Source organism: Diaporthe batatas, assembly GCF_019321695.1.
Source record: "Diaporthe batatas strain CRI 302-4 chromosome Unknown Contig00024, whole genome shotgun sequence".
Classification (NCBI taxonomy): Eukaryota; Fungi; Ascomycota; class Sordariomycetes; order Diaporthales; family Diaporthaceae; genus Diaporthe; species Diaporthe batatas.
The window spans coordinates 57,707-315,864 of NW_025408571.1; the positions used below are offsets into that span (position 1 = coordinate 57,707).

A 258,158-nucleotide genomic window follows, 5' to 3' on the forward strand; every position below is an offset into this window, starting at 1 on the left:
TTACTACTAAGCTAAAAGTAAATAGTTAGAGTTTTAAAGGGATAAAATATAATATATCTTTTAAAAATTAACTTAGCTAAGTTTATTATATAAAACTTTTTATAATAACTTTATAATTATTTATAACACTATCTATTATTAAAAGATACCTTCTTATATTAGTATATTAGGTTATACTTAGTTTATTTAGGTTAGTACTATTAGCTCGTTAAAGGTTAAAGTTATTATAAATTATAGGCTATCTAATCTTAACGCTATTAAGTACTATATATAAGGTCGCTGTGTGACTTAGGCCTTCTAAATATAAGTTGGCTAAAATAGGTAAAGATAAAGCTATTATTTCCTTAAGGGTTTTAGCTTTACTTTATAAGTAAACACCTATCTATTAACTCTATAAGTAAACACCTATCTAGCGAACCTAAGAGACTATTAGCTCTATAAGTAAAACTACTTAAAAGTAGTTATTTAGCTAAATTAAGAGATAACCTTTAGGTAAGGCAACCACACTCTATTATTTAGGTTTATAGATCTAATAGCTTTATAAAAGAAGAAATAGCTATTAATAACTAGGTCTATAACTATATTAAAATAAACCTCTACTTTAAAAAAAAGTTATTAATATTTAAAATAATTAATATATTTTTAAAAAGGCTAAAAAATTATAAACTTAATTTAAAGAAAATTAAAATTTATAAGAATCTTAAACTTAAACTTAAAGGCTCTTTTTTAAATTTAACTTCTTTAAAGAAAAAAGTTAAAAACTTAAAAAACTTAAATAAAGTTAAATAAAGTTATAATAATATAATATAATTAAATAAAAACTAGTTATAAAATTATAATTATAAATCTTTTAACTTTATATTTAAAAAGGATTAAATAAATATATATATATATAATATTAAATATTTAAAAATATTATTTAAGATTATATTTAAATAACTTTAAATAAACTTTTAAAATTCTTTAAAAGAATAGAGTTAATATATTTATTTTTAATTTAAAAATCTAATTAATTTATAAATTAATTAAAATTTTAAATTAATATATAAAATAATTATTTTTATATAAACTATATTTACCTTAAAAGTTTAAATATTAAAATAAAAGAAAATTTACTATAATTAATAATATTTTTTTAAGTTTAAATTTAAATTTATAAAATCTTTATTAAAAGTATTTATTAAAATATTCTTAATTTTAAATAATTAATAATAAATATAACTTTATATATATATATTAATAAAAGTTTAATTAATTAAAATATTAAAAATATTTATATATATAAATTTAAATAGAATAATAATTTTTAAAAACTTTAAATTTAATATATTAAAAATAAATTATTTTTAATAATAAAATTTAAAATCTTATTATAAATATTTATATTTATAAAATTAATTTTAGTTTATTTAATTAAAATATTAAAAATTATAAAATATAGCTTTTAAAAATATTAATATATTAATAAAAATATCTTTAAATATTTTATTTATTTTTATTTTATTTTTACTTTCTTTATTAAAAGGAATTTTTAAGTAAACTTTTATAATAATAAATATAATTTAAAGTTTAAAACTTTTAAAAGTATTTCTTTTTTATAAATATTTATAAAAATTAATTAATTAAAAACTAAATAAGAAATTTAATTTTAAAAGAAAATTAAAAACTATTTTATATATTAATTATATAATTAGAGTGCTTTTAAAGAATATAATTAAATATATTTTTATTATAAAATTAATTTAAAAATAGCTTTTATTATTTTTAATTAATTATAATTTAATATAAATATAATTATATATAAATAAAACTTATAAAGTAATATTTATATATAATTTTATTTTTATTAAAAGAAAATAGTTTATTAAATATAAAATATTAAAATTTATTAATTTATATTTTTAATAAATAGAAGAGTTTAAGTAAATAAATTATTTTAAAAATATAAATATATATTTTTAAAAGGAATAATATATAATTAATACTATTATATTTATTTTTAAAATAAATTATAAATTATCTTTTAAAAGATAATATAAAGGACTTTATAATAAAAAAAAGGAGTAAAATAAAATTTATTTATTTAAAATAAATAAATAAATCTTTTAATAGGGTAAAGTTTTATATAATAGTAAAGGTAATAGAAAGTTTATATAAAAGGTAAAAATAAAAGAAAAAAAAGTTTTAAAGGGAGGAAAGAGTTATATATATAAAAATAAAAAAAATTTAAATAATTAAACTCTTTATTTAATATTTTAATAAATAAAATTTATTTATTATAAATAGTTTATTATATTATTCTTTATAATAAATAATTTATTAACTTAACTTTATTTTTAATAAAATTTAAAAAATAATTATTATAATATATAATATTTTAATAATAAAATATTATATTATAATATTATAATATAATAATAAATTTTATAATATTAGAAATTTAATATATAAAAGTTTTATATTTAAGTAATTATTTTTTTAAAAATAAAATTAAATTATTATTTTAAATATTATAATAAAATATTTTATAAATATTTATATTAATTTTTAAATAATCTTTTATATATTATTATATTTTATAATATTTTTAAAATATTTAAATTATTTTATTAAATAATTAAAAGTTAAATTTAAATAATTAAAATTTTAATTTAAAATATTAAAGCTTAAATTAAATAATTAAGGGTTTAAATTAAATAATTAAGGGTTTAAATTAAGTAGTTAGAGGTTTAAATTAAATAGTTAAAGACTTAAATTAAATAGTTAAAGATTTAAATTAAATAGTTAAAATTAAAAATAAAATATTTTAAAGTATTAAATATTAAAATATTTTATATAAATTTAAAAATATTTTTATTAACTTTAAAATATATTTTTATATATAAATATTATTTTATTATATTTAATTTTAAATATTTATAATTTATTCTTTTATTTAAAATATATTATATTAATTTAATTTATTAAAATATTTTATTTAAATTATTACTTAAAGAATAAATTTTATTTTTAAATATAATATATATTTATAAAGTATTTTTATATATATATAGGAATTTAAAAGTTTTTAAGTTTTTAAAAGTAATAATTTTAATATATTATTAGAATTATTATATATTATTTAAGAATATAACTTTTATATTATTTAATATATTTTTAATAATTTTATTAATAAAATATAAAATAAAAGTATTTAAATATATTTTTATTATATTTTTAAATTTATATTAATTTAATTATAAAGTAGTTAATATAAATAGTTAAGTTAAAGGTAAAGGGGAAAGGGGGTATAAGTTTAGATAGGTTATAAGTTATTTTTAATATTATTTATAAAGGTTAAAAATATATATAATTATTAATTAGTTAATATATATAATATAATTAAATAAATCTTTTTATAAATTTTATAAATAATTTTTATAATTATATAAATTATAGATTTAAATTTAATTTCTATTAAAATTTATAAATTACTAAATTTAAAAAAAAACCTATCTATTATAAAAAAGCCCTATTTTTTTCTTAATCTTTTAGTTTTTTTTTAGTTTAATTTTAATCTTTTAGTTTTAATTACTTAATATAATTAAGTAATTAAAAACTAATTTATTTTAATTATAATCTAATTAAAGACTAATAAATTAAAGACTAACTTAATTAAACTAAAAAACTAAGGAATAAATTTACAACCCTATACTACGTGTTGCTGGCCTTCGTTATAGTACCGTAACATAAAGCACCCCTAAGAAAGAAACTCACTTTTCGGTATTTACTATCACGAGCGAATGCTACAGGGCAAAGTACTCCAGGAGGAATATCATGAATTCGGTCCCACAAGTGCGACACGTCGGAGACCGGCTCTCGGATGACCTACTTTGACTTGAATACATTTTTAAATTCTTGCTAGCCTTATAGTCTGCATTTTACCAATTTTTAGACTCGTGAACAGCACCTCTCGTATTATGACCATAGTTATCGACATCATGTTCTTGTCAAGCCCTTGGTCTTGAGTGCTTACCACCGTATGAAGGCGCCACGTACATTTTATATGTATGGGGATTAAAAATGAAACCACATGAAGGCGCCATGTATGTCCTCGGACGTATACGGAATAGCAGCGAAACCACCAACTTAGACTCGCGAACAGTCATTTCACAGCCTCGCTTGAAAATGGGGCGATACAACAGTCGATCAGGCTGTACTACTGTATTAACGGGATACGGCATGGCCTTGAATAGATAGTGAGAATTCTATTTGCGAGACTACCCTGCCGTACGCGCAGGCCGGGACAGCACAAACCACGCTCTTGTACTTAAGGCAAGGACGAAATGTGTTTTTGAGAAAATGTCTATTTAGCATATATTTTCTTTTCATCACCTGGGCACTCGGTCGGTCACCCTCATATCTATGGTCTTGTTTTGTGTATTGAAACGCCCGTCAATCCTGATGCTTTGGTGAATCTGCATATGCTAGTGATGATACTGCCTTACGGGGTGTGATCGTGATTTGGTGATTAATGTGACTCGGAGCTCAACTCGAATTGTACCTGGGTATGCAGTTTTGACTCACCTGCTTTAAAGACGCTGCCAGGACATGATACTGCGATTTCAACTACTCCCGAAGTCTCGCTCTTGATAACTTCATATTCCGTACGCGTCGGATCTATTATGCAGCCTTGATACAGGGATAATGCTCATATGTACAGCGTCGTGTTCATGAGTTTACAACTCTGGCAAGAGTGGGTTTACAGATGACTCTGGTTAGTAAGCCAGTCCCAGTTCTTATGCTTGACAGCACCGACACCCGGGCAGCCAGCGGGTATGAAAGCTGTTCCCTGTCACCTCCCCGAGCGTCCTTTTCCTTAGAGGTGCAACAATTTCGAGTTCCTAGGATTTCTAAAGATGCATCTTCCCTTTCACCATGTCCAGACCTGAAGGCTCGAGTCTGTGATTATACCTCTAGGGACCCCTCATGCGTGTTAGTATTCTCACTTTTGAGCAGAATAGCCGCCCCTTTCAATATTGACCTAGCCAAGCTTGTTGAAATCAGTCATAAGAGATTACTGTTTACATAATAAACCAAGATGCGGGTTGCGGAATATTGTTTCTAAGGGGAGCTTCCGCGCAGCAGTCATAAAAAAGCCCCGGTGGTCAGTTAGGTGTTTGGTTTCACCCCACTTGCAGAAATCACGCCACTTTTCTGAGCACATGCAGCAGAGTAGCGTGTTGGGTGAACCGAGCTGATCTAATCCATGTCTTGGCCCTCAGCCGGCCGTCGCCCGGGCGCCCCTTTCGTAACGGGTCCTGTCCATCTCGCGCCGACGAGTCCCCCCGTACAGACTCCGGGGATGGATTAATTGGAGACAGCCTCGCAGATGGAATCGAATGGCCCAGTCTGCTCGTCTCGTGCAGATGCTGCTGCAGAGATGGGGTTCTGGAACGCCGTTTCCAACATGCAGAGATTCCAGACAGCTCGGCGGCCGGCGCACAGGCAAGGATGTGGAGCCGGGCTGAAAGAGACTCTCCGTTCACCCGGGATCGCCATGAGTAGTAGGGCAGCCCCGACCATTGATATCTCACATGTGCCGCTGCACGCCGCAGGTCTCAACGAGAAAAACCTAAACCTCGGCTGTGGCCTGCAGAATGGGAATTCGTCGATACTGGTTGACTGACACACGGGTATTGGCGCGACTGCGAAGGATTTCCGGTCCTCGAGGCCAAGGGGGAAAAAACTGCAGGGCACCACCATTTTTGCCTGGCCCCATGAGCCACCCAAGCCACCCTGGCTGGCCATCGTCGCCCGCTGCCGGGCACCTCAGCACCTCACTCTCCTGATTTCTCGACCGGGCCGGGAGTCTTCGGGTGGGATCGAAGCATCGCGCTCGCGATTACTGAGGGCTTGATTCGTGATGGAGTCGTGCAAGGTAGATGTGTCAAGCGAGTAAATTGCTGCAGCGAGGGTGCAGGTCTATCCCATGTCGCCAGTGTCGTCGTGCCTTGGTCAATGCCGTCCTTGCTTTTGGATTGTGACGACGTTCAATGAGGTCCCTCAGCAATGCAGCGCCGATTCATTCAGCTACATGAGACGGACAAAAGGGTGATAGCCAGGCTTTTGAGTGGAGACCTCGCAGGCATCCCAGCCCGTGCCAATCCGGGAATAAACTCCACCTGGCAGCTGCAGCCAGGGCAGCGTGGCCCTTAGCGACTGCTCCCAATGCGACTCGACGGGGCCAGCCGCTGTCTGGGCTGACGATCAAGCAGTGACACGCGCTTTGTAGGGCCGGAAGTCGCCACAGCAGATGTCCTGTTAGAGTTGGGTGCCTGCTCACGACAAGACCCGGGGCGAGGGCGGCGGGACAACCTTCCCAAGTTGATACCACGGAGTGAGAGGTCATTTCTTCGTGCAGATGTACTCCTTAACACGGCATGGGGCCCGCTGAGGGCCGACGTGATAGAACAGCCCAGCCTCTGGCGCCAACCCATGATTGTTCGCCAACAGAGGCGAATCCTCCAGTCATGTTCGCGCCCGGGGACCCGGAAGCCCCGTACGACGAGCAAGATGGTACCGGATCAGACGGCTGGGGAAAAGGCTGCAGTCAAGAGCCCAGTCACTCACTTCACCCTCTGGGCATCTTGGGCTTGGCTGGGCTGGCTGCTGGCAGGGCTGGCTCCGCGCTCGGCCGCGAACCGGGGCGTGTGGCCAGTCATCCCCATGATTTCCGCTCGTATGATGCCGGTCCGAAAATCGAAAGTTCACTGCTCCACATGTCGCACAGCAGATCCAGCCCGCGACCCCTGTCCATCCAACGGCGCATACTCGTACAGACGAGCATGCCCAAGCCCGTGGCAGTTTTTGCTCCCATTCCCGCCGAGAGAGCCCGAGGCGAGATGCCCATGCGGGAGGAAATCCGCGATGCCAGGTCGGGTATATCTATTGGGATGCTTCTGCTCGTGGTTATGTGCACTCACGCTTTTGGAGCCTCATCATCCCACCCACAAGTACATCAGAATAGATCGCCATCTCACAAAGCAAATACCACCCGGGTCAACATCACGCCTTTTTTGGTCTCCCCGGAAATCAGTTGCAGTCGCCATCGATCACCCAACATCCTACACACAACACAAACCACCCGACATCGACATCGACGCACTCCACCCTTGTTCAACCCATCCCCCGCGGCTTGAGCAACCAGCAGAAGTCTCCAGAAGCCTCCCACCCAGAGCGGAAACCAGTACATAGCAATATCTAGCGGACTCGCATCACCACCTGGGCGTATTCACTCCCCAGGATCAGCCAATCAAATGGATAATTTCGATATATCAGACCTAGAAGGTGTCACCCAACAATCCTTGCTGTTCGGCACCTACCCTCAACCCCAGCCTTCCACCATCAAACGACAACAGGTCAGTTTTGGCTCCCAAGCCCGGACCCTCATGGTCCACCCTGCTCTCTTTGGCCCTACCCCTCCCCCATCGAGCCTATTGCTCGCTTGAATTGTTCCCTCATGGTCTGCTGTTGCTGGCATCAGCGGGCCGTTCGAGCACCATCTTGTGTTACTGTTTCGGACCCGCAGACCCACTCGGGCCTGTCAAGCCATCACTCCTGTCCTTGTTAGAACACCAACACCCCTCTGCTATATCATGTTTCCCCCGCCCTCGTTGCCCTCGTCTCACCCTTGTAGTAATTCCGTGACTTTGGTATGGCCAGACTCTCTAACATCTTGCCTCCCCCTACATAGAACACTCAATCAAACTTCAACAACCTCTCCCTCTACAACTCGATAGAGGACTGGAGTGCCGCCGATCTCACCACCGACTCGGCGCCGTCTCCGGGATCAGCATCACCCCTCTCCCCCATCTTCCCTGGCTTCGCCTCCTCCTTCACCACCGGTGACGAGTGGACCTCCTGGGACAAGCTCGAGCAGTCCCCCGACTCCGACTTCTTCCTCAAAAACGAGCTCCTTGACAGCCCCGACCTGGCATCGATCCCTGTCATGAGCCCGAGCCTGAACCCCATGGACGCATCCAACCCCGGCCTGGACGACGTTGTGCAGTTCGGCAGTGAGGGTGTCAACGACACAAGGCCCTTGTTCCAGTCGCCCCAGATGAACCTCGACATGCCATCACGCCAACAACCATCGATGTCTGCCCAGGCCCCAGCCACAGGCCTCCCCACCCCCCCAGAGCCAACACAAGCCAACCAGCAGAGGCGATACCCGGCTCGCGCAAACCTCAAGAGGAAGTCCTCGTCAGACGACGATGCCTCCTCGCCATCCTCACCCCGCTCATCCTGCTCTCCACCACCACCCCAGCGCCGCCACACCGCGCCGTCCACAAAGGAAGAGTCCCCCGCCACGACCACAGCCTCCAAGCCTGCCCTCGGCCCCAAGAAGACAGCACACAACATGATCGAGAAGCGGTACAGGACAAACCTGAACGACAAGATCGCCGCTCTGCGGGATAGCGTCCCGGCCCTGCGGGTGATGGTCCACAGGCTGGAGCACGCAGACGACGACGTCAACAACTCGGGCAACATCATGGACGAGATCAAGGCCGAGGCGGGCCTGGACATGGAGGACGACCTCGGCGGGGTGACGCCCGCACACAAGCTCAACAAGGCCACGATCCTGAGCAAGGCCACCGAGTACATTGCCCACCTGGAGAGGAAGAACCGGTCGCTGGCCAAGGAGAACTCGGCCCTGAGGAATAGGGTAGAGGGCTTCGAGATGCTGGTCATGTCATCGAGGGGCGGGCACTCGCAACGGCCCATGTGGCAGTAGACTCTGGTGGCATGTTGATCGGTATATCTTTTATTGGGAAGCAAGGGCCAGGCGTTCGAGGCAGTGGGTCATCTGCTTGGCAAGGGCCATACGATTCATGGAATTAAAACAGGCGTCTTGGGGAACCATAGGCACACAGGACATTGGGCAAGGCCTGCTTAGGAATACAAGCGGCCGCAAAAGAATTGCATTGCATAGAGAATTCAAGAAATTAATCGCAGCCTTCCAGCCTTGTCTGTGCGGTACGAGGCTCAGCCACGTGCCCACAGACGTACGGTATTCTCTTTCCACTGTTATTGGCACTGTATTTCTTCAGACGCTGGGTCTTGAGCGTTTACCACTGTATGAAGGCGCCACGTACATTTTACATGTATGGGGATTGAAAACGAAACCACCCTAATCGCACAAGTTTTCAGATTCAGCAACTGGATCGTATCAGTCCCTGCGGTGTCTCATCAGCGTGTGCGAACAAGTGAACCTTGTCTGAGTCATATTTCGATAACTTACATGGGAAAATGGTTCTCGGTGTCCCACCGCCGTACCTCCTCCTACGCCTTGGTCGTCAGAAACAGCATGTCAGTCTCCACTCTGATTAGATGTTTCATCTGGGGCATATGACTCAGTGCGGCTCGAGCTTGTCGCGTGATGTTATCGGTTGTCGTGTGTGTGGTCTGACAAGTCAAGTAGCAGTCTTCACAGGCAGATGTAGACAATCAATAGGAATCTCATGAAGTATGAGATATGATAGAAACGGCATAATTCATCTCCAAGAGGTGAGATACTCGACAATGGGCAGAGTTCGAGCCATGTATAAGATAGACAAGACTTGCTTGAGACGGCTGGCCAAAATCCCTCCGAGAGAAGAGATCAAGACACGGCGGCTTGATCCCATGCAGACTCTCGCTCATAAGTAATAAGCAGGCCCAAGTAACATTCATCGAATAGTATGGGCATGGTCTCGGCGGCGCCCTGGGTCGGATATCATGATGACGATGACATCTGGATCCCTAGCCCCAGGTGCCCCCTTCCTTACTGGTTTCGCTTCCATTCTGTGTATGTTCGAAGGCATACGCGACGCCTTCATACAATGGTAAACGCTCAAGCCCCCCCTCCTAAATCACTAGTTGCATGCACGTCCTGCCATTTTATCTGTGTAGACTGATCGAGTGTGCAACTTCGAATATCGGAAACTCAAAGGCATTTATCCGCCTGAAAGAGCATTCCCACCTGGGCACGAATGCATGAGGCGTAACACACGCACGCTATCTAGAGTTGACGACTAACACGAGAGCAAGTATTCTTCGCCCCATCCCCTTTCCCCGGACTACATTTCAGCACTAGCACCGGGAGGGAGTTCGTCACGAAAAAAAGGAGGCATGCTCAGCCACAGTCAGATCACCAGACGCAGTGCAGTGGCACCTGTCATCTCCATCGGTCGCCGTTGCAGCGCACCACCGGCACTGAGGCAGCAACTCGAGACCAGAAATGATGAGATGAGTTTGAACCAATTTTCCAGACGATGCCGCGATATATGCAATGGCGGTTCCAGTCATGAGGCTCAACAGTCTCAGCCAAGCCCGCCAGCCCGGGAGTGGTGGGGCGGCAGTGCGTTTGTGTCAGGCGTGCGGGAGCAGAGAGCCCCCCAAGGCAGTAAGGGGGAGGGGGGCACAGACTGGAACTAGCCCCAGCTCCAGAGAACATGCGATTCGCTCGCGGGGGAGATCAAGAGAAACAGTGATTCACGAACATTGTTTGGGCGATCCCCAGGCTAGACGAGATATAGGTGCAAGGTGGATGGAACCGGCGCTCGGACGGTGCGGCGGAGGGCATATAAGGCTGCTTGATCTTCCTCTTGGCCCTGGGAGCTAAGGTGCTTGGCTCCCGGTTCCTCTCCGCCATAACGAACCCCCTTTGGCGTGCGCCCGAGTGCCTTTGTGGTCAACCGCGCCATGGCAATCGGGTGCGTGCGCGTATTTGGCTTGAGAACAGCAGTGGGCCTGCCCGGAGGAGTCCCTCCTGCACCAAGACTGCTAGAATCGCTTCAGGGTGGATGGACTGCGCACAGAATAGACCACAGGAGCCTAAGCGGACAGGGTGGCTGGGCTAAGCCTTGCTCGGCCTTGCTGGGCCGCGTGTGATCACCTGCGGCTCGAGCCAAGATTGTGATGTTTGGAGCCTTGCCGTTGATCATCAGGAGATCCGGCTTGGAGTGTTCGGGGCTGCCCAGGGGCCGGGTAGGAGAGCTTGTATAGGGGGTTCTGTGGCTTGGGCTTTGTTGGCATCTAATCTTCAACACCGGCATCTGCGGGGTTTTGTGTGCTCGACCCGTGTGATACAGCGACGAAGGCATCAATCTGATCAATTTAGGGCCCTTCACACTGGTTTGACTGGGCAACGAGAAGATGTGAGGACCGCAGTGAGGCCGTACGGGAGGCCGTTGTTCACCTCGCGTCAGCTATCGTGATGCTGCCAGCCACGGCGGATATAAAACTGTGTGCATTCCCACACCGGCCTCATGATTAGTTTGAAGCCATCATCAGGAGCATCTTCAGTCTTTCAGCATCAGCATCAGCACCAGAACCCAGCAGCCGGACCTGCCTTGTTAATTCTCTTCGCCGCGTGTCCTTCAGTCAGCAGCTTTTCTAATTACTTAAATTCACCATCCCATATATACCACCGTCGATACACAAGAGCCAGCAAAAAGCCGTCATCATGCCTTCCAAGACTCTCACCGCCGCCGTCCTCGTCTCCCTGCTCTCCCCACTCGTGGCCGGCCACGCCGCCATCGTCAGGGCGACTGGTGATGCAGGTGGCCAAGGCATGGCTCTGGGCATCGACAGCGCCACGCCCCGTGACGGAACCCGCCGCAACCCCTTCCAGATGGACTCGACCCGGTTCAAGGGCGCGGCCGCCGACACCGTGGGCGAGACCCTCGCCGGTGGCGACAACGACATCGAGGCCGGAACCACCGCCATCATGGGCGAGACGGGCGAGTCCCTGCCTCAGGTCACCCCGGGTGGCGAGGTCCAGATGGTCCTGCACCAGGTCAACGGCGACGGCGGCGGCCCCTACAGCTGTGCCATCAACAATGACGCTACCGCTCAGGTATGTTATGACCTTTTTCCTTGAGGACAGTGTGCCGTGAACAGAAGGCTGATATTGGTGTCTCTCAGGAATGGACCACTGCCCGGGTGACTGACATGCCTCCGGGAGAGAACTCTCGTAGCCGTGACACCCAGACATCCGAGCAGGCCCTGACTGCCGCCGTCCCTGCCGGCACGACATGCACAGGCAGTGTTGCGGGACAGGACAATGTCTGCCTCATGCGGTGCATGAACGACGCCAACGCCGGTCCCTTCGGCGGTGTCGTGCCATTCCAGATGGTCCAGGCTGGTGGCAACGCCACCGCTCCCGCTGGCGGTGCGGCCGCTGCCCCCGCGCCGGCTGCTGCCCGGGCTGCCGAGGCGAGGCGCAACTTTGCCAGATACGTTGCCGCCAGGGAGAAGGAGCTCCAGAAGCTCAAGAAGCGCTCCTACCTGTGAGCGGTGGCTGATGTGAGGGACAATAGCCCGTAGGTGCGGGAGGGGTTTCCTTAAAGAGGGCAATTGGTGGTGATGCTGGCATGATCACATTGGTGATGCATGACTCTGCGACAACCTGGCCACCCAGCTAGACTGATTCTTTCCTTTGACAGGCGCGGAGTTTGGGGAATTGTGAAGAGAGAGGGCTGTACACATATCTCTTATCAATGCATTTGTTAACCTTACTCGATGAACCTCTCAGTGAAAAGCAAATGATTCCGTGTAGATTGTGCACTGTCGTCTTCAGCCAATGAAGCATGAAGCAGCAGGTGGGTATCGATGACTAGAATAAAAGTTCAGAAAACAAACGGAAGAAAGGCAGATTCCCACCCAACTCGGCGGAATTTCCCGTGGCTGGCCGTACAAGTGCAGCAAGTGTCCTCCTCGGTTCATGCAAGAATGGCTGGTTCGTCGAGCATGCGACAATGGGCATGTCAAGCCTGACCAGATTTTCTGGGTACCCTCAAGAGGTTCGAGCCCGAGCCCCGTCGGGGTCAGTATTCGCGCCGTCGCCGACCGCGATAACTCGGGTGTCCGGACCACCAGGTCGAGTATGTGCTGTAGTCCCGCTCAGTACTGATTCCAAGCTGGTCAGCGACGTTGACGTAGCCCTCTGAGTTGGGCTTTCCGGAAGTGTTGATCTTGTTGATCATGTCAAAGTCGCCCTCCCAAGCAGATCGGCAATACGGGCAGGGGACCTTGCCGGTGCCACCGCTGTTTTTCTTCGTGGACGCCCACATCTCGAAGCACTCACGGTGCTGCAGATTCGTGTATCAGTAAACTAGGATTCGCATATGCCAGGTAATAAGATTGGACGGAGGGAGCATCAGGCACTGACAATGTTCTGGCCACAGGCGGCCTTGCACCAGACCAGGGGCTCGCCGGCATCTCCAGCCCGCATCTCCTCGAAACAGATGGGGCAGTCGCCGTCGACCGGTTTGCGGTTCTTGTCCTTGTCAGGGCTGGCACCGGGCTCATTGGCGGGAGCGGGCGCACTGGCGAAGATGTCGCGGAGCTCGCTGCTGAGCAGGGCGAGCTGGTAGACGTGGGCCTGGGGCGCACGGAGGATAGACTTGAGACACCAGACGATGTGTTTACACTGGTTCGAGGCCTTGCCGTGGGGACAGTCGCAGGTGGGCTGCTTCTGGATGTGGACGTGGTAGATGTTGCCGGTGGACCCGGTCAGCTCGAACAGCTCCTCGGGGCAGTCGGGGTTGCCGAGGCGGGACCTCGAGAGCAGAAAGAATCTCTGGGTGGTCGCACGTTCGTAAACGGCTTGGAAGGATGAGGGAGCCTTGGGACGGAATCTGAGCACCAAATGACCGTGTCAGAAGAAGACGGAGGAGAGTTGACGCTGTGAGGAGCACAAGAGCGGTGCAGACAGACCTTCGAAGGCGCTTCTCGGCGGGGGGCCCAGCAGTGCTTGGACCATCAGGCTTCTTTCCCTTCTTCTTGATATCGGCCACGGGTGCGTGTGAGGCCATCTTGCTGTCGCCATCACCATCGCCGCCATGTCGAGGTGCAGTAGAAGAGGCAGCAGTGTCATGGACAGCCACCTGCTCGTGCTTGCGCTTGCGCTTGTTGTTGCTAGGGCCGGGCGGATGGCTCTCGTAGGCGCCCTGGTCAGGTTGGACACCCATTTTGACAAGGACAGGCTTTTCCCATCTCTGTGGGAACAATTAAAGGATATGTGTCGTCAAACAATGCGATGAGGTTATGTCGAGGGAGCCAGGCACCTCCCCTCGGACCATCAATGGCCTTCACAGGCTTATCTTATCGGTGACGCTCCCCACATTCCCCAACAAAGCTTAAAACAAGTACCTCGGTACCTTGCTCGTTGCAAGGGTTAGGGGAGTTGGCCATTGAGGTGATCTGAAGCTCAGAACAGAACCACTGGCAGTGCATCGGTCAGCGATCCGTCGGCAATTTCATTCATTTGTCCTGCTTGATGACATCCACCGTGTTCGTGAGTTAGTGTGCAGCCATTTTAAAAGACTACCAAGACCCTGCAGCAGGTTTTAAGGCAGACTGGTTAGTGACCGGCCCTAGCTGAGAACCGGCTGTAGCACACCTGGTGGCCTCACTTTCTTCGCGTGGACCCTGAGCTTAAGGATCAAACTCAATCACGCAGTTGGCGGGTCGGGCAGCTTCACCGAACTAATATTCAAGCTCAGTTCCAGGTCTTGCAATGGCAGGGAACATTCCAAGCCGTTCTGCAGAGGCTACAGATCTGCTTCCCTGCCAGCCTGCCTCTCCCGCGGTGTGGGATCGTACCTGGCCATGACGTACTGCTGCAGGGTATGTCCCCACCGTCATTGGCTATGCCCTGCCATGACGGGGATGAGGGCTGCAGACCAAGCGCGTCTAGATCCATGGGCTCATTATCCTACACTAGATACTCGCTTGCTCTCATTCATCAGGCTTGCCAGGCAGCCAGGCCTGCGCAGCACTGTAAAACTTGCTCCCTGCCAGGCGAGGCCAACTTTTCCCGCCCACCATGATACATCTCACCAGACGACGTAATACCATGGACAACACACCACTCCATGAGCCGGGCCAGCACACCACGGCCAATTCGAAAATAACAATCCCGCCAGCCCCAAATCCAATTGGGCGCCCATGGCCCCCCCCTAGTTCAAAGACCCGCCCTTTCTGGGCCTATCTTCCGCTGGAATGGAACCCCTAGGGTCCCGTCCAGATGTCGGTGACGCCAGAGTCGGCCCTCCCATCCTTGGAAAATACCCTGTGCTACGAGCTCTTGGCTTGAGTCGGCACGTTCAGGTCTGTGTATGCTGGCAGCCGGGTAGGTCAACAGCATTGGGCATCGTGCACTCAGGGCAGTACTAGGTAGCAGGGTAGTATCTATAGCCAAGAATGGCCGTGGCTGCCTCCAGTGATCCACGATTCAAGCCACTCTCCTGTAAGTGTATATTGTGGTCTGTATACATATATCCCATCCACCGCTCCGGTCGTCTCGCACTACCCGTGGTCTTCATGTCGTGGGTTTCTCTCCTCGCCATCCTTTGTTCAACGTGAACTTGTCCTTCACTTGCACATCGTATATTGCTCCAACTCAGCCGTAGAGAGGCATCATAGCAGCCACCAGCCCTCTGGCGCCCTCGCCACCATGAAGTTCTCCGTCGGCTTGCCGCTCATCTTCTCGATGGCGGCCTTCGCCCTCGCCCTGGTGGCCCTGCTCGCAGGCAAGGAGCCGGGAACCTTGGAAGAGTATCACATAGTCGTCTTCAACACATCCACCCTCGGGCACGACTTCATCTCCAACATGCTCGGCGACGACGACGATGCCTCCTCCACCTCATCAACGACAACCAGCCCAACCCCCACCTCCACCGACGACGGCGGCGGCATTGGCGACTGGTTCAGCTCCATCAAGGCCTCTGCCACTGCCGTTGCTGGGTCCCTCCAGAGCGAGGCTGCCAGCATCCTGGACGACATCGGCAACGACATCGCCGACAAGCTGGCCGAGGAGATCGGCATCGAGCAGTTCTACAGCCTGCACGTCATGAACATGTGCGAGGGCAGCTACGCCCCTAACGCCACCGCCAGCAACGCCGGGCAGAACGTGACCAACTGCACCACCCCCATGGATTTCTGTAAGTGAACTCGGCTCGTCACTTCCTGCACATGGGAAGTAGCGGTTGCTAACTGATGGCACAGCATACATGAACATCTCGGCGATGCTCGACAAGGAGCTTTCTGTCGGCCCCCTGAACTTGAGCATATCCGACCTGGGCATCACAGATGAGCTCCAGGACAAGCTGGACGACCTGCCCAAGCTGTTCCAGGCCCTCGCCATCATGTACATCCTCGGCGTCGCGTTCTCCGGGCTCGCCATCCTGACCGCCGCCGCAGCCCTGTTCATCATCCCATCCGGAGGGCGGAAGATTCCTCTCGCAAACTTCCTCATCGCCGCCCTGGCAATGTTGTTCCTGCTGGTCGGCAGCCTGCTGACGACTGTCGGCGTGAAGAAGGCCCAGGAGGAGATCAAGAAGAGGGGCGGCGACGAGGTCGGCCTCGAGGTCCAGCTCGGCAGCAAGTTCGAGGCCCTCAGCTGGGCTGCCTTTGCGCTGATGGCCCTTGCCATGTTCTACTGGGTCTATGAGACCGTTGCCGCGCACAGACGACGCAGGACGGGTGCCTCTCGCTTTGGACGGAGGCGGGCCAAGGACGAGAAGTACTCCATGGACTCGCACCGCAGCGGCCGCCGTCACTAGGAGGTTTACAGCCCTTTTATTTTCCAATGCCTGGCCAATCTTGAGTTGGCAGTGTCACATCAGATTGTTCTGGACCGCCAAAGCAATCTGTGCCTGTGTCAGGGAGGACTGGTGCCTTTCATATATTACCCGGGCCAGATTGGACTACTCCATGGTATCGTCAAGATTGTTTATTTGTGTCTTACTTTCTTTTGTCGAGCGCCCGTCATTTGACACTTTTCCTCAATTTCTTGATTTGAAACTAGATATCCTGTGCCCAAGAATGAAAGTTCCTTTACACAACGACGGTAATCTCGCTACACTGGTTGCCCAGATGTTGCTAATAGCGGATATGAGGCATGCTGTTGTTATTGACCATCGTCCGTATTTGCTTATCTTGGCTCAAACTACAGCACTGGGCGTACTCATATCATATCAATCGCTGTGCCCGGAAATGCATGGATTATTCACATTGGTCCAAGTGAGGAAGTGCACTCATCTGGAAAGCAATGGCATGCTACGGAAACAGAATATAGTGCCGAGGGCCTATGGAAATTACTGCTCCGTGGGTTGCACCACTTGATTCGTCTGCGATATTCTACTATTCACGGTCGTGAATCCGTCTGGACACCAACAAGTTTAAGCTCTCGCCCTTTCAATTCTCTGCTTGGTCCTGGCCACGTTCGCATCCACATCAAAGATCTTCGTCACGCTCGGGGAGGCAACCACTGCCTCCGACCACTTGTGGAAATTAGGTGTTTTCTCCTGCAGATCTTTTGTCAGGCTGGCTGGAAGCAGGCCGTGCTATCGATGCATTAGCAAAACTCTTGAGGCAGAGCACCTCACACATGGTCACCAGTGACGGAAGTGCCCACTCACCTTGGCATACGTCTTGATGCGCAAAACGAATGGCGCGGTTAGAGCCTAGGGAATTGTCAGCCTGAATTCCGCCACACAACGGACGTGGACTTTGACTTGCCTCGGCGAGGGTTAGTTTGCTGCTCCCACCAAAGAAGGGCCCTGCATCCTTCAACAGGGGCTCAATCTCCTTGACGACGCCCTTGACGAGCTCCTCCGCATTCTCGTTGGACTCATCCGCCGTATTGGAAAAGAGGGCCTTGAACCAGAAGCTGTTGACCTTGCTGAACCACGCATCGACGAAGAAGTTGATGCGGGCCCTGGTCAACGGTCCATTGGGGTCGGACGAGGCCGGGAGGAGGTGGGACGGATACTTGTCGGCGAGAAACTGCGCGACGACCGCGGACTCGGTGATGATCTCGCCGTTGTAGGAAAGGGACGGGACCAGGCCGCGCGGGTTGACCTTGAGGTACTCCGGAGTACGGGGAGTGGCGAGGTCGATGATCTCCTCCTCGAAGGGGATGCCGAGCTCCGCCAGGACAATGTGGGCGCGGTGAGCCCCTGGGTGTCATGAGGGACATGATCAGAATGACGGCCACAACGGCGGACGGCACGTCCCAGGATGAGGAATGGTTTCACTTACATGGGCACCCGTGGTTGGTGTAGAGCTTGATTGATGCTCCTTCGGACGCCATGATTGGTGCTGTTTGTGGATTTTGCGTGGGTCCCGAGAATGTCTCCCGAGGTCTTTCTATAGCGGCCTCGAAGTGTGCTTCCGGATGCAAGCGAAGTATTTCGGGGTGTGCGGAGCACACAGCTGTTCTCAATAATTGAAGTAGACGGTCTTGATGAAATACAGCTGTAGGTTTGCTGATGAAACACTGCATTTGTAATCATGTTCTCCTCACAGTGTTAGAGCCTGCGAATCGAAACGCTTCACCCCTCCCGAGCGGCACCGAATGCAGATTGCATCATCTGCACCACTGTAGCATAATTGCTGGCGGTGGTAAGCCTCGCCAAAATGCTAGTCTCTCATTGCATGTCTGTGCTGAGTCGAAAATGGCACAACAACTGCCAGAAATGCAACCTATGTAAAAGTTTGAGATCAATTTGCAGGCAAACTATGTTATATTTGAGGATTCTGTCGAACTCAATCTTGACGTCGTGCAAATAACTACGAGCCCTATGTGCCAGGCCTAAGATTCGTATTAGCATACCGGAATCACAGCAGCTTGTGGGGCGGCCACGATTACGTGAGGTACTCGGAATGTCAATAACATATTACGGGGTTCATAGAAAATCTAAGTCTCGTTTAAGGCATCTAGCGATAGGAGGTGAGGCTCGAGAGATAAGGCAATCATCAATGTTAATCGACTCCCACATCAACAGTATCGAAAACTAAAGTAACTAGCCTCCAGGGCTCTCATATTGATGTCACATGCATCCTGAGCAGGGCCGACGATTTGCATCCGGATGTTCGCTCCGTGCCGTCACATCATAAACCTTTTCGAAATCTTGTTTTACACACCCCAAGCTTTCCCTGGGCGATGATTTGATTCAAGCCTACTTCTGCATGAGCAAGACCATCCCGAGCTCATCGTACGTTTCACTGGCAACAAATCCGTTGTTCGCATAAAGCTTTCGTCCAGGTGGATCTGCCATCACATTAACGTAGGGAATTCCATCGTCCGGACTGTTCTCCTTGATGTAAGCCAGTAAATGTGTTAGGATAATGCTTCCAAGTCCCTTCCTCTGGTGCTCGGGTAGCGTAGCCATGTCTGCGATGAGAAAATACCAGCCGCCATCTCCAATAATTCGACCCATCGCCACAGCTCGGGGTCTTTCATCCTCGGTTTTGCGATAGGTGATGTGGCAGCCGTACCAGCTCCCGGACGACACGGGAGCAGCTTGTGCCTCAGTGACAGGAGTGAGGCCCGACAACTTGCGGAGTTCGCGATATTCGGCAATAGAGGGGACGCCTGACTCCAGGCAATATCCCGGCGGAAGCTTTCCTACAGCTTGCGACTCTGGCATGTTGATGGTAAGTTCAAGGGATTTGAACTGGCAGGTGAGCTGATTTGGGGTTGCGAAGACGTGGTGAAGCGATCCGTGGACCTTAGGGTGCACTGGCTCTGGGTGTCTTAGATTACTTAAGTACTTGACGGCTTTGGCAAGAAAGCACATACGTGTGTTATGATGGGCCCTTGATATGAATCCTTGAAAGGGAGCAATCGCGATATTCCAATACTTATACTTCATTTAAACCGCGTGTATAGATGTAAAGCTCCCGATGATGCGGGGCTGTTTTTGCTAGTGGCTTCAACACCGATGCCGAGTCGGCGCTCGGCATGGACAAATCCTCGCCGAGCCAACACGGTGATGATTCTAAAACACAAACGCAGTCATCATAAGCTGCAAACGGAGCTGTAGGAGTGGCATCTGATACAGCTTACACATCACGAGTCGTGCCACTGTTAATATCTCGTAATGGACAACATCATCCATATGTCGTAGGTGCCATTGTTTGTAAACGCAAGATTGTCTTGTACACGTGTTGGCATCTTCCTCAGAGGATAGGGATATCGACCACCCACGGCTTGTTCTTGTTGCCTCCATGTGACATAATCGCTGCGTTCAACAGCAGCGTCGTGCCTCGTGTGGGTGGCGGCAATGAAGAAACATCAGCACCAGATTCTGTGGCGGAGACATCACCGATTTTCATTCCATTTGGATCCTCCCATTGTACGACTTGTGACCCATAGCCCTCGTGGATGTGCCCAAAACAGTGTAGTCTGGGCCGTGTGCGCTCAATAGCCGCCCATAGTTTCGAGCAGCCGCAATGTTCGCCATTCCTGCCCAGGTCGAGTCGATAATCGGTGCCCGGCACGAGCGGTGGGCCATGGGTGATGACGATATCAGCATCCGGAGGGATGATGTGTGCTCCGGTGTTGAATCTGTCCTCCTCCTCGCTGTAGGCAAAGGCGTAGCCGTTGAAGTCGGGAGTATATGGTGACGCATACAGATTCAAACTGCGTCCGTCCCGCAATGATATTGTGTGTGTGCCCTCCTCCAGTAACTTCACCCCCTTGCTGGCAAAACTAGCAAACAACTCCTTTGCTCGCTGAGGCTCGGCCGGGTCGTCATCTTCGTCCAGGTTCCCGGCCCACCATGCGGGGTCAAGGGACACGTCGTGGTTACCTGGGATGACAAGCTTCAGCTCGGCCGGACATTTGTCTAGCGCCTCAAGCGCTTTTCTGAAGTTCGACAGGCCGCCGATCATGGTGAGGTCGCCGCAGTGAATTACGATATCCACGGTCGGTAGTAAACCCGGGTCCGGAAACGCCGAGTCGTGGGTGTCGGAGAGGATGAGAAAACGGATGCTCATTGTAGGTGGTGGCGATGAGTGTTGAAACTGGGATTATGGTTGGAAGGATATCCAAAGTTGTGTTGAATGTCAAAGTTGGGCTTGTTGGAAGGTTGTTCCAAGAATGGATTCTCCTGCTGTTGTCAGATTAAGTCAGACTGGAGGGTGGGGACCGCCAGATTCCTACCTCCCCTAGGGTAAGTACGACAGGTTTTGCCCCAAAGTCTCGGAGCTAGAGTCCAAGAAATGGTCAAGGTTCAGCTTTCAATTGGTGACAAGGCAAGTTCGAATCAACATTCAAGGGGAGCTACGTCCTAAGTAGGCACTTTGAGGTAGTTGAATCACCCGCAGCATCTTTGGATCACAGACTGCTTAAGTACTAAAGTACTTTACTTGAGGCTGGTCTGATTTAGTATCCTGCACCACCAGCCACGCTATTACTAGCTTATCACCAAGTCCCTTGCCTAAGGTAACTACATTCCAAAGGTAAGGGTAGTTGTAGCCTTCCTATATTAGATAGAGAAAATTTAATTAATATATAAATCTTTTAAAATCCTACTAAAATTACAACTTAGTAGGTAGAACCGTAAAGAATTTAAGCTTCTATTCCAGTTACTTCTACTAGCGGATTATTTGCTAAACAACTAAAAGAAGTAATAAGCCTTATTAGTATCGACACACCACAGCTTAGCTACAGTCCTCGAAGCCTCACCAACACACAAATGGGAGTCATCAGCTACAGCTGGACATATGCCCTCTTTCAGCCCGTCCATCATGTAATGGTAGGGCAGACCTCCGGCCCCGGCCGGGGAAAGACTTGGATTAGTCCCTAGTGGATACCTAGGTAGGTACATACTGGTACCTAGGTATCTAGTATTTGAATATCATACTGTCACATGCTTCGAAAGACGAAGCCGTCATGTAAACTCCGACCAGATAGAATTTCCCCGTTCTTGGTTGACTAGCTAATCAGCAGCCCAACATCACGATGTTTATCGTGAATGTCCAGGTTTGATTCTGTAGTCGAATTGCAGCCCGTCTACAGGTCTATGCCTCCCAGACCGGTTGTCCACGTATGCAGTGCATGTGTCGCCTTCCACCGTTTTACCAGCAGAATCCCCCCAGAACTGTAATCCCTGTCTACAGTTGCCCATAGCTTTTCGTATATGTCATGTAACAAGCTCATCCAGCATCATATCTGAATCCTCAATCAAGAGCTGTTTTGAGACGAATGCAAGGCGCTCACTCCTGTAGCTCGCAGCCCTCACTGTGCCTCGTCATCCAGGCCCGAGCCTGCTACTGCCCGCCAGCAAAAGACGCCGCACTAGTCTCGCACAGCGGCCCGGGACCGGTCTCTGAAGCCGCCGCCGATCTCAGGCCATATCAATCAGACTTGGTGAGATGGTCCGCGGCTGCTTTGATGCCTTGCGTGAACTCGTTGACCTGGTCCTTGACGCCGTCCACCGTGACGTTGGGGTCGTACTTGAAGTACTTGCTGCCGCGCGCGAAGCCGACGAGGCGCTCGTATGCCCACTCCCCGACCGCCAGGTAGATAGAGGCGACCTTGGCGCCGGTGGCGTTCTGGATCTGGGTTGTCTGGAAGGTGAGGCCGCTTCCGCGTCGGAGGCCGGCGATGAGGGTCGAGGTGATGACCACCAAGAAGAGCGTGTTAGGGATCAGTCCGACCATTTTGGCTGTGCTGGCGAGTTGAGGTGGGTGCCGTGGAAGCTGTGTGAATGATGTGCAGAATCGAAGGGTCAGAGGGGTGTGAATCTGATTGAAGCGGTCAGGGATGGATGTTTAGTTGAGAAAGTTGTAATACTTGTAGGCGATAGAAAGTTTGAGGCCCATCTTGACACGTCAAGGATTTTTGAGCACAGCCCTCAGGCTAAAGTGGAGCCGGGCTGTGCTGCAGCTCCTGCAGGTGGACTTTGCTGACGGCGGGGAATGCATCGAAACCACTGCATGTTCATCCTGCCTTGTCCGTTGAAACTCGATATCCACAAGGCCTGTGGGTAAGCATATCTGGAAACGCCTGCCCAGCGGTAATACGGGGCCAAGGGCGTCGGCACACCCAACCGCCAGTCACTCCTGCAGTAGTTCGGCTAACTCGGCTGCGGCTATCGCTGGGGTGGTCCACGGATCAAATAAGGTTGCGAGCTAGAGTCAGGGGTCGTGATATGCCTGCAGTAGTGAGCAAGCCTCAAGATGCAGTTGGTTTATCATGCACATTAAAACAATACTTTTTCTATTCACTCACCAGTGACCACCGGGGTTGGTATTATGTCTGAGATGTACTTTGACAGGTCCGGCTAATAAGCGATGGCGTCTCACACTTCCATCAAAAGACTGCCATCTGACTAGGGTTCTTCTTGACACATGATTTGCCCGATGCAATGAAACGATGGAAGCTGCATTGTATTTCTTGATATCGGAATTTTCACTTCAAAGCTGGAGCTACTGATGCTAGATGTTTTGAATTGGCCCTTTTTATCACGGGCTTTCTAAGTTACGCGGGTGTCTGCTGTCCTGCCACCTGGGCACGGTGGGCCCCCTCCCACCCTCTTATGGGACACCCTCCTATGGACAACAGTCTATATACGGGTCCCTACTCAATGTAATGGTGAAGATATGTGTTAGTTCAGGTACAGGAACTCGGCTATAACTTAATGTTATTTTCAAAATGGTGGTAGTAGCACAGTAACACTGTACGGGATGCTACTTGTACAAGAGGCCGGCGAGAACCAAGGCATGCACGAATGGCAACACTCCATCCATCTATTCTGTGGGCACTTTGAAATTTTATTCCGGTAACAGTGAAACAGCGCATCCGTTTGATTTTTGCACCAGGTCCCAACTCATTGCTCGGGCTGAACTCCTGCCCCTGAGCACGGCTCCTTGATAAGACAGAGATACGCAACAAGAGGAGAGTGGCTATTAGGTTTGTCATCCCACTCTTGATTGGTTGTGGATGACCTCAATTTCAGTCACCAGTCATGATGGTCTATCGTCGTCCAGTCCATCCTAAGGGGCTGGTAACCTCGATTCAGTTGCCAATATACAATTATTTGAATTGTAAAGCTGGACTCTTACCCGATTCTCGATTTGTGTCTGCATGTATTTCTGGACCCCATTATATACTGACAACAAGTGATAAACAAGGGCATCTCATAAAGTATTTGCCGTTGGATCATATACTGCTACGAATGCTCAACCAAGGCCTGCTTTACGATCCGCAACACAATTTACTGACGAGATAGTCTTGGTAGTCAGCAATATCAATATAAACTAGATAGTTATCCGGCCGTTCTAATGACCACCATGTCGGGTTGCGAAAGGCCTGAGCGGTGTCTGTTGTTGTTGAGTCGTGAGACTTTTAAGCATCACTCAACCCAAATAGGCAAATAGGGGCATTTTGACTGAACTGCTAACAAACACTGTGAAACGGCTGACCAATGACTCGATTAGGAGCTAAGCACGTATTCGATAAGGAAGCGGTGAAAACCTCGGGGGCAAATTACGCCACCATTCCGCTTGACCCAAAAGGATAGAAAATTTCGTAGTGTCGGGTTTTTCATCTTGGTGCAAGCAATCCGGCACGCAACATTGAGGTTTCCCTACGTCAACCCGTGCTCACCCCAACCCACCACACCAGACCGGCTCTACAACACCATGCATTAACACCAAAGAGAAATCCGAGGCTTAGTGCCCACCTTCCCTTCTTGCCTCGAATAACGCCTTGGCTGCAAATCACAGTAACAGTGGGGTTTTCGAGGCAACCAATTCAGACCACCCAGGAGTATGGCCACCCTCTCACAGGCACCGGAGTCCGACCTCTTCGGCATCAGAGAAACCCCAGGCGCTGGACGAGGGGTCTTTGCCAAGATGGACATCGCCAAGGGGACGGTTATCTACGTCGCCGACGATCTCTCGGCGCATGTCCTCTTCAGGGAGTACCGAAACGAGGTGTGCTGGCAGTGCTTCTGGTACAACCGCGGGAAGAAACTGCCTATCCGGGACCCCGACCACGGCCTGGCCTTCTGCTCGGAGGACTGTCAGGGGAAATGGATTGAGCGGCACGACCCGGATTGTCTGTCGGTCTGGCGCCACCTCGAGGCACAGGTCAAGAGGTCGGGGTCAAATACGGACGAGTTCGCGAATGCGATGAGACCGGCCCGGCCAGAGATTGAGAGCAGATGGAGGGCGGCCGCACAGGCCGTGCAGCAGCTCCGCGGGCCTCCCAACCGTGGCTCCAAGAAGGAGAAGAAGGAGCTTGCGAGGTTGTTAGCAGCCTCGGTAGATGCAGGCTTGTTCTCAGCCGATGTGGTCTCGTTCCAGCTCAATGCCGTCCTGAGTCGGTACACCCACCCGGATCAATGGCTGGGCACGCTGGCGCTCGAGGAGGATGCCCAACCGTACAGCTCGACCACAGACCTGGAACGGCACATCACCTCGTTCTACTTCCTGTCACTCATACTCCCCGAGGACCTCGCCAAGATCGCAAGCGCAGAGATGCTGGGCACTGTCAAGGGCAGGGAGGTGCGCAATAGCTTTGGGATCCGGTCGCTGGACGACGAAGGGTGCGAATTCTTTGGCTGGGGCGTGTGGCCGTCTGCCTCGTACTTCAACCACAACTGCGACCCGAACACCGACAAGGAGAGGGTCGGGAGGACATGGGTTTTCAGGGCCAAGAGGGATATTGCGGCGGATGAGGAGATCTTTATCTCGTACCTGGGCAAGGACATGGGCATCCTACGCGAGGAACGGAATGCGCTGCTGAAGAAGACGTGGGGATTTGACTGCATCTGCCAGCGCTGCAGAGGGCAAGACGTATAGAGAACAGCCTGGGCAGCCTTGAGAGTAGAGAGATACCATTAGATGCGACTTGAAGAATCCAGCAGAATTTATGAAGCCATTCACTTCTAACTACTGCGGTTGATTGGGGTCCGGTGAGACGCTCCCCTGACTTGATATGTGTGCAGCTGTTTCCACAGGGTCATGAGAAGTACCTTGACATCAGTGCAGCAGCCTAGACAACCATGCTAATAATGCCGAGGTACCTGGTCTCAGAGACGAGCTAAGACCTGTCGTTGACGGCTGGATCAGCTGGGCGTGTTGACGGTGATGGTCCGATGACATCACAGAAGAGCTCACAACGCGGTAGACGCGTCGACCTGTGAGAGGAAATCATCAATTGCAACCGCGACACCACACATCACCATAAAGTACACTTCCCTATCAACTCGCAAATCAATCACCCATCCGTGCCACTGCAGGCTCTTTCAGCAGGCTCACGAGCATTTCAATCATTAATACATCACGTACTCGTTCCACACGCCAGCAACACGCCAACATCTGAGCACGCAACCATCATGGCGGACTCCAGCACGGCCACCACTGGCCACAAGCGCAAGGCCGACGAGGCCGGAGACCTCCCGTCATCAAAGGCCCAGAAGGTGGACGGCAAAGTGCAGACGACGTTGGATGACGCTATTACCAGGCAAGCCCCATCCCATCCTCCCATAACCATCCTGACGCTGACCGTTTTCCATGGTGATTAGTGACAAGCCTACCAGCAAGGACAGCGACCAGGATGGAGATGACCAGCCGCAGCAGCCCGATGCAGACGAAGAGCCAGAGCCCCAAGACAAGGGCAAGGGCAAGGACAAGGGCAAAGCTACCAGCCAGCAAGACTCAGCAGTCGAGGAACACGGTCGCGAGGGGCCTACGCCGTCGAACATACTCGAGAAAGGTAAAGATGGAGCCGAGAATCGGGCCAGCAACAGGAGGCACTCGCTTACGAGTCAATCTTAGGCGTAATCTACTTCTTCTTCCGCGGCCGCATCGGCATCGACCATCCGGACAAGGTCTCTGATATTGCACGCACCTTCATCCTTCTCCGCCCTATCCCGAAAGATGCCAAGCTCACCCAAGGTCCTATCGGCGACGCTGGCAACTGCCGTCTGATTGCCGTACCTAAAAAGAAACTGCCCAAGACTGGGCGCGATCGTTGGATCGCCTTCGTTGAGAAGACCAGTGCGAGCTTTGACGAGTTGAAAAACGACTTTCTCCCTGCCAATGACTACGAAACCAAGACGGCTGGGGTCAGACACTCGCCGGCAGCCGTTCCCATCGGCCAGGGTGTCTATGCTCTGACCACGACCGGGCGTGAAAGCCATCTGGCCTACATGCTGAGCACGCCCCACAAGCTAGGGGAGGTGCAGACAAATCTCGGTCTGGAAGAGAAGGGCAGCTGGATCCTCAGCACCAGGAACCCCGAGTACCCGGCTCCCAGCAACACTGGCCTCCCCGATGGCCCAAAATACCCCAAAGAGGTAAGGTCGATGGCGGTGGCAAAGACTCTGCATCCGGGCTGACAACTTGTGTTACCGTCAGATCTTGGATGAATTTCGTGCTCTGCGATGGATGGGAACATTGCCCAAGCACCTCGTGCCCAACGCACAGTTCCTCCTGGTGGGCGAATCGTCTGGCATCGAAAAGGCCATGGAGTTAGACGACGAGGACAACGAAGATGAGGGAAATGAGCCCATGGAGGAGATGAAGGAGTTATGGGATGAAAATGTACAGCGCATGAAACATCTCGGCAAGACGGAATCCGACGCCATCTTCCTCGATCTCGAGGCGTATGGAAAAGATCACCCGCAGCTACAGACAGAGTTCTAGGTCAAAACTTGCATGGCTGCCGCGTGTCCCCAGCAATATCCGGCATATGTCCAACCGGTTCCAAAACATGTCCCTCCTTCAGCTCCACTGTGGTTGGAAGCCATAAGTGACAAGGAAATCTCTGAGGGGTCTGAACTTCCCCTCGATGACGACGGCAGGATACAGCTGCCTGAACCCGTCAGTGAAGTGGCCGACTCACAAGAGATGCTTACACATCTGGACCCAGGATCACTTTTCGGCGTCGAAAATCTCCCCACAGACGACGGCGACACGGGCGCCTTAGTGTCCTCACAGTTCACCAACACGTATCTTCCTGATGTTTCTGGCTCTTTCCCCCAAGGTGGGTCAATATACACCGATCTGGACCCAGGGGCACAGATGGCTGGCGGAAATCTTGTTACTGGCAGTCTTGAAGATCCGTTGGCACCTCCGTTTGACCCCAATCTGGGCCCGGGAGCATGGATGGCTAGCGGAAATCTCGTCACTGGCGGTCTTGAAGATCCCTTCGTACTTCCACTTGACCCCAATCTAGTCCTAGGAGCACAGGTGGCTGGCGGAAATCTTGTCACTGGCGATTTTGAAGGTGACCCGACACCTCTGCCTAACGAAACGTCGCTACATACAATGGGCGAGGGCCAAGCTGGCGCCCCAATCAACCCCGAGCAACCGCTGCACACAATTGATACTGAACCTGTTGATCCCCGGTTGCTCAATGAGGATGCTTAGCCGCTGGACATCTCATCACAGACGATTTCGAAGGAAACCCACCACCTCTGCTTAACGAAGAGACCTGTCAACTGGTATTGAACATCAGAGGGTCAAACGGGTACACGGTCGAAACGACCGTCCAGGGGATCTGATTAACCAAGGAGACTGGATTCGGGGAGCAGATGCTTTACTGAAGCGTGTCATTGGATTGCGATGGCCACGAAGCGAATCACATTGTTAACCACCACAAAGGCACTAGGTTTGGCCGTTACTACTATTAAAACAATGTACATCATGCACAAGGTAGCTATGAAGCCGGCATCAGCGTGGAAAATCGACCTGTCTCTTCAAGCCGAGAATGGTCCTCTTGTCTGTCCGTCCAAGCTCGGTCCTGCATGTCTCAAGCGGTGAGTATGAGTCCACCGATGAGAACAGCTGCGAGTGACTTAAATCCATACGTCATTTCCGCTGCGCTGTTCGTGAGCACCGGTGGCCTTGTCCCATTCATTGTCCCGTTTGGGGAGAGCGTCCCTAGAGGGAGCACGCTGACACCGCTTCCAGTTGATACTGACCCGCCGCCGCTTGGCCGTCCACTTCCGGCGCTACTATTGGAGGCACTCGAGGTGTTGCTACCGCCAGAACCGTGTGATTCGATGATGATTATAGTCGTGTCACTCCCACTGCCGTTGGAACCCGAACTGCCACCTCCTCCTGGGACGGGGGGTGCACCAGCAGCGCCAGACGAGCCCAACACAGCAAGGGTGGGATCCGTCCTCGTCCCGTTAGCAAAGTCCGGCACGGTCTGGCCTTCTCCGAGGCCCAAGTTGATCCTCTTGGCGAGATTAGTCGTCAACGACAGACACCGCTGGCGCTGGTTCATGGGCGGCTCGCCGATGGGCACCTCGCCGACCGCGGCGCCCATCTTCTCCATGGCGGCGGCCGCGTTGTCGAGGACGATGCGGTTGGGGTCCTCGACGGACCAGGCGGCCCACTCGGGGGAGCCCGCGAGCCTGAAGGTGTTGGGGTTGAGGTCCCGGACGAACGAGATCCAGTACGCCTGCGCGACCGCGGCGCCCGCGGCGCACGACAGCGGGTCCGCCGCGCCGAGCCTGATGCAGCCCGGGTCGCCGCCGTCGGTGTTGTTGCTGCCCCACACCGAGTACAGCTCGCTGACGTGCGGCGAGAAGAGGCCCTTGTCCGCGGCGCCGCCGGCCGTCTCGTCGAGGATGTTGTACCGGTACGCGTAGTTCCGGGCCTGGCCCGCGCTGGCGTACATGTCGCTCAGGAAGGCCGATATGCAGTGCTCTTTGAGCTCCGTCTTGATGGCCGCGTCCCGCTGCCACTGGGCGCCGCTGCCCTCGCGCAGGGAGGCGTTGGCGCGCGCGCTCACGTCGCGCCCAAAGATGGAGACGTTGTTGAGCGACTCCGGGTATGCCGCCATCACGGCCGCGAGCTCGGCGTCCGTCATCGACTTGCCGACGGTGCTGCGGATGTCCGCGCCCACCTCCTCGGTGGTGTTGACCGTCTGGTTCGAGATGAAGTTCGGGGTGGCCTCGTCGCTCGCGTACCCGTAGATTATGGGTATGTTCTGGAAGCGGCCCTGCTCGAACATCTGGTAGTGAGGCGCCGCGATGAGCTTCCCCTCCACGGTCGGGCCCCACCCATCTTTGCTCGTCTTGTTCTGGAACTCGGCAATGGGCATCATGCGCATGCAGTCGATCTGGTCGGTGGCGTTCAGACACCCGGTCGCGTTGAGATTGTTGGTGAGCGCCTGGTCGCGGTCAGCCGAGAACCCCTCGCTGCCCCAGCCGGGGCTCTCCGCAATAGCACCAGCGAAAAGATCTGGGAATCCGGCGCCGTTGTTGGCGGCGAGCAGCACGTCGATTGCGTTGGCGCCAGAAGATGCTCCCGAGACTACGATGTGGTTCGGGTTGCCGCCGAATTTCGTGGCGTGTTGCTGCATCCAACGCGCAGCGGCGACCACTGGGATCGTATATCAGCTTGGGAAGATCCCAGTCTTACACCGGGGATATCAACGCACTGTCATTGAGCCCATTGTTCGCCACTGCACCCTTGTTGTCAGCCTCGACAAGTGTGCCCCCGATGAAGCCCAATATGCCCACCCGATAGTTGGCCCTGATCACGATCATTTGCCCCCCACTGGCCTCCACCAGCCCGGTGCCGTTGAAATTGCCGTTGGAGTTGGAACTAAAGCCACCGCCGGAGATGAACATCAGGATTGGCAGCATGCTCTGCTTCGTGGCGTTGGCCGGGGCGTACACGGCGGCGAAGAGGCAATCTTCGGCCATAGGCTGGCGCTCAGAATCGAACTGTAGACCCTCCTGGTTGTTGGCTGAGACACACAGGGTGCCTTCTCTGGTCGCGTCCTGGACTTCGGTCTCATTAAGCGGCGGCTGTGGGGCCGAGAAGCGCAGAGGCGGCACTGATGGTGCTGCAAAGCGCATTCCAAGCCATTGGTTGACTCCTGTTCCCACCGTTGTTCCTTGATATTTGGCATAGCCAAGGTCGACTGTCTTCTGTTATTGTCTGGTGCATGCAGGGCTGCGTGGCGTAGGTACGTGAGGAGGACTCACCCAGAGTGTCAACAGCCGTGACGCCTGTCACCAAGACCAGCAGATTGATAAGATTCATGGCGGCAATAATTGAAATTGTACAATATCAATGAGCGGAAGTCGGGTCCTTGCCCCGTGGTGAACGAATGAATAAGAGCCCCCTGGGCGAAAGAAAGAAAGCGGGTCAGTCAATGATCGCAGTATTCCGACTAAGAGGCAGAGTGAAATACCGTAAGATCGGCAGAGGCGGGCACAAGGTGGGAAACCAGACCATGATATATTTATTGTGACAGGGTTTCCTATCTTGAGGCCGTGCCTAAGCAGGGACAGACAACCATCACATTGAGAATACCGCGCGCTGTGCTGTCGGGGGCTCAGAGGACACCGCAAGCCAAATTCCAGACGAAATGGAATTCGCCAAAAAGCTTATGTGTGAGCTGTTTGATGTTGTGGCATTGTGCAGAAGGTAGCTGAGCCACCTCCGCAACCACCCGTGGAGGGGTGCATGTGTGTCTCATATCTCAGGGGCCGAACTATGCGGCTCCCCGAGAACTAGTCATGGGATTTAAACTCTTGGCCAAGCCGGCTCTCTCGTCTCATGTTCCATAATCCGAAAAGACTAAATTCTTGTGCCCTGTAAACCCATCCCGCATCTTTGGGAAGAACCAGTGCTAGTCGGTGATGAACGGATCGTGCTGATCATACATAGCGTCTCTGTCGCTATCCGGGGTGACCCAGGCCAGACATTTAGCATTTGATGACAAGTGCTTCGAATGCCTCGACAGCAGGATGTATAACGGCTCTAATTCAGTGTGTTGAGGACTTCATTAGGTCATCTACCCCAGGTTCCCCAGCATCAGTCTGTACAGCTAAACTTACGTCTTTATCCGTATATGACGTGTGCAACCAACAATCCCAGAGGGAATCACCGGCTCAACCCATGTTCAACAGGCATTACAACCACAAACAGTTGGGAGCCAAGTGCAATCAAATAACCAGGAGTGCCGCCTGAAACTTCTTCTGTTTTCTGTTGACCTTCTCGTTTCCCAATTGCGAAATATGCAGATCGCCTTGTTGTCAATAGCTCACCCTCATCCTCGCCTCAAAACTAGGGTAAAGAAGCCAGGAACTCATCTGTTCTCTTATCCAAATCGTCACTTTGCTCCTGTGACATCCCATCAAACACATGGTCTGCGCCTTCAACCGGGTGAAGTGTGACTGCTACGCCCACTCTCTTCAGTGCCTCGTGGAGAAGGGTTGACTGATGGTATGGAACCACATGATCGTCGACGCCATGCGAGATGAAGAACGGGGGCACGCCTTTCGCCTTGGCTTCTGAAAGGTAGGTAATGGGATTTGCCCTCACCGATTTCTCCGGTTCAGCCTGGATTCCATCAGCTGCACCGACGTATAAGGATTCCGGGCTCCCAGGAGGGTCATGTGTCTGGTTCTTCCCGTCTGGCATGCCATGAGCGTCCATCTGCAGGAAGTCTGAAGGGCCGTAGTAATCGACGACGCCCTGCACTGCACTAGACTGGTCCAGGTGGTCGCCCATATCGAGCTCGTCGCCAGCACCAGCCGGTGAGGTCACACCCAAGAACACGGCATGGTGAGCACCTGCAGATTCCCCGAATGCAATAAACCGACTTGGATTGAGCCGGTACTCTTCTGAATGGGCCCGGAGCCACCTGACGGCGGCCTTGCAGTCCTCTACAGCCGCAGGAAACACGGCGTCGCCGCTGAGACGGTAGTCCAGGCTGGCGATAGCGTAGCCCTTGCCGATGAGGCGAGAGGGCATCCAAGGTGACTCTTTGGACCCGAACTTGAATGCACCGCCTGTCAATGTAGTTTAGCGAAGCGGATACGGGACCAGAAACTCCGAAGCTCAGAAGGTTGCCTACCGTGAATGTACACGATGAGGGGCAGCGGGCTATCGCCGGACTTTCCGTGCTTAGGCAGGTAGAGGTCTAACCTCTGACGGACATGGCCGTGGGAGGAGTATTGGATGTCTTTGAAGGTCTGGGCATCCTCCGGTGAAACGAAGGGGGGAGGCTTGAAGTTCCTCATGAAATCGGATCCGCTGTCCATGTTCAGTTGCAGTAGGCTTCAAATGTTCTCCCAAATTGTCGAAGATGAATGGTGGTTCGATAACTTTGCCCAAGACAGACGAAACTCCAAAGGGGCTTCGGTTTTATGATCGAAACTTTGCCTAATTGAGGGTCACCTAAGCTTGTAAATCCGATCAGGCTCAGGGCATTAAAGACTGCCGAGAGCTTAACCCGAGCCGGTTGTCAATCGTCTCCGCAGTTCAGCCGATCATCGTACCCTGAACGAAAACACGCGCAAGTAAAAATCAACAAAAAGACACCGCCTCAGTGTCCCGAGTTTCCTTGGTCTTTGCATCGTAGGAATATCGTGTGTGACTTTTGACTAATGGAGTCGATGTCACGGTGTCACAGAGAGTAGCCTTTCCGAGTCAGAAACCTGACTGTGCTCATATGCCTCTCCATGTCTAACAAGTATGAACATTCAAAAAGTCGCTATGAAATGAATCTGTCTATGCAGACCAGCAATACTCTTCCAAACAAGCCCCACACTCGCTGGGCAGGTTCGATCTCCCAACCTCCTTGAGCATGACTCCGCAAGCAAGACAGGCCCCCCACGAACCCTCGCCGCCCTGAGTCGCGACCTGGTTTCCATTTGAGATCATGGAGCTCGTCTCGGCCGCTGTGTACGTCAACTTCAGCGTGGCGGTGTTGGAGGCGAATGACCACTCCGAGTTTGGCAAGTACACGACGGTGACCGCTTCAGGCTCGTCGCAGCCGAAGAACTGTGCCTTGGAAGTGCTGAAATTTCCGGCGGCCGGAACAGTGGGGAAGCGGCCAGCCAAGCGTCCAGTGCGCGTGGCATCATATGCAGCAACAACCTGAGTCCCGTCGGGGAAGCCGCCCTCGTCATTGGAGTTGTCGTTGACGATAATGACACTCACGTTGCGTGTTGGCTCAAGCAGGGGCAGTAGGGGGATCTATGATGGTATCGTGTCAGTATTGTGACTGCTCCAGAGCTCAAACGAGCATCTTTTTTGAGATATGTACGTACGTTGTGATCGGCCTCACCACCATCGACGATGTGGAGGTTGTTGGAGTTGGAGATGGTGCTTGGCTTGGTGGCTGTTGTCGAGTTGAATCCCTTGAAAGGGTTGGGCACCATTGAGTAGCCATACTCGTCGGAAGAAGTGAACTTCTTGACCACCTCGACCAGGCTGCTGGGGAAAAGGGTAGTGACATCCACGCCAAGAGTCGCGTTGCAGACGTACTCATTCATGAGCATAGAAGACGTCCCGAGGACCCAGTCGATGTTGTCAAACCCGGTGACACACTGAGAGGCGGCCCCGGAGGTGATGTTGCTGCCGAGGTATTCAGACTGGACGAATGCGGAAATGTCGTCGGACCATGAACCAAACTCAAACGGGTTGAACTCATAGAGGGCTTCATCCGCGGCCGGCTCGCACGCTCCGCTGTCGGGCGTCATCTTGGACGCAATCACGATTGGGAAAGGTGCGTCGAACGACTTGAAGGAGTCCAACGAGCTTATGTCTGACATTTTGAAGTCAACTGCACCCTTGCTGCCAGACATGATCTGGTAAGACACCATCCGTCCCCATGGGTCTGTCAGGGATACTGGGAAGCCAGCTGAGCCCTTTGCGATGATGTCCGCAGCGATCTGTTGGTAGTCGCCCACCGTAGTAGCACCTTTTGCATCCAGGATGCCTCCCGCAAACTGAGTTGCCCAGACGCTGTCGCGGAGACTCGAGATTGTGGGCCAGTCGCCAGCAGAGAGGGCACTCAGCAGCCACGCACCACCTGAAAGGCCAGCATGGTACGACATGGCTTGGTACAGACCAGTTGTGCTTGAATTGCTGTCACGTCCATCCAGGGCCTGAACCACACCGGCGCCGGTGAGAAGAGACCTGAAACCTCCACCTGATATCGAGAGGGCCAGTGTCGGCAGGTTGGAGGTCTCCACTCCAGGCAGGGCATTCTCAAGCCAGCTCTTGAGGGCCGCGTCGGCTACGGCCTTACGTCCGACTGCCCAGTTTGCTTCCGATTCCGAGATGCCATCGGCTGACCTGACGAGGCTTCCGGATGGGCATGTGCTGGACACGGGGGCATATACGGATGCCGCAAGAGCACTAACAGGGCCGAGCGCCAAGACGAGGTGGGACAGCATTATTATGTATTTGTTATTTGGAAGCGAGTCGCAAAGTTCTTAAAATGAGTGACGTGAAGGAATGAAAATTAGAAACGAGAGGCGGCACAGACTCCGAGCCAACGACACGTGTGGCCAGTTAAGTAAATTAGTTGAAGGCTAGGATGGAAGACAAAGACAATCGACTCCATGGCGTGGGCTGTCCAATTATTATTATATGGCCATCGTCCGCCTCGTCACCTGAGCATTGACGCGGTGTGTCCGTCTGTCATTGCATATCTGCAGTCAACCAGCATTGAAGGTGGAGTACAAGCCACCTGGGCACTTTATCAAGGCAGAGTGGCCCAGATATCACGAGATAGAGTAAGGGGTGCCCGCGGGGCTGCTGCTGGATAAGGGATGTCCTCGCCCAGTCTATCGGTTCTCAATCTCCGGAACCAGCGGAAAGAAGACGCATTGTTCCAACGGCAGCGGTCCGTACCCTGATGTGGGCCCGACTACTGCACCGGTGAGGCTCGAATCACAACTGGCTGACTCGCAGGAAAAGAGGGCCGCCAATGCGCCCAGAGGCACGGTATCGATAGTTTCCTTCCCAAGCCCGTTATCAGTCTGCATGTTCCTCAGAAATATGCTAGCAAAAGGAAATTAGTGTTGTGGACCATGTGGCTTTGGTCATCAGCAGGATCACAGACCAGGGCGTTATTTCTCCAAAGACCAGAGGCTCGGCAACTTAGAAGTCTCCAGGCCGGAGCCTACAAACAAACCTATCTAGCCATACGCACTGTACGGTATTCCACCGGATGTCTATTTTCGGCCGAATGAATCCTCGCTTAATCCCTTTGTCAGTAGCTGCCCATAGAGGGGGGCTGTGAGTGTTTTACCAACTCGAGGAGGTTCCTTGTATCTCGTTATCATATAAATAGTTCCACTGAACCAAACTCTGGTGTTTCAGCAGTTTGGCCGCGGATACTCGAACATGGCCCACGTCTATCAAAGAACGGCGAAGAGCCTCGAACAATACAAGACCGGCAACGTGAATCATATTAGTCATTTTGAGTGCTACTCTGCATTAATTGATAGACATCATTGTGACCTGTCAATATCTCGTCAGGCTATGGACATAAATGTGCGAGTGCATAAACATTCCTTTCATCCGTGCACGACAGTTGTCAGCTTGGGCCTATATTGCGTTCCAAGGTTTCCGAGGATCCATGCCCGAGGGCACGGATTGGCAGGCCCTTTGCAAACCACCTGCAACAGAGGCTTAACTAATGTGGTGTGCATATATGTATGTAACTCACCAAGCAATGTCAGCATCCCGTACTACCTCCAGCATGACAAGGGTTGTCATTAGTGATAGGCCAGTAAAATTTCAATTTTCAAAATATTTCAGTTAGCTAACTAAATTTCATTTCACTAGGTTAAGTAGATCTAAAATATTTTATAGATACCTTAAATCTAATAGATCTTCTATATAAATTAAAGTAATTTACTAATAACTAATACCTAATTAAGGTTATTAAATTAGCGTTTTAAGCTATAAATTACCTTAATTCTATATTAATATATTTTATAATTAATTTATTTAAGCTTTTAAACTCTTAATTAATAATATAAATTACCTATACTTAATTAAACTATTTATAAAATTAATTAAGTTTTTAAGTAAGTTAATAATATTAATTACCTTAATTAGTTTTATTTATTATTTTACTTAAATAGTACTTTAAAAATTAATTTTTAAATTAAAGATTTCTTTTAAATAATTTAAACCCTTTAATTAGCTAAATATTTAAATATATAAGTATTTATATAAATAAATATAAGCTTATTAACTGCTTTCTACTTAAATTAATTATATAATTATAAGTATATAAAGTTTATTATAAAGAATAATTACTTATTTAATATAGAGTTAATAAGTATATTAAATAAGTATTATATAATATAAAGAATAAAAATATATTTAAAATAGCTTACTTTATCTACTTTTCTTTAATAGATATAATACTTTTATAAAATAAAAGTTAGAACTATAGTAAAAGTTTTAACCTAACTTAAACTTTATATAATTAATTATAATAGTTTTAATTTAATTATATAGTATATATACTCTAACTTATTTTATTACTTATAATTATTTAAACTTATTAAAAGTATTATTTAAAAACTTTTAAAATTAAAGGAATAAATAATTTAATATATATTAATAGTTTATTTAATAAAATAGGTATAAAAGTATATAAAAGTATTACTTAGTTTACTTTAAGTTACTATTTATTAACTTTAAGTTATACTTACTATTTTTTATTTTTAATTAGTATAAAATTAGTTAATAAATATATAATTTATTAAATTTAAATTATTTTTATACTATTATAATAAGGTTAAGGATTATTTATAAATAGTTAACTTATTATTAAAAAGATTAACTAAAAGGATATTAATAGTCTTTTAAAGATTAATATTTTAATTAGTTTTAATTATTAATTAATAAAGTCTTTAAGTATATACTTCTATTTAAATAATTAGGTTAATATAAAAGTTATAAAATAATATATACTTATTAAAGGAACTATAAAGTAACTTATTAAATACTTTAATAAGTAATAACTATTACTAATAAGCTATATAACTTTTATATTATTAAACTATTAAATTTTAAAGTTAGATATATTATTTTTAAATATTAAAAATATAATTATAAAAGTAGTTTAATTAAAAGTAGCTTATTAAAATAATATACCTATAATATTCTTAACTAATAGTTATAATTTATAAAATTATAAAGAATACTTAATATATAATTAAGCTTAAATAAGACTTATAAATTTTACTAATACTTATATTAAATAGAGTTAGTATTAATATAAATTAAATTAACTTTATTAAAATTATTATTAATAATTAAACTAATTAATAATAAAAAAGTTATTTAATTAAAAGATAAATAAAAATAGTATTAATATTAATAGTCTTTTAATAAAAACTATCTAACTTAAAATCTTTATAAAGAGATTAATAATTTAATTAAAGGTAATATTATTAAATTTATTAAAAATAAGGTTTATATAGATTATAATAATAAGTTAGTTTAATATATTTTAATAATAGTTCTTATAGACTTTATTAAAGTAAGTAGTAACTTATTTTTAATTAAGTAATATAAAAGTTAAATTAAAATAGTAATAAACTATAAAGTTATCCTTACCTTTATATATATTAAAAGGTTACCCTAATATAAAATAAGCCTTTATAAATATCTTCTATAATTAATTTATATAAATAGGTCTTTTCATTAATTAAAAGAAGTTAAAGGGTAGTTTTACTTACTTCTAAATATTATAGGTAGCTAAAAAAAGGGTATACTTCTTAATTAAATATATCTTATTATAAGAGATATTTTTATAATAAAAAATATTACACTACTTATAAGTTATTTAGGGCTTTCTATTATAAATAAAATAAGTAAAGTAATCCCTTATATTAAAATAAAAGTTAAAAGGAAAACAATTAACTATTTTAATAATAATTTAAATTTAATTTAATATTATTTAATTAAAAGTTTAATAATATCTATTAATAGATCTATTAATATAAATTACTAATAGGTAGTTAGTTAGAAAATAGATAGTTATAATAGAATACTTAATTATCTAATAAAATTATTACCACCTATTATTTTAGATATAAAGGATTACTTAATTAAGCTTAGTGTATTTTTCTATTTCTTTTACTAAAGGGCCTGAAATTTTAGATTTCTTTTAGGGGGGTCGGTGGGCCTAAAATTTCACCATCACTGGTTATTATCTGTGCCAGCGGTTACAATTGTCCAGAACCAGTGGGTTCCATTTGTTAATGAGTCTACGACAGCACGGTCCATTTAACCTTATCGCCGATGCCAGTCTTCAGCGTTCACCGCAGTATGAAGGCACCACGTACTTTTATATGTGTGGGGATTAGAAACGACACCACCTTATCGCCGATGTGGCCGAAGATACGTCATGAAGGGCCCCTCACCAGACAAACATTGATTGAGCGACCGCAAGCCGAGCCGCGATTGAACCCCATCCCAAATGGTAGCACAGCGCCAACTTGCTGGCCTTCCCCCACACTTCTTGTATCATCGATTACCCGGCGTTGTCCCCTCTAGCCAAGATTCAGTATCCCCAGAGCCGCTTCCTCATTGACTGGCTGCCCCCATTTTAACACTTGAGGACGAACCTTGACCATACATCAATTGGTTATTTCAAAACATTGAAAGGCTCCATCATGGCTGCACAGGTTCCTGAAGAAATGATGGCCATTCAGGTATGCCGTGACTTCATATTCTGTTCCGGAGGGGCCAGCCACTAACAGACAAGCCAAGGTCGTCGAATACAACAAGCCTTACCAGGTCAACAAGATCAAGGCCCCAGATCCTAACAGGCTCGGGCCCTACGATATTCTCGTCAAGGTTGCTGTGGCATCTTACTGTCACACTGATAGCATGATTCAATCTGGGATTTTCGGCACAACTCTCCCTGTGACGGGTTCTCATGAGGGCGCCGGGACCGTGGTGGCGGCAGGCTCGTCCTCGGATCTGAAACCCGGCGACCGAGTGATGTGCGGTCTGCCCTTCCACCCATGCGGCGAGTGCCCTGAATGCACCGGCCCCAATGAAAATTGGAGGCAGTACTGTGAGAACACCGAAGGTCACTGCGGCGTACACCGGGATGGTTTCTTCGCCGAGTATGCCGTCTGTGATGCGCGCACCAGCACCAAGCTCCCGAACGAGATTTCTTTTTTGAGTGCTGCACCTCTAGCTTGTGCCGGCAGGACGGTATGGAGAGGCGTTGAACAGGCAGACCTCAAAGAGGGCCAGTGGCTCGCGATTGTTGGAAGCGGAGGAGGCTTAGGGCATCTGGGGGTACAATTTGCCAAGAAGAAAGGGCTAAAAGTCATAGGAATCGATGCGAGGGATGACGGACTGCAGATATCAGAGGCTCTTGGTGCCGACGTCGTCATCGATGCGAGGAAAGGAAAGGAGGCGGTAGTGGAGCAGGTCCGGGAGGTAACGCGAGACGCGAATCCAGGGAACCCGGGAGTCGACGCAACTGTTACTCTTTCCGATGCGAACTCGGCTGCAGCGCTGGGCTGTGCAATCACCAAGAAGCACGCGACCATGGTACAAATTGCCCAGCCGAAGGACGTGGTCATCCCTTTCAGCGAATTTGTCTTCCGGGATGTCAGGGTCAAAGGAAGCGTCGTCAGCTCACCCGGGGAGAGCAATGCCATGGTGGGTACTTCCGAGAACTCAACGAGCTTCTGAGTGTCGGGCGGAAACGTCACGGTCTTGCTAACGTTCGGTAGGTCCGCTTCATTGCTGAAACCGGCATCAAAGTCAAGACGAACATCTTTCACGGCCTGGACCAGATCGAAAACTTGCTTGACATGGTTCACAGTGGAAAGATACAGGGTAAAGCGGTCATTGTGGTTGATAAAGAGCAAATTTCAAAAGAGGAACAGTTGGGAGCCAAGTACTGAGTGGTGGAAGGACTGAGTGAGGGTATTGAAGTATTTGCAGAGCCCCGAATTCGGGGCTTACCTTTGCAAAGCTTTTGTCATCCCAGTCACTTCTTCCCAGTCAGGTCTCCTCGATCATATGTTTTCTCTTATGGGCCATTAGGCAACAGTTTGAGATTCTCAATACTACACGTGATGCAGCAAAAACGTTTGATATACGCCTATGTTGCTAAGTAAGACTCATGTTTTCAAGTCGTCCTACTTTTGTACACAATTGGTCTGATCGGATTGTTCCTGCATATCCACACCAACAGATGAAGACCATAAAGAGCGATTTTGTAACGGTTCGCAGGATTTACCCTAGAATAGAGACGAAGGCTCTAATAGCTATATTCATGCCTTTATACATTGGGTCATGTCGTAATCTTGGCAACTGACTTAATAGGTATGCACCAGGACAAGGCATAGTCTGACAACATATTTATATCACGTAGTGTGCCACGGGATGTCCTCTAACAGTCATTATACCGCACTGCACTCGCTAGTGAGGATTTTATTTTCCCCAGTTTAGACAGATGCACCACTTATTATTTTCTCGAGCCAGACGCGTACGGATTTGTTCAGCATTGAGCTTTCCCATGGGTTCCGTCAAATCGAGGCAGAGGAGTGACCTCTGCACACACGTACGTTAACAACAGCCAGTTTATCATCAACCTGCCATATGCGTTTCCTAGCATCATGGGAAAAGATAGATGTGCTGAATGTTGACTCCCGGATTAATCAGAAAAATTGGCACTGGGGCGGAAACGAGGCTCAACTTGAGATGCATGAGGAAGCTAGCCAAGGACAGCGTCCAGACAAGCCACTCAGGCTGTGCTAGTCGCAGGAATTGCAGCAAAGGTCTCAGTCGAGCTCTTATTTCGTTTCAAACGAGTTTCCACAAATATCACAATTTCTCGAAATTCCCAATAGAGGTTTAAATTTGGACTTGTCCCGCGTGTATCTCATAATGACAGTACTGGGGTATCTCCTTCACCCAAAACAATTAAACTAACTTTAGTAACTCGTTGGCCATAAATGGACAACGCTGACACCCGCACCATGGTATTAAAACTAAGGCGGTCGACATCAATTATAATTACGCGCCGCTGCTGTAAACAGCGCCCCCCTCACTATCTGCCCCTGCACGTTCCCCGATTCCCTCACCGTCTCCAAATAGTTTGGTTCGAAAACCAGAGCTTTGGAGCCTTTTAGGCGGCAGTGGTGCCGTTGTTGCCAGTGGCGGGACCCTCAGGGTGCACAATGCCCTTCTCGCTCCTGTGCTGCCCGGGCTCATGCATAGCAAGTCCAAGTTGAGCGGGGTCAATCTTGTTGTGGCCAAATATGAGCAGGAAGCCAAAGACGGGCTTGGCAAAGATGTCCAGGATGCCGTAGAAGATGGCCTCGGAGTCAGGGTGGATGACATTGCCGCCCTCGGACAGGCCCCAGGCGATCGGGTAGAGGAACCACAGGAAGAGGGTCAGGACGCCACACTGCATGAAGGTGCTCTTGACGGAGCCTCCCAGGGCGTTGGCGTGGCGACGGCCGTCAATGGCAAGCTCGTAGGCAACGAAGAAGAGGGCGGCTGTGCCGAAGGCGAAGTATCCCCACTTGTAGGTGGTCTGGGTCAGGGCGCCAACCAATCCACAGACGATCATGATCTCGTCCGCGAGAACGGTGATCAGGATGGTGGGCCAGGGGAGTCCGGCCGTCAGGAGAAGATCCGTGAGCAGCAGCGGTGTGGTGACGAACCAGTCAATGTACCGGACATAGAACATCTCTCGGGTTCCGGCGGCAGCGACGGCGGCCCGGCCCGGCCTGACGAACTCGGCCTGGATGGGGGCTTGGCCAAGGTCAGAGGCCATGGACCAGTAGGCAATGCAGGCGACAGCAGTGATCCCGGCAGTGATGTAGTGGAACAGGCGGTGAGTCTGCGGCTTGGTGAAGGCGAGGCCCATGAAGGCGAGGGTGGAGGCACCCATGATGGCACAGACGGTGAAGTACCAATCTGAGCCTCGCACGGAGATGGCGAGGTCGCCGTGTGTAGCCACGACGCTGTTCACGTTGAGCGCCTGATTACCAGCCATGATGATGTAGACCAGTGACTCGACAGGTTGATGTTACTAAGGCTTGCGAGGATTGGAGCGATCTGGGGGAATAATGTAACGACACTCGATATCACAGATATCTTTCTAAGTTTGGGGTATCAAAGCAAAACTGATGTGTTGATCGAAGGCATCCCATTGAATCAGGACGGGGTATGGAAGGGTATTTGAACCTTTTGTGAGGAAGGGCGGTGACCCAAGGGTAGGTCGTCGAGCGTCATGAGATCATCCATGGACTTGCACCACGATGGTTTCCACGACCCATCGAGTACATGAGACGTGACAGGTAAATCAGCACTACTCCTAGCAAACTTGCAGAGGGCTGGCGGGTCGCTCGGATACTCCATGACGTCTTGGCAGGTATATTGAACTGGAAAAAAAACAAATGAGCAAGTGATCGGGACGTGGGCCGCACTAGCCCAGCCACAGGGCGCAATACCACTACTTGATCAAACGTCGATGTTGTACTGAGGCCGAAATCGCGAGAGCTAATTGTCCAATCATCCAGGCCATCGGCTTTGAGTTGGTGTCCTGAATCGTGGGGTCGACGTGTACTGCGTACCCAGTCTATGTAGTATTTTGTGTGAAAGACTGCATATGCTCACCTCCTGACTGGTGGTCTTGAAACGACAACAGACATATCAGCAGGGAGCTCCAGGTTATGAGAGTCTGGTGCCTGTACCTGTGATTCGTCTGCCGTGCGCCATGCTTGTGGTTTGGAGTCTATTATATGAGAAAGGGTAGCAACGGTGCGTGCGCCCAAAACGCCAAGGTTGGGATGACCGGTGAGCTGCTCCCAGGAAGCTTTCTTCGAGACTTCACCGGATGTTCCCAGACAACAAAGGTCCCGGGTGGTGGGCCAAGGCCTAGCACCGTGATCGTCGCCGCTACCCAGGTACCGTACCATGAGTACATACAACTGTCTCACTAACATCAGGGCTGAAGAGTATGTCAAGCGCCTGAACCCCGTCCCAGCCTCTACCGGAGAACTTTGTGAAAAGAAATTACATTCTTGTTTTCTATCTATCTCCTTGCTAATCTTTTTCCCGAACTGCAGAAATTGACACATTTACAAGTGTTGTTGCTGCTTCCTCGCGTCAGTGGGACGTCAAAACCGTTGTTTATGATGATATCATGACTTGTTGGTTGTCAAATAGCGTGGATCTCGGGAATGAGAGGCCGCACCACGACTAGTCAAGCGTGCCTGTCCCGCCCCTCCTGTCCTAGGCTTCTGTGGGTCCGGACCGCGGAAATCTCGCGATCGCAAGCATGTCTTGTCGGCCTTGGACGGGCCTACTGAGATCTCAAATCTCTCGAAGCGAAGATGTACCGGGTAACGCGCGCGAAACTCGACGGGGCTGGCACAGTCCGAGACGTGATTAGTTGAGCAACTGCTGCAGTGTGAAGGATACCACGGCGTTTGCGGAGCATGTAACATCAGGCCCGGCCTGGGCCAGATCCTCCGAAGCAAGCAAGATCTGCACAGCAGTCAGGTGCTGCAGTATCCGCCGTGGACATCTCGCGGCGGCAGACGGGATTGTGGAGACGGGCCCCCGGCCTAGAGAATCCGTTGGAGATGCAGAAGCTTATTCCGACCGCAGCCAGCGACATGCAGTGGCAGGCTCAGCAAAAATCAAGCACCCGTCGATCTATGGGCTGATCGGTCAGCAGCAAGGACCATCGACATCTGCATGCCCGGGCTATGCCCGCTCGAGCTTGGATCCCGGTCACAGGAGCACGAGGAGCTTTGTCTGGGAGCTCCTCGAGCCTTGAACCCTGGACGACCAGACCGCTGTGCTACCACTCGAGACCGACACCTCGCACGTCTCCGCAGTGAGTAGCAACGTCTTGTGCGTCATCCAATCTGCGGCTCACCTGACTGCGGTTCCATTGACGAAAAACAACAAACTCGCGCCATACTCTTGACAGCAAGAAGAACCCCCCTGTTTCACTGTCTTGGGAAGTCTGAGCGCCTTGAGCTCTGCGACATTTCCCCTCCCTTTTCTCGGCTCAGGCCTTGGGCTCTGATTTCTACGTATCGTATGTTTTGCTTTTGCCAAGGTACATTGTCAGTGTATAAATGTAATTGCCATTATGTAACCACTGACACGTAGTGATTCTCCTCCTGTGTAGGTACCGGGACGGCCGGGACGGGAAATTCACGACGCATGCTGCCACGGGCATGTAACAACCGGGGATATGATAATGCAGTGCTGTGCAGTCCTGTCATGTCATACATATTGCGAAGTTGCAGGAGCGTGACGCCAAGACAGCAAGATAGACAGACGTTAGCTGGCACGCTCGCGCATCAGGTCCAGCCTAGTTGTATAATACGATGCAATAAGAAACAAGGTCACCCAAACTGCCGAGGGCCGTTGGGTGGTAACCACGCAACCACGTTGGAGGTGTAAACGGTCTAAGAAGCATGCGGACTAGCCTTCGACGCATGCCGGCATGAGGTCATTGGTTGCCCAGTATTGTGTCAAGGCGCATCGTGGAAACCGCCCGCGAGTGCTGTGAGTGTCAGTTGGGCCAATTGAGTTTCCAATTCGAGATCTTGTACGTGACCTGAACATCATCGAAATCATCGTGAGAAAACGGCACAGTTATTCCCACATTTCCTGTCGCGAAGGTCGTCGTTGTTCGCCGCGGTCGTCTCCAACAAAATCGAGGTCGCGCCTGACCTCTGACAGCGCCACGCGCAGCAGGTCTGCGCTGTAAGGCTCTGCACAAAGTGATTGTTATGGGGTGGGCACTGGCACCATGAGTTCAGAATCAGAGCATCTCATACCACTGGCCGAAAGCAGCCCGCGACATCCGTGAGTAATCCACCCTTGCTCCTGAACCGTGACAAGCGCACGGCTGCAATTTGAGCCGTGAAACCATCGTGTCCTGTTCAGTCCTGACCTTCTTGGTGCAGATATCTTTCAGGGAACTTCGCACCGATCAAGAAGACGAGGTCTCTGACGCCATGCGTGTACTCGGGGTCTATTCCCCTTGACTTGGGCGGTGGGCAGTACGTTCGAAATGGCGGCAACCCCGTCTCAAACGACGATCTCGGCCGGGATGCTCACTGGTTCGACGGCGACGGGATGCTGAGTGGCGTGCTCTTTCGAAGGACCGGGGAGAAGGGCTCCACGATACAGCCAGAATTTGTGAACCAGTTCTTACTTACGGATGTGTATGCCTACGCCAGGCGAAGGGCCGGACCCGCTGGCGAGCTGGACCGAAGTCTGAGCCGACCTGTTCTTCCAAGCATCGCGACACTGGTCAACCCAGCCCTGGGGTTCTTCACTATCCTGTGGGCCATTGTCAGGACCATTGCTCTGGTTCTCCTGTCACATCTGTCGAGATCCAGATACCCCATCAAGAAGATCAGCGTAGCAAACACCTCGGTCATGTACCACGATGGCCGCGCACTCGCCCTTTGCGAGAGTGGTCCGCCGCTGAGATTCGCCCTTCCCGGACTGGAAACGATCGGCTGGTTCAACGGCCGCACTGCCGAGAATGAGCCCAGAAACCAAGACGACGACCAAAAGGGGGGTTTCGGCGGCGGCGGCGCCCTCTCCTTCATGAGGGAATGGACAACAGCCCACCCACGAGTGGACCCCGTGACAAAGGAACTGATCGCCTTCCACGCCGTATTCATAAAACCTTTCTGCTACTACTCTATTGTGCCACCGTCGAAGCGCAAAGAGTCACTATTGCAGCCGCCCTTGAGCGCTCGGCTCTCGATGCCTGTCCCCGGGGTCAGGGCACCAAAGATGATGCACGACTTCGGCGCTTCTCGAAATCACACCGTTATTCTCGACCTACCACTGACACTCGACCCGATGAACCTCGCTCGAGGCGTGCCCGTATTATCATACGACTCCCGGGGCAAATCACGGTACGGAGTCTTCCCGCGATATCGACCTGATCTCGTTCAGTGGTTCGAGACCAATCCGTGTGTCATCTTCCACACGGCCAACTGTTGGGATTCCGTCACACACACTGGTGAGATGAATGGCGCCAATATCCAACAGACATCTGTCAACCTGCTCGCATGCAGGCTGACATCAGCGTCGCTGGTGTTCAGCGCCGGAAATTTGCCCACGCCAGCTGTCAAACCGGTGCCGCCGGAATACGCAGAGGAGGAGCAGTGTAGGCTGTACTATTACAACTTCCCCTTGTCTGCGAACGACGGCACGGATGAACCTGGCCATCGAATCCGGCACCAGTGGGCACTGTCAGCCATCTCGTTCGAGTTCCCCACACTGTCACCAAACCACTCAATGAGCGAGGCGCGATATATTTATGGCTGCTCAACAGGCCATGCGTCGTACACGGTTGCCTTGGGTAAGGCGGCCAAGATCGACTATCTCGCAAAGATCGATGTCAAGACACTCATAGAGCGTGGTGTCCAGCATCCACCACAGCCTATAAGAGGGTGTGTGGATACCCGGACTGTCGTTGAAGTTCAAGAAAGCCACGATCCCAACGACCCCATCAAGTTGTTCAAAATGCCTGATGGATGGTTTGCGCAAGAGCCCCGGTTCGTTCCTCGGAGAGAAATTGAGCGGCAGAGCGAGGATGATGGCTGGCTTTTGACGTATGTCTTTGATGAGAGTCAGCTCGGTTCAGATGGCGAATGTGGCGAGGACGCAGTCAGTGAGCTGTGGATAATCGATGCGAAAACATTGAAAGATGTTGTAGCTCGAGTGAAGCTGCCACAAAGGGTTCCATATGGTTTGCATGGATCTTGGTTTTCCGAGGACGAAATCAATGAGCAGAGGCCTTTTACTTCATTGAGATCTGTGGCTGATCAGGAAGGAAGTGCATTCTCCAGGAGTCTTCAGGGCATGGTTGAGCGATGGATAGGATGATCGGCGTCTCTAGCTGCATCTACATTAATTTTGATTGACCTACTCAATAAACCCTCTTAGAAAGTGGCTCCTGTAAACTTTCAAAGCAAGATGTCAGATCGTTGTGTTTACTTTTCTAGTCAAGTGATGAATACAGAGTAAAGTGTCGATGATACAATGTTGGCATAGATGCAGATACCCTAGGGTAGATAAACCTCTTGCAAGTAACTGACAATTCATGCGTTATTGCGAGTGTCTCCGAGCGAGAATATTGTTTTCACTTTCTAATTACGTACTCGCTCATCGCATGTTTTGCAACTCAATCGATGTGTTGAAGTTGTGCATGCATAACTTTAGTAACTTACCTGGTGTTCATTTCATGTCAGCAGAATTCAATGTGCTTATGACCTTTGTAAACCTTACAAGTCAAAATTAATTTTTCGATCATTCAGGGTATCAATGGCGTATATATTGAAGCCTCCCGAGGTCTCCAAGAAATTCCCCATGACTAAAATTAATATTGTTCATCTCACACTGTTCAAATGTTCCCTTCCTAGGTACGGGCTCTCTTCCTCAGCCTGGGGCACTTTCCTCTTCAATCTTGGGAGCTGTTGACTGTATCTATAACCCGTGCCACTAACTCGTCTTGTCGTTTTGACTAATAAGAAATGTCTGTGGTGCAGACTAAGAAGCTGACTGCTGTGGCTTGCTTCATGACCAGGGTATATTTAGATTACTGAACAACCTTGGGATCCATGACGTTATCCGCCGAAAATCCGGCCGTCGACCCACAACACCCTGAAAAGATGGGCTCATGGGCCTCGATGGGCCATAAAAACGTCCATAACCATACTCAGTCAGGAAATCTTTGTCACGGCTGTGGCTTACAAATATCGACAGTATGACGTTAAAGGCCCGCCGGCGTTAGTATCAGCCGATGAGATATAAGCAAGCCCTGGCGGCGAACACGTATCGCCTATACCCGAAATGCCTCTAGAGCTCATAAACCCTTCAGCGACCTGATTTCTTTCGCACCGTGAAGCCAGAGACGTCCACTTTAATCATTTCAAAGCCTTTTATCAAGATCCAGAAAAGAAATGGCCGGACAGACGAACAGCACCCAAAAGGGGATCATCCTCGTGACCGGCGCAACCTCCTTCGTCGGAACACATGTAATCAAGCAGTTCCTCCAGAACGGATACCACGTCCGAGGCCAGGCTCGAAGTGAGAGCTCCGCCAAGAGGATATACAAGGCGTTCCCGGACGCTGGCGACGCACTCACCACAGTCATCGTCCCAGACATCACAGCCGCCAACGCATTTGACGAGGCTGTCAAGGATGTGGCCGGCGTGATCCACACCGCGTCTCCTTTCGTCCTCCAGGTCCAGGACAACGAGAGGGACCTGCTCGGCCCAGCCGTCAAGGGCACCACGCGCGTGCTCGAGGCGGTCGCCGCCCACGCGCCCCAGGTCAAGCGCGTGGTCGTCACCTCGTCCTTCGCCTCCATCGTCGACCCCGTGCAAGGCTACCGACCAGGGCACACCTACACCGAGGAGGACTGGAACCCCGTCACCTACGAGGAGGCCAAGGCGGGCTCTGGCACGGTCGCATACTGCGGGTCCAAGAAAATCGCCGAAAAGGCGGCCTGGGACTTTGTCGAGGAGAAGAAGCCCAACTTCACCGTGTCGACCATCTGCCCGCCCATGATCTACGGGCCCGTCGAGCACGACGCGGACATCAAGAACCTCAACACCAGCATCGCCGACATCTACCGCTTCATGGACGGCAGCGAGAAGGAGCCGGGCGCGACCGGGTTCCCCGCGTTCGCCGACGTGCGCGACGTGGGCGAGGCGCACTTCCGCGCCTACGAGCGCGCCGAGCCGGGCCGCTTCTTCATCACGAGCGGCAATTTTGAGTACATCGACGTGTGCAGGGTGCTTCGGGCCACGCTGCCCGACCGCAAGGATAAGATCCCTGACCCGGAAGCCACGGCCCGCGCCGACTTCTACAAGGTGGACAACTCCCGGACGGGCAGGGAGCTGGGCATGAGCTTCACGTCCCTGGACAAGTGCATCCGGGACACGGCGCTGAGCCTGGTCGCGCTGGAGCAGGGCAAGACGTGGAGGGAGGTCTCCAAGGCGTAGATGCTTCTGTGGGGAAAGCAAATCGAGCAGGGCCCCGGGGGATTATAGAGCAATTAGATTTGAGATAATAATAGACTAGAATAGAGACCAAATTCCCAAGGTTCAGGTCAGGTGCCGCACGTGGCATCGTGTGAAGCGTGTGAAAAAAGCTGCACGCCATCGAGATCTCGTCAACATCATTGCTCGAATCAATAACTTCCGTTGCTCCGTTGCCTGCCAAAGAGACAATGCCGGTTGACGCGCGTGATCCAGACCAGAGTCGAAACTCAAAAATCAATCACAGGCAAACAGATGCCTAAACCTAGTTTGTTTATACATTATGCCGCCGCATTGAAGACCTTGAGTTTCCATCAATGCGTAACATAATTGACCGAAAATAGATGATTCCTCAAGACTGACATGGAGAAGGGATATATAGGAACGTGCCATCTCACCATTGCGGTCAATAATGCTTTGATTCTGTACAGCATATGTGAAGTTAGGAGTACTAGACCAGTGTTCCTCAAAGCAGAAACTTGTATTAAATCCAGTATAGGTATCGTGGCTGTTCGAATTGCATGTCCAGGCTCATAAGCACAATCTGGCGCCTTGCAGTACTCCGTGAACCAATAGCAGACCCAAACCGAACCCATTCTTTTCTTGCCTCGGCATTATCATTCATTAGCGCATGTTTGTTTGTACACACCCTCTCGGTAATCATAAAGAGGGTTGGACGTGACTGTGTTCGTCTTCACTGTCCGTGACACTCCTAACACTGAGCCTCCTCCGGTTAGCCATGACCTCGAAGGCCAGTGCCGTCAGCTCAGCATGGATGGCGGCGTCGTTGGCGGCCTTCATTGTCTCCAGCGCCTGACTCGCCTGGTTGAGCCTGTCGGCAAAGGGCGCCCGGAGATTATCCCAGAACGCGGGTTCTTCCACTGGAGAGATGGATTTGTCAGCGGCAGTTCACGCGAAAATGAGGGGCGCAGGGTGTGCACAGATGGGGCAGGACACAACTCACGCCGAATATCGGGATGCCGTTCCGTGGCCCACCTGGTGAGCCCGACGTGCGAGGACGCATGGAACATGAAGCCCAGGAAGTCCTTTCCTCCGAGCTCAACCTTGAGGTCCCGCTCGGACTCGCGCCGCCAGCAGTCGTAGCTCTCCCCGTGCGGCATGTAGCCCTGCTCGAAGCTCATGCCGCCCGCCTCGAGCCTCCTCACGCTGCCGCCGTACTTGCCCTTGATGATGCCGACCAGCTCCGTGGCCATGGTGCGGTGGTGGTACGGTATCCGGAGCGTGTCCCTGGCGATTGCGTACTTCTCGCCAAAGACGCAGAAGTCGACCAGGCTCACGCCCGGCCACTTTGAGGGCGCCGTGAGGACGGTGTAGGCCGTGGGGTCGAGCTGGTCCGTGTTGGCGCTGATGTGGTGGAAGTGGGACAGGTCGTACTTGTACGGGCTATACCGTCCATGCCAGGCGACTACGTCAAAGGGGGTGTGTGGCTGGGTGTACTGGTAGAACTTGCCGGCCAGCTTGGTGATGATGCGCCAGTCCGACGGGGAAGCCCCCCTGAGGAAAGCCTGGCTGTCGATGGGGGTCAGTGGGAGCGGGTCAAAGTCCACATCAAAGCTGGCCACGGGGTACTGGAAGTCCCGGACGTGAGCAAGTCCGTTCGCGCCGAGTGGCCCCATCTCAGGCAGCTTGAAGTGGGCCCCGAAAGCCTCAAGGATGTAGCCGGATGCGCCGGCCGATTCGGGGAAGCTCGCAATATTGACGGAGAAGCGGAACCCGGGTGGGACGACGGCTATGGAGCCGGGTGGGACGCGGAGGTGTCCGAGCTCCGTCTGGATGTCGAGAACGCCACGGGTGGGGACAATAAGGAATTCGCCGTCGTTGTTGACGAAAGCCTGCCGGTTCATGTCCGCGTCAAAGGCATAGGTGTGCACGGCGAGACCTTCCTTGAGCGTAGGGTCGCCATGACCGCCGAGGGTGCGGAGGCTCTCAACAAAGGTCACTGGCGTCTGAGGGCATCTGCTGGTGCCGTCGGCCGGGACGGGCCCCCGGAGAGGACCCCATGTGTGGGTGAGTGGTGTGAAGTCGACGTTTGGGTTTAGGGGCAGGAAGCACGACTCGACCTTGCAGGAACTGGTAAGCGGCCAAAGCACGACGTCTCGGATCCCGGGTGATGAAGAAGCAAATTACCTCGGCGGAGATCTTGCAAGGTCGCAGTGGGCGATGAGCCACAGAGGGCCTGACTCGGTACATCCACCTAGTTGGGTTCAAAATATGCACGTCAGCGGCCGTGTCGACGAACAAGTAGGGCTGAGTACGTAAAGGACCACACCCGGGAGAGTTGGCAAGTGCAATTTAAATTCTTTTGCAGTCGAAGGACTTACGAATTCAGTACAGACTCGCGTGACGACACAAAGGAGGTGCCGTTCAGATGCTCGGCGTAGAGGCCATACGGGTGCTTTTGCGGCAGGTTGGTGCCGTTCCTTGGCAGGGCGCCGGCAAAGGCTTCTGACGCATGGTGGTTGCCAAAGCCGTGCTGGTATCGGTAGGGATCATGAGGAGTCGGTTGTGATATGTGGCCCAGAACCGCCGTGTGGTGGAGGCTATCGTCGATGAACAGACTTCCCATGCTTGGAGAGGGTGAGTGAGTGATAGTGTGCAGGCGAGGTGGGACGAGTACGAAAACCGGGTCGACAGATGCTGTGTATGATGTTGTCGCTGGTGCGGCTGATGTCTATCAGGGAATGCGTCTGTATATATTTATAAATGACAAACCACGGGGTCGGAAGGCGTCAAAGATTAGAGTGTGGGCACCAGGAGGGGCTTATTTGTGAAGTGAGCGGTGGGGTGAAGTGTATGGCCGGGTATCGTGAGGAGGCGAGGAGGGAGGCACGAACGGCAACCACCGGGAGCGGGCCCGGCTGTGTGAAATTAGGTTCGCCAACAACAGCTGATCATCCAGGAATGGTCACTGGTCACTGGTCACTCTTGTTTTTTCGGTTACTGGCGAGCGCTCGAGACCGGTGGGTTGAGAAGGAGTATGCCATGGCATGCTATGATACATATGACATGCTGCAACTGGGCATGCGGCAGACGAGGCAGAGCCTGGGACCACCAAGGGGGTGCAAGTGCCATACTACGGGATCCTGCAAGTACGGACAGTATGTACAGAAAGTACCCCGGTACATGGGCCACATACCGCTTGATCCGGGACCCCAAGTCGTGGCAGCCGGAATCATCTTTGGCGTTACGCCCCGACCACAGTCCGTCCCGTCCGATGCGAGCATGGGTGTCTCGTCGACGGGGATGGGATGGGGATGGGACGGGGATGCACATCAGGCCCACCCAGATTAAGATACGGCGGTTGACAGCCAGCTTGCGGAGATGGCCATTGTACGCCAGCGTAGTGTACTATGTACGCAGGTATGTAGTGTATGCGTATGCAGGTGCGGGCCCATGCAAGTGAGTTATTAGTCGAGTGTGAGGCGACGGTACGGTCGACTTCAAAGGTCCGGGACCAGGGAGGTGAAGCGACAGAGCCCAGCCCATCGCATCGCACAGCACATCACCGCATCGCACCGCATGGGATCGAGCCGTGTCATATCACACAGCCCAAAAAGACCGGCCGCCAGCTGCCTGTATCTGCCGTCGTCATCAGCCGTTGCTCATCGATGCCCGACGCGCCTGGCAGCCTGGCAGACCTGCCGTCTCCGAGGAGGGTGGCAGTCTTTTGATCATTGAAACGTCTGGGTGCTTAAGGCCTGGGAAGGGTGAGCGCAGTCGAGCGGAGAGAGGTCTGTGCCACGCCTGGGTGGTCCGTTTCATACCAGACTGCCGGGCCTCAAGGAGAGCAATCCCTGGCAGTCAGGCAGCCCTCTCTTGTCCGATGTCCTGAAGTCTGTCTGACTGTCTGTCAGGCCCTGCTGAGCAGGGGGCCTGCGTGCTTGAAACCAAACACTGTCATAGTTCGTAGTGTACCGTGGTATATGGAGGCCCGCCTGATGAGGCGGAGGGGCAGGGCTGGGACAGGGGAGGGACAGAAGGACCCGGGAGGGGTGGTGCTTGGAAGAAGAGAGAGCCGAAGGATGGTGGTCTTGTCTGTCCAGTAAACTACACAACACATACCAAAGCGAACATGGAAGTGTCTTGTCTTGGTGGGGTCGGCCTCGTCACACCAGCTCGGCTCCTGCACCAGCTCCGGATCTAGCTGTCCGGCCTAGACGTGCCTTGGTTAGCCAGGACCCAGTCCGGCAGGCAGGCTGAACTGTGCATACTGGAGTACGTATTCCTGACGGTAGCGGTGATAGTTGAGAGCTGTTATTGGACGGATAATGTCGGTCTCGCGATGGCTCGCTTGCAGCTCCTTGTAATAAGCTACAACGGGTGCATGTCTTAGGCCGGTCTGTGTCTTGCGTTTCTGAGTCTGTCTCTACCTGGCACTGTTTCGTCCATGGTCGGCGGATGTGGGGGTTCATGAGATCCCGGGTCAGCGGAGAAGAGAGGCTCACAGATGTCCATGCCCACGGCCTCGGCTGGCTCTTCACGAGACTGCGCCCCGATGCACTCCAGTCCGAAGTCACCCGTCCAAAGTTCAGACTGTGCAGCATTGCAGCATGGCCGGCGGAGGCAAAAAAAAGAAGAGATCGTGATGGCGGTGTGCAAAGACCACCGCTTATCCTGTTGACCAAACCTTGATCCAACTGGCGAACAGGCTCGGGTTTCCCTGATCGAGCCGCCAGTGCTCCCTTCCCACGCAGGCAGGCCGTGACAAGCAGCGGGGACCTTGCCCGGCCCTGCAGTTGAGAATAGTCAGCAAGGACCACCACTGGACCAGGCCGCCAGGGCACTTTTTTTCACGCGGCAGGGCAGCCTGCAGGGGCCTCGTGAGGGGGCCAGGGGAGGGTGTTGGCGCAGTCGCGATCTGTGCCATTGACGGGCAACGCGGAAGCCCTCCGGCGGCCGACCGGGCCACACGAACCCCTGCCATCTCTTCCACACCAAGACATAACCAGACGTGCCAGCCAGCTAGTCCAGGATGACAGCCGATCGAGCATGCAACCATCACAGCCCAGAAACAGACCCGGCAGGCTATCTTACACGCCTAGTGTCGGTTCGGGGCTGGCTATTGTTACCGGTGAATTGTGTTGGTTGTCAGGGTTGTATGTAGTTGACAGGAAAAGGTGTGTAAAAGCTTCCCATAAGCCCAAACTTCCGTCCAGGAAGCGCGCGCCCCAGCAGTGGATGATCAACCACTGTATGCGCACGAATTATATGTACTGTTTGCTGTGACGGAGTCAAATAATGTCAGATAGAAACAACATTAGCAGACTATCCTGCTGACCCACAACACCACATCTGTCACTGCCATTGGCGTTGCACCTCGACTGCTCCTGGTCACTATTAGTCGACACGCCGGTCCCAACAATCCGAGTCTAGGAGCCAGACTGAGCCCGCTAGCTGTGTGCATTCCGCATCTATCTCTCGCACGCGCAAGTCCGCGGCGTTTTCGAGCCAATGTGCCTGCCCGAGTCTCCGGCAGGGCTGGGAAGAACCGTACTTTTGTTTATGGTTGCATGCGTATGGGTCGACAATGTAGCACAGGCGGCCCATCGAGATCCACTTAAGAAACCTTATTCGATATGCCCTCCCACATATCCGCAAGCAAGTGAACAGCTTGGTAGGCGGAGTGGTAGGCAGGCAAGCAGCGAGCTAGCACAGTACGCAATAACGCAACTCTGCAGGACGAGCTAGGTCCGTCACAATCTTTTCTCACCGGGCCACTCAGCATGACGGGTCCCCGCGCCAGTTCGCCGGAGAAGCGCTCACAAGTCGATGTAACCGACCCCGTTACGTATCGCTCTTATTTCAGCCCCTTTGGAGGTCGAACAAGGGCCCTGGGCTCGGGTCTTACAAGGGCTACTGCCGAGCCTCAACACCCAGCCAGGCCTGGTCTTGCCCGTGGGGCATATGCTTGCGCGCTCGCCAGATGCCCAGATTGCCATGTTTCGGATACGGGCATCCGAGCTTTCGAGCTCTCCAGCCGATGAGCGTGTACTCCGTGCACACAGGCGCAGCGGCAAGGACAAGCATTGAACCTGGCCCATCACGTTCAGGGCAAATGCTCCGTGCCCGCCGCAGTCGCCCAGGAGGGCTGAGCGGCCATTGAGCGGCGCATTCCGCGCTGACCTCCCTACCCGTCGGGGCGACCAACGCCATGATGGTGGCCGACTGGACCGATTGCCCGGAAGGTTGCGTGCCTGCCTGCCGGGCGAAATATCCTTTCGGGTTGGTGGCAGTCGTTCCTCCTCCTTCACCTCCTCCTCACGCCCAGTGGCGAATGCCCTCACCGGCAGCTCCTAACGGGTACCTCCCTCCTTCACCGGCCCCACTTCGTTTTCGCTCTTCAGCCGCCTCCACCGGGGACTCCACATGCGAACTGTCATTTCCTGCCCACCGCCATGTTTATTTTGAGTACAAAGCAGAGCGGCCTATTGATAATCCAACGCAACAGCAAAGAGAACGGTCTAGCCAGGCAGGCGGGACAGAGATTTGATATTAGGTTTTGTGATCTGATAAGGGCCCCGACGTAGGAAAGCACTGAACATACCGCCTGGACCTGCCAAAGGAGGAAGCGAACCCATGGCCCTGGGCATCCAGATCTTCATTGTCGGCGTCGGTGAGCTCAGCTCTTGAGGCCCAATGCTTGGCCATGCCGTTCTGGCCGTCTGCACGAAAGACCCTGGGTTCGGTTTGCCCAAGAAAGCAGGTGTGCAGGACTTTGCGAAACCGACCCGGGCCTCCCGACTTTTCATCTGTTTATTTTCCTCGCGTCCACCGACAGTTGCGTCCGCACGCCGACCGAGGAATAACCTTCAGCTCGGTGCCACCGCCCTGCCTGCCACGGAAGGACGTGCCTTCTGACCGTGCGTTGGGTTGTGTGTGCCGGGGTCCAGAAACGTAGCTCCAGTGACAGGCGTGCATCTCCACCACCCACAAGAGGGAAGCCGCCGCGGGGACGAGGAAGAGATGTCTCACTGTCATCGGAACCGTCCTATGGGAGGTCACACCGCATCGCACTTCGACCAAAGAAGCCGCCATTGCGGATAAATACTCCCCCATGGTGGTTAGCACAGCCTCCTGATGGTCGGAGTTAGGCCGTTGACACATGGTCCGTCCCATTTACGGGCACAGCCCGCAAGAGGCAGCAATCAATGCTGCTGTATGCCGCGGCGGCATCGTTTGGCCTGCGACCAGTAAGTATCATGTGGTGGTGGGGACGTGTCATCTTGTCCTTTCTCCCCCTTGTATCAGTGGACTTCTCTCACCAACTATATTGTTCACGTGAAGTCTGCCATCCTCGGCATGCCGCTTCTTGAGAGATTCGCATCCTGACCGGCAATGCCTGATGGCTCGGGGGTCTGTCAACGTGTCCTAATCATCCTAGTCACATCTTCGGCGTCATATGGTATGGCTGAACGACCGCGAATCTCGATTGATGATGCCGTCGAGAGGCAAACGCGAGCTGGCATACACTATCGTTGCCAAGGGCGGTTGGAATTATTGCATTGGATTGGCTCCCTCGCTTTTCATATTGGCTAAGGCGTGGCTCCCTCGCTTCCACGAACTGGCTAAGTCGTAAATAAGACATGCTTGCGGGCCCCCGCCTCTTGCGATCATCGTGCCCCGATCTGCTGGACAGCTGCCATCCACTTTTGCTCATCGGCCCTAAGACACAACAGAAGAAGCAAATGCGTTAGCCAATTTCCCAGCGTGGGATGAGGAGATGAATAAGGAAGGAGAGAGACAAAAGTGTGGGTGTGTGTTCGTAGGATGAGGTCAACGGGCCCCCTTTCCGGCTGGCAGTCAACTGGTTGCACAGCATACCCGTACACGCATCGCTACGGTCGTGAAACACAAGATAGCCCAACCGGCATCGTCACAGAACCCATGGGTGAGCCTTGCTCGATCCCGCGCCGTCTGCCACCCTCTTCGCCTCATGTAACGGGACATATCAACCAAGTATCAAAGCCAACGCCGGCCGGGGGTGGCATCCGAGCCAGAAGTAAAGGGCGGGGAGGGGGGGTCCATGTTGACAGAACCAAACAATGGCTGGGGACAACTCACTTGTCAAACCTCAACAGCTTTCCCAGCACCGGCACGAGCTGTGCCCTGAGCTTGTTGTCCTTCTGCTCCAGGAACTGCAGCATGATCGTCTTGAGATAGACCGCATCCACGCCACCCCCACCTGCGCCAGCCGCAGCTCCATTGCCGCCACCGCTCCGTTGGCTCTCCATGCTGCCCCTGCTGCCGGCCGCCGGGCTGTTCACTCCCGTGGCGGCAAGCTTGCCCTGAGCAATCTTGAGCTCCTTGGCCAGCTTGTCGTGGCGGATCCTGTAGTCGTCGAGGCTGCGCCGGAGCTCGTTCCTGGCCTTCTCCGCGTCGCGCACCTGCTGTTCTGAGGCATCCAGCGTGGCACGCAGGTCGTTTACCGTGCGCCGCATCTCGTTGACCTCCTCGTCCGCCTTGGCCTCCACCGCCTCGAGCTCCTCCCGCCTGCGGCGCCACTCGCGCTCCTTGTGCTCGAGCTCGTCCTTCTCGTCCGCAAGGGTCTTGCTCTCCTTCTCGAGCTCCTTGATGCGCTGCTTTAGCTCCTCGGTCTGGCGATTCGCACGTCGTGAGGAAGACAGCATCTCGTGCTCGAACCGGTCGCGTTCCTTCTCGGCCTCTTCGACGCGCTCGTGCATCTCCCTGGACTTGGAGTTGGCGCGTTCGTCGGCCTCGGCGAGGAGGCGGCGCATGGTCTCCGCTTCTCTGGTGCGCTCGCCGAGCAGCTTGCGGCACTCGGATATCTCCTCCTCGAGGCTCTCTGCCTGGCCCTGGGACTCCTTGAGCTGGATGCTGAGCTCGTGAGTCTGGTCGCGCATGCTGCCTAGCAGGTTCTGCGCGTTGGTGTACTGGCTCGTCTTGAGCTCCGCGTCCTCCTTGGCAATGTCCGCCTCCTTGCGCAGCTTGGCACACTCGTCCTCAAGCTCCTTCACCCGCGGCCGTAGTTTAGACATCTCCTCCTGTAGTCTCTGCAGCTCCCGCGTCGCCTTCTCCTCCTTGGCGCTGAGCTCAATCTTCTCGGTCTCCGCCTTGCGCAGGTCACGGCCCGAAATGCGCTGTGCGTTTTCGAGCGTCAGTTTGGCATTTGTCTCGGCCGTGAGCTTCTCGCGGAGTGTCTTTGTCTCCGTCTCGCGGTCGGTTGCCAGCCGCTGTGCGCGCGAGACCTCGGTCTTCAGCTCCTTTTCGCGCTTCTCCATCGCTCGGAGCTCGGCAACCTTGGCAGCCAGCTCGTCCTTTGTGGATTTGAGGGTGGCAGCCTCCTGGCGGAGACTCTTGAGTTCTGGCTGAGCCTTCTGCAGGACTTCGCGAAGCTCGGTCAGGTCTCTGTACCTGCTCTGGGCCAGCTGTTGCGCAGCGCCCAGGTCGGACTGTAGCGTCGACGACTTGGTCTTCAAATCCTCAAACTCCTTCTTCATGGTATCGTATTCGCCCTGTAGTTTGTCATTAGTTTGCGCAGACGAGGAGGACTGCTCCAGCTCCTTCTCGAGCTCAGCAATGCGCTCCTGGAGCTGCTTCCTCTCGGCCTCCAGGCCCTTGATCTTGTCCTTGGCTTGGACATGCTCGTCGCCAATGTCCAGAATATTTTCTCGTAGTGTCTCGATTTCTTCCCTAAGATCCTCTTCTGTCTTGCGTTGCTTGGATAATCTCTCGATCTGCTCGTCCTTCTTCTCCACATCGGACTTGAGGCTCGCGATCTCGAGCTGCAACTCAGAAACTGAAGGGCCGTCAATTGGTGTCGCCGGAGGCTGCGGCGTAGTGTCGCCAGCATTGTTCGTGGTCTCAGCAGGGGGCGCGGTTCCAGCTGCCCCGCCCTTCTTCTTCTTCTTGTTCTTCTTCTTGTTGGATGAGGATGGCTGTGGTGCCGCGGCAGGGACTTCGAGGGACTCGGATGGTGCGGTCGTTGACGGTGTAGGCGGCGCCTGCGTGGCCTGGACCTGAGCACTGAGCTCCTCGATCTTTTGCTCATTCTCCAGCTTCGACTGGCGCAGGGCCTTGATCTCGGTGGTCAGGTCGACAATGCGCGTGTCGAGGGCGGCCTTGGCTTCCGTGACCTTGGTCAGCCCGCTCTCGAGCTCCGAGTGCAAGGCACTTGTCTCGGCCAGTCTCTCGTCCTTCTCTTTGATGGCCGTTGCTGTTGCTGCCTTCTCCAGCTGGAGCTGGTCCTGGAGGTCCTTCAACTGTGCCTCCAGCTTCTCGATGCGTTCCGTCAGGGTCTTGATCTCGATATTCCGCGCGTCGACCTGTGACTGCAGAGAGTCGGCCATGGCTGCACCGTCCCGCGTCTCGCTCAGCTCTCGGGTTGCCTTTTCGAGGTTCTCGACGAGGCCGGCGCTGTTGTCCTTGGCCGTTGCAAGCTCGGACTTGAGGTCGTTGACAAGGATGTTGAGCTTCTCGATCTCCTCGTTCTTCGACGCCACTTCAGCCTGCAGCTCTGGGATCTCGTTATCGTACGAGAAGAAGTCCTCGCCAGTCCCCTCAGCATCTCCGTCCTTGGCATCGCTGGGCTCTGCTGGCTTCTGCTTGGGGGAGAAAAGGCCCATCACGGACTGCACGGGGGATTTGACGTCTGACGGGCGCGGAGATGTCTGAGTCGTTGCCTGGGCCCTGTCGGATTCGCCGGTGCTCGCTTGATTTCCAGGTGCGGTCGCCTCGCCCTCACCACTTTTAGCAGCCTCGAGAGAGGTGACCTTCTCTTTGAGCTCGGCAATCTCCTTGTCAGCAGCATCGCACTTCTTCTTGAAGTCGTCCTTCTCGGCAGAGACGCGCTTGAACTCTTCCATGATCATATCCCCCTTGAGGTTCAGCTGGTTGAGATATTCGAGGAAGGCAGTTGGATCCTTGATGGATGTGAGAGGAGTGTTCTCGCGGAGGGCGCGTTCGAAAGGCTCGATGGAGGTGGCTCGGCTATGGGCTATCCGGTAGGAGCGCAGCAGTTCTGTCACATCATTTCAGCTTCAGCTGGACAACAAATGTCCGAGGTCTAAGACATGGGCTCGCGTCGAGAGATGAACCAACCTGGATACGTAGCCTCGAGCTTCTCCAGCTTCCGGAGCTTGGTGCGTATGTCTGGCGGCAGCTCGGGGGTCTCGCTTTTGGGCGGCGGCGCAGGCTTCTGCTCGTCGTCTTCCGCCCCGGCCTCGGCATCTTTGGCAAGCTCCCCATCGCCTTCAGTCTTAGTCGAAGAGCCAGCCTCGCCACTGACAGGCCCGCCGTCGCTCCCATCGCCGTTCTGCGGGGCGTTGTCGTCGGAAGGAGGCTTGGGGGTGTTTGCGCGGCTGGGCTCGTCGTCGTCTATGACAAAGGCGGCCTCGAAGACAGCAGGGTCCAGGTTCGCCGCGCCATCGTCGTTCTTAGAGACGTCCTGGCTCTGCTTCTTTGGCCTGGGTTTCCTGGCAGCGGATGCGGCGCTGTTGCTCCTAGAGACGGACGAAGACTGCCTGGGGCTGCCGCTGCTGCTCCCGGAGCCAGCCTGTTCGCTGGCTGCCTTCTGGCGGGCCTGCTCCTCGGCGATGACCCTGTCGAGGGAGCCTTTCCAGCGTTGGAACATGGCAGGCGCCGTGGGAGGGTTTCCCGGGAGGAGGCGTGCGGATCAATGTGATGCGACGCAAGACAGGGCAGGGCAAAACGGCAAGTTGGCTTGGGTCGGGTCATCCAAGAGGTACGGAGGCAAGTAACGGGTTCACCACGGAAGGTAGGGCATAATAGCGTGCAGCGCCGGTCTGCCCGGTGGGGGGGGGTTGTGTCTAAAAGGGAGGGAGTGGTGAGGATAAGAAGAAATTACTGTCTTTTTGTCTCTTCCTCGGCACTCTGGTCTTGTTCTGGTGATGTGTTTCGAAAAAGTCCAGCCTTGCTCGTGCCGGGCCTTGCGCTCTGACGGCCAAGACGGTTGGGTTATCCTGTCCGTATCTAAACCGTGAGCTGGCCAGAGCACCCAATTGCGTGGCCGCACCCCAGGCGAGCTCGGCCCCGATACTGTAGTAGTTCGGCAATCATGTACCTTCGTACCTCTCATACAATTGCTGGATTAGCGCAGGGACCTGGCACCCCACATCTCTCGCTTCAGCTGCTCTAGCGCCCCCTGACAGGCCTCTAGAGCTGATCGGCCACCCAAGGGAGCTGTGAGGTCACTCCTGCCGAGCTCCATCTCCAAAGGTCGCAGGCGAGATTGACACACTTTTGTCCGGGCTGCCTGGAGAGAAGGCTTCTTTCCACCCTTGGCTCGTGGACGGACAAACTCTTCCTCTTTCTTTCATAGTCGAGTATTCTGCAACCAGCGCATCTTTGACGGCGACCGCATATCTACCACCCAAATAACTCACCACTCCAACTTCGCTTCAATCCTCTCCAGCACAGCAAGCAGGCTTCAACCATCGTCGCAGTTCTATTCCATGCCTTTTCATGCCTGGCAGCCTCGAGCCTCCTAGTCTCCTAGTCGTCTGCCTTGTCTCAGAGCCAGGTGCGGCTCGCGAAATACGGCTGCTCTGACCAGGGAGGATCCCTTGTTCGTCCTGCCCTAGGTCTTTATTAGCGACGGCAGCCAAGATGGTCTCTCTGTGGCCATGGAAGGTGAGTCGCGTGCCTCTGGTGACCTTGGAAGGCCATCTTTGACTGACCTGGCCCTTTGGCCTCGTGTAGAAGGACGACTCCTCGACTGCCTCCTTCGAAAAGGTCCTGTCCGTTCTGTCCACGAACATCACCACAACCCAGGCCCGTCTCGAGAGATCTCGTGCCTCTAGCCGTCGTGTCCGCCTCCTCTGCACCCTGTACCTGTCCATCGCCTACCTCATCTATGCTATCGTTGTCCTGGTCGTCATAGGAGGAAGGAATATAGGCGCCTATGAATGGTCCGGCTTGGCCGGCGGGCCCGTCTTTATCTACCTTGTCCGCACTGTCGCCACTGCCGTCTACGACGTCCGAATCGACAGCCTGAGCTCCAAGTTGAAGGGCCTCCAGGATGAGAGGGCGAAGACCATCCAGAAACTCAAGGATGCCACCAAGTACGACTCTACGTTGGAGCTGCTGGAGAAATATGGTGGCAGCGACGGAAATGCAAAGTCCAAGAGAAAGAGCACCGAGGATGGCGACGCCGGGAACAAGAAGAGCCCGGCGCGTCCACAGCGTCACAACCCGGCTCCGGCACAACGGACACATATGCCTCCACCCGCCACCGCAAACATTCGCCGCGACCACATGCCCCCGGTAAATCCAGCAACGCCTCAGCCATCAGGCCCAGGACCACAGGGGGCTCTCCAACCACAGCACACTGGACCCTCGGCCGATTTTGCTCCCAACGCTTTTGAACAACAGAGGCCCAGATCAGCACATGTCCAAGGGGGGCAGTATGAGGCGAATCCTGCTGGGCTGCAACATCACTGGTATGACAGGATCATGGATACGCTGCTCGGAGAAGACGAGACAGCCGCCAAGAACCGCATCGTCCTGATTTGTCAGGAGTGCCGGCTCGTCAACGGCCAGGCGCCCCCGGGAACAACCAGCCTGGCCGAGGTGGGATTGTGGAGGTGCCAGGGGTGCGGAGCCAAGAACGGGGAGGAAAACGAGGGCAAGAGAATTCTCAAGGAAGTTCTGGGTGGGAGGGACGAGTCTGCAGAGAGGACTGACGACGGGCACGAGAGTGATTTGGTTGAAGTGAAGGGTGACCAATCCGAAGAGGAGAGTGTCCCTATCCAGGAGCAGGAGGAGCCTACTGGTGCGAGGAAACGGAAGGGAAAGGGGAGGAAGTGATTTCTTGGCTATTTATATTAGGGGAATGGCAGGTAGAAACATCAAGGCAACGATACCCTCATTTGAGAGGCTTGACCCGCTTCTCCCACACACCCACACAGGCGCCTACGCGAGCTCATCACTTTATTTGCCGGATAGAAACAAAAAGAGCACTGAGTGGGTAAGGTGGTATGGGCGACACCACTGTTCGTGACAGAAGTCATAAAATGTAGATCCTGAACTCATCGTATTCTTCTGGCTATGAAAGTTTGGTCATGCAAAGTATTGATCATTCAAACTTACTGTGCTTCATGTACCATCATTAACTACACCGTGTCAAACTGACACCCATTGCCATACGTGTCAAGAGTCCTTCCCCCAAGCACTTCCAAGGTCCGCCGGCGGTCCCTCTCAGCCCGTATGGCCATAGCCTTCTCCTGTGCGCGGGCCCTATACACCCACACACAACGCCGCTCCTCCTGCGCGGCGCGTGTCAGGCCCGCCCACCTGTCGCAAGCCGTGCACTGCAGGTCTTGCATGCCCACCTCCGTCCTCTTTTTGGGGCACCGGTGATGGGCAGTCTGCCCCGCGCATGTGCCATAGTTGTACGTGTTGTGCCTGCAGACGCTGTGGTAGGTGATTATTAGCAGGCACATTCTGTTGTACTGAGGCGGAGGACTTATCTTTCAGGGAGGGCTGTTGACAGGTGGTTTTCTCCGGTCGGGAGTCCTATAGGTGTGGTGAGCAAGTCTGTGCACGTACTTGTGTTGGCTTAATCAGAATATATACACCAACCCTCTGTTTTCACTTTCAGATGGGTGTTCATTGGCACGCTCTTCATTCTGCTTTCTTGAAAAGCGCACTGGCACAAAGACAAGGCGGCCGCCTTGGCTGGAAACAATTTATTCTTATTTGACCAACATTGAACTGGCCTGCCGAAGGACCAAAGATTCGTTCAAGAGATTGAGAATGCCTTTGTCAAGGTTGAAGGGAAGTCGAACAAAGATTGATGGACCAACTGAATAATTCAAATTGACCACGATTCCCAGATCCTCTACGGCTACCAAATTTGGAACATCAGATCCAGAAGCCTCCCGACCAACAACAGCAGTAACATCATCATTTTCTTTCCTATTTCAACTATATATATATTCCAGCATGAGTCTCAAGATCAGATGCTCCAGGTGCGGCCACGGCACATCCGGCAAACACAACCTCTGCTCTGACTGTCGCGGCCCTTCTGTCGAGAAGGTAGTCTACGTGGCGCAGTCAGGCGAGCGGTTCGAAGTCACTACTATCGAGCCCATGGCAAAACCATCATCTTCTCGCCCTAAACGCCGCGAGTCCAGGGCCAGCCGTCCTCCCGCAGGCCGCGCCTGTGAGATCCCCGGAGTAGCTTATGTTCCCGGGGCAGATTATGTTCGGCCTAGAGTGCACCCTTACGAGGATCGATATGAATCTTATGTTCCTGGGGTAGCTTATGTTGCCGGGGTAGATTATGTCCGGCCGCGAGTGCACCCCCATGAGGATCGCTATGAATACATCGCCGCCAATGCGCAGTATGTGTATCCGCCACAGAGTGGAGGATATCCTACCAACGCTCATATGTATGCTGCGCCGCCGTCGCATGGGGTACATTGGCCACAGCCCAATGGGGTTTATCACCCTCAGCTCGAGGCACCGTATCCTCCAGCGCGGCAAGCCAGCGCACAGAATACGCAGCTAAATTACGTCTACTCTGGCACGGAGGGTCCAGACGGCGAGATAATTGATTAGGCCATGAAAGGTAAGTGGAAAAGGTAAGTCTTTAGTAGTGGTCGGGACGATCTCATATCAGCATATACTATATATAAATATCATTTTTCTTTCGAGAACGGATATTCACAGGGCAATAAACGGATAGTACAGGGCAACAAGTATCGCCAGCCAATTAAAGCACACCATTCAACAAATTCCACACCTACACCACCCCAATCAAGTACATTTAACACCCTCACCAACAATAATACTCATCAGCAATAATACCCTCAAGCCAGCAGCAAAGAAGCCCCATACCAGAAGGAACGCCTTAGCAAACTATAAGGGTAAAAGCTAGGAGAGGGATAAGGAATTAAAGAATTCAGGAAATATATAATTAATGATTATATTTTTATGTTTTATATAGTGACGCCATAGTGTAAATTAAGGTTAGGGCACCAGGGATACTTGTTGCCCTGTACCATCCGTTTATTGCCCTGCGAATATCCGTTCTCTTTCTTTCTCGGTCTCAACTTTGCTTTCGAATTGTGTTTCCCAGGCGTTTAATTTTGAAGACCTGCTAAAGCAAGCCCTAGGCTTCTCATGTTTTGGATGTGTTGAAGAGTGTTTGTCTGAAGATGTTCCTCCGAGCCGTGTGTTTTTGTTGAGATCCTTTGCTGTTTCTCAGCTAGCAGCGCCAATGCTCGTTCCAGCGAATTTCTTGCTCGCCGACTCAACAATACAAGCAGCGACGGACTCAGGAAACCTACTATTCGCATTTCCGCGAAACGAGTGAAAGACATTTGTTCTCGCCCGTCACTTGAAATACACCAGGCTCCGTCGAAGAGATCAAACATCGCGATGATGTCGAAGCACAACTGACATTTTAGATATATGGTCATATAGACAATTGCGGGGGAAAAGGTCAAACACTGACAACATCAGTCAATCCGTCCACCGAAAGATGGCGGTCCGTCACTCGCCAAACTGAACTCTGTCGCACTCCATAGGCTGGTACCGTCACACCAGGTGCAGTTTCCAGTATGACGACGGGGACAAAGAACAATTGGGACATCAGAAAAGGAAGAAGCAGCTGATTCTACGACGTTTCGCCCAGACGGCAGAGCACAACAGCACCAACGAGCTCAGTTGCTACCGGGGCTCGCCTGGCCCGCCCCGATGACGCCGCCAGCAACACCACCCGCCACAGCGCCCACAGCGGCCCCTCCCATGGCCGCTGAGGCGGTGCTGGAACCTTTGCCCGACGCAGCCTTAGCAGCCTTGGCCTGGGCATCGGCTGCTTGTTTCCACGGGAGTTCAGTGGCGTCGTCAACAAACCCGACCCCGGATCTGTACGTGCCGAGTCCCGGAATCTTGAGCCTCGGGTTTGGAACCGGGGACGCAGACGCGCCTTGCGAGGCGAAGGTGACAAGGAGGAGAACGAGACCTGCCGTGATGGGCTTCAACATCGTGTGTTGCAATTTTCTGTGGCGTTCAAAAAGCGAAGGTTAAGCGTAGGAACTAAAAGTCCTTCAAGTTGGAACACAATTTGGGAAAATAAGGAAGCGATTAGTCAAGAAAAGAATTTTTTATTGAATAAAAAGTATTCACTGCTTGGATTTGGATGTGACGGTGGCCAAGGATTGAGAGGCTGTAGATTTATAAGATCTACTTGAATAAGGCCCATCGGGCCGGGCAAATGCTTGCTTGTGTCGGAAAGGAAATAGTTACCGAGTCGAGGTTTGAATAGGGTTGCTGGCGGGAGACCAGCTCCAGCCACTTGCCAGGTTGAAAGGATCGGGAAACACGGTCCCCGAGGGTCTGTATCTTCACCTTCTCACCTGCGCATCGCGCCGCCATTGCTTTCACAGCTCTTCGCCCTTTGAGAAGCCATAAAGACGCCTTACCTGAATCAGACTCGACTTCCCTTTAAGCTTTATCTAAGGCGGGTAATGACAGATGAATATCTATCAAAGCCATTTCACGTTGAGATTCACGGTGTTCAAAGCGCCCTTCAACCCGTGAAATCAGGGTAGGCCTCTGTCAGACACTACTCGATTACCTCACTTCTGAAATCACTCCGATATACTATCTAGGCTTTGGACCCCATATTCTCTCTCACCTTAAAAGTTGAACTTGTTTCATCAAGACCAACTCCGTTGCTTTCGATTGTGTCTCCGGGTCGACCTATTTCCTAGTCCGTCTTCACCGTACGGGGCAAACTTGTAAAGATGGCTGCGGCTGCTGCTATGATGCTTATCGACGCTGGGAGTATGATCGTCACATTGGCGACCACACTTATGCCCAAGCCAGACGTGACCAGAGTCAACATCGTAGTGGGTAGCTCCGACACAGACCATACACTGGGGGGCAACGCGCCTTATGTGAGTCTGTTCGACAATCATGGCCGACTGATTGGCTACCATGAGCCGCCTAAAAGAAGTGATGTCTGGGGGCCAGGAAGAACCAGTAAGCCACCACGAAATAATGTTTCAAGAGGCATCTCCTGCCCCTGGCAATCTTATACAGTCCTACGGCACCACCATTTACAAAAAATAGCATTTGATCTTTTACGACAAGCCCATCGTGCCTCTGATGAGCATGGCTTCTCCTTATCACAAATTTCAGCAATTCAAATTGTGAGAGGATCCTTGTGAGCTAACATTGATATCCAGTCGAAAGCAGCAACGGTGGGATAGACATCAAGCATCTGAAACGTTTTGACGCAGGTCCCTCTGCATCATACATTCTTCTGAGCAATTGTGACAACGACGCCATCTGCATAGCACATATTGGCATTGCAGACTTGGCTGTTTCCACGAATTGGGCGGGTGATATGGGAAAGTATTGTGGAATGGTAAGTAGAATCAGGGGGATTCCTCTTCTGTCACATTCCCCGGGATGAAGGGCGCATCTCAATCTCATGGTGATGCTTGAGATGTCTAAGCGTTAGGAGACGCTCGCCGAGGCACTATCGGCTGCTGCTGTCGTGCACTATAGAGCAGTGTTCCAATCTGAAGACTGACCAAGTTCTAGTATTGGTATCCCAGCAACTTAGAGATCGGACCAGATCGGCAAACACCAAAGTGCGTCTGGCTTGACGGCGACAATACGAATGGTGTCCCGCAGGCTATGAGTTTTCAAATTGAGGCCTTCGCGCCGTCGGCTGACAAGATTAGCCAATACATGGAATACAAAGAGACGCTGTGTAAGAGCACGCCGCGCTTCTCCACCTGGCAAGACTTAGACTGGAATTCGCCCATCCCATATTTCAGCCCGCCACTCAAGTATGAAAAGGATTACACCTCTCAGGGTCAGGGAGCGGACCTGAACTTCTCACAAATTGTTGACACGGACCTGTGCAAGTACGATAAAACCAAAACAAGGAAACTGAAACTGGCCCCATCATGCGCTCAAAAGGGAGTCAAGAAGACAATACTGGGGCCAACTGAAAAGACACTGGGTATTACTCCGCCAGGAACAGACTGGTGGCGGCGTTCTGAAATTTCTAACCGCCCAAAATTAAGCACCAGGTTCGCAAGCCAGCTTGTAGTGTCGAGCAGGGGCTCGTACAGTGCAACGGAAGTGTGCGAGTCGGACAAATCCTTGGGACCAGATTTTATATCGACAGAGGAGGGCGTGTTCTGCAGCATGTCCCAGAAAAAGACGTTTCCAATATGTGGCCGCGAAGGCTCTACCGTGGCTGATGCCTGCTTTGACTTGGAAATCAACACCTTGGTTGTCTCCGAGTCCGGGGACGCTGAACACTTACTTCGGATCCGTGAAGCGCTGCCGGCGACAAATTATTCGCTTGTGCGCCGCTGGAAGGACTCGGATTCCATGTAAAGTTGAAGGCGTTAAATGTTCTCAAGGTAGAATGAATGAATTCCGCAACGGATGGTTAGACCCGAATTTTCTCTGATAATAGAATTGTTCAACTATTTTCATGCGCCTCGCATCAAAGAGGTAGTAAATGAGCCTTCACTTGACCCACTAGTAGTGTACTCAAACGGTCTATCCACCTGGGCAACCAGCCTTTAGCTGTCAATTCTTGGTCCATGGGATGCTTACAGCCTCAAAACTTTCTAGCGGGCCTTCGGGCTTGATACGCCTCGTAATCAACGACTTAATGAAGAATGTCTACTCATGTAGGTATATGTTGAGACGCATGACTGTTCGAAAAATGCCCGCCCAGTTGGCTGGATCCACTCTAATGCCTGCGGCCAATCACCAAGTTGTATGGACGGACAACAGGCAACCGTCAACAATTATTCCAGGTACCCGAGCCTTCAATGACAACTTGTCCAAAACTGTTGAGAACCGTTCTGCCATTTCCAAATCCCGCATACCAACAGCCCGCAATGGCGGACGACGTACGCGGTGCTGAAAAGCGCTTTGATGGGAAGCCATTCCCACCCGAGCCGCCGAAAGCTCCCCCACCGCCTCCGCCCCCTCCAGCGAGATTGCAAGACCATCAAGAGCCGTCGAAGCAAACACCATCCCATCCAAATGATGGAGAAGCTTCTTACAATCGCGCCCGTCGTGCCGCTATGGCTTCCAAATTCGCTGCGGTTGACCGAGCCAAGGCTCTGCGCCAAGAGATCCCAGAGCCAGACAAGCCTTTCACACCTTGCCACATTTTCTTCTACGGCTCTCTCATGAGCCCACAAGTACTTCAAACCGTGGCTAAACTAGAAAATACACCACTCACTCAGAAAGGCATCGTCAAGGGGTTTAAAATCAAGATGTGGGGCATATACCCAGCGGCCATCCCGTGCTCAGACACTGTTGATACGGTGGCGGGGACTGTGTGGCACGTCGACGAGTACTCACAATTAGCTCGTCTGCAGGAATATGAGACAGGTGCATACAAGCTCTATGAATGCGAGATTGAGGTCGAGGGTGGTGAAAAGCTTTCAGGGTCCAAGATGTTCTGCTGGGCTGGGGAACATGATAGCCCTGAGCTTGAAGAGGGCGTGTTCGACTTTGAGCGATATCAGAAATATTTCATGCCGTCGGTGATCGCCGCGGGCACACAGTGATAGTTTTCAGGTTCTTTCGAGCAACATGCCGAGGAGAGGGTGAAGGCCCGGTGTCGGCCCATTCTGTCCTTTTTGGGTTCTTCTCGTCGGGCTGTGGACACCCTGGGTCGTCGTAGGTGTAGACACCCGGCATTCTTGTACACTCGGCCATCGTGATCTTGAGTTGTCTAGCCCCAGGGCACAAGAAAATTCCCAATTTGTCACCTCTGAACCACTGCAGGAAAGGCAGACTGAGCCCTGGGCAAAGGTCTATATACGAGGTAAACTTGATTTTTTTGCAGTGGTTCCGCTTCTATTCCGTATACATCCGAGAACATATACATAGCGCGTTTATATAATAGTAAGTACTTAAAACTTAATAATTAAAAAAGAAATAATGTTAATAATAATTGTTATAATATAATAAGTACTTATAATCTTAAAATTATAATATGTAGGTAATATCGCTTCATGACTTGTCCCTGGATTTCACCAGCCCGCCAAACCGGGTCTCCGGCGTGTCCGCGAGCAGCCTCGGCTGCCCAATCTCGACAATTTCGCCCTTATCCATAACGACGACGCGGTCGAAGTCCATGATCATGTCCAGCCGGTGACTGACGGCGATCACCGTATAGCCCTCGAATTCAGCCTGAATTGTCTTTTGTATTGCTCGCTCCGTGTCCACGTCCACGCTTGAGCTCACCTCGTCAAGCAGCAGAATCCCGCCGCTGCCCGGCTTCCGGATGCGGCGCCGCAGCACGGCGCGTCCCAGCGACATGAGCTGCCGTTGGCCGGCGCTCATCGTCCCCGCGCTCAGACCCGAGTCGAGGCCTCCGCGCTCTTGTACGAACTCCGACAAGCCCACGGCAGCGAGAACAGCCTCGCATTCCTCCGCTGTTGACTCATTCGCTGGGTCCAGATTGACCCGGAAGCTGGTCCCATCCGGAAGAAAAACGGCTTCTTGGGGTACCGCGATGATTCGCTGGCGGAGTGTGGTCCGATCTACGTTCTTGAGCAGTACACCATCGAGCACCACGCTACCCGGCCTCGCTGGCAAGGGCTCCAGAAGTTTGAGGAGCAGGGCGATGAGACTAGACTTTCCACTGCCTGTGCGACCGCAGATAGCAACCTTTTCTCCTGGCCGAACGACCAGGCGAATGTCGCGGAGGGCTAGGTTGGAGAGATTATCGTCATCGTGATTTCCATCTTGGTGTCCATCTTTGCTTTTCACACTGTTCTCGGTGTTAACATATGCTACACATCAACGATGGTACAATATCGCAAATCTTACCGATAACTCGCCGAGACACCCTGAAACTCGATTTCACCGTGCTGCGGCCAGGACTCGGAGGGAAAGATATCCTCGTCGTCTTGTTCCTCAGGATTAACTGTCTCGTTAAAGCTCTTAAGTCTGGCTATTGCCCCGATCGAAGTTTCTAGCCTGGTGTAGTAAATCACAAATCCAGACAGATTTTCTCCGAGACTTAGAAGGGTAACTAACGAAGCACCAGCAAAGCCAGCACTAGAGTGGAGCCGGACGGCGAGAGTAGTCAGGACTACCGCCATCACCATCACTAATAGGTCAAGAACAAGGTTGAGCCACTCCTGAATCATTACTAGAAGATAGGCTGGCCTCTGACTTGAATCTAGTAGGTGTGCGTTCTTGGTGATGTCCTTAGGGATGAAACCTGTGCGCATAGGTGGTCAGGCAATAATACTATGACGATATCCTACCTATGCTTTAAGTATGTGTCGCCGACTCAGACTTACCGAAGGCTCTCAGGGTGCTGACTCCCTTGAGAGTGTCGAGAAAGTGAGTACTAGTGTGATGTCAGGTGCGAATCAGTAATAGAAAGACGGCGTTGTGTGCTCACTAAAGAGGACTCTTGGTCTCGAGGTCAAGCAGCCTCAATTGTCTTGAGGTCCGGAGATAGAATTTCTGTACCGCGTACAAAACGACGGCAATGAAGGGGTAGCTGATGGCCAGGTACGCAGACGAAGTGAGCATGACTGCAGCCTGTCCGACAGCTTGGGAGAGCTACAGTTGCTTGTCAGCATGTCATTATATCTAAAAGCTGTTACTGGTGTTCACAAGGATAGACGTACGCAAAAGAGAGTATTCAGCAAGGCGTCCGGTAGCTCAGTGTCGATAAGGTTCAGATCTTGCGAGAATAGATTCGTGATAACCCCGGCATCCGTTCTCGTAATGTAATTCAGAGGTGCGTGGATCAGTGTGTGCAGAGTTTCGTGGTGCAGATTGGCACCAGCTCGTTTTACCGAGACAATAAATATCAGGATTCCAAGAAGAAGCAATGAGATCATAGCAAAGACCTGCAGCATAATGTAAATCCCAACGTAATACGACTGGGAGTGTTTGGGGGACTGAGAACCGAGGTCGTCGGTCCAGAAGGAGAGCCCTGCAAGAAGTGTTACAGATTAGCCTTTGCTTCTATCATAGCCACTGGTGTTCGAATGGATCATTTCTAGTCCTTGATGAACTTACAAACTGTTGGAAAGTTGGTAAAGAAACCCCAAAGAGCAGCAAAGAAGAGACAGAAGGCTGCCAGTATCCAACCCATGCTCTGGAAGTAGTGCTTGAATACAGTTCTCTCTCCAACTTGGAGAGACTGTTCTGTCGCCATTAAAGCATCAGCCGGCCTCGTAATGGACCGTTTGAGCTGTGATTCAGTCGTGCGAGCTGGAGGCTCCGCCTCTTGTAGTTCGGAGTTCTGACTCGAAGAGGATATGAAGCCCAGACGCTCAACATAGCCCTGACCGGTAACTAGGCTCTCGTAGTCTCCCTGCTCTGCCACTCTCCCATTCTCGAGTACGACAATGTGATCTGCTGACGGGAGATGCTTCACACTATGCGTGCAAAGCACGACAGTAGAACGTCTCTGCTTCAAAAGGCCCGTAGGCCCAAAGGTAAGGCGGAACACTTCTTGCTCAGTATCCGCATCCAGGCCGCTAAAGATGTCGTCAAGTATCAGAAGATCAGAATGGAGATAAAGTGCCCGTGCTAGTGAAATTCGTTGCTTCTGACCGCCAGACAACATGATCCCGTCGGACCCAACAACTGTTCTGTCTCCCTGCGACAGGATACTGAAGTCGTAGCCTAGAGCTGTAGCCTTGATGACTTCAGCATATCTCTTCTCGTCGAGTGTAGAAAATCCGATGATGTTGTCCCTGATTGTGCCGTTATGTATAAAGGCTGTTTGATCGCAGAAACCGATGTGGGGAAAACGCTTGGCCAGCACCACACTACCCTCGCTGAAAGGAGTTTCACCAAGTAGTACCTTGCAAAATGTAGACTTGCCCGAGCCAACGGGCCCGACCACCATAGTGAGTGAAGAGTGGGCGATTCGGATATTGACATCTTGCAATGCCAACGTATCTGCCTTCCAGCCGAAATTCCCGTTCTGGACAAGAATAGCAGAATCTTCCGACTCGTGTTTCGCCTCACGAGAAACCATTCCAGTCCCGACTACATCATCGGACGGGGTGCTTTTCTCTTTCATTCTGGCCGGTAGCCCGGTGCGCGTGGTCTTGCCCGAAGAATCGGGCTCCAAGTCGTATCCGCGGTCACCAAGAACTTGCCGGAAATCGTGTCGAGTTTCGCACTCCAAGAAAGCTTGAATCCGGCCGATGCAGGCTAAGCCAGAAATGATCTCAGGGAGAGCCTGAAAGATCTGTGATAGGGGATTGGTAAGGAGTATAAGGAATGAAAGACTCGAGAACACCGTCTGACTATTGAGAGTGTTCTGACTGAACCCAATGGTCAAGGGCGGGCTGAGCAACATAGGCGTGAAGCCACAGAGCGCGGCGAGGATGAAGATCTTGCGAAATCTCGCTCCGGCCGCGAGCTCCTCCACGCGAAGCTTCTGCACGAAGTCCTCGATTTTGTTTGAAAGGCCAGAGATCTTCAGGTTCTTCATACTAGAAATGACAGCAGCCGTCAAACCAACACGCTTCTCAACACCCGCCATCCACAGCCGTTGCGAGTCGCCCGCAAAGTTCAGGAGGACGGCAATGCAGAGGAAGAAGAAGAAGACGATTCCAATAGGTACCGCAAACACAGCCCCCAGGCGGGTATACAGCATCCAACTAGCTAGGCCGGCTTGGATAACACCCGCCCAGACGTTGTGGATCATTCTGAATCCCAACTTGATACGCTCAATATCAGTGCTCATCAGAGTCACCGCAGTGCTGTGCTCATCAGGCGCCAGTTGAGCTTCGGTGGCTTTGATGAACGTCTCGGTAACAAGAATTGACCTTGCCATGGCACGCATCCGATGATGGGGATACCTATATAGTGCAAGCTTCTATCAGTAAACAATAAGTAGTGCAATGGGTAGAACTGGGGTGGACTTACATGCTTAGGGCCGTAGAGATTCCAATTCCAGAGTAAATAAGTAGACTGGCCCCGATGAAACCATAACCGACGTTGGTAGGCACCTGTGGTTGGCTGAGATGCTCTAGTAGCTTCTCGATGAAGAATGGCTGACTGAACGTAAACGCAAGCTGTGCTAAGCGCGGGAGAACAGGCAGTAATAGGTAGACCTTTAAGGTCTTAACCAATGCCATGAGAAGGCCGTACTTGTTGTTCTTCAGCTCAGAGTAGTTGATGTTGTGGGAAAACCTCTCGTGGAGGAGCTCAGTGTTCAAGGATACATCAAAAGGGTAAAGGTCATCCATTGTAAGTTGTCTCCGAAAACCCCTCAAAAACATGCTATTCATCCAGAACACCACGCTGAGCGAGAATATGCTGCTTGTTTCCTCGGGGCTATGCTGATTTTTGTCCCAGGCAATCCATCTAGACTTAGGGGTCGCCTCTAGCATCAATATCACTACCTTCAAAGCCACAGAGGTGGTGAAAATGATGCTAAAGGTACGCTCCGAGCTGGGATGGTTGCGCGACACCAACAAGAGAGTGCGTGTCTGGGCTATATCTAGCAGCAGAGTCAGGAACAGGTAGCAGCTCAGAAGTATTGATGGCCTTGGGCTTCTGCTGTGGTCGACAACGCTGACGATTATCATGAGAAGCCCTGCCACTAGCTTCAGCACAGATGAGGCCATGAACATTGCTGTTGTATGGAAATTCCCAATCGCGGTCAAGACGAGGAGTGCGAATTGAAGTCCGATATAGATCACGATGGTACCCTGGGATGGTTTTTTCATGTAAGTAGGGGCATACGCAATGCAAGCTCAAGGCATGGACAGGGACACGGTACTAATTTGACATATTGGAAAACAGGAGCATGGACGACGGGATGATGGAGAAGAAGAGCTGTTCGAACTGCATGTTGAAATCGAAACGCTCCTGGTCCATCTGGAGCAAGTCATCATCTTCATTCGTGAAAGCCATCTTGACGTTTGACGTTGGGAAACGTGAGCAGACACAGAGCTAGTGCACGCAGACTGGAGCAAGGTGTGGCGTGACGGAAAAGGAGAAGCACGAGAAAGCGCGAAAGTCTTGGGAGGCAAGGAATCAAGGAAGCACACTGGGACGTTTTGCTGGGGCTGATGTTGGTTGGCGTTTGGCGAAGGGGAAAAGGGTCATCGTAGGATGGGGTCCTTGTGGTTCCAGTGGTGAATGCGTTCACGGTATCCACAAAAGCGGGGCGGCGACAAGGGACTTTGGAATGAGATCCTGCAGTTCCTATGTACCCGGTATTCCGGCCACCAGTTCGACCCGATCAGAGACAGTTCGGCGGCTTGAATCTGTCCGGCCAACAACTCTCTTTGAGAAGGTGTTTCCATTCCACCAGGCTACTTGCTTGCCAGTAGGCCCACTCTCACTTGTTCCGCCGCCCCTCTTCTTATCTCGAGATCCCCCTACAGTTGTACTGGGCCCAACATCTTACGACAAGACCGGTCATCCCAGCTGCAGAGGAGAGGACCTCTCGACTTATCATAGCATACTAGAGTGCTGTGCACGGAGTCCTGCGTATTAGCAAACATCGGATTGAGCGGTTAGTTGCTTATAGATACGAACATAATGATGATGCTTGTACTTATGCTGATGCCTGTGATTATGTCTGTGAATCATAGATGTGATTATGTCTGTGATTATGCTTGTGATTATGCCCGTGAATAATCACGCCAACAGTCTCGGATCGAAGAATGCAGGGCGACGACCCTAGTTCAACCGATAAAAAATTGTACTTCGTCACACAACCCTTGCAGAACTACGATACCATCTACTGAGACTGGAATAGGCACGTAGGAGAGGACAAGGAGGCAGTTTTCCGACCTCGTGCGAGGGACGACGTGGTAGGGTAAGTCGACACTAGATGACGGTCTCCTATTAGAAACGAGAAAAGGGGAGAGATGTTCGCGTTGAAAGTACTCGGACATATGTCCTCTTGCGTGACGGGAGGACTCTACGCCGCAAGTCACGGTCCCTTCAATCCTTTCACCTTGTTCATTGTTGTTTGCCAAGACTCCTTCCTCATACACACAAAATAAGATTTGAGTGTTTCCTAAACCAAGAAATAGCCATCCTGTGCAGCGTATTCAGGGGTTTTACCGATAAAGTCTTAACACTTGAGACTTCCAAGTGGTTTTATTTTTAATCCCTATATATATAAAATATGTATAGTACCTTTATATAGTAATAAATACTTAAAACTTAGTATTTAAAGAAATATAATATTAATAATAGTAGAAAGAGAATATAATATATAGGTATATAGTTAAGCTTTATATTATATAAATAAAATTAGAAAGTATTATTCTTAATAATATTATATTAGAATTATTAATATAAATAATTTAAAGGTTAATAATTAGTAAAGTAGTTATATAGTAAGATTAAAATAATTTTAAAATAGCTTTTATAAGAAGAAGAATTTTATAATATAAGATTTAATAAGTTAGTTCTTTTTATTAATATATTTATTATATAGTTATTTAAATCTATCTTTATTAAGTAAGTTAATATAATCTCTATTTTAAGTATATAACTATTAATAGAATAATAATATTATAATAGTAAATCTATTTAAGAAAACCTTTTATATAAATTTTATAAAAGATTAAAACTTTTAAAAATTAAATAAAGTTTATTTATTATATATTAAATAAATATTATATAAAAAAGTAAAAGTTTAAATATTTAAAAATTAAATTTTCCTTCTTTAAGTATATTATTTTATTATTAAAGATTTATTTACTTCTATATAATATATAAGGAATATAGTAGAAGAAAGATCTTTATAAGGGAAGTTAGTAACTTTATATATAGATAAGTTTAAAGGTATATATTAAGTAATTATTAACTTTATATTTAAAGTATAAGTTAATAGTTAATTTAAAAGTTAAGAAGATAATAAATAGATAAATAGTTAAATAAAAAATATAATATAGTTAAAGCCCTTAAGACTTCTAATAGTGACGGTATAACGCCTCGACCTAAGCTTAAATACTTTGAGTTATAGAAACTAATAAATGTTATACACAGCTCTATTTACGGATGGGGACCATGGTGTGTCTGGCTTCCCTGGCGAGGGTAGATTTGGATGGCTATCGAGTGTGTTGATGGGGAAGAGCTAGCTTGCTGGGTCTCATGTTGTGGGATTCTTCTTCTTATGTGTGGTTTCACTTCTATTCCGTATATATTTAAGGATATATATAGTACCTTTATATAGTAGTAAGTATTTAAGATTTAATATTTAAAAAGAGTATAATATTAATAATAATAGTTATAATATAATAAATATTTATAATTTTAATTTTATAATATATAAATAAGATTAAAAAGTATTATTTTAATAATAATATTAATTAAAATATTATAAAAGAGTTATATAATAAAATTAAGTTTAAAAATAGTTACTATATAAATAAATTATATTAAGGAAAGCTTAACTAAAATTATCCCTTTAAATATATATATATATTTTATAATAAAACTTTTATTAAATAAATACTATAATCTTTATTTAAATATATAACTATTAACTTTAAAAAAATTAAAATAAAGAAATAATTTATAATATATTATTTTAAAACTTTTATAATAAATATTAAAACTTTTAAAAGAGTTTTAAAAGTAATTTATAAGAAAATAAAGGAGGGTATAATAAGCTTATTCTTTTAAGTTTATATTTTTATTATTAATAACTATTAACTCTTTAATAATATAAAAAAGTATAATAGAAATAAAGAAAAAAGTAAATTTAAAATTCCTTTTTAAAAAAATTATAAGAATATATATAAAGCTATTAAAGACTTTATATATAAACTTTAAACTATTAAAGTAGAAATAAGTAGTTATATAATATAAAGGAAAAATATAGTATAGTTAAAGCCTCTTTTTCTTATAGGGGCTATTTTAAAAGATTATTCTAGTCTTACTATATAACTGTTTTACTATACTAGCTTTAACTCTACTATTATAATAGATTAGCCTTTAAGCTACTTATTAATATAATTTTAGTGCGGCACTATTAGAAGTAATACCTTCTAACTTTATTTATATAATATAAAGCTTAACTATATATCTATATACTATATTCTCTTTTCGCTATTATTAGCACTATATTTCTTTAAACACTAAGTCTTAAGGGTTTACTACTATATAAAGGTACTGTATATATTTTATATATATAGGGATTAAAAACGAAACCATACATAGGTCCATTTACCGTTCTTTACTAATAGACAGTCTCTCCACTATCATCACATAGCGGCAAGCCGTCTTACTTCTACACTGCCGACTTGTTTCTGCGCCTTGTACCAACCTCAGAAACCGCTGTATGTGCCGGAGTAGGGCCTAGTTGTCAGATGCTACCGGAACCGCGCTTGAGACTCCTTTTCACCGCATATTGGAAGGACGTGTAGACTGGCCGACCAAAAGCTTATCATAGCACAGGTCGTCTTGGATGCACGCCATGGTTATCTTTGCCGGAGCGACATTCCGGAGTTGAGGATGCGACACTCTCTATTTTTCGGCATGGTCGTTCCCTTCTCTTCCTGGGGAGAGCAGCTGCAGGCATTCACAGCACATAATCCAAGCTCGGTGTTGGACATCCTGCCATGCTCTCCGGGTGCCCTGGTGGCAAACCAGGGCCAAGTGCCCGACGAATACACCCTGATGATGCTCCTGCAGAAGGACTTAGAGATGCGCCTGTCTTTCGACTGGACTCTCCCGGCGAAACCACCCGCATATCGCGTCGGCGTCGTCGGCGGCCGCGGCATGCCGTAACTGACCTGTTAGAAGCTTGGACTATCACATATCGCTCTCTCCCCCGCAAGTAAGGCGTTCCCGATACCGTAGCTGTATCCTGTGCGCAGCTAGGAGCCTTTTAATTGCGCTGCAGATCCTTATGCCCGTGAATAATATTGATTCTCACCTAGGGAGTAAGAAAACGCTTGGGGCTCCATCTAGATGGCTGCAACCCTCTCATGGGAAATTATAGCAGCATTCGGATAATTGAAAACATGACCCTTTACCTAGGTAGTCTCATTTCATATGATAAAGCACTTGGCAGCCAGAATCGTGACGGTGCGGCACCATATCTCTTCGACTTGAAATCCTGGACTTTTGGCTGAGCGGCCGATTGCGCAAGTGGTCAATAGCATTCGTTTCAATCATTATTTTAAATCTAGTAATCCTATCTATGTTATATGAATGTTGTTCGTGTCCAATCATCGAGATTCGCGAAGTAGAAAGTGCACGCTTCTTCCCTTGTTACACGAGCTGAATTCCTTGCATCTAAAAACAACCCACAGCTCGTAAATCGCTGAATTGCGTTCTGTCCACGTTCCTCCACCAACTGCCGAAGGATCGAATCGTCCCTGTCTCGCAGTCCTTCAACAACATGCCGCATCTCAAACATCCAAGAAAGCCAAGGGTCTCCCTCCCTCAGTCTCCGGTATGTTAAAAGCTCAACTTGTATGGCAGCCCAAATCATACCAAGTCTTGTATCTCCACATAACGATTTCTGTCTGTCGAAACCCCATCCATGGAGATAACGACGGCAAGATATATGCGGTACTTCTGACCCATGCAGCGCACCCTCTGTATCGTGGAAAGGATTAGGCGGTCGATGCGGGGCCTCTGCAGCCAGACCTTGCACATAAGCGACGCGATGTTCCAAAACTTCTTTGACAGCTTCCCACCCCAGCTTCACTTGAGGCGTCCATGAGTCGACCACACTATCCGGAACAGCCGAAGCAAGCTCAGCTGCGTTGAGATGTTGATGCTGGCACTCCTCTGTTTCATCGAGTCCAAACACTGCCGGTATCGAAATCTCAGCAGATAAAGCGGGATCAGCCCCGTATGTGAGAAGACACACCAAACAAGCGAGCATGCCGAAGAGAGTCTCTCCCGGCCTTGCAGAGTTTGCCAAATGAAAACAAACAAGCACAAAAGTATGAATTGTGCCAACCTTGAGCTCTAAGCCACAGGATCGACACCGTTTTTGGAACAAACCGCTGACAGTGTTGATCCCAGGTGCCCATTCGCCCTTGAACATAGCGCCAATGCAATGACAAACGGCCTGTACTGATGTATGACAAAACATATGTTTCCAGTCATGCGGGATAGTCGTCTCTCCTGTTGCATGATGGTGGCGGATGCATGGCGAATCTGCGTCCCATCTTCCGCAGATATCGACATCGCCTCCTTCGAGACCGCGGCCAGAGGCTACAAAGGTATCCCCGAGGACCGAAGGAGTAACCGAAGTATGTGAGCGAAGTATTGAGGTAAAAAGCGTGTCCAAGACAGTCATTCCCGCCTCGTCCGTATTGTTAACTCCGATCGAGTTCTCGTCGTCCAAAAGTTGAACAAGCATGTTCATCACCCCACAACATGCCTTTGAACCGCCCAAAAACTTGGCTGCTAGATGAAAGGGGTATATTCGACGAAGAGATTCGCGGTCATAATTTTCTGAATCCAGACAATCCCCTAAGACATCGACGTTCCGTGTCATAATTGCGAATCCGATTGCTTCAACTGCGGCGTTTCCCGGGGATCTAGATACCGCATTCGTGATGCAGCCAAGGTCCAAAGGTAGCTGGTCAATCTGATATTTCGTGAAAGTGTTTGATCGAAGACCCGCGGTCATTGTGGCTGTGAGATCTCGTTCATCCGGGGAATCCCAATCCTTCCACGTGGATTCGTCCTCAATGTCTTGGACGCTGTCATCGTCTCCTGAGACGGACTGTGACGGGATCTCTTCGTAATCCATGCGTTCTACATAATGAATTGACCAGTTGCACAATTGCGTCGGAGGGTCAAACACATCACCAGCCACCGATGGGGACTGAACAGCGTCTAGCAGCCGCGACTGACTAGCATAGCGTGGGGGCAGAGCCCGAGTCTTCGCGTTGATCAGCGATGATGTCCAGTCTTTTGGTCCCTTGCCCCAGTACTTGGCAGTGACAAAAGAGAACATCCGAAAGTCATGCAGCCAGTTGGCAGTGATCCTAGAGAGAGGTAAGCCAGGATCATTGTGTTGGTTCGGATAGTCGATGCATACCTTTTCTCATCAACACTCATCTGCTTCATCAGTTCCAGTTCTCGGCCAGACAAAAGGAGCTTCGACCTGTCAATGAGAACTCTCTTTTGCAGCAACTGAGTGGTAGGTGACAATGCGTCTTGAGGACTGCCTTGATTCTGGGGACTTGACACGGTGAGGTAGGCTGGAGTTCGAGGACCGTTGCTAAGGGGCGATGGATTGTCGTGAGGATGGCGTGTAATACTCCGGATCAGTGCAGCGTATGGCAGATTGTGGCTAAGGAACCTTCTGACGTGTAAGCTGCCATAAGATTCATCTGAGTCAATGCGGTGATGGAAGACTCACGTCCTGGGACGAAGAGGGTCGATATTATGTTTCCGGATCGAATCGTTGATGTGGCGCTTGAGCTGTTTCTTGTCGACAGCTTTCGACGATCCACCTTGCTCAATTTGAACATCGGATGTTCCCATTCCCTGCCGCCGTCGTTTGCCCAAGGCTGTTATCACGGCCTCCTTCTCGGCAGTAGTAGTTCGCTTCTTGATCCCCCATTTTTTGAAGTGGTAGCGATACTGATGAACACTACAATTATCGAATGAGGCTCGGTCAGTCACGCCAGATTCTGGCAAGCTACATATGTAGGCGGGCCGCTTCCCAGTGACAGGGATGTGCAGCCTATGCATGGATATGACACACTGGGCGTTGAAGTTGAACTCATCAATCATTCTCTTGGAAAGTTGCTCAAGTTTGGCATCGTCATCCAAGTAAATTCGCACAATGGTGGGCTTGAGGTATTCCCATCGTTGCTCATATGGAAGGTCCTGGTAGCCGTGTGCGTGGGCCATGGAGGGAACTCAGTGATATGATGGTAATTATTGGTGAAGGGGTGTCATTGTAACAGAAAAGCCTCGATACGGAAAGAAAACATGGAAGTAGAAGCAGGGAGGGCCGGGTTGCCTCTATTTATGCGCAACTCGACTCCTGCAAAAAGGTCCAAACGGCTTGAGACAGGCTGCCGCGTAGTAAGGCAACTAAATAGTTCGCCCTGCAAAGCCAATGTGCAACACCAGGTACGCGAAGGCAAACCTGGCCATTGGATGTCAGAAAGAGAGTCGCCTGCCTGCAGGGGCGCACTTGTGCCGTGTGGCCCGCCGAGCCCACCTGGGCATGCAACAAAAAGAGAGCAGCCAATCACCGCGAGGAGTCAACGTCACGAACGTCGCAGTCCAGGGCCTGCCGACAACAGCACACGGAGGTAGGGGTGCCACACAAATCACTGTGGCTTGGGGAGCACGCGCAACAAAAGGAGAGTAGCCAATCACGCTGCACATGGGTAGCAGCGGTCAGCCACGAACCCTGTCGATTGCATGCTAGGTATCTATGCAGCTAATGCCGCGTCGTTCGGACTCTAATTATGTGCCACATTACCTGCCAGCCTGCCTGATAGCTTACTAGGTATCTTTCACGCCGAGGGGCCGCGAGTGATGACCCTGTCTCGCACAAAGGCCTTACCACACACGACTTCAGCCTCATTACAAAACGAGACTGACCAATGACATTGAGGATGCTCGACGATCAGTCTCCTGCGCAGCCCGTTGCCCTGTGTTCCACTCCACATTGAATGAGTTGAGTGTAATTGCAGAATTGAAGCTGGCGCAGTTACAAAAGAAGACTGGCCAATAAATTTGAAGCTTGTGCCTCAAGCGGGTCGGTCTGGAAACTCACAAAAGAAGACCAGCCAATACCTGAGCAGAGCACGGCGCCAGAAGTTCTGGATTTGGTCTACTCGGGCAACGATATTTGCAGGCTCATCTGCAAAGCCAGTCAAGGAGAGCTCAACGGCAGCGTCGAAATCATGGCGGACGACCGGGACAGACCGATTTGGTCCTTTCCCTCCAGATATCCTATCCTCTCTCAAATACAAATACTCGATGTCCCAGTCGCTTCGTGGACCGGATTTGTATCCAATATCTTCTCCTTAATAACTTCCCCTCTCGTCCCCTATCCGTTCTCCGAAAGCCCATTTCTCAGCTCTGCTCTCATCCGTCACAGCTCCATTGAACAAGGCAGTCGATCTCCTTACCTAGGTCCTTATCTCACTCAAGATGTCCCACACAGAGAGTCCAGCACCCGGAGGAGCATCTACTACGTGAGCCAGTAGACTATTCCATTTCCCCAGATCCAGTTTTTAATTTTCTTTCAGTGTCATTCTCGATATTTATTCCAATCGCCGGTAGCTGACAGTTCCCAGTGCTCCTAGCTGGACGTCCAACGACCGGGCTAGCACTACGGCCCAGCACGGCTCAGTTGGTACGCCATCACGTCCACGGAGTCAGGATTCACGCAGGAATGACCGTCTCGGAAGGGGAAACGAAGAACGCAAGAACGATTTGCTTGGAATTGGGGCCCATTTTCAAAAGGAAAAGTAGGATGAGGTTGAGCTTGCATGTCTTCTCACTCTGTACTGCTGAAGCCCTATCAAGAACATCCCGCTACCAAACGTTTGAGACTGCAAGATGTTCTGTTTAGCTCATGGTCAACCACTACTCGGAAGCGAACAGCAAATCTCATAATACGTGAATGAACTGTGACTTATCACCACGATCTACACTCTCAAATCAGACTGTCCCTTGAGATATCCGCACAGGTAGCACCGGAGACCATTTCTCATTTGCAGGACAACATTTGATTTCCTCCATTTTGGGACTTGCTGTCATGATGCTATGGGCCTCACTACAACGCTGGGCTTCCTCTCATTATTTTTATGTCAAATCCTCAGAAATAATATCACTCATCGACTCATGTTGCTCTTCCATTTTATCTTCCATTTTTATCTTCCATTTTTATCTTCCATTTTTATCTTCCATTTTTATCTTCCATTTTTATCTTCCATTTTTATCTTCCATTTTTATCTTCCATTTTTATCTTCCATTTTTATCTTCCATTTTTATCATAGGCGTGCCCTTATATCCCCCGCTATTAGACCGGTCCCTAACAGGACCCCGAGCACATTTTATATAGTGGGGCTCCTCGTAAAGAAACAAATTGGTCACTTATTCCATTTAGGAATGAGTTTTCATACAGAAGGCTCCTGTGGTAGATAGCCTCTTGCTTTGCACTGTGTGCTGCGTATGCTGTCTCGTGGGTATATTTCGTCGATCACACGCAAATGGGCGCTGCCTTGGCGCCACCAAGTATAGTGCTGACCCTGTTGACTCTGGCACTAACCGTTGTGCATGAGACGGCACCTGGGAAGACGTGTGGCACTTTTCCAACAGACGGCTCCCAGAATCCGCCAGGACCGTTCCAGGCACAGCAGTCCCATCGAACCCCCACCAAACCAGACCAACACCATTGGACAAGAGGATCCCCATCCTTCATCACCCACTGCTTCTGTATGATATCTCGATGAGACCAGCACCAGCAGCTGTTGCCAATTTCAGCAGAAGACGCATAGATACGTACGATACCGAACCCTGATCGTGCAGAGAAAATATCACATCAATCGTGGAAAAATTGTGTCTGACAGCGGAAGGGCAGGCGTGCCGCACGGTTAAAGCCACTCTGAGCTTTATGGTGCACTATGAGTTAATCATGCCTTTGAGTGCTCTCTAGAGGCCAAATATTTTACATTCCAGCTTCACCAGAGATGCTCAACTATGGGTGAAGAGGTAATAATCAGATCGACAACTAGAAAAAGCAGATAATGGCTGGGGAAGAGCTAGAAAGGGCGAGACGGTCGGGACTGGAACTCAAATGTTTCATAAATAGCTATACCTACAGCGTATAACGGAAGGCAGGATGTCTATGACCCAGCCAATAAAGGTTCCCTCCATCGTTGATCCTTAAATCCCGAGTACCACTTTCCCTCTTGCCATTTTCCCAGCGACAATAGGCCATCTGCGCGCACACGGTGACCAGACAAAGCACAAGAGATCCGAGTGAAACCGAATGCCCAAGAGTGTAATTAGGGGCGTCCTTGGCGAGATAAATGAAGGTGGCCGGGAATGCAGCGCAGTTGGCGAGGGCGATCATGAAACCCACACCAGTTGCGCGGACATAGTGTGGTGCGAGGTTGTTCGACAGCCAGCCCTGTGGAAAGAAAGGGAAAAGCATGTCAGCATTGGTGAAGAAGAGTTGGATGCTCCAGGAATAGTCCGCGACTCAGTCACTCACCATTATCATTGCACTACAGGGGTACACCCCAACTGCCACCAGAAACGTTCCACCGTACCGGACCTGGGCACGCTTGGCTACTAGCAGCATGATATATCCCGCTATGGCTATCACGTTACCAGCAGCCATGATAGGTCCTCTGGCTTTGATCCTATCTGACAGCAATGACGTTAATAGGACAGTAACGAAGGCCGCTAAGTTCGGCGGTACGGTGAAGAGTTGTGCGGTTGTTGTGTTGGTGTATCCGAGACCGGTGATGATGGTGGGAAGAAAGAGGGAGAAGCTCTAATTCGATTATCAGCAATGCTATGATGCCATGAACGCTTTCTTGTCTTTCATTCAGAGAATGGCGCCAGGTGATGGCCGGGCTGTCTCACATAAAGAGGTATCAGGAGGAAGAACCAGATGAGCGAAGAGAGCCACGTCTGCGGTGCCTTGAATGCCATCTTGACCCAATGCCAATCAAACTTCTCCTCGTTTACATCGGCGACGTTTGTAGCACCGTGTGCATCCTCTTTCAAGCGTCCCATGGCGAGAGCTCTCTCCTCCTCGGTAAGGAACTTGGCATCGGCCGGCGTGTGCGGCATGAAAAAGAAACATATAATCCCAAAGACAGTCGTTATGATTCCCTCAACTAAATTTGGACAGCAACATCAGTATCCTACACGCGATTCGAAACAGTAACGGCGTGCGTATACGGTTTCGGACTTACTGAAGAATATCCACGGCCACCTGTTATATCCATTGTACCGAATAGTTGCCAATCCTGTCGCCAAAAGCCCACCAAACGCCCCTGATAGTGGAGCCGCGCAGTAGAACATGCCCATTCTCCAGAGGATCTCGTGTCGGCGGTAGAACATTGCCAGGTATACAATGATGCCGCCCAGAAGGCCACCCTCGAAGGCGCCTAGGAAGAATCGTGCGGCGACCAGGCCCCCAAAGGACTTGGTGAACCCGAGGAATGTACTAACAAGCCCCCAGGCGGTGATGAGGGCGGGCAAGTAAATGCCTGCCCGGATTCGTTTGATGATCCAGTTGCTGGGTACGTCGACGAGAATATAAGGGATGTAAAAGACGAGAAGGGCAATGTTGAACTTGGTGCCCGTCTCCAACCCCAGGTCCTGAGTCAAACCATCGATCTTCGCATTGCCGATGTTGGATCTGTCGATGAAGGCGAGAAGCCTGTTCAGAGTGTCCGTCAGTTACTAACATCGGCGTAGCACAGCAGGAAGTTATGCAGTTGTCTTACCAAATTCCAAAAAGGAAAGGGATCACGTGGGAATCAAACTTTCGGTTCAGCCTTCTGTGTAGGGCTGGATCAACGTCGACGTGGGTTTGTTCTCGTCGCAACTCCTCAACGTGTGTCCCACCAGGCTTGATGCTGCCATTTTCTGATCCCACCTCCGGAGTCGGCGCTTTCTCGGGGTCCATTATGAGAGATCCAATGCGTGGACGTGGTGGAGGGAAAGCTTTTGACAAACCAAATGTCAAGCCGAATCATGCGTTCACACATGAATCTCCCTACATCGAAGATAAAAATTATGGAGGTAATGGAACACTTTTTGGAGTGTATCGGAGGGGGAATGCTTGTGACGCAATGACATCTATGGTAACGAACGGCATTCAATCCGGCGATGTTTCATCACTAAGTGTGGTGCGGGGATCCTCAGGTGCCATTCACCAGCGACCAAACTACCGGGAATTCCAACACTCGGAACGAGACCCCATCAGCACTGACTAAGGATGTCTCCGCCGCGGCTTTAGTGTAGGCTATGACTACCGTCATTTAAATTTGGAGAAGAGTCCTGGGGGCAAGTGAACATGCCCCTGACTAAAGAAAGGTCCATGGCCGCAAATCTTTCCCCTTCACAGTTGGCCCCAAACGGTACAAGCAAAGAGTGTTTGGGGGACATCGGAGTGCTATGATACCTAAAGAGCCACTCGGGGATCTCACGCTATTCAAGCTGTGGGTCCAAAGATCACAGTTTCTATATATCTGAAGGTTGATCGTTTCTCAAGTGGACAATGCTTCTATCAAAGCCTGCAAGACCCAAGACACCGGGATCCGGAAAACTGTCAAGATGTCGCTATTCTTCCTTATCTATGCAGCTCAGTGACTGTGTTTTGATGTCTCTTGGTGGTATTGTTGGTAGCCTCGCTGCATGCAAGATTCTCTCTAGCCATATCTTTTGGACCGGGTCCTCACAGCTTCAAATTGTGCATGGGGGCCGGCAAGCCTCGCAACGTGCTGAGCGTCACTTGCTCGAGGCGGTACTGACTGACCGAGATAGAAATCCTGGCTCCTCCAGATAAAGAGCCCCAGGGGTAACAGTCTTTTCACGGCAGCAATCCAACTTTGCATGACGATGTTCTCACTTGAGTCCACAGCGGGCGGCCTTGGCAAACAGGGTAGTAGTCACAGTTGAAAGAAGGCTTAGTAAATTCTGAGTTCGCAGTAACTACATAGACGCCCTGTAAATGATTGGGAGGCGCGTTTCTTGTTTTATTTTCCTGTTTTGTGAGGATCCATGCAATCTCATAAACAGATCGTGGGTTTCCGGGGCAGAGTCAGGATATCAGGACATCCCCAGGTGCTTCTCAATGCATCAGCTGTTTGTGAGATCGCGTTGTGTATTCAAGTCGGAACTACCTCCGCGGGACAACAAAATGTATCGGGGTCAAGCTTTTGTGTTTCACATCCGAAAAAGCATGTTGAAACTGTAGCCAAATAAGCGGCACAACGGTAGGAGAGGTTGCTTTCAAGACAAGGGAAGACTGTTTGGAACGAGCGGCTTGACAAATAAGTAGTAAATGTCAACACCCACTATGTTGAATAAAATATTAGAGGCTTTATATATGGACAAATTAAGACGCTTATTTCAAGATCGCAATTTCTACGACGTGGCTTCCATGTGATTTTAGCCTTTGTGCGCGTCTAGTATGGTAAACCCTTCAAAATGACACGGAATGCTCTCAATGAGCTTGACGTGTCCTTTCTCTTTCCACAAAAGAACATCCTCTTCACCATGATAATCGTGAATCGACGACTGCAACATTTTAACAAATGTGTTCGACGGCCTTGGACAGATCGGCGACTTGTCCCCGTTGTCAATAACATCCCGAGGATATGCTGATTTCCCCAGTGTGTGCAATACATCAGGCGAGGAAGTCGCTCTTTCATGCACTTCCGTAGGCGGATATCTCTCTGAACTTGTCACAGTACTCCGCTGCCGCTTCACTGCCACGCCCATGGTGCGGATCGCATATGGATGCCTGGAGACGTAGCTCGTCTCGGCGGGATCCCACCTGTCAGAGGTGTACCAAAGGCTGCCCGGTATCAACATGTCGTGCAGCTCTGCATAGTCGCTGTCACGCTGGATCTCGATTTTGCGCAGGGCTTTGTATGCCTCTTCTTCACCAACCAGTTCCTCATAGCCGGGTAAGCCATCGTGCAACCATCGAGAATAACCCTCGCCTACCAGATGTGCGAAGGTTACATTCCCTTGTTGCGATTCGGTTGCGTACCGGAATCCTGTCGGAGAGAGGGGTGGCAGGGAATCTAGCGTGGCGAGATAAATAGCCTCTTTCGTGGGTGGTTCCACTTGCACGTGCACGACAGTCCTTTTCTCTGGGACAGCCGGCGATTTGAGCGGCAGGAGGACTTTCAGATGTGCTTGAATGCGAGCGGAAAAGGAAGTAGCCTTCGGAACGGGTTTCGCAGAAGTCTTCGGGGCAGTATTTGAAGTAGGGCTATCTTCGCAGTCGGATTCGTCTCTGTGGGAAAAGAGAGAGGATATGCTAAATCTACGAATATGTGGCATATTACGGTTGTATTTCGTAGATATGGGTGTTCACGAAGGGATTGTTGATATCAGGACTAGAGATAATCACGTTGTGGCTGATGGCAATGCTTAAGAGTGTAAACGCCTCGGGAAAGCTTATCCAAAAATAGCAGGGTATTAAGGTGAACCGTTGTGCATGACATCTCTTCTATAGTCTCTTCCAGCCTTAGGAACAATGCCCTGTCGCGTGTCTTTGCCCTCAACGTCCCTAGCCGTTGTCTGCTCATTACAATACCGCGTCTTGGTAGTGTCTCAGCCACGAATGGACAAAGAAAGCAGCCGCGAGATGCGAGACAAGGCTTGAGGGCCAAGACCAGAGACCAAAGATAATGATGTACGCACGGGAAAGAAGGATAAGGGTTATTTCAGCCAACTGTGATGTCTTCAATCAGAACTGACAACGAGGCTTTCACTGACCGAACACTGCGATAGGGCCAGAGTAATTGACCAACCAGTGATCACAAATGACAAAGTTTACATCGTGACTTAACCAGTGTGCAAAATACCGGAATTAGGGCAGCAACATTTGGACTACTGTGTGGGCCTTCATCAGTCAGTCATTGGTGAAGTTGGCAGCCCACAAAAGGCAGCGAAAAGGAGCCAGGTGACTGGCGCATACGGCAAGCAGCCTAGGTACCGTTTGGCGCCTCCAAGCAAGTGTGTCTTTCCCGTGCACTTATAATACGGAAAGTGACTAATAAGCGTAGGACAGACTCTGTCCATGGCTTCATGAGTACGCCATTCATCAGCCATCGTGCGTGGTGCGCGTGCTCTGCCCGGGACTGAAATTTGCTCAAATGATTTGGCACGCGCCGGCACACGCCCAGCCTCGGTTCTCTATCCGACGCGGCTGCCGCATGACCTACCGAGTTGGAATCCCGTCTCTCGGCGTGAGATGGGCAGCTGCGCCCGGTGCTCAATTTTGCGGGCTTTACGAGGATGCTTATTTCGGCTCGAGGCCAGACACTCCTTTGAGGCCAGATCTACACAGGCACAAGGTTTGTGAGGGGAACTCAGCAGGCATATACTGGGTGAAGAGGCACAAAATCATTAATACTTTGGGCCGCCCACTGCCGGCCAGCTTGTGATGGGAGTCATGCCACGGAACTCTGACGAGTTATTCCGTCGGTGAGGCAGTCAATATGAAACCTGGTATGAGGATGCCGCCCTGTTGCAAGTAACGTTGATCTGATGGTTTTGTGATCCCAACCTAGTCCTGATCCATATGGTGATCAGCCCTGAGAGCCCTAGGATAAATTCCAGTGTGTACAGTAAGTACCATGGGCGCGGGCGTGGCTGCGCGGGCTAGCATGTAATCGCCTTATGGGATGCACAACAGACGGGCAGGCAGGTTGTTGGCCAGGGGGGCCAGGGAAGTGCAGCCCGGCACAGCGGCAGAAGACCCCAGATCCTGAGCCCAAATGCGCCAAGAGCCTGATGGCGGCGCGGAGTGCCGAAGAACAAAACTGACTGCGATGTCTTATCGGCGCTAAGGCAGTCCTGGCATTGCCGCATTGGAGGATGGGGGGTTGCGGCTCCTCTTCCTCTCTGCTACTTCAGCCCTCAGAGCCCTGGAGGGGGCGAAGAGCGGTCCAGAACTCTTGTCTGAGTGCGGGCCAGTGAGCCGCAAACTTCAAACTTTATATTTGCAGCGGCTTAGACGGGAGTGGCAATGTCGATCTTGTCTGACTTGAGTGCAACACTGAAAAAAAAGCACAATGTACAGTAACCGTCCTTCGCTTTGTGAGCGGGAAGAGGCTGGCAGGTTGGGCAGGTAATTTAGCTGAAGGGCGCGATGAGGGCAGGACAAGACCACCAATACAGCCAATATAGTAGTCTAAATCTGCATGCGACGGCATGGCGTTTGCAGATTTTCTAGAATGTTCAACCTGTGAAGGCCACCACCATCAGCGGCAAACCAAACTGCCATCCTGGGTCTTGTCCCCCCGCTCTTGTGCCCCCCACACGTGCAGCAGGGTGTGCAGTCGGAAAAGCAGAAGCAAGACGGTGACAAGGCGTGTGCTGCCTTGGCCTGCGGGCTACACGTTGTGTAGAGACAAAAGCCCCAATCGGGGATTTGGCACCACGCGGCTTTGTACTTAGGCTGCTTCGTGGCTGGCGTCGAAAAGTTTGGTCGAGGCATGTAAGTCAGATCAAGGGGGCCAGGATGATGGGCGGGAGGGCTGCAGAAGCCTACCCGGGGCGGCCGTCAAAGTCACAGCGAGCCGCAAGCTCTGCGAGTGTCAGTCGGAGGATTCTGCTGGACAAGCACTTGACAAGCTGACAGGCTGACGGCATCCGGGCCAGTGCCGGGGACGCCGTGCGAGTGTTTCTGCAGGCTGCGTGTGTCATGTCGTGGCAGCAGCCGGCTCAATCAGAGCACGAGGGCGAGGGCGAGGGCGCGCAGGAAAGGGTATGGAGTACTACGTCTACAATGCGAGAGGACTGGAGATCGGGAATTTTGGCCCGGTGGGTGGGGCCGTGGGGAGGCATATGCAGCGACTTTAACCGCTATTTTCCCGGGCCAGCCAGCCAGCATGCCAGGGCGGCATGGCGGCATGGCGGCGTGGAAGGCTTGTCAATGTCTGAAGTGCTGGAGATCCGACGGCTCTCTCCGACAAGATACCGCACAGTCCGACAGTGGTGGTAGTGTCCTCTATCCGGCCCTGTGAGCAGATGGAACAGTGGGACGGGGGCCGTCTGTACCGTCGATCGATCCCTGGAGCATGCGCCCGACTTGCCCGCCTGCCCTTCTCACCCAAGTTTACCCTACTTATTAGTGTAGGCCCGTCTCGAGGATAATGTCTGCCAGGTGAGCCGGTGTGAAACGCAAACAAGCAGGCATCCTGGCATCCCAAAGCTGAGGGAAAGATGATACACCTCGTCCAGAGATTCAAGTCGAGTGTCAATTGCGCATCGCGTATGTATGGCAATATGCAGCCCGAGACAGGATTGGAGGAACTCAATCTCTGACATGTTTTTCCATGAATTCTGCCGGCGCAGACCATCGATCCCGAGGTGACGAACCACAGTAACAACAGACGGGGAGCCCGCCTCCGTACATTTCGATTATCTGGGACCGAGCTGGGTGCTGACTGACAATCACCCAGATAGTGAGAAGATATTTGTGGCCCAGCCAGCACAATCGCGCAATCAGACAGATACTCAGGACCCGGAAACGGGCAGGCAGGCAGGCAGGCAGGGTGAACAATAACCCGACAGCTTGCTCCATGTCCACACACTCTGGTAATGGTTAGCGCAATAAGTATTGTCGTACATGTGATCTGGCATTAGATTGCTCCTTGACAAGCAGAACCAGGAGCTGGTGCATCTTGGTTGCAACAGACACGCGGTAACGGCCCCTCCCTCCCTGTTTTCCCCAGTCCACCCTGTCCTCAGCAAACAGCCCCAGCCCAGACGAGAAGGGGCCAAGCGTCGCATATTCGACTTACAGCACGGGCCAATGAGGCGCGACCCCAGCGCAGCCAGCCCACCCCACCCACTCGCTCGCGACGGGCCTATGGGAAGACGGAGCGAGAGGGCCAAGGCCGACTCTTGGGCTCTGGCATGCCTGGCTGCCCCGGTCCCACGGGCTGGCGGGCCGTAGGGTGGTGGGGCTAAAGGGCTGTGGTGGCCCCTGAAACCACATGTCGGGCCCGTCAAACCGTCGTCCTATGTCTTCCCTCTGCAGCCGGCACGACGGCTTCATGGCTTGTGGTCTCCGGGCTAGAAAGTAAAATTCCTGCACCACAAAGTGGGCTGTGGGCCAGCCCATGCCCTGTCGAAAGTAGCTTGTGATAAGGGCATTGCTTGTCTGCTGCCTTACGGCTTTGCGTCCCGGATCGTAATCAGTATCAGGGGCAACCTGATTTTGCCCGTGGAGGGCCCCTTATCCGCCCTCTGGTTGTCGGTTGTTTGGCCCCCTCGAGACATCTGGATCGGTGATGTGATCTTGGATACGATGCAGGCCGTATCATGACGGGGTCCCACTCCTGATGCTGTTGGAACGCTTAAATAGAGGCGATGCCCTCCTTTTCCGTTAGGATCATCGTCAGCTGGTGATGGTTGATGGTCTTTTACCCCCACGTCAGGACATCCACCTTGTCGGAGCCAACAAGCACGACCAACGCCGAAGCGCCGGCCCCTGGCTGAACCTGGACAGCCCCCATCATCATTCATCATCGTACAGCATTTGTCTTGTCTCGCTCACCTGTCTGCTGTCACCTTGACGCGGCTCGCCCTTATCCAACTCGGAGGAAGATCTTCTCACCCATGATCAACACCAGCAGGGCCCACCCCCACAGAACAACACGAGCTTCTATCCAGGCACTTGTGCCGACATCACAAATCCAGGAGCATCACGCAACGAGCACAGCTGGCCCGATTAGGAAACCCACGAGACGCCGGCGGCCCAGCTCCGAAGCGTCTAACCTGGCCCGACCACGGAGACAGGAACACAGGTCTCGGCACTTTACGCAGGACGCGGACAACTGGGGCCAATCTCCCATTCCTTCTGGCCCCGGACCCGTACTGCACCAACATCCTGGACATCCTGGCAACCACAACCGCTCCACCAGGATCCAGTTGCCAATTCTGGCAGCCCCGTGGGCGTTAGAAAGTCACGAGGATTGTTAGCAGTCCGGACCCAGGAACAACCCCGGATTCTCTACCCCGCGTTATCTCGAGTGGACTACTGGCGTAGTAGTATTGCTGTATCACTGTTTCAGGGACCAAACAAGTTGGTACCTGTTGGGGCAGGACGTTTACAGGGAAGCAGACCCTGGCAGGAGCAACTCCTGAGGCAGGATCCCAATCAGACGCAACTGCAGGAGCAGGAGCAGAAGCAGGTTAACGTGACAGGCCCGAGGCTCGAGTGTCAAGCCAGGTAATACTGGGGCCGAGGTGAAGAATCCCGAGAGAGGGGTTTCTTCTGCAGGGCTTATTCTCTGCGCTGAAGCAGCCGGAGAAGCAGGTCTTAGAGTCCGCCGGTGGATCAAACGGGAGGGGGGAAAAGAAAAGTATCTCGAGCTATATCCTCGGGGAGGTGTGGAGCACCACCTCGGCAGCAAGCAGGCGAACAAGCAAGCAAGCAAGCAGCTAGGAGCAAGCATCAACGGCTGGCTGGCTGGCTGGCTGTCTGCAAGGCAACGCAACCGCACACGCGACGCAACGTAGCCAGTCCCTGCCTCCGGGACTGACTTACTTACAGTGCTGACCTGACGGACGGGCTGCTGCGGAGTAGTCACGGCTAGCCTGTGGGCTGATTGATGAGACGAACTGCAGGAAGCGGAGCAGCACAACAAGAGAGGAGCACGCAGCAAGCCACACTCAAGCCCAGCGGCGTCCAGCTCCGTCCGGGACCCAGCTCCGGCCCCAGCTGCTGCTTGGTCCTCTTGGTGCTGGTGGTGCTCTGCTGCAGGCCAGCCCCGTTCCCCAGCTCTGCTTATTAGGCCCCTGGTTTCCCCAAAAAACATCCCTTCCCCGACTTGCTATTTCACGATGCATGTCACTCATTTAGCTGCACAGGCAGCCGACACAGCTGGAGGTGCCTGCTCAGTCCCGCTCACACCAAGCACCGCAGCAGCAGCGATTTCCGGCGCCGTCGTCCAGCCGGCCCTCGCAGCTATAGGAGTCGGAGCACACTCTGCCCTGCCCGGCCTGTCGAGCCTGTCGAGTTCAAATTCACCCTCGGCATCGTCGTCGTCGTCCCCCTCACCCGGCGGCCGCACAGCACGCATCACCACGACCGTGAGGATATCCGGGCCCAGGGCTCCCATGCGCAGGAGCAGCCGGAGCAGCGGAAACACAACAACCGTCTTCAGCACAAAGAAGCTGTCGGCGGCCGTCAGGATGGTCTCTGCCAAGACCGCCCCCTCGGAAGCCGGCCCCAAGCCCGCCGTCTCCGTCTCGTCGTCCAATGCCCCCTCAGCCTCCAACACGCCTCCTCCCGGGACGAACCACCACAAGTCCCACTCGCAGCACCGCATCTCGAAGCCCTCCGGCAGCATCGGCAGCAGGAAGGCCTTTGCGAGGGTTGCCACCATGGAGCCGCCCGTGCAGTCCTTCTACGGCGCAGAGCCCATCCCCCTGCCCACCCGCTTCGCCAACATCAAGCGCAGGCTGATCCAGGGGCGCGAGGAGGCCATCGAGGCCTCCTGGCGCCGGCTCCTGGCCGCCCTGCGCGACGAGATTGCCCACATCCAGTCGCGCGGCACCGACCTGATCCCCACGATAGACTTTGCCGACATCGACGACGCCGCCAGGGTCACCTCGTTCGAGCGCGACCTGAAGCGCTATGGCGTCGCCGTCATCCGCGGCGTCGTCAGCCAGACCCAGACCGAGTCGTGGATCCAGCAGACCAGGGACTACATCACCCGCAACAAGGAGCACATCAAGCCCACCATCCCGCAGGATCCCACCTGCTTCGACCTGTTCTGGACCCCGGCCCAGTGCGCCATCCGCGCCCACCCTTCGGTGCTGCGCGTGCAGCAGTGGTCCATGACCTTCTGGGAGACAAAGGGCGTCGACGCCGACGTCTCGCGCATAGCCACCCGCTTCCCCATCTCCTACGCCGACCGCCTCCGCATCCACGACGGCACCATCCTGGGCTCCAACGCCGCCATCCCCCAGGTCAACGGGAACTCGGCCGCCGACAGCCTGACCGCCAGCGCCTCCTCCACCCTGATCGCGCAGGTCGACAACGGCAGCCTCGAGCGCTGGGAGCCGGATGGCTACGGCCGGGGCGGCGCCTACGACGCCGTGTTCAAGGGCGACTGGGAGTCCCTGGACCCCTGGGACCCGTCCGGCCGCATCAACGTCACACAGGACCTGTACAACGGCGCTGGCGTGTGCTCCATCTTCCGCATGTTCCAGGGCATCCTCGCCCTCACCTCGGGCGAGCCCGCCAGCATCCGCGTCCTGCCCTCGCCCAAGCTCGTCATGGCCTACCTGCTGCTGAGGCCCTTCTTCAGCTCCAAGACGAAGCCCCCGACGAGCGGCTACGACGAGGAGGGCTCCTCGCCCGACGTCATTGCCGAGTGGGACGCCTTCCTGGACGCCGACAACTGGACGCTGGACGGCGAGCAGTCCACCATCATCCACGGCGCCGTGCCGGGCCACGCGCAGCGCATCACGGAGCTCTGGCACCCGCACCTCCGCCTGCGCAGGTCCCTGGTCGAGATCCCCACCCTGCAGGCGGGCGACTACGTGATCTGGCACTGCGACGAGGCCTACAGCATCATGACGACCGCCGCCTCGAAGCCGGGGACCCCCGGCCCGGAGACGCCGGCGCCGTCGATGCTCATGTACACGCCCGCCTGCCCGCTCACGCAGACCAACGCCCTCTTCCTCGCGCGGCAGCGCAAGGCCTTCATGCTGGGCCAGCCGGGGCCCGACTTCGACACCGCGGGCGGCTGGTCGGTCGGCAGCGAGGCGCCGCACGAGGGCCGCCCGGGCAAGGACGAGATCGCCGCCGTCGGCGGCGACCGCGGGCTGCGGGCCATGGGCCTCGCGCCGTGGGAGCTGTCCAGCGACGGGTCCAAGGTGATGACGCGGCCGGGGACGAGGGCCGTCACGCCCGAGCCGGAGGAGGCCGCCCCGGGCGCCGCAAAGGGGGGAGACGACAAGATGGACCTCGACAGCAGCAGCAGCAGCGCCAGCACCACCGCGAGCGCCGCCGAGAAGAAGCGCAGCACGGAGGGCGAGGCGGAGGTCGTCCGGCTGGCCAACATCATTCTCTTCCCGGACCGGTACGACTTTTACATCCCGACGGAGAAGGCCGGGAACATGAAGGACAGGATAAATGGCAAGGCGCAGGCGGAGCAAATGGCGGCCACGCGGCAACTTATTTCGAGGATATTATCGTGAGGGCGAGACACGAGGAGTGGAACATTGAAGAGCGAGAGACGGAACGACTAATAGAGGATGGCCCACGGGCATGACGACTTGGGCCCCAGCCCAGGCTCGTCAGAAGCCCGGTGGGCATCGATATGAGGGGAGGGTCTCGCATGCATATTAGAAGGTCAGACCCACCCGCTGGACATCTGCGCGGCGCCGCTAGAGACGTTCGGCAGGAAGGAAGACGGTCCCTGCTGAATCCTATTACACACATAGGATACATCACTATCAGGTCACACAAGCATAGAGGCGGCCATGAAGGAGGCCAGCGAGCAAGCACCCAGTGTGATCCGCGACGAGGACACGCGCAAATGGGTGACCTGGCAAGAGGAGGAGGAGCAGGCATCACAGCTCCCCCGGCATCGATGCGGACATGGCGATTGGTTTTGATGGCGTTTTCAGGGCCTCGGGCGTATATTACTGGATAGTCAGCGGCACGTTGCGCGTTTTCCTGTCGATACCATCTATCCAGGGAACACTGCCGCGCGGGTCGTTTTATTGCATGGCAGTCAGCCACAAGGGCCCAGCCCTCAATGATCAGTGTTACTCCATATTTTGATGTGCACCGTTTCTGGACCCCCACTTTGTCGTCGGGTATGTCATGTCCCAGTCCAGCCTTGTGTTGGTGTAGTCTCCGCACTGGGTAGTCCACGCGAGGCATAGCACGGCTGCCTGTAGGCTCATGTGTCCTCGGCAGCTGCTTCGGCTTCAGGTAGTCAGTCCATCGGAGTGATGGCATTCTGCCCGGGGAATATGGTTCAGCACGATTCCACGAAGGGCAGCGTGCTTCCCCCTGCCGCGGCGGGCAGTTTCAGCAGGCATGGAAGCGAATACGCCCGAGGGCTTGTTTTCGGAGAGTTGTCGCGGCGGCCATTCGTCGGCCACACTTCACTTCGTGCGGTCTGCCTTCAGGTCCAGAGGTTGTGATGTAGGAGCTAGCCGCATGCTACGACTGGGGTAATTAGTCTCGGACCAAGCAGCGCGCCAATCATCAACTCTACGTATTCTGCAGCTGCCAACCTTGGGGCCTTGGCCCTGCTGCAACCACGCCGCGTTTATTGGCCACGACATATCTTGTGTCTGCGCAGTACGTGTGCAGACAAACTTGAGTGCAGCCTCAAGATTCTCAGCCACCATCCAGGGCAACCATGGATGCGGCCAACCCATCCAAGGCTGATTTTACACTTGTGTCTGCTGTGCGTGCTTTGAAGACATGATATAGATATTTCGTCGAAAGACCACTCATTTCTTGGAACTGCTTCAATTTCAAAGTATCTTTTCCGCCCTATCTTCATACACGAAGCAATTTACGAAGTGCGAGCCCACTATGCCTCCACGCCACGAGTCGTTCTTCGAGTACCGTCTCACCCGTCCGTATCCTTTCCGCTGGTTCACTTGGGTCGCAGTTATCGGGTTCATATGTGCAAGTGTTTTGTTCACGTTACTGAACATTGGAACGAATGGTTATGACCTTAAGTAAGTCTGTCAGAAGAGAGATCGAGTGTCGGTTGCTGACGGACAGCAGGCCCTTCTATACCACAAACCCTAACGGTACGGATGGGACTGCCTGGTTCCAAAAGCCTCCAGTCTCATGGCTGAGCAATCTCGAAACAACGTGTCAATCTCAATCGTTGATGCTGGGCTCCACCTACATGACCACAAACATGGCCTTTTCGTACACCTTAATTTCCCTGTCCCAACCGGACGAGAACGAGAATATTATAAAGTTGCAAGGGACGCCTTACCTGAATAACACCCTGCAGAATTGCACGGTAGACAAGGTATACATCTTTCCCCTCCGGAGGGATACATCAGTAAAATCTCCTTACCATTGGTCGTGGAGCAACACGTATACAGAGGTAAGCAACACACGCGGTTGATGATCGTGGCCGGGGTTATTGTGGCTGACAGACTCTCTAGGCAAAGGTGTCTTGCCTCATCCCTGGTCCTCCCCCTCATCCTGTCTCGCCTGTGACAGCCTCATTCCAGGTTCAGTACCGTTGGACTCCCGGCGTTACCAAAGACTTCCTAAGGCTTGACAACCGCACTGACTCTAGCCAGTGGTGGGGTTTTCAGTCATTGTAAGGATACTCTATAAGTCACAGTCCAGCAGCTCTCATGCTAAAGTATCGTTAGAACTCGAACCTGGGGCTCACTGTCTATACATATGGGCTCTGAATTCATAAAAGAAACCAATGATCACCCAGCCATGGGTTATGACTGCGGGGACTTCAGTAAGCATGAGATCCTGCGTTCTTTGAATGCGGACATCAATGACTGACCAGTTGTGATACTGCAGGCTTTTTTCGCAATAGCAGCAGTGCTCCGGAATTCAGCTCTCGTGACTTTTTCTTTGGAATTGGAAAGTTCTTTGCCGCAGACGCAAATATTCACATGGTAGTCAACGAGCACAGCTGGGAGCCGATCCCACTGTCTCAGATGAACAACACAGGCCTTGCCTCCGCGCTCGACGGGTTCGCAAAGGCCTTCTACTCGTTCGTGCTACTCGATCTCGGCAACCCCAGCCTGCTGACAGATGGCGATTTTATCACGTACTTGCTATCTCAAAGGAACGATACCATACTTGGGGTTGACCCCACGAAAGCTTTGGAAACCTTCAAGGGTGAGATGGCACCTCTGAGCTCCACGGCGGCGCAATTATCACTGCAGTACGTGTGCTCGGTTCCGCAGAAGAAGGAAATATTCTCGTTGGTGGTTTCAGTCATCATCGGGAATATCGTGTTGTTGTCTGCCTTCTGGTCTCTTCTGAACTGGATGGCTTCGACGTGTGTGAGCTCGCAGGACCGGAACTGGAACCATTGCGTGGGATGCCAGTGCAATACAGGGAGTTGTAGAATTGAGACACCTTCGAAGGTGGATGAGGAGTCCATCCAGCTTGTAATGGAAAAGACCGGATGATAGGAGACTCGACAACTGGTAACTAACAAAACTTCCATATTATCTAATCAGGGCACCGTCACGATCGGACATTGTCTCGGAACGCGGGGCAGGTGTATTGAGTATGAGGACGGAGATTTGCAGGGCGAGAAAACGGAGGGTAACATATCCCTAGTACAATGCCTTTGATTTACACTACTAGTTTACTGTACATATTAGGAATATAAAGTTATTAACAAAACATATCCTCTAATACCTAGGTAGCTTCTAACCTAGTTGATACTTTCTTTATGCTAGGCTATTCCTTATACCTAAACACTATAATCTCCTCCATTTTATGATGCGACTGAGGATGGCAGACATGCACCAAGCCGGACAAGATGCATTCCGGTCTCCCCCACGGGTTGCCTGGTGGTGCACGACGACCGTCCCCTTACCCACGTCTTTTATTGATTACAATCCAGAGATTACTGAAGAGGATTTCTTTGATATCTTTAGTAATATTGAGGATTGGAAGTCTAAGCTGGATCTCACCATGGCAAAATCTGGGCACTCTGCAGGCTTCTAGTTAATAATGAACGTGCTGCTGCCGGGAGGATACATGAACCATGGGCCACTCAATATATATTGTGCGCTCCAATCTAATTTTAGGATGCACACAGTACTGCCATTTGTCACAATACACCGTTTTAGCATTGTCAACTATTCATGCTATTTATTCAAGCTGCATTCAAAATCCCAATGTGATTATGAACTAAAGGTTACAAATAATGAAATAACCCCTTGAAAATTATCACAGAAACACACATGCCCGTGAAAGGTTCAGGCATGATCTTCAATCCAATGTCCGGCTTTTCAGATTCTAGGCATTCCGAGTCAGCACACGCGCGGCCCACAATGGTTCTAGTTGCGACTTTTAAACAACATGGCCATACTAAGGAGGCTACGGAACTTTGATCAGAAGACAAATTTCCAATGCGCATTCTAGACCAACGGGCTTCAGACATCACTGGCATGCCCCTTAGAAAACAAAATACGATTTCCTTATGCGGCATGGCAGCGATTTAAATAGACTTTGCGATTCGTGATTTTGGGCTAGATTACCTTGGCGAGCCCCGGAATGCCAGCATACTAACCGAATAGCTTCGCGATTTCATGCGGTAATTACGAACAGCCCGAGATAACCCTCGATCGACTGACCCGTGTACAAAATTTAGCGGCCTTTAAACACAGCCAAGACTAAGAACATGTTCATCCCAGGATTTCTGCCCATACCTTATCTACTCTTGAGGAGCCGTACAACATCAAGGCTGCGCTCAAAAGCGGTTGCCACTCCTTTTTAACTGGCAGCACATCGGCTTGTAACTAGAAAGCAAGAAGTTCAAGTTTCTGGATATTATGGGGTTGTAACCGACAAACAACAACTCTCGGTGAGCCACTACAAGACGCCCTCCTGTTCTGTTTCTTGGACTAGTTTCGACGAAGCCCAGGTACCGAGTGCGAAAACGGCGAGCATTGGCAAGCCAACATCCACCATTTTCACCTGTGGACACTACTCTGGGAAGACAAAGATGCCTAGTTACTGACAGGGCAATTATCAAATAGCATCCAATGCCTATACTACTCTTCCCTCTTCTGTCTTGCCTGACAGTCGCGGCAGCGCAGCTGACTGGCACGGGCGTTTCTGTGGTGCTCAATGATATCCACTACTTTATATCTCCATTCACTACTCAAACCATCTCGGTGCAATCGACGGCTCTTTCCGGCGTAAACAGCATATATGGATATGCGCCAGTCACCGTGGTCCAAGACGCTGTCGATGAGGCATCACTTCCTGAACTTTTTGCAAATTGGACCTCGACGGACGATGTTTTCCAGGATGGCTTCTCTCCATCAGTCTTTCTCGGCGGTAAAGCTGAGGCGACAAATGGCATTGCCGGATCTCAAATACTCCCGCTTGACTCTCAAAATGTTCCTTCCGGGCCATACTTCTTGGAGATAGCTACAGGCGCCCTTCATCAAGCCTACCGCCTTTACGATGACTTCTCAGGAGCCTTTACGGAATCGCTCATACAAGCACCAGATGGAACATTCCAGGCTCTGTCGGCCCGCGTCGCCTCATCAGCTACCATCACAATTGGCGTCCCTTCACGACTGTACTACACCAAAACGGCCGAAAAGCCACTGGCCGGAGTACGTGTCGGCGTCAAAGACATCTACAAGCTCGCCGGCGTGAAGTCTTCACTCGGAAACCGAGCATGGTATGATCTCTACCCAGCAAGCAACAGCACCGGGACAGCAGTCCAACGCCTCATCGACGCCGGCGCGCAAATCGTCGGGCTACAGAAAGCCAGCCAGTTCGCAAACGGGGAGAGGGCGACAGCGGACTGGGTCGACTACCACTCGCCATTCAACCCACGTGGCGACGGATACCAGGATTCTTCGTCCTCGTCCGCCGGTGCTGGGTCGAGCATAGCCAGCTACGATTGGTTGGACCTGGCTCTGGGTACGGACACGGGCGGCAGCATTCGGGATCCTGCTGGTGTGTCAGGTGTCTTTGGCAATCGGCCCTCTCATGGGCTGGTGCCCTTGGACCATGTAATGTCCTTATCGACACGGCTCGACACAGCGGGGTTCGTGACAAGGGACCCGTATCTATGGGATGAAGCTCAAAAAGTGCTGTACGGGGAAAACTATACTTCTTTAGTCGGCAATGAGGCCGTCAAGTACCCAAGCAAGATTTATACGATGGAGTTCTTCGATGCCAACTCGAGTGACGGTGACGCAATTCTGGTGGACTTTGCCGAGAGGCTGGCTCGTTTCGTCGGAGGCACTGTCACAGCACTTGACCTCGAGGCGGCGTGGAATGAGTCTGTTCCCGCAGAGGCACAAGGCCAGGGTGTGATGGAGTACATGAACACCACGTACCCAATTCTGATCGGACAAGAGCAAGTAGAGCTTGTGCGAGACCCGTTCTACGCAGACTATGCCGGTATGTTGACCCGAAAATGTTCTGCTGTGGGTTTCTGACTGATGGTGTCGCATAGCTGCGCATGACAACCGCTTCCCATTCGTGAACCCAGTCCCCTTGTCCCGCTGGGATTGGGCAGAGGAACAGGGCGCCGACGCCCTCAGCAAGGCCATCGAGAGCAAGTCAGTCTTTCAGGAGTGGTTCAACTCCAAGATCCTTCCAGCCTCGAATGACTCCGCCCACTGCTCTTCTGGTATCCTCATCTACCCCCGCACTTGGGCATCTCGAGGCACTCGAGACCAGTATCTGACAGGGTCTTCGTTGCCATTGGGGCTCGGTACCAGTAGGCTGAGCCCTTTCAGCGGGGCACCCGACAGTATTTTTACCTTGGGCGAGGTCAGCGAGTTCAGTGGTATCACGCAACACCAGGAGTTGTTTCCTGTCTCCGTTGACGTGATGGTTGCAAAAGGATGCGATGGCCTCTTAGTCAGGTTGGCACAGGACCTCGTCAAGGAGGGGATCTTACCTCTACCCAAGGTCGGTTCATCGATCAAGGGCGGTGACGCGCAGTCGAAGAGGGCAGTGACTCGACAGAGGCGACAAAAAGTGTCCAAGACAACAGCTGTGGACTGGAGCCAGCGTTTGGCAGCACTCGGCCCTCAGTAGCTTTGACTCTGCATGGGAGGCTGTTGTTCTCCGTAGATATTCAATTCTTCAACCACCTCATCGGCTTCCATTTAATCTTGGCACTTCGATCCGCAGCTGAGCTGAATCGGAGCTGAGTTGCCCTGCAGCACATTCACTGTAGACTGCTACCCCACATCTCACCCCTGCAAAACGTGTCGGCCACGATCCTCTTTCGGTTTAATCCCCCCTCTTTGTTTGTCGTTTTCAAGCCTTTGTCGTCACTCTCCCCGGCAAACCGGTTCATCCGGATGGCCCGACCCACATGGGCGATGGGCAAGGGACAGACTGCCACACTGCTCTGTCCATTATGACGTTGGAGTAATCCGGGGCCCCCTGCCGTTCCCGCTGCAGGTCAGGCGGGTGTGGGGATGACGATCACCTCGTTGAAGTTACTTTGAGCTTTGCCTATTGCACGGTTTGGAGGTGAAGCTACTCGAGAGCCAAGACCTGCAAACGAAGCCACCAAACGATTCCGGCCGTTTCTGCAGCTGAGGTACTGCTGCTGCTGCTGCTTTGACTGGCTAATTCGAGCTTGTGCTATTCCATCGCATTCACTCGACAGCGTTTGCGCGACTGCCTGCCTCGTTATTGTTTTCTGTCCTACCCCTCATGTCTTACTCCGGTGTGACTTCTGTGGGCCAAAACAACCTGCATCTGCCTGATTTTCTCTCTTTGCCTTTCCAAGGAGTCCCAACCTTTTGACTCTCAACTCTCACAGACCTGTACGAAACATACACACAAGCCCGAATCATGGCGGTTGTGCCCCTCCTCGTCAAGAGGGCGCTCCTCCTGTTCACTCTGGCAACAGCAGCCGTAGTAGCCGAGACATACGACACTCGTTTCGACGGAGTGACCTGGGACAACGACAATTGGGTCCTGAAGACGACCACACTCGACCAAGGGCATTACCAGTCACGCATGTCCCTCGCCAATGGCTACCTAGGGATCAACCTCGCGGCCGTCGGGCCCTTCTTCGAGACCGACACACCTGTGAATGGAGACAACATCAACGGTTGGCCACTGTTTGGCCAGAGACAGACGTTTGCGACAATCAGTGGCTTCTGGGACCTGCAGCCCACCACAAATGGCACCAACTTTGAGTGGCTGCAAGAGTACGGCGGTGAGAGCGTCATCAGCGGTGTTCCCCACTGGGCTGGCTTGACTGTCAGTGCTGGTGGGCAAACCCTCAACGCTTCTGTGGATGCATCGCAGATCTCAGACTTCACCTCGGCCGTGAACTTCAAGGCTGGTGTCATGACGTGGAACTACACATGGACGCCTGAAGATGGCACATCACTGGGAATCAGCTACACCATGTTTGTCCACAAGCTCAATGTCAACCAGGCCGCGGTGCAGTTGACTGTCTCGACAGAATCTGACCTGAATGTCACCGTGACAGATGTCATCGATGGCGACTCTGCTGTGCGGACGGACTTTGAGGACAAGGGTTCAGGAAACAACACCATCTGGACGGCCGTCCGACCCAATGGCATCAGCAATGTGACAGCGTACATCTACTCGACACTCTCAGGAGAAGGCTTCTCAACAACAAAACCGATCACCGATAGCCCCGAAATTGGCCGAAACCAGTCAAGCATCGCGCAGTCCGCCGAAGTCAGCATCGGCGGCGGGAGCAGTATCACCATCACCAAGTATGTTGGAGGAGCCTCGACAGATGCCTTTGCCGACCCGCAGTCTGTCGCCCGAGACGCATCGGCCTCTGCTGCAGAAGCCGGGTTCAGCACCCTTCTCGAGTCGCACAAGGCAGAATGGGGTAGCATTCTGACAGCGGATTCTGTTGATGACTTCTCCATCCCAGACACCGGAAAACTCCCTGACGACCCTTACATCGTGGAGCAGCAAATCACATCTGTGACCAACCCCTTCCAGCTTTTGCAGAACACCGTCGGCCCAAATGCCATCGCGGCAGCTGGAAACAACTCCATGCTGAATGTCAACAGCATCAGCGTTGGCGGCCTCGGGTCTGATAGCTACGCCGGGCTTGTCTTCTGGGATGCTGATATCTGGATGTCATCGGGCCTAGTTGTCACCTTCCCGGAAGCTGCCAAAGCCATAGACAACTACAGAACAAGACTGTTCCCACAAGCACAGAAGAACGTTGAAATGTCTTTCATCTCTTCACAGAACGCCACTGAATTCTCATCTGGAGGCGCGGTCTACCCTTGGACCAGTGGCCGTTTCGGTAACTGCACAGGTGAGCTTGCCCCAGGGCACCGTTTACGGCAGAGTCGGCAGACGGACGCCGATACTAATCGCTCATTGCAGGTACTGGACCATGTTTTGACTACGAGTACCATATAAATGGAGACATCGGACTCGATCTGTACAACTACTACGCAGTTACCGGCGATGAGACCACGTTCAGAGAGGAAATGTTCCCTATATACGACGCTATCGCGACCTTCTATTCCGACTTGCTTGCCTTGAATGCGACGACGGGGAGATGGGAGCTAACGAATGCCACCGATCCCGTAAGTCTCCACCGAAGTTGCCCAAGGACTTATCACCTGTTTGCTAATCGACATGTGCAGGATGAATACGCAAATCATGTAGACAACCCTGGCTTCACTATGGCCTTGATTGAGACCCACCTCAACCGGACGAACAACTTCCGCTCGAACTTCCAACTGGGGCTGAATGACGCAGCCGCCAACCAAAGCTCCAAGATCGAAGTGCCTGTTCTGGAAGAGGCTAACTTGATCTTGGAGTATGCCACCATGAACGGCTCTATCTCGGTCAAGCAAGCTGATGTCGTTCTTATCGACGACTTCCTCGCATACCCCAACCCATACTCCCTATCTGATCTGGACTACTACGCCGGGAAGCAGTCTCCAAATGGGCCAGGAATGACATACGGCGTGTTCAGCATCGTCGCCAACGCATTCTCTCCTTCTGGCTGTTCCGCATATACCTACGACGTGTACGCTTCACACCCCTATATCCGAGCACCTTGGTTTCAGTACTCGGAGCAGCTGCTGGATGACTACACCGCCAACGGGGGCACCCACCCCGCATATCCTTTCTTGACCGGATCTGGAGGCGCGAACCGAGTGGCCATTTTTGGCTACCTAGGCCTGCGGTTGCAGATGGAATCCCTCAACATCGACCCATCACTCCCACCGCAAATATCCAACCTCAATTACAGGACGTTCTTCTGGCAAGGCCACGCTATCAATGCGACCTCCAACGCAACACACACCACTCTCAGCAGGATCCCAGGTAATAGTCTCCCGAACGCCAACCAAGCCTACGCCAACTCGTCCATCCCAATCACGATCGGCAGCAACACCACAGAAGTTGTCCATGAGCTCCCAGCCTCGGGTGACTCCGTGACCATCCAAAACCGGGCCATCGGCACCATCAAGACCTGGGCCGGCAACCTAGCCCAGTGCCTCCCAGCAACGAGCCCGGAGGACTTCGAGCCAGGCCAGTTCCCCTTCGCCGCCAACGACGGCGCAGTCTCGACCAAGTGGCAGCCCATCGCCGCCAACGTGTCGAGCAGCGTGACGATCGACCTCGGCGAGGACGCCGCCGGCCAGCGCGTCGCGGGGTTCAGGTTCGACTGGGCACAGGCGCCACCGCGGGGCTACGCCGTGTCGTTCTCCAACACGAGCAGCAGCGATGGCGCGTCGGACACAGCGAACGGTGCCTCGAATGCCACGGAGAGCGACAGCGTGGAGATTAGTAATGTCTACGATGCCGAGAGCGTCTCTCTGATCACGCCGTACGCGAGCAACACGACCAATGTGACGGTAGACGGTGGGGTGTATAGCGGCCGATACGTGACTTTGACTATCTGGGGAAACCAGGCCACCGGAGACGACGGCGTCGGGGCGACGGTCGCCGAGTTCGCTGTCATCTCGGAGGGAGGTGATACTGGGAACTCAACTGGCGGTGGTGGCAGTGATGGAGGTAGTGGGAATGGCAGTGGAGGAGACGGCAGTGGCGAAGGTGGATCTGAGGAGAACATGGCTGGCAGATTCGATGTCTCTCGAGCGTCGTTTGTTGCTCTGGCAGTGAGCGTGATCTCACTGTTACTGCTATCCTGATTTGCCTAAGCTACTCGTGGGTGGTTGATATATCTGCCCTACTTCTACGAATTTGGTGTCAGTAGAATTGTGATAGCGGGTACATTCAACAGGAAATTGATTTCAGTACTCTGACACGGGGGATATTTGCAATGATGCAATGTTAGTGATACGACGCGGACATCCCCATTGCAAAACCTCCTCGAGTGTCATACACCAAGCCATTTATGAGCAAAAGTATGTTTGGGCTAGCTGTTCTCCCTTGCCCCTTCGAATTTCATACTTCAAGACCTACCAATCTTCTGGTATGGCCTGAGCTGTTGGATATGAATAGTTAGACTACTCGGTGGCAAACCACGAGCTGGGAGACGTCCACGATGTCGGAGAGCCGGTCTTCGTCGTCAGCCCTTTCCCGGACACCAGTTGACGGGCACCCGCCACAATTCGGACTCTGCAAGGGGCACTAGCTTGTGCCTCCACCCGAGAGGCGAGGTAGACTTAGGTGAGCTTGTGGTACAACTGGCCGAACTGGGGCGGCGGATGCAACGATCGGCCCGCGCTGGTGGTGGGAGCACAAATCTCGGCCAGAGTCGATCGGAGTACAGCATATCTCCCGTGTACTGCGTTCGCAGTCGGCAGCTGTGGCACAGTTACACGTGTGGACCTCCTGTAGGTGCCCTAGTTACCAGTAGGCAGTTGCAACCTAGACTGATCTTTTACGGTTGCTACAACTGTACATGGCAGTAGGATATTCATCCTTTGTAGTAATGGCCTTGAGGATACCAATGTTGACTGGGTTACTCGGTCATTTGGGATTCAGGTCTCGACTTCGGATGAGTTCACGAGTCTTGCCGGGAAGCTGTTCCGCACAGCATCAGCATCCGTTGCGGCAGTCTTCTTTATTGTGGTTGTGTGTAAGTGGGCACATATAAAACAGGGACTTACCTTGGTACTCCATCGAAACATGTCTGCGAATTAAGATGAAAACTGTATATGCCTGACTAGTACATCATACCAAAAGATGAATTTCCGCAGCGGATACCTTATTCGAGACTGTGCTGCTTCGATGACATTAATCAATCAGATCACCTATACAGAAATGCCCAGTAAAGCCGCTAAGGAGAATGGGAATAGCCATCTTCATTTTGATTTCCACCAGTTCCTCTGCTTACTCCAGTTCGAGCATTTCCAGTTTGATTCCTCGTGCTCGTAAAGCAGTAGGCAGTAGGCGTGGGTCTGAGTTCATAACGTCGCCGGTGACCTTATTCTTGAATCGGACAAAGTAGGGTGGGTCCTCGGGCGTTCTTTTCCACGGAAGTCTCTCCCACTCTGCGGGGAGTGGACCAAGTCGCGGATCGTCCTCACACATTTGCCCACTGACAGAGTTGAAGAACCAGGGTTACCATGTAGCTCCTTGTCTGACTTTGTTTATGATAGACCATGGACCCTTCAATGGTCCCAGCAGAGCCTCCATTTCCATGAAACCATGCACATAGCATTCCCCAACCACCTCAAATCCGGTGTGTACACTGTTGGCATTTGGACGGAGAATGACCATACCCATGCAGCCCAGAATGGCACATAATTTGTCGCCTGATGTTTGAGTAAATGAAAGTCTCTCGAAAAACAGTTGTGAATAATATAGAAACGCCTACCTGGTTGTAGCTGGCTCTGGGCAAGCCCAATAAACCCCTCTTTCGTTGAAAACAGAAATTGCCTTCCTTGGAAAATTCGACTGAATAACGTGTTGCGTCCAATATCACTGAGACGTGTGGGAGATTCCGCGAACAGGAACTCGTCGAGTTGTGTCGACCATTCTTGTAGTGGCGAGTATGATCCCGCGCCAATCTCAAACTTGTCTCCCGTTTGCCCCATGACCAGAGTCGCGGCCATCGCATCTGAGACGCTTTGTCCAGTTGCGTACCTCTTTGCGCCAAACCTCGGTTTTGCCCAGCGGCGCAGAGTCTCGGCGTGGCCAAGATCCTCTACCGCGTCGTTGGGAGCCACTCGCAGAGGCAGACTCACGTCGGAGACAAGAAGACATTGCACACCGCATACCTTGAGCTTTGAACTATCCTCAAACGAGTAGATGGCCCGGGCGTCGAATTTCTTTTTAAAGGCTGGGTCTTGAGCGTTTACCACTGTATGAGGGCGCCGCATACGCTTTTTGTATATGGGGCGTCGACTCCGTATCGTTTATCTACTTCTACAGTGACAAAGAAAGACACCATAGACGGGCCCTGGATATTCTGTGTTCAGCACATATACGCGAGGGGTTCTGGGACGGCAGTAGTATGGTTAATAGCCCGATTGCGCCTCAATTTCCGCGCCCTGCCAAGCTGTTGTCTACCTAGGCAGGCTATACTAGTATATGTAGGGTGCCACTCTGTGTTGCGAAATTAATTGAGAATGGCTAATAATCTCCACGGCCCAAGCCGCCTCTGAATGCCAAGTTGTCCCTATTCATGCTGGATCAGACTGAAACTCAAACGTAGTCGCCCGACCCCTAACCTTACTCATCCGGCGTTGGGAGTCTGATGCCGATTCTTCCCTGCCGCGCATTCAATCCGTCTAAGGTCATGTTCTCACAGTACGCTCCACTCAATGTCCTCATGGTCTTTGCAAACAATAGCTACTCATCGGAGAGGGGCGTACTTCCGCCAAGACATGACCAGTTCATCAAGAACTCCCGGGTTTTGCTCCAGCCAGACGGTCATCTCAGGTTAATCAAACACACAGACACAGATCAGTTCCCACCGTCCTGGCGGCTGCACGACACCGAAGAAAGAATTCGTTAACCGTATTCCAGCTGTTTCCTTCCCTGTTGGGCCCCTCCGGACAAGTGAAGTGCATGGCTTGAACACAGCAGCGTTCGTCCTCGGGCCAGCCACGAGTGGCCAAGACCTCCATCTCCGTGGTGTCACGAAAGATGACAGAATATCCCTTTTGAAAATCTTCAAATGGGACTGGGTATCCAAGCACCTCAGCACACAAGCTGTCAGGGACACCAGGATAATATTGCGGATCGTATGTATCGGGATCCGCCTGCATGACTGTTTCGTGGGTCAGGAAGACCTTAGTGATTAGGGGCATCTTCTGGAATCGGGCATCATAGAAGACCCAGCATCCACTCTTGAAACTAATGCGAAATCCGTAGGACCAAAGGTCAAATCGGTTCATGATGGGGACGAGGCAGTCGATGACGACGGAAGAGAACAACCGCTTATTTCCGCCTACGAACCTGTAGAACATCACGCACGGCTTGACTCCTTTGAGAGTAAGCAGAATTTCGATGTGGTGGCGCAGGTGGGCTGCGCCCGCCCAAAACTGGCCCTCGGGGCAATTGTCGCTGCGATGGAGGGCAGGCAACTCCTCAAAGCCTGCGACTGGATTGCTTGCGACACAGCCCCTCGGCGCATTGAGAACAATATCTCGCTCCTGGTCTCGGAACGCCTATACCAAAATCTGTTTAGGGGAGTTGTACTTTTTACCTAAAAGAGGGACCCAAATGGCGAGACATGATGAGAGATAAACTGGGGGGAGGAATGGCTGACCTTGAAAGCTTCTTCCACCACGCGATCGAAGTGAGAATCATCGCGCTTCTTCTCACCTACGCTGGTCGCTGGGCGGTCGGTGAGCGGGCTTTCGTTAAGGTTGAGGAAGATTGCCTCGACGGTCGGCGCGTCAAGTTGGTGAGACGGGTCAAGCTCGTCGTTGACCCACTCTTGCAGTTCATCCATGTCCTCATCGTCAAATTCCCGCCCTTCCATACCGCGCTTTTCCATACCGCGCTCTACCCAGATCTTGCTCCACTGAACCATGGCCTTCAGGCCATAGTTGGTGATGTCGGTCATGGCGTTGTGCAGTGGCGAAGTTGACGGAGAGAGGCGCAGGAGTGTGAGATGGCAGGACGTCAGGAACTATGTCCGGCGTGTTGAGGTTGGAGGACGAGGTCTCCCGGTGAAGGGACGGTAAATCGTATTGGGCTAAAGTTTTACAGTTAAGCCATTGGCATGGAAACAGCTACCAGGCAACCACCTACCATTTAGCAACCTCGGAAGCCACGAAGTGCAGGGCGCGCGGAAGGAGCTCCCTTCTGCTTCAAATGCTTAAACAGCTTGAGTTGACTCACTATAGAGCGCTGTTGGTCTGGTCTGAGAAATTCCCAGTGATGAGGCCATTGAATGGATGGCTCAGGTGCCCAGGTGCTCTTTTGTAGGAATTCATCCCGTAGAAGTCTATTCTCCCAGTAGCCTTTATAGAGGGTTGTTTCGCAGGTACTTTGGAGCTACAAGCAGAGATGAAGAAAGACCGCTGGTCCAAAAGCCTGACGAAATTTTAGGATCGCTATGGTTTAAGGACAAATAAAACACTTCGGCAGCGCGTAATATGTCAAGGCTCAAAGGGATGCGGGACGATGCCCTGTCGCCGTCAAAGGGTGTACGCAACTTTGGGGGGGGGGGCATCTACAACAACAGTCGCCTGGTAGAGACATGAACAGAATCGCATTTCAGATGCCATCCATTAGAAATATTAAGCAATGCTCTATGTCATTAATCATGGTCTCGTCTTGCGAGATGATGGCCCTTTAACATCCCATTGGTTGTGCTCCACGAGATCATATACAGTCATTACAGCTTCCCCCCCCCTGATCAAGTCTCTGCTAAATCAATCTTGAAGTCCTTGAACTGTCGAGCAGGCACCTTCCGGTCGAACAACAGATCCAGCTCCTCAAACGTCCGCCCCATGGTCTCAGGGATACGAAAGTACGCCCAGAAAAAGCACAGCGCCGCCAACCCCCCAAAGAAGAATCCCAACTTCCCTTGCATGTTGGCCTCATCCGGGTTGATCATGTATGGGATGCCGACGGTCATCACGATGCCAACAATAGCCTGCGCGGCAGTGGCCACAGCGATGGACTTGGATCGCACTCGCGTGGCAGAAGCCTCGGAGATGATAATGAAGCAGATCGGGCCAACAGACAGATCAAAGGCAAAGTTCCAGACGATCATAAGCGAGGACTCGGCCCACGCAACACCGCTTGGGCGGCCGGGGACACAATCGAGGATACCGATCAGGAGCATGAGGAAGACGAGAGCGGCGAGACCACACAGGTAGATGGACCGGCGACCAAAGCGGATGATGAGGAACCAGGACAGGATCGTGCCGACAAAGCCAACAGCTGAAGATATGGAGTCAGTAGGGGTCATGGAGACAGAGAACGAGGAATAAGAAGACGGTGACATACCCAAGAATACAATCCCCATCCCAAACGCCATACTCGTGGGCAGCCCAGCAAGCTGGAAGAAGTAAGTTCCATAGTTGATGAGATAGATCCCACTCAGAACCTGAGTGCAGTAGACCCCACAGCTAATCTCCGTCCGGCGCAGGTTGACACCGCGGAAGCAATCCCAATACGTACTCCCGGACTCGATTTCCATCTCAAGCCGGTCCGTCTCCTCGATCATGGCCAGCGTGGCCAGCACATCGACCTTCTCACTCGCCAGCCGCCGCAGCGAGACCTCGGCCTCCTCCCTCCTGCCCTGGCGGACCAGCCACCACGGGCTCTCGGGCACGAAGAACAGGCCCGGGACGATGATGACGACCCAGACCCACTGCAGCGCAAACGGCAGGCTGTAGGCCCAGTGGTCGTCCATGGTCTGCGTGCCCGCGGTGACGCCGTTGGCGATGAGCTGGCCCATGACGAAGCACAGGTTGACGTAGCTGGCGAGGTGGCCGCGCAGGGCGACGGGGCACACCTCGCTGGCGTACGCGGGCGCGATGACGACGTAGCAGCCCAGGACCAGGCCGCCGAGCAGCTCGCCGGCCAGCAGCACCTCGAGGCTGCGGGCGAAGAACTGGATGAAGACCAGCGCGCCGGTGAGGACGACGCACGCGGCAAAGGTCCACTTGCGCCCGAAGAGGTCCATCGGGTAGGCGGCGAACAGCGCGCCGACCACCTGGCCCACCGGGTTGCCCATGGACAGGCCGGTCTGCCAGGCGGCCGAGATGATGTAGCCGCCCTCGTACGGGTACCCAAAGTCCCGCTGGAACTGCGGCGTGGCGTACAGGTTGCCGAGGAGCTGCGGGTCAAAGGCCAGCATGATGACGCCCAGGGAGACGAAGGCGCTCCAGAAGATGGCCTTGGGGTACAGCTGGCACGCCTGGGTGAAGGTGAGCTCGTGCTCTGCCTGGATGGCGTGGGCCGTCGTCTCCGTCTGCCCGATGACGGGCTTGGTGATGCCGTCGTCCGCATCCTCGGCGGTGGGCTGCTTGGTGAGGCTGTCCGCTGCCATGCTGGGCTGTGAGGCTGATGGCCTGTTCCTCTTGTACGACGACGAAGGAGAGAATGTGCTATAGCTGGCCTTGCGCTGTCCTCCTTGTTGTCGACTCGATGCGGTGTCTGAGGGCTCGTCGTCTTCTTCTGCGTCTCGATTCTCCTCCCGCAGCAACGGTCTCCTCTCGCAACTCTCGGTGTCGTCGTCTGCAGGCAAAGCTGGAGGGCTGACACTCGCACGGCAGCCATGGTGGCCCGGGTCTCGTGCCATGTTTATCAATTCCCCGTGGCTTCTGGGTGGGGTCTCCGGCATGCCTCTTCATGCCGGTCCTGCTTATCCTCGTTTATCAGCGGAGCCCCAGCCAGACACGGGTGCAGATGGCTTCAGCAGTGCTACGTTGAAGTTCGGGAGGAATGGACCGGCTAGCCCAAACCGGGTATCGGGAGTAACGGTGTGCTGGAGTGCCAACTGGGGTTTAAGTTTAGCGCCCAGGAGACAAGCAACGAGACAGGTCTGGGCCGTTCCAGGGCCATCCCAGAAGCTTTGGATGTCGTACAGACTGCATGCGAGCCGGGCCAGGATCCTACGCGGAGGGTGGTGAGCCCGGAAACGCTGCAATTCTGGTCGGCGAATTCACAAAAACCCAAACTCGTGCAGGTGCGAGAGAGCTCGCGAGGTTGGACCCTTCACCGCACGTCTTTGGTAGATGCAACATCTCCGACGGGACAGCGGCCGAGATCCTTCCCATCCTTCGATAGAGTCGACCTCGGTAAGATAGCAGCCGAAGATACCTGGGCATGAAGTGGAGTGGCAGGAATTGTGCCACAGTAGTACACAGCAGCTTTACGTATTCTATTCTCTCACCAACGATTATCCACACTTGAGCTATCTCTCTCCAGGACTGGCTTCTAATGTTCACCGCTTTTCCAGCTGGATCACAGCTGCCGCCACCCGATCTCCTTGACCTGCCAGAGTTCTCTGTTCCGCGATTGAAATTTCTCCTTAACTACGACTCATGAGTCGACTCTGCGACGGTCCGTGACTAAACAGATTTTCACAATCGTCCTAGTCCTCGTGGAAGACGATTGTTACTACTCTCCTCTTCACCGGGACGGCCCGTGTTCTGTCGAGAACAGCTCGTGCATCCACCATCGCGGTGCGTCTCGCGGAGAAACATCTCTGACCCGTCACAAAATCATGGATTGTAATCGTTGACAAACAGGCTTTGGGGCTCGAAAAGGTCCTTTATTCCATCCTCAGACTCAATGGTAGTTCCCGACCCACAACCTACTTGGTAACTTTGCTGTGGATTAACTGGTCAGGCCATGGCTGCTCTATCACAGACTAAACACTTAGACGTAAATCTTGTTTTATATACCGCCGAAGACTTAGATCTATAGTCCCCTCGCCTTCAAGGCCCCCCTCAGGATCTTGACAAATTCCTCTACATGCTCAGCCCCTATCATGGTATAATGCGCGCCGCCTACACTATGAAAGCGTGGCAGCTCCCGTGCTGAGATGGTCTCGCAACCACTCCTCGCGCGACTGGGAAACTGCCTTGAGTGGAATACAATGAAAGACGTCGATACAATCCACCTGACCGGACGGTTCATACTCCGTCGCCATGCTCTGCAGACCGAAAGAAACATCAGCCCATTTCGCCAACGAGTCCGGACCAAAGCCGATGCTCTCAACCGGGCCTTGTCCGCGGCGTTCATTATGCATTCCAATGCTTCGGCTTTCGGTAGCTGGCGGTATAAACCACTGGCGTCCTTCTTCTCTAGAAAGTCCTCCGTCGCGAGCCCCACGAAATTCGCAAGGTGTACTAGACAACTGTTCCAGCACAGCCAGCGCATGAGGGTCTTGATATGCGGCGGTAAGTTGAAGGATCCGAGGAAGCGCACCGTCTGGCCTTTGCCAACATCGGCTGTACCGTCTAGGCGCTTGGCCGTCTCGAACGCCAGCATCGCGCCGTAGCTGTACCCCGCAAACGCGTAGGGACCGCGGGGCTGGCGTGCCCGGGTCGTGGTCACGTACGTGTCCATGTCCTCCGCGATGTTACCGGAGGGGACATGGCCCGGCTTGAACCCGGGCGGCCGTATGGCGTAGACGGGCCGGTCGTTCGCGGCGATGTGCTGCGCCAGACTGATGAAGAGGTGGATCTCGCCCACGCCAGCGTGGATGAGCTATAGGGGAGTCTTGCAACTTGTAGCGTGCAAGATTACAACGGGGTCGTCCGGATTTAGTTGGTTTCCTTCATTGAGCGTAGAGGGAGGAGTACTGGACTGTTTTCTGCCGCCGAACATGGCCGTGAGCCCACGCGGGGTGGGGTGTTTCATGATCTCTATGACGGGCATGCTGGTGCACAGTCTCTTATCCAGGCGGAATTTGAGCTTCAACACATGCATAGAGGTAAAACCAGCTTCGAACAGAGTCGTGCCGATGTCCATACCCAGGGCCTCGCGCGTTGTGTCAAGTGTCGCTGCAAAGTCGTCCATCAACGGTACCTCGGCCATGTTCGCCGGCCTAATCCTGTCCTGTTAGAGTTTTGTGGACTTAACCGCGCGTTGAATTGCTTGTTCATGTAAGCATATGTCATGTGCAAACTTTTTGTCCTCAAACATGCATGTCATCTTCGGCTTTGATATCTTCCCAAGTGTGGATACAGGAATCATGGGCAAAGACTCTTAGCGTAGCGCAAAGACTCGGGGACTGGTCATTGTTCGGAAGAGACATACTTACGTAGCTAAGCGAGTAATCTCAGTTACTTCGTCATCTTTCAATGGGAAGTGGCGACCGACGTATGCAATCGTAACCTCCTCTGTATGTGCCGTTCTAGACGGGAAAACAGCAAGTCGCACGACTCGATTGCCAAGGGCTCTCTCCACGGCTGTCTGTATATCTCAAGTGCTTTCATGGGCATCTTCAATCCATTGATGTTGATAACATTTTTTAGAATTTGTCCCTCCAACTAGATATGAATTTCCCTCTGAGTCGATAAGGTGCTGATCAGTACGCGGTTTGTGCCACCCCGGGGTTCAAAAGGACTCGTCAGCATCCCCCAGTCCCAGCGCAAAGTTACAATGCCAACTGACGTATTGTATGGACTGCCACACTGTATACTTAACCACGGCGAAGTGGGGTGTATGGAAAGTTGTGTTGCCGACAAAAGGACCGATATCTGCAATCTGCAGGATACTTTCGCTTCTCGTTCCGATGTGATGACTGCGTACGCCTGCCTCATGCTTGTGGCACGAACGTGAGTCCTGTGCCGCGACGCTAGAGGTGACAAGTCACTGTCGCGGCTCTAGCAGCCAGTCACCAACAGGCAATATTGATATGTTACAACGAAAATGGCCCTCCTCAAGCATTGCCACACTGCTTTGCCGATCATTCCGAGCTCTCCGAGTCGGGCACTACGCGAGCTGAGGACTGTGTCGTTCAGGCGGCGAAGGAAGAGCGCCCATTTCAATGCAGGATCACCCGAACCCAGTCGAAGTTTCCTACATGACAGCCTGACCTCTTCCTCCAATCAAAATCATGTCGTGTCGCTCTAGTTGAGGGAATCGCATTCCACCTGCCGATATTATCTTCGATTCCAAGGCCGAACAACAATTGCACCACCGTGTTGAACTTGGAAGTGAGCGTACTGAACTCGAAATGCCTCTCAATAGCACCCAATATGAAGCACTGGCGGAGCAGATTGAATCCATTCTGAAGGATCCGGAAACTGCCACTGCACAGATTGGAGATGAACAAACCCGCCGCCGCTTAGTCGAAGGTGGCCGCAAACTCGCCACGTCCTTAGAACGGCCCAAGGACACGTTGAACAGAATCGGGTACTCGGTATGTAGTGTTGACCTTGTTCTCAAAGGTGCATAACTCATGGCAGCCACCCTCAGCACCTCCAGTTACCTCTCGCTCTCGTCGGTGTGGAATCCGGTATCTTTGCAGGTTTGACGGCGGAATCTCGCCCTTCCAGCAGCACAGAGATTGCCGAGAAGACGGGCGTAGACAAGGCCCTCTTGCGTACGTGCTCATTTCTTCATTTTAGTTGGGAGAATACTAACCATGCTCAGAGAGACTGCTGCGGTATTATCAGGCCACTGATATGATATCTCAAATCGACGACGACAAGTACCAGTCGAACAATGTCTGTCGAGCTCTAAGCAACGATGATCACGCCAATACCCTTCGTTGGACGTAAGGATATTAAGCTCTTGGTCTCCATTCCACGATGCTAATGCCGCGAGCAGAGGTAAAATCACTGCGAAAGGAGGACTAAACCTTCCGGACTGGCTCCAATCACACCAGTGGAGAGATCCTCTTGGCATGATGCCCACAGCGTGGACCAGCTCTGTTCCCACAGACAAGCTACCCTACGAATATTTGGCCGAGAATCCCTGGGCACTGAAGCTTGCCCAGGCACACATGAGAATCCACTGGGAGGGTAGGCCGGTGTTTCTTGATACCCTAGATTTCGAGAAGCGTTTCGGCCAGGACACTACCGACTCGACCATTCTGTTCGTCGATGTTGGCGGCTCAACGGGTCCCCAGTCCCTCGCCCTCCGGCACAGATATCCGGATCTTCCTGGGCGTGTTCTCATCCAAGACCGACCGGAGGTCGTGGAGCAGGCGAAAGCGCAGCTCCCCAGCTCTGCCAAGATTGAGGCAGAGGTGTATAATATCTTTACGCCGCAGCCCGTCAAAGGTATGACTAGTCTGTTCTAAAATTAATGTGGAGGACTGAGGCATCTCGGCTGACATCTGATATCCCTTTAGGAGCCAGAGCTTACTACATGCGGAAGATCTTCCATGCGTGGGGAGACGCGAAATGCAAGGAGATCTTAGTCAACGCCAAAGCAGGCATGACCGACCAGTCGGTGATCCTGATCGACGAAATAGTCCTTTCCGAGAGTGGAGCAACGGCTCAAGGGGTCCAGATGGATATGGAGGTGATGATATGTGTAGGTACGTGAACTGAAACCCATGCACCCTTTCTGGTACTATTGAGTTGTGCTTTTGAACTCGTCTACCGTTGGCATACTATGAAGCATAGACTTTTTTGAATGTCTCTTAGTCACGAGTCCTAGGTATTAGCTTGCTAATTCTTTGCAGGTGGGATAGAACGCACACAGGCTCAATGGAAAACTTTGCTGAATGAAGCTGGACTAAGACTGATTGAAGTGGTTAACTACGACAAGGAGTATGATGATGCGGTGATCATTGCTGGGCTTAACTGACTTCAAGAACATGTGATGTACTGGTCTTGTTCTTTGCGACATGTTGTGCATAGTTCCGTGTTGGGATTGTGAGTAGGCGTGATTTCATATAACTCCCTACCTACTAAGTAGGTAACTTGAATTAAATCCGTATCTTGGCAGCAGCACTTGATCGTTCAAATCGCAAGAACCGCTTGTGAACAAACCCCTGACACAAGACACCAGGTGTCACACAACCATAGATCTGATGTGATTCTTTCTACATCTTTTCTCGCCTTGTTTTTGTCCATCCAAAAATGGACGACTTGAAAACTTTTAAAGAAGACTGTTCAAACTTCATGGAATAAGTAATATACCTAGGCATCACGGGCTTGAACTTCATTGATATTGACCTATATCAAAATTTGTATTAGTTTGCTCCTTTTGGTAGCCATTTGAAAGCCCTCGTTGAAGAAGAGCGCCTTACTACCGGTGGGAATCGACGGTGGATCTGTCGCATTGAAACGTTCTGCGGCCTCTGACAATTGCCCAACCCTTTTATTCTGGTGTCGATAGAAATATGTGCAAGTGTATCTACCAGCCTTCTATTCACCCGGTGTTACATCAATCATCGTCTCATCTTTGGCGACCGATCACTACCTGACTACTTCCCCGGAGCGAGCCCAGCCTGTCACTTCAAGCTGCCTTGCCCCCTACTTCTCTCGGGCCACTGGAGTTTGTGGCCTCGCCACCGTGAACTGGACTATCCCCCTCCTTCTTTCGTAGGTCATTCCAGCCCATTCCACACAGGAATACTAGGCAACCGTCGAGAAAGCTGCTGCAAGGTAGAATATTCCGTCGATAATGTTTGCGTACGTCACTAGTACACCGAAAAGACTTGCAGGCGAGACGAAGGAGGGGAAACCAGTAGGACCATGGATACCTAGGTAGCCTCGTGGCAACCGTACAGACGGGGCTAGTTGAGATTAGCTTCCAACGGTGCTTCCAACGAAACCTACTGTTACAAAGTGGCCTGAGGCTAGCCCGGGTAACGACGGATATATAAAACGCCCTCACAGCTGTAGAAATAGCAAATGCCTTAGGTCTAGACTCATGCCTGACCACAGGCCCTTAGCTCGACTTTAAAGTTGTATACGAGTAAACATTGGACTTTAGTTTCAACCAGGTATAGACGGTCTCATGGTAGTCCATACTAGTCATGACGAGTCTGTTCATGAGCACTTGTCTATTGTTTATAATGACGTTGGTCCTCGGTCTTTGGTGGAAAGACACGTCCAAGCGGGATTGTACCAGTGACATGATGCGAGGCGCTGTCCCATCGACTAGTGGGAAAGATGCTGTGTAAAGGTACCGAATAAGCAAAGGAGATCAAGTAGACCAACACGAACAAGGCGCATAGGCTCTCACTCGGAAACAGGCTTATCGTAATTGGAATTCTAATTCAGTTAGAAGACGTGACTATTGTTACCTAGCTGGCTTAGGGTATACTCTTACAATAATCCTTTCCATTTAAATCCATGCGGTCCCCCAGCCAGATCCCTCCACCAATATGAACTGGCTTCTTCCCTTTGATCAACCCTACACACATCATTACTGTTCTATCCACAAGATCATCATACATTCATGATGCATCTTACTGTTCAGAGCATCTTCCTGGGTGCTGCTGTCGCCGCGGCACTACAAGAACCCCTGCCGACCCCCGGTGACAGCCCTCATTGGAACCAGTTTCCAGACCCACCATCCCTAGAAGTGCTAAAGTGCGAACATCTCGTCAAAGAATTTGTCGAACTCGGTAACGCATACTACATTGGCACATACCGTTCCGACGAGGCCCCTCCCAAGGACAGGTGGAGAAGCCTCACCCACCCGAATCTTCCATACCTCGACATCCAGAAGTGTCAGGATCTCATCGAAGAGTACAAGGAGAAGACCTACAGGTGGCCCTTGGAGGCCGGCCTGTGCGGCGTGGCCGATTACAAAGACTGTCTGTGGAATAACAAGCTTGACCCCAAGTGCGAGGACAAGCTGGGCCAACATGGCGACTGTCGCCCAGACATGAAGAAGTGGATCATAGACTCCTACGGCACCAAGGTCATATCCCACTACAATCACGTCCACGGCCAACCAGGCCATCACAATGGGCCAACTGCCAGCTCCATCCAGGCCCGTCGCGAAAGCTCCGATATCACCAACCCCCCTCCGACGGTCGAGTGCCTCCTAAGCTGTCTCCGTGGGCCGGCGAGAACCATCGAGGAGGTAGCCGCCAGAGCCGCATGTGTGCGCGGCTGTAGCGAGAAGGCCGAGTCCCTAGACGTCGCAAGTAACGAAAACCTGGCCAGCTCTACCAAAGAGGCACAGGACGCACACCCCGAGGGCGTTGTTGAGAAGCGAGATTGTGCATCCGACTGTATTGATAATTCTCGCAGCAAGGCAGAGATGACTAAGTGTTTCCAGAAGTGCGTGGATGACGGCGAATGGGACTTATCCGACGGAAGCACACCCGCCAGCCCCATCCAGGCCCATGACGCAGACTCTGAGGCTGGAGTTCTTGTTGAAAAGCGGTCGCCAGGATGCACATCAAAATGTATGCGCGGGCCGCCGAGAACGCCCAAGGAGAGACACAATTGTATTCGCCGTTGCCCAACGAGGTCTCTTGATTGATCTTATAGCGCGGGAATGAACCACATTGCCATTTACTTGTTAGTTTTTTGGGGAGAAAAAGGAGACTGGCAGGATATGGTTGGGTGGTTTTGCGATGCTCCAAGCTTTGAGTAATCCAAGGGGCGCCGTAATATACGGATTTGGGCGCCCGGGCGTCGAGTGTTGAGGATCACGGGGTTGGGCCTGGCAACGACTCGGCCTCATAGGTGGGCAAAAGGTTTAGCATGCCACTTTTGTTGAGAAAGGTCTGCTGGTTTTGGACATGATCTGACTGAAAGTAGCTTGCGACAGTTGTGGTTTCGTTTTTAATCCCCGTACATATAAAATGCGGCGCCTTCATACAGTGGTAAACGAAGACCAGCGTCTAAAAAAAATAAAAAAAAACACTTATCAGCCAATATCCGCAGATTACTGAAGCACTTCAAAATACTCAAGCTAGCCCTCAGATCAAGGCGTCGCAGGGAACTAACGTTGAAACATCCCCCCCCCCCACGGACTCATCTCCGGTCCAGGTGCTGGTACGCATCGGAGGCGTCCAGAGCTCAAGCCGAGCGGCTGGGTGCTTCAACAGCACCTCATATCGAGGCGCACCGTGCTATTCACCAATGCCGGGCTCTCATCTAGGACGTCGGGACTGCCACATGTGCTCCTGCGAGCACCCCGTCCACCCTACTACCTAGGTAGTACTCACCAGAGCCACGTGCCAGGCGCTGCAAGCGGCGGCACAATCACCAGGGTCCGTTACATGTGTGTGGATACCGGCACAAAAATCTGTGTTGTCAAGAAACAAAACATGTTTCCTGAAAAAAACGCAAAAAAAAAACTGGATGGATTCTGGAATCGGGGGTTGAAAATGGCTGGTTGGTTCGGACATCGCTGTCCAGATAATTGGACATCTGGATTCTACGAGGGCACACAAATGGGAATCATCATCGTCGAGAGAACCCAGGAAAGTTGCCTAGGGGAATATGAAAGTTATGAAATAGTTGGACTGACTCCTTTATTAAATTGTAAAGGTTGGGAATGGAGGATCGGAGGGAAGTTGCCTGTCATTCGACTTTGGTGAGTCGTAAATGCAGCGCTGCTTCAACCTCAAAGTCCTTTGCTCTGAAGTTGCGATCAACTTCCTTGCTCTCACGTTGAAAGCGCAGCTGTCTGACAGAGGACCACCTGGCCGACAGACCTTTTCCTCTCATGAAGTTGTTTTGAATGCATCGGACGCTCGGCGGCTTTCATCTTGATTCACTAGGCACCCGACCCACCAGCCTCCCCCCCCCCCCTTATGAACCACAGATTTCATCCGATTTCGACTTGGGGCGGAGACAAGATGGCCTAGTTGGAGTGCAGGGTGGTTTCAAAGTACCACACCTGACAATTGGTTAGGCCCGAGTTCAATTCCCTATTGAGTCGCTCAGCAAAACTGTACTGAACGCCCCGTGTTTTCGGGTGTGGGCGAGCTCACGGTTCGTCCGTCTGCCAGTTTCCTCGTGTGTGCACCCAATCTATAAGAGTCTCGACTATCCTACGGGGTGACTGAGGCCGCCATGCCATGGAAATTCACCCTGACAGTTTTCTACCCCCGCTTCGGTGGGCGGGTCTTTTGCCATTTTGTTCTAAGGTCTTTGTTTTCTTTTTCGCTAGTGGGGTTCAGTATCGTTGGAATAACCCTTCTAGCTGTTCAGCCCTTCATACCTTGTCCGATCACACAATTTCCCACTTCATTTCAAGAGTAAAGTTCATTCCTTGTTCATGGCAGTAAGAATTAGTGAAATCTTTTTGCCCTTGAACGAATTCTGCTACAGCTTTATAGCACTAGTGTAGGAATGATCCAGAGTTTGATGCCTAGGGTAGAGGCCGGCTGTCGGTCTGTGTCCTCTATCCCCATACAGCTCAATTGTCTCTGGGCATGTAAGAAGAAGGCTTAGAGGTGGTAGGAGTATGAGTGTACCTCGGGATGCTTTTTTGTTCTGGGAGAAATGGAGAAATAAGATTTCCTTTCTACCTAGACAATTAATTTACGTACCCTAGGGCACGCTTATGCCTCGCACTCTCGGCCAGGCCTCGGACTTGGTCTCGGAAATTTAGCAACGGCCCGAGGATGATCATCAATCTGTTTGTTTGAGGGGGGGGGGTGGTTATATGTGAGATCACGACTCTTCCGTCGATCGCATGCCGAATTGAGAGAAAGATCATCTTGGCTTGGCTCGAATTGGAGCAAAATGGTACCTAACTTGAAGTAGCTACTAAGTATACGCTGCTTAGGTCAGAGAATATGCAGTGAAGTGTCAGCAAGAGGCCCTTTTGAACTCTACTCCAGGTTAATATACTAGTAGTGAGTCTGCTTACACTAGACGATGATGCTCAGATGATGCTCGACCTCAGGAAACTGTGGTAGCAGGATTCAGTGAGATCTCGACAAACAGAGTTCGACCTGTGGGTCCGAACCGAAGCCGCATCTACCTGGGTAGCCAACCAGCTTATACGAATATGCTCTTGTTGCTACCTAAGTAAGCTTGATGACGGATTTGCGTTCGTTGGGTCGCCCACGTCAAGACCGGCATCCTAAGCTCCCTCGCAATCGAGAATGGGACCATAGAGTCTTGACTTCATATTCACCAGTAGATTCCTAACCCTTCTGCGTCCCGCATATCCAGATGAGTCCGGTGCCAGGCACATATTACTCGCGTTGTCGATCTATACCGTATTATTGTCTGGGAGTACGTTTTAGGCAAGCCATGGATCAACCAGGCTTACTTTGCACCAATGACTCGTCTTTCATTGCTGCCTGATCATGTATGTACTCCCCCAGCTTCTGCACCTTAGCATTGAATTCGGCAGTTGTGGTCATCCTCCGTAAGCCTCGCAAATGCCGAGTGATCTACAGATGGCGGAGCATACGGCACTGCCAGACTGTCAAAGTTGTCTTCCGAACGAAAATTACTACTATTGTTTATAACTCAGATTTCTTTAGGCGGCGTGGATTCAATGCCGTGGTCATTCACTGATGTGCCATTTCAAAGTCATCGTCGATTCATCTGTGACTGCTCATACTACTATTAATACATCATGCGCTACATTGGCAGGTGTCTTAAGACTGGACTCAACGGCAAGCAGCAAATTAAGTCTAAATGTGTGATGAGTCCCTCGCGGGGTAATGAGTATTCCGAACATTTGTTTGACACTGTGAAGTGGACTGAAGGATTTAGGTCGAACTCTATATGATACGCCTTGTTACTCTGCTGAGGAGCTGTGACAACTGTCCATCCCCATATAAGTGGGTATTTAGGAAATCCACCGACATCCGAGCAGTCCCGGCCGAAGTCCGAGGAGGATCTATTTCCTTGTGTCTATGTTGCCATTGGCTTTCAAAATGAGGATCTTGGCGGGCCTTATGCTACGTGAAGTTCAGCTATGAAGATCGTACCAGACAACTGGAAGCCTTGTCAGCCCTCTAGAGATTGGGTGACGATCGCTGCTCATCCAGGTGCACCGCATCGAAACTGTCATCACATCGCTATGACCAATTTCATGCGGGCCTCAATCCTCCAAGACAGCAGAGGTAGTCAACTGCTGCATCGTCAATAGAGAAATACTTTGTCGATCACATCAATCCTTCGAAGAAACACCCACCTTCGGACTTCATCCCCGCGGGCCCATCCATGTATCGATGCAGCACTCACCAAAGAGTCCATGAGGCTGTGTCTTCCACATTGTTCGGTCATGATGAAATCTTCCAAACGCACAATCCAGTAGTTCCCGAACGTGTATATAAAAGTCCGCTCAATTCCCCTTCGGTTGGGTTCAAGTCCAAGCAACTCACTCTCAATCTCATCAAACCAAGCACATTTCTCATCAACTCTCCGTCTTCTTCAGACAAAACTCTCAAAACTCGCCAAAATGCAGTTCTCAATCGCCACCGTCGCCTTCTTCGTCAACCTCGCCCTGGCCGTGGCCGTCCCCGAGACTGGTTCTGCCGGTATGGTCCAGAAGCTCGACACCAGGGATGTCTCCGACGCCCTGATCTTCGGGCGGTCATTCCCATGCGCCTCCAACGACCCGACCACCTGCTGTGCTGTAAGTCACGATTTGCCGTTCCCCCTCATTGCAGAGATAGGAGTTTCTCTACAACTGCACATGTGACTTCGTACTGATATGGTATGCCTTTGAGCAGTGCCGTGGTGGATTCGGAACCTGCATCAACGGCGTTTGCAGCTGCAATGGAGGCGACTGCTAGATGTTCAACCATCCAAGATTGACCGGGGCTTATGGTAGCAAGTCTTTGCTAGCTAGGTATCTTGCGGGACTGCTAAAGTGGAGAAAGCAGGAGGCGGGGATGGATACAGTAGGAGACTGAACGTATTTTTTCAAGTCACTCTTTGAAACGAGCTATAGCATGAATTACGGGCCAATGAAAACAAAATTTGACGTCAAGTGTGGTTCAAGCCATCAAACGGGACTCAAAAGTATGGAAAACGTGGCAGCATTAGTGACTTGAGAATGTTGTCTTCCAGTGGCTTGTTTACCGGTTATCGTAGCGAGCTATTTGAATCTGTGGGTGCCATTCTGAATTGTGGGCAGTCCAAAAACATCAGCCTCCTTAGCTTTGAGGGCAACCTGTGCTTAAGTGCGTGCAAGCAGCGTGATCCTTCGCGTAGATTGGATATCTTCTATGGGTACATCCAAAGCAAAATATGCCTAGGTACTGATGCTATAATCCGCCAGTGAAAAGCCGTGCCGGTACCAATATCTACCTTCTACCCAGATCTCGCTGATCGTGTTCACTTAGCCCCACTTTCATAGACACATGACCAAATACTGATTTATGTTAGCCAAGAGAACGTCCTTTAGACGATTCAATGTAATGATTCTCTTGTCTGATAGCGACGTATAAGTCCCGGGTCAGAATTCTAGAACATTACTCTCAGGTGACATATTATAGGATCACCACCTAACTAGCACTCTCGAGCAAGACCTCCAGGGCTCGAGAATGTTGGCAAAGCTCAGCCAAAGACCCAGAAAAGGAGAACGCCCTGCGCCATTCTAGAGATAAGGTCATGTCTCTGTCTGACGGTGTGTACAAATAAGAGCTCAACTGTTCGGGTCTCTGCGTCTAAATACTCGCATGTGCTGTTGTATCTGTGAGAGGATATCGAAAATTCCACCGGGCAACAAAAGCACTGTCAGAACATTGAATTCGCTCGGTTAAAAGCTCTATAAACATCATCTCAACGCACTACTTATTCTTTTATCACCTCAGTGAAGCACAAAAACAATACAACCGAATCTCGTTCGACCTGCCGGCACACATGTACTTGTACACTCCTCAGTCCAAGGTCACAATCTCCCTGAGAAGGAAAACACTCGAGGTGAAATATTACCTCTTACCCACCTCCACAGACATGGCCTAATGCCAGCCAGGAGCCTCACAAGCAACAACGCTGTGCAGTTCTCGACACCACCGTCCGCCCAGTCCAAGACAAGGCGTCCGGGACCTGGAGGCTAACGTTCAGTCTCAGCCCACAGGTCTCGAATCCACGAGACCCTGAAAACACCATCATGGCCTGCCTGCCATGACGTCTGACCTGAGCTGACCGGGCACTCGCGGCACAACAAAGTAGCAACGGAATCAAGACCTCTCAACTCATCACAGGCAAACACACCGTGACGTTACCAAAAGTCTCCACCACAGAGTCCCGTGTACCGCGGCAGCTGCGCGCCCCCAGATTGATCCAAGATCGAATCGAACGAAGGAAGCCACGCCGGGCACAAAATGGGGTACCCACCCACCCACACCCATCGCCTCAGAAAACCCACACACACCACCTCCGTCCTCAAGGCAGACCACCACACGTGTAACAGATCCCGATCCAAACAGCACATCAGTTCTGATTCTCAGGGCCTGCCCTGATCTGACCGATTGAGTCCGCCCCGATTGATCCCACCCGGCCCCCGATCCAAACCCTTCAAAAAAAGACCCGCCCGAAACGGCTGAAGCGCAGACAGACAGACCGACCACCGCCTCGCCTCGCCCTAATCAAGACCAGCCCGGACCGGCGGCCACGCACGCACTAACCAACCAAGCAGGGACCGCCGGGCTGGAGGGACTCGGACGCCATGGCGGGCGCCAGTGCGAACGAGCAGGAGGGGACAAACGGCGGACTCATATCACTCAGATGATCTGCAGAATCCGCGGCGGGCGCCATGCCATGGTTTTGCATGTCAGAACACATTCACTGCACAACACGTGCGCCGGCGCCGGCGGGTCTCTTCCTACATGTGCAGAGACAATACAGACAGACGGACGGACAGACAGACAGACAGACAGACAGACAGACAGACAGACAGACAGACAGACAGACAGACTCGGACAGCCACGCTGCGATCGAGTCCCACGTGCTGGCGCGCCCGCGCGTGCGCAAACACATGCACTCGGGGCCGACACAATTGCTACCTACCTCCTAGCAGCTACACCAGCAACGACGTAGTTTCGTCGTCAACCGGTTCGCACCTCAAACCTTGGAACGTAGTCCCAGTCTCCCAACCACAGCAAGTTCTTGAATGAACCCTTGCCGAGGCGCCATGCCATGCCATGGTGGCATCGCCGACATCATTTTTAGCTAGCCACAGTAGATTAGTAGCTAGCTGGACATGGGGATTGATTGATTGAAAGCTCGATGACACCCACCCACCCCTACGTGCCTATTCAATCCTCAACTAATCCACACCATGGTCTCAGCTTACACAACGCATGTGCATATGCTTGATGCGTTAGGCCAACCAGATACATACGTGCTAACATTTGAAGAGGAACAGGCTCAACCACATCGGGGAAATGTTTGGACGACAACGGACGACGGGGTTGGTTCCAAGGTTGGTGGGGGGCCTAGAACAGGCCATGAAAAGGGCCGCCGGGAGTTCAGTTGACAACCGCCCCTCTCCTTTTCGGCTGCCGTCCTCTTCCCCTTTCCCAGGCCACGCCATAGGCCGCCCGTCACCAGACAGACAAGAGGGCCGCTGGTGGGATGACCTTCGGTTGGTCAGGCCACCGTCACCCCGTCGGTGGTCTGCATGTGCTGTGGGTGCAGCAGATAGACTCCCGCTGGCCGCTGGCCGGTGGCCGGTTCGATACCACCCTTTCGTCCCCCTCGGACAATTGTCAACTGCAATGCTATCCACACTATCTATCTAAAGTCCTGCCAATTAACACACGCCCGTAGACGCCGCCAGACAAGCTTTCGTGATATGGGTGTGAGACGTGAGGCGATGCTCCCCAACAACCGCGAGACTCGTGCTCGTGAGCTCCATATTCGCCCGTCCGGAGTAAGCAAAGCGGAAACGCGATGCAACGGCTCTGTTTCTTTTTTACCCTGAGAGCCGCAGCAAGCAAGCAACCAGCACTAAAACGAAAAGTGCAGAACCAGCTAGAAGCCTGAGGGCGCTTGCAGTAGTCATGTCGAACCAATAAAGACCGGGTCTTGGCCTGGTTGGGTCAGACTGGATGCGCTTCGCATGCAGGTGGTTACCACCGAGGTTTGGTGCACACTAAGCATGTGGGCGGGCGTGTGTGTGTGTGTTCCCATCCCGCAGGCACTCCTGGTTTGCGCCATTTTACCATACCATACCACATGGAGTGTCAAGTATTCCTGTGCACCGTCCCCCCACGTTCTGCAAAAAAATGACGGTATACGGGGCCCACTGCACAGCTGGTCAGACGGGGCTGTGACCAGAGGGTCAACAGTAAGACCCTATATGGATCTTGGATCTGTGTGAATCGGATCCTCTTCAGGCAATAAACTGGGGCGGGCACCCACCCCCGTCGCCGATCCGCCGGCATAAACGCCGCCAGAAGCTGGCCGGCCCTCTGCCTCGGCTCGCTCACCCAACTGGCGTCTTTGACGTAGGGCTGCAGAAGTCCACGGAACACAGATCAACCGACTTGCGGAACACCCTCACCGCTCGCGGGAACAGGGCCAAACACGGAGAATACGGGAGAGGAACAATGATCTGGTAGCAAGAACTTGGGCAGCATTCACCGCTCTCGCAAGTGTCTGAGACGTCGTGAGAGGCGCCGCTGATAGGCCTGGCGGGACTCACTAGAGCGCCGTGCCACCAGCCCTTCGCTGTGTTATGAAGGGTCCCCTGCAATATCAAGCCGAGGGCTTTTTTGAGTGCTTACACAGTGCACCCTGCGGGAGATGTAGCGGACAAGGTGGCTAGAGCTCATCAACACAGGCGAGACCAGGCGAAATATGAGACCAACAAGGGAAGCGACCGCATGTCATGCGCTCGCGGCCTCGGGCCAAAATGCCGCACCTCGCAGCTCGCTCACCAGATTTGTCGGACCAGTTCCCAAGGTTGATAGGGACCGGTTTCGAACGTCATCATCTGACAAGACGTGAGGATCTTGTGTTACTGTGACGGGCAGGGATGCCCAGGACCTGTTGCTAGCAGAAAAATGCCCGACTCTGTCGTTGAGCTGTTAGCAGGCTGCTCTTTTGGGATAACCTGGGCCCACTGATGTTTGGATCGAAGGAGGGGTAGGATCTCAGTTGGCGGGGTTGGAGGGGCATTCTGGGCAAGGGGTTCCAGGCCCCTGGATTGTGCAGGATCTCAGGCAACCAGCCGGCTCCAACTCAGCAGCTCAGCTGCGACTGCGACTCTGGATGCCCGCGTCGGCCACGATGCCCCAGGGATGCCATTTGCTCCTGTGGTCCACCAGGGGCTGCTGCTGGAGTAGCTTTCGTCCGACACAGCAGGTCCAAAACAGAACGCGCACGCTTTCAGGTTGCTGCATCGCGCACGGGAAGTCGTGTGCTGCTGATTCGCTTCACGACATCGGATCGATGATGAAGCAAGAGCTACCAACCCTGACTGGCGCGAGCTCCCACCCGCTGCTGCCACTTGGCAGGTGACTAGAGCAGATCAGCTCACGGCCGACCCCAGAAAAGGCGAATGGGAGCGCTTGAGTCCACAACGAGGTTAGTGTGGTCCGGTTGATCAGCCGGCAGCGCGTGGAAGACTCGGGAAGCACTGGATTCGCGGGCAGGCCACCCCGGCAGAACAAGTGGAAAAAAGCAGCAGCTCCAGACAAGGTGGACGTCTCGTGCCCCTCCATTGGGCTGCGAGTTACGATACTCAAGCGTCGGAATTGGCGCTCAAACCGCCGGCCTTTGCCGTTGAAACATGGCCAGAATGCACCGAGCCAAGGACAATATAGCAGCTGTACCCGGTATATATCCCGATGTGAGATATCATCAGAGATGAATGACAAGGGCAACGGTATAGGTCTGGCACCCCCAGGCGCCAGCATGCTTGAGTCGAACCGGTTGCTGAGAACGGCCGTGTCTGTTGCTTGCTTGGAATGCTCTTTGTAGGCTGGAGTTGCCATTAATATGAGCCTGAGCCTCATCACACACCAAAGTGTAAGAAAAAGGAAGCACACGCGAGCCCTCCCTGTGGGGAGGATGGTGGGATGGTTGACTTGAGGTGGACCAATGTGCCCCTCTCGGTCACCATGCCGTGGGACGACCAGCTAATAAAGTACCTGCGTTGGCCATGGTTGTCACGAGGGGCCGCAGATGCTGCCGTGTCGTGTAACTGATGACTGATGAACGAGAGGGTGAGACGGGCCATGGTGTCTGGCTGTTGGTGCATGCAGGTGTTGGTGTGGGTGTGCCGGCCGACTACTGTGCTGTCTCCCCTGCTCCCTCGGTGGCCTCCACTCCACCCATTCTGGTCGAGGGTGTGATATATGCCACGGCTTGTGCAGAGGGCATGAGGCAGAATGCAAGGCCAAAGCACTCCAGAGTGACAAACCCGCATCTGGCCATGCGTGAATGGCCGGGGGGCTGGCGAATGTGTGGCAGCAGGGTGCGTGTTGACTCGTTGATGCGGCGTGGGAGAGGCAGAGAAGGCAGAGAATCGGCACCAGCCCAGCCAGCCCTCCAGGTCGGCGGCCCAGAGACCACGCGCATTGGACGTCAGATGCATACTCGGGCTAACTAAGCCCACGATGTGAGCCAAGTCACTTGGATGACACGAATGCCCTTCCGACTGGTGCAGCCAGCCCTTGCAAGGACCATGTCGGGTTCCAACAGAGCTGCAGAGGTTGCAACACGGAATGCCTCCGGGCCATGTTGGAGATGCAGCCAGATGCAGACATGCAAATAAACACCGAGATGCACGACTTGAATGCCCAGACAGCACCAGAGAAAGCATATCGCCGCCCAGGGATGGGGCATGGAGGCAGGCTGGCAGGCAGGCAGGAAGGCAGGCAGGCAGACCGCACGGCCGGAAGGTCATGCCTGTCTGCCAGTCTTGCCGGGTCGTATTCATCCGATGTCGTGTTTCGCTGGCACTGAGCCTTTTGACTTTGTCAGGCTCAGCTTCGGCCCTCGGGCTGTGTCCTGAGGAAGAAGGCTGTCTCTGTCTCCACGCCAGCCCAGCCGATCTGCCGGCGGCAGGTACCAGGAAGGAGGGTATACCACAGTAGAGGCAGGGAAGGATCGAGAAGAACGGGCAATCTGGGATACAAGGGCGACAGCACCGACTGGTTGGGGGAAAACACCACGTGGTTGTACCTTCTGTTAACACCTGGGCACCCAACCAACCTCTGGTCGATCTGTTGGAGCTGTCAAGCTCAGGACGAGTCGAATCGAGCAAGGCAGGTCGAGAGCTTAATCTTGTTCCTTCCTTCCACGGAAGAACTGGACAGTCTGGACATCAACGACCGCATGGTAATGAGCAGGTACCTGGGTAGAGGAAGGAAAGAGCTGTGCAATTTGCCTGCACAAAGTTGATGCCCAAAACTGCACTCGCAGTGCATCTCTCTGTCTCTGTAATCTCCCATCTTCATTCCACCATCTCTGCCAGTCTGCTAGTCCTGTCTGCCTCTTGCATACCAGCACACCAGCACACCAGCACACGTGGGTCGTGTTTTCTGGACGCGACCACATGCGAGGCCCATCATCGCGTCCATCGTCCTCATAACCGACTGGCGAATGCCTTTGTTTTTTGCCCAGCCTTCCCCTCCTTTGCGGCTGCCCAGGCCTTCCAGAACGAGGCCGATCTGCTCGCAGGCTGCTGACTGATTGTCGATTGTTGGCCCTCGTCGACTGTCAACTGTCAGCTTCGTCATAGCTCGCCTTTTGCTGACCTCTGCATTTGATGCCCGAATGCAAGACCTCGTCCGTCTGCCTCAACGGGGCCTTGTCTCAGGCCTAGTCTCTGCCATTAATCAGGATTGATTGTTCATTACCAAACAGTACGGCTCTTGTTGACTGCATTGGCATTGGCATTGGCATTGGCCTTGTCTCTCCCATCCAAATAAATCTTCCGAGACCCAGGTCATTTTGTCAGCCCACAGCAAGGCTTGCAGGGCTCCCATTCCGACTTGTCAGGCGAGACAGACCAGAACGGGCTGTGCAAGCACCGACTGACTGACTGTCCTACTCGATTCGAAACCGACCCTGCTGGGGTTCCAGCTGCGGACAGGGCAAGGCATACCATACCGCCGACACGGGCTGCACGGCTGCACGGGTTGTCACGAATCCCCTCGGTCGTCCCTATTTTTTACCTCTTACTCACCGCCAGACCCGCTCTGTCCACTGCCCACTGCGGATTACCTCACCCGCGCACTTCACCCCATACCTGCTGTCTTTATGAGACTTGCCCAGGGTCTTGGACGTTACAGGCATCCAGTTGCTGTGCCATCCGCGCCTCTGTTTTGGTAATCCACTCTCACCGTGCCTGTCAGTTTCCTCCGACCGGCCAGTCCTGGAACCCTCTCGCTCTCGCGTGCCTCGAGCCTCGGCCTCTGTTGTATTTTTCACATTACTGCCTCAAAGTAAAAAGCAATTTGTACTGCCATATTGCCCCCATGGCAAGGGCCTGATCAGCGACCTGAAAGGCCATCCTGACCACTGACTGGCCTACTATCCCACCACCCTACACTTCTCCTTCGGCTGGCAAGAGCTGAGGTAATATCGCCACCGCCGCCGGCGCCATCAGCCACCAGAATCTCGACCCAACAGCCAATCCAAGGGACCGCTGCGTGGACGAGTCGGACATCGCCATAGCTGGATGCAACAGCCCTGGACCGACGGGGATCACTGGGCCGTACATTGGATGTTTTTTGCCCCAGCCTGAGGGCATTGTCACCGGGTAGCCTTCTCCTGAGGGAATTCGCCGTTCTGGGCTCTCCTTTTCAGACTGAACGAACCCGCTTTGCCAGGTCTTGCGAATTGTCATACTTCCCACTGTTCTCAACCTGGAATTCCGCTTTGACGGGGCCATCAAACAACTCAATTTCTGGATCCCGCCACCGGGAACCTTGTGTGCTCGAAGTGAAGACGTCTTATTGCCGCAGCAAACAAACAGACCTGGCTCCTTTCCCGCTGGAACACGCCCGGAACTCTTCCACAATCCACTGCCAGGATCTCTGAACTATTTCCCAGCCACAAAACAGCCCTGGACGGAACACACAGGCGGCGGATTACCGCACAGCCAGCAGGTTCGGGTGTCCAGCTTTACCGTACATTCCACCAGTCGTCGGTGCTTTTTTGTTCACTCTTCATTGAGTTACCTCGTGATTAGACACCCTGCGGCCCGAGGACTACCTGCAGGACAATTCCTCGAGGGGAAGCCGATAGAACACGACAGGGGCGTCTCGGCTTACTGCTGCTGCCTTGCTTCTTGCTGCCTCAACCACAGCCCACCCGTGGACAGCACGTCATCAATCCTCCTCCCAGGGTATTCTCCGTGACCGAAGACAGGACGGCTCCAGCCTCCAAAGGGGCCTGGATTTCTGGATCTACGCCGCATCCTGTCTGATTCCTGGGACCAGAGCTTTGACGGGACGCCATCGCCGTTCCCGCTCTTGATCTCGTTGGGTGCCCCCTGGCTGCCCATTAACACCGACCAACCCTTGGCTTGACACTGATTGGGTGCCATCGTCTCCCACCCTCCCGCTAACAGGAATCCGCGCCTTGACGCTCTTCCCAGAGAGGACCGTTGGGATCCACTCTTTTCAGGGCCAAATCGATCGCCCCGGGGTGCCGGCGAATCCAACTTTGACTAGCCTGAGGGCTGCCCACCAACCCATCATCCGCTATCTCAACCCCTGCCTCTACCCCGACTCTCGCACCTCGCTTCTGCCCGCGCCTTACTGACACCATCCGACCTGCCGACGTTCCCCCAGCTGCCCAGCTGGACCGGCCCTCCTGGACCTGGACCTTGTCCTTGCCTTGGAAAGGGTGATCTCATCCGTCCCTTCCTCTCTTTACCATCCAAACCTGCACTTCCTACTTGCGCGCAACGCCACGGACCGCCTTGACCATCCAATCCATACCGGCCAGCCCTGAGAAGCCTTAGGGGAGGGAGTTTGGACCTTCAGCTTTTCGCTTCCCCATCCCTTTTCTTTCGCCCCTTTAACAGGTCCGTTGTTGCGCATTTCTCTTTAATACCGGTCCGGAAAGTCTCATTACGTCTCTTCTCCTGCTGTCCGCTGTCCTGGCCGTCTGGAGACTCCCCTCATCGTGTGCGCGCTTAACTCGGCTAAGCGTCATTGTCACACGATCCCGATCCCTTGGCCGCTCCCTTTCCAGCTAAACCACGTGTCAGCCATCTCTTTACCGACCACCTGGACCAGGACAGCCCGCCCAACTAAATACCACTGGTTCAGCTCCCCTCCGTTGGGCACCACGTTACTGTCTGCCTACCCCAGGCCCTCCGCTGGATACCCAGACAGACGTCTTTCAGGCTGCTGTCTCTTGACAGCTGCCCACCTGCATCTACCACGGCCAACCTTTGTGTGCCCCCATTCCACCCATCATGAACGCACCTTTACCTCCGGACCCATACCGAGCACTTGGCGTCGAGCCGTCCGCAGATGCCGGTGCCATCAAGACCGCATATCGGAAGCTGGTATTGAAATGTCACCCCGACAAGTTCCCGGACCCGACGCTCAAGGCCCAGAAGCAAGAGGAGTTCCAGAAGGTGCAGCAGGCTTACGAGATCCTTGGTGACGACGACAGGAGGAAGGACTATGATCTCGAGGTCAAACACAAGAAGCTGAAGGAGGAGCTCGCCAAAAGGGGTGGAGGTGTCAGCACGAGCACACCGGCTCAAAGCCGCTACGTGAACATTCGGACCGCAGAACCGCCACCGGGATGGTCCCCTTCAAAACACACGACATCAAAATCGAGTCCTTACAAGCCTTACTCGAAGGAGTTTTCTCAGTCCTGGGAGCACGAGATTCCGTCACGGTCAAGAGCCTATCACGACGATGAACGCCGTGCCCGTCGGGCCGCCAGCTATGAGAAGCCCAAACGCGAGGATTCCCGGGAGCGCAGGAAGCGTGACGAGGAAGACCGCGAACGGGCGGCTAGGCGGAGAGAGAGGAAGGAGCGGGAGGAGGAAGCCGTGCGGAAAGAGGTCAGGCGACAACAGAAGCTGAACGAGGAGGCGAGAGAGCGAGAACTCATGCGCAAGGAACGCAAGGAACGCGAAGCGCGAGCCGAAGCGGCAAAGTTGAAGGAGGCAAAAGAGGCCAAGAAGCTGCGAGAGAGGGAGCGTGAGACCCGACGGAAGCAGGAAGCCGAAGACAAGGCGAGAGTCAAGTCAAAACCGTACCTTGAACACCCGCCCTACAGCGAAGAAGAAGACGATGTGCAGAGGAGCCGAGCCAAGAAGTCGTCTTCTTCGCCCAAGAAACAATCAGACAGCCCGAGCCGGGACAAGTCGACCAAGCAACGAGAACGATCAAGTCCTGTCGAAGCCGCCGTGGGCGGCGGGGAGAAGTACCAGGGGCATTTGGCGTTTGCAGCTTCGTACATGGAGAAGATCAGGAGCAAGACGAACAAGACCTCACCAAAGCACACGCCGGAGGTGCCTACGTACTCTGCCGCCTATCCGGATCCAAACGAGAAGTGGGCGCCGAAGCGGCGCCCGTCTGGCGATGGGAAACATGCCAAAGATGAGCCCATTATCGTTGACGCGCCTGAGCCGGAGGTCCAGCCCGAAGTGGTCACGCCGCCATCACACGCGCAACAGGCCCCTCCGCGTCTGCAGAAGTCACATACCATGCCTCCTGGCTACGTACCTCAAGCACAGACCGCCGCCCCTCTGCCGCCTCGGGTGCCCCTGAACCGAGCGGCTACAATGCAGCCCGAGTACGAGTACAGCAGGCCGGCTGAGAAGCACAGGTCGGCAAGGAAACGGTCGTCTTTCGACGACGACTATGTGCAGGACTACTATCAGGCTCCCATCCAGACGAGATATCACGTCAGCAGCAGAGACTCGGGCGTCCCCAGGGTCATCGACGCCAAGTACAGGGACCCGTACACTGGCGCGGGAGTGCCCTTTACCAAGGTGAAAACGACGCCGGCGTATAGAGCTGAGAATGTGGCAACCTCTAGGCACTACGGAGAGGAGGACGTGCTGACCTCAGAGTACATGCACCCGCAGTACGACTACAGGACGGCGGCTGCTGCCCGCTAGTCATTGCGCGCCGTCACGGACTCTTGTCTTTGGATTTGACAATTCGAGTTGTCGGTCACAGGCTGTAGGGCCCTGTCCTTGCATCACACACACTGGAGTGCTATCTCGAGTTGTACATCGTGGTGAGAAGAGACAGCGGATCTCGTGCAGACTTTCCTACCATATATGGGTTTTCATTGGTTTTTTTTTTTTTGGCGTTTGCACCGGGCCACCCAGGGCGGGAGCCCCATTTCTCTACTTTTGTCATGGTTGCGATTTTATCAGGCGTTTTAAGGATCATTCTCTTCTCGGGGGCTTTACTTACTGGACATGAACGAAAGGGCATCGTGAAGGTGACAGGCAGTAACGAACCACGTGTGTTAACGACAATCATTTTTGGGGGTCACGGGGAAAGGCTTAGCGGGGCTGGTTTCTGACTTTTAAGTGGGTGTGTCGACCAGAGGTGTTGGGATGGCGCAGCGAGTCCGCCAAGTTATGGATCGAGGGACGACATCATCCCATGGCATGGAGCGGCAGAAGTGTGACGTGGCTCGTCGAGCTGGACTGCTTGCCAGCAACACCAAGGGGCCCGGAAGCGTTCATACGCATCCGGTACTGCAGGCAGACAGACAGGGAGCCTTGGAAAAGGGCCCTGTCCTGTCCGACCACGTCGGCGTCAGTCACACTTCACAGCCTCATCCTCCCCATTCCTGCTTGGCGGACTCTGCCTGCGGGCCCCCCTTCCCACCAACAAGGCCAACACGTACACGCGAAGTCTAGACCAACCGGCCCAGCTGAGAACATCCTCGTGCCCGCGATATTGGGGAACGATATCTATCCATTACTACTACCACTACTACTACCACCACTACCAATGCATAGCTACAGGAACAGGGAAAGCGCGCGGGAAATGACGATTACGAAAGGTTCGACACCACATTACATTACATACATTCATGACAGTGCGCCCTCACCCACACATACACCAGCCAGCCATTCATTTCATCTGGGAGACGAACACACACACACACGCCGGCGCCATCAGCGGATACGGAGGAGGGGAGTACCGTTTACAAAGAGGAAGGGAGTATTGAGGATGCAACCCCGCCCGCGACAGGTCATGTCCAGCCACGGGGGATTTTCTTTCTCGACGATAGCATAGCTCGTTTTGCCATTGGCTTTGGTTTTCGTCTTGGTCTCTATCTAGTCTTTGTTCGGTCTAGACAATCTATCTATCTATCTATGATGATCATGAATTGGAAGATGATGATTCTTTCTCGAGAGGTTTTGGTATCGACGAAGTCCTCTGTACCTGTTCTTTTCTGTCTGTCGCCTTCGATGCTGTCAAGTGAACCATACATCACGCGCGCCACAGCAAGCAGGTCTGGGGAAAACTGGATGGATATCTAGCCGGAGGGAGGACATGTGTACCTAGGTACCTCGTCATCCCGGAAATACTCCCGCGTAGTCAGTCCACGTCGACGTTCTCACGTCTGGCGCGAGTGGGAAAATGTGCATTGGTCTATGCTACGAGACGGGACCCAAAATCAAGCCCGGATGATGGACCGACCGCGAGCCCGCGCGAATCTCCTCCAGAAACCCCGATTGCGAGCCCTCCCAACGACCGCAGCTGGGAGCTCCCCACCCCCCCTTCTCATCTAGCCACATCCAACCAATGCAAAACCCAACCCTTGGAAACCCAACCCCCGGCGCCGAAAGGAAGAAAAAATGAACGCCTGAAAATGTCAAGGTGAAAGATGTGATATAATGCGATACAATGATGATGATTCGGTCAGCACAGGGCTCGCTCGCTCGCGCGTGTCGAGCCCCGGGCCGGGAACAGAAGAGTGTCTTTGTTTCGTCTGGGCGTGGTGGGTGGGTATCTGTGTTCTAATGGATGCTGCTGCTGCTGTTCTCGCCTTTCTGCCTGTTCTCGATTCAAATATGGTGTGTGTGTGTGTGTGTGTGTGTGTGCTCGGTTTATTTGGTGAGCGGAGGAAGGGGTAGGTGGGTGGATGATGGCTCAGAGGAGCACGTAGAGGGAGCAGATCTGTGGGCACCAAGTCGTTAGCAACCTTGCAAAAAGGTACGTAGGTGCAAGCAGGTGTAAAATAGCGTGCTTATAACTCACCAGGCTCAGCCCCAAGATCATAGAAGACCAGAACGCAACATTATTAAATGTCTTCTTGCCGCGGACCCAGCGCGTCCGCTGCAGCACGACGATGGGCAGCTGCAGCATCTGGCAGATGAAGCCGTACCCGCGCAGCTTCTTGGTGATGCAGGCCATGACGATCTCGTGGCCGACGGCGGAGATCAAAAAGGTGATGACGGTGGCGTAGGCGCGGCCGATGTGCGGCCTGCTGGCGCTGTAGACGTGGCGGCGCAGGAAGCTGTAGACGGGTATGTTCCACTCGCGGCTGAACTCCATCCAGTCGGTGCTGTTCCACCAGTCGCTGTAGAAGTGGCGGTCGGCGAAGCGTGTGATCTCAGCGAAGGCGCCGAGGACGTACTCGAAGATGACGAGGAAGACGAGCAGGAAGGTCAGCATGAAGGGGAAGAGCAGCCACGACACCGTCTCGGCCAGGATGAGCAGCGACTCGAGGCGCCCCGGCCGGTCGTGCAGGCGGGCCTGGGACTCCTGCAGGGTGGGCAGGATGAACTCCTCGGAGATGACGGTCAGCAGGAAGATGCACCCGAAGACGGCGGTGATCTTGGCGAACAGGTTCTTCCAGTCGATGCTGGCGAAGCGCGGGTACTCGATCTCGTAACACAGCGTGGGGCAGAAGAGGAAGTCGACGTAGTTGGCCCAGGTCAGGTTCGCCGGGTACGTGACGTTGCCCATGGGGCTGGTGAGCTCCCTGGCCAGGTCCTCGCGCAGCTGGGCGAGCTCCTCCTCCTCCTCCTGGCTGTCGGTGTGGTCGGCGTGGTCGGCGTGGTCGGCGTGGGCGTGCTTGCTGCTATGTATGGGGCTCGACACTGAGCCGCCGGGGTTCTCGGCGGTGGGGTAGAGGTAGGCGGGCTCGCGGGAGGCGGTCTTTGGGTTGTCGAGGTCGTGCAGGCGCTTCTCGGTCTCGCTGAGGTGGCCGTTGTAGAAGCCGTACGAGTGCATCTTCATGAGGATGACCATGGTGTGCAGGATCAGGAAGACCTGCGAGGTCCAGGGCCACTCGAGCACGAACGGCGCGGCCACCCAGAAGGCCATCCAGCCGACCTGGTAGATGCTCTGCACGGCCATGCCGCCCTTGGCCCAGGTCATGGCGCCGCCGGCCTTTTGCTTCCTCACGTAGAGCTGCAGCGGGTAGACGAGCGAGGCGCTGGCGACCATGGCGAAGTCCACCAGCCCCAGGTGCCACCACTTGATGGTGAACAGGGTCCAGATCTGCACGCGGAAGGGCCAGCCGGTCTCCTTGAGGTTGCGCAGCATGGAGGTCAGGCCCATGATGGACAGGCCGACCCAGAAGAGGTTGAAGAAGCCGTGGAAGTCGCGGTAGTCGGAGTTTGGGTCAAAGTGCGAGACGCGGCTGGCGAACTCGATGGTCGGGAAGATCCTCCGCTTCTGCTCGGCGCGGGCCTGCCGCCGGGCGCTCGACAGGACTTTGACGGACGGGAGGGCATCGGCTGGGACGGGCGTCGACCGGCCGCTGTTCAGAGGGGGCGTGTTGGTCAGCTGTTGGTCAGGTCGGGCAGGCACACGCATACACACCTTGTCTGGCCGGTGTTCGCACCGGTCTCATTGTGGTGGTCCAGGTACCCGCTGGTGCTGGCCGAGGTGCTCGAGGTCAGCTGCGACAGCTGCGAGTGGACGGGCTTGCGCGGGCGCGGGCGCAGGATGCCGTCGTTGGGGTCGTGGATCTCTGCCGAGGAGGCCATCTTGTTGTTGTTGTTCTTCTTTCAGCCTGGACAACGGCCAGCAAATAAGGAAGGGACAAGCTTCGAGAGTAGGTTCAAATGTTATGCAGAGGAATGATGCAGTGTGCGACAGGACAAGACGGACAGGAGAGAGGAGGAGCAGAGTGTTTGAATCATCCTCTTCTTGGCACGCAGTCGCAGGAAGAGCCCTTCTTCCCAAGATAAGGAAGGGCAAGGAGAGGAAAGGACAGGAAAGGACTGGAAAAGGGACAGCAACTCCTTTCTGTTTGATTAGATGCCGGGTGATGCGACGACGACCGTGGTTCCAGAAATAGGGTTAAGCTCTCGAGAGTCCAGTGCACACGGCAGAGGTAGGTCCCACACGGCAGCGAGATTGATGTAACCTCGCCTCTCCCTATCGCGTGTTGCGTGGGCGGGGCCTGTCCTCTTTGCAGCAGCTCGGCCCCGAACAGCTGTCATCTCGGCCCCTACGTCACCTCGGCTCAACTGGGCAACTGGTACCTGCCAGGCTCACCGAGCTCTGTCCTTCGTTATGCGACCCTCGTCACTCAACACCGTCGAACCCCTCCATTTCCGTTTCCGTGTCGACCGTATAAGTCGGCCCAGCCCGCACACGTTTTTGCAGACGTATCCGCCACACGCGAATACCATGTATCTCTTGTTGCAAGATGAATCTGCCATCAACAACAGCAGGTGCAATATACAAAGTACCTAGGTAGCAGGGTAGTCATCCATCCTCGCAAGTGCACCACCCACCCACCGTCGGACTGGTCTGCAGCAGGATCAGCAGGATTGCCGTTGTTGTTTACGATTTATGGACAGCCACAGCCGGCTTCCTGGTTCCGAACATGACAGCCACAGACAGAAGACAGACAGGCTACAGCCAAGAGTCAGGCTTAACCACGTTGCACCCCTACATAGGCAAGAGGAGGCGGGGGAGATGAGGCTGAGTGCCTGCAGCTGTTATTAAGCACAACCCCAATAGCCCCCAGACCGTCAAACCGTCACGGCCTTGTGCCGTCCGTCCCTGGTATCACCACACCACACCCGCCTGCCATGGTCATTGCCTTTTCGAGGGGGCCAAGGCAGCTAAGCTAGCTAGATCGAGCACGATTTAACCTATAGGTATACACCACCAGCCCTATCACATACTAGTCCACCACAGCGTCGCCACGAGCCGGAACCAGCCGTGGGAAGGGTGAAGGCTAGTATACGTACAGTAAATACCACCACGCATCGTCGCACCGCCTCACCTGCAAGATACCAGTGGCAAGCCTTGGTCATGGACAGATTTCTCCAAAGCGGACTCGCCTTCTCCCCATGTTCTAATGCCACTGATACACCCCCAGTAGCACGGCGATGTGGATTATCAGGCGAACGGAAATGCTATCTATTACAAGAGAGATGGGATCTAACTACACACACCTCCAAGTAGACCTCAATCGCCCATCACCTAGACTGCATCAACGAAGTCATCAACCAGAAGTGTCAAGCGAAGCCAGGATGGGGAAACATATATCCATGAGTAGATATTATTCATTCGTTACTTGACACGTGTAACACGATACGTGTTTGTGGCCACTTCTAGAAGAATATTTACCTAGGTATCTTTAGGAAGTACTATAGTTGTATATCAGTTTAAACAAGGTACGTAATATGTGTGCAAATAGCTAGGTAGTAGTTTTGCAATGATGATATGTGTCAGCGTGGATATCAAAGATACAAATGGAAAACAAAAGATCAGAAATGGCTCGGTGGGGGGGGGGGGGTTGAACCTCCGTCTCCCCTGAAGTGGTTATCCATCCTTCTACCAGCTGCGGTGGCTACGCTGCGGTCACTACTTATATACCACTACGGGGCGCCTTCCCACTAGACGAACTAACAGGACAGATAGCCTTCGACCTATATCGACCAGACCAGTTAGTTAAACAGGCGGGTTTTTTTTTATAATAAAAAGGAGAGATAGGGAAAAAAAAAAAGATCTGGCTCAGTGGAGGGGTTGAACCCCCGTCTCCTCTTGTGCTGCTGTCAACCACCCAGAGGCGCCTTCCCATTAGACCAACCGAACCAAAAGCAAAGATAGCATTTGACTTATATCGACCGAACAACACCAGTGAGAGAAACATGTGAAAAAGTAAAGGAAAAAAAAATGTTCTGGCTCAGTGGAGGGATTGAACCCCCGTCTCCTCTATGCTACTGTCCACCATCCGAGGCGCCTTATCATTAGACCAACCGAACCACAAGTACAAATAAGCTTCGACTTATACAGACCAGGCCAGACCAAACCAGGCCAGGCCAGTGGCGCAAACAGGTAAAAAAAGAAATGAAAAAAAGTCTGGCTCGGTGGAGGGGTTGAACCTCCGTCTCCTCTGTGCTACAGTGGCGCCTTAACCATTAGACCAACCGAACCGAGATGGGACCTGGACTTCTAGGCTATATCGACCAGACCAGTAAGGCAGACAGGCAAAATAGCAAGAAACAAGAAATTAAAAAAAGTCTGGCTTAGTGAAGGGGTCGAACCTCCGTCTCCCCTGTGTCACCACTACCCACCAAGGGCGCCTTACCATTAGACCAACTGAACCGGGAGGGGGTCTGGACTTCCAAGCTATATCGACCAGGCCAGTGGTCATCGCCCGGGAGACAAAAAGAACACCGTGTAGGGACACTTTGCCTCAGTGGAGGGGTCGGACCTCCATCTCCTCTGTGCTGCCGCCAACCACCCAAGGCATCGTACCAGCTAGACCAACCGAGCCGACGGGGCGGGCCGGATTTCTGGCTTATACTGGCCGGGGCCTGGTTGTGAGAGGCTACTCGGGGCTAGTGGGTGGTTAATGGTAGCTATGTTGGACTGTTCCATGTGTAGTTCCCACTTAGGCTGGTGGTGGTCACACCGGATAAGACCTGGGTGAGAAGGACGGACGGTATGGTCAGTTCCTATACTCCGTAATGGCGCAGGGGAGAGAAAGAGAAAGTCTCTACGACATCCAGGTGGATCAGCACGAGATGATCTTGACGGGTGGGCGATAATAGTCAAGGAGACTGCCCAGATACAGAAGGATCCTGGCCCGACAGAACACTTCACAATGACCACACATGGTCTTGGCAAGAGAGCCGAGACAGTAAGATAGATAAGAAGGTTGAGATTGAGAGGACACAGCTAGAGGCGCCTACATGAAAGCTCGACTAAAAAGGGAAGTAGAACCAATAAGAGAAATAAATAAATCTGCCACCCGGCAGATCTGTTGGGTATCCAGCATCCATCCCTGAGGGAATATGAAAGAGAAACGGAGAAAAAAATAAAAATACAAAGACTCGCCATGTGAACCTACAAGAGGGTCATCCACCAGTGGCACCAGAAGCGAATCGAAACCAACAGGGAAGCCTCCAGCCCCCCCGTCACAACCAGCAGCCTCCCGAGGCTGATCCAGCCCCCGTGGCCTGCTGCTGCTGCTCGCAGCAGTCATGATCCCGCGCGGGCACGGCCGTGTCCGACGGCATACCACCACCCCCGCCCCCCGCCTGCCCCAGGACCGCCAGCACCACCCCGTCGCCCGAGAGGAACCGGCCCGAGCGCGCGGCGCCGGGCACGAGCGCGAGCACGTACTGCAGGAGCTGCCGCAGCATGTCGCGGTGGTCCGGCCTGCCCGCGAGGAGCCGGCAGAGGTCGGCGACGGCGGCGAGGAGCTGTTCCGTGCTGGTGCCGGCCTCGGAGGCGGCGACGGCGCTGATGGCCTCGTAGGCCGGGTTGAGGATCCCGAAGAGGTCGGCGGTGGTGTCGCGGCGGGTTATGGCGTCTGATGCCTCTAGGAAGCGGTCCCGGATGCTGCTGAGGAGGGCGGCGGAGGAGGACGAGGGGGAGGAGGGAGGGGAGGTCCTGGGTTGCTCGCTGATACTTGCATGCCCGCTCTGTGGGAATGGGCAGGTGTGATAAGAGCCGTAGCCGTAGCCGTCGCTGTTGGGCTGGCTGGTGCCTGCTGCCCAGTATGGCTGGCCCTGTTGTGGTGGCTGCATGGTCCCGGGGGTGTGGTTGGGGTATCCTCTCTGCGTGGATCCCTCAGCTGGTGGACGCGTGCCGTACTGATAAGCCTGGACAGGGCCGGGACTGGGGTTGAATGTGGGATTTCTTAGCCTTTGAGGGCCAATGGCAACGCTCCTGACGCTGCTCGAGTGTGGCTCGCCCGGCAGATCCCGCTGCTGTCTCGTCCGGGGCGACCTCTCGGATTTGTGGTTCTTGTCAATGGCCCAGTCTTTTATTCTCTTCTTGTACATCTTTGGCCTGCTCGTGGTGGTTATTGGCTTGGGTTCTATGCGGGCGATCAAGGAGCATGGTAAACTTACGTGGCAAGGAATTGGTGCTCTGTCTCCATGATCCTCATTACTTCCTTCAATGACCTGCCCTCGACCTTGTACATCCTCGTTATGAGCGGGCGGACGGGATCCCAGTCACCAGATTCGGCCCAACGCCTGCGTGGGGGTAGTTGATTCGACATGACGACATGAAAAGCGAATGAGATTAACGAGTGAGGTATTGATATTAGGCGGATCATCAGCTCGGCACCTGATCTCGAGAGGCTAGCTGTGATGGAGATCCTTGGCCGTGATGCATTGTTGACTTTGGCAGCCAGTGCCATATATATCCGGCAGCCTGTACAAAGCCGAAGGCATCCATATTTCACGAAGAGGCAGCCTGTGATGTGTAAGTGAGAACTAAGTTTAGAGCACCGTTGAATAAGTTGGCCAAGCTAGGGTTGACTGCCGAGGATGTCGGCCAGAGAGAGGCACACCAACACACCAAGACAGGCACACACACACTCACGCAGACACTTGCCAGGCGCAAGCCACGCAGAGGACTACCAACAGAGGTGATATCGAAAGGGCCATGAGGACTTGAACCAACCACAGGCTAGTTCCTCATCTGTACTCAGCCCTACGGGTGGGTCCAGATCGATGACGGGCCAACAGGGAGCCTGGCTGACAACGTTGTGTGACTGGCACTGACTGCTTGGGGTAGGTGAGAAGTGCATTTTTTTTCGGGATGGATCTTCGGGTGCCTTGCCGAGAACAGACGCCTTGCGCCGAGGTCCCTTAACCGACGACGATAATGAAATATAAAAAATGACTTGGAGTGAGTGTTCAATGTTGGTCCCCGATTCAAAAGGCGGTCAATGGGCGCATTTCTCCCAATCAGAAGCGCCGTGGTCAGAAAGGATCCGGGGGGCCAAGAAGGAGGCTGTGTGGCAGTCCGTAGAGAATCGACCGAGAACGAGCACGACGAAAAAGCGATGACGAGATACTAGTACAATGCCGTTGCAGTAGGGCTGCAGGACGGTCAGCGGTGTGACGGGGTGATGGGATGATGGGTGAGGTCTGCTGTTGGCGGGAGCAGGGGTCGGGTCTGCTGCGCCCTCCTGGCAACCCCGAATGGCGCTGGCGAGGGTCCAGGGTCGAGGGTTCCTGAGCAGCTGCCTGGAAAGATACAGAGGTACAAGAGCAGGCCCAATCGATCAATCAGCTAACCCGCGATTGGCCCAATTGGCCCTTTTTACCTTAATGGGAAACCTGTGGCACGACGCGTCCAGGCGCGTCTCCCAGCCCAAGGCCCCACCCGCTTCTGGACTCGCCTTTAGACAGTCTTTGGAATTGTTACTCGGGATTAATCGATCGTGACATTGGGCAGCACGCGACCGTCATCATGTTCAGACAAGACTTCAACAGGATAGACGCCAAACGGCGGCACGTCGACCACCGCAAGCAGCAGTTTGCCGACCGCGGCTACAAGGAGCAGCAATACCCACACAGGCTCAACTTCTACGCGACGCCGCCCACCGCAGACATCACCCTCGAGCAGTTCGAGCAATGGGCAATAGACCGCCTCAGAGGTACAAGAGAAGACAACCACCACCCACAGCCACCAGGTGTCTATCGAACGCCCTGCTGACCACATGATCATCATCCTGCAGTCCTCGCCGAGCTCGAGGCATGCTCGTTCCGCAACAAGTCCCACGATGAGACCGCCGCCCACATGAAGCCCCTCCTCGAGAAGTACCTGCCCCTCGACTTCAACACCTCAAAGTCCACACAGCTCGCCCTGCAGCGCCAGAAGGACCACTACAGCCACTTCATCCTGCGCCTCGCCTTCGCCGCCACCGAGGACCTGCGCCGCCGCTTCACCCGCGTCGAGACCACCCTCTTCCGCCTGCGCCTCAACCAGGAGGACACGAGGGACCGCAACGACTTCGTCAGGAACCTAGCCCTGGACTGGGAGATGATCTCGGACGACGAGAGGCGGGACCTCGAGCCCGAGCTGGCCGCCCTCTCGGGCCGCAAGGCCGCCCCGGCCGACGAGACGTGGTGCAAGGTCGACTGGGAGCGCGTGCCCGACCTGGTCGAGGGCAGGAGGGTGCTCCTGAGGGCCGGCAAGGCCTACGTCCCCTCGCGCGAGCAGACCAGCATGGTCGTGACCGAGTTCACGTCGCGCCTCGAGCGCGCCCTGGAGCTGACCGCCCGCGCCCTCCCGCGGCTCGACGAGGACGACCGCCTGACGCCCATCCTGGACCACCTGTCCAAGAACTTCATCACCCCGGACGCCTCCTACCAGAGCGCCACGGGGGACCTGCCCGCGGGGGCCGAGATCTCGGCGCGCAACATCGACAAGCTGTCGGCGCACTTCCCGGCCTGCATGTCGCACCTGCACCGCTCGCTGCGGCGCGACGCGCACCTCAAGCACTACGGCCGCCTGCAGTACACGCTCTTCCTCAAGGGGCTGGGGCTCAACCTCGAGGAGGCCCTGGTCTTCTGGCGCACCGCGTTCCACAAGGTCACCGACGACCAGTTCAACAAGGACTACCGGTACAACGTGCGCCACAGCTACGGCGACGTCGGCGGCGACTCGAACCGCCGCGGCGGCGGGTACAGCCCCTTCAGCTGCCAGAAGATCCTCACCGAGCACCCGCCCGGCCCCGGCGAGGCCCACGGCTGCCCCTACCGCCACTTCAGCCTCGAGAACCTGTCCAACCTCATGCAGGCTATGGGTGTTAACGACAGGGGCGTGATGAATGGTGTCAAGGAGGATAAGGAGAAGACCAAGTATCACATGGCTTGTAATCGGTAAGCGGGTGGCGCCTTCCGTGTATTTTTTTTGAACCTGTCGCGTCAGGATGCTAACCATCTTCTTTCCCCAGCGTCTTCGAATACCTGCACAAGAACGAGATCAAGAAGGCCAAGGAGGAGGGCGTCATGACCGCCAACCAGCTGGAGACCATCGTTCACCCCAACGAGTACTTCAAGCGGAGTTACGTGCTCAAGAACCTGAGCAAGGAGGCAGGGGGTGATGATGTCAAGATGGAGGGCTGAAGGTGGCTAATTGGAATGAGCTCACGGGGCTCACGTCTCATGCTTTGGTTTTCCTTTGATTGGGTTTGTCTTGCACACGGCATTGTCCGCACTGGTGTTTTCGGGGCTCGGGTTTTTGTTCTACAAAGTAAATATGCAGGCGGTATCTGGACATCATGATCATTAAGAGGTTCCCTTGAGAATCGTTTTCAAACCCCTGAGCAGCCTGTTGGTGACGCAGCCTACTTCGGCACCCAGCATAGAAAATGTCCTTGTTGCGACCGGTTTCTGCCAATGTCCGGGCAGCCTACCGCGTTAGATAACTAGCAGGTATTCCTGCTTTCTTCAACGGCGACACACATCAAGCCCAGCATCGTTGGCGGGCATCGAATCTGTCTTCCGGACGAGGCCCGAGGGCCAATGACAGGCGTGTCAGCGCTTACGTACAGTAAGCAACTGAGTACATGTCACACACAACCTTAGTGAAGTCAAGTCTCTCACGTGTAGCCTGCATATAGACCAATAAAGTGGGCTGGAACAGATTCAATTCGCCAACAGGCCAGTCAAGGCATGGTATGCAAGGACCCTCTCAGGTAGTATTGTTCCCCAGGGGGGCCCCGAATCAGTCCACCCTTCTCTCCACCACTCCGCACTCTCAAGACCTAAGGGCGGTACTCCTTGCAGACAGCGCTGCCGCTGATGATGGTGCAGTTCTGGCTGGGGCCGCAGGCGCCCATCTTGACGACGTTGCCGTTCTGGCAGACGGCGGGCGTGTTACCCTCGCTAGACGGAGTTTCTCAATGTCAGATACTGGCTCCATCGCAAAGGGGTGCTTGAGGCCGGGCGTGAACATGGCTCTCAAGTGGTTGTATGGGGGGGGGGTTACTGGGTCTACACGTACCAAGAGTAAGCGCCGTCCTTGCAGGCAGCAGCCGCGAGGGCGACAAAGGTGGCAGACACGAGAGCGAAGAACTTCATTTTGTCGGATTTGTTTAGGCTGAACAGAAATGAATCTGTGCTTGAGGTTCGTGTCTTCTTGATGGAGGGGGTTGAGGAAGAGGATGAGGATGGATAGGGACAAAAAACAAGAGCCGGATATCAAGTCCCCCAGGGGCGCTTTATATACACAAAATCACACAATAAATACGAGTTCCCATTAGCAACAACGTTCGTAAACATGCAATCCTTTGGTTTGTTGGCATATCCATTTGGCATTGATCTTCAGGAGAATTGGGGCAAGGGCCTCTCAGGACACTCTGGAGACTGCGGGTCTCCGCCTGACGATCCCCCAGAGCCCTGAAGGGGGCATCTCCACTGCGCTGGGTCGGCCTGACCGGAACGGACGGGATCTCACGATAAGGCTCGAAAACAAACACATACGTGTCTTGTGTTGTTATTCTACAAGTATAGGATCAAGAAGGACATCAGAGGTTGATCAAGTCAGGCGCAGGCCGAAAAGGGGGTTTCGTTAATGTGGTTCAGGGTCGCGCGGCGACTAACAATTCAACATAGTATTTGATTGATACAGCCCAACAGACTCAACTGACTCACTCACCTATCGACTCGACCCGGCCCAAACCGGTCTCCGGAGATCCACCACCACCACCGACTTCCGGACCGTCCCCCTGGGGCTGCATATGCCGGTGAGGGTTAATAGTAACAACCTCCTCCACCCGGGGCGATCCTTCTTCTTCTTGGCCCTCAGGCTGCTGCTGCCTGAGCTGCCTCAGGGCCTCCCCTGTCATGGCGAGCATGTCCGAAAAGACCTCGAGCGCGCCCTCGCCCCCGACCTCCGAGGCCATGATCGCCAGCCCCAGCTGGTACAGCGCGTGCTGGTGCATGTTGGTGAGGGCCATGAACCTGTCGCGGTCCTCGGGCCCGTGGGCGCCCCCTGCCATGTTGAAGTTGCTGAAGTCGACCAGCTCGTCGTCCGAGAGGTAGATGGCTAGCACCTCGAGGGCTTTGTCCTTGGAGTCTTCGGGTTCTGCGCCTGTGGAGGACATTATCTGAGATGTGGTGTCGAGAGGGCTGGTTCGGTGTGACATTTCTGCGCTTGTGAGCAATAGTACTGATCTTCGATACTGCAAATGTCTTCGGTGTGTTGATGCCGCTGCGTAGAAGTTAGATTTCGTGGGGAATCCAGAGCGGCCCGACAAAGAGGAATTGCACCTCTCATATACACTTGGTCGTCATTATTCGCATCAAAGAGCTCAGGAGCCGCCCTTCTAAGAATAGATGACGGCCCTCAGGTGTCGGAGACGACGTGACAAAGAAACAATTTTATTATCTGGCGCCATCTCCTGCGTATATCCCGCCTGTCACTTATGACGGTCGCCAAATGTGGCCACGCGGGCGAGAGGTCATTTTGGATTGCTAATTTGGGTCAAAGACACCTATAATCTTGCAGGGAAGTCATGACCTCTCTGGTGAGTCTTCTAGCCAGCATCCGGAAATTCAGACTTATTACGGTTTTGTGTGCCCAAATCGTCATCGGTATGGACTCATCGATTGTATTTCCTTGGAACATAACGAGTAATTATCGGGGAGAGAAAATGGTAGACATAAAAGAACGAGACTTTGACGGAGAGATTCATCGGCAACATCGAAGCTGCCCTGGCTATGTCGGCTGCCGGCGAATTTTGCCTATGTACAGATAAATAGGACTTCCATAAGCCTACTTAAGTAATTGAAACTCATTATCAGTAGCAACATTTGTTTTTCTTTTCTTTGCTTTTTTTTTGGCCTATTGGCACGGGGCTTTGAAAAGATCCAGGCCGGTCCGGTCATGTCAGCTGTGTCTTGGGACGGATGGATTCTGCAGCACATATGTAAGATGTTCGCTGAGGTATCACTACAGTTTAAATGAAAATAAAGGCTCAAAAATGTCTACATCGAAGACATTTAGATCTGTCTTCCCAGCTCCCCGTTCCCTGCTCGTCTCAGACACCGTCTCTCCATCTGGCGACACATGCACAACACATAACCCCATTGGGGGACATTAGGAGACTTTCATGGTATGTATAGCAAAAATGCGGTGGAAAAGTAGCATCCTATATTATTCTGACATGGCATGTTTCCGAATGGGGTACAACACTTGCCCATAGAAGCCTATCCTCCTGGATAAGGTGATGAAAGTTGTTAACGTTAATCTATGGGGCTAAATCTGAAGAGTTTCATGAGTAGCGAACAAGTAAAGTGATTCGCCATAGCACATCATCCATATATTGAGAATTTCGCCGCCAAAAGTCTACTACATAGAACAAGATGAACACCTCCTGTCAGCGGGTACCTAGGTAGGTACATATGTAGTCTGCCCAGGTGGAATGGAAATTACGAACATGAAGGGCTCCAGGGCTGTTTTGCTCTTTCAATAGACCGATTCGATTGGACTCCTAACTCAAAAAAGCCCAGAACAGCTCATCAGAGGCTCGGCACCCTTGTTCATTGCTCGCCCGGGTGGGAAGGGGAGGGGGAGCTCATGGACATGGACCAATCAAACACCTATTGCTGCCTGCTGACAGCGCACAGGTACGACGTCAGACTCAGCCACATTGCAAACATTTTACTAAAAGCCTCTTATACCAAAGATGAGCTCATGCTATCTTTCCTCACCTTGTTATCTCCCACTGTCTGCCAAGCGGATCCAGACTTCTTCATTCGGGGTTGGCGAAGTTTTAAAGTTGACGAGGCAATATCTACAATGGACGCCTTTGGCCTTGTCCCAAACATCATCGCGACCATTGAGACGGTCTACAAGGTTATCAAAGTCCTTGAAGAGATCAAGAGCTCTGGGCTGGATTGCTATAAGTATATATCCGAAGCCAGCTCTTCCTGCATCATTTTGCAACATGCACAGCAGCGCCTCCATTCAGATGCGGCAGTCGGAAACACTGTGGAGCCATGGTCCAACCACTTGAAGGCCTTGGCCGGCGAGGACGGAGTGCTGAAACAATACAAGAGTGACATGGAGCAAGTTGTGAGCATCTTGCTTCGGATCAAGAATTATCGCTTCCGAAAGGTCTTTGCCTGGCATCGCGAGAAGGGGAAGATCGAAGACATATTCAGGAAGGTCGAGCGACACAAATCTGCCATCCAGCTCGCATTGTCACATGATCAATTGTAAGTGCAAAAATGGTGCTGTTCGGCGCAATGCAGTATTGAACTTGTCTGACTAGATATTTAAAGGTCCTTGTCCGGTCATACCCATGAGGTACTAGGTAGAGTCGAAGGCCGCATCGAGACAACCGCAACTTTACAGGCAACAGAGAAGGCAGAATCGAACAAAAAGAAGATCATCGAATGGATATACCAGTCCACCGTGAACCACGAAAACTTCCAGCGGGACTACAACGCTACAGCGCAGGATGGTACGGGGCAGGCATTCCTGGGCTCGGATACTTTCCGACAATGGCTCAAGGGCACCCATGCCACCATCTTTTGTCCTGGCCTCCCAGGCGCAGGAAAGACTGTCATGGCTTCCGTCGTGAAATCCCATTTGGACGACAACATGACGGATGGCATTCATCTCACAGCGGTGTTATATTTCAACTACAAGCGACACTTGCAAGACCATGGTCAACGGACACTTCTTCTCGCAGTCTTGGCACAATTTCTTTCCTGGAGTGAACGTGTTCCCGAACGCCTCCAGACTTTGTACGATGGGAGGAAAACCAAAGCGGAACTGCTGAGTGAGGACGATATAGTATCTATCCTCGAAAGTCTCATCCAATTATCTGAGAGCAGCTTTCTCATTTTGGATGCCTTGGATGAGTTCTATGACGATGACGGGGCCCGCTCACGGTTTTTGCGTCTCGTGAAACGACTTCAGACTTCTGGTAATCTGAAAATTATGATGACGACTCGGCCACACCTGACCGATGACCCCGCCATCAGTAAGTGGCCAGATGCCACTATCCAGATAACAGCCTCTGACGACGACCTACGTACGTATCTGGATCACAAAATTTGTGACTTTCGACACCTTCCCGATGACTTTGACCTCCGCCTGAGTATCGCGGATCGAATTGTGGAAGCTTCGGCTGGAATGTTAGTACCCAGGTTCTGTCCAACCTGCAATTTAACTCGTGAGGGCTAACAATTTCATAATGCCCACCTAGCTTCCTGCTTGCGGTTCTGCATTCAGACTCTCTAAAAGATGCGTACACCAAGTCTGAAGTCGAGGACATCTTGGGAAGTCTGTCCACAGGGCCGGATGCCTTGGACAGGGCGTATGAGGAAGCGACTAAGCGTATCGACCATCAGCCTGCGAATCGTCGATATTATGCTCACCTGACCATCTCCTGGATGGTTCAATGTCTACGGCCATTGACACCAATTGAGCTCCAGCACGCCGTCACAAAACCCGAACACTTGGAGAGGGATCTCACGGCATCGGGCCTTGTAAAGTTGGATTCTCTTGTGTCTTTCTGCGCCGGACTGGTCACGATCGACCACGAGTCGAATGTCGTTCGATTTGTTCATTACACTACACAGGAGTACTTCACACGAGACCGGCTCACGAAGTGGCTACCAGGTGCAGACATGGATCCAGCACGGGTGTGTACTGCCTATATGATGAACTCCAAAGTATCGAAGGCTATTGAGTGCGCCAACAAATCTCAGTCGGAGCATGTGACAAAGGATAAGCAGTACTTTCCATGGTGTCCCGACTCCGAGGAGTGGATGGGTCAAAGCAATGATTTGGACATGATTTACCGAAGTGCACTCACGGACTGGCCGTTTCTGAGTTACTGCCAGCAACACTGGGCGTCGCATTGTTCAGGATTTCAGACCCCACTGCAGGATTTGCTCCTCCAATTCCTCATAGGCCCAGCCGCCATCGTGTATGCTGAGACAGACTGGCATTGGTGCATGAGGTGTTATAGACCTACGCGATGGCAAAGGTCTACCCCTTTCAACGGATACCTGCATTTCGACGATGTTAGTCTGCGGCGGGCTACACCAATTTCGATCTGTTCTCGTTGGGGCCTCGGCCATATGATGAGCAAGTTGTTGGATCAAGGCTACGAGATGAGAGTGGCACCAAGCCTGAAGTGGGCGGTGGCTCGTGACGAGCCGTTCCTACTCGCCTGTCAAAATGGGCATTTGGAACTTGCATCCATGCTGCTTGCACGAACCACGATACAGGACGACATCTATTACGAAGCGTTCTGGGCAGTGAACGAGAAAAATGACCTTGACACGCTTGCCTTTCTCATAACAAGGTGCCCCTTGGACGCCATATGCCTCCCCGAAATCGCCATGTGCTCTTCCATAGACGAAGTCCGGATCAGAAACTGTCTGATCCACAGCACGCTGGCCGTATCGTCTGATCAGGTGCTTGTCGGTTTGGATGAACTGTTTGAGCGGAAAAGCGCTTCCTTCTGGGTGAAATATATTCATGAACATGGCGTTGACGTCGAAGCCACTTTTACTAGGTATTACCAGTACCGAACCGGGTACCAGCACCGAACCGGGTACCAGCTCCGAACTGGATTTGAGCTTGCTGCCGCAGCGGGCTGTCTCGAAATTGTCCGTGTATTGCTGAACTCTCCGGGCGTACAAGTATGCAAGCGCGACCCGGGAGATGCGTTGGAACTCGCAGCAAAAGGTGGCCACGTGGAGGTTTTCCGCATGCTGCTGTCTCATGTTTCGAGCATTCCGGCCGCCGCCGACTTGTTTCATTCCAGTGCTGTTCGAGTCTTCCGAAATCTCGTACATCCCCGCTATCATGATCCTAGACCAGTGATGGCACTTATGAAGTCCTTGCTCGAGCACCAAGACTTGAGCCGCCTACTTCCGTTCACCGGACTCGATGATGTTATGAAGTTCGCGGTCTCCAACGTCTTCACTCATGATGAAATGGATATACAGGAGTCGATTCTGGATCTGATTCTGCATAATTCAAGCATTGACTTTCATCGCAGAGGCAGTCACGGCCGAAATGTGTTGCAAACCGCTCTACCCCATGCCCTGGCTGGCGAAATTTATGTTAGGGACGGGGAGAAGGAAGACGAATTTTCGGATGACAAATGCACCCGCACATTGAAAAAGTTGCTCGAACATCCTAGCTTCGACTACACCGGCCAATACTACAACCCGATCTCTGGGATGTTAAAGGAGCACCACGCAAATTCTTCGATGGTAATTGAACAAGGCAACAAAGGACTTCACATCATTACCAAGCTTCAGATGATTTTGAATGATCCTCGCTTCAATCCAGACACCCCGGACGACTCTGGGCGGACGGCTCTGTCATATGCATCCGAGTTTCACCTCGAGTACCTTGTCAGAATGCTCCTTCAACATCCTCTCGTCGATGTGAATTCAAAAGATGTCACTGGTCGGACGCCACTCTCCTATGCGGCGGGGGCTGAAGACTGTCGACCATATGCACTACAGTGGGGACAGCGATCAGTTTTGCCGATATTGTTGGCAAATGACAAGATCCGGGAGCATTCGAATGACGCTGACATAGCGGGAATTACGCCCTTGATGTATAGCTGCAGGTTTGGTCGAGAAGAAGATGTGGAATTATTACTAGACATCGAGGGATCGGAAGTCAACCTGGGCGATAATCGTGGCCGAACGCCGCTTCTCCACGCACTCGAAAAGCCGAAATCCGGACACAATCTCGTCGCAATGCTCCTCCAAAACCCCAATATCAAGGTGAACGCCAAAGACAAAGATGGGAGAAGTACTCTTTTCTACGTGCTCAGACACCAAGATCATTGGATAAATCAGCACAGGGGCTTGCCGTACGTATCACTTATTTTGCAACATGAGGACCTGGATATTTCAGAAGATCTCAGGTATATACGTGATGACGACGGTTATGGACTTGACACTGAGGGTGTCTTACGGTCTGTAAGGGCGCTACGAGAGAGAGATCCGGAAATTTGGCTTTTTACGGAACCGGCTCCACCAACTCCAGCAGAGCTAAGGCGCCTCGATTATTTAGAATCGCTATTTTCTGTGGAGGTATCGGTCTGATAGCATGAGTGATGTATACATAGGTACCTAGGTAGCGATTCGAATTCGGTAGGGGCGGCTTCTTGTGAGGAATGAGCACGTGGGACATTTGCACCTGAGGACGGCGATAGATAGCTCCAAGCCAAAGAGCCATCTCGTGCGATTGGTATTTTCCCTACTTTAACGTGCCTCTCAATTGACAAGGTTGGACAGCAGGAAAGGCAAAGATGTTACTTAAATGTTACACTATACACCTCTAGAGGGTGGTGGCACACTTCATAAGACAAAGGCAAGCAAATGGTGATTATGATGTGCAGTATTTGTGAGAACGAGATACACAAAATAAATAAGGTAGAACCAAGAATATTACGTCATACGGTACTATTAGTAGTTGTGATGTGCGCCATACCGCATGCATCCACGCTACTAGTAGGGGCTGCTTCAAGTCGGGAACCAAGAAAGTCAGCTTGTTATCCGCCGATGCACCTCGGAGCTTGAAGTAGGCGGCAAGAATATTTAAAATCCATACTCCCCATGCACTCCAGAGGACACAAAGCACAAATCCCCTCCAACCTAAAACGCTGAGCCTTACTGTTTTGCATTACTCTGCCCTCAACACAATCCGGTCTACCAGAAGCACACTCCAGAACAGATAATTCCAATAAACCCTCCAGCGATATGTCTTCGTTGATTGAGTACCGGCACTCTGCGGTTAATCTGGGTACAACAGCTCTAGTCCTAGGAATCTCCTCGTCCCTGCTAGTCTCGGGCATCCACCTCGGGGCAATCCATACAGTGCCGCTACTTTACGCACTTCCCGTCGACACAAGCACCCAGTTGTTTTCCAAAGTCCACCGGGGCAGCACCAAAATCGGCGTGCCCTTGGCTGCCTTTTCGGCGACTACACTTGCGGTGTCAGCCTATCTTTACGCCGGAGAACGAGGTCATTTCAACCTTGCTTTAGCCCATGCGGTTGGGTTAATCCTTTCCAGCCTTCTGTGGACGAGGCTCGTTATGAAGGGTGTGACACGGGCTCTGCTCGGTACTTCCGACCAGGTGAAATTGGTGAATGAGATGGACCAGGTTCAGGTGGAGCGCCTGCTGAGGAGGTGGAAATGGATGAACTTGTTCAAGGCGGGCTTGACATTTGGCGGAGGACTCATTGGACTCATGGCTTTGGCCACCGGTGCCGCCTAGGAGCCAAGGACGGTAATTATTTACTGTTGACCTTTTCTTCTTCTATGAGTCGATTCATGGGGCAGGCTTCTCTCTGATGGTTGAAGTGTTTTCGATTCTATTCCGTACCTAGGTATATGTCGGAACTCTGAATTTTAAAGACTGCAAATTCTGTTCGAAACAACTGACCCAGCGAGGTTACCACTGACCACAAAGTAGTCCCAATCCTCCGGGGCAAACATATTCGGCAGGTGCATAAGCATCCAAGTGCTTGTGGTGATGTTTGAGATCTGTAACACGCGTTCAGCTTGTTCCAGAGAGCAAAAAAATCGTAATTATGGTCGTGAGATTTCCTTATCCACTGCTCGCGGAGTTTCATTCGGCCCCGGTATGAGAGTGCTGTTGGCTTCAGTCTGAGCTAGACTGCAATGTTGCAGTAGGCCAGGGGCCCTGATGGCTTGCGTATCCCAAGGGGACATGCCAGGGGTCATTTTCGACCAGCTTGGACCAGTCCGCATTAATTTGAGGCCGAGCTGTTTGCTTGATAGAGCTCTTGGGTGACCACGGTGCAAATTTGAAAGATGGAGAGTGAAATCGTTCGCCCTATTCAACATTGAATATCACATGTTCCGGACTCACTGACGTCGACAAACTTTCCCCAATTCCACGGGATCCTCTGCACTAATTAAGAATGAGGCCACCTTTGTCTGCGAACAGGTCCAGCTTCCCATGCATGTTCGCTATAACTAATGATTCTGACAAGACTGGATCGCCTCAATCTCATCAAGCGCCCCGGGTGTTTGTTCCCACGCCAGATGAGTATACATAACCATAAATTCAGCCTCCGACCGCGAATCAAGGGAGTAGGATTCCGGCGTCTCCCACTTTGGGTGATCGTCTTGGAAAGAAATTAGGATTGGCCAGAATCCCATGTTTGTTTTTTCCACGGCAGCATACAACCCCCGAATCTGCTTCATTATCCTTCCAATCATTGTAGCGAGGGTCTCCGTGTCAGCGGAAACAAGGTCCAGGCGTCCGGCTAGAAGACTGTCGGCCAACAACTCCCAGAGCACCTGGTCTATAATCTCGCGCGGCAGTGCAGATGCCTGCAGAGCCCGCAGCGTATTTTGCAGATCCCGCAGCTTGAACAGGACGCGCAACTTGATCAACGCCACAGCAGATGTATGGCTCATCGTCAGAGCCTTGCCGGTCCACCACACGGGCTCTTCAAAAACATCTGCATTCCTCGTGTCCAGGTACGGCAGCTCCAGATCTTCCCAGTCATACTCATCAATGTCGCACATAGCCCACCACTTCATGAAGTCGTAGGCATCCTGGTCGCGCCAGAGGCGGAGCATCAGCGAGGGGACCAAGGCCCTCTGACCCAGGTAGTCGCTACGGTTCAGTCGGAACATGTCCATGATGTGGTCGAGAGCGGTCTCCACGGAGGATTCGTGGCGAGGCAAGTACATCAAAATGGCGTCGACGAGGTCGGAGCGTCGTACCATGTAGTCGTCGGTGCCCTCGGTGTGCCCGAAGTGGCCGACGTCTGCCTCGAAGACGCTCTCGAACTCATTGGCTGGTGTGTTTTGCAGGGCGGCCTCCTCCTCGAGAAACTTCGCTCGGGCTTTCTTGATGGCTATGCATGGGGTCTTGTGCTTTTTCCAGTGGGATCTTTGATCTGATGAATGTATGAGTTAACGGGCGCAGGTGTGTGGGCGCAGGAGCCCACCCGGTCACTCACGGGCACTGCTGCAGAAATAGACCAGTTGGCAGCCGCTACAGCGGAGCAGACCACTGCGGCTCCCACAAACTTCGCATTGGCAAGGGGTCAAAGTGATGCATTTGGTGGACCTCATTGTTTGAATACTGATTTGGTGGGGTTGCGTACGGTGACCTCGGGAGGCACGTTTGTTTGAAGGCCTGCATGTGGCAAGTAGGACGTGCGTAGCAAACGGCCTGATATCAGGAGATGATCTCTTTTTCAATCAACAACCCTTCCCAGGGTTACGATTCCCCCAATTGGGGAGGGGGGGCGGTGAGAAGGTCGCGTTGAAACTTCGAGTCTGGTTCCCAGACCAATTGCGTGAATTGAAAACCCGTCCCCACAGTATCTCGCAGACCTTATTGACCTTAAGAATTTGCCAGACAATCTTTGTTGAGACGGAACATCCGTCACCCCCCAAAGAATATGGACCAGTTGGCAGCCCAGACTTTCCTTATTGAGATCATCGTGAAAGAATATCTCGTTCGATTCCAAAACGATACTGAGTGTGAGTAATGTGCCAGTGAAGCTAAAGAAAGACAACAACTTCCATCTGGGGAGACACCATAGTTTCCTAAAGTAGCGGTTCCAAGGTTGTCATCCGCCAGCCCAGGTAGCTGTACAGAAAATAAATGGTAGACCAAGAGCTGCACTGCATCCCCCATTTGGATCCGGCGTCACAGTTAGTGACCTGATTTCTCTTCCGCCCGAGACCTGAGAAGCATGGTTCCACTCGCAGCACTTTTAAGTGGCCAGACATGACAACGTCGTGCGATTGAGTGACGCTCTATGCAATTGCTTCGCGTTGAGTCTGAATATCTGGCCCTGAGAAGCTCTCATATGAATACCTACACGCGCTTACAAACTCATGATTATCACACATAGGGGCTACTATTTGATGCGTACGATACCTAACTATTGACTTCTCTTGGCACGGGAGATGACCAAAACAGATGGTCCTGATGTTAATAGTCGTGCGAGCGTCCTCCGCGAAAGCGAAGGCTAAGGTCTCGACTACTAATAACGTCTTGGGTCGTACCGCCGTGGATCTTCCAATAAATATGTAATACCCGACAGGTGCTGGGCAGCAATAAGGGATCTCAAAATCTAAGGATGAGTATCGAATTAAGTCGTCCTTCGTGTGTTCGAGCCCGGTGGCAGCTTGAGGTCTCCGGTCGGGAGTTTTCGGTGTTCCAGGTTCGCAAGTACTACTTATCTTCAACACAAAAAGCAGAGTGACTTTCCAAATCGATTGGAGAACTCGTGCAATGAGCCGAGCACTTTCGGCGACGCAAAAGTGGCACAGGCCCCTGCTCACAACATTATCAAAACACCCACAAGCATGGCTATCAGAGTTGCTGCAGGAACAAGGATATAGCCAGAGGCTGCAGAGACCTCTGACTGCCCACCCGCACCTGTGTCCCCGGACGAGCCAGAGCTGCCGTTGGACGAGCCGGAGCCGGTGCCAGACACACTCCACTGTAGTTTCCAGTCTGAGTTGAACGCTCCATCAGAAGTCAGATTGCTGAGGCCCGAAATACTGAGAATGTTGGCTGTGCCATCCCAAGACCACCCACTCGTCAATGGCTGTCCGTTGAGCGTCACGTCGGACACCTGGCCCGTCACGCCCAGGACTGTGACATTGCCGAGAGCGACTGAGTCCGTGTAGTCGCCCGTAGGCTCTGCAGTCACGGAAGTGTTTGAAGCAGAAAGCTACAGAGGTTTCAAGTCAGTCTCACATGTGATAAGTGAGGGATCGCCGCACCAGTACGTACCTTCACCCAGGTGGTGGCGTCGGGTTCCAAGCTCTCGCCATCGTCCAGATACAGCGTCCCCTCGGCATTGCCTTGCAGGTCAAGTGCGACAATGAGACCCCATGGGTTCTGCCGGCTCTCTGCTGTGGTCTTCCCGGGCTGTTGAGTAGGGATGACACTCCCGCCACGGATGTACACCGGAATATGTCCCAGTGGCGCGTCAATGGTTACGTTCTGGGCCCTGGACACGCCGGTGATGGCAGTCTGGTTGTACCAGTCATACCACACAGTGGTACCATCGCCCGAGCCAGGGAACACCCCATCGACGGTCTCAGCCCCCTGTGTCAGGACCGGAGTGACCAGGACGGAACCGCCGAGGAGGAACTGATGGTCCGCGTTCGCCAGCCACGGCTCCTCGGGGAACTCCCACGCCAGCGCGCGCATGACGGTGCTGCCGGCCGAGTGCGCCTCCGCAAAGAGCGTGTACATGTACGGAAGGAGGGCGTACCGGATGGCCATGGCCGAGCGGCTCGCCTCGGCGACGCTGTCCCACGCGTAGGGCTCCTGGGATATGGCGCCGAGGACGTTGTGGTTGCGGTAGAAGGGGAAGAAGGCGCCGACCTGCATCCACCTGTTGCAGAGCTCGAGGTCCGAGTTGCCCGAGAAGCCGCACACGTCCGGCCCGAACATGGGGACGCCGAAGATGCTGAAGGACAGCGCCTGCGAGATGGCCAGCACCATCGACGACCACACGCTGTAGTTGTCGCCGCCCCAGTGCCCGGCCCACTTTCCCGAGCCGGCGAATGTCGCCCGGCCGATGATGAAGGGCCGTTTGCCGGGCAGGGTGTTGAGGATTCCGTGGTACGTGGCGTTGAGGATCTGGTGGCCGAACAGGCTGTGGAAGTCATACTCCTGCGTGCCACCGTGGTGGGTTGCGTTAGGTGAGACTGCGTGTACTGCGAGATCCCCGTTCACATGATTGATGACATAGGGTGGGTAGTTGACGTTCCGCATGCCTGGGGTAGGAGTTGTGCGAAGGTATGAGGTCGTTGTAGACGAGGAGCTCGTCGCCGTCGCCGAGGAGGCAGAGGCCTGAGCCGCACTCGCAGATGATGCGGCCGCAGCCTCGGTGGCATTGGTGAGGTTGAAGCCTTCAGGGTAGCTGAATACTCCATTGCCCGGCTCACCCGGAAGCAAGAAAGGTGGGTGGACAGGGTTGAGGGATATGTTGGCGCTGCCGCAGCTCCCAACGCAGAAAGATGAGACTTCACTCATGTCGATCCAGATCCCGTCGAAGGCGACATCCTGGTACCAAGTTGAGATCTCGTTGCTCCACCAGGAAAAGGCACCTGAGCCATTGGTCGCGCCCAAAGAGTCGCCAACCCAGTCAGGAAAAACTGTTCCGTTGTTAGCATATTCTCCTACCAGCTGATTCACAATGGCCTCGTTAAGTGTGGATACCTCTTAAGAGCCTTAGCCGTGGTTAAAAATAGACTTACCAGTATACCCAGGCCAAACAGTGCCAATATATAGTGACCCATCAGGGTTCAGCATGAAAGCACCAGCTTCGATCCCGCGGTCGAATGTAGGGTAGGCATCACTCGCATTGTCTGGGTTTGGGTGATAAATGGCAGAGTCGACGATGGGGATGTAGTGCTGCCCGTTAGCATGTAGCTTCTCGAGGAATTGAGCGCCCTCGTCGTAGCTGAACCTTTTCTGGTCGTTCTCAAAGTCTCGGTACTGGTTCATGTAATCAATGTCGGTCCAGATCGTCTCAAGCGGGATGTCAGCTGCGGCAAAGTTGTCGACGACCTCCTGCAGCCTGGTCCAATTCTCATAGCCCCACCTGCACTGGTGGAACCCGAAGGTCCAATACTGCTGCTGGGCTGGGAGGCCCACGGTGCTGACCTGATATGACTTGACCACGTCTGAAGCCGACGGCCCGGAGTAGAAGTAGAGGTCGATTGTGCCTCCCAGGGCTCTCCAGGTGATGCCCTCGGGCCGCAGCAGGACCTCTTGTGGATGAGCATTGCGCTGGAAGACACCATGCGATAACGTCTTATACGTTGCTGACGTGTCATTTGCGTTCGCCACGTAGGTTTCTTGTCCGTCCACGTCCTGGAAGTACCTAGTGTCTAGGTAGACCGGGTGCACTCCGTAGATGTTCTCATCTATCGGGTTTCCCACGTCCGCTGCGTAGAAAGTCCCTGCTCTTTGATTAGGCCCCAGTCTTTTACATTCAATAAATGTTCGCCAATAAAACCTACTGGTAAGATTATTCCCCAGCCTGAAGCCGTGCATGACTTCGCCAAGACCGTAAAGATTGTAGTTCTCAGGAAGAGGCGAGATGAACTCAATAAATTGGTCCTCGTACACAATTTTGCTTCCCTCGGTGGTGAATAGAGTATCCCCACTAGACTTCCTCTTCACTGTAAGCGAGAAAGTAGGGTCGTTCGTCCATGTAAACTCAAAGTCGCTGCTGTCAGAGGTCGTATCTCCATCATCGGATGACGCAGGCTTGGGGACAATGGCTTCGGGCAGGAGGAACCAGGTTTCATTCTCAGCGCCAATATATCGAGGCTGGATCCCAACGTGCAGACGGTCCGACGCTTGGTACTCGACGGTGAGAGTAAGCTGCTCAATCTCGTTGCCGTAGACGTTGCAAGCGTCACCGCCCAAGTCTAGGTCTGCCGTAAAACCATTTGTTGTGTTTTGCACGTTTGACGCTGTGTATCCGGGACAGACACTTTGCGCATCGACAGCCTCCGGGTCCTCGATGTTTGGTAGAAGGTTTTGCCCCACATCGGTATCAAAAGGGACGGTGAAGACCTCTCGATAGCTCGTTGTCGTCTCCGTCTGGTTAGATGCGGACGAGGGAGTTTGGGCCAACCCGACCGGGCCCATCCCCAGCAGAAACCAAGTCAACAAAAGAGAAGCCATCGCTGCCATGTCCACGTACTTGGTCAACTTGTGAGGGAGTGACAGCCTCAGCGTGAGCCAGAGGGAGAAGGTGAAGACAACGGCCGGATCAACCAAGTTAAATATCGAGGGGATCTCCAAGCGAACATTTGGCCGAAAGAGGGCAGCCATCCCTCCCGGGGCGAGGGCGCTCTTGGAGAAGTCTTCTCCACGCATGGTGATGTCCATCGCATGTCATTAGACTATCTGTCGTGCCCGCAACGGGGAAAGACCAACCACAGAGCAGTGCGTTTGTTGGTGCCGCAATATCAGGCATGGGCTAGTGACAAGATCTCACCGGGCCGACAACAGACCAATGGCTGCATGTATCGCGAGACTCGCAACTGGTGGGGCTACTGTGCCTTGTCGTCAGCGGCGGTGTAGTATTAGCAGCGGCACAAGAAGAACAAGCTCCAACTAGGACAAACTGCCCACTTGCTTGGGCAACCCCTCTCGCGGAGGCTAGGCTCTGCGGGTGGCACCTAGGCGTGCAGGCGTGTTCACCCCAAAAGGCGAAAAGAACGGGATGCTTATTAAGTATCCCGCCTCGGCTTCCCCGCAGCATCATTCTCAACCAGCAGCCAAGAAACGGCGATCTGAGCTGACCGAGGAGGCAGGATTGCCACTGGTTTCGTAAAGGGAATTCTCGCAGCAAATCTCGGCAGTACTCCCTCGTTGCACTGCAGGACCTCGTGACAGGATGCTATGTCACAGACGTATTGTATGCTCTCTGTACTGTTATTGGCACTGTATTTTTTAAACGCTAGGTCTTGAGCGTTTACTACTTGTATGAAGGCGCCGCATACGTTTTATATGTATTGGGATTAGAAACGAAACCACTTATCACTGTATGAAGGCGCCACATACATATTATATTATTGGGATTAGAAACGAAACCACACCACCCGTCTGCCATATTTGCTCAATCGAGCAGTTGGAGCCATTTCGGCTTCCAAGGTTGGTTGCGGGCGTTCCCTTCGACACGGTGAGGCCACCATGTCATTTAAAGAAACAATAGAAGATCCACATATTACACATGGAAGTCGATCGGTGGCTCAAAATCACAAGCTAGGCCCGGCATCCGGAGACTGTCGATGTGCGGGTGGTGCCCAGGTGTGCATCCGAACACCCCCCGCTGTGACTAGTTGACCGCTTTTATCATTGAGCCTAGAATGAACGCAATTGCATCGGCCCGTGTGGTGTATTCATGTCGTTGATAGTTGTCTCTCACCCTTATAGAGCACTTTTCGTGTTCGTGGCTGAATATGAGACGAACCTCGAAGATTGTATGTAAATGGGCAGTCCCACCGTACGAAGGCGCCATGTATGTCCTCGCACGTATACGGAATAGAAGCGAAACCACAAATGGGCAGTCCCTAGATCGGGATACTAAGTACCTTGTAGTCATTCCACTGTATGAGCAAATATCAACAGACAGACTCCCAATACATGCTGGATGGGGAAATATCTGTGAAACCGCGATCCGAGGCATACGGATATGCTTCGGGTGAGTTCAAGGTAATCCCTGGGATGTCAGCCGCGTTCTGCGCCCCCGTTCCGAAAAGTCCAGCTGAGCCTCGAGCGCTTGACCGGGCCCAGTCATCTAGGGTAGCATCGCGTGTTCCAAGGTCCCTTTTCGGTCTCTACCGTAGAACATGGCATGGATCTGTTTGAACTTTAGAAATGCGCATTGTGGAGAGGCGAGAAGGATAAGAAAATGACTAATGGAGTACCACATGAAATAGGATGAGATGACGGCCCGGGGTTTGCTTGAGCAATGGGAGATTGTGTCACTATGCTGATGGAATGCCCATCATTCAACTCCTGGCCAATCCCAAGCTTGAGTGTCCCAGGTTCATGTCTGATTCCGATCATGTCCAGTCCAACGTACCACCTTGAAACGGGTCGAAGCGTGCAGCTACTCGAAGAAATCCCGAAGCTGAGATCCCTGAAACTGCCAATCGGGGACCAAAGAGGCGCGGACTGCTCTGGACCCCGTCCAATTATGGACGGGTCCGCTAGATTAACTTCAGCTCTAAATTTGACTGAGTCAAGTAGCCCTCCAACCCTCCTCACAGTTTTGGGTTGTAGTGCAGGAAAAATCAGAAGGGAACCAGCCCTGTTCCCCTCCTCCACACCTTCGACCTGACATACTTCTAGAAGAAGTAACCGAACCAGAAACTCTGCATCGATGGATGTCTCCTCTCACGGATAGAAGTCCCCTATGGCAACTGCACAGGACAACTGGCCTCCGGACATCTCGACGGAAAAAGATGACATGCCGACCGTCGTCATCACCGTGGTGATGACGCTGGTGGCGACGATATTCATCGGCCTGAGGCTGTACGGTTGTGTCTACTTGCTACGACGTCGTCTGTATCTGGAGGAATGGCTCAGCGTGATCAACCAGGTGGGTTCGAGTGGATCGATCGTCATAGCCGTCTTGGCAAGCCTCACTTTCCAATATAAGCCCCACTAACCGGCCAGTTCCTCAGATCGACCTCTGGGTGACCGCAGCATTGGTTATCTACATGTACGCGACGACGGGGGCCGGGCGACACTGGGCGACGCTGTCCGCCGAGGAAAAAACGCAGGCCGTCCTCTGGAATAACATCCTCACCGGGCCGTTGCTCCTGGGCCTTGGTCTCCCGAAGCTGACGGTGGTGAGCCTCCTGACTCGGGTGTTCAAGCCGGGGCAACTCCACCAGGCCATACTGTGGAGTATGGCCATCATCTGTGTCATAAACTTTGCCGTTGCCATACTGCTGATTTGGCTCATCTCGCCCGATACCCCGTCAGGTGACACCAGCCATACAGCTAAGGGCATGGTGGATTCTTGGGCCTACGTCAAGTTCTGCTACTTTGCTGCCAGTGAGCTCAACCTCCCGGGAGATGCAAGGAACACGAGTGAGAATGCGAAATTGACAGTCTTTCTCTAGCTTTCTCTTCTGTCGTGGACTTGTACTTCGCATTATACCCGGGCTTTGTGTTTCGCAAGCTTGGATGGGATACCAAGAAGAAAGCGGTGTTGTCCGGCGTTATGGGGCTTGGAATATGGTACGTGATGATAATGATCCACTCCGCTCAAGGCTCTGCTGGGCAAGGCCTCATCGGCCGGAGTACTATGGAACACAGGCTGACCTTGTACGCCTGGCAGCGCAACCGTCGTGTCAATATATAAAATCATGACGCTTAGCGTGTTCGCGTTTGACGATGATTTCACCTGTAAGATCCAGATCTCAAATGTCATGATTACGCCATTCATGGTTCTGGCTTGCTAAAACTCGTGCCAGTTCAACTCTCCAAGACCATCATACCAACAGTGGTTGAGGCCAACACGATAATGATCGCGGCTTCCATATCGACTTTGCACCCAGTCTACGATCAAGTACGGAGGAAGTTGAAGAGTTGGATGGGAAATCGCGACGGCGACGGCGCCCAGCGCCGACATCATCATCATCGTCACAACGCAGACGACACCCCGCAGGCTGCGAAGTTGGGATTTTGGTCCATGATGATGGGAAGATGCGGATGGACCGAGTCCAACACGTTTGTCTCCCGCCGGAGCCGAACTCTGACCTACATCCGGAGGGGGCCAGCGTACATTGGTCACCCGAGAAATGACGAGATGACTGAGGTGCCGATAAGGACGCTGGAGGACGCCCGGGATAACCTGGACCCTGAGGAAGGACAAGGGCGCGAGACCAGGGCGGACAAGGCTCTTGTGAGACTGTATCATGCGGGACTGGGGTCGGATTCCGGTTGTGGAGCTCCATGATGTTAGTCCATGACTTCCTTATAAAGTTATAAAATCACCATGTCGGAAATTCTTGAAATCTAATCTAGGAACTGGGTCCGCTCATACCCCGTGTACGATCGAAGTCATACACGGCGCCTTGGTACAGTGCCAAACCAGAAAGTGCGGGAAGACTCGTGGATCTTGACGTGAAACCAGTGATAATGCGGGTATAGGCACCGCTGACAAACAGTCGTATTGCTGGTCTTCTGCTAGACTACATGGGTGCGCCGGTAGTAATGGGCAAGTCGTCACATAACGGGTTAAACAACTATACGGGTAGGTGACGAGGCCTACTTGGAAGACTTCATTCGGTGAGTTCGGATCAACCCAGTACAGTGCCACAACGGGTTTGCCAACGGGGAACTTCCGTAATTAGTAAGAACCTCATTTTCATGCTTCAGTAGTATATAATGCTCAGCTATAAAAACTACTTAGAACCACATGTCTCAAATGACTGCAACGGTCAGGCAAGACTGCTAGTTCCTCGCCATAGACCGCCTGGCTAAAAGACTCTAACAACCAAACTACACATTAGTTATTCCTAGCAGTACATAAGACCCGTACCGTCACTAATTTGACTAGTTTCCTAACTTTAATAGTAAGTAGGAAACATGTAGTTATAGATAATAGAGCTATAGAATAGTAGAACCTCTAACACTCTTGATAAGTATCTATAGCTATACCGTTATATTACACCGTCTGTAAGGCCTTCTAGATGTGACGGTACGGGTTAATAAGTGCTGGATTCCAAGTTTGGGCAACTTGGAATCATGTTTTTTTTTGGCCGGGGCGTCTGTGGCGTAGCACTCCACTGGTCCGTCTCACTAGACCTCAAAGACTACAAAAGAATTGTGTTATCTATAACTACATGTTTCCTACTTACTATTAAAGTTAGGAAACTAGTCAAATTACTGTCACGTTCTCCCTAGGGGGAAAACTACTGATCATAATCATATTGAAGGATGAATTGACATGTCATTCTAAGGCACTTACTGCTGTCCCGGCTTAATAGGTGAACGCAGAGGATACATATGTGGTTTCGTTCCTAATCTCCACACATGTAAAACGTATGTGGCACCTTCATACATTAGTAAACGTTCAAGACCCAGTGTTTACTTTCAAACACAACGTCAATGACAGTAGAGAGAATTCAATACACATAGACCTATGAAGACCGCACCCGTTGAGTCACTACTGGTCCTGACTGTTCTCTGTACTCGACCTGACTAGAGTCGAGAAAAGTGCGGTACGTGCAATATGCACCAAAAAACAATCCACAGTATTTTGTCTTGCAAAAGAGTGGTGGTTGTGGATATCGATCTTGGCTGACTGAAGTTTGGCCAATCCTAACGTTCGTGCTGTTGGCGCGATGCGCTCTCACAGACCAAGTTCAACTTCAGTTTGAGCAAACAGAAGCCTCTTTGGCAGCAAAGGAGAAAGCAAAAAACGACACTATAGTTAAGGGCCGAATTTAGGCCAGAAATCATATAGGGTTGTCTTTGAAACCAGGTGCGAAAACACAGGTTAGACTAAGTCTATACGTGGCAGTGTCGTTGTTTTAGGCTCGGATCCCGAGATAACACGACGTGGGCATGTCCCGAGCCTCAAGTTGTACAGGGTCCAAGTGGGCCTGGGCCAGTGGTGGCAGTCGCCCCGAAGAGATGGATTGGCAGTGCTGCGTCATATTCGCAAATCCCATAGTGTCGCCGTCGCCTTGTAATAGCTGTGACTCGGTCCGCGCTGCCGCTTTCATGATTGGCCTTGTCAGCCGTGCCGCACTGCCAGCCTCATAGGTCATGAGTGGTACCTGCCACTATCTGCCTCTAAATACAGATGAAAGAGTGCAAGATGTTACAGGACAGATATCTTACAGATCGCTACCTAAGCTTTCTGTTTAAACGCATCTGGTTTAAAGTACAACTGATATCTTTCCAGTGAAAACTCTCCATCCTTAAGCCCACTACTCCCCGGGTCATCAGCCCACACAAATACTAGCCCATCATGAATAGTCCTCCCACCCTTGTCAATATAGATGGAACACCTTGCTAGCTTATATCGGTGTGTCTCATACCGCTGGAGTAAGCCTAGTTGTCGGTCATTCTCTGCTTGCCAATATACTCCGTAGACTCTATCCTCGGCATCTCCAGGGATCAGAGTCGGGTAGAAGCCCCACATCTTTAGTCTATAGCCGTAGATGAAAGCTTCGTGTACCTCTGGTTCAGTTGATGTCTCTGCAATCACTCGGACGACATCAGGGTCCATAAGGGATCCGTAGAAGAATAGGTCCTTAGGCTTCGATTCTGGGTCGGGCTGACGATAGAGATGCATGATTGTATTCATGTATTCAGGGTTCGATTCTGGCATCTCCATCATGGCTTCTTTCAAAGCTTCCTGTTCTTCTAGAGTTGGGATTTCCAGTGGCGGGGATGCCCTGTCCGGCTGGCCACGCGTACTGTTGTCCATGTCCTCGGGTAGGCGGCCTCTGATCAATTTTGCGATGATGTGGAATAAGTCGTAAAGAGCTTGAAGCCTCAATTGTGGTAGGTATTCCCTAGGCTGGCTTGCTTGGTTGGGTATGCGAAATGGCAAACTTGTGGATGCTCATTTGCGTGCAGCCTCATTCCTGTGTGTGGGGGAGCAGGGAGCCACTCATTCTGCCCCACCGGGAGGACACCAAGCAATGTTTCCTTGAAGGATGGGAGAGGGTTCCCCGCTGTAACCCAGCCTTATGTTGTTTCTCACGACTCGGACAAGCTTTGGGGCCAAGTGTCCAAGAGATAGCAAGATAGATGGCAGGCGCCTTGGAATGGGCGGTTCGACCTGCCAGTCGGGAGCTTGGTCCTCTTGGTGCTGCTTGGCGGGCAGGAACGGGAGGAGCAGGAGGGGTTGGATTGAGTTGGGGTCCTCGACTCGTTCGTTGGTTTGCTGCACACGTATCGACCAACCAACCAAGCAAGCAGCAGCAAGCAGCAACGTGTGCGCCGAGCCACCAACTCAACCTCAACCAACCAGCCTTGGACTAGAATGGCTCCCCGAGCCCGGCGATAAGCAGGGGGGGGGGCCGGGGGACCGACAGGGCAGGGCAGGCACCACGAGCACAACGGAAACGGAATGCAACGTGGAGGTGCAGCAGCACTGATGGCGGGCATTGGCAGAGCGAGAGCGAGGCGGGTTGAACTGGTTGACTGGCATGTGTTTGCACATCCAACTGTGCCGCCCGGCGATTGATCCCTGACTTGAGACCAAACTGCACCGCCTGTCACTGCAGTGCATTACATTGCATTGCGCGTGCTCTGATGAGGCCGGTAGGCACGCTAGGGTTGGCCATCAGGGCGGGCACGTGCTGATGGGTGGATGGAGACGTCCGGTCGCAGAGCCACCGGTCCGTGTCGCGATGGTTGGGCTCTATGCCGTGCCGCTTTGTTGATGACAGCTCAACCCTGCTGCGTCGATCTCGGCTGGGATATCCTTCTCCTTCTCGTCTGGAGACGTGTCTGCTGCGAGGTGGTGCTGCAGCAAGTGCAAGTGGAGGCGATGATGCTGCAGATGATGATACAGTGCACAGTGTTGTTGATGCTTCACGCCTCGTATACTGCCGTGACTTGGTCGGTGGAGTGAGTGGCCCAAGGTGAGATGGACATGATGATGGACCGAGTGGACGCTGACGAGGACGCCGTTTCGGGACCCGTCACAGGTCAACTGAGCACTCGGCAGGGTTGCGCTATCACTGGCCATGCCTCTTTAGGGGGATGATGAATCCACTGGGCTGGGGCAGGGCTGTGTGTGGTGGGTCACTAACACTCACTCAGTGCTGCCAGTCACTTACGGGCGGGTGTCTCTTGCCCCCCACCCACCCCCTGCGAGCAGGGGTCCCACGCCTGCAGTACGGAGCAGGCTAGCTCGTGCCTGTGCTACCAACTGCCTCCCTCCGTCGCGCCTCCGTCACCCTCGCTCCGTCTATGCAAACTCACCTATCCCATTCTCCATACCCCATACCCATTCAGTATAAAGCGGCACACGTCTAATCGTCGTTATCTGTCCCTGCCTCTCTTTTCCCCTTCCTTCCTTCTCCCCTCAACCAACCCACCCTTTTGCTCGTCAGCAAACCCTCGCGCCCACAACACACACCTGCTCTTGTCCTGCCAAACGAACTTCGATGAAGGAAACTTCACCTGACGAACCGCATATAAATCGCCTTCGTTCTTGGGCACAATCCAAAGTTCATGGCGGCAACCGTAGCACGGCGAGACGACCGACTCCCAACACCAATGCAGACCTGCTTCCCATAGCTAACAACCCCACAAACCGCACCACCTCGACTCTCGACGTCTCCGCGAGCAGTCACAATCCCAACAACCCAGACCACCACAGTGACCATGTCGTCCTCAAGTCTAGCCCCAGCACCAGTCATGTCGGCCTCGGCCTCGACGACGTCCCCCACGACGCCAAGCACAGTGGTCCGCATAACGGATCTGGAGGAGCAGGCGTGTCAGCCGGCCCATCTCCGCAGGCTTCACGGAAGGGGTCTCAGTTAGATTCCGGGCCCCCCTCCCAGAACGAAAAGTCAGAACCCGACCAGGACAAGCAGGGCGCGGGTGAGAACAAGCCCAACGTCCTCAGGCGCTTCGCCCTGGTCTTCAGGAAGGTCATCTTCCACAGCTGGATCAACCTGCTGCTGGTCTTCGTCCCCGTCGGCATCGCCGTCAACTTCGTGCCCGGCATGAGCCCCGGTGTGATCTTTGCCATGAATGCCATCGCCATCGTCCCGCTCGCCGGCCTCCTCAGCCACGCGACCGAGACTGTGGCCCACCGCTTCGGCGATGCCATCGGTGCCCTGATGAATGTCACCTTTGGTAACGCCGTCGAGCTTATTATCTTGTACGTGAATTGCACATATGTTGTCTGCTGGCGCTGGCCGTGTCTGTATCAGTCCTTGAACTTGTGGGACATGAGGGCGACGCCTCGTTTGCCATGGGGACTCGTGCATCGTTGCTAACCGGTTCTACAGCATGTATGTCCGCCTTGCTAAAGTGATCAAGACAAGAACCAGAAGAGAGAAACCCTTCATGGGTGTTATCAAATCAAATCGCGTCCCATATCCTTGAACCATGAGTGCCCGTTTTTTGCCTGTCCCTGCCGCTGTCCCCAGCGCGCCTGTGGCCCACCCGAATACCCCATCCTTTTCTTTGCTCACTAACACCCACTCTCCCAACGCTACAGCATTGCTCTTGTGAAAGTAAGTCTACAGCCCCTCCGCGCCATCAAACACATGCGTGCTCACGGCTAATCGTGGTCATCAGGATGAAATTCGTATTGTCCAAGCGTCCCTTCTGGGGTCTATCCTGGCGAACCTGCTCCTCATCCTGGGCATGTGTTTCGTCCTGGGAGGCCTGCGCTTCCGCGAGCAGGTAAGACAGCCACAGCGACCTGATAAAAATGACTGATGTGCTGACAACCCATCTCCCAGATCTACAATAGCACCGTGACCCAGATGAGCGCCTGTCTCTTGAGTTTGAGTGTCATCAGTCTCGTGTTACCGGTTTGTTCTGCCGTTCCTGATACAAACCTCACAACACTTACTGACCGGAGCATTTAGACGGCCTTCCATGCCTCCTTCAGCGACAATGCCAGGGCAGACGAGCAGTCTCTCAAGATCAGTCGTGGAACCAGTGTGGTAAGCCAGGCACACGGCCACTCGCTCGTCTCCACGCAACTACTGACAGCTTTTGATTGCCCTAGGTGTTGCTTCTGGTGTACATCATCTATCTGGTCTTCCAGCTCAAGTCCCATGCCTACATGTACGAGTCGACGCCACAGGATGTCATCGATGCTGAATCCACCCCCGGCCCGGCGGTCGCGTGGTTTGATTCGTCGAGCTCTGACTCCAGCTCCTCGTCCTCGTCCGACTCGGACTCGTCCGGGCACTCGCGAGACACCGTTTCGAAGCGTGTGAAGCGCATGGTACGTCATGGGCGCCGCCGCAAGTCCAGTGTTGCCTCGGTGGATACGGTGGAGACTGCGCAGACCAGTGCGCTTCGGAGTTCACCGTCCCTCGGGAATACCACCAGCCCCACCAACGAGGACGGCCCACCTGGGGAACCCCAGGCCCGACCGGGTGTCTTCGGCAGGACCATCTCCTTTGAGGGCGACGAGTCGGCCATCGAGGACGAGAGATCGTCACGCCGGTACCGCAAGAAGCAGAAACGCTCCAAGCGCGACCGCAAGTACCGGAGGAAGCACCGCTACCACAGCACCCACGGCACAAACAGCCCGACCGAGGAGACAATCGACGAGAGCCCAGAGAATGCAGAGCGGCCAGCTGCGGCTGGCGGCGAGCCCCGGCGCGTGGACTTTGCCCTGGACGCGGTGCCCGGGAACGGCGAGGGTGCAGCCGGAGAGGGCGGCGTGGTTAGGAGACCATTCAACCCCCTGCTGTCCCTCAAGCCCGCGGCCAAGAGCCTGACCCCGACCGTCTTCACCCAGCAGGCCAGCCAGGCGGGCATGCCCGCGGCGGCGACCGGCCCGATCCCCCGTGTCAGATACGGCATCCGCAGGACCAACTCGCTCCCAGGCCGGCTCAACACCGAGATCCGGCCGCCCGGGGCGATGCTGCCGTCGCAGATCCCGGCGCGGGCCCTGCCGGCGCTCGCCACGGCCGAGGAGGCGGCGGAGGACCCGTACGCGGACGACCTCTCGCGGACGAGCGCGGTGATCCTGCTGCTGTGCTCGACGGGCCTGGTGGCGCTGTGCGCCGAGTTCATGGTGGACTCGATCCAGGGCCTCGTCAAGACGAGCACGATCAGCGAGGCGTTCATCGGGCTCATCGTGCTGCCGATCGTGGGCAACGCCGCCGAGCACGTGACGGCCATCACGGTGGCGATGAAGAACAAGATGGACCTGGCGATCGGGGTGGCGGTGGGCAGCTCGATCCAGATCGCGCTGTTCATCACGCCGCTGACGGTGATACTGGGGTGGATCCTGCGCAAGGAGATGACGCTGTACTTTACGCTGTTCGAGACGGTGTGCCTGTTCGTGTCGGCGTTCATCGCTAATTTTCTGGTGCTCGACGGGCGGAGCAACTATCTCGAGGGGGCGCTGCTCTGCACGACGTATGTGATCATCGCGCTGGCGGCGTTCTTTTATCCTAATGCTGAGGATGCTAGTGTTTGGGGGTAGGGTAGGGGGGGTTGGCTGTTGGCTGTGCAGTCGCTGCGTGGGACTGAGGGGGGAGGGGGTGTGGGAAAGCAGTGGGTGGGTGGCATGTGATGCATTTTGGCTGCGGGCCATGATGCAGGGTACTTTGGGGCACGCACCATGGGGCCATCTACTACTACGTTCTGGGTCGGGCCACAGGGGCAGGGATGAATTTGGGTCTCTTTCTTTGTTTCTTTCTTTTTTTTTTCTTTGGTTTTTTTTTTTTGAACAGATGTCCAACTCATCTGGGATGAGGGGGTGGGGTTACTTGGGACAGACACACTCGATGCGGCCAGATTGACGAGCTGCTGGTTGATGAGCTGCCGGTTGATACTGACTGACTGAGATGATGAGAGAGGAAAATCTAACCAAAGTCACTCGCTACACAACCGGTGCTCTCTCTCATTCCGTGGGACCAACTAACTGATGATAAAATGAAAACACGTGTATACCTCTATGTCTTGCCTCGTGCGCACTGGACACAGACAGCGTGGCGGAGTGGCGGTGGCTCTCCCACTTGGGTGTTGGCGCCCCGTCGAAGGTGAACGTGAACAAGTTGTCTGCACCTTGCATCAGCCATGTCCTTCTAGAAGATCCGGCCGAAGGACGAAGGTCGTAAGCGTCGAGGCCGGTCCGCTCTGTCGTGATTGGGTGGCTTGGCTGCTCCGCGAGGATTTAGCTTGGCGGCCAGGCGTTGGGTGGGTGGTTGCACAGCCTCTTCTCGCTTTGTTCTGTACCTCCGTACTTGGTTGGCTAGCTCGACACATCGTCATCGGGAGGCCTGACTGACTGACTGACTGACTGACTGAAGGACGGACTGAGATTACATTGCCACTGCCACTGCGTATCAGGGATAGGATAGTATCATCTACCTAGGCAGCAAGTGCGAGTTTGGAACACGTGCGGGGGCTTGCTGGGGTGCTCTAGTAAGTTGGGTATCTTGCCTTGTCCTGTTCAAGCTTGAGACCGAGTAGGCGGGCAGGCGGGCATTGTTGATGATTGTTGTTTGGCCCAGACACACACTCAGTCGTCGGAATCATACAGAGTACGAGGACTCAACATCAGTCCGGCTGGACTCATCGCCTCTCTCAGACACAATCACCATCATCACCCTACGATTCCGACTGTCTGTCTCACTGCACCCGGCATACTTACCTAGGTACCCATATTCATCGTCACTCACCATGGGCTTCACCTCGTCTCTCAAATCCAACAACCCCTTCCGCCACCACTCGTCCAGCAACACCAGCAACAACGTGGACGACGTGCCCCCACCAGCAGGCCCGCCCCCCTCCTACGGCGGCGGCGGCGGCGGCGGCGGATCCAAAACCGCATCCGGACCCGGAACGGGTGACTACGCCCCGCCCCCGGGACCACCGCCCTCATACGGCGACTTCGCACCACCACCAGGACCCCCTCCCTCCCACGACAGCAAAGGCAAAGATAAAGATGACGACGACTTTGCCCCGCCCCCCGGCCCCCCTCCCCCCCAGCACAACTGGCAGGACGCCGTCCCCGACACGTCGGGCTTCCCGCCGCCGCCGGCCCTCTTCTCGGGCTGGGACCAGTCGCCCGCGACCAACGCGAGCGAGGGCCAGGCCGAGGCGGGCGAGGCGTGGTGCGCGCGGTGGCCGCTCTCGGCGCCGCTCGACCTCTCCCGGCCCGACACCGCGGGCCTGCGCGACAGCAACATCGTGCCGCGGCTGATGGCGCCCCCCGCGAACCTCTTTGCCAAGGTCGGGAGCACCCTCGCGCAGAACCCGTCCGGGCCGGGGGGCTCGTGGTCGCTGCGGACGGGCGGGCGGAGCGGCGACTGCTGTGTCCTGGGGTACCCGCTTGTGTATCTCGTGCAGCGGGATAGCCCGCTTGCCACGGGCAGGCCGGCGACGGTGTACTTTGAGGTTTATGTGCGGGAGCTGGGGGGGGATGCCGGGCTTGCGGTTGGGTTTGCCGCGTTGCCTTATCCTGTTTTTCGGTGAGTCCTTTTTCTTCTCTTGATGTATAGGGAGGGAGAAGGTGGGGGGGGGGGGGGTGTTTCACCACTGGTCGTCTGTCTATACTGTTATCTGGTCTTGGTCTCCGAAGCCATCACCGTCTGGTGCGCCTTCTGCGGCTGTGAGGGCAGGTTGTGGGAACACGGTCGTCTCCTCCCCCCCCTTCCCCTCCTACTCCTCCTCACCACCCTGACAATACCAAGCTGACCACCCCCCCCCCCCACCCCAGCATGCCAGGCTGGCACCGCGGCAGCCTGGCGGTGCACGGCGACGACGGGCACAGGTTCATCAACGACCGGTGGGGCGGCAAGGACTTCACGCGGCCGTTCCAGAAGGGCGAGGTCGTGGGCATCGGCATGACGTTCAGCCCTGGCTTGGGCGCGGGCGCCACAACGACAACATCCCCTTCCCCCGACGGCAAGGGGGGCACCGTCATCGAGACGGAGGTCTTCTTCACGCGCAACGGCAGGCTCGACGGCCGCTGGGACCTGCACGAGTCGCTCGACGCCGAGGCCGACCTCCCCGTCACGGGGCTCGAGGGCTACCACGACCTGTCCGTCGCAGTGGGCACGTTCGGGCTCGTCGGCGCCGAGGTCGTGCTTGACCCGCGGGGGTGGGCTTACAGGCCGTGCTAAGGGGGGTTAGGTGGGTAGGTTGTTTGGGTGTGCGCTACGTGTTTTCGGTGCTGCTCGGGGGTTTCACGGTGTTGGAGGGGAATGGGTGGATGGATGGATGTGGGGGTTTTGTGTCTGTGTGTGTGTGTGTGTATTGGGCCGGCTGGAGGGAGGGGGTGAACTACTTGCTTACTCAGGGTCTCTTGAGTGTCTGCTGAATGGATGATATCACGTTTATTTGTGTAACTATGTGTTGCTGGTAGATACTTTTTTCGGGACCGGATCGATTGGTATCACTGGGTGCTGGCTGACTGGCGAGAGTGATGCACACCTGTGAGGAAGGACGGATAGTAACCGGCCCTCTGTTATAGGCATGAATCCTGCATCATGAGGTCCCCCTGAGAGGAAGATGACCAAGATCAAGACCCTTTGAAGTCGTTGATCCATGAGGCTCGAGTTGTTGACGTATTTGCCCCCGCCCCTCTCCCGGGCTGTTTTCTCACCACCATACTAATCTGATCGAGTCACTAAATGAGTTTGTGACGGCCTGGCCAGGGCTAGCTGGGGTGAGCAACGAGGTATGAGGGAGGGGTCGAGTGTTCAGAGCAGCGGGTTGAGTTGATTAGCGAGGAACCTGGAGGCGCCGTTTGGCGAATACTCGCTCACACCCTGACATTGTTTCGCTGACATGGTTTCATCTGCAATTACAAGTTGGCTCGGTTGTATTTGACTGTCAAGACCTCCGCACTGTATCGCATCCGTTGAAAACTCCATGGACCTGCTTCCGTGCAGTTGCCCTGGGAGAAGACGACCTACTCAGCCTCTCCACCCTTCTTCCTCTTCCGGCTCTCCCTGATGGCCTCCCTCCGGTTATGCTCCTTCTTCCTCTCCCAGCCGCTCTTGGACGTGATGACCGCACCCCCGGCCCTCCGCGCCTCCACCCCCCGCGTCTTGAGCTTCTTCCTGTCCTCCTTCCTGACGTCCGGCAGCGCGTCCAGCAGCGCCCTCAGGACCCGCGACTCCCCCTTGCCGGCCTGCCGCTCGCTCATGGCGATGACGTTGGCAAACGTCTTGATGTACGGCATGTCGTCCTTGGTGTACAGCGTGACCGCGACGCCGCCCTCGCGGCCGGCGCGCCCCGTCCGCCCGGCCCGGTGCACGTACGCCGCCGCGCTCGTGGGGACGTCGTAGTTGACCACGCCGTTGACGCCCGCGAAGTCGACGCCCCGCGCCAGCACGTCCGTCGTGATGAGGACCCAGACCTCGCCGAGGCGGAAGCGCCGCATGATGGCCGCGCGCGCGGCGTCCGGCAGCGACGAGTGCAGCACCGCCACGCGCGCCGAGCCGCCCGCCTCGAGCGGGATGTCGTACCGCAGCTCGTCGTGCAGCGCGGTCGCGCGCTCGATCGTCTGCGTGAAGACGATGAAGGGGGGGCGGAGGGGGGGCCCGTCCTCGGAGGAGGAGGACCCGGGGGCCGGGCGGAGGAGCTGCCGCAGCGCGTAGAGCTTGCCCGGCTCCGTGGCCGTGTAGGTCAGCCTGTGCGTCACGTTCGGCACGGCTGTGTCCTTGAGCCCGACGACCAGGCGCACGAGGGGCTTGGGCGCCATGCCCCGCTGTTTGTGGTGGGACCTTAGCTGCTCTGTTGCGAGCGTCTCGATGTTGGACCCCATGGTCGCGGACCAGAAGGTCAGGTGGAGGTCTGGGCTGGTGCAGGCCTGCCAGATGCCCATGGTCTGGTCCCGGAACAGCTCGTCCAGGAGGACGTCGGCCTCGTCCAGGATCAGCGACCTGACGGACGGGATGGTGCGCTTCAGTTTCCCTTTGTTGAGGAAGTTGAGCAGGAGCATGGGCGTCGTCACGAGTATGTCGGCTTTTGTGACCGGCTTCGTCGAGTCGTCCTCGTCGCTTCCCGAGTCAGAGTCCTCCTCCTCTTCACTCTCTTCAGAAGACTCGTTTTCGCTGTCCTTGTCCTCGGGCTCGGCATCCTCCGTGACGATTCGCATGCCCTTTTTCATGAGTATTACTTTGACACCCGTGCCCGCGGTCAGCTTGAGGCCCTCGTTGTGGATCTGGTTCGCCAGTTCCCTCGTTGGCGCCACGATGACCGCCTCCAGGTTATGCAGCTTGCGCTCCTCGGAGCCAGCCCGCCTCTTCATTATGCTGTTTATGGCAGGGATCAAGAAGCTGACAGTCTTGCCGCTGCCGGTGGGAGCCACCCCCATAAAGTCAACCGCTTCCGCTGATGTATCCTCGCCCAAGGAGTTTCCGAGGGCACGCGCAGAATCAAGCAGGAGAGGCAGGCCGGCCATCTGCACTTCTGTCGGTTCCCGGTATCCCTGCGCATCGATGTTGTCCGCCAGCCGGGGCGAAATGTGGTAGGTAGACCTCAGCTCGCTGAATCTCTGCAGTGGCTGTGGGAACAGCTGTTTCTTCTCTGGCTTGACCTCCTTGGCCGATGCCTTGGCCTTCTTCTTGCTCTTCTTGACCTTTGACTTCTTGTCCGCCCCCGCCGACAGGAGTGTGAACTTCAAGCGATGCGACCGCAGGATCTGCTTGCACTCGTCCTCGTCCAAGAGTTTCGCCTTCGGTAACGGCTTGGGCTTCTGCGGTGCTTTGGGCTGGGTGGGAGCCTTCTTGGTGCCTTTCGTGGGTTCCTTGTGGGCGAAGAAGTCCAGGCTGCTGGTGTCGTCGTCGTTGTCGTCGTCGTCACTTTCTTCTTCGCCGCCTTGGTCTGCCCTCTTTCTCTTGGTGCCCCTCGTTGATCCAACATCGTCATGGTAGAATTGTGCGTTCGCCCGACTCCCAGCTGAAGGGAGTGCGCCGCCAGCCGCTGGCTTTCCGCCTTTCCTCACAGTCGTGCCAAGCGACAATGCCCTAAAGATATCCATGTTGCGCCGTGGGCAGCCCTCTGGGGACTTGCGACAAGAATCGAGTTCGGTGTTGTGCCGGATGAAGCTGATCCAAGGCTAGTTACCGGTCGTATTTCGCCGAGTAGGGTCGCAGGAGAGATTTGCGAGGGCTGGACCAGCTATTTCAGGTCCGTCTGCGACATCGTACTCTGTAGGGAGGGTTTATCGCCCTCCTGCAAATGATGCGAAGTTTGGACCCGCGCCTGTTGACAATCGAGAAATTTCGAGCAGCTGTAGCTTATCGATAAGCAGCTCCACCAGGTGCGGCCCAGCTGGTGGTGGTGGGTGGGCTGGTGGGGCGGCCAACGACGCCAAGTCTGGCGGCGGGATAGACCAGGAGTGCAAGTGCAGGTCCGGCATCGCCGACACCACAATGAAGGTCACCACCAGCCTACGGCAACAAGCCCGGTAGATCCCATCACAGCGTACGATGGTATACGACTGGGAAACACATAGAGAAACCCTGAGCCGGCTTTACGTGGATGAGAAGCGATCGGTCGAAGACATCATCTCGTACATGCGCACAAATCACAACTTCGCCCCCAGGTGCGTCGCCCGCCCACAGTCGTGTCTGCTTGCACCCCGGGCAGCGGCCGGTACGGCGCCGGGTTGCTTTCCGGGCTGCCTCGGGGCGTCCTGTCCCCTGCCGTAGACACCACTCGCACGACAGCAAGCGTGTCGAGTCGGGAGCCGCTGCCTCCTTGTCCGAGTCCCCACACCTCATTCCCGTGTTCCACTCCGTACTAACAACTAACATCTTCTCAAAATCCACAGCAAACGTGCGTATCAGGCTCAATTCCGGCGCTGGGAATTCCCGTCAAAACACCAGCCCGCCCTCAAGAATGACCAGCTCGTCGCCCGCATCAAGGAGCTATGGGAGCGCAACCTGTCCCAGGCGGAGATGCTGCACGTCCTCAACGAGGAGGACGGGTACAGCATCAAGTCGCGTGAGCTGAACCGCGTGCGCAGCAAGCACAGGTGGCTGCTCCGGGTGCCCACCGGCAAGGCAGCGGATGGCGCCGACCTGTCCCCGAGCGCCGGGGCCAGCAACGGCGAGGACGACCAGGACAACGACGAGCTGCACATGGCCATGCAGGCCTCGGCCTTTGGCCTCCCGGCCGTGCCTGACCTGGCGTCGCAGCTCAAGGAGGAGCGCAGGCGCAAGATGCAGGCCGAGTCCGTCCAGCGCTGGGCGACCAAGAAACGGCGGCGGCGCACACGGCAGTACGCCGGCATACCCGCCGACCCACCCGGGCCGCCTCGGTTCCCCTCTGAGACGACGCTGGGCGAGAGCCAGGTGATCCTCGGGCTTGACAAGTCGGCCTACACTGCCGTCCGGGACAAGTTCCAGTCCATCTGCGCAGGCGCGGGCATCACCAAGAAGACGGTGGCGGGCCCCGAGGCCTGGGAGGCCGCGAAGCAGAGCCTCATCGGTGAGTTCCAACAGCTCCGGGACGCCCTGTGGGCCGGCAAGGACGGCCTGGACAGGAAGAAGCTCGCGCTGGACGTGGTGTGCTCGGACGTCACCAAGCGCATGCGCTCGGGGGCCGACAGGGAGCTGCTGCTGGCGGACGCCAAGAACATCCTCGGCCTGAACCCGGAGGATTCGAGGCGGGTGCGGTCGGCGTTCTACAAGATCCTGCAGGCGGACGGCTTCACGTCCAAGGTGGCCATGGGCCCGCAGCGCTGGACGGAGCTCAAGCAGAGGTGGATCGACGGGTCCGACATGCTGCGGGGGATCCTGAGCCGGCTCGACGACGGCGCGCAGGGCCACGAGATGAAGACGAGGGCCGTCGAGGCCCTGGCGAGGGACGTCATGAAGCGCCTGAGGGACGACCAGAGCCGCGGCAGGGGCCAACCCAGACAAGGCAGGGCCAGGTCCTCCGAGGCGCTCGCCGCCGCCGCCGAGGATTTCAGGGGGGACCCGCCGCCTGTCATGGGCGACCTGGCCGGCGACGCCTCCGGCTTTGGCGCCCAGATGCTCGTCCCGCCCGGCGCAGGCGACGGCCCACACGGGCACGCCCACGCCGGCCGCCTGATCCCCGACCACCACCACCTGCTCGGCGCCCAGATGGGCCTGCAGGTGCCCATGGGCTCCGACCTCGGGCCGTCGATGCTCCTGGGCCCGGGCGCCCAGGACCCGTTCGCCAACCCCCACGGCCAGTTCCTCGGCGGCCCGCCGCCCATGGACGTCCCGTCGCCCTTTGACCCCTCACCGCAGCCGGCGCCGCCGCCGCCCGTCGTGTACCACCACCAGGCGGGCCCCGTCGCCCACAACACCGGGCCCATACCGGTGTACATCCAGCTGCTGAGCCCCGGCCAGCAGGGGGTGGGCGAGTTCAGCATCGCCATCCTGAACTCGCCGTCCGCGGGGGAGCTCCGCCAGGCCGCCGAGGGCAGGGTCCCCGGCTCGGCGTGCGTGCGGATCCAGGGCCTGGTCAAGCTGCAGGGGATGGACGGGAGCGTCCCGCTGGAGATTGAGAGCGACGACCACGTGGCGGCGTACCTCGCGCAGGCGCGGGTGCCGTCCTTCAACATACACCTGGAATTCTAGTCAGGGTCCGGCCGGGCCGTGGTTGCCCACGCCATCATCCATCAATTCCACGGCGGAATAGAGCGAAATACCCGTCGCAGCGATGCCGCTGTGCCATTTGATTATTTTGTGGATATCCACGCTGGACGGCGACTAGGTAGGCCGCAGAGGTCTGGAACGCCTGCCGCCGTCCCTTAGTGTCTGCCCACGGACCTGCTCCCGGGCTCGCCGTGCCGGCCCGGCTGCCCAGATCGCTCTGCCGCCGTGTCGATCAGCCGCACGCGACTAACTGGGGCGACCGGAGGTCTAGAAGCCTCGCTAGACCTGATATTGTCACATGGACGGTCCTTTGTCTCCAGCTGACCTGTCTAGATGTGATGAGGAAGTCTGCTACCTGGGTAGATGATTTTCGCCAGAGCAGTGCTGCACGAGCCACGAGAGATGGTGGGACATGCAAGAACATTTTTTTAATAATTTCATACACTGCATTCGAGGAATGGGTGTAATATTGGTCAGATTTATTGCCAACATTCAATGTTGGTGGAAAAGGATGATTTTGATCATAGCCTGTGGAGACCAAGTCTTTCTGGCCAGACAGACGGACAGAGATCAACGGCAATGCATGCATAGAGATGAAGTCAAGAAATAAGAATCAGAGAAACAACATGATTAATCTCCTTTTCCAAACATCGCTAGAAGAGACAAAAAACAACACATTGGTGACCTGCTGTGGCGGTGATACTCCCACGGCAGTCATTAGTCATCAACCGCCCAGCCAAGGATGAATCATATCGCCTTAGAACCTCCAAACGGGGACGACATAGACATGAAATTTTCATCTCATCCTACATGACCCAGAAAGCACACAGGCCCGAAACACCCCACAGTCAAAAAGGGGGGAGGTCAAACCCGAAAAGAATCACCTCGCAAAGGCAAGGATGCTCCTCCGACAGGCAGAACCAGCAGACGTGGACGGCTACATCTCAGCAGCAGCAGCAGCCATGAGCGACTCACCCACCCAGGACACCACCACCACCACCACCACCACCGACACGCTGGACGACGTGTTCGGGTCCGACGGCGACGACGACACGCCGGTCTTTGAGGAGGAGGACAACTACAACAACCACGACAACAACAACAACACCGCCGACATCCGCACCGTCGCCGGCCGCCCCACCACAGCAGCACACCACCACCCCTCCGACATCCACCGCCTCCGGCAGTCGCACGCCACCGCGGGCTACCGCGAGGGCATCACGGCGGCCAAGGCGGGCAGCGTGCAGGCCGGGTTCGACGAGGGCTTCGGGGTCGGCGGGGCCGTCGGCCTGCGGGTCGGGTGGCTCCTGGGCGTGCTGGAGGGCGTCGCGGCGGCGCTGGGGTCGTCGTCGTCGTCGTCCTCATCCTCGACGGCTGACGAGGCGGGGGAGGCGCGCGCGATGCTGGCCTCTGCGCGGGCGGAGCTCGACCTGCGGGGGGTCTTTGGGCCGGAGTACTGGGGGGAGGACGGGATCTGGAGGTATGAGGTCGGTGGTGGGGAGGGGGGGCAGGAGGGGGAGGAAGGGGAGGTCCTCTTCTCGCACGTGGCCGAGGCCCACCCGCTCGTGAGGAAGTGGACCGCCGCCGTCGAGGGGGTGATGGCGCGGTGGGGGGTCGAGGGGGACCTGCCCCTGCTGCGGCGGCGCGAGGGGGACGACGGCGACGAGCAGCAGCAGCCTGTGCCCGCCAAGGCCGTCGCGCCGGCCCGGCCTGATGCCAAGGCTGCCAGTGATGCGCTGAGCTGGTGAGGTTTTTTTTTCCCTTTTGGCTCGGGGACTCGCTCGTTCGTGTTGGGGGGCGCTTGGACTGCCTGGGAGGGGGACTACGCGATCACGGACGGACGGAGGGACGGGCGCGCAGGCACGCAGTCATTGCGATCAGAGGTGCGTAGTGCAGAGTGCTCTCTGCATCGACACACGACGATGACGACGACGAAGCACGGGTTCGTCCATCAATCACTCACAGCAGCAGGTCCGGGTAAGTCGGGGTGTTTTATTAACCACGTGCGTCCCATATCTCATTACAGACATAAAGAGCTGACAATCAAGAGTGCAACACTGGGGGCTGACTGGCCGGCGAGGCTCAGTACGTAGGTACTGTATCTACATGATGGAAGGCCTCCCGTCTAGCAAGCTAGTTAGGTAGAGAAAAGGAAGTAAATCTAGTAATTATATAAAGAGTGGCTTATATATTATAAGGGTAAGATTAAGGATAATCTTTTTAAAAAAGCTTAATATTTAGTATTAGGTAGAGTTATTTAATTTAATAATAAGTAATTATTATTTTAAATTTAAAGGGAAAAAAAGTAATAAATAAAAATTAATTATTAAAAGATATTATTTTATTAATATATTTATTAATTAAAAGTTAAATTTTATTATAAAGTTATATAATTAAATCTTATTATTATTGTAAAATTAATATATTATAAATTTAAAGTATTATTAAATTAATATAATATTTTTATAATTATAAATTAATTTAAATTAAATAAAACTTATAAAATTAAATAATTATATTTATAATATATAAAGTTTATCTTATTATTAATATAGAATAAAGTTAAAATATTAAGTATATTACTATAATTATTAAAAAGTATAAAGTTAATTATATAAACCTTTTAATTACTTTAAAAGAAATAAAGTTAAAAATAAGAACTTTACACTTAAAGTTAAAGGTCCTTTACCCCTAACTTCTATAGTCTACTACTTATAATAAGTAAAGAAGAGAATAGAATAGTTACTTCTAGGTACTAATTAAATAAGAATAAAGAGGGATAAATTACTTTAAAAGTCCTTTAAGGGAGAGGCCTCTATTTATATAGTCTATATTTAAAGCTATTACTAATAGCTACTAAGATAGTAACTTTTTAAAATTTAAAGAAATCTTAAATAAATTTTAAACTAGATTTTTTAATAATACTAAAATTTATAAGTAATTATAATTAGAAAATAATTAATCTTATTAAAGATATATCTTAAATATACTTAAGTTTTACCCACCTACCCTAAGGCATCCCTCACTTTATTCTACCCTAGCCAGTGAACTAGAGCACGTCAAAGGGGCTTCACAATTCACACCAAGACGTAACACATGACTATAGGAGGCTAGGAGAACTAACAGCATGTTGAACTATTAACACTCGGGGAGACTTCCTAATCTCGCTACCTAGAGTACCTAGGCAGGTAGCGAAGACTTATATCAGACCTGGGAATGGTGACGGTATGCAACTCTTCCCACCGGATCTAGTTTCAAGTAAATATCCTGACTATCATTCTGATATGATTCTACGGCCCGGAATAATAGTCAAGTCGATCGGATGTTAATTATGATTGTTTCCTAGATGTGTCATCACATTGTGTAACCCACAAGAGTAATATGCAGGGCCTGTAATGCTCACGTTGGCAGTGCAATCTTCAGGCGATAAGCGGCCCTTGCAAATCCAAATACTTTTGGATTACCCGTCCCTGCTCTTCCTCTGTCACTCTCTCCAAAATCAACGATTGTGCCATTTGCCCCGCTCACCTCGTAGAACGTCTCACTGACGCCTGTGATGGACAACCATTCTTCATGCCCGGATCCTTCATTTAAATTTGACCCTCTTCCAAACCCTGCCAATCACATCAGGCTCTTGGAAATCTTCGGCGATGACCATCATTTCAACCCCGCCCAGGTCACGTGCAGACTTACGACATGGCCAGTAGACCCGCCCGGACTGCCTTCCTATCACGCCATCTCGTATACCTGGGGGGAACCCGGAGACGACACTCTTATCCGGCTCAATGAGAAATCATTTTCAGTGCGGAGAAACTGCGAATATGTCCTAAGGCAGGCTCGCTGGCATGGGAAGAGCCAGTACTACTGGGTAGATGCCATCTGCATCGACCAGAACAACCTCCATGAAAAGAGCAAGCAGGTTACTATGATGGGCAACATTTATAAGCGGGCTGCCCACGTCTTAGCCTGCGTCGGGCACCATGCAGATGACAGCCTCTTCCTTTGTAAGAAGATTCAAGAGTCTTTGGTGGCAAAAGGTGGAGGCAAATGGGGGCTCCATCACGGCCTTGGGAAGATCTCCTGGAGATTCCGCCTGCGTCACAGGTCCGCGACAACCCGCTGCCTTCTCCTTGCCGCAGCGCGCTTTGCCATGAGGCCATACTTCACTCGGCTATGGATCTTGCAAGAGTTGCGTAATGCGCGGGATTACAGCTTCTTGTGTGGTATGCAGGCAATAGATCGCCGCGAAGTCGTGCCCTTGCTGGCCCACCTTTGCAACGTGCTGGACTTCGGCATCGAAAAGGCCTCAATACTCTGGCAGCCTTTTGAACAGGGGCGTGACAGGTCTCTGACTCTCATAGGAACAATTGTGACGAGGCTCTGGGGCATTCGAAGAATTATGCCACAGCATCTTTTCACTTACTTGCCTCCCCGGGAGTACGCGCAAGTACACGGAAGAGTCATCCAATCTCTCGAACTCATCGGAACACATACAAATCGCTTGTTTGAGCTGCTGCGGCTTGCGAACTGGTTAGAATGCGCCGACAGGAGGGACAATGTATACGGAATCATATCCCTCATAAACTGGGGCGATGTCGCTGTGATCGCACCAGACTACACACAAAGTAGCTTTCAAACCGCCATAAACTTTATTCGCGCACTAGGGAAATTGAATAGCCCCGCATTGGAGTGGTCCTTCAACTTGCAAGTTCTTTCGTCTGAGATTGTGGGGAACCTCAGACTTGACAAGAATTCCAAAGATGTGCCCGAGGCAATTTGGGCGCGTCGGGGCATGCCTGAGACCATTTTCACAGAATCCGAACTGCAGCTTGAAGACCTTGGGCCTTTGGACTTTATTGAGGAAACTGCATGGTGTCTCTCAGCTGACCATCTCGACCGGAGTCGGGCTGAATACTTCATCTGGACACCAACTGGGCTTGGGGACGATAAATTCTATCTTCCCCGATGGTCAAGACCAGGTGATTGGATCGTGGAGGCTGTAAATTGGATGGCTGGCGGTTACTCCATCTACCTTCTAGTGAGAGAGGTTGACGGTACCTCGCGTGGTCTTCCAATCGGGCGTTGTTATGGAAGCACTGGCATTCACTATGCCGGACTGGTCTCGACCAAATTCAAAATCTACTGGGACATAGAAGATTTGGTTATTATCTGTCTGGTTGAGGACCCGGAGAATGTCGGCCTGGAATTGGATACCTGGCTCGAAGACTTTCTGGATATCGGTGTCTGCAGAAAGACTACACCATGCTCGTCTTTCGCAATAAGAATAGATGGCATCTGAAGTTTCCTTGGGTGTATTGTGGCAAGGCCGTGGATCAGAACTAGGCCTGCCACTCGGTGAGTGTTTAGTATTGTATGGAGACGCTTTATATAGCTGCGGCGGTATATGGAATAATATACCCGGCCTACATTCCGATCACCCCCTAATTTTAACTACCTCCTCTTTTAACTACCTCTTTACCTTAACTTTATCTATATTATTATTATAATTTTATCTTTCTTTATAATTAAAATCTTTAATTAATTATTTTTATTACTTTTTTAAATATTTATTTAACTTTAATTTATATTTATTAAATTATTTTAATATTTATAAAAAGTTTATTTAAATTAAGTTAAATTTTTTTCCTTTTAATTATTTTATTAATTTTTAATTAATATTTTAATTTTTAAACTTTCTTTATAAATATTATTAAATTAATATTTTTTTAATTTTAATTTTTAAAATTTTATAAAAAAATTATTATATAAAGTTTAAATATTTATTATAAATTATAGACTATTTGTGTTTTTAATTTTATTATTAAGTTAAAAGTAAATAGTTAAGGTTTTAAAAACTAAGATATAATATATCTTTTAAAAATTAACTTAGTTAAGTTTATTATATAGAATTTTTTATAATAACTTTATAATTATTTATAATATTATTTATTATTAAAAGATACCTTTTTATACTAGTATATTAGGTTATATTAGTTTAGGTTAGTATTGTTAATTTTAATATAGATTGGTTTGTTAAAGGTTGAAGCTATTATAGATTGTGGGTTGCCTAATTTTGACGCCGTTAAGTATTATGTGTGAGGTTGCTGTGTGACTTAGGTATAAATATAAGTTGGCTGAAATAGGTGAAGATAAAGCTACTATTTTCTTGACTGGGGTTCTGGCTCTGCTTTATAAGTAAACACCTATCTATTAGCTCTGTAAGTAAACACCTATCTAGCGAACCTAAGAGATAAGCAAAACCACTTAAAAATAGTTACTCAGCCAAACTAGACAACTAGGTAAGGTAACTACACTCCATTATCTAGGTATATAGTTCTAATAGATTATAAATAAAAGAAAAAATAATTATTAATAATTAAATCTATAACTATATAAAGATAGATTTTTATTTTAAAGAGAAGTTATTATTATTTAAAATAATTAATATATTTCTAAAAAAGTTAAGGGATTATAAGTTTAATTTAAAGTAAATTAAGATTTATAAGAATCTTAAATTTAAGTTTAAAGGTTTTAATTTAAATTCAACTTATTTAAAAGGAAAATATTAAATAAACTTAAAAGGTTTAAATAAAGTTAAAAACTAAATTAAATTATAATATAATAAAATAATTAAATAAAAATTAATTAAAAATTATAATTATAAGTTTTTAACCTTATATTTAAAAGGGTTAAATATTTATTATAAATATAGTTAATTATTATATTATATAACTTTTATAATTATTTAAAGGTTTTAAAGAGAATTTTTAAAATTAATAAAAATATTATTTAATATAAAAATATATATTATTTTATTTAATAATAACTTTTTTATTTTTATTTTAATAATTTATTAAATTTTAATAAAATATATATTAAAGTTTTATATTTAAAAATAATAATAAATTAATTACTTATTATTTAAATTAAATATTTAATTTTATAAAAACTTTAATATATACTTTATAATAATAATAAAAACTTTATTTTATAATTATTAATAATAAATTATAATTACTTTAATATTATAAATATTTTTTAAAAGTAGTTTTAAATAAATTAAAAATTACTATATTAAATAATTAAAATATATATAAATTAACTATTAATAAAAATATAATATATATATTATTTAAATGTAATAAGCTTAGGTTAGTAAGCCTAAGCTTTATAGTAGTTAGCTAGGTAACTTTAAGAAGCTTAGAGTTATTACATACTTTTTAGCCTAACTAGCTTTAGGGTTGCTAGTTAAACTAACTTATAATAGAAGGCACTAGCCAGCCTATAGCCCCTTTAAGGCCAACCTATAATATATAACTTTAAACTTTAGGGTTTAAGGTTTAATTTATAGTAATACCTAACTATAAAATTAAGAACTTTAGCTTAGAAGGTAATATTATAGGTAAGCCTTTAGGGTATATACACTATTATATAATCTAAGAAGGGGGCTATATAATAGGTTTAGGCTAGTAAGCCTAAGCCTTATAGTAGTTAGCTAGATAACTTTAAGAAGCTTAGAGTTATTACATACCTTTATGGATCCGTAGTCTAATTACATAAGCAAGCCCTATAAGCAGTTAAAACTACACATTTATAGGCGCGCTTTAATAGCAGATTAGAAGAAGTAATAACCTAACTATTTATATTATTAAACTTTAAAATCCTTATAAATTTTAGTATTCTAATATATAAATATAAGTAAAATATATAAAAATAATTATTTTTATTAAAAAAACCTTATTTTATCCTTATATTTAATAAAAATAATTATAATTAATCCTAATACTACTAAATGCGCTTTTAAGTAATTATTAGCCTAATTATTATTTAATTTAAAATAAATATATACTCTTTAATAGTATAAACCCTAATTATTTTTAATAATAATAATAATTATAGAAAGAAAACTTTACTTATTAAATTAAATAATAATAGTATTTGTTTATTAATAATTATTATTTATAGATAAATAGTCTTTAAATTAGTGAAAAGTTTTAATAATAAAAGTTATATTTTTTATATTATTATTATTAATATAATTAATCTATAATTAAATTAAAAATATATTAGTAAGTATTAGTTTTACTATTTTATATTAATTTTTATTTTTATTAATTTTTTTAATGCCTTAAAATATTTAATAAAGCTAAGCTACTAATAGATCCTTTTTAAAAATATTTATTAAATATAAACTTTTAATAATAAATTTATAATTAAAAGAGTATTTTAAAAGCTTATTAACTAATATATTAAGTTTATAAACTCCTTAATATTCTAAATACTTATTTTTATAACTAAATAAGACTTATAAATAGTAACTTAATAAGATTAAATAAAAGTATAATATTAAGCTTAAGGTTATTAAAGTAGTCTATATTATTTAAAGTAATTTTATTAATTAAAAATTTAATTTTATTATTATATACCTTAATAAGGTATAGTTCTTTATAGTATTAAATAAAGTAAATAAAATTATTATTTTAGTTAATTTATACCTTTTAAATAATAAACTATTAATAACTTTAAACCTTTAAAATTAGTATAAAAATAGTATAATTAACCTTTAATTTTAACTATATAATTCTTTATAAAGCCTTATTATACTAATAAAAATCTACTTATAAGAAGTCTTTCCTATAATAATTTTATCTAATAAATTTAACCCTTTTAAAACCTTTTAATATAGAAAAGTTACCTTTTTAAAAAACCTTTAACTTAATATTATAAACACCTTTATCCTTAATAAATTAAAGAAAATTCAAGTTTAACTTTATACCTCTATAATTTCTTATAAGTTATAGTTAAGTAAAATCTTTTTAAAATTATTAAATAACTTTAATAATCTTACTAAATAGGTATTTACTAATAAATTAAGTTAGTCTATTTTTATAAAGGTAATTATATAAATCTTAGGTTAATATAATATTCTTTATTTTTAAATTATATTTTTTAACCCTTTTATTTTATAAGAATAAATTATATATTAATTTTACTTAACGCTTTTAAGAAGCTTTTTAAGTTTTACTTTTATAATAGTAATTTATAATTATTTATATTATTTTACTTAAAAGATTTTTACTAATTAATTAAGTATTTATACTAAAATTATTAATAAATTACCCTATTTAATAATTATAATAGTTATAGAGAAACTTATTAAATACACTAAGGTTTATACTAATAAAATAATTAAGTAAAAGATTTTATTATTTTTAAGATAATTATCTAACTTTATAATATAATAACCCTCTTTTATTATATAAAGGTTAGTTAAAATATTATAAAAAAGTTAAAAATTATATAATTTAAGCTAATTAATACTATATTTATATAATTAATAATTTTTAACTTATAAACTAATAAGTAAACTATTTACTTTATTTTTAAAGATTCTACTTATAATATATAAATAGTAGATATTAATTTCTATATTACTATAATTTAAGAAAAAATAATATTTATTTTAATTATAATAAATAAGGCTATTAAATAAAAACTATAAAGTTAAACCTATTTTTTAAAAATACATAATTTATTAACTAATTAAAATATTACCTTTAAAGGGTTCTTTATAATAATAAATAATCTAGTTTACTTAATTAATTATATAATATAGTTATAAACTAATATAATAAAATAATTAATTAGGGTTACCTTAAAGTAAATTCCTTAAAAGGAATATTTAAGTTTATTTTATTAAGAATAACTTTAAGTAGAAGGAGAAATGTTATAACTTAGCTTTTTATATAAAAGATAATAATAATATTAATAATTTTTAAAGAGGATTTTTAATAATATTTATTTTAAAAATTAGGTTACTAAAATACCTTTTATATAAAAGTAGATATTAGTAATCCCTTACTTTTTTATAATAAACTATTTTATAAAAATATAAAAATATCTTATAATTTTTTATATTTAGTTTATTAATAGCTATAACTTTTATATTTTTTAAATTATAGCTTTTAAGCCTATTATTACTTTAAACTTCTAATAATAAGGTTTAAGTTATATTTTTATAAACTTTATATAAATAAATAATATTAATAGTATTAGCTTTTAATTATAAAGAATATGTTTATTATTATAAAATTTATTTTAATTAATAGATTTTTAAAGAATTTTATAGTTTTTATAAAATAGTCTTTAATAATATATTTTTAAGTAAACTTACCTTTAAAAGAACAATTTTTATTAATAGATAATATATTATATATAAAAGGAAACCCTTTATTTATTTATACTTTTTAACTAGCTTAAATTAGTACTTTTAAAGTATATAAATTAAAATTTTTAATTATAAAGATAGTATTTTAGATATTAAAACCCTTTTTTATTTTTAAAGTAGCACTTAAATATTTTTATAAATAACCTTTAAATAACTACTTATATTAAGGAGTATATATTAAAGTTTCTTAGTTTATTTAATAAAAGTAATATTATATAAATATCTTATTAAAGACTATTTATTATATTAATATAAGTAATTATAAGCCTTTTACCTTTTTAAAATAATTTAATTTCTTATAAGAATAAGCTATATATAATTTTATTAAAGCTTATAAAAATATATTTATTTATAAAAGTAAAAGTTCTTAGTTTTTACCTTTTATTTTATATTTAAAAGCTTATAGCTATATATAAGAAGAGGTCTAACTTAAATAAACTATTTAGTATTTTTATTATAATTATTATTAATTAAATAATTATACTAAAAGTATATATATTTTATATTTAATATAATAAATTAAATCTAATATATAATAGGTTATAAATAGTATATCTTTATAGACTTAAAAATAGCTTTTAATATATTTAACTAGATTTAAAAATAATAAAAAGACTACTTTTATTATATTATTTAGTCTATATAAATAGTTAGTAATACTATTTAACCTTTATAATATTCTAGTTATATTTTAAAAGTTTATTAAAAGTCCTTTATAAACTTTATAAGTTTATATATAGTTTAATAAATAATATTACTATTTAGATAAATATTATAAAGTAACTTTATAAATATATATTAATTATATTTACCTAATTTATAGTTTATAATTTTATTTTAAATATACTTAAAACTAGCTTATTTATTAAGTAAAAGTTTTTAGCTTTTTATTTTAAAAATAGTATTATTATTAACTTATTAAAGGTTACTACTATTTATAACCACTTTATATTAATAATTATAATAAAAGTATATAGTTTTATTAATATTATAGTACTTTTATAATTTAATAAATAATTATTTTAAGTAGATTAGTACCTTATAGATTATATTAGAGGTTTTAAAGGTTAAGTTATTATATTTATTAAAAGGTTTAAAAATAATAGTATAAAATTAGAAATACTATTATTAGTTTACTAGTTATAAGGACTTTTAATTAGTAACTACTCTTTATAATTAAGTTTAATATAAGTAAGCGCTATATTAGTGCTACTTTTTATAATTTTATTTATATAGCTAGGAATTTATTTTATATTTAATTTTATACTTTTTAAAAAGTTTATTAATATATAAATATAATATTTTACTTAAAAGAGAAATTACTTAGAATTCTATTAGCTTTATAATATTAGTTTTATTAGATTTAAGGTATTAAAATTATAATTTTAATTAATTATAAGTCCTAAAGATTATTAATATTAAGATAAACTAGCCTTTTTAAATTATATATTTTTAGATATTATAGAATATTATAGTATTTATATTATATATTATATTAAAAGATTAATATATTTATAAACTATTTATTTTACTCTTTTAAAAATATAATTTTTAAAATATTACTTTCTATTTTTAAGTAAAAAAAAGAAAAAAATTTATTAAAGTAAATCTATAAATCTTACTAATTAAATAGAGTAGATCTTTAAGTAGTCTATAAGTATTTATAAAAAGGAGTTAGTTTATTTAAAGTTATTAGATTTAAATAAATATAAAAGTACTTTATAGTACTTAGCAACTACTTATATAAAATTTAAAAGTACTAGTGCTTACTTAGTGACCCTTTTTATAAAGTACGAATTACCCCTTTAGTAACTCTTCTCCTTTTAGTTTTTAAGTTTAATAACTTATTAATAGCTATTAAGAAACTTTATTTTAATTATAATTATATTATAATTAGAAGTACTTTTTATAAAGTATTTAAAGAATATTAATATTTAAAGATTACCCTTATTATATAATAGATAATTATAAAGTATAAAAAATACTAATTAATAAAATCTTTTTATTTAATACTTTTAAATTTTAATCTAATTATATTACTAGCGCCTTTAATATACTAAGTAATTAATTTTATATTTATAAATAAAGTTTCTATTTTTATAGTAATTAAGTATATTATTAATTAAATTAAGGCTAAGATTATATTTAATATAACTTATAAAGTTATATTTATATTAATAAAAGAATTGTTAATGTTTTTAAAGTTTTAAAAGTAGATTTTAAATAATATAAACTACTTTATAGGTAAAGTTATTATAGGTTAGTATTACTATTATAAATTATATTTATATTTAATTATATTTAATAGATTAAAAGGAAATAGTAAGGTTAAAAGGTAAATAGTAATTTAAAAGAATAATTTTTATAAATAATTAGCTAACCTTAATTATAATATTTAAACCTTAATTTAGTAAGTAATTATATTATATAATTATATATTAAAGTTTTATAATTATAGCTTTTATTTTCTTTTTAAAATAGTATTTCTTTTAACTTAAAGCTATATATTATATATATATAGAAACTTATAAAGTAAAAAAAAGCTTTTATAAATAATTAGTAGCTAATTATAAGGTGCTAATTATAAAAATTATATAATTAGGCTTAAAGTGTTAAAAATTAAATTTATATTTTTTTAAAAAATAAGGCTTTATTTTATATTTTTATTTTAAGTAATTAGATATTATAAGTATATTAGTAAATATATAAGTATAAATTTTTTATAATAGCCTATAGGTAATTATTATTTATTATATTAAGAATACTTATATTTTTAAAGTTTTAATAAAATCTTTTTAAAATAAATATAATAGTATAAACCTTTTAATATATATTAGTAATAGATATTTTATAAAAGTTTATAATATATTAATAAAATAATATTAGAAAGAGATAAAAGGTAAATTACTAAATTAGTATAATTAAAAGTAGGCTAAGTAGTTGCCTTAACTAATAGGTTTTACTAGTTATAACTAGCTATTATTATTTATTTATTAATATTTTATTAATTATATAAAATTTTATAAATTTAAGTGATTTAGCTAGATTTAATAATTAAGCTTTAAATTAAAATAAAAGTAATTTAAAAAAATAAAAAGAAATTACTTAAATTAAATTTAAACCTAAAACTTTTATTATAGTAAATTTAAATTTTTATTAAAATAGAAATAATATATATCCTTTTAATTTTATAACCTTTTAATTAGTATAAATTAAAACTTAAATCTTAGAGTATATTATTATTATACTATTTTAGCTTAATTAATAAAAAGTAAATTTAAGTAGATTATAGGGAAAAAAACGAGATTTTAAGAGTATTTTAGCTAGTATTATTAAAGGATATAAATTATATAAGTAGATTAAGAATAGTTTATTTAAGGAAAAAAATAATATAAATTTATAGTTTAATTATATAAGTAAGCTTTATAGATAGTTAAAACTATATATTTATAGGTATATTTTAATAGTAGATTAAAAAAAGTAATAACCTAACTATCTATATTATTAGACTTTAAAATCCTTATGAATTTTAGCGTTTTAATATATGGGTATGGGTAAGATATATACCTTTTAGCCTAATTAGCTTTAAGGTTATTAGTTAAACTAGCTTATAGTAAAAGGCGCTAGCTAGCTTATAGCCCCTTTAGGGCCAGCCTATAATATTAAATAATATTTTTAAATAAAATTAATTATAATATATATATAATATTTATTAATTATAAAAAGGTAGTATTTTAATAAACCTTTTAATATAATTTAAAAAAGAAAAACTTTCTTTAATTATTTAATTATAATAAACTTTTTATTTAACCTTTCTTTATTATTATAAATTATTAATTTTTATAATTTATAAAATTATAAAAACTATTATTATTATATATTTAATACTTTAAATATAATTAAAAGGTTTAAAATTTATTTATAATAAATATATATTTTATAAAAAGGTTTATATATATAAATTAAAGTTCTTTTAAAGTAACTTATTATTTTTAAAATAATTAATTATAAATATTTTTAAACTTTTTTATTAATCTTTTTTATTAATATTTTAATAATTAATTAATTTAATAAATTTTATAATAAATAATTATATTAAATTAAACTATATAGAAATATCTTTTATTATTATTATTATTAATTATTTTATTTTAATTTATTAATATTTATAATTTTTAAAAATAAAGTAATAAATTAAAAAGTTTTAATTACTTTTCTTTAATAAAAGATATTAAAGAAAGAAAAGATTATTTAACTTATTAAAATCTATTTTTAATAAATTAAAATATAATTTAAATTATTTTAATTAATTAAAATAATATTAATTAATTCTTTTAAATATTAAAAATATATTTATAAATAGTAAATCTATTTTATATATTAAAAATAATTTTATAATATAATATATAAAATATATTAAATTTTAAAGGCTTTTTATATAAATATATTATCTTTAATTATTATAAATATATTATAAATTCTTTTTAATATTTTTTTATAATAATTAGAATAATATTTAAAGAAAGTTTAATAATTAAAAAAAATCCTTATAAAGTTATAAAAAGGTATAAATAAAATAGGGATAGATATATATATATATATAAATATAAGTATAGGGTAGTTAGAATTAGGGGGTAGTTGGAATATAGGCTGGGTATGTTAGAGATAAAATGAGCTATAATGTAGTATTATTTGTCGTTTTAGACCGCCGAAATTACAGGTATGGAACTAATCTAGATGATGGTTCGAGAGGCATTCGAAGGCCGACTCGAGATGTCGTACAAGAAGCGGCTGAGCTTGTACAAATGGCCTGTCGAGCCGCAGGAGGAGGGAAGTGATGTAACACAGGGGACGACGGCTTTGACTTTGACTCCGGCTCTGATTACTACTTCTCTGGCTGCACCATCCTCAGTCAAAGACCGGATAATCCGGCGTGGGCGACTGCAAATGGTTAGTTGAAGGCCAAATGCGTGGGGGGCTTTCAAATAAAAGGCAGCAGTGGTCTATCACTAACGTGGTTGTGCGGACTGAGGAGTATGTAGGTATCGCCTTGACTGCCTTCAAGGTTGTGGGCTACTCGAAGAGCACGCCACTCAAGATGGTCCCCATTATCCCAAGCGGATACCAGAGTTGTGGACATTTCGAGGAATCCCTTCAATAAGCCTAATATTTGTAGCACAGAATATGTCCCTAACGAGTCGTGGAAACTCTAATTTGAGCGGCTCATGTTGTCCCTGATGGTTCGGGGAGGGAGCGGAGGAATAATATGGGGTGGGACCCTAGATACTCGACCTTGCGAAATTGCTATAGAATCCGTACCTACTATTTCAGCCCAGATGTGGCGGAGAGACATGTTATAAAAAGGCCTCCTATCTAGTAAGCTAGTTAGGCAGAAAGAAGGAAGCAAATCTGGCGATTGCACGGGGAGCGGCTCGTATGCTGCAGGGGTGATGCCGAGGGTGATCTCCCAGAAGAGGCTCAATATTCGGTGCTGGGTGGGGCCGCTCGGCCTGGCGGCGAGCAATCGTCATCCCGGACTGAGAGGAGAGGGAGGCTGACGGGCAGGACTGATCGCTGGGAAACGTTGCCTTGCTGGTGTGTCTATCCAGCTAGCAATCAATCTTGTTGCTGTTACGGGGCTGGCAAATTATACACTGCACAAGTCGGGCTACAGATCAACAGGCGTGTCGGCGCGGCAGAAGCTGAAGTTCGACTCATCATGCTGGGCTGGGGGCTCTCCGGAAATCAGCCGAGGGGGGACGAGATATTTTTGGGTGGGAGAGGGCCCTGCCCTGGGGCACGGATGTACTGTGCATTGTATGTGGAGTGGAGGCAGTCGCTAGCTGACCTGGTGGGCGAGCCAGACTCCATCGTGGATCCTTCCCGCAGCCAGCCTGCCTGCCTGCCTGCCTGCCTGTCAATGCCTGCTACATACATAGTACTGCTACCACACAACACCCCATCACCCCATGTCATGTCAGACCTGCAGGCCCATGCCAGACAGACCACGAGGCAGTTGCGTCTCTCTCCCTCCATGGTCACTTTTTCTGATCTTCCTTCTTTTCCTTTCCCCTCCCCGCTAACTCCTAGGCTACCACGTCTCGCTGACCGCATCCTTCCTTCCCGTCCAAAGACCCCAGGCCCTTTCCCTCCCGCTCTAGGCAGTTTTGGCGCGCCCGCCAATCCCGGCTCTTGGAATGCGCCACCCAGGTCACGGGCAAGGCGTGCACCTTGCTACCTTAGTTAGTGTGCTTGGGTAGGTGGGTGGTAGGCTAGAGGCCGGATCGCAGGCCCCCCTCCGCCCAGCCCGACGTGCGCCTGCCGCCTTGATCCCTCCGAGTCCCGATCGCGTCTGTGTGCGTCCCAACTGCCACTAGTCACACCCAGCCCGTTGGTAGCCTTATGTGCTGGTGCTGGTGGTGCTTGGGTATGTATGTGAGTAATGCCCCGCGTCCGCCCGCGACGTGTGCCATAATCGCTTCACATTCCAGCCCCAGCCCGATCCAGTCCAGTCCTGGCAGGAAGAGCCCACCCTACCCACCGTATAAGGATCTCGAGGGGCCCCACACAACCTTATTGGGATTCCTTCAGCTTAGGAATTACCCTTATTGTTCCCACTCTTATACCTGCCTGTCTGCGCGCTCATCCATCCCTTTGCCCTGGCTGGTACGAGAACCGTTGTGTCTTACTAGTATATATCGACGGTACACACCAGACTTTTTGTCTCCCAACTCCTTTGCTCTAAACCTGTCCGTCCGAGAGAGAGACTTGTTTACCACGACCTCGTCGTCTTGTCGTCGTCCAAACCAAATTAATACCCCACAATACCATGGCCCCAGCCGCGCAGAAACCACTCGTCGGCCACTTCGACTGGCCGGCCATGAACCCACCCCAGAACTCGAGTAGGTTCATTCTACTGTCCCCGTCCTCTGTCCTCAGAGATCCACGTGAAAACCAACTAACACGCCCCCGCAGCCCGCCCGCTGCACCACACCCACTACGAGAGCCCCTTCCAGCAGGTCGACATGCGCCCGGGCCCGCTGCAGTCCGCCGCCGCCTTTTTCTCCCGGCACTTCTCCCCTTCCCACTGCGCCCCCCAGCGGCCCGTCGTGCTCGCCGTGGTCCTGGTCGCCTGCGCCGTCGCCCTCGTGGCGCTGGCGCTGTCCCTGTGCAGCAGTGCCGGCAGGAGGAGGGGCGGCGCTGACCACCACCAGAGGCGGGAGCGCCTGTGCCGGCGCCACTGCTACTTTGACGACGAGGACGACGGCTGCGACGACCAGGACCAGGGGTTTGTGGTGTGCGAGAAGGAGGAGGGTGAGGGTCTGCTGGTGGTGTGGTCGTCTGAAACCCGGCGGGGATCCGGGGCGGGTGCGGGTGACACTGGCGCTGGTGGTGGTGTTAGTGCCAAACCTGACCTGCCGCCGTTTCATGTTTCTGTCGTCCGCTCGGGCTTGATATGATGCACGACTGCATACGACCAATTTTTTTATTCTGCCTTGCGTGTGGCTTTTGTTTCACGTCTTGGCTTTTGTTGGTGGTTGTCGTTGATGGACTGCCCCGGGGGTGGGTTGGCTGAGGCGATGAAAGACTGCATGATGATACCCCCTCACCACCACCACCACCACCACAGCGGTCTGTCGTCGCGGGATAGACCATGCATGCATGCATCTATCCATCCATCTTCCTGGGTCGGGCTGGTGAGCCACCGAGGACCTCACTCAGCGCCGGCCTCTCTATTCATCATCGAGATCTGGAAATACCCGCGTGAGAAGACAGGTGGGCGGCCGAGCCGAACATGAGAGGGAACACGCGCGCCGCGGCGGTTTGTGCCTCAGAGGTTATTTTGGTCTCACCTGGTTGGGACCGCGTCTCTCGTTCATCGGGGTCTGCCGCAGCCCAGCCCAGCCCAGCCAGCCAGCCAGCCAGCCAGCTATCACCGGCCCTCAGGCGCACGACCTGCTGATTCCATCTCCCGCTCAAAAATCGCCCACGCGGACGCGGCGACGTTGACGGATGGGAGATTTCGGGGCCATCGCATCATAACCACCGGACCGGACGTTCGTTTTGCTGTGTCCGCCAGCGCAGCACACACACACACACACACTCACGTCAATGTCAACATCGCATTTAATCTCGGCTTAAGGGGGCGGGCACGGACAGACAGACCAAGAAGACGGCGTCTGCAACCAGAAAGATCTGAAGCCAACGCCTCTCAGGCCGAGGACAATGAGCGGCCCGGTCCTTGAGGCCGGCGGGTCTTTGCTTGCCCCCCCCTCTATCTTTGAGTGGGCATCTATCTATTTGTCTGTCTACCTGGGAAACTGGGCTTGAACTGGGCTTGGCTGGGTAGCTGGCTGTGAGGGGATGGTCACGCGGTGGCGGTGGTGATCGCGGTCTGACCTTGGCGATCTGCGCAGCATGCAGCGAACGAACGGCCCAAAACGATGGCGGGTTCCGAGGAGGCACATGAAGCGAGGTTGATTGTTTATGAGGGCGGGCTAGCTAGCTATGGCGTTCGGGCTCGCAGACGGCTTTTTGTTGATTACCTTGCATTTGCATATGTAGTCGAGTTTTTAAGATGATAATCATGATACCAATATATACCTGCGTTTGTTTGCCTTGCTTGCTTGCTCACCCTAGGGTACTTTTCCTTGCAATCTGTTCTCCCTGAATGAATGAATAAACGAATAAATGAATCTTTCACTTGGACTTTGGATTGGTCTTTAGGAGAGCTAATGATGGATAGTTGGATTCATCTGATGTGGGCTTGCTCTGACAACAAAAACCGGCCTGTTTGTGGGTCTATCCATCCACATCCACCCATCCGCACAAGACGGGTTCCCAACACAAGACGGCCTCCCAATATAAAGTCCCGCCCGAATTACACGGAACCAACCCTGTAGTATATTTCGAGGACAAATGTCCTATTCATTACTCAGTGTGGGCTATCACTGCCCAAGCTACCTACCCGATTACACGCGTCTGTCCATATGTCCGTCCTGCTGAGCTCAAAGCCTAGATGTATGTGTATGTGTATGTGATCCCAGGCCAGACAGACAGACAGATAAACAAACCCAAGAAAATAAATATAAAAAAACGCCAATTAATGCCCCCGCCCCCCCAAGCAGCTAGCCAAAACCTACTCCACCCCCACCCAACCGTGACGGCATCGCACAAGGACTGCCAGACCAGTCGCCACACACACATACAGACTATGCGCTCGGCTGAAAGAACCACAACAACCAAGCCAGTACCGCATACTAGTTATCCATAGCAGTACAGTACAGCACAGCACAGCACAGTACATAAAGCAGCCCATACCGCACCGCACCGCACCGCACCGCACCGTCACACACACACACACCACACCACACCCCAATCACCCAAACTTCTTCTCAAACTTCTTAAACATCCCAGTAACCCCGCGCTCGAGCCGCCCGGCATTCTCCTCCAGCCTGCCCCGCGGCTCCCGCTCCTTCTTGGCAGCCTTGTACCCCCGCGCCGCCACCTCGCCCTCGGTCGGCCGGTACGCCTGCTGGTGGATCCCGTACTCGCCGCCGCCGCCCGCGCCGTGGCCGCCCCCCTGCTGCGTCGCGTACGTGTAGTTTGAGAAGCCGCCCGGCGGCGGCGCCCCCGGCGGCGGCGGGGGCGGCGGGGTCGGGGTCGAGGTCCCGTGCGGCTGCTGCTGTTGGTGCGGCGCGGCGAAGCCTGGGCTCCCTGGGAACTGTGACGGCCCGGCGCCGTACGGGCTCTGCAGCGCGGGCGAGGGCATCCCGTGGGCGTGGGCGGGCATGGTGGCGGCGCGCGCCAGGCCCGGGTGCGGGTGTCCCACGCCTCCCACGCCTCCCACCCCTCCCCCTACCCCAAAGCCCTGCGGCGGCAGGCCCGGGCTCGCGACGGGCGGGCCGGGGAAGCTGGGCGCCCCGGGGGGGCCGGCGCCGAACTGGGGCGGCGGGACGCCCGGGCTCAGCGGGCTGCTCGTCATGTGCATGTGGGCGGGCATGCCCGACACGAGCCCGGGCGAGAAGGGGGTCCCGGCGTCCTGGGCGAGGCGGGCGTGCAGGGGGTTGACGTCGCCGTCCTCGGGGGGCGGGGTCTTCTCGCGGTGGCGGATCTGCTCCGGGGCCGCCGGGGCGGCCGGGTTGTAGGCCATCGGGGCGAAGCTGGCGGGCGAGGTTGTGGATTCTGGCGGTGTGTCGTTTCCGTCGTCGTTGTTGGGCAGGGCGGAGAGCGGCGGGGGCGCGAAGGAGGGGATGTTGGTGTTGCTGGTGCTGCTGCCCCTGCCGCCGTTGGGCTGCTGGGGCGGCGGCGGGGGGATCTTCGAGGCGTCTGAGAAGATGGCGGCGTTCTCCAGCTTCTGGACGAGCGGGTTCACGTCGGCTGCGTGCGAGTGTGAGTGCTGCTGGTGGTGGTGCCGCTGCTCGGCGCGTGACGGTGGGCCCGGCTCATCCTGGACGTCGACCTGGTTCGGTGGCAGGACGCGCCGGATGCCGTTTACAAAGGAGAGGGCGTCGTGCTGGGTCCAGAAGTAGATGTCGAGGGAGTGCAGCTTGTAGTGGTACTTGTTCTGGTTGTGGGGGTCGTACGTCGGCAGGTGCCACTCGTCGTGGCCCTCGACGTCGCCGACTGCCAGGTTGACCATGCAGTGCTGCCTGTAGGAGTAGGTGACGTGGACCTTGTCGAGGACTGCGGCGGGCATGACAAGAGTCGATGATCAGCTTCTTGTTGCCCAACCAAGGCCGGGTCTTCACTCACACCCATCAAATGCATCCTGGTCGTCTGTGCCGACGTGGTTTGCGACTTCTATGCGCGCCCTCCCCTCATTTGCGTTCTCGAACAGGTAGACATATGAGCCCTTGTCGAAGCGGTGGTGTGGAGGTGAGTCGGTGGGCGGGCCGTAGAAGTAATGCACATCGCCAAAGCTGTGAGTGGGCGGGGCGCGGAGCACGGGTTGTCAGCCACGGGGAGCATGAGATAATCGGATGGACCAAGTCTCCTTTTTCACTTACAGCGTGGCCACATTTTCCTCTCCCGGCCTGAGAGCCATCTTTCAAGGGGAGGGAGGGGTCGCAGGAGCTCCCCAAGGGAGGAACAATCGGAGATCCGACGCGGGTAGGCTAAGAACGGCGCAAGGCGGCGCACGAGATGGAGAGTACTTCAGAGAGAGATGTGTTCGCTTGAAGCACAATAACAGCAACAGGCACGGTCAAAGTAACAGAGCAGTTGAAAGTCGAGAGAAAAGAGTCTGGAGGAGAAGAAGAGGGAAAAAAAAGGCAGACCTCACCCCCCCAACTTTAAGAAGCGACACACACAAACCCAGCAGTTCCGGACGTCACCTCGGGAGGCGGACGGCCCACAGCACACATGCAAGCACTGCTAGCGAGTGGTGCATGTGCCATGTGCGACCCTCTGTGATTGATTCCCTCCCTCCCTCTCTCACCTCTCACCTCCCTCTCACTCAATCGCGACGATCCCGGCAGAGACACCCCCAGGCAGCCCGCATGTTGGGCGCTTAGCAGTGCTCGTCTTGGGGTGGCATCGCTCCGTGGTTGGCCAATGGCTGCGCTGCGGTCGGGGCGAGTGGGGTGGGGTCGACGGCGGGACGGGAGCAGCAAGCAGGCAAGGCAGGGCATGGCAGGACAGGGGTCCAGCTCCAGACTCCCGGAGGCGGTCCAGAGTACACGGGTACATCACTCCTCGGGCGCAAGCTCTGGTGGTCTGTGCGTCTGCAGGCTGGCTCCCGAAATTTTGGGGAGACGATGATCGTTGAATGGTGTTGTGATACTACAAGACTTTCTCCCCTCGACCCGGTGGCAAGACGACAACACCGACGAGCAAACCGCCTAGATAAACAGAAAGCGGGAGATTGGACCTCTGCTCACCCTCACCCGCCGCAACACCCCAGCATCACCACCATCCCAGCCGCGAAATCCGAACACCACCCAACGAGCCCAAGACACAAGACCGAACGAGACCCCCACGACGAGACCCAAAAACAGGAGGGGCCTCTCCCAAAGAGCAGAGCGCTCCCTCTCCCTCCGGCCCAACACACCAACAACACCCACCCACACCCACACCCACAGCCCGCCACCAAGATGGGCATAGCAAACATAGCAAACGCCTGCGCGCACCTCCAGAACGCCTCCCGCGCCCGCCTGGGCCTGACCTCCCTCCCAAACACGAAATACAACCTCCTCTTCGCGCTGGCCCTGCACCGCTCGGGGCTGGTGTCGCACGTCGTGCGCGCGGGGCCCACGCCCCCTCCCCCCGAGCAGCTCCTGACCCTCGAGCCCGAGCCCGTGACCACCGCCAACGTCGCGACGCGGCGCCTGTGGCTGGGGCTCAAGTACGTCGGCGACCAGCCCGTCATGCGCAACGTCAAGTCCGTCAGCAAGCCCAGCCGGCCCATCACGATGAAGCTGCCGGGGCTGCGGCGCATCGCGCGCGGGTTCGAGGAGGGCTACGTCGACGGGTTGAAGATGGGCGAGTGCATGTTTGTCGCCACCGACAAGGGGGTGCTTGAGATCCGGGAGGCGCTGGAGAAGGAGATCGGGGGGCTTGTGCTGGCGCGGGTGTCGCCTTATTGAGGGGGGTTGGTCTCTTTTTTTTTTTCTTTGATGAAGGGCTGGGTGTTTTTGTAGGGAAGGGGAAGGAGGGATTGGGCGAGTCATCGGGTGAGGGGGCTTTTGAGAGAGAAACGGTGTGTGTGTGAGAGAGAGAGAGAGGCTCAAAGGACCAAGATGAGCGGGATGGATGGCAGCACGGCATGGCATGGCATGGCATGGCAAGGCAAGGCGGCTCCGGGTCCCAAGGACAGACAGACAGCCAGCCCGCGAGACGCGCAACGGCAGCCAATGATGGCGAGATCATGCTCCAAGAACCTGTCCGCCGCCGCCGGGTCAACGATTCTGCGGAAAGCGAGACTGAAGCGGAGAGAGTATTTGTCGCCGTCGTCGAGGAGGAAGCCATGATCTATCTGATCGACCGGCGCAAAAGTCTCTCGACCGACTCGCTCGGCTGCGGAGAGCAGCCGACCGGGCCATCATTGTGACATACTCTCCATCCAATATGAAGACAAACAAAATCAAACTACTTACGCACCTCCCTCCCCAAAAAACTCTTTGGCTGGCTGGCTAGCCCACAAGGGACAAGATGCCCCAGCCCCAGCTTTGACTGTATGTGGTTTTGACGGCCCCAGGAATACAGATAGGCCTTCCATCGATCTATCCTTCTCCCCACCCACCCACGGAGCTGGCAATCCCACGGAGGCACACACACATCATATTCACCACACTCGAGATGGACGGACCACCAGCAAAATGGACACGCGACAGACAGCAAACAGCCATCAGCCCTCCCTCACCAGCCCCAAGTCCTCCCCCCGCCTCCCCAGCAAAACATCCAAGTCACAATACGCACACAACAATAAAAACAAGCACACCCGAAGAAAAGAAAGGCCAAGAACGGCAAGGGGTATATCCATTTGTACATCCTCTTCCAACTCGAGAGTTCTATCTTGCTGTGCTCCCCCCCCCTGTGCTTTTCCCCCTTGTGCTTTCCCCCTCTCACTGCTGCTGCTGCCCCCGCCGCTGCCCCGGAGGTATCATATGAGAAAACCAAAATTCCCCGAGAACCAAAAAACCCAAAAACGCTTTCCCTAGAGTCGTGATCGCCATGCATGTATGGATATCGAGAATGAATAGAACAAAAACACCACACCACATCACATCACATCAGATTCATCGACATAACTCCCACCACCCTCCCTCCCTCCCTCGTTTTTCCTTTTTTTTTCTTTCCCTCTTCTTTCCTTTCCTTTCCTCACCACGTCTCCTCCTCATCCAGAGCCCCCGCCGCCTTGCCGTTGCCGTTGCCCCCCGGGCCATCATCCACAGGCGCAGGCCCCTCCGCCTCCGCCTCCTCGTGGTGGTGGTCGCCATCGGCCAGCGCCCCCGCCTCGCCGGGCCTGCTGTCCTCCTCCAGCTCCTCCGCGATGGTGGCCTCGCGCTCGGGGGTCCTCGGCGGCGCATCATCATGAACCGCGATCGACATGTCCTCGACGGCCGTCGCGATATCCCTGTCTGCCAATGACGAAGACTCCTTCCTGACCACCACCCTCTCGGGGCTGGGAGCCGCAGAGGTAGCCGCGGACGTCGACTTGGACACGGCGGGCCTCCTGGCCGCGGGGACGGACTTTGCGCTGGCCGACTTCTTGACCACCCCCGCCGCCGGCCGCCGCGGCGGCGTGACGGGCACCTTCTCGTTCTTCTTGGACGCGCTCGCCTGCGTGGGCCGCATCATCCGCGCCAGGAAGCCCTCGTCGACCTTGGCGTCCTTCTTGGCGACGGGGTGGTCCTTGGCCGGCTGCTTGGGCGGCGGCCCGAAGCTGGGCCGCTGCCGCCCGGCCGCCGAGGACGAGCGCCCCAGCGCCTTGGTCCGGCTCGCCGAGCGGGCCGAGTTGTTCTCGTGGGAGGGCGGGGGCGGGACGCTGCCCGAGGGGACCCTGGACCTGGACCCCGAGGCGGTAGTGTGCGTGGTCAGGCTGGCGGGGAGCTTGACGGGGCGCGTTGGCGACTTTGGCCTGGGCTTCACGAAGCCGCCCGGGGAGACGCTGGCCGGCACTGCCTTCTTGTCCGTGGTGCTTGCTCTTGCGGCTTTCGGCGTCGTTGGCGGGTGGGACGTCGTGGTGGTGGTGGTGTTGTTGTTGGCTGGCCTGGTGGCGGCTCTCGGTTGCGGCACTGGGTCGGGAGACATGACCAGCTCCTTATCCGTCACCTTCCGGGCAGGCGCTGCTGATACTGCTGCCGGCTTCGATGCCCCTGTTGATGGTTTTGTCACGGGCACTCTCTCCGGAGCAGCTGACACTGCTGGTCTTGCCGAAGCAGCTGGTGTGGACTTTGCTGGTGTGGATTTTGCTGATGCCTCAGCGGCATTCACGCCGTTGGCGCCGTTGACCTTCTTTACATCGTCGCCGGCGGGCTTCGCCGGTGTTTCCGAAGCTGCTGGTGTGGACCTTGCCGGTGTTCCGACGGCCTCCACGGCCTTCACCCCATTTGTTTTCTTCTCCTGCTCGCCAGCCGAGGGTGGCGGACCAACAGCGTCTTGACTCTTCAAAGAATGGCTGCCAAAATCGGATTTCCTCGCGCGAGGGTCTTCTTTGATCTGCGGGGACGCGGCGAGCCCCTTTGGTGGGTCGCCGGGGGCGAGGCTGGCGGTTTCTTTGGGTGGTTCTGCATGGCTGGTAGTCGTCGTTGAAGAGGCGATCGTGCTGATATTGTCCGGGTGGACCGAGGACCCCGCCTCGGTGTCCTGACTGAGTTTCCTGCCCGACACGCTCGAGGCCTCGCTGGGGTCCCGCTGCTGGAGCCCTATGCGGCCGTCCTTCTCGATTGCCACGAAGCTCGTCCGGACCTTGGAAAGGGGACGGGGCGACTCGGTTCCGGCTGGAAGAGGGAGAGGGACCAAGTCAGCAATGGGACAGGAGGAATGTCTTAGCAAAAGGACCAGGAAAACCAGCGCCGTATATGCATTACAAGACTTTGTTTCTGGGTGCTCGGTGCCATGACACAGAATGGGGGGCGCACAGGATGGGCGGAGGACGAGAACAATGGAGAGGGGCAAAACAAACAGATTGATTCATTTGCACTCGAAGACACACCAGGTGATCGCCCACGGTCGGGCGGGCTTTCCTGAGTTTTGTTCTCGAACATGGCCCGGAGGTTCCTGACGCTCATCTTGGCGGGCTGTCGAGGAGAGAGGCGGGCTCGAACACGGCCGGTACGGGTGGGGTTTCGGTATGGAGGTAGGTTGCTTGGGTGGTCGTGGGAGAAGGAGCAAGCAAGGCCGGGAGGCTGCCCCTCGTGCTGGTGCTGGGATCTGAGGTGTTGTTGTTGTTTTGTTTGTTCGTAGGAGAGAAGGAGTGAGGCGAGGCGAGGGAAGGTCCCGGAAGGGGAAGGTATGAGCTGGCCTCAGCCGTTGCGAAGCTGTCGTGGGCGCCTTGTTCTGCCTGGGGTGGCTTTGTTGTAGCAGTCGTAATTGTAGCAGCAGTGGTAATAATAGCTGTCAGGGAAGGGCTGTCCTCTGACCCGGTCTTAAGGGCTGCCCTTGGCCTGGAGAGGGCAGCGACGGGGGTGTCAATCAAACAAGCCCGGATCCCTGGCCCCTTTTTCTGCGACGCGGGAGCGGGAGCTCCTGACGCTAGGCGAACGCGTCTGGACCTGCCACGGGCTGACGGGATGGGCTGGCTCAGCACAGGGTCAAGAGAGGTGCATGCATGTGCAGCAGCCGTCGTAGCGTGTAATCCAAGCACGGTTGGCGCGGGCTGCAGCTGCGCCGATCTTGTCTCCGTATCGATATAGAACTGATGGGTGCGGTGATGGATGAATGACCACAGATGTGTGTGAGTAACCTCAGGTAATGAACAAGTACGTAGACAGACACTGCAACAGCCTGACAGCCCGACAGTCTGTTTGATATGTGGCTGGCAGCGGGTTATTAGATATTGACTGATGCGTGAGGCAAATAACAGGAGGGGTGCCGCAGGGCCCACAGCCGAGCGACAGGGCTCGTAGGGCTCGTTTGGAATATAGCAGGAAACATGGACTATTCTCCCCATCTTGCCATGGCCCATGGCTCCTCCTCTGCTCCTGTCAGTCAGTCAGCGTGCGTGGCTGGCCCCTCCCGTCGACCTCGGCCGTTTGGCTGGTTGGCCTCCGTCTCGGGACGGTGCGAAGAGAAGTGGATATAAATAATTGTGGCGTATTCTCGGGACTCGCAGACTCGGCGACTGCGCATCGTCTTGTTGCACACCGCAACTAACAGCCACCCTCTCACCAGCTGGACTGAATTGCCTTTCTGGACCGAGTCTCGCTCGGCAACCCGTGCTCTGTGCCCTGTGCTCCGTACCTCCCTCACCTCGTACGTAATGTGTGGCGGGCAGAGCATGGCGGTGCCGAAAAGGGAAGGGCTGGTTTAAATTAGAAGTGCTTTGAGAAGGGTCCTTGGGTGGGTTGCCTCATTTTGGCCCCCTCTCGCCCAGGTCGTTGGTCGTTGGAATGGCTGGCCATCATCGTCGTGGCCACAAGTGTGCTGCATGCACCCACGAATTGACGGCGCAGACCCATCTGCCGTCGACGTGCAGACGTGCAGTCGTGCTGATGGGGAAGCTTTGGACAGTGTAAAGGCCTGGTCTTTTTTGGGTGGCAGCTTAGTGTGTTTGTCGATCCCATTGGGGGTCGGCCGTTTCACACCAAAGTCTCTGCCTCGACACGGCATATGCAGGCCAGAGGATCGTGCGACGGCGGCAGGGGGGACAGACTAAAATGCAGACATGAACCAACACCCAGGAATCAAAATTGACCATGTGTGTACCGAGATGGGGTTGGGTCGACACCACCAGCAAATATGTCCTCAGCAGCTCAGCAATGAGTCAAAAGCCAACGTGGCTTCCACCCACCTCATAATACACATCCTCGGTTCGACAAGGTCATCTTGGAAGACAAGAAGTCTGAAACTGGCCGTTGGGCTCGCCAGGTGTTCCTGCCTCTAGTCTAGTTGCATCTGTGCCACCTGCCATCCAGACGGCTGGGTAGGATTCATAATTTGTGTGGTTTCCAGGTCGGACAAGCTGCTTCACAGTCGCGACAGTCTTGCGCTCTGCTTGACCTGAATGAAGTCAACTGCAGAATGATCAATTGTAGAAACGCCATTACAACGAACAGCCTCGAAGCAGAGCGATGAACCGTGGTGCTCTTCTCAGAAAACAGTCTTTAACCCAAAAAGGCAGGGTGCCTGAAATGCTCCCACCGGACCCTGAACTGGGCTGAGCCAAGCTCCGACCCCGGACTCGCTCGGCCCCACGCCTCGCTGAGATCTTCACAAGCTCTGGGAAACCATCGAAGCCGCCCGTCACGCTCAAGCTTTTCCCCAGCGAACCTCTCACCATCCGCCCAGACCAGCGAGCCAATTGATCCCAAGATGGCAGCCAGAACACTCAGGATCGGTATGAACCCCTTGAATCCAGAAGAACAAGCGAAACAGATCCCACAACCCGGCCGGCTGACTGACTGACTAACACGGTCCACCCCAACAGGCCTCATCCCCGGCGATGGCATAGGCAAGGAGGTGATCCCCGCAGGCCGGCGCCTGCTCGAGGCCCTCCCGGCCTCCCTGGGCCTAAAGTTCTCCTTCGTCGACCTGGACGCCGGCTTCGAGACCTTCGAGAGGACAGGCGTCGCCCTCCCCCAGCGCACGGTCGACACCCTCAAGGCCGAGTGCGACGGCGCCCTCTTCGGCGCGGTGCAGTCGCCCTCCAAGGCCGTCAAGGGCTACTCCTCCCCGATCGTGGCGCTGCGCAAGAAGCTCGACCTGTACGCCAACGTGCGCCCCGTCAAGGGCGTCGCGAGCAGCCTCCACGGCCAGCCCGCCGTCGACATGGTCATCGTGCGCGAGAACACCGAGGACCTGTACGTCAAGGAGGAGAAGACGGTCGAGGGCGGGCCGGGCGGGCGGCCCGTGGCCGAGGCCATCAAGCGCATCTCGGGCCGCGCGTCGTACCGCATCGCCGAGATGGCGGGGCAGATCGCGCAGCGGCGGCAGAAGATGCGCGACGCGGGCGCGGCCAGCATCCACGGCTCCTCGGGCGCGCTGGTCACGGTCGTGCACAAGTCCAACGTCCTCTCGCAGACGGACGGGCTCTTCCGCTCCACGGCGCGCGAGGCCCTCGCCGAGACCAGCCCCTCGGTCCGCGTCGAGGAGCAGATCGTCGACTCGATGGCCCTCAAGCTGGTCCAGCAGCCCGCGCACTACGACGTCGTCGTCGCCCCCAACCTGTACGGCGACATCCTCTCCGACCAGGGCGCGGGCCTCCTCGGCTCCCTGGGCCTGATCCCCTCCGCCAACGTCGGCGAGGGCTTCGCCATCGGCGAGCCGGTGCACGGCAGCGCCCCGGACATTGTCGGGCAGCACAAGGCCAACCCCATCGCCACCCTGCGCAGCGTCGGCGTCATGCTCGAGTTCATGGACCTCGAGCTCGCTGCCGCGCAGATCTACGCCGCCGTCGACGCCACCCTCGCCGCTGGCGTCGTCACGCCTGACCTGGGCGGCAAGTACACCACCACCGAGGTGCTTGAGGATGTCCTGAAGCGCCTGTGAGCGGGCCGCTGGGACTGGATGGGAGGGGTGTGTATGTGTGAGGCCGGAGCCAAAGCCTGCGGTTTGTGAGACTGTTGCGGTGTCGTTACGGAATAGGTATAGACAAAATGGATACCATGAATTGAAACCAATACTTCATTCAGCTCGCACTGTCTGCTGGGTGGAGTGACATGACACGTAGAAATTGAAGTCTCGCACAGTTGACGGCCCCAGCACTGGAGGAGAGAGGATAAGCGTTGTCTTTGATTTTTGTGCAGGCAGTCAGTGTCATCGGTCTATATAACATTTTGTATGAGAACAGCGGCCGCTCGGGGGGTAAATTTCCCGGCAAGCGCGCCTCTTTCTGACCAGGCTTCTCTCTAGTCTAAACCATGCCATGCCAGAATAAAGTAAAGATGAGCACCCCGTCTGTTTATATATGGTTGGGCACACACATATCCTTTTGATATAGTACAATTCTCCAGATCATGAACTCATCATCCACGATCGTCCATGTTGCAACTCTCCACCTCTCTTGGCACGGCCACCATCTTGTGGCCGTGCAGCCTAGGTGAGGCTATGCTCTCGGATTGAGAGACATCGTGTGGAGGGCTTCTATTTCGCGAACCTCTCCTTCTCGTACTTGGCGATGAGTTCCTTCCTGTAGTTGGTTGGGTCCATTAGCATTCACTCGATCGTAGGGGATAGGGGATAGGGGACGTTTCAAAGGCTTACTGCAGCTGAGGCGGCGCGGCGGCGTAGTGGCTGAACTCCATGCTGAACTCGCCCTTGCCCTGGGTGGCGGCGCGCAGGTGCGAGCTGAAGCCGAACATGGCGTTGAGGGAGCAGTCGGCGGTGAGCGTGAAGTCCTCGGGGCCGATCTCGGTGTCGACGATGGTGCCGCGCTTGTTCATGAGCATGATGATGTTGCCCTGGAACTCGTTGGGCGCCGTGATGGTCGTCTTCATCAGCGGCTCGAGCACGGTGCCGCCGGCGTCCTTGAACGCCTTGCGGAACGCGGCCTGCGTCGCCATCTGGAACGCGTAGTCGGACGAGTCCGTCACGTGCGTCGCGCCGTCGTTGACCACCAGCTTGGCGCCGATGACCTTGTGGCCCAGCAGGGGGCCCTCCTCGCAGCCCAGCTCGAAGCCCTTGCCGCAGGCCGACAGGTACTTGTCCGGGATGGTGCCGCCGACCACCTGCGTCTCGAAGTGGTTCTTCTCCGGGTCCTCGGGGTTCGGCTCCAGGAAGCCCATGACGCGCGCGAAGTCGCCCGGGCCGCCGGTCTGCTTCTTGAGGAGGTAGTCGAAGTCGGCGCGGCGGGTGATGGTCTCACGGTAGGCGACGCGGGGCTGGCCCGTCTCGCACTCGACCTTGTACTCGCGGCGGAGGCGCTCGACGTAGACCTCGAGGTGGAGCTCACCCATGCCGGAAATAATAGTCTCCTCGGACTCCTCGTCGACGGTCAGGCGGAAGGTGGGGTCCTCGCGCTGGAAGCGGTTCATGGCCTTGGAGAAGGGGTCGGCGTCGCTGCTGCGCTTGGGCTTGATGGACAGGGACATGACGGCGTCGGGGACGTACATGGAGCTCATGGTGTAGGGGAGGTTGCCGTCGGTAAAGGTGTCGCCCGAGGCGCAGTCGACACCAAAGACGGCGCAGATCTCACCGGCGCCAATCTCGGCGACGTCCTCCATGTCGTTGGAGTGCATGCGCACGATACGCGGGATGCGGACCTTCTTGTTGGTGCGCGAGTTGAACAGGTAGCTGCCCTTCTTGAGCTGGCCCTGGTAGACGCGGATGTAGGTGAGCTGGCCGTAGGGGTTCTCCTCGAGCTTGAAGGCGAGGCCGACAAAGGGCAGGGCGTTGTAGGGGACAAGGGCGGTCGGCTTCTCGCCCTGGGAGCGGTCGAGGGCCATGTTCTGCACGTCGGCGGGGTTCGGCAGGAAGTCACAGATGGCGTCGAGCATGGGCTGGATGGACTTGTCGCCGAGGGCGGTGCCCATCAGGACAGGGGTGAACTTGAGGCCGATGGTGGCGCGGCGGATGGCGGCCTTGATCTGCTCGGGGGTGGGCTCCTTCTCGTCCAGGAACATCTCGGCCATCTCGTCGTCGACGTCGGCGAGCTTCTCGATCAGCTCCTGGCGCTTCTGCTGGGCGAGCTCCTTGAGGTCCTCGGGGATCTGGTCGGAGATCTTGAGCTGGACACCACGGTGGCCGTCGTTGCGGATGGCGCGCATGTGGATCAGGTCGACGACGCCCTCGAACTCCTTCTCGGAGCCGATGGGGACCTGGATAGCGGCGGCGGGGATCCTGAGCTTGGAGTTGATCTGCTCGACGGCCTTGAAGGGGTTGGCACCCATGCGGTCCATCTTGTTCACGAAGCTAATGCGGGGGACGTTGTACCGTTTCATCTGCCTGTCGACGGTGATGGTCTGACTCTGGACGCCGCTGACGGCGCAGAGAATCATGGCGGCACCGTCGAGAACTCGCAGGGCGCGCTCGACCTCGATGGTGAAGTCGACGTGGCCCGGGGTGTCGATGAGGTTGATGTGGTAGGTTTCCGTTTTTCCGTTTTCCTTCTTCTCCCAGTCGCAGAAGGTAGCAGCCGATTGGATGGTGATTCCTCGCTCGCGTTCCAGTTCCATAGAGTCCATCTTTGCGCCGACGCTGTCGCGGCCTCTGACCTCGTGGATGGCCTTGATGCGGCCGGTGTAGAAGAGGACTCGCTCGGTGCATGTCGTTTTACCACTGTCGATGTGTGCCTGGCATCTGTCAGACCAGACCTGGGACAGCAGAGGATTTACCAATCAGGGGACTGTCTCTTACTGCAATACCAATGTTTCGGACCATAGAAAGACGCTTGGTCTCCTCGGGACTCATGCGCGCCTTGACGACTTCGGGGGACAGATTGGCCGCATCCTTTGCGGCCTTGAGACTGTTTGCAAAGGCACATCAGTCAGTATGAAGGCCAACCAACAACCAATACAGTGCCGGTCAACAACATACGCTTCCTGGGCGGCGTTCAGGGCAGCGCCCCTCTGGACAGACTGGCTGAAGCTCCTGGCGCCGTGGGGCTGGGCGGGCTGCTGCCGCGGCGCATCGGAGCTCGCCCTGCAGCTCCAGCTGCTCAGGCTCAGGAGCCTTGCGCCGGGGCTCGAGCTGAAAATGCGACCGTCACTGAGGACGGCCACGGCTCTTGAGGCCCTCATCTTCACAAACTCATTGGGGGGATGTGACCTAAAGAAAGACTGGGGTCGGGAGAGAAAGGCGTGGCGCGTATCCCAAGTCTCTAAAGTAGTTTAATTCGAATAATTTTTTGGGGCCCCCGGCAGGCATCCCTGCACGTCGGCCCCGGTTCGGCCACTTGCACACGCCTGCACCCGCTTCCCTGCCTTTTGTTGATGAGGGTATAGGTTGCAAATCCTGCACGACCGACATCTCCCGAATGATTACATTCGGATATGGTGTAATGGTTAACATCGGTGACTCTCACTCACCAGCTCGGGGTTCGATTCCCCGTATCCGAGATACTCAAGGCTCCAGCCTTCCTTCCATTCTTTTTCTTTTTTGCTCTTTCTTTTCATTTTGTGTTCATGTTGTGTAGTCGCCTGTCATGCTCAGAAAATGGTCACAAAATACTTGTCGAATCACCGGTGGGGGCAGAGGCAAAGACTCGCCGTTACTTAGAGCGACTCCCTGGCATCACATAGTGTTGTCACTTTTGTCAATTAGTTACCTGAGCCACAAACTCGCTCATGATCTTGTTTTACATGCTTACCATGTTCAGTGGCAGTTCAATAGGGATGATTGACAAGGTCGTATTGGTCCGTTGCTCCCGTATCAAATGGCCATGTTGCTTCGAGGCTGGGCTGCAAATCGATCTAGCTCGGCGTCTTCCGAATTCCTGCGCGATATGTCTGGTTCGCTATTTCCAACACGGTTAGGGATGTGTCTGGTCATTTGTTACAAGGCTGTCAATTATTTTGGGCTGCCAGACTGCCACACTGCCAGACAGCTAGAATCTCTAATAAACCACTGCACATAGTCGCTGGCATCGATCTGGTCTTTCCCTGCCGATCTCCAAGCCACGCCGTTTGGCTCGAGGTCATGACGTATTCCAACTAGCAACGGGAACGCTGGATCTACCCGTCATACATAACAATCAACACTAGACTAAACCTATTCCTAGTGCTTGAAAGCAACGTGCACATGCCTGTGATATCAAATCAAAGACAACCCATTTCCGTCTAACGATAGGTGAGCACACCTGGTATTACTGCTCTTCACACCAGCGAACCACCTCGATAATTCTAATCAATGGCACAGAACTCGCTTGGCCCTGATATTGAAAGAGACACGGCGCAACCCATGGCCCAGAACGGATCCTCGCCCAAGGATGGACGCAAGCGCGTCCTTGTCGTGGGTGCCGGCGCTGCCGGGTAAGTGCGTCAAGTCCAGTGAGCGGTATTGGTGCTAAATCTCTGGCAGCATGTCCACGGCATACCATCTCTCGCAGCATCGTGACAAGTTCAACGTGACGCTCATAGACGCGGTCGACTACTGCGGAGGCCAGGCATTCTCCATCCCCCTGGACAAGGAACGCTACGGTGCATCATGGTGCAACCAGGGCGTCCAGGGCGGCTCTTACATCTTCCACCACACTCTCACCATGTTCCAGCGCCAGGGCTTTCATGCGGATCCCGTCGAGCTGCAGGTCTCCTTCGGCAAAGACGAGACGTTCTGGTCAAACGTCTTCCCCACGCAGCTCATGCTCAAGCACAAGAAGGAGGTGAAGCGCCTAGTCACCCTGCTCAAGGTCATGCGGATGTTCGAGGTCTTCTTCGCGCTGCTGCCACTCAGGATGGTCTTCAAGCTGTTCATGTTCTCAGAGGACTTCATCAACATCGTGGCCCTGCCGATGACAGCCTTGTTCCTCGGCACTGGAAACGCCACGCCCGAGACGCCAGCCATCATGTTCGAGCGGCTATGCACTTCTCCCACGTACGGCATGTGGTACCACCCAGACGAGCATTCCGTCGTCAGCAATCAGCCGCCGATGGTCGTCTTCCCCAAGTTCTCAGATTTCTATTCGACGTGGCAGAAGGACCTTATCTCTCGCGGTGTTACAGTTCGCCTGTCGACTGAATTGGTGGAGATTGTCCAGCGCGGTAAGAAAGGGGTTATCGTTAAGCTGAAGCCGCGGACGCCAGCGCCCGATGGGCACAACCCGAACGGAGGAGACCCTGATGCCCCCACTGCTGAGGAGACATACGACGAGATTGTGCTCTGTTGTCTGGCTGATACGGCAAAGAAGGTCCTCGGCAAGACAGCAAGCTGGAAGGAGAAGCAAGTGCTCGGCTCTGCCAAGTTCAGCGACGACATCACCATCACCCACAACGATGCCGACTACATGAAGAAACACTACGAGAACTTCTACCGCGAGGACCTCGCCGTGGCCAAGACCAGCGGTGTCGACCAGCAGCCGCGCCTGGACTACGCCAAGACCAGCTTCCGCCCCATGTACTACATCAAGATGTACGACAAGGACAGGTCCAAGCTGGAGATGTGCTTCGACACCACAAACTACCAGTCGCAGTTCCCCGAGAACGTCCCCTTCGAGCAGCACGTGTTCCAGACCATCTACCTCAACAAGGACCGCGACGGCAAGCTCTGGTCCGACGGCGAGATCGACGAGCGCAAGATCATCCGCAAGGACTGGTGGCACCAGCTCTGCCACTCGTACACGCACTACATCCTCGTCATCCCGTGGATGATGTTCCTGCAGGCCAGGAACCACACGCGCTTCGCCGCGTCGTGGACGCTCGTCAACGCCCACGAGGTCGCCGTCATGTCCGGCATCGCGGCCGCCGTCGACCTCGGCGCCGAATACCCCGAGGACCTCGAGAACGACAAGTTCGCGTTCCTGTGCTTCAGGCTGTATTACCTGCTCGCCTACGGCAAGTGGTACCGGCGGCGGTTCACAAAGGGGAAGACGGCGCCGGCGACGCCGGCGGCCAAGGAGGGCGCGAGCTGGGCCAGCGGGCTCTACGGGTCTAGGTACAAAGGCCCCGGCGTGGTGGAGCAGGAGAGGTCTACCTGGAGGGAGGAGGTGAAGCAGGGCAACAGTACCGGGAATCTGGCTGATGGTAATGCTCCTGGGCGGAGTCAACCGTAGACGGGTCAAAGGGATGTGGTCAGGCTGCGAGACGTAGCTGTATGCTGAGCTATTCAAGGCACATTGGATATGTCTCACAGATCTAAGCTCCGCTTTTTCTCAACTGAAATCAGCAGATTGTCTCGATTGAATGGGAGGTAAAGCAGTTGAAGGGGTCTGCCTTTGTTACCTGGTCTCTGTTACCTGGATGCGATTGTCGAGTGTCATTACATTGTCAATGTTCGACTCGTTGGACTCAGTAACGAGGCACGACTTCACAACCCACAATGAGAAAAGGCACCGCTCAAGTACTCAGCCGCAATAGATATCCATGGATACATGTGTATAAATACACGGGCTTTTCTTACCGTGGCCACTGTCTCCCAACCGTCTCACGCATCCAAGCAGCTCTCGAAGCAATCATTCACAGACATTACCACCTCCTCAAACTTCGAAATGTCCAACAACCAGAGATCCGAAGCCCCGACCGGCAAGCAGCAGAAGCAGCATCACCGAGGCCGCCCGGCCAGCCGCCCAGGGCGCCCGCGCTTCCGCGTCGTCCGCGGCACGACCTACTCGGCGCACGAGCAGGCGGTCCTCGACGCCGGCTACCCCTGGGTGCGCACCAACGCCCTCGTCCCGACGTGGTCGTCGCCCGACAAGGACCCGCGCGGCGTTGCCGTCGCGGACCGGCTCAACTGGCACGGCCACCACGGCGTCAACACGCACCTCATCGTCGAGGGCGACCTCACCCTCATGAAGCTCAAGAAGATGTTCAACCAGAACCACGTCTCGGCCGTCACGGTGTCCAGCGAGCCGGGGGCCCTGAAGGAGCTGTCGGTCGCGCCCGGTGAGATGTATGCGGGCACGTCGCAGCAGGCCTGTCGGTTTGTTGAGGGGCATCGCTGTCTTAGTCCGGCGAGCGCACATCGGGTAAGCAGATGACTTTGGTTCTTTCTGTCCTTGGGGGTTTACCTCTTGGGATCCCATGCTTTGGGATCAGCTTTGTAGCTGTCATGATGATGAGCGTCCTCGGCATCTCTTTGTCTTTGCCGCCCTGTCCAGATGTCACGGCTTGCGAGGCTGACCGTGGCAAACACCTCACCATCCACCACATCATCCTCTCTTTCCGAGCTCTAAAACCTTTTCTTTCCTGAAACTCACCCTGAGGAACCAAAACTACAGTACATGACCCGAGGAACCCTGGAGTGGGTCGACAAGACCGGCAAGGCGGCCCGCAGGGCGGACAGGGAGTACGTGCTCCGCCAGCTCGCGGGCGCCGTGTTCGAGACCAAGTTCGACTTCGCCGTCATGCGGAGGGTGGCGACCTGCACGTTCGAGGACGACAACCAGGTCACCCGGGGCATGAGCCAGTGGTTCTCGCGCGAGTGGAACGACCCGGCCGTGCAGGCCGCCAAGGGCGATCTCCGGGCTGCGATCCACCCGCTGGACGCCGACGACCAGGAGGAGAAGAGGAAGAAGGGCAACGGCAGGGCTGCTGGTGGTTTCGACGGTGACGTGGATATGGACACGGACGATGCCGATGATGAGGACATTAGCGCGCGCTTGATCAAGGCTTTCAGCGAGTGGCTGCCGGGACATGTGGATGAGATTTGAGGTTGGCGCTGGCGGGGAGCGCTTGAGTTGTGAACTGAGAAGGGGCTGGATGGATGGGCAAGCACAACTCTTGAAATCTTCAAAGTTGGAATGGATGCTGTACAGACGGGGAGGTGAAACTGGTGCTCCGACCTTTTCAGAACGGCTCCAGATGAGCATGCTGGCGCTTGTGAGCCGGTTGATTTTACAAGTTCCGGTCAAGAAAATGGAAGACCTGCTGCATTCCTTCATGAGCAATGTGTGCATATCATAAAACTAAAAGCCTTGCATTAAACGTGAACCCCTTATTCAATAACATCCATTACAGAAGACCACGCCTGAGCCCCGAAACATAATCATAAACATGATAATCTCAACCCGTCAGTATCTGTCTCCACCCCACACTCCCATCATATAGGCACGAAAAGCTGCGCAACGAGCTTCCAGTCCCCACCAGCAAGCTGCCTCCACGTGCTGGTGCACCACGCCTCGACCTTGTCCATGTCCCCCGCGTCGAGGTCGGTGCTCCCGCTGTCGGTCTTGATGACGGTGACGCGGTAGATGATCTGCACGGCCATCATGTCGACCTCGGCGATGGCGGGCTCCGGGTCCTCCTTGTGGATCTTCCAGCTGATCAGCTGGCCCTTCTCGGCGAGCTTGTCGATGGCCTCGGTGAGTGTCGGCTCCGACTTCATGTGCAGCGGCTCCGACTTGCCGTCCGGGTGGATGAGCGGGTTGACCATGACGCAGTCGTACTCGATGTGCTCCTTTGCGTCCTTGGGCTCGTTGCAGAGCGTCCCTGCCAGCAGGTTCTCCATGTCCTTGGCTGCCTTGCGCACGCGCGAGGAGATGGACCCCGGGTGGACTGTGCCGGATTTGCTGACCATTTTTCTTTTTGGTGAGGGTGTTGCTGGGGTTGGTAGAGGTTTATATTGAAATATTGCTCAAGATAGGTAGGTAGTCTTGGTGAATGAATATTTATTATGCCACTTGATAAAAGCTGATAGCCGTGTTGTTGAGGATGGATGGATTTAGTTGGTAGGGGGCCCAAAACCCCGAGTATCCAGGCTGGAGGTCATGCAATCACTTACTTATAATTATAAGCATACGGGATTCCAGGCTTCTAAAATCTAGAGAAACAGGTAATGTGGTGGGAACACTCTGCGTTCGTAGACTTGTTCCAACAAAATACAGACTGACGTCAGTGGGTAATCATCAGTTCGCAAGATACTGCGTGCAGATCACCGCGAGGCCATGCAGGCGACAGACATCTGGTCCGGTACCCACTCTTCAAGCGCGAGCGATCTGATAAGGTGCCAGAGATCAAACAGCGGACAAAGTGAGACTCACCGAAGAACACCACTTGAAATTCGATGGTGCGAGCATGATCGGATTGTGTTACAGAGCTATCAATATTTGACGCGAGCCCGAAGGCTGCCGGTAGACCGAATTTGCGTACTGAATGATGTCAACCGCTGTGGGTGGAGGGGACCCACTGTGCTCAATTTAGAAATGGAGTTTACCGTCTTTGAGAACCTGGAACAGACTGTGATACAACAATGAACTGGTTACATCGAGTAAGCCCCATTTAAACTATCTTTTATTCTTCTCCATGATGCTGGGTGACCTGGAGTCTTCTAGCGGCGGCACCGACTTCAGAACATGGCTACTGCCCGCGAACCTGTGCCGGTGGAAGACATCACCGGTGAGATAGATCACACAAGCATTTTCTAACCTTGTTGGAAGCAGATCACAGATTCGCAGCCATAGCAACGGGAGATGGCACCCACATGAGGCTAACTACCTACATAGGTGGATGTAGCTAGCTACATGTGTAATAAAAGCTAGAGAAGACGTAGGACGACTTGGAGATATTCGTACTTAGGTTGTCGCTAAAATAGTTATCACATAGGAGGTTGTCATATAGGAGGTTGACATACAGAAGGTTATCCTTTAGGGCTTTGGTGCACCTTCTGTTTTTGTGTGTGCGAATCTCTGGCCTCCCAGTAAACGAATTACCTAGGTATCCAGGGATTAATATTCTCAATGATTGCTACTGCAGAACCTTGGAAATCAAACAGTTGACACCCTTGTAACGGGAGTTGAGTTGTATACCGTTGCGGGACTCCGAGGCAGCGGACAATGGCTGATTGGCTGATTGGCCGCTGATAAAAAAGGTCCAATAATTCTTCATCCTAAAAAGATGAAATAACATCCAAAGATGACAATTCTCGCAAACAACGGCAGCATTGGGAGCGATGCTTCCTACTCAGGTAGCTTTTTCTGTGCGGCACGAGGCTGAGGCCACTTTCCCAGTCTTCTTACACTATAGTCGGCATTATGTCATTCTTTTCCAAAAGAGGAGAAAACCGTTGGGTCTTTGAGCGTTTACCACGGTATGAAGGCACCGTTTATGGCTTCGGACGTATAGTACGGAATAGAAGCGAAACTAGTTAAGAAGAAACTACTGATGAGAGGACACATGTAGTACTAGAGCTGAAAACTTTGACTATGGCAAGAACTTCAGTTTGAAATCAAAGTGGACACTATTCAAACGTTGTTCTGTTGTGCTTAGGGGTAACTTGGTTGAGCCGTGTAAGAATTGCTCTTAGGGGGAGAAGTCCTTTAGTCACCAAGGGTCTTCTACGACGAATCATACCCCAACAAATCTATACCCAGGCATACTAAAGGCCTTCACCGTTACTTCCCCTGTGCTCTTTGAGGCGTCGTCACAGAACTCTTCAAATCGGTGGTGGGATTCTCTCTTGTATTACTATGGATGATAGGCATTACTATTATAATATTCTTCATTATTCGACATCCCCAACACAGTCGTCCTTTCGAACTTGACACTTAACACCTGCGAAAGAACTCCACCTTGTCTCTGCGGCAGATGTCCACGGCAGCATCCCGTATCGAGTAATCAATCAGCTTCCCTTTCCCAGGCTGCAAGGCCTGAGTAAAGTCGAAACCAGCCGGCACGCTGCTGAAGCCCCCAAAGGTCGATCGAACCATAACGTCGTTGAGGAGACCCTCCTCGTTAAAAGTGAAGTTGCCCCCGGGCGAGACTTCACCCGACACCGGGTTCGTCACCGACACGTACTCCTTCCAGGCGACATCCAAGCCGACGCCGAGCTGGTTGGCGATGGCCTTGACGGAGCACCTCGCGTTGGCGGGGTTGACGAGGAACCTGTTGGCGGCGTACATGGAGGCGATGAAACGCTGCAGGAGGGCGGACTTGGCCTTGTCGGAGAGGGACGACTCCCGGATCGTGAAGGCGGAGGAGGTGATGGGGGCGATGTAGTCTGAAACGCGCGCCAGAATATTCGGTGCTTGTCCTGCGGGCAGGGCCTGACTCTCGACTGTGAATGGGTAGTTCAAGATGGTTGCGTACACTGGGCTGCCATCGGGTAGGGTGCCATTGAGCAGGTCAGCGTACCGGGTGCTGGTGCCGCCGACGGTCTGAAGGGTGTATTGGTATTATTAGTCAGGGTTCCTTTGCGATGAGAGCAACTGAAGATCATGTGGACTGACTGTGAATGTGAAGTCCCCGTTGGCAAGCGTCATGCCAGCCTTCGCCAAGACATATTGCAACAGGAACGAATATCCACTCAATGGTGAATCGACGATGATGGACTTGCCCCTGAGCTGAGTTAGGTTTGTTATGGATGGTACCGAAGCGATCACAAGGTCTGGGCCCTGGTCCAGTTGTCCAAGGACCGTGATGCTTTGATTTTGGTTGAACCGATAGTTCAAGGCATTGTCGACGGTGGCAGTAAGGATGTCGTATTGCCCGTTCAGGATCGAGGTGAAAGCATCCGTGCTGCTAGCGACCTGATTGAAGGTGACGTTGAGACCATTGGCTGTGAAGAATCCAAGCTGATTCGCAACCGAATAAGTCGCGGTCGGAAGACTGGCACCTGTGTCAATACCCCGTATCATTCATTGCCTCTAGTCGCGGTGGAGGAACGGCCGCTCGGGGACATACAAAGCTCCGTACTGCACACTCTGCAGTGCAGCAACTGGGGTCGCGAGGACCAGAATCGGCGTAGCGGAAAGCCTCATGGTCGCAACCTTGGAACCGAAATGTGCCTCCGGGCAAAATAGTTGTTTTTACGAAAGACGAACTACTGGAATTTACCGGTGAGGAATGGGATTCTCTAGGAGACATCAACAGGTTTGGCCCAACGCCCCTTAAGAGCGCTATTCACTAGTACGTGCAGAACTCTGAGGCCGCGGCATCAAGTAGACAGGGGGCACAGGACGATGTCACCCAGTGCGGAGCCAGCCAGGTGCTCCTCTCCACCGACAGAACTAGTTGATTTCATAGAGATGTGTGTGTGTGTGTGTGTGGCAAACTAGACAGACTGCGCCAACTTGGCAAAGAGGTATTCGAACGCAGACTTGCGGCAGACAATAAAATGCCCGAAGTTGAACTGAGAGAACCTATTACTAGTATGACTTGAGCTGGTTGAGAACAACAGTCCCGAGGTCGTCTCCTCTCTCCACAAGATCCTCGACTGAGTCCTCCCCACTTATACAGCGTCCTTTCATTTTGAAGCTCTCTTTGGCCCGAACCAACCGACGGAAAAATCACGGATATGCTGGAAGGATTTCGGCCCCTGTTAAGCTTTCCTCGATCAGGATTTGTGGAAGAGCGCCACCACAGATTGAATTTTCCCTCCATGACTGCCATGTCAAATCGCTCTGAAGGCGATTTAATCGAAGGCCTCACCACCTTTCCTCTCGAAATAGTGTCTATTCTGATGATTGGCTCGTGCGCATCTGAAGCCAAGCACAGGAAGTGGGGGGAAGATCGTAGATCTCAGGTAACACAGAGGCTGAGAGGCACCACCAGTCTTGGCCCCCTAGGCCCCCCGCGGACATAGCCCACAGCGCGCCGCAGGGCGGGTCGGCCCCTGGTCCTTACCCCGGCCGCTAGAATGCTTAATCTCCAGGGATCGCAGATAGCCTTCGCCAACGGCCAACAACAGAGCTCTAGGCCCTCCCAGGAGGATGGTAGACCCGGGCCCTTGGGACTCGCTGCTTCCCAATCCGGGCAAGCGGATTCTTCGTCATGCCCGGTATCAAGGGCATTAAAACCATTAGTCGATGCTTATATATCGTCTCACAGCCCTCTTGTAGGGTCGCATTTGGCGTTGAGGTTCGTCTGAAGGGAGGGAGATGAGCGGTGGAAGAACCTCCGCGGGATACTAGGGCCACGTGTGGTTACTATGGGGGCATGGGGTGAGGGCTTTCCAACCCCCTGGGATACTTGCGAAAGGGGATTCGATCCCCTCAATCCAAGGAGCACTAATGGGGGCATCAAACCAAGGCCCAATAGCCGTTGAGGTCATCGATAGTGTACCAGTTTTCTCTACCGTTAATCACCTGCGGGCTTGCTGGTGGTGGCCAGGTGGTGACGACTGCAAACCACAAAGATGCTTCATGTACATTCAAAGGCTTGAAGATGCTGGGTCTCTGGTTTGAAAAGGTGCTTTAGTCCTCTTGGCACCACCTCCTTCAAGTCTCACCCGTCTCGGGAGATGTTCACGGGTCGTTCAAACTCTGTGAAGCATCATGGGTTGGCTTATAGTGAGCTCCCGAGGTCGCTCTGGTGTAGGCCCAGCAAGTTTCACTGTCTGCCGATGCAGGGGCTATCTGCAGCTTGCATGCGGTGGCTGATACATTTCGTCAAAATGCCCGTTTATGATGAACTCTGAAATGTGGCCCCTGTACTGGGGACCCGTAGGAGCCGTCGGGCCCCGAGATCCTCGAGAGACTAGGCTTTGAGAAACATATTAACCGCTGGGTCCCGCAACGGGATCGGGACGGCCCCGTTGATGATGCTAACTTAGGTCTTACTCCTTGATAGTCATGCCGCTCTTTTTCAGAATGAAGCGTGATGCCATCGACGACGGCGTCCCGAACCCACGTGGGCAGATCAATGCCATCCTTTCGATTGCGTTTGCCTGCATCTCGTTCGTCCTGGTCTTGCTTAGGCTTCTCGTAAGGTGTCTTGTCAATAAACTGGCTGGACCAGATGATTACCTGATCGTCGGCTCTCTGGTATGGTGCACTCAACTCTTCGCCGATTCACCGCACAGACGCTGACCAGATCTTTAGATATTGGCAATCAGCTTGGCGGTGACCTACAATAAAGGTACGTGTCTAAGTTCCATGACTATTTCATTTCCATGCCACCAACCCCGCTCTTTGCACACATCTGAGAGCCATCTAGAGGCAGACAATGGGTTCGGTCTTCACACCGATCAAGTCGACTACCCGCACAAAGTCGAAGCTTTTAAGGTAAGTCATCGTGATTGGCTCTCGAGTTAAATGCTTTGGAATAAGCTGACCCGTGTAGTGGTTCTTCGCCGCGCAAATCATATACAAGATTGCTACTTGTCTGACGAAATTGTCTATACTTTCCCTCTATCTTCGAATATTTCCCAACCGAAACTTCCGCATCTCAACATGGGTCACCGGTGGCATCGTCGTTGCATATACCTTGGCAGCTTGCCTTGTCACAGTCTTTTCATGCCACCCAATATCTAAAGCTTGGGACAAGAAGGCAGAGGGGAAGTGTGTAGACATAATCAAGGTTTGGTACTGTACGTTGGATCCATCCCCTCCTACTTCGGCCTAGTAGCTGACAGACTACCTTACCAGCCACGTCGATCATGATCATCATAACGGACGTGATGATCATTTTGCTTCCTCTGAATCAAATTCGACACCTCCAACTTCCACTCTCTCGAAAGATACTCCTTTCCGGGGTCTTCAGCCTCGGCATATTTGTCATCGTGTGTACCGTCGTCCGTATGTGCACGGTATCACCTACCACCACAGCTCGAGATCAAATATGTAAGTACTCGCAGCTGCTCGCCGCCGCCCTTCAGCCAGTATCTAATCGACGGGGACAGACTATCAAGCAACTTCCAACAGTTGGACTTTCCTTGAGGTAAACATTGGTATAATATGTGCTTGTGAGTCTCGAAGTTCCATTTTCTTGTTCCCCACAGTGACCGCGTTGAAACGTTCCTGCCCAAATGCTGGAGAGTGTTCTCGTCTCGTGCCTCCATGAGTTACACATTTCGACAGTACTGACCTCTACGGACAACTAGGTCTCCCTGTTCTCAGAGTACCCGTTAGAAAAATAATGTCTCCATTTAGGAGCAACAGGACAACTGTTACAGGAAGCCGAAGCCGTACACACGATCACCAACTGCGAACTATCGGCAATATGTCCTCCAGAGGGACAACGAGGAACATGAGGCACGACGATGACAGTTATGAAGAGCTTATCATCCAAGCTACTGGCTCGAAGAAGCTTGATGACTTCAATCATGTATAACAGCCTAAGAGCAAATATTGTACAATATGACTGAGGATTTCTTGTCTCGTAGGACAGAATTTATGATCTCTCTTATTGCAGCTAAGATCCATGGCTGTGTCTTGCAAGAATTCACATCTGCCTACAGAATTGCATGGTATTGTCAACCTGTGTCTAGAGCTAATAATATGGTTTGAGTGTTGTTTACTGACGCGGTGTTCTGGGTACGGCTAAAGTGAATTGTGTTGGGTGGAAATTGGCTGATGCTTTGGTAGAGGTTACTTCCATCTCCTACCACGTGTTCAGTCACTTCGGACCAATACAGACAAATATTTTGCTGGTCGTATCCGGCCTGATGGAGCATGGGCTTGAAGGATTCATTTGAGGGATTCGAGATGGCTTCCGAACGGTGCCTCTCCTGCATTACGGGATCGAATGAATGGAAACGACAAACAGCCCTTCCAACCCTGCCGCGACAGACTCACGCCCACCCCCGGCGAAGCAAGCCCCAACGATCTCATCGACCAAATCCCCACCCCCATACTTGCAGAGGAGCCCGACCCCAACTTGACTTCGACCTCCATACCCGACGTACATACGTAACGTCGACCTCCATAGCAGACAAGACATGACAAGCAATGACGAGACCGGTGACTCGGGCCCCATCAGGATAGAAATGGTCAGAATCCCCGTATTGCAGTATAGTCAGAAGAGAACTCACTGTGTGTGCTTTCCCCCAAATATGTGTCCGGAAATCCAGCGAACACGGCTCGAGACCAAACGAACCGACATCTTCCCGCTGATGCAGACAGTAGCCAACAGCCAGTGCCGTGATACCCTGAGACTTTCTCAAGCGCTTTGTTTCCTTCGATTCCCTCCCTTCGAACCCGTTCCTCCGAAGTCTTTCGCCTGAACATCTTTCCGCAATTCATCCCTTGGGATCCCTTGCTCCGAATGTCCTCCCGTGATTCATCCCATTAACTTCCCTGCCCTCGATTCCCTGCCTCCCTGCTTTCGATCCATTTCGGTGCCGTCCGATTCCTTTTGATCCCGTCTGTTCCCTCCCTCTCGAAAAATGACCCGATTGGAATCCGAACCGGATCCCCTCGTCCCGCCAGAATCTCCAAAATGAATCAAGGACGGCGCGAATGCGTGCCGGCTCCAAGGAAGGCGCCAAAGCCAGTGTAATAATCGAAAGACATGCCAATTGGTCTGTATTGAGCAACCACGGGTGTCTGTTGATTGCGGTTGGATGATATTCACGACGATTCCAAGGTGAGTAGGGGAAAAATAAAAGGTTGAAAAAAACCCCCAAGGTTGAGTCTTGTTGGAGAGTGCCAAGGAGAATTGTGGAAGTCTACGGGCTCTAAGGCGCGAGACGACCGGCCCCCCCAAAAAAAAAAAAGAAAAGAGAGAAAAAGGCCAAGGTTGAGTAGTGTTGGTAAGTGGCTGCCCAGGTGTGGTGCTAATCGAGTGTTGTTCGCGCAAACGAGTTTCATGATTGAGTGCTGAAGTCGGAACCGAGCGTTGTTCACGATCGAGTGTTATGGACGCTAGGGTTGTGTGTTGTTGATGAGCGTATGTTGTGGTAGACAAAGTCTTGGGTGTTTGAATTTGTTGATGTTTGTTGTGGACGACCGAGTTTGACGACTGAATTGTGTTCTTGATAAGGACGACTGAGTAGTGTTGTTCTTGTTGTTGACGATATTGTGTGTTGGGGACGACCGAGGACAGTTGGTGATTGAGTGCCGAGGTGGGAGGGTTTGTGTGACTGGGGTTTGTGTGACTGAGGACGAGGAGACCTAGAAGCCGAAGCAGATGTTTTGGTGTTGCTCTCTCATCTCGATTGGTTCCCCATTGCCCAGATGGGGTTAAGCCGGACCGCCGCGTTAAGGCTCGAGATATGGCCGGATTTCTTTTTCCTTTTTTATTTTTTTAGAGAGAGGCAACTAGGTCATCCTAATCCTCGTCCTTGTTATTGTTGTTGTCGTTGTCGTTGTCGTCGTCGTCGTCGTCGTCGTCATCATCGTCGTCGTGGTTGTCACCACCGACTTCGGCATTTACTGCCCAGTTTCTCAGCACCCAGGCCGGCAATTACGAGGGATCCCCCAACATGGAGCGTGCTGCGGATTACAATGAGGCGATTATCCCTGACACGGTCGTTGTGATCCAGAACATGTGAATCCCAGTCTCGTTGCTCCACGTTGCGCCCACCCTCTGGGCTCTGGTGCCTGTCTCCCACGCGAAAGGCATCATTCAAGCGATCAACATGGTCCGCAACCACGACAAGGACTGCCTGACCCACCACCTTCCCATCGGCTTCGTGCTCGTCGCGATCCTCCGAATGAACAATGACTGCCGGGCGTAGTGACGGTCGTGCCCGGCGCAGTGACGGTGGCCGTCACGGTGACAGGACCTGTAGGCGTATGGCCCCTCCTCCCATCCGCTGGTTTTTAAACAGTTGCCCAGGCAGTTGCCCAGGCCGAGGATCAGGCCCGCCAGGGCGAAGGTGAAGCCTACCGCCCACACGGTGTCTGGCGAGATAGGCATTTTAAGAGGGAGGAGTGAGGGATCGGATTATTTAGTGATTGACTATTCACTGATTCAAATGAATAAAAGAGACCCAAAAAGACGCGGGGCAAGGGAAAATAATAAAGGAGAAGGAAACCGAAGTTCTCACCAGTGCCAGTCAGCAAGGCCTGTTTACCCCCGCAGATGGCGGTGTTCAATGGCAGGTACGATCTGCTCGAAAGCGTGCTGCCCATCACACGCGGACTGCAGCAATTTGCCACGGGAAGTTCCATCTTGCAGTCACGATGGTCCAACCGCTTCTGCATCAACTTAGCTGTGGGCCGTTGTGGAGAATTGAAATTATTCTGCTGCCGGTATATATCAGAGAGTCTTGGAGGGATTTTAAGCAGATTGGATCTTGAGCGCTTACCACTGTGTGAAGGCGCCATGTATATCCTCGGGCGTATACGGAGTAGAAGCGAAACCACTTACTAGATCTTGCAACTAACCCTGCGCAATGCGAGCCCACATCATCGTATTTAATTCTATAGCAGTAACGGCTGTGGCAAAGCTACTCCCCGCCCAACCAGCAGACGGTCTAATCCCGTTATCCGAAAATCTTCTACTATCAACCGGCAGTGCTTATGCGAAAACAAGAGGGAAATGGACTCTGGCTGCCAGTGTAATTTGGGAAACTGTTATGAATGGTTCTATTGCTCAATGTTGCCAAGCTGTAGGTCATGTGGCATCCCCTACAAATGATGTTCATCTGATTGAGCCCCCGGATAATTCAATTGAGGTCCATGGCCAAGGGGACCATCGCACTCCAAGATGTCCAAGCATCCCGGGTACGAAAGTGAATATGAGTGACACTTTTGATTCACTTTGGGATGGATGCTAACCAGAAACTTCCAACGCATCCCTCCATTTACCAGGTACGAGCCAACTGACCCAAATAAAACCCAGCACCACGTAGCGCAAATCTGGAGACAAGACTGAACACCAACACCACACCTCCACGATGGCCAACAAGAAATACACAAGACTGCTTCTTAAATGGGTCAGAAACGCCTATAAGAAGCAAGACCCAAACCCCAGAGAGTCAAGCAACACCAAAGAGAAACACCAAGTGGCCGACTCCAGCCCCGACAAACAGCCCGACGACATCTCGCGCACGCCTGACACAAGCATGGGCATAACAATCGATCCATCCCGCCTCATACGCGGCATCAAGACACCATTCGATGATGGCACACAGGATCCATCTGACCAAACAATTGTCTCCTGCTCCTTCGACACGCCAGACACCACCCCGCTGCTGATCCCAAACCCCCTCGACTCACCCCCAGTGTCCATGGGGCTCTCCCACAGGGGCGAACATCCCCCTCAAAAAGATCCAAACCAAGCCCTCCTCCTCCGCAGCCAGCTTGCCCCATTCCGCGTGATCATAGTCGGCGGCGGCCCCACGGGCCTCATCATGGCGCACGCCCTCCACGAGGCAGGGATGGACTACACCCTCCTGGAGCAGGCCGCCCACATCGGCGCCCCCGACACCACCGCAGACCCAACCCAGCCAGACCACAACAACGGGACCAGCTTCCATCTCCTCTGGCCCGACTCGGCGCGCATCCTGGACCAGCTGGGCCTTTTGCGCCAAGTACAGCAGATCTCATGCCCCGTGCGGACCCGCAACACGGGCTCTGCCAGCACCCCTGGTGAGGACAGCGACGACGTCTTCGCCCGGTCGGAGCCCGACCACGGCCGCCCCTGCATGCTGGTCGACCGCATGGCGCTGCTGCGCGTGCTGCTTGCCAGCCTCCCCCCGGCCGAGCGAGCGGCGCGCGTGCGCATGGGGAAGCAGGTCGTCTCTGTCGAGACGGACGACGCCGGCGTGAGGGTCGCCTGCGAGGACGGGAGCGTCTACCGGGGCTCGGTGGTGGTCGGGTGCGACGGGGTGCACAGCGTCGTCCGGCGGAGGGTGTGTGAGCTGCGGGCCGAGGGGAAGAGGGAGGCGGCGAGGAGGAGGAGCTTTGGTCTTTTGGGAGGTGGCGGGCATGAGGCGGACTCGGCCATGGAGGCGCGGTACTACGGCCTGGTCGGGACGGGACCGCTGCTTGATGGGCTTGAGGCGGGTGTGTGCTATGAGACTCGGTGTGATGCCATCGGCGCGACAGTCCAGGTGCTTACGAGCGAGGACACGATGTAAGATACTTACCCTCCTCTCCCATTTATGCAACCATCTGCTGTGGTTTCGCCATATATCATGAGACCACAGCAGAGTCTTGTATTTCAGCCATGTACATAACATCTCGCATCTGCTAACTGATGAATGTGGCTACAGGCACTTCGTTGTCTACGTCCCGCTCCACAGACCGGTAACCAGGCAGACACACTACCCACCAGAGAACGCCAACCACCTCGCCAGCGTCGTGGCCAACCACCCAATCACAGAGAGAATCAGATTCAGCGACCTGTGGCAGTCACGGAACCACGGCAAGATGCTAGACTTCCACGAGGGCATCGCAGACAAGTGGTACCACGGGCGAATAGTCCTGGCCGGCTCCGCAGCACACAGCACGACGCCCGTCCTGGGCCTCGGGGCTAACGCGGGCATCCAGGGTGTGGTGCAGCTGGCCAACGGGCTGCGGCGGTTCCTTCCTCCTCACCATCACCATCATCAACGTCATAGCCATCATGGCCTGCCTGCTGGTCCAGACACCGCCAGGATCAAGAGGGTCTTCAGGGCATACCAGGCCGCGCGGGAGGACCACGCCCGCACGGCGGCGCTTATCTCGGCCTACTACGCGCGGGCGATCGCGCAGCAGGGCACGCTTTCCATTTTCTGTAACTGGGCTGCCCCGGGCGCCGCTGTGGACGTCAGGATGCTGGATGGGCAGGTGGCGTGGGCGGTCAGGCAGGGCATCACGCTGGAGTATTTGGAGGAGGAGCACTTCAGGGAGGGAAGGCTGAGGTGGGTCAACCCGTGCCGCTGGCCTGATGCTCCCACCAGGGAGCGGGCAGGTGCGAGTGCGAGTGTGTGGTTGTACCCGAGCATCCCGATGCGTGTCAGCACTGGGTGAGTTCTACCGGCTGGAGTGTTCTCCATGACTTCCAAAAGTTGGCACGGGCGGTCTTGACTTCGGGAGGAGGGGAGGCTCACGAGCAGGGTTGCCGTTCACTACACTCAGTATAGTCGGTGTAGTATAGTGCATGTAAATAAGGACACTACACCCTATCACACTAAGGATATTTTGAAGTCCACTATATCATACCAAAGAAGTCAGTATGTGTAGTGTAATGTACGGCAGCCCTCCCTCACGAGTATCCGGGACAGTAAGCTATGACGCGAGGTTGATGGAGTGGCAGCTTCTGTGTTGGACCAACTAGACATTGTCTATAAGGCCCTGTAATCGTCAGGAACGATGTTGTTCCTTGTGTTCCTTGGGAACGGGCAGGGACGCAGACATCCACCTGGTCATTCCGCTTCCCCGCGGCGTGCGCCCGAGCAAACTTCTTCTGTTTACCCACTCCCATCACAGCAGACTGGGTTTTTTGAGACGATCAGCAGGTCTTAGCAACGCAGCTCCATCCAACGTGACCAAGATACCGAACCCAAGGGCAACGATCGAGTGTGCGGTCAGTATCCCACTAAGCAGCAGCACATCTCCGTGGGCGACATCAGGTCCTCACCGTCACGGTCATAGGCCTCGTCTTGGCCTCCTGGAGCCCTGCTACCTTTCATTTCTTCTTTGCCAGATCACGTCACTGCAGCCGCATCCGTGCCCCAGTACGAGACTGGTCCTCGCTGACATCTCCGGCTCCCCTGCACCCACAGTGGCATCTATCCGCAGCTTTCACCAATCATCATACCCAACGGCTTGACAGCAAACATCAAATCCAAGATGAGCTCTCAACATCCTGAATGGTTCCTGACGGACGAGAAGGTCTGTCGCCAGTTTATCGGCAGCTGACACAAGCTGACCATTCCAGATGAGAGAAATAGCGGAGAAACACGCGATTTCGACCCCAATGGTCTTGTTATTGTTCCACTTTTACTTGACCAAAAACCCAGACAACGGACCTGGAAGCCGATCGAAAATGTCCCGCGCACAAATCCGGGTGATTATGCACCGCGAATTCCCAGACACGCCAGTGTCTGATGCCGTTCTGGGGTCTATTCACTATGCCTTCAAACTGCTCTTTCCCAACAGCAAGCTCCGAAATCCCGTATTCCACTTGTCTCCCCAGAGAAAAGCGATACTGGAAGAGTACGCAGGGCAGCAAGGCAGAGTCTTCCGATTTCAAGTTCAAACCAAGCAAAGGCTAGACCGAGTCCGGCAGGGGCTACATCGACTCAAAACTGACCATCATCACTTGATACGGTTTCTCAATCAAGCCCATGAGCTATCTGGTTCTTGGATTCAGCGCCTCCAGCAGGTGCAAGACGACGTGCAGCTACATATAGCCGAAGCTCAGGGCAATCAGCAAGGCTCCAGCGCTCAGGGCAATCAACAAGGCTCCAGCGCTCAGGGAGGGCAAATGCTTGGTGGCGTCGGCTCACACCCGCTTCCGGGACCTCAGGTAAGCTTGTTCCGCGAGAAAATGGGATCCCATGGAGGATCTTGACCTGGTTCCCGCGCCGCTGACACAACAAATCTACGGCTAGCAGCACATACCCAGTCCGCCGGCCCTCACCGACTCAATCATTTACCTGTCGATTACGTGTAGGCGACCTCAGGATCAGAAGCACTTGCCTCTGCCTCAATTACACGTGCAACAGATACAGTCTCTGCCTCAGCCTCCGCCTCAAGAATACATGGATCAGCCCCAGGGACTTCATCCGGATCCCCACACCCCTTCTTCCAGCGGGGGAGGGAGCCAGGTGTCGAACTGAACTGGCATCGGACACAATCCCCGCTCGGTTCTCTTTGCATTGTCGCTGGCCATCGCAAGTAGCAGGGGATTCTGAGGCATGGTGGCCGACCGGCCCCCGCCCTGGCAGAGAGAATTAGCGCATGGATCCTGCTGTTTCTGCTGCCGAGTCTCTAGCATTTTGGAATTCTTTTGGGTCTTTTCATCAGCGAAGTCTACGAGTAAAATACAGGAATAGATACAGCGTTTGTTTCTTTTGGTAGATTTGGAGTCTTCTAATCAGAGAACCTCGTCTAAGAGACCACCCTGCATCGTATGAGAGACCCTCCTGCAAGATACCCGACAACCCCCTACAGGGCAGCCTTCCATTGGGCATCCTTCCATGAGATACCTTTCTACGAGAGACCTGGCACCCTCTCTAGGGCACTCTCCCATACTTAAGTAGGGCATCTTCCCATAGGGCATCCTTCCAGGAGATGACCTCCTATAATTTGCTCTCCTGTGAGATACTCTCCTATAAGATGCCCTCCTACAGAATGCCCTCTTATAGGACATCCTCTTTGAGGATAATTCACTAGAGGTGGGTTTATTTATAGGCAGCCTGTTATGATATTTAACTACTTTATGGAGACGCTGGAGACGTGGTGATGTCACGGTAATATGGTCAACTTATCTGATGCAAGTGGCCGAAAGGAGCCGTGGCGTGGGTGGATGCAGGTTGACTCGCTGACTAACGCGTTTGGGACAGTTTATGTACTTGTGGATGATGACTTGTAGCCAGATAATCCTTCTCAACTTTGAAAATTTAGTCTCGTCGGACCGAAGAAAAAGATCATAAAAACATGGCGGAATCATGTTCGTCCGCACAGCCGCCGCTGCGAATCGGCACGCGGAGGTCAAACCTGGCCGTGGTCCAGGCCGAGAGCATCCGCGACAGCCTGCAGAAAATTGCACCGGGCCGGAGCTTCGAGATAGAGGCGCTGCGCACCCTCGGCGACAAGGACCAGTCGACCGCCCTGTACAACTTCGGGGCAAAGAGCCTGTGGACGACCGAGCTGGAGGAGAAGCTCACGTCCGGGCAGCTTGACGTGATTGTGCACTGCCTCAAAGGTATGTGCCCAGGCACTTTGGGCAGACCTTGGACCTGTGAACCGACCTCATAATTAACCCGCGAGGACAGACATGCCCACCACCCTGCCGGAGACGTGCGAGCTGGCCGCTATCCCGGCGCGGGACGACCCCCGCGACGCCCTCATCGTCAAGGCGGGCCTGCCCTACGACAGCCTCAGGGCCCTGCCGCACGGCGCCGTGGTCGGCACGTCGTCGGTGCGGCGGTCCGCGCAGCTCAGGCGCCTGCACCCGCACCTGCGCTTCGCCAACCTGCGCGGCAACGTCGAGACGCGCCTGGCCAAGGTCGACGACCCGGAGGGCGAGTACGCGTGCATGATCATGTCGGCGGCGGGGCTCGAGCGCGTCGGGCTCGGGCACCGCATCACGCAGCGCCTGGGGTCCTCGGACGGCGGGATCCTGCACGCCGTCGGGCAGGGCGCGCTGGGGCTCGAGATCCGGAGGGGGGACGCGGCGGTGTCGGGGCTGCTGGCCGGGCTGGCTGATGAGGCGTCTACCCTTGCGTGCCTTGCGGAGCGGGCGCTGATGCGCACGCTTGAGGGGGGCTGTAGTGTCCCGATCGGTGTTGAGACGGAATGGGTGGGCCGGCCGCAGGATTCTGTCCTGAGAATGAGGGCGATCGTCGTGAGCCTTGATGGTACCCGGAGTGTGGAAGATGCTATAGACGCGGCGGTTCGGACGCGGGACGAGGCGGAGGCGTTCGGCAGACGGTTGGCCGCGAAGCTTGTGGAGGCTGGGGCTGATGGGATTCTGAAGGAGATCAACACCAACAGACCATCTAAGGACTAACAACACTGATGTGTTGATGACCAGTAGAGACCTAGATCTTAACAGCTTAGAATTATTTCTCAAACACCGAGGGTCGACAAATCTCACGCATTAGACAAGGATACAGTAGTCCATGATGATCGATTTCATCTTTGCCGTTGCCTGAAATTTCTCTGAAGTGTTTAAGTGGTTTCGTTCTTATTTCGTATGCGTCCGAAGCTGGAACTACATGCCGCCTTCACATAGTGGCAAACACCTGAGCAGCCCGTGCCTAGGTAAACACCTAGTACTAGTAGTATATTAGTGAATGAACTCATTGAGTGGCAACTGTTTAAGAATGACGATACCAGTAGCATCTCACCGAGAAAAGCATCAAGAATCATCACTACGCAGAGTGAGCTGAAGGTCTCACCATTTGCGCATCGGGTCCGTCACTTGGGCAGTCAACTTTGTCATATGATAAAGAATCACATGTGTTTGGAGCCAAGAACTACCAGTGAATAGGAGGACGGTTGTGTCGTTTTGTATGAGGGAGGATAGCGAACAAGGCCATCACTCGATGTTGCATTTCACCACAGTCTCGACCTATCTCGAGTCACTGGAAGTCATGAGCCACCACGGATCAAACACTTTGCAATGTCATCACCACAAGTGAATCTATTCCCACTTCAATGTGGGCGTTACCTCCATGTCCGATTATAAAATTCGACGTCGCTGCCAAACAATCCAGACACGACATGGACTCTCGCTAACCGCAATGTACTGGATCAACCAATAATTCCAAAGAAAAGGCTTACACCCTGATGACGGCCTCGAACAGGCTCACCATCCTGCGATCATGTGTGTCATGAAGTAAGTGGTAAATCAGGACTGGCTTCTTCTACGTTCGTTGTAGCGAAGAGTATGCCCCAGAATCAAATTTGACTAACTGCGAACACACGACAGATACCCGGCACATCGCGGCTGCAAGCATCCCGACAAGATCACCTTCGTAGGCCGCAACTGGACCGAGCTAATCGAAATCGAACTCTGCCGCGATGCCGAGCTCGCCAGCAGACACGAGCTGGGGAGGGGTGGAAGAGTAAGGTGCGAGGACCCGGGCTGGCAGGCGGAGGTCGACCCCGACATCGACGTCTGGTGCGTCGACTGTGAGAACGAGGACGACTACGAGTGGTCCGCCGAAAACATGTGCGGACGGTTCGCGAACGAGCTCGAGAACTGGCGGGCTCAGGGCATCCTGGACGAGCAGGAGTTGGGCGCGGTCCGGCGCGACATCGACCGCGCGCTCCGCAGGCACCGGGACGAGGCCAACGGGCCGCGGGGGCCGTACAACAACTCGTACTACGTGCTCCAGGAAGCGCTGGAGACGTTCATGGCGTACTGGGACCAGTACATCACGGACAAGAGGGCGCGGATGGAGGAGGAGGAGGCGTGGAGGCTGGCCCGCGTGGGAAACCGCGTGGACGAGGCCCTCGAGACGTCCGTGTTCCCTCCCGGCTATCTCGCCCAGGCGGAGGAGGCTCGGGCCCGGGACGAGTCGCGTCAATTCACGCGCCGTCGCAGGCCCGGCAGGCTGGCACAGTTCTTCGGTGGAGGGAGGAGCTCGAAGAGGTAAGGGCTGGAGACTGTCTGCCGGGTCAGAGACCTGTTGGAGGGTGGCCAGCTAAACGTCTTGATATTGTGGACACTTTTGTCTGCTACGGCGGGATGGACATGTTTTTGTTGAATTGTTTTGCGGTGGATTACAGTGTCATGCTCAAGTGGCTTAATCACACCGCGATAGTTACTGCACAATAGGGGTGCCAGATGATTTCAGACTTTTCATCACCTCAAAAGCCAATACACCCAATTTGTAACTTAGCAACGCAACATATATCCAGAGCCCTCTCAATTAAGGTGGAGAATTTAGTCATTATTGACCCGTGAGAGCAGGACAGAAGCAAGGCTGACTACCAAGGTGTGTACAAGATGAGATGAACCTTGGCACATGCGGGCGATGCAAATAACCAGCCACCTGGACAGCTATGGCCTATGTAGGTCACGGGTCCCCAAGAATTCGCACCCGCCGCCTTCAATGTTGTGATTACGCATTTGGCTATTCGTCTGCTTGTCTGAGTATATGGAAGTGTGACGATAAATTCCAGCCAGTCTGTCGCACTATGTGGCCCAGATCCCGTGTTGAATTGAATCGACTTTACCACTTACTTAGGTAGCATCTCAAACACATGCCATCTACGTATTTGGGAATATATCTACTTCCACCACACCGTCAATGGCGCCCCTACTGAAGCCCATTCTCCCGGGAGCGAGAAGGACGTCAAGTTTGACACCCGCCAGACAAGCGCTCCGGCGCCATCCTACGCAGATATTATTAGCCCATCACTTCAGGTTGAGCCGCCTGCTCGAGATCCACCCGCGGCAGACCAAGCGGCGTTGACGGAGCAAGGACGGAGCCACAAAAACCGGACAGGGCCCAAAAATGTGTATGGCCCAAAAGCAAGAGCCGGATGGAGTATTCGAGACAGGACCAACCCAAACACTCGCAATTTGCATATGCAGAGCGGAGTGCGTACGTACGTAGCACGCGCGCACACACAGTCGTCACACAAAGATTCGAGGGGCAACGGTGGTCTCAGATCTCGGGGCTGGAACGCGGTGCACATTCTGCAGCACAATACGGCGCTGCTCCTGTACTGTGAAAAAAGACACGAAAAAAAACCCACACCCCTTCTTTCATCTTGAGCTTGGTACGGTAGCATGAAATCAGGAGCCCCGGGCCAAATCAACAAGCTACGTATGTATGGAATTAACGAGTCTCTCTCTCTCTGTCTTTCTCTTGTCTGACATTGGGTGGTTGGGGGGGGGGGGTAATATAGGAATATGGTTGATATGGCAACGACGTGTACTGGAATAAACTGATGGGGTTTTGCGCGATTTGGCTAATAAATGCGATTAGAGCCTCTTAGAGCTGGGTTGGGCTGTGGGTAGGGTGATGAATGAGTGTTTACTGTCTTGTTAGCTGGTTGGTCACTTTTCTGCTACTGCTGCTGCATTGGCACTATACTATACTAGCATAGCACTACATAGTACCACACTTAGCACTACTTACTCCCCTTTACCTCTTCTTTTTATAATTAACCACGAAGCATGATGTATCGCATTGACTAGACGGCACACGCTATCCTCGGAGCTGCCCACCAGCATATTTGGTACCTAGGTAGCTTCCCTGCGCCCCCAACACCAAGCCTCACTCCGGCTTGGGTACCGCCCCAGACGCTATAGCTTGGGCAATGTCCCGGGTAGTGGCACTGTCGACGAACTCGACAATCTCCTTGATCTTGGACCCGTCATCCGTCATCTTGAGCACGATCATATACTCGTTGGCATAGGGGCCATAGTCTGTCTCGCCGGTTGACTTGAGGTGCAGCAAGACCTGGCGTAATGTGTCGTCGACGAGCATGTCCTCCCCCTCAACGAGGCTGATCTTGACGTCCCGCACCTTTTTGAAACCGGGGATGATAAAGTCCTGGTACTCCTTGTTGCTCCATGGCGAGGTGTACCATGATGATGGGACGGTAGAGGGGCGGACGATTTGTTTGCAGTCTGGTGTGCGAGCGGCTATCACTCCGTCTGGGGAATTGGTGTTGAAGCCTTCTATGTAGCTGGTGGCTGTTTTGATGAGGGTGTAACGAATTGAAGACATCTTGTTGTGGAGCTCGCAACTTGCAGTGGGATTGGGTGTACGTCAGGCTTGAAAGAAGAGACCGCGCTCGATGACTGGACTGAGCAAAATCGAGCGTTGGTGGAGAGGAAACCGTTGAATGTATTTATTTGTGAGAAGCACGGGGCGTGTCGCCATTCATGGATCACTGCTTGAATACGCCGCAGACCTACAGAAAGTGGCACGACGCACAGTGCTATCGGATGCTTCGGGTTGGTGCCTGTGTCTTATGCAAGGTACTTAAGCAAGATACATGTGATACATCGTCGCACATCCTGCAGACGCTAGCACATACCTGCCTACCTAGGTACCTACCTACCTAGGTACTCAATTGCTTGGCTTGATCCGTTGTGGCGGGACCTTGCTCTGTCGCAGCTCGGCATTCTCTGTCATCTTTTCAATCTGCAACGAGCAAGTTAGACCACATTGGGTCCCTTCCTATTCAGCGTCTCCTGCATTTATCATTCTGTTCTGTCATTCTCAGATCTTGAAATGGCATTGGAAGGTCAAAGACGAGCCGAAAGTCCGCCGGACGACCGCGACTTCTTTCCATATCATCGTGATGAAGCCACGTTTGAGGACTTGGACAACTACAAACGTTACGGCCTGCATCCTATCATACCGGGAGACAGCCTACCCAAGCCATCGACATGCGTCAGCCATCCACAGAAAAAACCAAGATATACAATCATAGTCAAAATCGGATTCGGCGCGTTCTCGACGGTGTGGCTTGCACAAGATGCTGATACTAGGTGAGCGGCTTGGATTCTTGGAGGATGAGACCCATTGCAACCCCATCAAACCCGGCACAAAGGAAGCAACCATTTTTTGAACCCTTTGGCTTATTATATTCACTACATATAGGCAATTTTTTGCGGTGAAAGTGGGGCAAGGAAAGGCCGATGCTGATCTGAGCACTGAAGCTCGGATTTTGCAGCATATTCGCCAAAGTACGGGCCGTGGTCGGGAGCACATTATCCACCTCTATGATCTTTTCACTATAAAAGGGCCCAACGGATACCACGAATGCTTTGCAACAGAGGTTGTGGTACCTCTTTCATCAATCAACATGGAGTTTTCGAAGAAATTCACCCCAAATCGCCTGAACAGGCAGATCGCCCTCGGATTTGACCATCTCCATAGTCAAAAGATCGCGCATGGAGGTGAGCGCACGGTACACATGTGCCTGTTTAGCTTTTTGCTAACGGAATATTTCCTGGTCTAGATCCGCACTATGGAAATGTAGGCATTGCAGTGCCTCAGATCAACCAGTTCAATGGGTTTGATCTTATGGATCATATTGGAGGAGAGCTGGAGATGTCACCGGTCATACCAGTCAACGCATCATACCCTATGGAAACCGTCCCTGCTTATATGGTAGGATCAGTATCAATTTTCGACTTCCTGCGTGCTCAGAATGCTTTCCCTACCTATGACCAACAAGACATCAGAATTCTTGACTTTGGTAGAGGTGAGCCTTGACTCGAAGAAGACGAGTTATTAAGCAACGGTGTGAGTATGAAATACATACTACTAATAACCATTTCCTAGCTTTCTGGGTTGATACTCCCCGTCCTCTCAAAGGCGCATGTCCCATGGCGTTCCGAGCTCCTGAGGCTGCCATGTTTGGGCCTGATATGTCGAATGGGGAGATAGGGTGTGCCTGGAGCCAGCCGTCAGATATTTGGGCGATCGGATGTCTGGTAAGTCAACTCAAGGCATTGCACTCAGATTTCGAGTGGTATATCCAAGTCTTTACTAAACTACTTGTTCCACAAGTTCTTTCGAATTGAAACGGAGTTTCCCCTCTTTTATCCCAGATGGTCGGCCAAGGAACACATTATTGGCCACACAGATCTCAGCGGGCCGGTCCCACTAGAATGGCGCAAGTACTGGCCCCAGTCAGCTGATTCACGAGGTAAATGATACACGTCTATTCATGTGCCCCCAACATCAAGACAACTGTACTGAGACACAAAAACGCTAATTTCAATAATATGGTCTGCAGCGCCCCCTACGGAACTTGACCCCCGGAAAATTGAGGAGGCATGGCGGTTGCGCCTACCAACAAATAGCACCTTGCGTTCGCTGCTGATGCGCATGATCAACACCAAGCCGGAAGACCGACCTTCTATACGCGAAATTCTGAGAGACCCTTATTTCGGCCATAATCAAAGTAGTAATGACACCTACGATTCTTGCGGCGATCAGGAAGCCGACGAGGTTGATAGAACTATCGGAGAATAGAAGCGCTAGGTTGTCATAGAAATCAGGGAGAATGGTCGCATCTCAGAAGCTGAAAGCAGGTCGGTGAGGTTGTGTGGAATATCGAATTAGTAGAACTCGGCCGGCTTGATGCTGGGGATTGTAGTAGATTCCGCATAGATGCTGCTGTCTAGCAATAGAAGAACACATGCGACGATCGAGGTAGAGGCATTTGAGTCATTTTGACAAATGGAATACTGAAAAATCTCCAAATCATGCATCTGACTGCAAGTGGCCACCAGAATAATGAGCTAGGTTTAACCAGTCCTCTTCACTGTGTGGCATGGCATCACGACTCGTTCGATTGGGTAGTCATGGTCCATTTGAGCATCGTTTTGGTTACGATGAAGCTCCTGGATAAGATTTGAAAAGAGTTTGGTGGCTCGCGTGAATTATTTAAGATTTTCTTCATCCCACATCGTGTTACTTGCCACGTCTGCCTGGCTCAAGTGCCTATCAAGTACCTAGGTAAGTTGCAAGAAGGAAGGGCAGTCAGTAATCCTTTTGGAGCCTCGGTGATAATTAAAAAAGACTGGGTCAGACGTCCTTAGCTATACTAGAGGGAATACTAAGGTGTGTGACCAATGGGACTGGCGTCCGAAGCAAGATTCGAAAGACGATCAACGGCGCCGTTTGCAACCCAGCTCAGGCTGCCTCTAGACAGTAACAAGCGAGTCCCCAAACGCCTCGCGACCCTTCATCCCATCACCCCAGTGACTCGTTCACTGCCACACCCTCACTCTAGCCAAATAATTATGAACTTCCATCACAGGCCAGCAACCAGGGCAGACTCGGATGGCCGAGTGGTCGGGCACCCACCGCAAAGCCATCTCCCTTACGCCAATCCCGATAGCCACGAGTTCAACTTCCCCATCAATCAACTTGGGGCGCAACAGAAAGGCTCCTCCCCTAGTACTTGCTGTGCTTATAGGGTGCAACCATAGTGTGGCCGACAACAAGAGACGTAGGCCCATTCGACACCGGGGGCCGAACTCTTTTGCCCTTTCGCCAAAGTCCAATCTCCTAGGCAGTTCATAACGCGCTGGTATATCAAGGAATTTATATGTGACAAGTAGGCCAACGTCGACGCCATATTATTCTACTACTGTGGCTGGATCATTCTCGCATGGTTCAGCTACTCCCTAATACTTGCGTTCTATCGTATCCATTTACACCCACTGGCCAGATTTCCCGGTCCAAAGCTCAAGAAGGCGTTGTGTTAATTGCGTGCCATGACCTCACTCATGGGGCGGCCCACCGCTGACATGGAAGTTAGGTTCAGACACATCAGACATTACAATGATTAGGTATATCAAGTGCCAGCATTACAGGAAGTCAAGTGGTTCATCACCTCTGACCAATGACAATGACAGACCTTCCACCCACCCACTACCTACCAGGGGGAGGGGGGGTCCCTAATATAAGTATATAATTATATTAAAAATTAATATTTAAATAGAATTTAGACATTATAATTAAATATTAATAGAAAGTTAATAAAATGCTATTATAAGTGAAATTTATTAAGGGGTTAATATTCTATTAAGTTATAATATTATATTAATATATATAAAGAATTTTTAAAATTTTTAAATCTATTAATATTAGATTTTATAAGTTAGTTTAATGAATTAAAATTTATATTTCTATATTTCTATAGCTTTTAATATATTATATATAGTTAAGCTTAATAATAGTTAATAGGTAGTTAGGTTAGAGATAAGTTAAAAAAAGAAGAAAAAAACTTAATTTTAATAGGAATTAAACCCCTTTTTTTACCTATATATTAAGCCTCTAATAGTATATTAAAGCTTAATAGTATATTAAATTAAAAAGCGTTATACGATTTATATAAGACGAAATAATTTTAGTATTATAAAATACTTATAAAAGCCTTTTAATAGTATGTAGGTATTATGTTTTGCTTATGTTAGAAAACCCCCCTCCCCCTGGTAGGTAGCAAGGATGAAAACCAAAACAACCGCGGGCCCCCACCGCCTACACCATGACTTATTCTAGAGCTTACTAGCTTGTTGCACAATTGTTACCGCGTTGGCAAAGGACAGCTCGTCCATTGTCTCCTTCCACAGCCGGGCAGAAATCTTTGCGCCCTCATCCGTATAGACGATGGGAGGCATCCTAAGGGAAAGCGGGTATACTTTTAGCGTGGGGGCCCAAAAGGGGACCAGGCAGGACCTGATCAAGGGGGGTGATGCCCAGGTCAAGGTTCAGTAATAAGTCACTTACGGCACGATCTTCCCGAAGGACAGGAACTGCCCGTGGGCGTCCTCGCCGTGGTTGACAGCGGCGTCGGTCATGAGGCGGGCGCCGACGGCGGAGGAGTTGCCGACACGGCGGAGGATGGCCTTTACGACGGCGCCGGGCGGGGTCCCGTCGATGTCACGGTTGAACTGGGAGTCGTGTATGGCGCCCGGGGAGGCCGCGTCGATGACGGCCACGGAGGGGGGCACGGCCTTGGCGAGAGCGCGGACAAAGAAGTGGCCCAGCAGCTTGGACACGAACATGCGGTCGTTTGTGTTGTCGGCGAGCTGGCCGGGGGCGTCGAGGGCGGGCAGGATGGGCACGTCCTCGGCGAGGGGGAAGCGGGCCCAGCAGGCGACCTCGGACAGGGTGAGGGTGATGCGGGTGGGCTGGGGCTGGCTGGGGCGCACGCGGCTCGCGATGGGGAGCAGCAGGACGGCCAGCAGGGCCGTGGAGATGTAGTTGACCTGGATGATCTCGTCGTGGCCGGTGGCCGGGTTGACGGCGCGCTTGGCCGGGCAGATGCCGGCGTTGAGGATGGCGATGTCGAGGCGGGCCAGGGTCTTGGCGGCGCGGTCGGCAAAGGCCACGACCGAGTCGTACGAGGACAGGTCGAGCTTCCAGACCTCGACCGTGTCCTTTTCCTTGCCCTTGAGGCCGGCCAGGAGGCCCTCGGCGGCGGCCCTCCCCTTCTCTTCATCGCGCACGGCCAGGATCAGCTTGCTGACGCCCAGCTCGAGCAGCTGGCGGCTCGTCTCGAGCCCGACGCCGCTGTTGGACCCGGTCACCAGGGCGGTCCTGCCGCTGAGGTCGACATGTTTGACGGGCTGGGGCCTGGCCGTGAGCTGGTGATACAAGTAGCGAGGGAAGCTCGCCTGCTTCTCCGGGGTCACGTCAAACTTGGGGTCCTGGTCCGCCATGGTTCCAGACGTGCCGTGTCGGGTCGTTGGCGCTAGATCAGATGCAGATGAGGGAGGCACACAAGTCGTGACTTGGGAGCGAAGACTTCCAACTTCCGACTTCTTACTTCCAACTTCCAAGGTGTGCCAAGTTGGGAGAGGAAATGGCGGACGAAGGAAGGCAGGCTTGCGCAGGAGGCGGCCTAGAGAGCAATCAGTTGGTGGATTGGGACTCGAGACCTGGCGACATGGAAGCATGTAATGTTATACTCTCACATCTTATAATCCGTATGGTTGGTTGGTTGCTGGGCCCCTGCCGGAACAACGACCAACGGACCGTCACATCGCCATCTGCTACTGCTACTAGTACTGCTACTATAGATATACGGAGTATGGTGTGGGATGGAGGGCAGGGTCCCTGTCCGGAGTGCGTGGGGCTGGTGGGGCAACCAACACCGACAAGGAAGAATCACCAACGGGGCTTGATACTGCACATGTGTGTTACTGATATCAACCCCGTGGGCTTGTTATTTTCCAACGTTGCTTCCTGGCTCGAGCTTACAGCACTATATACTGTCTAACAAAACCCACGACGGGAGTGGCTACCCGGGTAGCTAGGTTAGGGCACGTCGGGGGGATCCTACTGACGGCTGCAGCCCTATCCCTTCCTTGATACACGCCCGAGGCACAATGAAAGTCCAGTGTCCATGGATCCGGGCGGTGACTGCACCAACCCTGGAGATTGGCGGTCATCTAATCCGTACACCGTATCGAGCACCAACAAGCACTTGCAGGCCTCTAGCTTGCTGGGGAGGAAGCAGGTGTGTAATGATGTACGTAGACAAAGTGCGTGCTGTGTATAAAGTAAGACGAGAAATCTGCCAGGGTCCACGAGCACTCGAGACGAGTTAGTCCAGATAACGATCGGTAGAGTTGAATTCTTTCTTGTCCTGCCGGAAGTCGAGGTTGTCAGCCTGCTCACTTTATAATAAACTCTATCGTCTTCACAAAGCACGGGCAGATCCACGATACCCGCTCGTTGTAGTCAGACCACAGGTCTACAGAGGCAACAACTTTCTTGCTCAAGCACCTGCTCCCAACATGGCCATAGACACGGCTTCGGGATCGGCGTCAGTATGCAGGCGCCAAAACGACACCACCGCGGGAAGTATCAAGACGGACACAGATGATAGTGACAGACTACTGGCCCAGCAATATAAATTTTGAGGAGAAGAAATAAGCATTGATATAGTATAAAAGAAAAATATAATATAATCTCACTTACAGCTATAATAAGTTAGAATAAAGTCCTTTAATTAGTTAAGGGACTAATTAGTTAGAAATAGGTGTCTAGCTTCTGATTTCGGGTGTATGAATTTCCTCCCTCTACCTAGATACTTGAGTGGTCTCCGATCATGTCCCTCGGCCATTGACTGCTTCAGCTATCGAAAATTGGCAAACACAGCTCTGCCACTTCTATAACTAGGTACAGTGCATAGCGAGAGCTCATCTTTATTTCTGTGCGTGCAGACAATTGTCTGAGACGTTCCAGATATCCACTGCCAGTGTCTACCAGCGGGATGCGGAAATGGCAGACTTCAAATTCACACTCCAAGGGTCATTGTTAGAGCATGCTCAAGGGTCCTCCTCCTACCTGCCAGTCGTGGCAGTCACAGTTGTAGCCCTCGCAGTCACCTATCCTTTTGTCAAGGACCTTTACCCGCAGCCGATCCCTGGGATCCCATACAACAAGGCCTCCACAAAGACCATTCTGGGCGACGTGCCCGACGTTGGGGAGCACGCGAAGAAGAGCCAGAGCTTCCGGACCTGGTTCCTGGGCCAGGCACACAGGCACGACTCGGCCACCACGCAGGTGTTCCTGGGGCCCCCTTCCAAGGCGGCGGTGATCGTGTCCGACTACCGCGAGGCTAACGGCATCCTGAGCCACCGCGATGGCGTCGACTTCAAGCGCGGCCCGGGGCTCAAGGTCGATGCCTTGCGCGGCATCCTCCCGCACGCCTTGCCGGCCACGGAGACCTCCAACCCGGACCCCCACAGCAGCCGGGACCTGGCCAGGGACCTGATGACAATATCATTCATTCCCGCACACGGCCGGCGGCCCTCGCATCTACGACGCCGCCTGTCCCTCGCTGGAGCTGTGGCGTACGAGGCCACTCGCGCATGGCCGAGGGCCGCCCCCTGACGTGGCAGACGGCATTAGCGACTTTTTGCTTGGCGACATCCTCGGCGCTGCCCTGGGCCTGCGGCCGGATAGAGGTAACATCCAGCATGAGAGTGGTATAAAACCGGACGGAAAGGCTAACTAAAGTACCTATACTTAATAAGCTATTATATAAAGCTTTTATTTTTTAATATTATTATAATAAGTTTATATTATTTTTATTATATTAAATATAATATTTATTTATTTATTTTAATTTATATTTTATAAATATTTTATTTTAAAATAATTTAAATAGATTTTTAATATTTTTAAATTTTAAATCTTTATTAAATAAATCTATTAAATTTAAAATCTATACTTATTTATATATATTTTTTAGAATTTAAATTTAATCTTTTATTAAAGCTTTTAAAACTTCTATAAAAATTATAATTTATTTAAATTTTATTTTAAACTTTATTAATAAAGTATTATAAATAAAACTTTATATATATATAAATTAAATATTATACTTATTATATTAACTTTAATTAATAAATTAAATATTTTAAAAAATAAATTACTTATTAATTAATTAAAATATAGTATAAATAATAAAATAATTATTAATATATTAATATTATAGAGTATTAATAAAACTTCTCTCTCTAATAAAGAGTATAAGTTATTATCTCTATCCTTAAGGTCTTTCGCAATGCTTAACCCTAAGTCTACTTGCACGGCCGAGCTAGTAAATCTCTGCACTATATGCAACTCCTTCTTGACATATTCAAACTTCCACAGGCACAAGCGTAAGAAGCACAATGAGGGCTGGTTCCCCTGCAATAGGTGTGGAGAGACCTATTCTAGGGCAAACTATGGGAAGATCCACAAGTGCCGTGAGAAGCTAGTGAATGCCAGAGTCAGGGCCATTGGACCGAAGATGTCTTGAGTTTTCAGACCACGTGGGAGCACGCGTGTAACAGCAGTGGCTGATTGGTTCGGCAGGTTTACGAATGAACTGAACTCTGGCAAGAGGAGACGGGAAGCAGAGCTTATGTGTCCCCGGATGTATGCGGAATAGAAGCGAAACCAGGCAATGTGGAGTCGTCTTCCACGACAGAAGTCTCGGTTCCGATGACGGGTCATATTTTCATTGCTTTTGGGGCTTAGGGGGTCTGATTGAACCTTTACAGAGTGAAATGGCTCTTCGCGGTCCTCGGACATCATTAATCTCAGCAAAGGATATAACAACCACGGCATTCCCTCTCAAATGTGGGCACTTCAATGAAGCTGAATAAACCGATTAGAATCCGGTAGAGACATCAAACACTAACAGCCCTGAGAGTTACACCAAAAAATCCTGGAAGGTCATGTAGTGGCGGTTGGAGCTTGAAAACACCCGGTTTGATAAAGACAAAACTGGAGCATGCAAATGATGTATAAGAGATGAAAGGCTTAAACGGTCACAACTATTTGCAGCGTAGCGTTACCCAGCTGTGCAAGGCAACATCAATGATCGTGAGACACACAGCAATTCAACTTAATACGGGAATCGAATTGTCTGTCGCTTTTGTGGGACAGGGCGCTCTCAACCGCCCAAAGCTCACGGCTCCTTGACTCGGCAGCGAGGCGACCAAAAATGCCTCAACGTGCTCGCCCCAACATTATGTGAGTCTTACGGGCGCCCATGACTTACATGTTACTTCCAGGCCGTGGGGCAGCCTGGTAATCCGCGCATGAGAAGATTGGACGTCAAGATTAACGGCATTTAAGAAGCTCGGGCATAGGACGTGAGTGAGGATGATGTGGGGGCTTCTTGTTGACCCGCAGCCACGAAATTACTTATGGGATCGGGGAACATTGTTGTGATTTCAGATAATCAACTCGAAACTATTTTTATCAGTTCCCACTACTTCTTATCGATTTGGACCCTGAATCCTGAATGGGACCATAGAGCGCATTCCCGACGCGACGCGACGCGACACGAGCAGCGATGATATGGCTTATGAATGCAGACAATGGCAGCAATGGAAATCCACAGAACCGTGCTGTCATGAAGACTCTGTGCAAATAATGAAGATCTTCGAGGTTCATCAAGACAAACATGAGTTGTGGAAAGACATCCCCACCCCGTCAAATGTCGATTAGCAATCTGCGCAGGCTCGGCACGAAACCTTCCCAGATGTGTCAAGAGGCATAATTCGAACCTTGGGAAGACAAGAGGAGCTTGGCAGAACGGTCAACTGTGACCGGCTCAGACTCTATTCTATGGAGTCTTGTTTGACCATTGGCTGTGTGACTCCTCACGAAGTCAATATGATCAGACCATCGTGACAACGCACTGCCGCATGAACAAAGTCAGGAACACGATCCGCTGTATCCCGCATTGGGTGGAGTGGACAGGGAGACTCGTCAACAAATAACTGTCATCCTCGCAGCCGCCAGTGTCGGATGCCAAAAAAGGCGAATACGAAGTATCATGTAGGCAGCCAGTCCCCAGTGACTCGGTGCCACGTAGAAGCAAGCGTGTGAAGTCAGGAAATTTTCCACGACCGTTCTCACCAGACCCCGTCCCTTTCCCGTGTGGCAACCGATCTGTAGGCAGATCCGGACGGCGCATGCATCCCGGGCAGATCTGAAGTGGAGGCGGGGTATGGACACTTGGTTGTCAGGCCATCTTGTGATCCCGTCCGGACGAACAGTTCTCACATGATTTGACATGGGCGGCCGGCTTGACTGAGGAGGCCGAGCATGTTTCGTCGGAACCGCATGTTCCCCGGATCCGCACGGCCAAACATTTCTGTGTGTCCGCGGGGAGAGGAGGGGGGGGGGGTCAACGATCACCTCTGTCAATCACAAGCACAGCATGCATGGGAGGGAGCCAAATAACGTCCCGAGTCAAAACCCGATTTTAAGGTTTTTGACGAGGTTGTCTAAATGAATATCCACTCCTTCCTCACAAATATGTATGTAGGCGAGCCCGAAGACAATCAATGAATGCTAAGACCTTTGGCGGAAGCCAAAACACAGACAAAGAAATTCATTAGTCGACACACACTCTCGCTTGGGTGCATCAAGACGGGTTGGCTCCCTCGGGGCGGGCTGTCAGAAAAAAATTAGAGTTTAGCCGACCTCAGTAACCGAGGGAACGGCAGCCTCGGCGAGCCCAATGGTCTGACATGAAGAAACCACCCCCCCCCCCCACACACACGCCCTTATGTGTTTAGTCAACCACAGTGTGTTTGTATTTCGCGCAACGAACGCCGTGCATCCCGAGGGACAGCCCAAAAGGCGTCAGGTGAGATTTTAGGACGGGCCGCAGAGGACAAAGGAAGCCCCCCCCTGCCTCGGGCGGGAGGGTGGCTTTGTCTTCCCGAGCCAGCGAAAACGACCAGGGCGGGCGGGGACAAGACACAAAGAAAACAAAAAAGGCCCCGTTCGGTCCTGTCAGCAGCAAATAAGCTCATGCCGGACCGAGGGGCGGGCCACGAAACCCGCGGGCGGTGCAAGACGAGCGTTTTTCTTGTCTTCTTGTCTCGTCTGTCTGTTTGGCTGTTGCTGCGGCGCCCGGCTGGCGCGGCCTTTTGGGACCCGTATGTGAACCAATCCTGGGCTAATCACATTGAGAAAACGGTCCAGTTTGAACCCAGCCGTCCCGGAAGATGTCGCGATTACTGCATAGTACAAACGATGTGATTGCCAATTCTTTGCGGGTGGTTCGACCCGGCAGCTGCCCAGGTGGTGTCGCCCAACCCCCCGGCATCTGATACGCCTCTCCTGTGCCAATGTTGCATTCCTCGCGGCTGAGCTCTATTTGTGGCACCGACAGGGGAGCATGCGCGCTTATGCCAGTGGGTCGCGTTTGGCAGGGGCAAATATCTGCCGTAGGATCTGGGTGTTGGTTGATGTTTCCAACGGCCAAGAGAGAGGCCTGTTACGGCGTGGAGGCTCAACCAGAGTGCCTTGCATGCGCCCGTGCATACTTAGTACCCGTGGCAGTTTCAAGGGTAGTTGTACGCAGGCAGAGGACTGGGGAGTGAATAGGAAGTAGTGGTGGGCCTAGACCGGATCAGGGGACCCCAAGCGGGCTCGCGAGGTGGCATCTCGCCGACCTCCTCGGGGGGTCGCAGGCACCCCGTCCCGGCGCATAGTTGAAGGAGAGGTTTCGCGTTGATGTTGGCTCGCCGTCCCCGCCGTGGGAAGGGCCCACCCAAGGCCATCCGTCTCCTGAAATAACCCATCAGCTGAAAGGGGGAAAAACAATCAACGTTCTGGCCTAACGAACAGGCGACCTCGCTGTTCCCTCCGATGTGACGGACGGGCCAGCTGGCACCATCCTGGCGTATCCGGCAATGACTCGGTGTCGTGGAATTCGAAGACTCCACGGGCGGGATTTTAGGGGTCCAAACAAGACGTTTTGGCGGGCATGATCCAGGCTTTCACCCCCCACGGCGACACTGGTCCCCTGGGGCCAAACCATAATAAGCGGACCGCAGGGCTGAGCGAACCACGAGCCACCATGCGTGCAGGCGTGGCAGCTCTTGACATGGCCCCGCGCAGCGCAGCGAACACGCCGGATATGGTTTGCCAAGCTCACACGTTTTTAACTCAGCCACAAGTCCCGAGCATGGATGTTTCGAAGAATGGAGGAAGATGGAACAATAACAAATGCTGCGATACAGATATGCAATGTCGTGTTGCGACGAACGGGGCCCTTGCATCGAAAACGCAAGAGGTGAGTGGGTAGGCGGGGGAATTACCATGCCCTCGGGGCCACAAGCCTCTTCGGACCGGAGTCAGGGGCTCATCGAACTCGGGACAAGAAACACCATCGGAGTTTGCGATCGGCGCTGTCGGGGCCTGTCACTTCACACAGGCACCCATCGCACGAAAAAGTAGACGCGATGGACTCGTCAGTACGGAGGACTGCTCCGTGAGGAGTCACCCAGGATCGGCTCCGAGAGGGAACATCGAGATCTCCCTCGCTCCCGGAAGGCCGCTAGGCTAGGCGGGTGTTTTGCAGGTGCCAATCAACAGCTGCTGCTACTGTGTACCGCCCAGCTGGGTGCCATGGTGCATCCAGTCTGTGCGGTTGTACTAGCAGCCATAGCATATTGAGACGCTCGGGCTGACGCAGGCTCGGTAAGTTGATTGGTACGGCTGGGCCAAGCATGCTGTTGTTCGACTATCTGCCTGTCTGCCTGTTTCTAGAGCCACTGGTGAGCCACTAGCAGGCAGCGAACTGTCAAAACACTCGGACACTAGACGGTATCGAGGGCTACAGGTGGCCAAGTCGGGTGGTGGGTGTTTGGAGGGTGCCGAGGTGCCGGGCGCCGTCACGATCCCGCCATGTTTCCTGGATCCGAAGCATGTCGGGATGGCAGGTGAGAGCCCCTTTGTCCTACCCGCCGTATCGATATTCCTGTTTCGGGCTCGGGAGTCACGGTTTGGTGGGAGCTTGGCTGGTTCGGCTGCTGGCGGGAACTCGGGAGCGAGCACTCGAGGTGCCAGAAGCTGCTCAGGTGGCCACGGCCCCCCTCGCCCTCCTCGCCTGGGGCATGTTTCACCCGTGGCCGGTTACATTTGACATCGAGATTCTAGAAGCCTCTCGGTGTGATGGCCTGCCTCGACCGGGCAGTCGTCGGAGTTCAGTGCCCAAGTGAGGTCGCACCGCCACAGGGAGCCACACCAGTTTGACAAGAAGCTATCCCAGAAGTCGATCCCGATTAAATGAGACACGACTGCCTGACTGACAGGACTTGAATAGCAATTAAACAAAAAAGAATACCCGGATACCCGGCGTCCATTCGCGACGCGCCGGCTGGGCGGCTGCTGGTCTCGTGATGCCCCAGTGCCAGTAACGCGTTTCTGCATTGTGCCATTTCTCCATGATGGACGATTGTGGGAAACGGATCTGGTTCTCACAGGCGCATCGAAGAAGGAGCGCGGGATGCCGTCTCGATCCGGGTCGGCATGAAGCGCTAGACGGTGACAATCCCACCCCTAGCGCTCCTCAAGTGCTCGCAACGACATACCAGAGCACTCTAATAATGGGGCGAGCTAAGTGCCAAGAAACGTGTCTGGCGCGCAGTAGTACTACATAGTAAGGCTTGGTGTAGGACGGGAGCCTGGGTGGTGGTTTCGAGTGGCTGGGACCTTGGAATGCAGAGACTCAGGATGTGACGAGACTGTCTGTCGCAGGCTGACTGGCAGTCTGGGAGATGATTGTTTCGGCCGAGCTCTCGTGGGCAGATTCGAGACCAGATCCGGAAGAACCCATGTGAGGAACTTGCCGAGCGAGAAAACATGGGCAGTTTGAAATCTGACGATGTTGACATCAACCTCATTCGCTTCTCTCTTCTTTGCTCCTCTCCCTCCCCGCACGCCGCCGTGACTCCATCTCCACCACCACCGTACCGTAGCCTACTGCACATGGTGGGATAGTGTACGGAGTAGACATAGTTAGTTGTGTAGATCCCTGCCGGATTGCCCACACTGTGGACCCAGCACCATCTGGCAGCATCGTGCCTTGTGCAAGGGATCTGCCAAAAGAGCCTTGCGCATACCAGTTTTTCACTTTGCCAATTCTTTTAGCCTGCAAGAGAGCATCCACCACCAGAGGGCCACGCGACGTCCCAGATATCACCACGCCTGCATTGCTATAGCATACTAGCAGAACCACGTAGAATATGCCCGTCGCGCATGACCGGCGGCAGTCAGGCAGGATATTCTTGTATCGAAGTGTCTTCGCGTGCACATGTGACAGGTACGGTACGGTATCAATATCGTGGTGCAGCCCCGGCACGACTTGAAGCCCGCGAGCGACGCGCATCGTCACGCCGGCTACACCTGATGCATCACGAAACTCGCGATCTTGAACAACGTGGTTGCCCCGACGGGGAGATTTGACCCAAGCATTCATGCTGCACACCTGGGCAGACCTCGCGGACCATGATGTCCGGCGACTGAGCGACCGACAGCTATGTGCGACCTACCGATCGGACCTGTCACTCTGACCTGTGCGTCCAGTCCAGCACCAGCTAACTCGGCCGAGAGAGACTGCTGCCCCCGGCAAAATCGTCATGATCAGCACTGAAATCACAAAACCACACCTCACATGCAGGGCGCACTGAATCGATCGTAGCTGGTGATCATCCAGGTGACCATCACGGAACAAGCACACAAGCCACCGGGCCCCGGTGAGAAAAAAAACAGGAGCTTGAATCCACCTCTGGCAGTCTGGATCAACCACATCTCGACATGCGTGGCTGCTCGCCCACAATGCCGGCTGTGGCTGATGTCAGTACGGAGTACTACTGCCACCCTGGCGGCTCTGGCCCTTTTGCAGTGGCGAGTTTTGTGATAATCCATCGCTGCCCCCCCCCCTCGGCCTCCCGCTCGATTGGACGACGTTGGACGGCAACTCATTCACCGCCGTGCGACAGACAGGATGACGCCTGCCGGCCTCGTTGTCATTTCCCGGCGCTCATCATCGAGATGCCCTGGGTGCGTCACCCTCACCGTCAACACAAACAGCCATCCGCCATTCACGAGGGCGTTGGCTCAACGACGCGTCCTCGTCCAACGTGGCTGACGTGCCGCGCCCGGATTGGCGCAAGGCTGAGATCTCGATGATCCGAGCCGGCCGGATTGGCAGGGCTAGACGTCCAACGAGTGAGTTCCTTGACCTCGCATCTCCCAGCAGAGCTGCGCAGCTGCATCTGCATCCTACTATCGAGGCTCCGACGGGCCGCTTGAAACGGTCTCTGTCCCCTTGGCTGCCCAAATACCCAGAATTACCCATATGCCCCCCGATCCCGCCTGGCCCAGCGGCCCAACGGCTCAGGAGGCAAGGACGGATGGGACCCAACTGGCCCACTGAGGCGCCTGCATCCAGGCCGGACTCGGATGGGCAGCCCAGCCGAGTAATGATCAATAATGATGATGATGTTGTACACAGTTAAATCATAGGGGCATCTACCAGTACGTACGGAGTAGCATGTAGACAGGACGGGGGATGGATGCTCGTATGCCAGAAGATGGCCGCCTCTGCTGGCATGGCATGCAGGTGAGGAGCCGCCAAGCTGGAGAACTCGAGCGCCCAGACGGCAGCGGACTCCGTTCCAGGTCCCCTCTGACGAGACCTGTGGACCGTTTTGCTGGGGCTGGAGCTGGAGCTGGAGCTGGAGCCGGCTGGAGTGCTGGCTTCTTCTCCGCGAGTCTTTTTCGCCTCTGTGTGTACCCAGCAGCGTGCAGAACTTTAGAAGGTGCCAGCCCGAAAAGGGGCCCCGTGGATCTAAGATTGGGTGCGGATCAGGGTCTGGACTCTCGACTCCTGCCCGTCCACGGTATCGCTTAGCTGGCCTTCTTCCCGGGTCTTGTCCCCACCGTTTCACGCCTCTCTCTATGGCTGTCTGGCCGTCTGGGCCACCTGCTGCTCAGTTCACAGCTTTTATCTCTACCCCCCACCCATCTATCTATTACGGGCTTTGCGGATTACTGTGGGCTGCTGCCCACCATCAGGCCACCTTCGCAGGCACGCACCTGGGCACGCACGCCCACGCCAACGCACCCAGCACAACAACCCAGCCCCGACAATACACAGTACCGTACCCCGTAAGGAGCGCTCCTCCGCCGGCTGGCCCGTCAGGCCCGTCACCCGTTCTGGCCCGCCCTCCCTGGGGGCCCCCCTGACGGGGCGAGATCAAGCTGCGACCCCTCCGCTGTCGCCCGCCAATTCGGGAAATAGGGGAGCACTATAGCGTAGTCAACGGTCCCCTTGTACCACAGTAGCGATGCGATATGCACAATCGACGACCTTGCGCCCGGGGCAGGACCGCAATTTCCACGGGGAAAGGGAGGAGACTCGGGGTTGTCAGTAACCTCTGTGCTACTGCCGCCTCAAGCTGCTATCACCTCAGATTGGATGATGGGCCGGATGGGGTGGGAGAGGCCCCAAGCGTCAAATAGAGTGGTCCAGTTTTTCGCTTTCGGACGCGGACGGCTTCTGCAGTGTCTGGCTGCCTGTCTGGATGGCACAGCAACAAATCCATCCATCCATCCATCTCATCTCTAGTGCTTCCGCTGCTTCCACTCGCTGGCTGGCTGGCTCGGTGCTCGGCTGGCCGCACGCATGTTGCTGTATCCGTACCCCGTACACCAGACGACAGCAAGGGGGAGATGCTATGCGATGCTGCGGTTGACCCCATCGAGCCCAGGCTGCAGCGTCTGGGCCCTGCTGGGCAGGTCACTTGCACGGCTTATATTGGCACAGCGGCGTGACTCCTGCCAGAGTGCCTGCTGGCAGGGAGGGGCTGTTCGGTCAGCTTACAAAACCACAAGACGTTAGGTCGTCTCGGCACATTGGCACGCCCTCGGGGCCAAGCCTCGGAGTTAGTTACTAGTATCTG

General features: G+C 51.9%; 63 protein-coding genes across 63 annotated transcripts; 34 read left to right on the top strand and 29 right to left on the bottom strand.

Moving 5' to 3' along the window:
* Positions 1-6,636: 6,636 nt before the first annotated feature.
* KVR01_013225 (uncharacterized protein) lies at positions 6,637-9,528 on the top strand. The gene is made up of 2 exons (XM_044789822.1): positions 6,637-7,400; positions 7,736-9,528. The coding sequence occupies exons 1-2, from the start codon at positions 7,299-7,301 to the stop codon at positions 8,774-8,776; spliced, it is 1,143 nt and encodes a 380-aa protein (XP_044637870.1). The 5' UTR covers positions 6,637-7,298; the 3' UTR covers positions 8,777-9,528.
* A 1,632-nt stretch (positions 9,529-11,160) lies between these two features.
* Positions 11,161-14,459, bottom strand: KVR01_013160 (uncharacterized protein). Its single transcript, XM_044790248.1, has 3 exons — positions 13,744-14,459; positions 13,196-13,664; positions 11,161-13,115 (listed from the first exon to the last, which is right to left on the bottom strand). The coding sequence occupies exons 1-3, from the start codon at positions 13,995-13,997 to the stop codon at positions 12,852-12,854; spliced, it is 987 nt and encodes a 328-aa protein (XP_044637805.1). The 5' UTR covers positions 13,998-14,459; the 3' UTR covers positions 11,161-12,851.
* A 284-nt stretch (positions 14,460-14,743) lies between these two features.
* KVR01_013205 (uncharacterized protein) lies at positions 14,744-18,308 on the top strand. Its single transcript, XM_044789149.1, has 2 exons — positions 14,744-15,971; positions 16,036-18,308. The coding sequence occupies exons 1-2, from the start codon at positions 15,485-15,487 to the stop codon at positions 16,590-16,592; spliced, it is 1,044 nt and encodes a 347-aa protein (XP_044637850.1). The 5' UTR covers positions 14,744-15,484; the 3' UTR covers positions 16,593-18,308.
* KVR01_013187 (uncharacterized protein) lies at positions 17,211-18,124 on the bottom strand (the record flags this gene model as incomplete). The annotated part of the gene is made up of 4 exons (XM_044784764.1): positions 17,211-17,375; positions 17,451-17,495; positions 17,551-17,990; positions 18,073-18,124. The coding sequence occupies 4 exons, from the start codon at positions 18,122-18,124 to the stop codon at positions 17,211-17,213; spliced, it is 702 nt and encodes a 233-aa protein (XP_044637832.1).
* Positions 18,309-18,992: 684 nt separating the features above from the next.
* KVR01_013234 (uncharacterized protein) lies at positions 18,993-19,688 on the bottom strand (the record flags this gene model as incomplete). The annotated part of the gene is made up of 1 exon (XM_044783697.1): positions 18,993-19,688. One exon carries the CDS (start codon positions 19,686-19,688, stop codon positions 18,993-18,995), a length of 696 nt encoding a protein of 231 aa, XP_044637879.1.
* Positions 19,689-19,995: 307 nt separating this feature from the next.
* KVR01_013195 (uncharacterized protein) lies at positions 19,996-20,814 on the bottom strand (the record flags this gene model as incomplete). The annotated part of the gene is made up of 1 exon (XM_044792357.1): positions 19,996-20,814. One exon carries the CDS (start codon positions 20,812-20,814, stop codon positions 19,996-19,998), a length of 819 nt encoding a protein of 272 aa, XP_044637840.1.
* A 612-nt stretch (positions 20,815-21,426) lies between these two features.
* KVR01_013177 (uncharacterized protein) lies at positions 21,427-22,632 on the bottom strand. Its single transcript, XM_044792244.1, has one exon. It carries the CDS (start codon positions 22,480-22,482, stop codon positions 22,177-22,179), a length of 306 nt encoding a protein of 101 aa, XP_044637822.1. The 5' UTR covers positions 22,483-22,632; the 3' UTR covers positions 21,427-22,176.
* A 1,962-nt stretch (positions 22,633-24,594) lies between these two features.
* On the top strand, positions 24,595-27,477 carry KVR01_013196 (uncharacterized protein; the record flags this gene model as incomplete). The annotated part of the gene is made up of 4 exons (XM_044786883.1): positions 24,595-25,623; positions 26,374-26,545; positions 26,608-27,128; positions 27,190-27,477. The coding sequence occupies 4 exons, from the start codon at positions 24,595-24,597 to the stop codon at positions 27,475-27,477; spliced, it is 2,010 nt and encodes a 669-aa protein (XP_044637841.1).
* Positions 27,478-28,585: 1,108 nt separating this feature from the next.
* On the bottom strand, positions 28,586-30,494 carry KVR01_013138 (uncharacterized protein; the record flags this gene model as incomplete). Its single annotated transcript, XM_044792296.1, has 3 exons — positions 28,586-28,653; positions 29,056-30,168; positions 30,227-30,494. 3 exons carry the CDS (start codon positions 30,492-30,494, stop codon positions 28,586-28,588), a joined length of 1,449 nt encoding a protein of 482 aa, XP_044637783.1.
* Positions 30,495-33,228: 2,734 nt separating this feature from the next.
* Positions 33,229-35,117, bottom strand: KVR01_013152 (uncharacterized protein). Its single transcript, XM_044793738.1, has 2 exons — positions 33,858-35,117; positions 33,229-33,783 (listed from the first exon to the last, which is right to left on the bottom strand). Exons 1-2 carry the CDS (start codon positions 34,986-34,988, stop codon positions 33,316-33,318), a joined length of 1,599 nt encoding a protein of 532 aa, XP_044637797.1. The 5' UTR covers positions 34,989-35,117; the 3' UTR covers positions 33,229-33,315.
* Positions 35,118-39,014: 3,897 nt separating this feature from the next.
* KVR01_013222 (uncharacterized protein) lies at positions 39,015-40,679 on the top strand. Its single transcript, XM_044785038.1, has 3 exons — positions 39,015-39,278; positions 39,337-40,245; positions 40,320-40,679. The coding sequence occupies exons 1-3, from the start codon at positions 39,240-39,242 to the stop codon at positions 40,491-40,493; spliced, it is 1,122 nt and encodes a 373-aa protein (XP_044637867.1). The 5' UTR covers positions 39,015-39,239; the 3' UTR covers positions 40,494-40,679.
* A 935-nt stretch (positions 40,680-41,614) lies between these two features.
* KVR01_013159 (uncharacterized protein) lies at positions 41,615-42,720 on the bottom strand. The gene has a single exon (XM_044786790.1). It carries the CDS (start codon positions 42,596-42,598, stop codon positions 41,723-41,725), a length of 876 nt encoding a protein of 291 aa, XP_044637804.1. The 5' UTR covers positions 42,599-42,720; the 3' UTR covers positions 41,615-41,722.
* A 2,446-nt stretch (positions 42,721-45,166) lies between these two features.
* Positions 45,167-47,523, top strand: KVR01_013219 (uncharacterized protein). Its single transcript, XM_044783097.1, has 2 exons — positions 45,167-45,435; positions 45,537-47,523. Exons 1-2 carry the CDS (start codon positions 45,380-45,382, stop codon positions 47,479-47,481), a joined length of 2,001 nt encoding a protein of 666 aa, XP_044637864.1. The 5' UTR covers positions 45,167-45,379; the 3' UTR covers positions 47,482-47,523.
* Positions 47,524-48,330: 807 nt separating this feature from the next.
* On the top strand, positions 48,331-49,704 carry KVR01_013143 (uncharacterized protein). The gene has a single exon (XM_044782686.1). It carries the CDS (start codon positions 48,558-48,560, stop codon positions 49,602-49,604), a length of 1,047 nt encoding a protein of 348 aa, XP_044637788.1. The 5' UTR covers positions 48,331-48,557; the 3' UTR covers positions 49,605-49,704.
* A 12-nt stretch (positions 49,705-49,716) lies between these two features.
* On the bottom strand, positions 49,717-52,871 carry KVR01_013217 (uncharacterized protein). Its single transcript, XM_044782341.1, has 4 exons — positions 51,983-52,871; positions 51,789-51,855; positions 50,605-51,721; positions 49,717-50,521 (listed from the first exon to the last, which is right to left on the bottom strand). Exons 1-4 carry the CDS (start codon positions 52,225-52,227, stop codon positions 50,301-50,303), a joined length of 1,650 nt encoding a protein of 549 aa, XP_044637862.1. The 5' UTR covers positions 52,228-52,871; the 3' UTR covers positions 49,717-50,300.
* A 1,935-nt stretch (positions 52,872-54,806) lies between these two features.
* Positions 54,807-61,583, bottom strand: KVR01_013220 (uncharacterized protein). The gene is made up of 4 exons (XM_044793469.1): positions 60,720-61,583; positions 57,723-60,639; positions 56,924-57,323; positions 54,807-56,842 (listed from the first exon to the last, which is right to left on the bottom strand). Exons 1-3 carry the CDS (start codon positions 61,249-61,251, stop codon positions 57,272-57,274), a joined length of 3,501 nt encoding a protein of 1,166 aa, XP_044637865.1. The 5' UTR covers positions 61,252-61,583; the 3' UTR covers positions 54,807-56,842; positions 56,924-57,271.
* Positions 61,584-61,843: 260 nt separating this feature from the next.
* Positions 61,844-63,707, top strand: KVR01_013186 (uncharacterized protein). Its single transcript, XM_044782746.1, has 2 exons — positions 61,844-62,270; positions 62,340-63,707. Exons 1-2 carry the CDS (start codon positions 62,247-62,249, stop codon positions 63,444-63,446), a joined length of 1,131 nt encoding a protein of 376 aa, XP_044637831.1. The 5' UTR covers positions 61,844-62,246; the 3' UTR covers positions 63,447-63,707.
* Positions 63,708-69,523: 5,816 nt separating this feature from the next.
* KVR01_013184 (uncharacterized protein) lies at positions 69,524-70,204 on the top strand (the record flags this gene model as incomplete). Its single annotated transcript, XM_044783452.1, has 2 exons — positions 69,524-69,542; positions 69,642-70,204. The coding sequence occupies 2 exons, from the start codon at positions 69,524-69,526 to the stop codon at positions 70,202-70,204; spliced, it is 582 nt and encodes a 193-aa protein (XP_044637829.1).
* Positions 70,205-70,652: 448 nt separating this feature from the next.
* KVR01_013204 (uncharacterized protein) lies at positions 70,653-74,878 on the bottom strand (the record flags this gene model as incomplete). Its single annotated transcript, XM_044787744.1, has 7 exons — positions 70,653-71,415; positions 71,475-71,871; positions 71,954-72,003; positions 72,058-72,200; positions 72,290-72,600; positions 72,687-74,488; positions 74,556-74,878. 7 exons carry the CDS (start codon positions 74,876-74,878, stop codon positions 70,653-70,655), a joined length of 3,789 nt encoding a protein of 1,262 aa, XP_044637849.1.
* A 4,871-nt stretch (positions 74,879-79,749) lies between these two features.
* Positions 79,750-82,607, bottom strand: KVR01_013181 (uncharacterized protein). Its single transcript, XM_044781904.1, has 3 exons — positions 81,994-82,607; positions 81,670-81,933; positions 79,750-81,616 (listed from the first exon to the last, which is right to left on the bottom strand). Exons 1-3 carry the CDS (start codon positions 82,488-82,490, stop codon positions 79,810-79,812), a joined length of 2,568 nt encoding a protein of 855 aa, XP_044637826.1. The 5' UTR covers positions 82,491-82,607; the 3' UTR covers positions 79,750-79,809.
* A 3,069-nt stretch (positions 82,608-85,676) lies between these two features.
* KVR01_013144 (uncharacterized protein) lies at positions 85,677-87,252 on the bottom strand (the record flags this gene model as incomplete). Its single annotated transcript, XM_044783089.1, has 5 exons — positions 85,677-85,737; positions 85,880-86,106; positions 86,274-86,455; positions 86,534-87,003; positions 87,071-87,252. 5 exons carry the CDS (start codon positions 87,250-87,252, stop codon positions 85,677-85,679), a joined length of 1,122 nt encoding a protein of 373 aa, XP_044637789.1.
* Positions 87,253-94,621: 7,369 nt separating this feature from the next.
* KVR01_013161 (uncharacterized protein) lies at positions 94,622-98,112 on the top strand. The gene has a single exon (XM_044785540.1). It carries the CDS (start codon positions 95,163-95,165, stop codon positions 97,527-97,529), a length of 2,367 nt encoding a protein of 788 aa, XP_044637806.1. The 5' UTR covers positions 94,622-95,162; the 3' UTR covers positions 97,530-98,112.
* Positions 98,113-99,768: 1,656 nt separating this feature from the next.
* Positions 99,769-100,478, top strand: KVR01_013230 (uncharacterized protein; the record flags this gene model as incomplete). The annotated part of the gene is made up of 2 exons (XM_044781427.1): positions 99,769-99,793; positions 99,859-100,478. The coding sequence occupies 2 exons, from the start codon at positions 99,769-99,771 to the stop codon at positions 100,476-100,478; spliced, it is 645 nt and encodes a 214-aa protein (XP_044637875.1).
* Positions 100,479-102,028: 1,550 nt separating this feature from the next.
* On the top strand, positions 102,029-104,094 carry KVR01_013210 (uncharacterized protein; the record flags this gene model as incomplete). Its single annotated transcript, XM_044788009.1, has 3 exons — positions 102,029-102,035; positions 102,109-103,449; positions 103,505-104,094. 3 exons carry the CDS (start codon positions 102,029-102,031, stop codon positions 104,092-104,094), a joined length of 1,938 nt encoding a protein of 645 aa, XP_044637855.1.
* Positions 104,095-104,865: 771 nt separating this feature from the next.
* Positions 104,866-108,185, top strand: KVR01_013167 (uncharacterized protein; the record flags this gene model as incomplete). The annotated part of the gene is made up of 3 exons (XM_044790837.1): positions 104,866-106,330; positions 106,402-106,607; positions 106,668-108,185. 3 exons carry the CDS (start codon positions 104,866-104,868, stop codon positions 108,183-108,185), a joined length of 3,189 nt encoding a protein of 1,062 aa, XP_044637812.1.
* A 2,329-nt stretch (positions 108,186-110,514) lies between these two features.
* KVR01_013172 (uncharacterized protein) lies at positions 110,515-112,243 on the bottom strand. The gene is made up of 2 exons (XM_044789485.1): positions 111,719-112,243; positions 110,515-111,617 (listed from the first exon to the last, which is right to left on the bottom strand). Exons 1-2 carry the CDS (start codon positions 112,016-112,018, stop codon positions 110,892-110,894), a joined length of 1,026 nt encoding a protein of 341 aa, XP_044637817.1. The 5' UTR covers positions 112,019-112,243; the 3' UTR covers positions 110,515-110,891.
* A 504-nt stretch (positions 112,244-112,747) lies between these two features.
* KVR01_013185 (uncharacterized protein) lies at positions 112,748-114,923 on the bottom strand. The gene is made up of 2 exons (XM_044782216.1): positions 113,413-114,923; positions 112,748-113,346 (listed from the first exon to the last, which is right to left on the bottom strand). Exons 1-2 carry the CDS (start codon positions 114,752-114,754, stop codon positions 112,817-112,819), a joined length of 1,872 nt encoding a protein of 623 aa, XP_044637830.1. The 5' UTR covers positions 114,755-114,923; the 3' UTR covers positions 112,748-112,816.
* Positions 114,924-116,051: 1,128 nt separating this feature from the next.
* KVR01_013170 (uncharacterized protein) lies at positions 116,052-116,958 on the bottom strand (the record flags this gene model as incomplete). The annotated part of the gene is made up of 3 exons (XM_044787341.1): positions 116,052-116,071; positions 116,109-116,628; positions 116,668-116,958. The coding sequence occupies 3 exons, from the start codon at positions 116,956-116,958 to the stop codon at positions 116,052-116,054; spliced, it is 831 nt and encodes a 276-aa protein (XP_044637815.1).
* A 1,028-nt stretch (positions 116,959-117,986) lies between these two features.
* Positions 117,987-119,685, top strand: KVR01_013192 (uncharacterized protein; the record flags this gene model as incomplete). Its single annotated transcript, XM_044781969.1, has 6 exons — positions 117,987-118,288; positions 118,345-118,471; positions 118,522-118,645; positions 118,699-119,153; positions 119,225-119,413; positions 119,561-119,685. Exons 1-6 carry the CDS (start codon positions 118,103-118,105, stop codon positions 119,683-119,685), a joined length of 1,206 nt encoding a protein of 401 aa, XP_044637837.1. The 5' UTR covers positions 117,987-118,102.
* A 1,602-nt stretch (positions 119,686-121,287) lies between these two features.
* KVR01_013207 (uncharacterized protein) lies at positions 121,288-122,325 on the top strand (the record flags this gene model as incomplete). Its single annotated transcript, XM_044794684.1, has 1 exon — positions 121,288-122,325. The coding sequence occupies one exon, from the start codon at positions 121,288-121,290 to the stop codon at positions 122,323-122,325; it is 1,038 nt and encodes a 345-aa protein (XP_044637852.1).
* Positions 122,326-126,222: 3,897 nt separating this feature from the next.
* On the top strand, positions 126,223-126,559 carry KVR01_013214 (uncharacterized protein; the record flags this gene model as incomplete). The annotated part of the gene is made up of 2 exons (XM_044793534.1): positions 126,223-126,399; positions 126,497-126,559. 2 exons carry the CDS (start codon positions 126,223-126,225, stop codon positions 126,557-126,559), a joined length of 240 nt encoding a protein of 79 aa, XP_044637859.1.
* A 6,131-nt stretch (positions 126,560-132,690) lies between these two features.
* Positions 132,691-142,027, bottom strand: KVR01_013194 (uncharacterized protein). Its single transcript, XM_044792526.1, has 3 exons — positions 141,506-142,027; positions 139,934-141,443; positions 132,691-139,852 (listed from the first exon to the last, which is right to left on the bottom strand). The coding sequence occupies exons 1-3, from the start codon at positions 141,670-141,672 to the stop codon at positions 139,826-139,828; spliced, it is 1,704 nt and encodes a 567-aa protein (XP_044637839.1). The 5' UTR covers positions 141,673-142,027; the 3' UTR covers positions 132,691-139,825.
* KVR01_013147 (uncharacterized protein) lies at positions 136,156-137,823 on the top strand (the record flags this gene model as incomplete). Its single annotated transcript, XM_044793231.1, has 1 exon — positions 136,156-137,823. The coding sequence occupies one exon, from the start codon at positions 136,156-136,158 to the stop codon at positions 137,821-137,823; it is 1,668 nt and encodes a 555-aa protein (XP_044637792.1).
* A 2,770-nt stretch (positions 142,028-144,797) lies between the features above and the next one.
* On the bottom strand, positions 144,798-147,007 carry KVR01_013158 (uncharacterized protein). The gene is made up of 2 exons (XM_044787926.1): positions 146,011-147,007; positions 144,798-145,948 (listed from the first exon to the last, which is right to left on the bottom strand). Exons 1-2 carry the CDS (start codon positions 146,301-146,303, stop codon positions 145,069-145,071), a joined length of 1,173 nt encoding a protein of 390 aa, XP_044637803.1. The 5' UTR covers positions 146,304-147,007; the 3' UTR covers positions 144,798-145,068.
* Positions 147,008-147,217: 210 nt separating this feature from the next.
* On the top strand, positions 147,218-149,218 carry KVR01_013199 (DNA primase subunit PRI2). The gene is made up of 3 exons (XM_044785610.1): positions 147,218-147,551; positions 147,633-148,779; positions 148,854-149,218. The coding sequence occupies exons 1-3, from the start codon at positions 147,365-147,367 to the stop codon at positions 149,023-149,025; spliced, it is 1,506 nt and encodes a 501-aa protein (XP_044637844.1). The 5' UTR covers positions 147,218-147,364; the 3' UTR covers positions 149,026-149,218.
* Positions 149,219-150,551: 1,333 nt separating this feature from the next.
* Positions 150,552-151,049, bottom strand: KVR01_013157 (uncharacterized protein; the record flags this gene model as incomplete). Its single annotated transcript, XM_044794826.1, has 1 exon — positions 150,552-151,049. One exon carries the CDS (start codon positions 151,047-151,049, stop codon positions 150,552-150,554), a length of 498 nt encoding a protein of 165 aa, XP_044637802.1.
* A 1,582-nt stretch (positions 151,050-152,631) lies between these two features.
* Positions 152,632-157,153, top strand: KVR01_013226 (uncharacterized protein). Its single transcript, XM_044793589.1, has 3 exons — positions 152,632-153,123; positions 153,190-154,050; positions 154,122-157,153. Exons 1-3 carry the CDS (start codon positions 152,705-152,707, stop codon positions 156,994-156,996), a joined length of 4,155 nt encoding a protein of 1,384 aa, XP_044637871.1. The 5' UTR covers positions 152,632-152,704; the 3' UTR covers positions 156,997-157,153.
* A 1,704-nt stretch (positions 157,154-158,857) lies between these two features.
* On the bottom strand, positions 158,858-160,073 carry KVR01_013198 (uncharacterized protein). The gene is made up of 2 exons (XM_044788315.1): positions 159,896-160,073; positions 158,858-159,832 (listed from the first exon to the last, which is right to left on the bottom strand). The coding sequence occupies exons 1-2, from the start codon at positions 160,008-160,010 to the stop codon at positions 158,898-158,900; spliced, it is 1,050 nt and encodes a 349-aa protein (XP_044637843.1). The 5' UTR covers positions 160,011-160,073; the 3' UTR covers positions 158,858-158,897.
* A 490-nt stretch (positions 160,074-160,563) lies between these two features.
* On the bottom strand, positions 160,564-165,076 carry KVR01_013224 (uncharacterized protein). The gene is made up of 4 exons (XM_044789594.1): positions 163,938-165,076; positions 163,170-163,877; positions 161,692-163,067; positions 160,564-161,629 (listed from the first exon to the last, which is right to left on the bottom strand). The coding sequence occupies exons 1-4, from the start codon at positions 164,815-164,817 to the stop codon at positions 161,231-161,233; spliced, it is 3,363 nt and encodes a 1,120-aa protein (XP_044637869.1). The 5' UTR covers positions 164,818-165,076; the 3' UTR covers positions 160,564-161,230.
* Positions 165,077-166,852: 1,776 nt separating this feature from the next.
* On the top strand, positions 166,853-168,252 carry KVR01_013231 (uncharacterized protein; the record flags this gene model as incomplete). Its single annotated transcript, XM_044789402.1, has 6 exons — positions 166,853-167,038; positions 167,124-167,499; positions 167,568-167,685; positions 167,786-167,853; positions 167,922-168,035; positions 168,116-168,252. 6 exons carry the CDS (start codon positions 166,853-166,855, stop codon positions 168,250-168,252), a joined length of 999 nt encoding a protein of 332 aa, XP_044637876.1.
* An 8,113-nt stretch (positions 168,253-176,365) lies between these two features.
* KVR01_013232 (uncharacterized protein) lies at positions 176,366-181,324 on the top strand. Its single transcript, XM_044783782.1, has 2 exons — positions 176,366-177,596; positions 177,845-181,324. The coding sequence occupies exons 1-2, from the start codon at positions 176,617-176,619 to the stop codon at positions 178,248-178,250; spliced, it is 1,386 nt and encodes a 461-aa protein (XP_044637877.1). The 5' UTR covers positions 176,366-176,616; the 3' UTR covers positions 178,251-181,324.
* Positions 179,042-181,117, bottom strand: KVR01_013209 (RNA-dependent ATPase ROK1; the record flags this gene model as incomplete). The annotated part of the gene is made up of 1 exon (XM_044788211.1): positions 179,042-181,117. The coding sequence occupies one exon, from the start codon at positions 181,115-181,117 to the stop codon at positions 179,042-179,044; it is 2,076 nt and encodes a 691-aa protein (XP_044637854.1).
* Positions 181,325-181,510: 186 nt separating the features above from the next.
* On the top strand, positions 181,511-184,426 carry KVR01_013150 (uncharacterized protein). The gene is made up of 2 exons (XM_044792123.1): positions 181,511-181,684; positions 181,913-184,426. Exons 1-2 carry the CDS (start codon positions 181,569-181,571, stop codon positions 183,690-183,692), a joined length of 1,896 nt encoding a protein of 631 aa, XP_044637795.1. The 5' UTR covers positions 181,511-181,568; the 3' UTR covers positions 183,693-184,426.
* An 89-nt stretch (positions 184,427-184,515) lies between these two features.
* On the top strand, positions 184,516-185,974 carry KVR01_013193 (uncharacterized protein). The gene is made up of 2 exons (XM_044781397.1): positions 184,516-185,687; positions 185,761-185,974. The coding sequence occupies exon 1, from the start codon at positions 184,610-184,612 to the stop codon at positions 185,456-185,458; it is 849 nt and encodes a 282-aa protein (XP_044637838.1). The 5' UTR covers positions 184,516-184,609; the 3' UTR covers positions 185,459-185,687; positions 185,761-185,974.
* A 1,292-nt stretch (positions 185,975-187,266) lies between these two features.
* KVR01_013162 (uncharacterized protein) lies at positions 187,267-189,009 on the top strand (the record flags this gene model as incomplete). The annotated part of the gene is made up of 2 exons (XM_044786024.1): positions 187,267-187,674; positions 187,786-189,009. 2 exons carry the CDS (start codon positions 187,267-187,269, stop codon positions 189,007-189,009), a joined length of 1,632 nt encoding a protein of 543 aa, XP_044637807.1.
* Positions 189,010-200,767: 11,758 nt separating this feature from the next.
* KVR01_013164 (uncharacterized protein) lies at positions 200,768-201,398 on the top strand (the record flags this gene model as incomplete). Its single annotated transcript, XM_044792192.1, has 2 exons — positions 200,768-200,840; positions 200,914-201,398. 2 exons carry the CDS (start codon positions 200,768-200,770, stop codon positions 201,396-201,398), a joined length of 558 nt encoding a protein of 185 aa, XP_044637809.1.
* A 1,148-nt stretch (positions 201,399-202,546) lies between these two features.
* On the bottom strand, positions 202,547-205,374 carry KVR01_013175 (uncharacterized protein). Its single transcript, XM_044781320.1, has 3 exons — positions 204,948-205,374; positions 204,694-204,860; positions 202,547-204,624 (listed from the first exon to the last, which is right to left on the bottom strand). Exons 1-3 carry the CDS (start codon positions 204,983-204,985, stop codon positions 203,318-203,320), a joined length of 1,512 nt encoding a protein of 503 aa, XP_044637820.1. The 5' UTR covers positions 204,986-205,374; the 3' UTR covers positions 202,547-203,317.
* A 365-nt stretch (positions 205,375-205,739) lies between these two features.
* On the top strand, positions 205,740-207,162 carry KVR01_013148 (mitochondrial 37S ribosomal protein MRPS8). The gene has a single exon (XM_044785461.1). The coding sequence runs from the start codon at positions 206,034-206,036 to the stop codon at positions 206,523-206,525; it is 492 nt and encodes a 163-aa protein (XP_044637793.1). The 5' UTR covers positions 205,740-206,033; the 3' UTR covers positions 206,526-207,162.
* Positions 207,163-207,486: 324 nt separating this feature from the next.
* Positions 207,487-210,646, bottom strand: KVR01_013188 (uncharacterized protein). The gene is made up of 2 exons (XM_044788599.1): positions 209,567-210,646; positions 207,487-209,381 (listed from the first exon to the last, which is right to left on the bottom strand). The coding sequence occupies exons 1-2, from the start codon at positions 209,670-209,672 to the stop codon at positions 207,760-207,762; spliced, it is 1,728 nt and encodes a 575-aa protein (XP_044637833.1). The 5' UTR covers positions 209,673-210,646; the 3' UTR covers positions 207,487-207,759.
* A 1,157-nt stretch (positions 210,647-211,803) lies between these two features.
* KVR01_013173 (homoisocitrate dehydrogenase) lies at positions 211,804-213,233 on the top strand. The gene is made up of 2 exons (XM_044791831.1): positions 211,804-211,939; positions 212,030-213,233. The coding sequence occupies exons 1-2, from the start codon at positions 211,915-211,917 to the stop codon at positions 213,088-213,090; spliced, it is 1,086 nt and encodes a 361-aa protein (XP_044637818.1). The 5' UTR covers positions 211,804-211,914; the 3' UTR covers positions 213,091-213,233.
* Positions 213,234-213,307: 74 nt separating this feature from the next.
* Positions 213,308-216,338, bottom strand: KVR01_013183 (uncharacterized protein). The gene is made up of 4 exons (XM_044781818.1): positions 216,076-216,338; positions 215,896-216,004; positions 213,805-215,831; positions 213,308-213,730 (listed from the first exon to the last, which is right to left on the bottom strand). Exons 1-4 carry the CDS (start codon positions 216,276-216,278, stop codon positions 213,685-213,687), a joined length of 2,385 nt encoding a protein of 794 aa, XP_044637828.1. The 5' UTR covers positions 216,279-216,338; the 3' UTR covers positions 213,308-213,684.
* Positions 216,339-217,098: 760 nt separating this feature from the next.
* Positions 217,099-219,534, top strand: KVR01_013179 (uncharacterized protein). The gene is made up of 2 exons (XM_044788618.1): positions 217,363-217,508; positions 217,558-219,534. Exons 1-2 carry the CDS (start codon positions 217,387-217,389, stop codon positions 219,242-219,244), a joined length of 1,809 nt encoding a protein of 602 aa, XP_044637824.1. The 5' UTR covers positions 217,363-217,386; the 3' UTR covers positions 219,245-219,534.
* A 145-nt stretch (positions 219,535-219,679) lies between these two features.
* KVR01_013174 (uncharacterized protein) lies at positions 219,680-220,840 on the top strand (the record flags this gene model as incomplete). The annotated part of the gene is made up of 2 exons (XM_044788311.1): positions 219,680-220,156; positions 220,409-220,840. The coding sequence occupies 2 exons, from the start codon at positions 219,680-219,682 to the stop codon at positions 220,838-220,840; spliced, it is 909 nt and encodes a 302-aa protein (XP_044637819.1).
* Positions 220,841-221,046: 206 nt separating this feature from the next.
* Positions 221,047-221,989, bottom strand: KVR01_013169 (uncharacterized protein). Its single transcript, XM_044793289.1, has one exon. The coding sequence runs from the start codon at positions 221,704-221,706 to the stop codon at positions 221,230-221,232; it is 477 nt and encodes a 158-aa protein (XP_044637814.1). The 5' UTR covers positions 221,707-221,989; the 3' UTR covers positions 221,047-221,229.
* Positions 221,990-223,672: 1,683 nt separating this feature from the next.
* On the bottom strand, positions 223,673-224,884 carry KVR01_013171 (uncharacterized protein; the record flags this gene model as incomplete). Its single annotated transcript, XM_044789857.1, has 3 exons — positions 223,673-224,281; positions 224,354-224,732; positions 224,808-224,884. The coding sequence occupies 3 exons, from the start codon at positions 224,882-224,884 to the stop codon at positions 223,673-223,675; spliced, it is 1,065 nt and encodes a 354-aa protein (XP_044637816.1).
* Positions 224,885-226,714: 1,830 nt separating this feature from the next.
* KVR01_013212 (uncharacterized protein) lies at positions 226,715-227,158 on the top strand (the record flags this gene model as incomplete). Its single annotated transcript, XM_044792639.1, has 3 exons — positions 226,715-226,888; positions 226,946-226,982; positions 227,061-227,158. The coding sequence occupies 3 exons, from the start codon at positions 226,715-226,717 to the stop codon at positions 227,156-227,158; spliced, it is 309 nt and encodes a 102-aa protein (XP_044637857.1).
* Positions 227,159-231,687: 4,529 nt separating this feature from the next.
* KVR01_013201 (uncharacterized protein) lies at positions 231,688-233,746 on the top strand (the record flags this gene model as incomplete). The annotated part of the gene is made up of 2 exons (XM_044790694.1): positions 231,688-232,868; positions 233,008-233,746. 2 exons carry the CDS (start codon positions 231,688-231,690, stop codon positions 233,744-233,746), a joined length of 1,920 nt encoding a protein of 639 aa, XP_044637846.1.
* A 2,600-nt stretch (positions 233,747-236,346) lies between these two features.
* Positions 236,347-237,556, top strand: KVR01_013213 (uncharacterized protein). Its single transcript, XM_044785920.1, has 2 exons — positions 236,347-236,648; positions 236,719-237,556. The coding sequence occupies exons 1-2, from the start codon at positions 236,381-236,383 to the stop codon at positions 237,453-237,455; spliced, it is 1,005 nt and encodes a 334-aa protein (XP_044637858.1). The 5' UTR covers positions 236,347-236,380; the 3' UTR covers positions 237,456-237,556.
* Positions 237,557-238,272: 716 nt separating this feature from the next.
* On the top strand, positions 238,273-239,049 carry KVR01_013221 (uncharacterized protein; the record flags this gene model as incomplete). Its single annotated transcript, XM_044781801.1, has 2 exons — positions 238,273-238,286; positions 238,380-239,049. The coding sequence occupies 2 exons, from the start codon at positions 238,273-238,275 to the stop codon at positions 239,047-239,049; spliced, it is 684 nt and encodes a 227-aa protein (XP_044637866.1).
* A 1,416-nt stretch (positions 239,050-240,465) lies between these two features.
* Positions 240,466-241,320, bottom strand: KVR01_013208 (uncharacterized protein). Its single transcript, XM_044782976.1, has one exon. The coding sequence runs from the start codon at positions 241,135-241,137 to the stop codon at positions 240,682-240,684; it is 456 nt and encodes a 151-aa protein (XP_044637853.1). The 5' UTR covers positions 241,138-241,320; the 3' UTR covers positions 240,466-240,681.
* A 132-nt stretch (positions 241,321-241,452) lies between these two features.
* KVR01_013206 (uncharacterized protein) lies at positions 241,453-243,591 on the top strand. Its single transcript, XM_044791142.1, has 6 exons — positions 241,453-241,907; positions 242,020-242,318; positions 242,381-242,626; positions 242,707-242,858; positions 242,935-243,073; positions 243,164-243,591. The coding sequence occupies exons 1-6, from the start codon at positions 241,648-241,650 to the stop codon at positions 243,400-243,402; spliced, it is 1,335 nt and encodes a 444-aa protein (XP_044637851.1). The 5' UTR covers positions 241,453-241,647; the 3' UTR covers positions 243,403-243,591.
* A 1,811-nt stretch (positions 243,592-245,402) lies between these two features.
* Positions 245,403-246,918, bottom strand: KVR01_013176 (uncharacterized protein). Its single transcript, XM_044788736.1, has 3 exons — positions 246,852-246,918; positions 245,668-246,784; positions 245,403-245,559 (listed from the first exon to the last, which is right to left on the bottom strand). Exons 2-3 carry the CDS (start codon positions 246,600-246,602, stop codon positions 245,436-245,438), a joined length of 1,059 nt encoding a protein of 352 aa, XP_044637821.1. The 5' UTR covers positions 246,603-246,784; positions 246,852-246,918; the 3' UTR covers positions 245,403-245,435.
* Positions 246,919-248,169: 1,251 nt separating this feature from the next.
* On the top strand, positions 248,170-248,784 carry KVR01_013165 (uncharacterized protein; the record flags this gene model as incomplete). The annotated part of the gene is made up of 1 exon (XM_044791176.1): positions 248,170-248,784. The coding sequence occupies one exon, from the start codon at positions 248,170-248,172 to the stop codon at positions 248,782-248,784; it is 615 nt and encodes a 204-aa protein (XP_044637810.1).
* Between the last annotated feature and the right edge of the window lie 9,374 nt (positions 248,785-258,158).

What these genes read in the sequence shown, in the direction of transcription:
- KVR01_013225 (XM_044789822.1), top strand. Translation starts at nt 7,299, where the DNA reads ATGGATAATTTCGATATATCAGACCTAGAAGGTGTCACCCAACAATCC. An exon ending in CCACCATCAAACGACAACAG is followed by an intron (nt 7,401 to 7,735) that starts GTCAGTTTTGGC and finishes CCCCCTACATAG; the next exon opens with AACACTCAATCAAACTTCAA.
- KVR01_013160 (XM_044790248.1), bottom strand. Translation starts at nt 13,997, where the DNA reads ATGGGTGTCCAACCTGACCAGGGCGCCTACGAGAGCCATCCGCCCGGC. An exon ending in GCCGAGAAGCGCCTTCGAAG is followed by an intron (nt 13,665 to 13,743) that starts GTCTGTCTGCAC and finishes TTTGGTGCTCAG; the next exon opens with ATTCCGTCCCAAGGCTCCCT. An exon ending in CCGCCTGTGGCCAGAACATT is followed by an intron (nt 13,116 to 13,195) that starts GTCAGTGCCTGA and finishes ACGAATCTGCAG; the next exon opens with CACCGTGAGTGCTTCGAGAT.
- KVR01_013205 (XM_044789149.1), top strand. Translation starts at nt 15,485, where the DNA reads ATGAAGTTCTCCGTCGGCTTGCCGCTCATCTTCTCGATGGCGGCCTTC. An exon ending in CACCACCCCCATGGATTTCT is followed by an intron (nt 15,972 to 16,035) that starts GTAAGTGAACTC and finishes CTGATGGCACAG; the next exon opens with CATACATGAACATCTCGGCG.
- KVR01_013177 (XM_044792244.1), bottom strand. Translation starts at nt 22,482, where the DNA reads ATGGTCGGACTGATCCCTAACACGCTCTTCTTGGTGGTCATCACCTCG.
- KVR01_013152 (XM_044793738.1), bottom strand. Translation starts at nt 34,988, where the DNA reads ATGCTGTCCCACCTCGTCTTGGCGCTCGGCCCTGTTAGTGCTCTTGCG. An exon ending in GTGGTGAGGCCGATCACAAC is followed by an intron (nt 33,784 to 33,857) that starts GTACGTACATAT and finishes ATACCATCATAG; the next exon opens with ATCCCCCTACTGCCCCTGCT.
- KVR01_013222 (XM_044785038.1), top strand. Translation starts at nt 39,240, where the DNA reads ATGGCTGCACAGGTTCCTGAAGAAATGATGGCCATTCAG. An exon ending in AAGAAATGATGGCCATTCAG is followed by an intron (nt 39,279 to 39,336) that starts GTATGCCGTGAC and finishes AGACAAGCCAAG; the next exon opens with GTCGTCGAATACAACAAGCC. An exon ending in CCGGGGAGAGCAATGCCATG is followed by an intron (nt 40,246 to 40,319) that starts GTGGGTACTTCC and finishes AACGTTCGGTAG; the next exon opens with GTCCGCTTCATTGCTGAAAC.
- KVR01_013159 (XM_044786790.1), bottom strand. Translation starts at nt 42,598, where the DNA reads ATGGCTGGTAATCAGGCGCTCAACGTGAACAGCGTCGTGGCTACACAC.
- KVR01_013219 (XM_044783097.1), top strand. Translation starts at nt 45,380, where the DNA reads ATGAGTTCAGAATCAGAGCATCTCATACCACTGGCCGAAAGCAGCCCG. An exon ending in GAAAGCAGCCCGCGACATCC is followed by an intron (nt 45,436 to 45,536) that starts GTGAGTAATCCA and finishes TTCTTGGTGCAG; the next exon opens with ATATCTTTCAGGGAACTTCG.
- KVR01_013143 (XM_044782686.1), top strand. Translation starts at nt 48,558, where the DNA reads ATGGCCGGACAGACGAACAGCACCCAAAAGGGGATCATCCTCGTGACC.
- KVR01_013217 (XM_044782341.1), bottom strand. Translation starts at nt 52,227, where the DNA reads ATGGGAAGTCTGTTCATCGACGATAGCCTCCACCACACGGCGGTTCTG. An exon ending in CGCGAGTCTGTACTGAATTC is followed by an intron (nt 51,856 to 51,982) that starts GTAAGTCCTTCG and finishes GAACCCAACTAG; the next exon opens with GTGGATGTACCGAGTCAGGC. An exon ending in ACGGCATCCCGATATTCGGC is followed by an intron (nt 50,522 to 50,604) that starts GTGAGTTGTGTC and finishes CCATCTCTCCAG; the next exon opens with TGGAAGAACCCGCGTTCTGG.
- KVR01_013220 (XM_044793469.1), bottom strand. Translation starts at nt 61,251, where the DNA reads ATGTTCCAACGCTGGAAAGGCTCCCTCGACAGGGTCATCGCCGAGGAG. An exon ending in GCTCGAGGCTACGTATCCAG is followed by an intron (nt 60,640 to 60,719) that starts GTTGGTTCATCT and finishes ATGATGTGACAG; the next exon opens with AACTGCTGCGCTCCTACCGG. An exon ending in AAGCTGTTGAGGTTTGACAA is followed by an intron (nt 57,324 to 57,722) that starts GTGAGTTGTCCC and finishes GTTGTGTCTTAG; the next exon opens with GGCCGATGAGCAAAAGTGGA.
- KVR01_013186 (XM_044782746.1), top strand. Translation starts at nt 62,247, where the DNA reads ATGGTCTCTCTGTGGCCATGGAAG. An exon ending in TCTCTCTGTGGCCATGGAAG is followed by an intron (nt 62,271 to 62,339) that starts GTGAGTCGCGTG and finishes GGCCTCGTGTAG; the next exon opens with AAGGACGACTCCTCGACTGC.
- KVR01_013181 (XM_044781904.1), bottom strand. Translation starts at nt 82,490, where the DNA reads ATGGCCCACGCACACGGCTACCAGGACCTTCCATATGAGCAACGATGG. An exon ending in GACCCTCTTCGTCCCAGGAC is followed by an intron (nt 81,934 to 81,993) that starts GTGAGTCTTCCA and finishes ACACGTCAGAAG; the next exon opens with GTTCCTTAGCCACAATCTGC. An exon ending in ATGAGTGTTGATGAGAAAAG is followed by an intron (nt 81,617 to 81,669) that starts GTATGCATCGAC and finishes ACCTCTCTCTAG; the next exon opens with GATCACTGCCAACTGGCTGC.
- KVR01_013161 (XM_044785540.1), top strand. Translation starts at nt 95,163, where the DNA reads ATGCATGTCACTCATTTAGCTGCACAGGCAGCCGACACAGCTGGAGGT.
- KVR01_013172 (XM_044789485.1), bottom strand. Translation starts at nt 112,018, where the DNA reads ATGACCGACATCACCAACTATGGCCTGAAGGCCATGGTTCAGTGGAGC. An exon ending in TGGTGGAAGAAGCTTTCAAG is followed by an intron (nt 111,618 to 111,718) that starts GTCAGCCATTCC and finishes ATTTTGGTATAG; the next exon opens with GCGTTCCGAGACCAGGAGCG.
- KVR01_013185 (XM_044782216.1), bottom strand. Translation starts at nt 114,754, where the DNA reads ATGCCGGAGACCCCACCCAGAAGCCACGGGGAATTGATAAACATGGCA. An exon ending in GATGGGGATTGTATTCTTGG is followed by an intron (nt 113,347 to 113,412) that starts GTATGTCACCGT and finishes CCATATCTTCAG; the next exon opens with CTGTTGGCTTTGTCGGCACG.
- KVR01_013194 (XM_044792526.1), bottom strand. Translation starts at nt 141,672, where the DNA reads ATGGCCTCCTCGGCAGAGATCCACGACCCCAACGACGGCATCCTGCGC. An exon ending in GCGAACACCGGCCAGACAAG is followed by an intron (nt 141,444 to 141,505) that starts GTGTGTATGCGT and finishes CCCTCTGAACAG; the next exon opens with CGGCCGGTCGACGCCCGTCC. An exon ending in TGATCTTGGGGCTGAGCCTG is followed by an intron (nt 139,853 to 139,933) that starts GTGAGTTATAAG and finishes TGGTGCCCACAG; the next exon opens with ATCTGCTCCCTCTACGTGCT.
- KVR01_013158 (XM_044787926.1), bottom strand. Translation starts at nt 146,303, where the DNA reads ATGGCACTGGCTGCCAAAGTCAACAATGCATCACGGCCAAGGATCTCC. An exon ending in GAGCACCAATTCCTTGCCAC is followed by an intron (nt 145,949 to 146,010) that starts GTAAGTTTACCA and finishes CACCACGAGCAG; the next exon opens with GCCAAAGATGTACAAGAAGA.
- KVR01_013199 (XM_044785610.1), top strand. Translation starts at nt 147,365, where the DNA reads ATGTTCAGACAAGACTTCAACAGGATAGACGCCAAACGGCGGCACGTC. An exon ending in GGCAATAGACCGCCTCAGAG is followed by an intron (nt 147,552 to 147,632) that starts GTACAAGAGAAG and finishes ATCATCCTGCAG; the next exon opens with TCCTCGCCGAGCTCGAGGCA. An exon ending in TATCACATGGCTTGTAATCG is followed by an intron (nt 148,780 to 148,853) that starts GTAAGCGGGTGG and finishes TTCTTTCCCCAG; the next exon opens with CGTCTTCGAATACCTGCACA.
- KVR01_013226 (XM_044793589.1), top strand. Translation starts at nt 152,705, where the DNA reads ATGGACGCCTTTGGCCTTGTCCCAAACATCATCGCGACCATTGAGACG. An exon ending in GCATTGTCACATGATCAATT is followed by an intron (nt 153,124 to 153,189) that starts GTAAGTGCAAAA and finishes AGATATTTAAAG; the next exon opens with GTCCTTGTCCGGTCATACCC. An exon ending in GTGGAAGCTTCGGCTGGAAT is followed by an intron (nt 154,051 to 154,121) that starts GTTAGTACCCAG and finishes ATGCCCACCTAG; the next exon opens with CTTCCTGCTTGCGGTTCTGC.
- KVR01_013198 (XM_044788315.1), bottom strand. Translation starts at nt 160,010, where the DNA reads ATGAGGTCCACCAAATGCATCACTTTGACCCCTTGCCAATGCGAAGTT. An exon ending in CTATTTCTGCAGCAGTGCCC is followed by an intron (nt 159,833 to 159,895) that starts GTGAGTGACCGG and finishes TACATTCATCAG; the next exon opens with ATCAAAGATCCCACTGGAAA.
- KVR01_013224 (XM_044789594.1), bottom strand. Translation starts at nt 164,817, where the DNA reads ATGGACATCACCATGCGTGGAGAAGACTTCTCCAAGAGCGCCCTCGCC. An exon ending in GCTGGGGAATAATCTTACCA is followed by an intron (nt 163,878 to 163,937) that starts GTAGGTTTTATT and finishes ATCAAAGAGCAG; the next exon opens with GGACTTTCTACGCAGCGGAC. An exon ending in ACGCCACCACCTGGGTGAAG is followed by an intron (nt 161,630 to 161,691) that starts GTACGTACTGGT and finishes AAACCTCTGTAG; the next exon opens with CTTTCTGCTTCAAACACTTC.
- KVR01_013232 (XM_044783782.1), top strand. Translation starts at nt 176,617, where the DNA reads ATGATTGTTGTTTGGCCCAGACACACACTCAGTCGTCGGAATCATACA. An exon ending in TTGCCTTATCCTGTTTTTCG is followed by an intron (nt 177,597 to 177,844) that starts GTGAGTCCTTTT and finishes CCCCCACCCCAG; the next exon opens with CATGCCAGGCTGGCACCGCG.
- KVR01_013150 (XM_044792123.1), top strand. Translation starts at nt 181,569, where the DNA reads ATGGTATACGACTGGGAAACACATAGAGAAACCCTGAGCCGGCTTTAC. An exon ending in AATCACAACTTCGCCCCCAG is followed by an intron (nt 181,685 to 181,912) that starts GTGCGTCGCCCG and finishes CAAAATCCACAG; the next exon opens with CAAACGTGCGTATCAGGCTC.
- KVR01_013193 (XM_044781397.1), top strand. Translation starts at nt 184,610, where the DNA reads ATGCTCCTCCGACAGGCAGAACCAGCAGACGTGGACGGCTACATCTCA.
- KVR01_013175 (XM_044781320.1), bottom strand. Translation starts at nt 204,985, where the DNA reads ATGGCTCTCAGGCCGGGAGAGGAAAATGTGGCCACGCT. An exon ending in GAGGAAAATGTGGCCACGCT is followed by an intron (nt 204,861 to 204,947) that starts GTAAGTGAAAAA and finishes GCCCACTCACAG; the next exon opens with CTTTGGCGATGTGCATTACT. An exon ending in CCAGGATGCATTTGATGGGT is followed by an intron (nt 204,625 to 204,693) that starts GTGAGTGAAGAC and finishes TGCCCGCCGCAG; the next exon opens with TCCTCGACAAGGTCCACGTC.
- KVR01_013148 (XM_044785461.1), top strand. Translation starts at nt 206,034, where the DNA reads ATGGGCATAGCAAACATAGCAAACGCCTGCGCGCACCTCCAGAACGCC.
- KVR01_013188 (XM_044788599.1), bottom strand. Translation starts at nt 209,672, where the DNA reads ATGAGCGTCAGGAACCTCCGGGCCATGTTCGAGAACAAAACTCAGGAA. An exon ending in GAGTGCAAATGAATCAATCT is followed by an intron (nt 209,382 to 209,566) that starts GTTTGTTTTGCC and finishes TCCCTCTTCCAG; the next exon opens with CCGGAACCGAGTCGCCCCGT.
- KVR01_013173 (XM_044791831.1), top strand. Translation starts at nt 211,915, where the DNA reads ATGGCAGCCAGAACACTCAGGATCG. An exon ending in AGCCAGAACACTCAGGATCG is followed by an intron (nt 211,940 to 212,029) that starts GTATGAACCCCT and finishes CCACCCCAACAG; the next exon opens with GCCTCATCCCCGGCGATGGC.
- KVR01_013183 (XM_044781818.1), bottom strand. Translation starts at nt 216,278, where the DNA reads ATGAGGGCCTCAAGAGCCGTGGCCGTCCTCAGTGACGGTCGCATTTTC. An exon ending in CTGAACGCCGCCCAGGAAGC is followed by an intron (nt 216,005 to 216,075) that starts GTATGTTGTTGA and finishes CTTTGCAAACAG; the next exon opens with TCTCAAGGCCGCAAAGGATG. An exon ending in TCCGAAACATTGGTATTGCA is followed by an intron (nt 215,832 to 215,895) that starts GTAAGAGACAGT and finishes GACAGATGCCAG; the next exon opens with GCACACATCGACAGTGGTAA.
- KVR01_013179 (XM_044788618.1), top strand. Translation starts at nt 217,387, where the DNA reads ATGGCACAGAACTCGCTTGGCCCTGATATTGAAAGAGACACGGCGCAA. An exon ending in GTGGGTGCCGGCGCTGCCGG is followed by an intron (nt 217,509 to 217,557) that starts GTAAGTGCGTCA and finishes AATCTCTGGCAG; the next exon opens with CATGTCCACGGCATACCATC.
- KVR01_013169 (XM_044793289.1), bottom strand. Translation starts at nt 221,706, where the DNA reads ATGGTCAGCAAATCCGGCACAGTCCACCCGGGGTCCATCTCCTCGCGC.
- KVR01_013213 (XM_044785920.1), top strand. Translation starts at nt 236,381, where the DNA reads ATGGCGGAATCATGTTCGTCCGCACAGCCGCCGCTGCGAATCGGCACG. An exon ending in GATTGTGCACTGCCTCAAAG is followed by an intron (nt 236,649 to 236,718) that starts GTATGTGCCCAG and finishes CCGCGAGGACAG; the next exon opens with ACATGCCCACCACCCTGCCG.
- KVR01_013208 (XM_044782976.1), bottom strand. Translation starts at nt 241,137, where the DNA reads ATGTCTTCAATTCGTTACACCCTCATCAAAACAGCCACCAGCTACATA.
- KVR01_013206 (XM_044791142.1), top strand. Translation starts at nt 241,648, where the DNA reads ATGGCATTGGAAGGTCAAAGACGAGCCGAAAGTCCGCCGGACGACCGC. An exon ending in GCACAAGATGCTGATACTAG is followed by an intron (nt 241,908 to 242,019) that starts GTGAGCGGCTTG and finishes CACTACATATAG; the next exon opens with GCAATTTTTTGCGGTGAAAG. An exon ending in CCAGTCAGCTGATTCACGAG is followed by an intron (nt 243,074 to 243,163) that starts GTAAATGATACA and finishes TATGGTCTGCAG; the next exon opens with CGCCCCCTACGGAACTTGAC.
- KVR01_013176 (XM_044788736.1), bottom strand. Translation starts at nt 246,602, where the DNA reads ATGGCGGACCAGGACCCCAAGTTTGACGTGACCCCGGAGAAGCAGGCG. An exon ending in TCCTTCGGGAAGATCGTGCC is followed by an intron (nt 245,560 to 245,667) that starts GTAAGTGACTTA and finishes GCTTTCCCTTAG; the next exon opens with GATGCCTCCCATCGTCTATA.